This window comes from Genypterus blacodes, unplaced genomic scaffold, assembly GCF_046128005.1.
Source record: "Genypterus blacodes isolate CSIRO-AG114 ecotype Tasmania unplaced genomic scaffold, CSIRO-AGI_Gbla_v1 ptg000003l_1, whole genome shotgun sequence".
In the NCBI taxonomy this organism is placed as follows: domain Eukaryota; kingdom Metazoa; phylum Chordata; class Actinopteri; order Ophidiiformes; family Ophidiidae; genus Genypterus; species Genypterus blacodes.
In genome coordinates, this window is record NW_027466817.1 from 680,437 (window position 1) to 968,794 (window position 288,358).

Consider the following 288,358-nt stretch of genomic DNA (forward strand, 5'->3'; position numbering starts at 1 on the left):
GGGCACGATGATTCATTGGTATGAGTTTAAAGTAAATTTAAATTTTGGTCATTTTTTTCAGAGGAGGTAAGGGGGGGATCCTTATCCACTTTGACTTGTTTTTGGATGGGGCATATCTTGGCCTAGGGAACACACAACAAGCCCCAAATTCATACACAACATCCCCATGGCACCAGGATTCTTTGGTGCAAGTTTGGAGTCATTTTGACAATTTTGACCGAAATCCAATTCCTTTAAAAGCCCATATCTTGGACAAGGAAGAAGCTAAAGAGCTCAAAAAATCCACACACACACTCTGGGGGGCACGATGATTCATTGGTATGAGTTTAAAGAAAATTTAAATTTTGGTAATTTTTTTCAGAGGAGGTAAGGGGGGACCCTTATCCACTTTGACTTTTTTTTGGATGGGCCATATCTTGGCCTAGGGAACACACAAAAAGCCCCAAATTCACACACAAAATCCCCATGGCACCAGGATTCTTTGGTGCAAGTTTGGAGTCATTTTGACAATTTTGACCGAAATCCAATTCCTTTAAAAGCCCATATCTTGGACAAGGAAGAAGCTAAAGAGCTCAAAAAATCCACACACACACTCTGGGGGGCACGATGATTCATTGGTATGAGTCATTTTGGCAATTTTGACTGAAATCCAATTCCTTTAAAAGCCCATATCTTGGACAAGGAAGAAGCTAAAGAGCTCAAAAAATACACAAACACACCTTGGGGGGCACAATGATTCATTGGTATGAGTTTAAAGAAAATTAAAATTTTGGTCATTTTTTTCAGAGGAGGTAAGGGGGGACCCTTATCCACTTTGACTTTTTTTTTGATGGGCCATATCTTGGCCTAGGAAACACACAAAAAGCCCCAAATTCACACACAACATCCCCATGGCACCAGGATTCTTTGGTGCAAGTTTGGAGTCATTTTGACAATTTTGTCCAAATTCCAATTCCTTTAAAAGCCCATATCTTGGACAAGGAAGAAACTAAAGAGCTCAGAAAATCCACACACACTCTGGGGGGGCACGATGATTCATTGGTATGAGTTTAAAGAAAATTGAAATTTTGGTCATTTTTTTCAGAGGAGGTACTTTGACTTTTTTTTGGATGGGCCATATCTTGGCCTAGGGAACACACAAAAAGCCCCAAAGTCACACACAACATCCCCATGGCACCAGGATTCTTTGGTACAAGTTTGGAGTCATTTTGACAATTTTGACCGAAATCCAATTCCTTTAAAAGCCCATATCTTGGACAAGGAAGAAGCTAAAGAGCTCAAAAATCCACACACACACTCTGGGGGGCACGATGATTCATTGGTATGAGTTTAAAGTAAATTTAAATTTTGGTCATTTTTTTCAGAGGAGGTAAGGGGGGGATCCTTATCCACTTTGACTTGTTTTTGGATGGGGCATATCTTGGCCTAGGGAACACACAACAAGCCCCAAATTCATACACAACATCCCCATGGCACCAGGATTCTTTGGTGCAAGTTTGGAGTCATTTTGACAATTTTGACCGAAATCCAATTCCTTTAAAAGCCCATATCTTGGACAAGGAAGAAGCTAAAGAGCTCAAAAAATCCACACACACACTCTGGGGGGCACGATGATTCATTGGTATGAGTTTAAAGAAAATTTAAATTTTGGTAATTTTTTTCAGAGGAGGTAAGGGGGGACCCTTATCCACTTTGACTTTTTTTTGGATGGGCCATATCTTGGCCTAGGGAACACACAAAAAGCCCCAAATTCACACACAAAATCCCCATGGCACCAGGATTCTTTGGTGCAAGTTTGGAGTCATTTTGACAATTTTGACCGAAATCCAATTCCTTTAAAAGCCCATATCTTGGACAAGGAAGAAGCTAAAGAGCTCAAAAAATCCACACACACACTCTGGGGGGCACGATGATTCATTGGTATGAGTCATTTTGGCAATTTTGACTGAAATCCAATTCCTTTAAAAGCCCATATCTTGGACAAGGAAGAAGCTAAAGAGCTCAAAAAATACACAAACACACCTTGGGGGGCACAATGATTCATTGGTATGAGTTTAAAGAAAATTAAAATTTTGGTCATTTTTTTCAGAGGAGGTAAGGGGGGACCCTTATCCACTTTGACTTTTTTTTTGATGGGCCATATCTTGGCCTAGGAAACACACAAAAAGCCCCAAATTCACACACAACATCCCCATGGCACCAGGATTCTTTGGTGCAAGTTTGGAGTCATTTTGACAATTTTGTCCAAATTCCAATTCCTTTAAAAGCCCATATCTTGGACAAGGAAGAAACTAAAGAGCTCAGAAAATCCACACACACTCTGGGGGGGCACGATGATTCATTGGTATGAGTTTAAAGAAAATTGAAATTTTGGTCATTTTTTTCAGAGGAGGTACTTTGACTTTTTTTTGGATGGGCCATATCTTGGCCTAGGGAACACACAAAAAGCCCCAAAGTCACACACAACATCCCCATGGCACCAGGATTCTTTGGTACAAGTTTGGAGTCATTTTGACAATTTTGACCGAAATCCAATTCCTTTAAAAGCCCATATCTTGGACAAGGAAGAAGCTAAAGAGCTCAAAAATCCACACACACACTCTGGGGGGCACGATGATTCATTGGTATGAGTTTAAAGTAAATTTAAATTTTGGTCATTTTTTTCAGAGGAGGTAAGGGGGGGATCCTTATCCACTTTGACTTGTTTTTGGATGGGGCATATCTTGGCCTAGGGAACACACAACAAGCCCCAAATTCATACACAACATCCCCATGGCACCAGGATTCTTTGGTGCAAGTTTGGAGTCATTTTGACAATTTTGACCGAAATCCAATTCCTTTAAAAGCCCATATCTTGGACAAGGAAGAAGCTAAAGAGCTCAAAAAATCCACACACACACTCTGGGGGGCACGATGATTCATTGGTATGAGTTTAAAGAAAATTTAAATTTTGGTAATTTTTTTCAGAGGAGGTAAGGGGGGACCCTTATCCACTTTGACTTTTTTTTGGATGGGCCATATCTTGGCCTAGGGAACACACAAAAAGCCCCAAATTCACACACAAAATCCCCATGGCACCAGGATTCTTTGGTGCAAGTTTGGAGTCATTTTGACAATTTTGACCGAAATCCAATTCCTTTAAAAGCCCATATCTTGGACAAGGAAGAAGCTAAAGAGCTCAAAAAATCCACACACACACTCTGGGGGGCACGATGATTCATTGGTATGAGTCATTTTGGCAATTTTGACTGAAATCCAATTCCTTTAAAAGCCCATATCTTGGACAAGGAAGAAGCTAAAGAGCTCAAAAAATACACAAACACACCTTGGGGGGCACAATGATTCATTGGTATGAGTTTAAAGAAAATTAAAATTTTGGTCATTTTTTTCAGAGGAGGTAAGGGGGGACCCTTATCCACTTTGACTTTTTTTTTGATGGGCCATATCTTGGCCTAGGAAACACACAAAAAGCCCCAAATTCACACACAACATCCCCATGGCACCAGGATTCTTTGGTGCAAGTTTGGAGACATTTTGACAATTTTGGCCCGAAATCCAATTCCTTTAAAAGCCCATATCTTTGACAAGGAGGAAGCTAAAGAGCTCAAAAAATCCACACACACACTCTGGGGGGCACGATTATTCATTAGTATGAGTTTAAAGAAAATTTAAATTTTGGTCATTTTTTTCAGAGGAGGTAAGGGGGGACCCTTATCCACTTTGACTTTTTTTGGATGGGCCATATCTTGGCCTAGGGAACACACAAAAAGCCCCAAATTCACACACAACATCCCCATGGCACCAGGATTCTTTGGTGCAAGTTTGGAGTCATTTTGACAATTTTGACCGAAAATCAATTTCTTTAAAAGCCCAAATCTCGGACAAGGAAGTAACTAAAGAGCTCAAAAAATCCCCACACACACTCTGGGGTGCACGATGATTCATTGGTATGAGTTTAAAGAAAATTAAAATTTTGGTCATTTTTTTCAGAGGAGGTAAGGGGGGACCCTTATCCACTTTGACTTTTTTTTGGATGGGCCATATCTTGGCCTAGGAAACACACAAAAAGCCCCAAATTCACACACAACATCCCCATGGCACCAGGATTCTTTGGTGCAAGTTTGGAGTCATTTTGAAAATTTTGACCGAAATCCAATTCCTTTAAAAGCCCATATCTTGGACAAGGAAGAAGCTAAAGAGCTCAAAAAATCCACACACACACTCTGGGGGGCACGATGATTCATTGGTATGAGTCATTTTGACAATTTTGACCGAAATCCAATTCCTTTAAAAGCCCATATCTTGGACAAGGAAGAAGCTAAAGAGCTCAAAAAATCCACAAACACACCTTGGGGGGCAGGATGATTCATTGGTATGAGTTTAAAGAAAATTTAAATTTTGGTCATTTTTTTCAGAGGAGGTAAGGGGGGGATCCTTATCCACTTTGACTTGTTTTTGGATGTGCCATATCTTGGCCTAGGAAACACACAAAAAGACCCAAATTCGCACACAACATCCCCATGGCACCAGGATTCTTTGGTGCAAGTTTGGAGTCATTTTGACAATTTTGTCCAAATTCCAATTCCTTTAAAAGCCCATATCTTGGACAAGGAAGAAACTAAAGAGCTCAAAAAATCCACACACACTCTGGTGGGCACGATGATTCATTGGTATGAGTTTAAAGAAAATTTAAATTTTGGTCATTTTTTTCAGAGGAGGTAAGGGGGGACCCTTATCCACTTTGACTTTTTTTTGGATTGGCCATATCTTGGCCTAGGGAACACACAAAAAGCCCCAAATTCACACACAACATCCCCATGGCACCAGGATTCTTTGGTACAAGTTTGGAGTCATTTTGGCAATTTTGACTGAAATCCAATTCCTTTAAAAGTCCAAATCTTGGACAAGGAAGAAACTAAAGAGCTCAAAAAATCTCCACACACACCCTGGGGGGCACGATGATTCATTGGTATGAGTTTAAGGATTCTTTGGTGCAAGTTCGGAGTAATTTCAACAATTTTGACCAAATTCCAATCCTTCAAATGCCCATATCTTGTACAAGGAATAAGCTAGAGAGCTTATTTGGTGAAATCTTACGTTGCGATAATGTGAAGATGAAGGAAGGAAGGATCTCCACTGACACTGTCTTTGCTTGTACAATAAGGTTTTATTCAACAAAGTACAGCATCATAACAAGCACCATGGATCGCTTTTGAGAGACTCTGCAGCCGGAATGAGTCGCTCCCGAACTCTGACTTTCTGAAGTATTTATTCTGTTGATTCTCACTCAAGCAAAGGCCTGTTCAGTGGGTATTGACAAAACACCTGGGACCACTGTAAACACTACGTGGCCATCCTGGGTGTAATAGATCACTTTATAATGGCCCATAAACTAGTTATCTGTATACAAGCTGTTAAAGCCCAAGGCTTGAACTGTTAACCTTCTGTGCCATTTACATTCCTTGTCCAGTTTAGACTGGCTTGAGGTCCACTTTTCCTTTGTCCATTGTCAGCTGTAAGGCCTTCCCTAGTAGAATGAATATACGTTCTTATTGAGATGCTAGATCACAGCAAATTATACTACATAGTTCCCCCATTCGGGACTCCTTACAGTCTCAAAAAACAAAAGAGTATAACATACATGCATACAACTATAACAGAGATACCAATTCCTCCTACATGTGTTTCTTGCAGCATAACTTCATCAATTTCATCAATTCTTAATTAATTAATTCTTAATTCTTCTTTATGGAGTGTGAGATTGAAAAACCTGTCAGGCAGCCATCTTTCTTGAAATATCCATCATACAATCTAGACAGGAAAATTCTCTCGCGGCCCCTCTGCCTAGGCGACCACATATAGTACTCCAGACCAATTAAAAGGAAATTTAACAATCTGTGTAAAGTATATCTTGGGCAAATACATATGGAAACCTCAGAAAGTAAAATCAAAACAATGTCCAAATTCAGGCTGGTCGACCCATTGAACCCTCAGATGGACTTTTCCCTGCCTAGTCCCCATTTTCCTAAACATCGAGGAAAAAACAAAAACATCTGAGGTCCCAATATATTAACCCCATAACTGAAAACATCACTCTTCAAACTAGCACCAAGAAAATAATATGCAATTTAAGTATTAATCACGCAATTTCATATAAGACAAAACCTAAAAATATATCACACTGCATTATTTTCAGCATCGTCGACTCTTCAACGTAGTGTTGATGATGTGTTGAATCTGAACATCTGATCATCGTGTCCTTATTCAGAGTCCTAAGGTCCATTCTTATTGTCCTTGTTTGCGTATCTGAATCCCTTCAGCCTATCTTTCCCCCAATGTTCTTCTGGAAGGAAAGAAAGAGACACCAAGTATCTTTTGCAAAAACAACAGATGTAAATCAAAACATCAAATACAAATGAATACATGTAATTATTTCAGATTATTAGAGTCACTTTTTCCATTTCCTCCCTTTGATTACATCACCCTCTCGTAGAACTACTAACACTTAAAACAATAACAGAAGTAAATGTTAAAACTACACTAGGATTTAATATTCAAAAATGGATATTCCTCCACCAGTTCACCCTCTATCACCACTTCTTCTTCAGTTTCTATGTCCGTCATCTGTAATAATGGCATCTGAGAATGATCTCCTGGCATTACAACTCCAACCCATCTCAATATCAAAGCCTTGGCAAAGGTCAATAACAGCGTACAAAAACATCACACACAATGATATCAAAAATGCCACCAAAATTTGAGCCATCACTGCTCCCATCGGTCCTAACTTCTCCTTCAACCAAGAATTTGCTGACCATCCAGCTCCTTCTGATGGTCCAAACGCATCCCTTATATGCATCAATGCTTCTATAACACTAGTCACATTATCCGAGTTGTCAGGAATCAAAGTATAACAGGCATCCCCTGTTAAGTTCAAAGCCACACATAGGCCACCCTGTTTGGCCAAGATATAGTCAAAAGCCATATCATGTTTCAGCAACGTCAATCTGTGACTCTTTTGAGTATTTGACAAATACTTAAACCCTTTTATGGTTTCACCAGCAAACCCCTGTAAAGTGTAAGTCAAATGGGACACATTCATGCCTGGAGTAACCTTTAGCCCTGAGAGGATAGATTTTAGTTCTGTGGGTACAGCTTTTGGCTGTACGGTAATTATATCGTTGTTTTCAATTCTTTCGTTTCTCCAAAAACTTGGAGCTTCCCACTCTCATTTCCATCTGTTATTAATAGAGTCACTATATTAACTCTAAGTTCCAACTCAAACTCTTCACTCCCAAATCTTTGATCATGAAAAGAACATCTATAATCACCTTGATTTTCCCACTGAGGCCTATATATGTAAAGACTACAATCTCCTTCAATCTTCAGTCTTCTCTTGTCATTTAGCAACCCATACTTTCTTAATGGAAATGTCTCCTTCAGATCTAGAACTTTACTATGTTTATCTTCCCACTGGACTCTATGTTTCTCTTCATCACTACCTACTCCTGTACACTGGCATGGAAGGTGAGCTAAATCCCCTAAGGACACTTCAACCCTAGCTCTCGTAACGTTCTGGTCTGACCCTTTTTCCGAACGGAACTTGGACTCCTTTGTCTATCTGAGTCTCTGACTTCTCCTGTAGCGGATTCACAGCCCTTTGTAACCTTTGACGCTTCACACTTCTCTGAAACTGGTTCTGATGTTTCAGGGATATGCTGACAGTCGATGTCAACAAACCTTCTTTCCTGTCCTTTGACTGTATAGTCAGTTCTGGCATCATCAGCAATGTGCCCAGAATCATCAATCTGCGTTCGTTATACCATATCCTTCTAAATACCTTCATGAACACCTTGTCTCCAGTTTGCACTGTGTTTCTTCTTTGCTCATCGAGTTTCTCCTGTAGTTCTTCCTTTCTTCGCCTGTCTGAAACATATGTGGATATTCTTTTATGCAGATTAGCCATATATGTAACATACGCTCGCATCTCATCTTCCAAAAGAGACAAACTTGGACCCTTTCCACTTGTTCGCAAACAAGGTGTTGGCATCCGTCTCCCTGTAAGTAACTCATGAGGTGTCATATGTAAATCACGCAGTTCACTTGAACGACACACCATTAACGCCAATGGAAGTGCCGCTATCCAATTAAGGCCCGTGTGCTGGCAAATTTTCACAATCCGGTTTTTCAGCATTCATTCTTTCACACATCCCTTGGCTTTGCGGATAATAAACTGCACCAAGACGCTGTTTAATTTCTAACTTTTTCAAAATCAATTTTACAGTCTTATCAACAAACTCCTTCCCATTATCTGAGGATATCTGATCTGGAAGTCCCCGCCTGCTTATGACCTCTCTACACAAAAACTTGGCATCTGACTGAGCGTCCTTCCGCTTGGTTGGGCAAGCTTCAGGCCATCGTGAAAATCTGTCCACGACAACTAGCATATATCTCTTTCCTTCAACTGGTTTTATCATGTCATTTTGTCTTCCAAATCCACTTCATGAGTAACCAGAAAAACTTCTACTACAATTTGTCTGCACCCGTGACTACTTTTGCAGCTTCATCAGCTGCTTTATTCCCTTGTGTGATTTTTGACGCATCCGCTTTATGTGCTGCACATTTAGCTATTGCTATTTCTCTAGGCTTCATCATAGCATTCAACAACTTCATTATTTGAGCATGATGCTGTATTGGAGAACCGTCCGTTTTCTTAAACCCTCGGTTCTTCTACATCGCTCCAAACAAACACACATTTATGTGCATATGCAGAGTCGGTGTATATTGTCACTCGCTTTCCTTCTGCTAACAAACACGCTTCAGTTAACCCCACAAGTTCAGCAAGCTGTGCCGATGCCGGCTGTGGTACTATTTCAGCCTTCTCGACCACAAATCCAGTTCCTAGTGCTTTTACTACAGCATAGCCAGCATTCAATTTATCACCCACACGATAACAGGACCCATCAGTCCAATACTCCAGATCTGCTTCACGTAGTGGGAGGGCTTGCAAATCAGATCTAAGCCTCGAGTATTTCTCTGCTTCTTGAACACAATCATGTGGCTCACCATCCTCTGGAGTTGGCAAATTTTCAGCTGGATTTACCGTGACACATCTCGCTAGGGTCACATCTTCCGGCTCTAAAAGCCTATTATAGTCTCTAAGCCTAGGCATGGTCAATGTGCATTTGCCATAGTTCAGGAGATTTCTGAGACTATGGTGGGTAAGAATTGTGACTGGATAACCCATTGTGACTGATGATGCTTTATTATACATTAGAGACACTCCCACCATTGCTCTGTAGCACAGTGGCAGCCCCAACTCTACTTCTGAATAAGCAGTTGAATAATAAGAAATAGGTTGCGGACCTGTTCCCGTACCTGTTGGTTGACAAAGAACTGCACATGCATATGTATAGAAGTAAACACATACAACAAGAAATTTTAATATAATCTGGAAGCGCTAGTGCTGGAGCTTGTGGTAATTTCTGTTTGACCGTCTCAAATGCCATAAGGCCATCCTGTGTCCAGGAAAGATTACAATGTAATTGAGCGTTCCCAGTGTCTTTTATCATAGCTCTCAAAGGCCCTGATAAACTAGCATAGTTCTCCACCCATGCTGAAGAGTAGCCAGCAATACCAAGAAATGTCAGCATCTCTCTAACGGTTCTGGGCTTTGGAGCCTCGCAAATTGCTTTTATCTGACTATCAGAAATGCTTCTGTGTCCGTGCATTATTGACAGACCCAAATAAACTACCTTCTCCTGACAATACTGCAGCTTCTTCTGAGAGGCTTTATGCCCCTTTTCTGCCAGTATCTGTAACAGTTTAATCGAATCCTTGTGACATACTTCTTCACTTGGTGAACAAACGATAATGTCATCCACATATTGTACAACCGTGCTGTTTAGCATCTGATATATCCCTGCCAGATCATCCTTCAATATTTTATTAAAAATGTGAGGACTATGTTTGTACCCTTGTGGCAATCTGTACTCATAGGATTGCCCCTTGTATGTGAACCCAAACAGACCTTGACTTTCAATACTAAGGGGAATACTGAAAAATGCACCACATAAATCTAGCACTGTAAAATGCGTTGCATCTGGAGGAATTTGGGCTAACAAAGTATGTGGATCCGGCACTTCTGCTGGAAAATCAGTCACCACTTCGTTCACCGCTCTCAAATCATGTACCAGGCAATAGGAATTATCTGGCTTCTTCAGAGGTAACAAAGGCGTGTTGCTTTGAGGATTCTGTGTTATCTTCAAAACATCAGCTCTCAACAGTCCTTCAATTTGTGGTTTGAATTTGAATTGCCTCTTCTTTCAATGGATACTGGTTCTTCCAAGGAGGTATGGCTCCTGGTCTGAGTTCAACTTTCACTGGTTGGGCTGACTTCACCAGTCCAATATCAGTACTATGCTGAGCCCACAAGCATTCTGGAACTTGTTGCAGCATCTCCTCTCTCATAGAGTCTGGATCCATTTTAACGCTGCAAATTGACTCATGTGTCATCTGCACAGTTTGTGGCTGTCCCTGTCCTTGAGCAGAGATCATAATTTTAATGAATCGCTGATCTTCACTCCTCCAGATGGCAAGATTCTCTTTTATCGGTATAAAAACAGCTTCTTCTGCTTCTGTCATCATTTCTCCTATGTGATTCTGCTCATATTCCTCTGACACCAACAAAGTCACATGTGGCACATTCTTTTCAATATCAAATTCTCCATTCAAATAATCATCTCTGACCACCTTCATGGCTACTCCTTGTGGTCCCAATATTATGCAACATGAACTGAGTTGAACTTGGTTTGGTTGATGGCTCAACCACTTCTCTGAGTTTGATTGATTGATTTCCTCTGAAGTTTCCTCCTGATTGTTGCACTCATGGGCCAAATGGCCATACTGTCCACAATTATAGCATACTTCTGAAGATTGTTGATCAAATCTTCCTCCTCTTCCTCTTCCAAAATTTCCTCGACCTCTTCCTCTCCAGGTCTGCGCCTGACTAAAAACAGGTTGTGGGTAGGAAACGACTGGAATCACCGATGATGGCTGAGATGATTGAAACTGAACCTGGTTTGGCTGTGTTGTGATAATGGTTGATGCAGTGGAGGCTGATTCTGCATAACTAGAGCCTGCTTCCTCTCCTTCTTGTTATCCACCAGTTGTACTTGATTGAGTTTCCTGAGGGTCTCTTGGTCCTGCTCTTTCTGGTCATGTTATTTTTTCCTATATAGCTCCACTTGATGGGCTATATGGTCCGTATATACACTCTTCGTCATGCTTCCAAGACCAACCACTTCGGCCAGTTTACTCCTCACTGGTAGAGGTAGCCCCTTCTGTATTTTGCCTCGCAAAATTGACTGCTCCATTTGGCTCAAGTCCGGGTCATTTCCTGTGATATTTCTCCACATTTGATGGGCTCTTGACACATAGGCCCTTGGGTTTTCTTCCTGTCCGAGTGGCTCAATAAGAACATTATCAGGATGTACATTTGTTGGAAATGTATCTTTCAATGCTCTCCACACTCGAGCTCTATTTGCAGAAAACAGCTCTGGATCATTCACGGCAGTTCCCACATATCGATTATGTCCGGTTCTCTGTAGAATCTCTTCCATAGCTGGAACACCAAGGAGGTTAGCCAGCAGTCTCTTGATATCTCCCATGGCAAATTGTGTTCCTACCATGATCTCATCCATCTTTGAAGTCCAGGGATGTGCTCCATCTTGAAGAGTAGGTAACTTCTCCATTATGTTTGACATATCTGTACTCTGCCAAGGATTATACTCCAGCTTCCGTCCTCGGATGATCACTGGGCACATCTTCTTGGATGACTCCCCTATTCTTGTGCACAAAACCACGCTTGATTTTAAGGGACTTCTTTCTTTTCATTTTTTCTTTTCTCTATTTGTAGCTCTTCTAAGTGGTCTTCCACCTCTTCTTGGCTCTCTGGTCCAGAAGATGTATCCCTTTGTGATAAGTATCGGTCGGCATTTCTTTTGGCCTCTCTTTGAGCCTCTCTTCGAGCCCTACGTTTTTGCTTTTCTGTTTCTGTATTGGATGCCTCAGGAAGAAATCTTCTGGACGTGCAAGGATCTTCTCTCTCTGGTTCATCATCACTGTCTCCATTCTCACTCTTGCTGGAGCCATCGTCTTCTGAGTCTTCTTTTCTCCGTGTCTTATCTCCTCTCCTTTCTGCTTCAGCCAGGATCCGCCTGACTTCAGAATCATATCCACCCATGGATCCCTCTTGATCACTCTGATCGCTATCATCAGACTCCTTTCTCCTGATCTTCCGTATACCCTTGGTTTGCCGTTGAGTCTTTTTCTTGCTTTTGGTACTTGGATATATCTTTATAGTTGTTTCTGCTATTCCTGTTTCTATTATTTGGTCATCATCATCTTTACATCACTTTAACTACCACAACACCACATCCACATATAATATTGATTAAACACACTAAAAATCCACCAAATTGTAAGTAAATTCCTCAAATATCATACAATAAAAAGTTCAAACCTCTATTAAGCTCAAAAATCACACAAGGAACCAACGATCACCAAAATATATTCCAATTTGCAGATCAAAACAACCCATATACCAACAATAAAACACACATTTGCAACTCTCAACAGAGTTTAACTCAAATAATAACACTCCAATTCATTAAGTGGTCAGTCCGTTGCCAAGCTTTTTCTAAATAATTCAGTAGGTATATGTCATAAATACAATCTTTTCAACCAAAATTGAGAGATTTTCTTATAACATTATATGTGAAAACAAACCAATTATAGTCATAAGTATGTATAAACTATAGAAATATTTTTGGAAAGCAGGTATTTGTTGAAAGAGTTTGTGAATAAAACTATAGACTGGCCTTTATCAGACTGGATTCAGGAGCTGCACACTCTGTCGTCAGCGATCCTCAATCCGTGTGACATGCTGGCCAGCCACCTCCTGGCTATGCTTTCTCCTCCCTTTCTCCCCCTTAGGTCTCACACACCATAGGAGAACAAAGAGAGAAACAGAGTATAATGTTGGTATCCTATACAAGCCTACTAAACATTTTAAATTGCATAATAGTCAATGCAATTTATATTTATTACAAACATCTTTTCTTCTTCTATCAGGAAGGAGGAGGTAAGGAGGGACCCTTATCCAATTTGACTTTAATTTGGATGGGCCATATCTTGGCCTAGGAAACACACAAAAAGCCCCAAAGGATGGGGATTCATTGAAGGAGACCAACAATTTGGTCCATGGTGACACTGCTTTTCTTGGACCAAAAATTTAATTTTCCCCAAACTTACAGAAAATTATCTTCGTGTCCTGCCGCTGCTATTTTTGAAGATTTTAGAGCTCTAGCTCTTAAATTGACTGAGATACGGGCTTTTGAAAAATACCAACAATTTGGTCCATGGTTACACTGTTTTTCTTTGAAAATTGGACCAAAAATTTAATTTTCCCCAAACTTACAGAAAATGATCCTCGCGTCCTGCCGCTGCTGATTTTGAATATTGTAGAGCTCTAGCTCTTAAATTGACTGAGATACTGGCTTTTGAAAGATACCAACAATTTGGTCCATGGTTACACTGTTTTTCTTTGAAAATTGGACCAAAAATAAAATTTTCCCCAAATTTACAGAAAATGATACTCGTGTCCTGCCGCTGCTGATTTTGAAGATTTTAGAGCTCTAGCTCTTAAATTGACCGAGATGCGGGCTTTTGAAAGAGACCAACAATTTGGTCCATGGTTACACTGTCGTTTGTTGAAAATTGGACCAAAAATAAAATTTGCCCCAAACATACAGAAAATGATCCTCATGTCCTGCCGCTGCTGATTTTGAAGATTTTAGAGCTCTAGCTCTTAAATTGACTGAGATACGGGCTTTTGAAAGAGACCAACAATTTGGTCTATGGTTACACTGTTTTTCTTTGAAAATTGGACCAAAAATAAAAATTTTCCCCAAACTTACAGAAAATGATCCTCGTGTCCTGCCGCTGCTGATTTTGAAAATTTTAGAGCTCTAGCTCTTCAATTGACTGAGATACATGCTTTTGAAAAAGACCAACAATTTGGTCCATGGTTACACTGTTTTTCTTTGAAAATTGGACCAAAAATAAAATTTGCCCCAAACTTACAGAAAACGATCCTCGTGTCCTGCCGCTGCTGATTTTGAGAATTTAGAGCTCTAGCTCTTAAATTGACCGAGATATGGGCTTTTGAAAGAGGGAATATTGAGGAAGATTTTCAATATTCCCCAATTTGCCCCAAATTCACACAAATTCATGCCATTGCAGCCTGGATGCTGTATCTGAAATGTGAGCTCTCTCACTCCTTCCTTGTCCAAGATATGGGCTTTTCAAGTTTTCTCCAGTTTAAAAAAACGGTGACCACGGGGTCAACTTTTTAACCAAAATGTCATTATTCCCCAATTTGCCCCAAATTCACTTCAATGGATGCCATTGCAGCCTGGATGCTGATTCTGAAATTTGTACCTCTCTCGCTCCTTCCTTGTCCAAGATATGGGCTGTTCATGTTTGCTCTAGTTTCAAAAAACGATGACCGCGGGGTCAACGTCTTTTGATTTTTTTCAATATTCCCCAATTTGCCCCAAATTCACACCAATTGATGCCATTTCCGCTTGGATGCTGATTCTGAAATTTTAGCTCTCTATGTCCTTCCTTGTCCAATATATGGGCTTTTCAAATTTTCTCTACTTCCAAAAATCGATGACCACGGTCAGCGTTTTACCAATTTTCACAATATTCCCCATTTGCCCCAAATTCACTCAAATTGATGCCATTGCAGCCTGGATGCTGATTCAAAAATCGATGACCGTGGGGTCAACTTCTTTAGATATGGACTTTCTTTTTAGAGTAAAGTTGCTAAAAAGTGTAAAGTTACTTTTTAAAATTGAGCAGTGGTGGACAGTAACGAAGTAAATTTACTTGAGTACTGTACTTACATTACATTACATTACATTACGATCATTTAGCAGACGCTTTTATCCAAAGCGACTTGCAATAAGTGTGTTCAACAAAGGTAGATAAAAGAACTTCAGGTCACAAGAAATCGTAAGCGCATTTCCTTCCTAAACCAACAGCTAAGAGCATAACTAGAGCTAGAGTAGAAGTGCAATAAGTTAGGTACAGTACTTAAGTACAGTTTTTGAGTATCTGTACTTTACTTGAGTATTATTTTTGGGGGATACTTTTACTTTCACTCCACTACATTTGAAGGACAAATATTGCACTTTTTACTCCACTACATTTTTATTGATGCTCTCGTTACTTGCTACTTTTGAGCTTACGTCAGCTGATGATTATTTAAATTTTTTTTTTTTTTTCAAAATTCTGAGAAAAAAAACTGTTTCTGCTGATTCGCTTTTGGTTTGTCTTAGTCGTATTGCCGTACCTCTACTACGTCATGCCAGACAATGGAGGAAGAAGCACATGGAGAGACTCCTGCGGAGCACCCCTGGCCTTATCTGAAACCCATGTTTGAGATTAATGTCACCAAAACTGATTCGTTTCAGTTTAAATGTTTGTTGTGCTTACCGCGAACAAATTACATCAAGGCCTACAAAAACTCTTCTTCAAACCTGAAAAAGCACGTCGCGGTATGTAAAGCAGCTACTGAAGTTAGCTAGCTTAATGTTGGTTAAAATGAACATTTTAAACGTAATTATATATAGAGCTTGTAGTATCACAGTTGCCAATTTTAAACGGTTTAAAATATGGCAACTATTGCAGTGCAGTTGATTAAGTTGACTTTCTGTTCATGTTTTTTATATAATTCATATCAAAGTGACCAAGGTAGTGGTTAGGATTGATAATGCTACAGTAGTGATGAAGAAGCAGGTGAAAGAGGCAATGCAGAATGCTGCATATATAGCTACAACAACTGATTGTGGACTGCGAGGAGGAGAAGCTTTATTGGAGTCACAGCACACTGGCTGGATCCTGTCACTTTTCAGAGGCAGTCTGTTGGTCTTGCATGTAAGCAGTTAAAGGGTGCCCATACATTTGATGTCTTAGCAGGTGCACTGAATGACATACATTCAGAGTATGAAATCCGTGACAACATCGTCCGAACAACAACTGATAACGGTTCGAATTTTGTCAAGGCCTTCCGAGTCTATGGAGAAGATGAAAACAACAATGTTGTACCTGAAGAAGTAACTGAGGAGGAAGCAACTCAAGATGATGGCCCTGATGAAATGGAAGTTGAAGTGGATTTCATCAGTGTTGAAGACATCATGGCAGAAGATGTCAACGATGACCTTCAGTACCAGCTCCCTAAGCAGCTCCCTAAGGCTTCTTGGCTTCTTGCCTTTATTTGTTTGTTTGTTTTGTTCTTGTTTTATTTGTACTTTTTGAGCTATAAACATGTACAATGACAATAAAGCTATCTTCCTTTCCTGCGTTTCCTGAGATACTTTTTAAAATACTTTTACTTAAGTAATTTTTTAAGCAAATACTTTAGTACTTTACTTAAGTAATATTTTGACTAAGCTACTTTTACTTGTATTAGAGTAATATTTGACAAGGAGTATCTGTACTTTTACTCAAGTAGTGAAGTTGTGTACTCTGTCCACCTCTGGAGTTGAGTTACTTTTTAGAGTAAAGTTACTATTAAGAGTAAAGTTACTTTTTAGAGTCAAGTTACTTTTATGCAGCAAGTTACTTTTTAGAGTGAAGTTACTTTTTAGAGTAAAGTTACTTTTTATAGTTAAGTTACTTCAAGAGTCAAGGTAGTATTAAGAGTCAAGTTAGTATTAAGAGTAAAGTTACTTTTTAGAGTAAAGTTACTTTTAAGCGTCAAGTTACTTTTTATACTTTTACTCTTTTTTGTAACTTCACTCTCTTTCGTACTTTTACTATTTAGTTACTTTACTCTTTTCTATACGTTTACTCTTTTTAGTAACTTTACTCTTTTCTGTATGTTTACTCTTTTTAGTAACTTTACTCTTTTCTGTACTTTTAGTTTTTAGAGTAAAGTTACTTTTAAGCTTAAAGTTACCAAAAAGACTAAGGTTACCAAAAAGAGCAAAGTTACCAAAAAGAGTAAAGTTACCAAAAAGAGTAAAGTTACTAAGAAGAGTAAATGTAATTTTTAGAGTAAAGTTACTTAAGAGTAAAAGTACAGAAAAGAGTAAAAGTACAGAGAAGAGTAAAAGTATAGAGAAGAGTAAAGTTACTAAAAAGAGTAAAAGTACAGAAAAGATTTAAACTACAGAAAAGAGTTAAGTTACTAAAAAGAGTAAAACTACAGAAAATAGTCAAGTTACTAAAAAGAGTAAAACTACAGAAAAGAGTCAAGTTACTAAAAAGAGTAAAAGTACAGTGTAGTGGCAAAACCTTGTTGTTTTGCTGTGTCCCATTGACACAACTTTGATAGTTCTAACCACTTCTGGGAGTCCCGGTCTCTTGCGTATCTGACGGTACAGTAAAGCGTATCTGCAGTAAGGTTGACGATATTTATTGTCACAAATGAAAAGGCCCAAATGACATGAAAACGGTTTCTTCTATACAGTTAGCACTGTTCCAGATCCTATTATCACGTTCAGCTTCCCGGCCACGTGCAGATACGGATACGTCAATGATGGTGTGAGCATCTTCGGAACCCCTTCCATCTGGTCCCGGCTTGGCACACCTTTATGCTCATGTTCCCATAACCTATAGAGGGCGTAAACATTCAAAAAAGACATCACAAAGCGTTGTTCTGCAACCTGATAGTTGTTTGGCATGACTGGGCTTTCTCTCCTGAAAGGTAAGTCTATGTTGTAATGTCCATCTTGCAGCTTGATGGACTGCTCAGCGATCTTCTACTGACATTTCTTTATCGTCCGAAATCTCATTAAAGTCATGGTTGTACTGTTGTACAAGCAAATCTTGCAGTTTCACAACTGATATTCTATTAACAGAAACATTACAAAGCCCATTGCTATCTGTAATGACACTGCTTCCCAGAGGACCATTGATAACCCATCCCAATATGGTTTTCACAGCATACGACCCATCTCCATGTGACTGTTTACGATTTTCCATGGTTCTAGGAGCATTGTTTCCAATCAACAACTCCACTTCTGCATTGAGTTTCGGGATCTGGACCTCACTCAGGTGAGGCCACTTCGACAGCTCTGATGTCTTTGGAATGCTGTCAACATCTACAGGCATACTCTTTTGAGTGTACACTTCAGGTAGCGCAATAAAATTGTTCTCATTTAATGCACTAACCTCCAATCCATTCACCATGTAGGCATTCACCGACTTCTCCAGGTTCATAGTCCTCAACAAGATGTTAGTCCTTTTCCCTCTGATGTCCAGTTTGTTCAGGAGATTCTCTGTGCAAAAAGTAGCAGAGCTGCCAGGATCTGAAAAGGCATAGGTTTTAATGCTCTTACTACCCCTTGTGCTTTTCACCTGAACAGGTACAATAGACAGTGTATCCCTAGATCTCTGTGCGTTACCGGCCCCAGTATGCCCATCAGCTTTTACCTGTATGCTACACACTGCTGCCTCTTTTGCTTTGATGTGCAAGGCAGTGGGATGTTGTTTGTTGCATACGGAACACTGGAGACGTTTGGCACAGTCCTTGCTGATGTGTCCAGCCTTTGCCAGGCATCCAAAGCAAACTCCATTCTGCTTGAGGAATGTTATTTTGTCTTTATGTGTCTTTGATTTAAGCTGAGAACACGTCATCAATTCATGCTTACCAGTGCAGAAGAAACATACATAAACTGTTTTAAAAGGAGTTATGGATTGTTCTGTTTGTGGAATCTGCCTCACATCAACACGGGTACTTTGGGTCGGTTTCACATCTACCTGTGTGCTTCATTGGGGCTTTGACTTTGCTTATGCTATTAGGCTCAAGAATGTCACCAAAAACTGGGTCTGAGACAATGGTTGCTTGCCTCTCAATAAAGCTCACCAGTCAGCCATTCTTAACCTGGTGCTTCGTTGTACCAGAATTTCACAGGCCTTTGAGCGCCATCTTTCCCTTAAATTATAAGGAAGTTTGAAGACAATTTTTCTCATGCTACAGATTGTTTCTAATTCGTCCACATATTCAAGCTGTTCCATGGCATTCCAGCAACTTTTTAAATACAATGAAAAGTCTTGCAAAGCTCCGGGTTCCTCAGATTTCATAGCTGGCCATGAGAGAGCCTTTTTCATGTAGGCACATGAGATCTCATGAATTACCAAAATGTTTATCCAACAATTTCCTTGCCTTTTCATACCCTCTATTGGCATCCATGTGTTGGCAGCTCTTGACTAGCTGCTGAGCTTGTCCCTTGGTATATTGGATGAGGAATTGCAATCTATCTTGGTTATTGTCTGTTCTACTTTCAATTAGGTGATCGAATGACTGGATAAAGGACTTGTATTGCAGAATGTTTCCATCGAAAGCGGTTAAATCTACCTTTGGTAATGTATGCAACATCTGCTGCTGAATTAGTAGACTTGTCAAGTGATTTTGTTTTTCAAGAATTTTGGAAAGATTTTCGGATTCTTGTCCTGCTTGTGAACTCTGAGAAGGAGTAGGGGACGTGTGAGTTCTCTGCCCTTGTAATTCTGCCTTTTTGAGATACTCAATTTTGGCTGAAATAGCAGACAATTCACCTTGTAAATCCAAAGTCTCCCTTCTCTTTCCGAGTTGTTCTCTTTGACAATCTAATTGCTCTTGTTGATGCATGCTTTTGAGTTTCAGCCTTAGCAAGTAGCGCTACTCTTTCTGCCTCCGCACGAACGCGTGCAGACTTCGTGGATGTAACTTTTCCTTTATTGACTGTCGACTGTCTTTCATTCTCACTGCGCAGAGCGTCCCTCCATTTTGCCCATGGACCGAGCATATCCGAACAAGACGCTGCACCAGGAACATCCCGTTCAGTGTCAGGATTTTCTCTAGCAGCAATCCAATTTGAGACAATAGACAAAAAAGCCTGTATTTGTTCAAGCTTCGGTATAAACCAAGTCTTTGTACCCTCCTCTCTATCCTCTTCATTTAATGCTTGTTGATACAACTCATGAAAGGATCTAAATTAATCTAATTTAGCATTAAACGTGTCCATATTTCGTTTCATTTCTTCCAAACTTGTCTCATCTTCCATCAAGGTATTCACAATATTCATTCTTCTAGTTAGATGAGTTTACCCGCTCTAGAGGAGCGCATAGCCTCCGAAGTTTCATTGAGTCTGTCCGTAGTTACGTCCTCTTCAAAATCAGCCATCCTATTCCAAACAATTACGCTTTTCGTTTCACAAAAAATAGGCAATCAAAATTCTTAATTTCCAACAAAAATCTTCTTCAATCCAAGTAATCCATACTTCAAATTGCGCAACTTTCGTTACCAAAAACTGGCTTCATTTCACCGGCGTCATCTCAAACAATGAACGTCGGGCTTTAACTCAAATATTCTCTGAATTCCAAGGGTTCAAAAATTCCACAAAAAGGTGTCCAAAAGTACAAATCATCTAATCTTCATTTCATTCAACATAAAGCGCACATACCTCTGATTCAGCTTTGTCTCGTTGTTTCTTTGTTCCTTTGTTTGGTGCGTTTGCGCGCTACCACGACAGGTGTTTCCTCAGCGCAAACTTTTTCCAGCGTCGATCCTTTCCAAGGTTCAATATAGCGGCATCATTGACTAATTGTAGTGGCAAAACCTTGTTTTGCTGTGTCCCATTGACACAGCTTTGATAGTTCTAACCACTTCTGGGAGTCCCGGTCTCTTGCGTATCTGACGGTACAGTAAAGCGTATCTGCAGTAAAGTTGACGATATTGTCACAAATGAAAAGGCCCAAATGACGTGAAAACGGTTTGTTCTATACAGTTAGCACTGTTCCAGATCCTATTGTCTCGTTCAGCTTCCCGGCCACGTACGGAAACGGATACGTCAATGATGGTGTGCGCATCACCGGAACCCCTTCCATCTGGTCTCGGCTTGGCACACCTTTATGCTCTATAGAGGGCGTAAACATTCAAAAAAGACATCAAAATGTTCCACTTCAAATGCCGATCACTACAAAGGAAATATATCATGGCTATACATAAACTCAAACTGAAACATGAACCAAAAGAACCATTCGCCTGCTAATTACAGAAAAGAGTAAAGTTGCTAAAAAGAGTAAAGTCACCAAAAAGCTTGACACACTGAAAATGTATACAGAAAAGAATATGCTCATGTTGCTGAATTGAAGAGATTTTGATACCAAATGTGAGGGTAGGATATCAACATTTTGTAAATGTTCACACAAAAGACACTTATTCAGAGTGTTTGGGTGGAGAATAAGCCATGTGGTTAAATGTCACTAATAATGTTAAACATGAGTAGCTCCTGGACACTTTAATATTTTAAAGTAGCTCTCGGAGGCAAAAAGGTTGGATGGAAGTATTTCTCTTTATATTAATGTACTTTATTTGTGCAGTATACTGAACTGTCCTTTATTTCCTCTATTTTGATTTTTGAAGTCAATGAAGGAACTTGACAATAACACAAATATTCACAGACCAGTGTTGATCAATAGTTGGTGATTTTCAATTTTGTAAATAATTCTCAATATATGAAATATGTAAAAATTGAGATTATTCATGTAAAAATAAATCTAAATCTCATAGTTTAAGACACACACACATGCACTCTCACACAAAGACCAAACCCACAGCTTGATTCTAAAACAAGTTTTTATTGGCCAATTTACAGAAAGTGCTGTAGTGACCATTCCAAAGGAGAACCGACCAAAGAGTCCAGAGAAAGAACTAAAAAAAGTTTTACACATTATACAAGGTTTCCATCTTAATGTCACCATCCTCCCCTTCCAAAACAAACGTCAGGACAACAGTAGGGCTGATGCAAAATCCACCAAAGGTTCCAAGGGTCAAAGGGTGCAAGGAGGGAGGGGAGGTGATGTCACAAGACCAGTTGTCACAGTAGATGAGGAAAACTCTTTAAACAACGTATGAGATCTTTACGTGAACACAGAGCAATACACACACACAGTAGCTTCACCCTGCTACACCCACAGGACCCCCGTCAAAGGTTCACTAAGCTCAGCTCTACAGGGAAACACGATGCTTAATGACTCCAAACCACAGAAACAACATTCCCCTGATTTGCTTTGCATAATATGTTTCCATATTTCAACAGGTGATGTTAAGATAAACAAATGGATTTTTGGAGGTTGGGGGGGGTAAAGGTGTTTACTTTAAAAACTGTATTCTGCTGTGTTGACACCAGCATTAATTTCTGACTTCCTAATTTAGCATTAATGACTGGAGACCGAGATGATGATGATGATGATGATGGTTAGAGCACGCATTTGCTGCTGTGAAGAAGACATTTTGTTATTTGCTCTTATTTGTTACATTGAGACGATTTGCTATCTGCAGTCATACCGAACAACAATATTTATTTTGGACAACAAGGGCCAGTGTGCACGCTGGTGATGCTCTACTGATGTGGCTGCACTGAAGGATGGATTGTTATGATGAAGGTAGACAGTACATTTACATACTCAATACCAGAATTTAGCACTAATATCTATCTAGTACTAGTAGTATTTGTCCTAACCTGTGTACATGCACAGACTCAATAGGAACCTGTGTACATGCACAGACTCAATAGGAGCCCACTGCTCGTGTGTGTCTGAAGCAATTGATTTACAATTGCATAACGGCTGTGTGTTACTTTGGCTTGTGGCAGTCTGAATGACAATAAGATGTAAACATGACTTAATCGCAGTATAACTTTGAAAGTGCATGTAAATGTACTGAGTGTGAATGTTCATTAGCTACACATTGGTCACGACATAGACTGTTGGAGAAAACAAATGATTATGTGTGCGGAGTTAACCTCTGACCTCCATGTGTCTAAATGCAGAATTAGTGAAAGTAGTAACATAACAAGAGAATTACAGTTTTAGACTTAATTTGCTTGTACATGATTATCATTTTATTTATCTCAACATCCAAATGTTGTGCTTTTAACTGTGTAAAGTACAATAACCTGTTTGGTCTCAGCGTTGCTAATGAAGCAGAGGCTTGTGGAAGCCGGTGATTTGATGATGAACAGATAACAGAAAAGATCTCTAAGCATCTATTAAAAGTAGAATCTGCTTTTTGTTGTTGTTTCTCCTCATTTTTACAGTGTTAATATATTAGGGGGCAACTTGTGTAACATGTTGGTTAAACATGCAACGGTCAGTCAGGGGTGGTGGGGTCTTACGGAGACGGTATGTAAAATAGGTTGTTTTCACTCAGTGTGCACAACAGTGCTGATATAAATGTATCAATGTGTTTTTTTTTTTCATATTAAAGCATTGTACATATTTCAGAATGGACTCCTAAATGAAAATGAAAAGAGCTTTAAAATCGTTTTTCTTTACACAGCATTTTTGTAGACTATACTTCAACACACACACACGATCTTGGCTAAAACTCTGGCCTAGTGCAGCTTTAACTGGCCCGTCTCTATGGAGGCAGCGGTGCATCCATCCAAACAAAACCCAAACTGCATTCAGCTGGAATGATATGAACACGGAGCGCTACAAACACACACACACACACACACACACACGCACACACACACACACACACACGCACACACACGCACACACACACAGAGGACTCAGGGTGGAAGTAAGTACAGACTCCTACAGGCTAAGTTGTAAGGGGGCACATACATATGAGAAGGTGCTGAGTATGTTGTGTACAGGTGGAGGGAGTGTTTACATGTATGTGTATGTGTGTGTGTGTGGGGGGGGCACTAACTATACTCAGTATTTACAATAAAGGAGCATATAAAAATGTACAACTTTTTTCTTTTCATAAACCCACAACTCAAACCTCTTTGACTGTTCTGATGTCACATCCACAACAGCGCCCCCAGCTGGACATGACTGTTGTTGTTGTTGAATGGCATTGAAAATAGGCTATTTCTGTAAAATCACCTGGCATTTAGGCTCAAACTAAAGCTGATAAACAACTATAATAATAGTAAGCCATTAAAAAGAACATACGTCACATCTACAAATTCTGTTGTGTATCTGTAATTGTGTTACACTGTAGTGCAACATAGACTGAAATGGGAGGGGCCAACTCAATTTGGCAAACTGTCCCTTTAAGTGTCAAAGTAAGACGGAAATTGTTGGAATATTTCTCAACAGCTTCGTGATTCTATTGTGTTTTATTTCTTTCTTTCTTATTATAGGCTCAGTTGTTGATGATTTCACTGTGTATGTGTGTGTGTGTGTTTAGGTAGTGCATCTCTTCCAATAGGGGGCGATGTTGCCTTACTTTTAGAGCCTCAATGTCACGTTGTCTTGTTTCATCCATCAGATTTGTGGTTTATATATGGACGTGTGTGCTCGCGTGTAGGTGTGTGTATGACGGGGAGAGAGAGAGAGAGTGTGACTGAGTTTCAGTAAGATATCGTTGTTTTGTCCCAATTCTGCTCCTTCTTGCTGGAGTGTTGCATCCTGGGTAGCTGGACGTCAACTTCCTCCTCACTGTCGTCTGACTCAGCACTCGTGATGTCATCCTCGTCCTCGTCCTCGTCCTCGTCCTCATCTTCCTCCTCCTCGCTCACCTCCTCCACTGCCGCCTGGGGCTCCTCAAAGTTCTGTGGTGATGTCAGGACGGAGATGAGGTTTAACACGCAGACAGTGTGTGTGTGTGTGTGTGTGTCTCAGTCCCACTAACACCTTCTTTCCTGTTTATCCCACACTGCCTCCCTCCCCCTCTTCCTTTATGTTATTCCTTCCTTTCCCTTCCCTCTGGTTCTTTGAATCCAGTTTATTCCTCTTGTTTTCTCTCTGCGTGTCTCTATTCTTCACCTCGCCCTCATCATCTTTGCCCTCACTTTATTCTGTCAGGCTCATCCCGCTGTGTTCACTCCATCACACCTTTGACCTCCCCCTATCTGCATAGAGGGGATACCTCCCCCCCCCCCCTTCTCTCACCTCCATGGGGTTGACGGTTATCGTGAGGGCCGAGTCGTCCCAGGTGGCGTCCGCCTCTTTCGCCGTCTCGGACAGTTTGACCTCCTGCTGGTGCGTCAGGTGGATGTGGTAGATGCCGAGCACCACCACCACCACCAGGGCGGCGATACACATCACTATTACGATGGTGGCTGCACTTGGAACAGCTGAGGAGAAGAATCAGCATCAGTATCATGGGAGACAATTTATCTGAGCCATTACAAGAAGCTTTAGGTTTGTCCGTTTGGCTTCTACGCACAAATAAAAGCTGAGGAAGACGGGGAATTCTAGTCTATTTCATTCCAAAGTTGTTTTAGAGGCATTCACAGTCTCTTTTCATGGGTTAACATACATCATAACCTTCATTTAGTGCCGTAAATACAACACACACTCTGAGGGGGTTTCTATAAAATGTTTATTTCTGGTGCTCTGATCTTTTCTACTGAAAGAAACAGCTACTCTGCACCCGCCCTCATTCCTCCAGTGTGTGTTTGTGTGCGTGTGTGTTAAAAAAGTGTGTGTTCACAGAGGACTCCTCAAATGATCATTTGATTCACTCTACTTCCCTAGAATTTCACGCCGTTCGGAGGAGGATGGGTGAGTGTTTGCTTGCACACACACACATTTTCCCTCTGCACTGCAAACACATCTTGGATCTTTCGCCACTACAACCGGATTTTTACTTTCAGAGTTTTTTCCCCCCTCTTTGCAACACTTTGCTCACACACTCGACACCCTCTTCGCTCCTCTTCCCCATTCTCACACACACACACACACACACACACACACACACACGTGCTGTTAACGCCACCGTCCACTGAACCCTCCAGGACTCTAAATAGAATCCATTAGACTCTATTGAATAATTAAACCTGGTGTGCCAAACTAAGAGCAGTGGTCTCAATCACCGCTCTTGAGGCTGCATCATGTGGCTAGTGTGTGTGTGTGTGTGTGTGGCGGCGGCGGCGTTATAATGAGGGTGAACGCAGCATGGAGCTATGTTCACCCGAAAACCAGGTTGTGTTTGAGTGAGGCTTACCTGAGCTGTGACTGGGGTAAAGGTCGTGTATGGTGGCCGGATGGTGGACCACCTGCATGTACTGAGGCGGGGCCACCATGTGATTGACATGTTCTCTGGACTCTGAGGTGGGAAGGACGCTGACCTGGGTGAGGAAGAGACAGAACCAAGCAATCACAGTGATGTCCACAGGTCTTCATTTGCTTCAGTGTCTTTTCAGGCGAGGTCCCATTGATGATTGATCCTTTTAGATTAGAGCTATTGGTGATCAGATGGAACTTCCAGACTTCCTGTGTAAATGATGTTATCGCCCTCAGCAACCTTATACTTCTGGAACTTTCCTTGTCCCCTAAATGTTCAAGCATGTCTGGACTCACAGGAGAGAACACGGTGACAAAGTGAAAGGAGAGCAGAGAGAGAAAATGTATTTGTGAGTCCGAGCCGGCGGCACAGCAGAATGAAATAAAGCGCCGAGTGGTCCAAATCAAACTTAAGCGGTGTTAGTGAATAAGTCTAACGTTGTTCACATCCAGCTCGACCATTTCGGTTGACACACGGAGTCCTGACAGTTTCTCTTTATCGGCACCCACAGAGCAGCTATTACAGGTGGAGGTGAACGCTCTGTACTGTTCAGGGAAACATTAGAGGGAGGCAGAGGTGTGACCGCAGTGTGAAGAGATAAATGTTGCTATGTGCCTTTTGTAGGCTTGGATGTGTGTGAGGTGTGTGTGTGTGTGTGTGTGTACTCGCACAAACTTCCAACAGTTGACAGTGACACATACACAGTGTTGAAGAGGGGGAAGATACGGCAGGATGTTAGTTTGTCTTGTTTTTTGTCTCGGGATGCTATTTCAAACAGGTTTTGCCACTCGGTAAAATTGATTTAAGTTCATATTTAGATTCTGCTATATGTATACATAAGTTTACTATAGGCTTATGCAAAGAGTCTATCACTCAGTGGTTTTGTTGACAACCAGACTTCTTTAAAATGTTGATACTTCTATTAATCGGAACACGTATTACAATTATTTGTGCTGCTACTGAACTGAATCTGCCAACTATCCAGGTGTAAATACAATCTGCACAGCTTGGATACATTTGCGAGATAAGACTCATCTATAGGCTGACACCACCTTAACTTAGAATTATGTCTATATCAATAAAGTTAGTTTGGATGAGGAGCTGTGGCTGAACAAAGATCGTGACAGCAGACATAAAAACAACAACACAAACCGAGACAGAGCATTAAGGAGGGACTGAGCTTTAACAGTGTGATGGCTGAGATCTGATCACAGTGCAGACAGAATCCAGATCATCACTATGTCCCTTTGGGTGTCATTATCCAGATAACCTGACGACATCACCTCTAATTCAAAGAACAAAAGAACCTTCACACCCACAAGTGAAATGATGAGGATGTGTATTTTCTTTAACAAATATTTCCTGACTGTGGATTTCTTACAAAGTCACATGAAAGACCTTTGACAGATGAGTGTGAAAGTTGAATTAGTGGGTGTGTTAACAGAAGTGGATACATGGTTTAAAGATTGTATCTCATTTATTCCATGGAAAGCTGCTCACACAGCACTTATGCCAAAACGTCTTTGTCAGGCGTCCACATTTCTTGCCCACAGAGTTCCTCCTCATTAGAGCTTTTCTCTGAGCCAGCCGCCGGCCCAAACATATCAATTCTACAAAAACACAACATGCTCATAAACGCCTGAGCTTGAAATATATTCTCGACCCCACGGTTCAGAGATTTATTCCAAGAGCGACTTGGCACGAACATCTTACATCTTGTTATTTATAGTGTGTGTGTAAAATGAAAAGTCACGTCTTTGGTAACATGTTTACTTCTTCTTCAGAAGTTGCATCTTCACCTGTGATCGACAGGATCTCAGAAAGAAGCGGACGGTAGCAAATACCATTCATATTTTATTGGAATTTGGGTCAAGGAGAAGTTCCGGAGGGAATTTTTCCAAAAGGAGACATTTGTATCGTATTTGCAGTACATTAATAAATGAAATTTGCAACAACTGTTATCAAAGTGATACCACGGTGACGACCATAACCTGAACTGATGTGAGGCCGGTCTAAGCTCTGGTAGTGGGCTTTTGCTTGGTGTGTGTGTGTGTGTGTGTGTGTGTAGGCAGCAGATGGAGCCGCAGCTGTAAAGTAGTAGTGGAGTAAGCTCAACTCTGTTTATGTCTCTTGGGGTTTCTTCCCCCTGGATGCACTCCAACAGACAAACTCATGAAGGCTGGCCTGAGTTGTGTATGAGGTTTAATTCCTTTCCTAGATCCATTGTGGCTGTGTCTCATTTCAGGAACGCCCTTGGAACGCACATTTCAGCACCGGTGACGTCAAAGAGACGCCCGACCAGAAATTGCAGCCGAGAGGAAATGCACCTTTTTTTGAACGACATGGCACAACCACGCACTCTTCCAACCCTGTATTTCACTAAAACTATTGAGTCCAAAACAAAGCAGTGACCTGTCATCTCTTCTCTACTGATATTTGTATGCATTTATTCATCTATGATACAATTAAGAAGAAAAATAAAGGGTTTTGATGTTACTGTCCGTTGTAAACTCTGTCATTTTAAGACATGTTCAGCTTGGAGGAGGCATAGAGATCCCTGTAACACTGTCCTGCTGTAACGTGATGAGAGGCACAACGATGAGCCTCAGGATCTCATCACAATATCTCTGCGCCCAAATTGCAAAACTAAAAGGGTTTGCGTTTGTTTTTGTGTTCAGTGCAGCTTTGATTTATTGTTTGGTTTCATTTAGATTCGTGTTCGGAGTAATAACAAAACAACAAAAAAAGGTATGATCATTTAATACTGTTTTTCTTTGTTGTGAGTGTAATTTAGCCCAACAATCCATTCTCATAAGAAATCAGACTCTGTATTTCTCTGTAAATGTGATTTCTGCCTCCCAGCTGATCGGTGCAGTGATGGACTGGAGTCCTGCACAACGTGGAACAGAACTCAACTTGTACTGACCTCCAAGTTGAAGTCATTGCTGGTGTAGCGCCCATTGAGCTCGGAGCATGTGAGGCGAAACCGTCTCTCTGTTAGGTGCTGGGGTTGCCAGTTGTAGTAGTGCACCTCTCTCATCACCTGTTCATAGTTGGACATGGAGTCCACACCTGGGGGAGGGAGGGGGGGGTTACTATGTTACTGTGCTTTTTGTAACACATGCCCACACAAAAGGTAGCCCTAGCATTGTCACCATAGTCACCTACCGTATATGGACATGCCAGAGGTGGAGTTGGTGGCGTCGAGGTGTTTTCCCAGCAGGGAGCTGCGGTGCAGCTGGAGAGACTCCTGCTCCGGCCTCAGCTCCTCCCCCAATACCAGGATGTCACAGTAGTCCAAGTTATGGATAATCTCCTCCATCACTCCAGATCGGTGCACTATAAACACACACACACACACACACACACACACACCCCCCTTATTTTAATAAACCAAAATCTATTCCTGTGCATTACCTTATATGTTTGATTTATTTGAGATCTTTGCCGTATGTTTGCTTCTCTGAAATGTATTATGAATCATAATCAGTCTTTTTCTCATTTCAATTAGTTTCAATTAGGCTTTTCACATGAGATCAACTGTTGGCATTAACATCTGTCTCCTCATGCCTTCAGTACTCTGCATTCAATCATTAGTGATGCAGATCACTGCTCTGTGTACTGTAGACTGAGACCCTGCTTGTTAGTTCGTGCTTTGTTCTCACCTGAATGAATGAACAACAGCTAATCAATTCATTACATTAAAAAAAAGGGATGCATTTCTGGGACAAAACGACACTGAGCGCCTTGAAGAACCTCCATTTTGAAGCAGTGCAGTGTGCTCCTGCGTGCTCAACTCTCTTAACACAGATGCTGCTCTGAGCTGCTGTGGTAACAAGTCCCCTCAGACAGCCTCCATCACAGCAGTGCGAGGGGCTGCTGGGGCTGCAGACAGGCTGCTAAGCACTAACCTCTGCTTCCTCCCTGGCTATGAAGCCCTCTGGGAGGGGACCTGATATGCCCATTTAACAGCCTCCCAACAGACAAATAGGGAGAGGTTTGTGTGACTGTGTTGGGTGGGGGTGTGGCCTCTGGAGAGAGAAGGGAGAGATGAAGAGAGAGAGAGCGAAAAAAACAGGCAGAAAGAAAGTTGCAAATTGTTCCCGCGCTCAAAAGAATTCAGTTTAAGTGCTTTTGTCTTCTACTCTTCAAGCAAAACTTCATAATAAAAATTGTGCGCTTTATTCAAAAGAACCCATTAAAGCAATTTGAGCATTGTCAAGCAGACAGAGCTCTTCATTAAGCGCCAGACGAAGGCCACAGCATGACAAAGGGAGTGCGTTTTATTGTGCTGCTTTCAACAAATCATGCAAATATCTGTCTGAGGAGAACTGAGTGAAAACAAAACAGTGTTTTCACAAAAGCAACATTATTTTGCCACTACTGCCAACTGAACCACAACACGCTGTTATTGTGTCATATTCTAATCAAGGACGCGTTTGATAATGGACACAAAGAGAGAGGAAAGAAAGTATTATTCTTGTTCATTGATGTGATGTTGTGGAAATATTTGCGGTTCCATTAGGTTAGGTTTGGCAACAAGGGGCTTATTTTAACATTTCACAGGTCTTATTTTTATTCAGGGGTCTGTTTGAGGCAGACTGTTTGTGCTCATCAAAGTCTGCTCTGCTCAGATTGGTCAGCTGTGTCAGGCCTCAACTAACAACACCGGCAGAAAGTCAAATGTGTCAGCTGAGCAGGTAATTGCTTGCTCGTCTTGTTGGTGCGTCGGTGTGTTTTGACGGGGAAATTCAAACATGTAACATGCTGATGTAAACATGCTGCAGAAGAATTGAAGGCTTTAAGCTTAAGGAGCTGTGAGCTTTGTTGTACTGGAGGCATTTCTATAGGAGTTAAACTCGACTGTTACAACTCTGACAATGTCAAACACAAACTCTATAATATATCAGAAGTCCTTTAATGTTCTTTTACTTTATGAACAGAAATGCTTAATATGTTTAATCCAGAATAAGAATCAGAAATACTGGATATAATATATTATACGACAATATATACAGGAAAGTAGAAAATAACAAAATAAGAAATATAAAAAAGGGAAGAAAGAAATCCTTTTTTAATTCATAATTTCAGTTTTTGATGTAAAATGAGGGAAAATAACGAACTAAGAGACTAAGAGAGGGCAGATTACACAGAGAGACTGCAGGAGTGAGAGAGGGATGAGTCGTGCTGATCAGGCTCTATGAAGAAGACAAATGAACGACAGATACAGAGGAGGCGTAGCAGAGGGCGAGGGGCTGATTAACACAGTCCAGAGTACACTTATTGCACAACCTGCAAAAGAAATATGTAATTCATCTGGAATCCTTTAACCCTCGGGGACCACAAAATCTGCTCATTATGGAACTTCATCGTTCCTCCCTCTCTCTCTCTGACACTCTCTCCCTCCTTCTCTCTCTCATTTCTCAGTCTTTCCCTGGCTTGCAGCTAATCTCTTCACCCCAGCCGCAGTGTCTATTTCACGCTGGAAAAAAAAGAGCCGTTGAGTTCTGAAAGCAACACGCTACTCTGTCTGTTTCTTCCACCGCCGCATTACGTACAATGGAGGGGCTAAAGCCTCTCCTCGCTCTCGGTTATCTGCTCCTAATTGGCTGCGAGCGGGGCCGAGGCGGGAGCCAAGTCGGGCTGTTTTCCCGCGCCGTTCCCCCGCTTTTGGTAGCGCCGATCCTGGGACAACAATCTAAGCCACTGGGATTTAAATGTCAGACTCATTTGCGTCGGTGAAGGCGGGTTACAGGGAGAATCAGGTGTTGCCGTGGCGTTGAGAGAGAGAGAGAGAGAACAGAGGCTTGGCAGCGGTGTAAGAGCTAATACCAGCAGGCCTATACGCAGAGCGATGGGACTGTAAGAATTGACTCAACGTATTGCCAAAGCCAGCTGTTTGCATGGAACAAAAGGTTCAAGCTTACACTGCAGCTTTAGGGCCGCTGCTAACCCGTCCCCGATGGCGAGGGCAGATATAAACTACAGCATCGCCGTTGACCATAGACGAGTGAAAAGACCAAACTAAAAACAAACAACTACAAATGTGACCTGCAGAAGTATTGATTGTTTCTGTTGAGGTGTCAACACGCGAATGGATCCCAAAAAGAAAGTAAGTGCTGTGTGGAAGAGTGCATGCAAGAAAACCAAGAAATATGGACGATGTTCTTTTAAAGGAGGTTGGAACAGATATTAAATATGAGCTCTGACTGTCGACGACAAAAGAATACGTTGAATAAAGACATGAGAAGTATAGGATTATTTTTGCGAGTCCTTATATTCAGGCAGAATTATTGTTGTGACTTGGAAAAATGAAAGAAGAAATGAAAGTAAAGTAATTTTCTGCTATTTATGTTCACTCAGGTTCACAGTGGAACGCGTCGCATGAGCGTGAGTAACACATCCTCAGAGTTTTTGGCTTTCTTAACCGCCCACCAGACGAGTGTGTGTGTGTTTGTGTTTGGAGGAGTTTGACTAAACTGCTCAAAACAAAAGAGCAACAGAATCATGTGGCAGATGAAAGAAACATTCCCTGCTGCTGATTTGCAGCCTCGTGAGGCGCGATGAAATGTTAAACTTCCTCTGAGGGTTTGTTCCGCTAACAGGACAGCTGGTACAGCAAAGGCTACGGGACTGCATGAATGACTGAACACAGTATCAATATGAAAAACACGGCTGAAATATTTAGTGTGGGGGACGGTTTGATAGGTAGAGACGCAGATGGAGCTTAACAGCTTTCATACTGTAGCTAGTGAGTCCCAAACACTCTGGCCTGAGGATATTTAGCTCCAATCACCAGGGTTCTCTTGTTTTCTGTATTTATTCCTTTCTAAATGGAAAGATAAAACATCAAAATGCTGTTGCGGATCTGATTTGATGTACAATAGAGGTTTGTTACCGGTTGAAGTGGCAGATGATGGTTCTTGTTCCCGATAACCTTTTATTCTGCATTTAATTTGAAATTGAAACTTGTTTCTAAAAAGATTATGTGTATGTTCTGATTGTAGATTGTAGATTGTAGAAAGGTCCATTAAACATAAAGATAGAATTCCTGGAAAACTTGCCAAACTATGCCTTTGCATATCAAATTATTGATTAATATTTGATTCTGGAAATTTAAAAAATTAAAATAAAATTTCAATATTTTTAGAAGCGAAAATCAGATTTGTTTTAAGCTCATTAGGTGGCAAATTTAGTGAAACTATATCAAAAGAATCAGTGCCTTAGACAGTCTGGAGGTTTCCATGTTTCCCTGAGCGTACAGGCTGGTGGTACCTGTGTTCTGTGTGGTGGTGTCCACCCGGGTGACGGTGCTGACGATGTGGAGCTCCTGGAACAAAGCGAGGCCATCCGGTGCTCCGAGGTCAAAGGCCGGCTGGGTCAATCTCTCCACTCCGCTGATGGTGATCCTCGGCCCGCTGGGTTGCAGCACCATCACCACCGCATCGATGTCAGGGATGGTGATACAAGTGTCCTCTCCGAAACACCTGGACTCAGAGAGAAGGGTGGATAAAGAACTGATAACTCCATCCAGCAATCCCATTCTTGTAACAGATGTGGATCAATATCTGGATCTGGGCTGAATTACACCTATTGATCATCCATCACAGGATGTGCCATGCTTTCCCTTTCATTTCATTCTGACTGAGAAATCCACAAAAACATGAAAGAAAGTGACATAAAGCCCTGAATGTGGCTCTGCATTCAAGTCTGCACAGCGAATCCTGGCCCAGTTATCACTTCTCTACATAATGTCATCAAAACCCATTTGCTGTTTTTGAGAGACACCTTGCTGACACACAGGCGTGCGCACACACACACACACACACACACACACACACACACACACACACACACACACACACACTACAAGGACACTGATTGGAGTGCTTTCCTCCACTAAAGCCTAAAAAAAGCAACAACTCCAATAATGATCATGACTGTTAGTGTAATTGCTGCGTTTCGGATAACACCATGTTTAAAAATATATCTATTGATAGTCCATGATGGGATGGGACCAGTCCTACGACTCAGTGATGAAATCTAACTTGTTATTGACAAGACAATGATCACCAGGAAACAAGAATTTTGAGACTTATGGTTCAAAAGTGGTCCAGCACCACCATCAGGCCAAGTGGTAGAAAATCTTAATGGGTTCCTCCCCTGGAACATGTCCAACCTACCCCTGAAAATTATTTAAATTTCCTTTTTCACTGATCCTCCTTATTGGAGGTAAAGGAAGTCTGCAATGTCAAAGATCTGGAGATAATAGAGACGACGCTCCATTTCCAGGGTGTAAAACACTCAGAAAGAAACCTGTAACAGTGAGCCTGCTGTGTGTTCATATGTGCACGTCTGTCTCCCTACCTGCATGTCAGCCTGTCAGAATATGTATTCAACTGCACAGCATCTACGGGCAACCTGGGCAACCTTGCATGAACAAACCCATACTGCTATTGGATCTGTGTGAGCTGACCGTGAGGAGACACACACACACACAAACACACACACACACACACACACACACACACACACACACACACACAGATCTGCCGTATCAACAAATTCACACAAATGAATGCAGATATGTGATAATGCAGATTACAGACTTTATCAATCAAATGGAAAGCATGAGGCATTAGAGTGAGAGAGGGAGAGAGGGGTGAAAGCTGAGCAAACAGCCAGATTGGTGCTTTTAACTTTCACCAAAGGTCTTTCAATCCAGGATCATTTGTCAGTGTGAGGGACATAAGTGCTTTCATTCCTTTTCTCTCAGCCTGCAAAGAGTGAAAGGGAAAAAATAATAACAAGCCCATTTCCTGTGCAGAAACCTGGGCTGCCACAGCGGTGAATAAGATTACAGCTGTTCACTCTCAGACATTCTGCTGTGAACTAAGGCACAATGTACACATCCATATGTGTGTCGCTTTCATCCTCACATCGTTTGCCTGTTAGGTCTCACAGTTTTTTGAAAGACAAGAAAAGTCTTCTCTCAAACTTTCAGATTCAGCTTGGTGAAGAAGAAAAGTTTGTCATGGAATTACAACTGAATGAATTTCTTGAATACAACATTGTAACTTTTGCAATGTTACATATTTACTTTTTGAAATCAAATGTTGAAATTTGATCCTTTGAGCCATAAGTTCTTCTGTCATCTCACTATAGATTTAGGACGCCTACTGTTGATTGGCTTTAAAGGGGACATATTGTGTTTATAATAAATCATTTTTGATAATTTTATGTGAAAGGTGAGGTTGATGCCTCCAGTAAGACAAACCCACTGTAGGCCAGTCACATGACAGATGCTGGCCAATGAGAACAGGCTTTTTAGGAAATGGCACCTTAAATTGACAGCATTTAAGATGGGCTGTTTTCACTCAGTGTGCACATCAGCATAGCATCAAGGGTCAGCAGAGGTGGATGAACAGAGATGGAACACTGACAGCAACGATCCGATATCATATCTGTTTAATATCTATGTGTCTAATATCTAATATCTCTTAATGACCTAATGACTTAACTCCTGGACTGAGACATATCAATATTTTGCTGCAAAATATGGATAAACACACAGGATTGTTTTGTAAAGGCAAAGCGGCTGCTGGCGTTTTGGAGAATCTTGCAACAGAGAACGTAACACAGCCGGCAACAGCCTCCTCACACAAGTAGAACCAAGGCTTGAGTCAAACCAAGCTGTGATCAAACAAAGGCAAGCAAAGGTCTTAATCAGGCTCGGCACAGTCTAAGTTTCGGCTTATTTGTAGTTCTATATTTGACGTTTATGTAAAAACACTTAAATGTGCATGTTAGTGAGGAAGACTGCAGTATTTGTGTGCTTTTACTCACTGGCTGGAAAAAAGAAAGAATCGACAGACATTTATTTTCTTTAAAAACGGTAAAAATCCTTCTGAGCATTGGACGAAAACAAACACACACACATACACGGCTATCTCAGTCACTCTCTGCTTGTCTGCCTCTTCCACCTCTTCCTCACACTCGGGAGAATGTGTTTGAGAGGGAATTTCGGACACGGTGTAATCTCTCCTGCTCTCTCCTGCCGCGATGGCCGCTGGTGTGTGTTTGCTCACTGTTTTGGGCACTGAGCCATTGTTGTGAGCAGTGGGAGATACAAACCCACTGATGCAGGGATGCGGCTGCTGCGTGGGCCGCCTGGCTGCAGAAATACAAAAAAAAAAAAAAGAGAGCCTGGATTCGCTCCAACTTAATTATAAAGAAATATGACAAGGGAGCTTAAAAGGGTCATTGCAAAGATTAGTGGTGGTTACTTTTATTTTCCCGACACCCGCAGTAATTGCAGTTATTAGGCGTCAGCACTGAACAAATTTAATTGCATTTCGAGGAATTAATTAACATCTCTCTTTATTTGTAGCGTGAGATATTGACCACAGGAGCGAGGAGTTTTTCTGCTTGCTGACGCGTTATGGCAGGAGGCCATATTTCATTTCCTACTAATTTAGTTGCAGAAGCAGCTTTTTTTGTTGACAGTGACTTCACTGGTTAGAGCCTTAAACCAGCAAATTGGAGGGTGAATCACCCGTGTTATCAACCAGACTCTGAACATGAATTTGCCTCTGTAAACAAAAGCTATGCCGTGGAAACACACACACACACACACAAACACACATACACACACACACACACACACACACGCTATCTCCGTCCCTAAGATCTGTCAGCAGCATGTCAGAAGGAAATTTACACCACATTTAGCAATGACGAAAGTTTAACTGCCATTATCATAATGTATTCCTTGATAATTCGCGTGCCTCTAGCAAAGATGACTGCTTCATCCCCACACACATACTTCTGCTGTGCCAGTTCTCAGGCCCACAGCTGAGCATGGAACCCAACAGGAGGGTGGAGAGTGAACCCCCTGGGCTGTGCTGCAGGGGTCTACATATATTTAAAACAATCATGAATTTTAATGGTAACCCACTGAGGGAGGCTGTTTTAACCAGCCAACCTCCCCCATCACATTCTCTCTCTCTCTCTCTCTCTCTCTCTCTCTCTCTCTCTCTCTCTCTTTCTCTCTCTCACCTTCTGTCTCTCTCACCCTCTCTATTTGTAGCTCTCTTTTCTCTCACTCCTCTGGCAAAAGAATTATTAATACATGACATGAAAATGTAAAAACTGGCACCTGGTGGCGACAGCAAAAATGGTGTATTAAGGGAGGCAAATGGCAGCAGAGGAAGGGAGAGAGAGAGAGAGAGAGAGAGAGAGAGAGAGAGGACAGGGAGGATGGAATTATGCCTCAGCCATCCTGTGATATCTGGTGTGTTTATTTAACACTTGGAGTTAACACTGTGAGTGTTAACACTCTTTAGATCAGAGAGAAAAGGACAGACTGTAAAGAGATGTAATATCATATAGATTTCATACAGTGGGGAAAAACAGATTGTAGAGTGAAAGCATGGAGGTAAAAAGGAGAAAAAAATTGAGAAAGAGGGTAGAAAATGTGGGAGGGCAGAGAAATCGGGTCGTACGTACTGAACAGCTGTGGAGATGTGCAGTCGGCGGATGCCTGGTGTGGGAAACTGACGGGAGTTTATGTAGGAAACCTTCCTCGCAGCGGCATTCATGTTCTCCAGGTCCTCTCCCTCCATCACCAGGATAGATTGGGCTGGGTTAAAGTGGAACTGATGGAGAGAATATGAAAGACATGAAAAGAGGGAGAGGCGGTGGATGAATACACTGACAAATCACGGAAACGAGTGGCGGGTTAAAGCGGCGCCGCAAGATTTGCATGTGTATGAGCTTTGAACAGAAAGAGCAGCACGTCCACTGTAACACAGACGCTGTGGGTCTTCACTTTCATATTGTACAAGAGGAGCGAAACCTTAAAGGTGCTTTCAAAGCTGCAGTCTGCTTGCTCGGGTCTGAGCCAGAGAATTGACTGCTGCTTGCTTTTGGACGGTTTCTTTCACAACAACTGAGCGGGTGTATTTCCTCTCAGTAGTCGTCCCGTGGGCCATGTTCCCGCCAAGACTGACAGCAGGAATCCAAATTTGAATGCACTTTGAGATGGCGTCTCGTCTCCTTACATGATGTGAAGATGACATGCAGCCACATCCTAACCATCAATCTAAGGAGGCTTCTATGAGATACAGGTACAGGTGGATTTGCTTTTAGGTGTAAGTGTATTTCTCATAAGACAAACAAAACAATAGGTTAATTTATTACCAAGTTATTTATTTATGTTTTAATTGCATTTTCATGATTTATTTAATTACCATGTCATCAGGCAGCCAGTGTTTTGTATTTGAAAGGAGTGATTCTGTCAGCGCTGTCTGCAGTGTAACGCATCAAAGAGGCAATTTGGAGAAAAACATAAAAGCATCTTGTGTTCATTATGTCGGTCTGACTTAAGCAAATGTGGAGCGTACCAGACGCTGGACGATCAGAGAGCTTGAACATGAATGTAGATCCTTGGCAGTTTAGAGAAAACTGTTTTTTTCCCCAGCTTGGCTCCGTGGTTCTTTTAGAGAGGGTTTAGTGGTCTACTACCAAAATTGCAGTTGTCTGCAAAGTCCCTCATTTCCTAAAACTCCCTCTCAGCAGCAGGGTGGCACTCGGCGGCGGGTCTATCAATACGCTGCCTCTCTCTGTCATTTTCCCCTTTACCTCCTCTTCTCTTCTCTCCTTTCCTCTCCAGTCACCATCTGTTCTCTCCTGCTGTATTGACTGTTTTTCCACTCCTTCCTCCCTCTTTCTCCTCCTTCTCCTCGCCTACCGCCCCTAATTGTGCAGTGCCAGCCCTCCACCTGCTTGCTTAAATTCTGATCTTAAGCCTGCTGTGGACTTATGGGAGCCAGACAAGCGCACGGCTCAGAGGAAAATGAAACAGCTCTCTAAAGATAAACTTCTCTGGCCCTTGAAAGATTCCCCTCTCCTCTCCTCCCATCACACGCAACTCATGCCACCTTTACTTCTGACACTGGCCGGGATCTTAGCGAGCGAAACGGAAAGAAAGACTAGAGAAAGATAGACTAACAGAAAAGGGCTGAGAGTGGGGGGGGGGGGGGGGGGGGGGGGGTAGAGGGGTGTGTCTTTGGGCCCACACAGCCCCCCCTCCACCCATCTTCTCTGCCCTCTATCTTCCACAGTGCAGGGAGATGGATTAGTCGAGCCACATGAAAAAAAGAGAAGAGGAAGGTGGCTGGAGAGTTTCAAGGAAACCAACTTGTGATTTAGCTTCCATGACTCAACCAAACAGCATCCACTTCTTCCCTGTCAAGATGTGTTTTTCTGTGTGTGTTTCTGTGTATCCAAATGAATAAAATGAGTCAACAATTATATCAACACGTTTATGGATGTTGATTGACCTTTTGAAGTGCTACTAGAATAACATTTAGGGACATTTTAAAAGCAAAACAAAGAGTTCTACTTCTGGTGAACACATCATGTGATTGTCCTGTAACTGTGAAGGAAAGACACAGAAGTCCAACTGCTTAAAGACGCCGTCTCTACACAGATGGACGACCCAGTGCGGAAAGTGTTTTTCATATTGTAGTGCCAACTCTTACTTATCTCACAGAGGACATGTGGCACAAAGAAAAGTGGATTATGAGAAATATTATTAAAACTCAAAACTGAGTTTAAGCTGTTTACAATTTAGGGCTTAAAAAATTTGAACATATTTTGTGCCAGTTCCAAGTAACGAATGAATGAATAATAATCCTTCAAATATGAAATCACCACATGTCTAAAACCTCCACATAAATTAACTAATTAATTGTAATGTGTCCTAATTCATCATTTGCTGTTTTCACTCAATGTGAGGGTTAGCTAACTGCTTGATTGTGTGTCTGACAGGATCGACCTCCTGGAAACTCCTGGAAATTTTAACCAATTCTGGACGCAGATCCCATAGTGTGTGGGTGTCGATAATTTTGTTTAAAATTAACATGTAATAAAAAAAACACATACAATGACATCATTTCAGATGTATTGCTGTTGTTTTGGTATGTGGTTAATTGTGTATCTGCATCTATAAGCTCCTGCATTTGAGTTTAGATCTGCGCCTCTCTCTCTCTCTCTCTCTCTCTCTCTCTCTCTCTCTCTCTCTCTCTCTCTCTCTTTGTGTGTGTGTGTGTGTGTGTTTACCTTGATGCTCTTATCCAGACTCTCGAGGGAGTTGATGTCCAGGCCCTCCTTGCAGGCCTGCAGACAGGAAATGACTTTCTGACTCTCGATCTTCCCCGGTCGAACTGTTAGACCTGACAGGCTGCCTCGAAAGTACTGAGTGAACCGCGGCTTGGTCACCTCACCACCTACACAAACACATGCACACACACATCCAGCAAAATAGGTTTGTAATTGAAAGCTTAAGAGCCTTTGCTTTCCAACATAAGAGTCATTTAACCCTCATTGAATCCATGGCGCTGAAACAGCTAATAATTTAGCAGCAGCAGTCAGTGTTTTTCATCATTAAAAAGAGAACATGGCCCCACTGCATCCAAATGGACAAATGTTAACATTAAACTTTGTCTCAAGTCACTACAATGTGACACTAAAGCTTGACCACATCGATCCTACCAGCTCAGTGCATATTACACTCTGCAGGACACACACACACACACACACACACACACACACACACACACACACACACACACACACACATACACACACACACACACACACACACACACACACACACACACACACATACACACATACACACACAGACGTTTTTCATGCTTCCTTCCACTTCCGTCCACCTCATCTGCTCAGGAAGCCTTTTTGCAAATGTGCCTGTAAATTGCTCTAATAACCTTTCCACTCTCTCTTCAAAAGTAGAATAAACAACAAATGCACACACTGTACAAGACATTTCAAGAACTGCAATCTTTGTCAAGGACATGAACAATTGTGTGCAATCACTGCCAGGAAGCGTAGTGCTCATATTCAGGGGGGGCTTTAAATCTGTGACACATCGTGTTCAAAGCTGCAGGAAGTCGTCTCCGTGCAGCTACCGTATGGGATCTCTGCCATTTAGCTTCACTGCTTGAATGCATGAGGCCATTTGTGCCTCAGTATGCATGTAGCTTTTTTTATTTTCATCGCTTCTTTATCGCACCCATATGAAACAGATTTACTACTGCTACTAAAACAACAAGTTCAGACATCACAACATCTAAAGTGTTTACTGGGAAATATATAAGCACAAGATAAAACCAAAGCACATTTATTACCCCCTAGTATTTCCTTCTATCTTACAATAAGCCTTTATTCAGTTATCGACCAGCTCACATACACAAAATAGTTTGGATTTTGAATACAGAATTTCCGTTTCTTAGAACTGGTTTGAGTTGCACAGCATTAAAGAGCCTTACCACAACAAGATCATTAGTGTTGATTATCTTTGGCCTACGGCTCAATCCAGCACTGACCTCGTCCCGTGTTTAATTATCAGTCCTGATGGTCAAATTATGGCAATAAAATTCAAAATCTGTTTTGTTCTGTGTGATTGCACAGCACGGTGCTGCTGTAAGAGTGCAAGTGTTACTCAGCCGGCACCACTCAGGCTAAATAATGTAAAAAAAATAGTTCAACACATTTGAAATATGTCCTCTGAACTCGGAAAAGGCCAACACCCACAAGGGGAGTCTCAAAACCATTCATTAGCTGAAAGGTTACCAGCTCTGGGTATCAAAACTTCACCTTTCCATTCTTTCTTTCCTTTTATTTATATCCTCATCTATTCCCTCTCTATAGAAACTCTCTGTCCCTGCTCAAAGAATTAGGATAATAATAATAATCATTATTATTGAGGTATTTGGTTGAATAATATGACTGAATATCCTAAAAACTTTCCTGACGTGACAAATGTTTAAAAATGTGACTCGAAGTATACAGTATGGACTCTTTCAGAAGATTCTATTCCTTTTAATTTTAGCCATTTTATTTTGAGTCACCAGGCATGCTTCTGTACCACTTTGTGCCCTCGTGCACCTGCCCTCAAATTACTGAAGAGAGCAACCAGGAGAGTATGTTGGCTTCAAAGACATTTAGACAATCATGAGAGCAAACAACTCTATGCAGGTTTCTCTTTCTTCTTCTGAACCTTTGAAAGAACTCAATGTCTTAGGCCAGTAAATTGATCAGGAGCAATGGCATGAATGGCACCTAACATTCATGTTTCATGTAGATAGACATGGAAGAACATGCAAACACATACACACAGTGGTGGTGGAGTTCAAGCTCAGTCCTGGCTTTGCAGCAATGCTGGCTTTGCTACCCGTGACTCCACCCACTGAGCTCAGATTGCTGGCAGATCATCCACCTTGGCCCTCCATATAACAGTCTTTTACCCATGTAACAATACTGTTGACACCTCTAGATAAACAATGAACTCTCTTGATGGTTTAAGTCTATCTTCATCAACAGACTATTTGTGCAAAGTAAAGAGGCCAAACTTATAGTGAGTTTAGGGAAGGTACATCTTTGTATGATGCAACATTAGCTGGTGAAGAAGAACCTAGGACTGGAATGTGGACCTAATGTTGCTCAGCCACTCACCTAACACATTTACACACTAACACTGTTTCCATCAGCACATAGGCCCTCCTGATGACTCATTCTGAGGCCACACTGTGAGGAACAGATGGATGTATTTGCCATTGCACATCTTGAGGTCACCCTGTGGGTAACTAAAGTGATGGAGGCCAAAACATTGAAAGCGAAAATCATCAGTGGGCAATTGCTTTGATACTACCCCCCGGCGCCATGTCCCCAGCAGACCCCACCTCTGTGGCTCTAATCAGGTAGACCTTCACAGCCCAATAACTCCGTTCATTATTAGGGATGTGAATAAGAATTGGACTACTTTGAGTTAGACGCCTGGCAAAGGTGCTACAAGCTTGCACTGGTAGAGGCCATTACATACGAAATAATGACTGCTGCAAAACTCTCAGATGTCCCCCGGGCCCTGGTCATTCCTGACTAAATTGTGTGCTGATTGCATTGCCTCATTGCTACTGCCCGGAGAAGCATAATGGAGGTAGGAGCAATGTAATGTGTCAATCTTTCTTGATACAGAGCAAAATCAGACTGATTGAGAAAGTCAAAGAGGCAATTGGAAACCACGTGGGCCTTGTGCCTGGACTGGTCAAATGGACTTTCTGTTGTGGTTCTGTCCAGGTTCCAATTAAGTCTTGTAACTCACTGTGTTTGTATGACTGTCCTTGGTGTGGACTTGCGAGCAGGAAACAGTGAAGTTTTCTTGTTCTCTTTCTGTTTGGTTATGTATCTTTCTTAGTGTCTGTGTAGACGCATACAAATTCCTGTAATGCAGGTGCCAGTGCTACAAATTATTTCATGAATTTGCAAAGGTATGGGGGATTACATTGAATGATTCAGTACAGTAACCACGGTTGTTGTGACCCCATCTCTTGTCGGCCACCTGTCAGCCAGCAGACAGCCAATTACAATGAATGGAATGTAGACTCACTTAGACAGGATAAGCAGGTGTGCTTCCTTCCTCACTCTTACTATTTTCTCCACCTTTCTCTGCTCTGTCTTGAGACATCCACCTATCCACTCTGTCCAACCCTGACAGATACTATACATTCAGCCAAAGTCCAAAACAGAGCAGGAAAAGAGAGAAGAAAGTGGATTCATCAGATGCTATGGAGCAGGAATGATGCGAGTGTACCTCTCATCAGTCCACTTTACAGAGGATTTACTTGGCCGGCAGCTTGGTCTGTCCACTCTGTACAGCCGTGTTTGCCTTCCAGACCTTCAATCTACTTATTGCTGCTGTAGCACTATGGTTCTGGCTGCTTTATGCACTTTATATGTGTGCTGCTGTGATGCTAGAGGCCAGGAGAGCAGCAGAGTATGATTGCATGATTGAAAGACAAATGGCACGGTGAGTGTTTGGCTCTTGGCTGACTGACCATTACAGACTCATGAACCGAAATAGGTCAGAGGGTAAATACAGGCTGACTGAGGGGAAAAATCAGCACTTACAGTCAGAGGTGAAAGAACAACAGCTCTACAACAGGTGGGAACTAAGATGTAATATAATAATAATACAGACTTAGACACATTACGAATAATAGGGAACTTGTGTTGTCAACTGCAAAACTATAGAATCCATAGATCCATGAACACTTCAACAGCATCTTTACATCAACATGCAATGCATTTATATTGCCCCTCCTCGTTTACCTTTTGTAGCTCAGGCCCATCCCAACTGGCCAATCAGAACAGAGCAGGCTATTTGGAAGTGGGCCACAAGGAGACAGAAGCTAAAACATCCCATTTTCTTTTCAGTGTGCAGCCTGTTGCAGCAGGAAAGCATAGACGTGGATCTATTGTGTTTGTTTTCTTGGTACAGAAGACGATACATCTTTAACATTAAATCATTGCAGAGGTTTCAAACTAGACAGTAAAATCGGTGAATTTATGAATTTATATGCACTTGCTGTAGTCGGGAAAAAATGTGTTTCCATTAGTCAGAGCTGAATGGCCAGTACAGCGTTATCAACCATGAAATTACATCATAAATTAGGCACTGAGAAATAGCACGGTTCTGTGCAACCTTTTTGTTTACTATGTCATCCATTTCCATTATCTATCATCTTACTCCTGTTGTCCTGTTTGAACTTCTACATTGATTATTTGACATTACCCATCACACCTGTTCATCCCAGGTATGATGTTGGTGATTCATAATGCCATGGATTAATGCAACAGAAAGCCACATTAACTCCACAAAAACAAAACAAGACAAAACAAGACTGTCCAGTAGTTACCTTAAAATGGAAGAAAGGAGCGCTTCTCTGCTACACGCTGCAAAAGCTGGACTCTCAAAGCTCTGTGCTTTGAAATGCAATCTGCTGTGGCTAATGACACGTTAAAAACTCTTTACTCAGGCTAAGCCCCTCGCTAGAAAAGCAGAAATAGTCTCTGAACTCCCTTTGTCTTCTAAAGGCTCAGAGCCTCCGATGAAAGAAACGGGAGGATAGGAGGATAAATGGAGGTCAAGGTAGCAGATGAAAGGGACATGAGATGACCTGCTCCCACTGCGGTTGAAAAAAAAAAGATAGTTTGGCTCTTAATCTCCGGCTAAGCATCAGCCGGCACCCTCAAATCAGCGCAATGCTGAAAGGTGTGAAAGTACCCTTTCTTCTCCTCTCCTGCAATTAGCAACAGCTATCATTTTAGAGGACATTATAATTGTACAGCTTCATTCATGAGGGCTCAATCATTTGTCAAAGGCAAAGTGCTCTTCTTAATCACATTGTTCGTTCAAGGCCAAAGAACACGTTCCACAGTCAATGACTCCCTTAATAATACTTTAGAAAATATTCACATTCTTAGAATTCACCTTTCTTCCATATGGAAGACGGATTTAAGCATCGACACCGACAGCTTTAGGTTTTTGCAGAAGTCGACTGATTTTACTATCCTAAGCTGAAACACTATTTCAACTGTGGGGGTTTCACTGTTTTGCTTTTAATTAATTGTCGCCTAAAGGATGAATGATGAAAGCTGAATTGAATCGACCCAACTCTTTTCAACCGTCTCATTATACGGCAAGATGTAATACTCATTTCTGTTTGGTGAATTGCGACGTTCAGCGTTTGTAAATGTGAAACCAAAGCGTCTGACCTTGCCAGCAGGCACCGACTGTCAGCTGTACATCGATCTGGGAGGGGTGGATGGGCCAGTCATCTGTCACCAGGTAGGGGTCATAGGTAACTCCATCCACATACAACGTCACCAAGGGAAACTCCACATTGATGACGTAATAATGCCACTCCTTGTCACAAATCTGAGAGAGAGAAACAGAAACGGTACAGTTCGTATTCAAGTCACGACAGTCACACACCTTGCATAGTAATTCATTTCCAAATAGAATCTATTTGGGTTTAGAGAGCAAGAGAGAGAAAGATAGAGAGAGGAGAGAGAGACACACACACACACAGGGGTCCAGCAACAACAACAGTAATACAATTGTAAATATGACTAATGATATTAACTAATTAAGTACTTATAGCAGGACAGGGTCTTCATCTCGACACAACAGGCTTCCACGGCAACCAGAGAGCACAGAAAACTCCAGGGAAGAAGTAGAGATAATGAAATGCAGTAATGATGCAATGACATGGATATGCAGATAGAGAGGGGAGAAGGAGAGTAGCTAGGAAAACTTGTGAAACCTTAAGTAGGAGCTACAATCGAAATGCAATACAACCACCCCTGTATAGAGGATCATTGACAGCAAGAGGGTATCTCACTGTGTGTGTGTGTGTGTGTGTGTGTATGTTTCAGATGGTCTATCAGCATTTCTTCTCTGCTTGTCTTCGCCAGGCCGTGAGAAGAAACCACACACACATGCTGGCAGAACTGCATGCACACCAACGGACAAACGGGCAAGGCTGTTGACAGACAGACAGATAGACACACACACTCAAACACACACACACACGTATATAAATAAACATTGACACACAGCGGATTGACAAGAGTACTAAGATGTTTTTTCTTGGCAGTCTCAGAATCCTCTCCCTGCCGTATTCCCTCATTCCCTGCTCTGCTATTCCTGTTTCGCTCCCTCTCACTTTCCTTTATATCATAAATATCTTAAAGCTGCACTTGGAAACTTTTTGGCAGTTTTGTTGAAAGTTTTGTTACCTGGAAAGTGAAATTAATAAATCAAACGTTGTCTCAGACCTCCTTGCCAGTGACCCTAGCTGACCCTAGCTGCAATCTGTGATGATGTTACAAGGATAATGGGACTGGCACTCTTTGTTATATAAAGGTGGCCATGAAACACAGTGAAAATCCAAAGGTCTTCATGCTGACTCAAACACAATGAAACGCTGAACTGAACTGAAATGAGAGAAAAGTGCTGAAAACCTCAAATCTACAATTTTCACACAATGCGTTTTCTCGCTTTCTCCTCTCGTGAATTAGATTTTTAGATATTTAGCAGTTCACCACAATGCTGCCTTATATGGAGGCAGCAGTCATAAATCATTACATATTATTTTATCTGCTCACAGGTCACAATCTGAGTTGAAACATTCTCCAAATGTCTCAGAAAGAGCAAAAAATATCTAATATTTCTTGAATCAAGTGGATAGCTTGTGAAGAGACATCAGCGGGCCCCACTGCCTTACACACAGCGGTTTCTTTAGACCACACAGCAGCTGCCCCTTATTAGCAGGACTGAATTTAAAACACTTGAATGGCAGCTGTGCAATAAAGAAGCAAGCAGAAGGAAAATTCAGGCGATTGCTCTTTCATGGGGTTCGGTTTCATGAAGGTCCCGATTTCAGATAGCACACAAAGAGTCTTAAAGTGGAACATTGCAAAGTGCTAATATCACAAAGAGAGGGCAAAGTGAGCTCTTGTGTCATATAAACTTGCACAGCTAGTACACTTCATCCGAGTGCTGTTTCTCTTTGTTGAAAACATCTGACCAATCAGCAATCTTTGGTCTGGCAAGCTCCACCCAGCAGTTCCTGAACCATGAGACGGTACCTACATTGGAGTGGGAGCTAAAATGGTTCCATGACCCCTCATCCTACCATGCTGTGAATTTTAATTGGTTGCACAAAACCACTCTTGCTTTCCTCTGAGCGGCTGCCTCTCCGCTGGGTATAAGTGTTGTTTCAATTCTTTTTCTCTGCTTTAGGCGATGCCTTGCTGCTTTACACTTATCAGGCTCAACCCCTCCCTCTCCCTTTTCCCCTCTGCCCTCTCCTGATATACCCCAGGACAGCCTTTGAACACTTAGCCCTGGGTAACCTCTCCGTCTCTAATGAAGAGGCTGCTTATTAACACTGTGCTGGCACAGCAGATTGGATTACTAATCAATGTGGTTCATTTTCTCCAGTATTGAGGTATGAGGAACAACATCTGGCCTATTGGTGATCACTGTGTACAGCTGCTGAAGACAAATACAGAACACTAATCTGCTGAGTTGGTACTCTAAATCAATGGGCGATGATCTCATTGCGGTTTTGCTGGTGCGTCTGAAGTGATTGATATTGAGGAGATTGACTTGACACCTGGTTGCCCTTCACAACTGCAATTCTTAAGCTGCTCATTTTCAGATATGAAAGATATGATGTGATATTAATATTGATTTCCAGTGTGCTCATTGAGATGACAATTTTTTATGTTTTGTGTCTATGTTTGGTTTAAGCTGAGATGCTGTCATTGTTGGATCTACATGTAAAAGTGAAGATATCTGTATTTCACATCAATAATCACTTGCTAAGTGTCAGGTCAGTTATACTTATTAAAGTTCAATAAAGCAGACCATCTGACATTTAAAGCTGTTCATCTTCCCTATTTTTTTATCTTCCCTGTACTTTCTGTCTGCTATTGCTGTTTACTATGATCTTGTGCTCATATGGGACCTGAGCTGATCAGAGGGGAGACGGCAGCACTTGTAACCCAGAGGAGGTCGAATTTGTTGGATTGGGACATCAGCTAGACATCTCTCTCAAGGATAAGAGGAGGTTTTGGAGAATAAAAGGGGCGGTTGTGGCTATCTCCTAATTCTGAATTTCACAGAGAGATAAAAGAGAGTGGGTCAGAATAGATCAACTTTGAGTCTCCAGGCAAAGACACTGGTTACCGTACTTTACAAAGAAAATGTTTTCAGCTACAGAAAATGAAAATGAAGAGAAAACATTGATGATTGCACACAGCCTTTTGATTACAAACCTCTGCGCCTGAGAGCTCTTATTGAATGAAGCTGAGAGTGGCTTCTAAAAACTCAGTGGCACTTATGTTTGCTCAATTGCAGGTTTTGCCTTTAGTTGTTAGTATACTTGTGGTACATACTTTTTTTTCTATTGGAGAGAGCAACAAGGGCTGTATAATAATCCCACCCAGTCCAGGAGCTCATGAAAACTGGAGCTCCTGGACGAAAAGGTCATATTTGAATTCTGCACCAGCCTCTCAACAGGGATCCCTGCAGTCTGTTCTACTAGTTGTGTTTGGTCAGCAGGTAAAAAACAGAAAAGTTGAACTTGAAGAAACTGCTCTACTCTGCCAAGAAACAGCCACTTTAGGCAAGGCTCTGTTAATAATTTGAGGAGCAGACATCTCCCTCGGGATAACATGTAAAAAAGACGCACAACTTCTGCTTTTCACAACAACATTAACCTATCTTCAGTATACATATAGATCAAACAAATATATGAGTTTGAGTCCTGCTAATATTTTGAAATATTGTGTTTCTTCTCTTAAAAAACTGCCACTTAACTGCCATGGGTGCCAATGGGCTAACTTGTGACACTGAAAGCCAGACGAATGGAACTGTTATAGGTGTGGTAATGTCTCTTTAAAGTGAAGTGAGGCAGGTCTTACTGCAGCTTATAAAGCCTGACACATAAGCTGTACAGTAAAATAAAAAGAATAGGCTCTCTTGTACCCAACAGGTGCAGGTGTAAAGAAAAGGGGAGTGGGAGAATATAAAACAGCAAGTGATAAAACTCCACAGAGACACTGGATACATTTTTAATCAACAGTCCCACTTTAGCTTTTACTTAAAATTTCAACCCAGCAGCTTTCCACAAATTCGTCACTGCTTTTAAAACTAAATATTAACCAAGATCTTGGACAACGACTGTCAAACTGATGAAGCTGTTAAAATTTTAGGCGATGACAAAAAAGCTTATTAATGGAGTTGAATGCACCAAGGTTCGTCAGAAAAAGGATTACAGCTTGGAAGAACAGGTGCACCGCTGTGCATGGGAAGCCACCAGCTGGACAAAGATCGAGAAACTTTGTTCCGTGTCTGATGTGAGTATGTGTGTGTGTGTGTGTGTGTGTGTGTGTGTGTGTGTGTGTGTGTGTGTATTTGGGGTTGGGGGCGGAGCATTTTAAGAAACTATCCAATATGGTGCAAGCTGAAAGCGATATTGAATGCCACCGCAAGTGTGTCAGCACTTGAAAAATGTGTGTGTGTTTGAGATACAGAGCCAAACAAAGAGACCACTGAGCGCCATCCACATAACTTAATGCTCACTCGTCACTCGCATGAAAGCAGTAAAAAAGTTGAGCATTCCCCAGTCTCGCCTATTCTCGGAAAGAAAGAACTAACGATACAAACAAAGAAGAGGGAAGACATGAAATATCAAGAGGACAAAGAAGGAGAGAGAGTGAGGGAGGTTAAGAAAGGAGACATCACACATCAAAGATTTCTTCATCATCTCTTGGGCCGTCAAAGATGAAAAAGAGGACAACACAACCGAGATCCATCTCGCTCTTTTTTTTCTTGCTGCAGTTTATTTTGTCTCTTTTCCTCCTCATCTCCTCGATTTGAACCCGTGTTATTTAGAGTCGGATGTTTTAATGAGATCTGCCACCCAACCAAACCTTCTTACATCAAACAAGACACGGAGAAATGCGATGTAGGTTATATAGAGTTGAGACTGAAAGGTGGCAGGGCGAGGAGACTACAGGAAGGCAAAGATGGAAGGAACAGAGGAAAGGATAGAGATTATGATGCGGATGGGTAGAGGAGGGGAGAGAGTGCATAAGTGGCAATATCCAACTATAAGATGGAAATAATGATAAATATATGTAATATGTCAGGAACTATTAGTCTGTCTCTAGCCTTTTGTGTTTTTTACATAGAAGTACATACAAATACTACATATCATGGGCTCTGGGTTATTGCGATTGAGTCTTGTACCTCAGAGACAACAACGCAGGAAGGGTGGAGAAAATCATCTAAGTCAAATAAAGCTAAATGTATCAAATAAAAGAGTTTCTGAGCCACACAGAGACACAGCAGCAAAAACAGCAGAAGACAGAGGACGGCTCAGAGCGAGAGCAATACAGCGAGGCATCGTTGAGTAATAAACAGAACTAACCGCAAAACCTGCTGGGTACAAATATTTCATGAGATCATCATCATGACAGAAATATATATTCCACATGGAGTTCAAAAGAACATAAATGTGGTGTCCCTAATTTAAAAGTATAAAGAACTTACATCAAACGTGGTCAGAACTCTATGTTTTTAATAAATTGATGGTTGCTTTGGCCCATGTTTAAAATATGACTACAAGGCTTTAATTTGGTTTCACATCACACATGTAACAATACAAAGACTGGCAATTGAGAGCTTGTTTCTATGCACAGGGACCACTTGCATTTTAAGGCAAAGGCCCAAAAGGCTTGTTTTAATTACATCCTTGTTAACAAGACAGTAATGTTTCTTCTTTTTTCAAATTCCAAGGTGTCATTGAAGTTGTTCCTGATTGATTGAACTGTTGTTTGAGATGAAGTAACTCAGGTTTTATCTGACAAACTTAACAGAGGGCAGGACTACACGTGACTTCTGCACATCAGGCTTAGGACAAGAAACAAGGATAGACAGAGAGAAGACAGAAATACTCAGACATCTGCAGGGATTAATGGAGTTTAGGAGTGTAAGATGGAGGTAAGAGGAGGCAAAAAAGGGGGGATAAAAGAGGGGAGGCGATATATAGGGCCTGCAGGAGAAGGAATCCACAAGAGAGATTGATGAGTATTAGAATGAAGGTGACTCTAAGAAGGGATTGAGAGGAGGAGCCAGGGAGGGGATGAGAAAGTTACTGTGAGGGAGAGACAAAGTGAAACATGAGGTGTAACTTGAAGGGGCTGGATTGGCTGGGTGGGGATTCGATTTTTGGCCGGGTACCAAGCAAATGACATGAGATGTGAACAGATCATGTTGTATTTATAACTACTTAATCAATGCACAAACACAAAATGGAAAATGAAAATATGAAAAAAAAACCTTGTTGCTTGGTGGGTTTATGGTTTATGATCAGTATCCAGTACTGAGTGTATACATTTACATTTAGTCCTTAGAAAGACGCTTTATCCAATGCGACGTACATATGAAATTTGAATAAAAAAGAAGCAAAGATCTAGTCCGGAGGGAACAACAAGAGTAAGTGCCGAGAAGTTAAGTTGTAGTCGAACAACAGAGATAAAGAGAGAAGACTCAGCGGATTCCTTCCAGCACCTCAGGACTACAAAAGTGAAGTCTAGATATTTACGGTCTCGTTGTGGTTGTGGCAGCAGGCATCATTCATTGGCTGAGCGGACAGAAAGAGCATAAACATGAATGAGGGAGTTCAGGTAAGTGGGTGACATGTTGGACACTGCTTTGTAGACAAACACCAAGGGCTTGTACTGTGGAGTGAGCAGTGGAGTGACGTGTGTAGTTTTGGGTTGGTTGAAGGCCAGACGAGCCGCTGCGTTCTGGATCATTTGTAGCTGTGTGAACGCACATGTCGGTAGACCTGCAGGTAAGGTGTGGCAGTACTCAAGGTGTGAGGTGCCAAGAGCCTGAACCAGGAGCTGTGCCGTATACTCAGACAGGTGGGCTCTGATTTTCCTGATGTTGTACGGGCCAAATCTGCATGACCAAGAGACTAAACCAATGTGTCCTTTAATAGGTAAGATGGGAATCAATCGTGACACCCAAGTTCCTGGGACTATGTGAGATCGACTTGAGCGGAGTCAATCTGCACAGTGATTGGTGGTTATACGCAAGCTTTGGAAGGTCAAACTTTGATAGGTTCAGCGGTGGGTGGCGGTCTTTTATCCAGGCTGAAATATTAGTGAAGCATGCTGATAACCATGCCAAAGAGTTGTGTCTCGAGTGACCCTAAGGGGGAGTGCGTATATTAAAAAAAAGAACCTTGAGGTACCCCTGTGGCACTTTACTCCCCCTCCATGAAACCTGAATGATCTACCTGAGAGATAGGAGTCAAACTAGCTGAGAGCAGATCCTGGAACACCAAGCTCAGAGAGTGTGGAGAGGAGGAATTGATGGTTGACTGTGTCAAAAGCAGTCAATAGGTCAAGTAGTATGAGGACTGAGGATTAGCCAGCAGCTTTTGCTGATTGTAAGGTTTCCTCTATGGACAAGAGGGCAGTTTCAGTGAAGTGACCCGACTTACAACCAGAGTGGTTGTATATTGTGTAAAAACGTTGAAGACCCCTGTTCAACATTTTTCAGGCCAAGGACCCCCAAACTGATGGAGAGATGGAGCAAGGACCCCCTACTATATATATTGTATACAATTGTGTTTTATATCAAACTGGGCCTAGTGCCATGTAGAAACATAGCTTATGTTAGTGTGCATTCAATTCGAAGCTATTCAGTGACGTGCGGTGAGGTTCGCAGTGAGGCTCGTGGCTGGGGAGGCACTGACTCTTTCAAAATCAGATTTACAAACATATGAATTCAACAGAGAGAAATGTGCTTTCTCAATGTGCTCTCTCAAATATATATCTCGGCAGCATACAGCTGCTGAGATATATACTTAATACACATACATGTCTATAGGATCATGAATCACTTTCGTCGACCAAAGGAGGAGGAGAGACAAATCAAAATCCTTTAATGGGATATGAGATTAAATATGCAAATGTGCTCACAATCTTGGAAGACGGCGAAAACTACACCTTAGTTCTGTTTGGTGTCATGCAGCAGATTTTCAAGTGAATCTAAAAACATCAAAGCCATGTGAAAAAGCTGTCTGCTCATTGGCCAGAAATGTCTAGGGTGGGATTGTGAAAATCAAAGCAAGAAGGAGCTTAGATGGTAACCTTGTTGGTTCCGACCTTCTCACAAAATCAGTTTGATTTGCTGTGGGTAATCATGGTTTACTCAGTCTTAAGCTACTGTATTTCCCTCCTCTCTCCTCCTTCTGTTTGCTGCTCCTTATTGAATCAACACAGCCCAGACCATGAACAAATTGTAAGCATATGAAACATTAAGACACTCAGTCCACAGCAATTAAGTATGCAGACAAATTCATCCTAGGTATTTCAACATGACTCAACATATTCCTGTAAACATCCACCAAACAGACTGTAGGCTGTGCAGCAGAGGCAAGGCTACATAAGCATTACTGCCCATTTATCCTTAGGCCCATTACTCCAAAACCCCAATAGTTAAAAAAATGTCCCAGTGGACCAAAAGCCCATTTGTCCGAAGGCCCGTTACCCCAAAAACAAAGGCCCATTGAGCCGAAGGCCCATCACTCTGAAAACATCTACTCTGGAGTTGTTGGACTGCTTGTGGGTTTCAGCCTATCACCACAGTGAGTTAAAAGTAGGACATTTTTAACAGTTGTCAGCTTATCAGGATGTGGCAGAGAGATTTAGCTGCTCGGTGAAGATTTGGTGAAAGTTTGCAGAGTTTATTGACATTTTGACCCACTGATATCAAATCGCTTCATTGGATGATGCTAGCTGAGCTAAAACCACAACCTGACAGCGTACAGACTGATCCAGACACCTCCCTTTGACGAAAATGATCTTCATAAACTTCTACAGAAGATTGTGGTGACTGGAAGGTGGCTCGAAATGAATACAGAAGTCAACAGAGCACAAAATGAAACTGTGAAAACACAGAGGAACCACCAAATGAACAACAAAACTAATTTGCAGCCCTCCCTGGATGTTCAGCCTCCGAAAAATAAAGGAAAGAAATGATGAGATCACAGTGTAGCATCTTTAGTTTGTACTGGTGGTATCAATGGCATGGAGACTAAATTGTGCAGATGGAAGCAGGGGTTTGGCACACAGAAAGTCAGCACAGAAGTACAACACAATTCAACAGGGGAATAGCAAAATCTGAAATAATGTCTAAGATACGCTTTGATATTAGGAACAAAGACAAACTGGTACAGAGAGAGGGGAACACACAGACTATAACAGGGAAGGAGGGATGATGAAGTACAGGTATGGCAAATCAGAAACAGGTGAAACAAATCAGGGCAGGGTAGACAATCACACAGCCCAGAAACACACAAGACAGGAAGGGAAGGATCTGGCACAAGAGGAGAGGTGAGTACAAGAAAATAAAACAGGAACAATGACAGAATACCATGATGCAAAACAGAACTGAACCAAGAAGGCAACAAATCACAAACAGAGGCTCAAAGCAGACTGGTAGTGGAGAGAGGCCTAACAATAAGTATTGAGTCTGCTGAGAGAAAGGCCCCACCAGTCACACTGGCTGTGGGGGATTGAATTATCAAGTTTGTTTGAGGCTAAGCAGTAAAGATTTGGGGCCTTCCCACTGCTACAGTCTCTGATATAAATAAAAAGTCGACTTATTGTTCAAACAGACAAAAACGGCATCTACAAAGTATAGCCAGAACTTTTTAATGGATTTTAATGAACTTTACTGAACTACGTTTGCAAAACTGAAAGCCCAAGCTTATATATTTGTCTATGTCTAAATTCATGGCTCTCCAAAGCTTGCCCCTTATAGGGTCACATTTTATTGACAATTTTAACTTGATTTTGGAGGACATGAATTGTGCGATTATGATCGACAGCACCTAAACAAAACTGGATTGAAAATGTTTGCGGACAATCTTTTTTATTGTGTTTACAACTCATCTGTTCCTCATGGGACGGACAGTACTCTTGAGGAACAAACAAATGACCGTCATTGAAACAACCACAAGAACAAATGTCAGCCTACTGTGGACTCATATAGAGAAAGAAATGGATCAGCCTTGGACTGGCCTCTGGGACAACACTTAAATAGGCTGCAGCGCCTTGAGGATACATCTGGGGATGAATCACATCTAGACCCACGCTTCGCTTCCCTCGCTCCTAGTTTTCCTCATCTTGGTTTTCCAAAGGAAGTGGAAGGACTAGTATATGCCGGAACTGAGCTATCTATCTCCTTTTCTGCCAGCCCACAAATCTCACTCATGACACACTGGACCTCTCCACCACCTCCCTCCACATCCCTACCACTCCAGATGGAAAGTGCAACATTAAAGGTGACAGATTAATGACTGATAGCAGTAGCTAATGCTCTGAGGACCCTCACATTGCTAGTAAATATTTTAATGGATATTGCCAAAACACGTTGGGAGCTCTAGTGGCAGAATGGAGTGGGTTTTACCCCATCCCTGCATGCTGAGTGGACGTTTCCCATGCCATGCCCTATGGCTGCAGCCCGATGTCAAACCTCTCTCTCCCTGAATGATAGTCATCCGTCTTGTTGAACACCTATACAGGAAGACAAGGTTACAGTCCCAGAGAGACAGATTTTTTGAATAGGCACTAGTTGAAAATTAGTAGACTTTAGAGTCACAAAGGGGGAATGTAGTGGCAGAAAATCTGTTGCTATATATTACTATTACTATAGTGCTATAGGCTCAGATACTATGTGCCTTTTTGATTCTCACATCACATTAGAGAAGCTCCCATCTGTCCTCTCAGCATGACAGAAATAGTAAATCTTACTATAGATTATTTAATCAAGATTAGACAAGAAGAATTAGAAAAATATGTGAAGATCGATTTTGGGGAGGCGCCACCCCTCCCAGCGTAAAGCTAAGTTCACGAGCAGATGAAGTATTTAAGGCAGACAGCCTACAAGTCGAAGGGAAGAGGCCAATTAGTCTATGCATTTCAGGCAGACAGCCCACCAGCCAGAAAGAGCTTCCCAATTAGTGAGGCACATCGGCGCCGACTGCCAAAAAGCATCAAGAGAAGCAAATGAAACGTGATTAATCACTCCCACCCCAAAAGAGGTTAACTGATGGTGAAAACAGATAGGCAGCCTGATCTAGCACGGGGACGGGACACTTCGGAAAGACCCTGACAGGATAATTATTTGATTTAAGGATGTGTAAGCAGAAATTCTGCTGCGTAAGCACAGATGAAGGCAGAGTGGCTGTGAACATAAAGAAGATATCACTTTTCAGTGCCAGCAGGAGGGCGGAGCTGAAAAATACAAAATACAAATGATTACACCGGAATATCAGTTTTTGTTCCGGGATTCTAACTCATTGTTTGTTCTTGAGACTATGTTGTTTCACAATAAACTCTTACTCTTTGTACTTTATTCACATCGCACTTTAATCAGCCTGATTGAGCATTTTCTTAATTTTGACTGTCAAAAATAGTTCCTGACTTTGTTCTGGCCCAGTTGGCCCTGATTAGTAATAGAATTGAGACATTGTATTTGGCAAATGTCACTAACAAGATATTCCTCTGCAGCCACATCTTTCCCTGAGTTGTAACTACAACATTTTCAAACTTGCTTTGTCCAATGTAAGATCCTTTTCAAACGAGTCATATCTAATCAATGATCTTATTACTGCACACAAGATTTTATATTTTTAAATGAGACACAAGGTTAGGCTACAGTTCAACTGTATTAATTCAGTCCGTCCCCCCAAACTATGCTTATATCAGTGTTCCTCAAGCTGATCCAAAATAAGGAGGAATAGGAGCAATTTTTAAAGATTTATTTCAAAGATGTATTTTACTAAGCAGACATCATTTGGAGGTTTTACATTTACAGCCACTCAGTTTTCACTCTCTATAGGCCAACGAAACATTCTGCTTTTTAAAAGGATTTCGCTGAACTGCTGTCAATTATCTGCATTGAATTTTGAATATCTAATTATCTAATAACTATTCCCAATAATAAGTAATCCAAAGGGCAATAACTTTCACTTTTCACGTGATTGAGTGTTTATTTGATACATCTGGAGTCTCTCAACATGTGGAGGTGCTCACACATTCTAAGGGGCACGTCACTAATTGAAATGTACGACTTAGCTGTGTCTGATCATTTCTGTGTTTTCAGCCTGAGTGCAAAATGTCAGGGGCTTTGTGGTTGCAGAGAATACACTGTTCCAGCCACGACTGTGTTCAGATCTGCCAAAACAAATCACTGAATCATACATTGGGGAAAGAAATGCTTACCTCATCACACACTCTACAGTGTGTGTGACACATGGGGACATTCATCTGTAGTTGGTTGAAGAGCCAACAAAACACATCAGGCAGCATTACAAATTGTTGTTTAACAGCTCAATGATGTTTGGTCTCAATAAATCTTAGTCTCCCATTCACTTCTATTTATCTAGCTTTGAAAACACTCAGCCATAATTGCAATTAATCATCGTCAACACCGTGTCAGCGTGGAAACCATGATGGTGTCACGGTTGTAGACATCCAGAATTGACTGTCTGAGAGCCTATAATTACAAAAATAGAAGAAACAATTAAAAGAGAGTGATAGCTGAGAGTTTCTTCTGGTTAAATGTGTGTGTGTGTGTGTGTGTGTGTGTATTTACAAGATGAACTGTACTTCATGTCTATTTGTGTGTGTGTGTGTGTGCGTGTGTGTTTGTGTGGGAGCTGCCTTTGAAGGTGACTGTGAATTACTGGCCTGCAAAAGTGACTAATAAGAGAAGCATTTATACATCGGCTCCTGGCGGAGACCAGGAGACCACAGCCAAATGACCTCTCTACCTTCTCATAATGGACCACACACACACACTAATCACCCGCATGGCCATTTTGCTGTGACTGATCACATTGACTTGCTCACCTTGTAAGGTTTATATAGAGCAACAGAATAGGTGAGAGCGTAGTACAATATTGACTATTGAGTGTTGCTGATGGTTTTGGTTGTTCAGTGGTTTTAGGTGCACTCCATGTCTATACAATGTCCTAGTCATCTATCTATCATTAACCCGTAGTACTCTTGATTCCCCCAATGCCCTTGACCAAGGCACTAGACTAGGCTGTAGACATGGACTTGGTGAGGGGACCAAACTGTGGCTGCCCACTGCACTGATAGTTAGGATTTACAGTGACAATATGGATTTAACAACCAAACATCACCTGAAATGCTGTGACTTCTCCTACTTTAAGCACTTCATTTGTAGTCAGTAGACAAAGCCGACCAATCCCAGGATAAAAGGATATGGATTTGAGACACTCTAATGAATCCACAGACTAAATGAGATAAATCTACCTTAATTATCTTTATGCAAAAACACACATTTTCAGTCTTTTCTTTTCACTGTTGTTCTATGGTTCTCAATCCCCATCACATGTTCACTATAAGGTTACAATTCCAACTTGTTTCTGTGCTGAAGTTTTTGGGATTTTGGAAGTCAACCGCAGTCTCTGCTACTGCCAGACTAATCATTTCCAACAAGCCTCTTGAGTTAACTCAATTGTTTAGGACACCTGTGATTTTACTGACTTAATATTTATACAGTTGATGGACAAACAGGCACAGTATGCGTGTTCAGTGCTTGAACACACACAATTAACAATCTACAATCTAATTTGGTGCCAGGTGCTGCAATTACGCAGCCCTGGGAAAGGTGTTGATCTGAGGTACTGGAGGAAATTATATGTCAGAAGATCACCGCATTAACTGGTATGCTCCCTTTTTAGAATCTCTATGAATAGATCAAATCATCTAGAAACCATGAAGAAAGAAATCGAAGAAAACATTTGGTTATTTTGTGAAGACAAGCGGATGAACACCAATTTCTCCTGCAACACAGCGTAGGTTTTGCTTTTCTAACGCATGTGCAGGCAGCTTGGAGTTCATGCAGTCACAATCTGGCAGCTGCACTCAATCTGTGAGCAGCAACATTTCTGTGAGCGGTTGACAATATTTACATCACACGGATCCACACAAACCCTATTTGGATGTGGACAGTCTGTGCTAAAGCTACTGCAGGATTCCCAAGGAAACACTTCATGAGTTCGGAGTGAAATCTTTACATTTTTCAAGTAAGAATTTGAACAAAGTTTGATATTTACCAACAAACAACCATAAACAAGGTCAGATTTCCCTGAATCCTTGCATACCTCACTCTATTCTTATCTCCTAACCTGGTCCCCTTCCTCTCTGCTGCTTTTGAATTGGATGTTCCGGTTGCCAGGGGTCACCTTTCACCTGCTGCTGCTGAGTGATGGGTCTGACAAACTGAACTCTGCACCATCAATCTGTCAGCACACATCCAGTCATTTTCCTTACCTCCAAGCTCTCCAAAAGCCCACACATTTGGACCAAAACATTCAGCTTGGGATATCTGACAGAAGCAGATTTAGGGATACATTGGCTATTTCTTGTTGGATCAAAGGGTCCACAAAGCATTTTCGAGCTGCAGTTCTTTTAGAGATAGAGAGAGAGAAATTGGTTTCGCTAATCTCCTGATTGAACACATTTGGATTTTGTGTTCCACATAGATTTGGCTGTGATCTGCTGTTATTTCTATTTGCATCATTGCACAGTGAGCACCAGTATTGATGTTATTGGACTGCCGTTGCCACCATGCAGTCTTTTGACCTGATTATTTAAAGTCAATATAGTTTATCGCCTGTCCTTACAACAATAGCTCCATTGGTCACCAGCTCCTCTTTTGTCTTGTCTGATGAGGTGTAAAAATGCAAGTAGGCTTCAACAAGCTTACCACTACTTTACAAATTTAGCAATTGACTGCAGCAGCTGTGCAGCCGGGGAGACAGAAACTCCCAGCGCTTTGCTAAGTATCACAGCCCATGGTTTGGAGAGGAGCCAGATGGGAGCACAGCAAAGTGCAAAGTGGGTCGCTGCTGACACGAGGGAACGCGAGTCTGTGCGCACATGTGGGTGTGTGTGCTTTTGTATGCTCCACTTGTTTGTGAAAATCTGTGAAGTTTTGTGGTGAACAATGTAGAAAACCATTAAGCCCAGTGACTTCCTAGCATGAGACAGAGTGTAAATGGAAAGATCAATTCACACCGAGGGTTTAGACACAGGCAGTGTAGGTGTAACACTGACATCATGCGCTTCAGATTTCATGCTGGCTTAGAATGCTCAGGGCTAATGTGTTAGACCAACACCACACAGCTTTTCATTGAACATATTCTGTGTTCATGCCCCCTCGACAGCTTCAGGTGCACCCACACTGAAAGGCCTCTCCAGAGGTGAAAATCCATAATTAATTAGAGCAACGTCTGATCCTGTCCTCTAGAGAAAAGCTAAAACAAGTTTGCCAAAAGACAAAGGAATGATATTTGATGTCTGAGGATCAAGGACAGTTTTGGCTGAGTAGTGAAGTTCTTAGTGTGCCATGCCCACTCAGACTTTTTGCTATGTTCATCCAATAAACCTTGGTCATGAACTCTGGGTGATGACTGACTGAAGCGGCTCCAAACACCACCCGGGAGGCAGGGGGAAGCTCCAATTAATAAACTGCACTTCCTGCCTTTGGTGACATGGAGGATTTTCCAATGGAGAATTCTAGTGACGATACACTTTGCTCATCCTTTGACTAGCACCACCACTTAATCAGCAGCATTTCGAGTGAGACCTGACATTCGGACCGGTTAATAGATCACACACTCATCACACACTCATCGCTTGTCACCTGGGATATGAAAAAAAACCCACTACAGCTCGTAATGGCCTGTGTCTGTTGGCCAGCTAGTTAATCTACTGGACAGTCCCAGGACTCCTTTGCGGACCATTACCACTGATAGAGGTCCTGTTGAATAGAACAGGTATGGACCTACAACAACAGTAAAGATGCCTGGGTTTGGGAAGGAAGAAAGGAGGGGAAAGAGAGTAGCAGGGTGCCGTCTCGCCACACTTTATCCATCATAAACCGGTTCTTGATTGCCCAAACTCTTAAAATACTGGCACCCCAATACACCTACACCAAATGTACCATCCCTGCACCAGACTTGCTATCCCCTCCACCTTTCCATCTCTATCTCTTCAACCATTCATCTTTGTTTCTCATCCTGGTCCCTACCAAACTTTAGGTCAGGGTGGAATGTGTGCAATAAATCTTCACAGGGGAATCTGACAGCCGTCTTCAATCCAGGAAGTGTTTTAGCTGATCGCGGGGCGAGACTTTCACACTTTCAAAACTTCCATTTGTTTAGGCCGAAAGTCTGTGAGGAGACTTTTCACACGGGCATACACAAACTTCAACCATCAAACATTACATACATGCACATTTGCAATCACAGAAGCGTAAACATCAAGCTGCAGACACAAACACGTGCATGTAAACGCTACAAGCAACAGCACGGAAATCAAAGCCATTGCTCCGCCGTATGATCGTTTAGTAGCCCCTCCAGCATGATTTCCACATATCTCAGGCCTGCTTGCCGCTCTCATAAAGCGAACGCATTATTATCCCGGGGATGGAGTGATGCGAGAGGAATAAAAGTGATGGAAAACTGCATAAAACAGGGTTTTTGAAAAGTGTGTGTAATAAAGGCTGATTTAATTTGCGAAGCACTTTGCGATACCAGAGGATGAGATGCCCCAGAACAATGTGATAAAGGAAGATAATGTTGCTTGTGATGAGGGAATATGAAGAGAATTGCAATGACAAAGCCTGCCTGCTCCAGTTACGCTTATTTAATTATTCTTTCGCATATTGTATAATCTGCCTATACCCCTGCAAGACCGTATGGATCTCACTCCTGTCTATCAACTCCCGGTTTGCCTCGCTTGCCATATTCAGAGCGATATCAGCAGTAGGAAGAGGAGTCCTGACTGCACTTGTTTTCATTGTGTTGTTTATTGTTTATTTGTATTTCTTCCAGCTCTTTCCCCCATTATATTATACAGTATATTGGCATGTGTCTCTCCCAGCAGGAAGCCATATCTGTCAGCTCTGCCCTTTGTTGCCTCCACTTCTGCCCGGCGCCTCCTTGCCTATTTCTCTTTTTGCGATCTCACTCCCCTGAGGTGTTTTTTCTTCCTCACCTCTCTTTTCTCTCCATTTTTTGTTTCGCCTACTTCCTCTGTCCTCCATGTCAACCCTTTCATCTTTCCATGGTTATTGATTCCTGCTGCCAATAGAAATCTCCACCTGAATACAAACAAGGCCATTTGCATGAGTATCAATCAATATCAAAATCCAACGATGGGCACTTCACTGCTCACAGTTTCACCACGCTGTCAATGTGAATGTGTACTGGAGTGTAATCATGTGTACGTGTACCTGACAGGATACGGCCAAAATGATGATAATCTTATTTCAGAGGGATTTTGACAACCAAGGAAAAGCAGGAACTGTATGAGCTGCATGGTGCAATTTTCCAGAAAGACCAGCACGAACAATCATGTCTACAAAACAATGGTACACTCTGAGTGTGGCTCTGCTGAACATTGAAGGTTATTTACAGCATATCTGAGTGATAGAAAGACTATGGAAAGCCATTTGAGGAGAGCGGAAATTATACCAAAATTGCACTTAGAAACAAAACCAGTCAGGTTTTTTGTGAACAAAGCTTTGTTTCATAGCATAAATGTACAAAATAAAGCCGCACAGTATGAACACTTAACAACATTAACTATACCCTACACATACACCCATTACCCATTATTCTCTCTTCAGTTCAGCGGCATCAGTCCCAGTTTGTTGGTTTCAGAAAGTCCTACGTATGACCAACATCAAATCTTAACACTTTGGGAAATCATTTCAATAATAATCAAGAATTATCATTGATACAAATAATTTTGACAATAAAATCTCTATATATTAATATATTTGTCACTCTGACATAATGACTGAGGTCTGGACCTCTGTGCCTTCAGCTGGCTGCGGCCCTGGTGCTGAAGCAGCTGGGCAGCGGTCAGGGCAGGTGAGGTCTAAATCCACAGCTCCTGTAGATGTTCATTACAAGCCACATGGACACATCTGGAGGAGCTTAGTTTGTCACAAAGGAGGGAGAGGGCAAGAATGCACACGGATATACTATACAGGGCGTTTAGGTCTACAGACAAGAAAGGAGCAGGTGTTGAAACAGGTCTCTGACGTCTGTGTGCATTTCAAAGAGTCCAAAACACAGATCAAATACCTGTATGCGTGTGTGGGTGCATCATGCTCTTTGGAGCCAGTTGCTGCAGTGGAGTTCTAAATTTAGTGGGCTCTTTAGAGAGGAGTCATCTATCATTCAACACAACCCTTCCCAGCAGGTGGAAAATACTGTGTGTGTGTGTGATGGCGTGGCTACGTGTAAAGTAGCACAATATCAGGTAAGACAGACACCTTCTGTCAGTGTATGCACACACGGAAGGTTTCTGCATTTCCTTCTCAAAGCAGTGCCTCCATAAGTCAGTGCCTCTCCTTGTTATTTTCTGATTAGGGTGCTATTGTTGTTGTTGCTTGCTGCATGCAATGCAGTACTGCAGGGGGCATGTGATGCTTGATGATGAAGAGACTGCAGTGCTTGCTGAGTATCTATGGCAATATTTATAATTCAGGTCTTTTTGCCTATACCCAGTTTTAGGTAACCTTTTCTTCTGTTAAGTGTTAACAAAATGTCACAATACATGCAAATGAGACGGAACTAAGTGACCAAAAGAGCGAATAAGAGTGAACAAAACAAGAAAAAACTTAATCACAAACTCACTCTAAGTCCATACAGAATGAAAAATATTGCTGGTGCAATGTTGCCTATCCAAATGTGTCTCCTCTAACTTGATAGCAGATACAGTATTTTGTGAAGTCCCGATAAGCAATTCAGACAATTGTTGCTTCCTCCTGTTCTATTATTTCAACACTCTTTCTCAGATAAGGCCACGAGTCTCTAGTGCCCGACCTCCGTAGACAAAACATGAAAAAAATGGAAACACTTGGAGTCAAGCACAGATACTCGAAAAACGTACTAAATAAACAGGTGATTTCCTTGTTCATCCTGTTATCAATGTCAAGAGCCCTTTGAATTCAATATTCTTTTTTATGATTTTCAATTTTGCAGTGGAGCGACATGAGCAAAGAGTTTGAGACTCAATTAGTCCCAATTTAATGCTTGAGCTACCTTATTATAGCTTGTGCTGTGTCCATGTTGCAGCACACCAAATAGGGTCACACTCTAAAGTGCCATCACCAGGTCAAATGTAAATAAACCTAACAGCAGTTTTTTAAACGTTTTTCAGACAAAGCTACCTCATTTTCAACTCAAATCTGTGTTTATGTAATGGTTTGGAGGGAACTGCAAAGTGTGCCGGACCAGGAAACACACAAAGATTCAGGACAGAAAGAAAAAAAAGAATATAATAATTATATTTAATGAACTGAGTGAACTTTATCATCAAAAAGAAAAATGTAGAGCTGACAAAAACACTTTCAGAGGCAAAAGAAACTGCTCAAAAGTATATAGAAATGAGAAGTCAAGCCGATATTTTTAGGGGGAATCCTGAAATAGCTGTTTCTGCTTGTGCCAGTATTGTGAGTTATTCGGCACCAGAACGCCATATAAACGACTCAAACATAAAACCAAGCCACCATTTAATTTGTCTTTGTTTCAAGAGCTCTTTGTATTCCAGAAAGCCTTCAAAAATGCACAAACCACTTGCATGCCAGGTATTTGGTGTAAAATTAGAGACAGCTGGGTGCTCTTTATTATTTCAGCCTAATGGTTTGTGCCTCTTCATCGCAGGTCTGAGCCAGAGAAAAAGCTGAGAACTCCCCACTCTCCCCCCCACCCCCGCCGCTAAACCAAACAGATGCTTTGTGGACTTCCACCTTTTTGTGCAAACAACCTCAATTTCCCATTTCATAATAAAAACACGTCATTTCATACCCATGCGAGGCAGTGCTGTCCCAAAATGTCCTGCGGTTTACCAACAAGGAGATTCTGATGACAGCAATCAACAGCAGCACGTCAGCAATTTGAAAATGCCAGATGCTCAGCTTTCAAATTATGCTCAGGAGATGTTTGCTTTGACAATAAGCTGAGAACACTTTGGAGGTAACTGTGGGGGAATATTGAGCCGAGTTGCTGGCAAAAAAAAAACTGTTGTTCACCATCTTTCTTGGTTCTAATTGAGAATACATGGAGGCATTGTTGATGAGTCAAACGGTGCAAGTGCTGCACATTGGGGAGCGTTTGTCTTGTGCACACACACATATACAGGATGGAACAGAAGGGGAATGGAGCCGATCACCAGCCTGTCACACAAATGCTTGAATATATAATCAAAAAGTTATTATTTGACTTCCTTGGTGGTTGTGAAATTCATCCCGATCAAAATTATTAAAAATTACCATTCAAATTCATCTCTGAATCTAGGCAATGCTCAGACGCTCATTAGATGGCATAGCTCAGTGGTCCCCAAACTTTTTCTTTCGCGCCCCCCTTTTAGAGATCAGAAGTGTTTCGCGCCCCCCCCCCCCCCCCCCCCCTTTGTTCTATACAGACACAGATAAAACTACTACTTCCTATGTTTACAGAATACATTATGAACCATCACTGATTTAATTTCATACATTCCTTCTCCACCAGTCCCAACTGAGTGTTTGATTGATTTTCCTGGAAACCAACCAAACATGTTTTCTAAGGAGTAGAATAGCCACGGGTAATGATGTCACTTTTAGATTAAATTCAGATTCCTGGTAGTAACATCATTTAGAGCTCAATTATACTCCTCTGTTTTCTCTCCTTCTTGTGCAATCGCAGCGCTCGAGGTGACTTCTCATTGATTTTCTCCTCTTACCAGAAGTCCTTCCGCTCTGTCCGAGAAGGATGCAAACCAGACATAGAGGCAACTGTGCACTGAGAATTTCCATGCATTTCTCCAAGTGGGATAATCTTTGAAAATCTTTGGAATACTGGAACGGCAAACGTAACACTGACAATACTTGCTTTGATATGAGTTTGAGCTGTGCAAAGTATAAAACGTTATGAAGCGCGTAGCATTCAATTAAATATGATGGTACGTTTGTGTGTAATGATTATGAGTGTGCCTGTGAATCATCCTGATAGTCCGCATCTACTTTAAGGACAGAAAGTCTGAGAAAATCTGCATCGAGGGCCCTGCAGCAGAAATAGAGTGGTCAGAGACTTACCAAGCACTAATGCATTACAATTCCCTGTAAAAAAACATTCTGGAACCCAACCACTTCATTCATCGCCTTTTAAAAAGTTTAAGTGCAAATGAGCATGCAGTTATGAAAGATTTCGGTTATAGTAAATAAAAGAGAGAAAAAACATTATAGGAGATCAAGGAAATATACATAACACATGTGAGTTAGGTGGAAAAGGAAATATAGCAACGCTGACATAACACAGGCAGTTACCTGTACAGTTGGGTTGCACAGGTGATGTTTAGCATCGTTAGTAGTGATGAATAGCTGTGTTCTGTACCAAAGGGATGATTGTGTACCCAAAGTGTCACGGTTCTGTCATACAGGTCCATGTAAAAGTAAATTCTATTAGTCGGACTTCATGCAAATGTTGACTTTTATTACTCTTATCAATTAAATTAATATGAAATCTAATTTGCAGTTAGTGTACTGTGGAACTTAAGGTGAGTCTGCAAGTCATTCTGTGTGTATGGATGTATGTACTGTGTAACTGTATGTGCCTCAGGAGACTCGATGGACACTACAGGCTCAGTCCAATTTCCTCTACAGTTATAACACGCGGTGTGGCTCATTCAGCGTTGGCTCAAGCAGAGAAACGTCTGCCAGATTGGCAACTCCCTTTTGAGTAGTAGAATGCAAAGAATGAGGAATGACACACAAAAGATACATTCAATGGAAACATCTTCAAAGGACGTCATGCCGACTCTCTTAACAATGCACAAACCACAGAAAGCCAAACTGAGTACAATAAGCCTGTGCATACATGCTTCTTCACACTCCCCTCTGACTGTTCTTAACGGCAAAGAAAGCATTTTTTTCAGCATGTAAAACTAATATCAAAACCATCTTTCATTATGTAGTAGCTTAAAATTCCTGATTGGATTGTCAAAGGAATTAATTGAACTTCTGTGATAAACCCTTATAGGCAGAGGAGGCGATTCTTCAGTGGGAGGCTTCTCTGGGTTGGCGGTATTCAGAAGTTAATTTTGTTTCAAAGACATTAGCAGATGAGGGGGAAAGTAGCGAGAGGAGACAGCAACTTAATGAAAGTTTCCTTCCCAGCCCCAAGGTCTCAGAGATGACGATTAACAAGAGAGAGGAAGATGAGAGAGAAGGCTACCCGCCATTGTACGGATAATGTGCCGCCTGGTACAAAGATGTATGCGGTCACAGAGCAGTGCATAAAAACTTTTATCACCTTGAGATAATAGCGAAAAATCACTAAGCAGAGATCCATTTAGACCACAGAATTAATTAACCGTCTAAATCACTTTATTAATCACTAAGAGGTGTCACAAATCCATTCTAATGTTCCAGATTAATTTATGTGGAGTTTCACCCAATGTGGCATAGCAGAAACAGATGTAAAGGTGTAATGTGTTGCATTTTCTTTTAAACGATGAAGACACGTTATGATCAAGGTCAAAGAGGAATATGGTAGTAGTAGTGGTAGAGTGAGAAAAGAGAAAAAGCAGAAGAGACTCGGGGAACTCTCTTGAAATTACTGTGGATTCCTGATTCTTCACATACACACACACACACTCCATGACCTACTCCCACACCCCAATCCAGACCAGTGAACTGTCTGATCAAATTAGTCCTGCAGGCTGCATCTGGGTGTCCAGGCTCAGCTGTGTGTCGCTCTCCTGAATCAGATGTCCTGGTTGGGTGAGTGTGGGGTCTACAATTTCAGGTGACCTCTCTGACTTCATCTCTCCTATCGACAGACAGCTGCTGTCTCCAAACACACACATGTCCCTGGAGCAAAAATTAGTTCAGTTTGCTAGTTTGCTACACCTTGTTCAATTCTACTTACACTGATTTTCAGTGGAACACAAATTATTGACTCGGCCAAGATGAGTATCAGTATTTAACTGGAATGAATGTGATCAATAGAGATTTCAATCATACTCTTGTAAGTCAATTGATACATTAGAACCTACGAATGGCTATTTTTGAACCTATGGTCTGTTTGCTCTGGTCCAAATCCATGAAAAGTTGCTAATTTTGTTGCATGTATTGGTTCTGTTGGGTCATGAGGTCGCTTTGCTCAAATGTTCAATAGCTAAAGTGGCACACGTTTCTAGTCACATATACCAAATACTAAGCAAAGCCAGGATGGCAAAATTCTGACAATGTCTGGAAACTAGAGATGTATTACCTTTAGACAGCTGAACAGGAGACTGGACCTCATACTGAGAGCATACAACCACACTAACCTTCAACGTATTCATCTGACGTGTGGAGGTAAGATTGATAGATTGCCACCTTTTAACAGCATCTGTTTGGTTTGATTTTATACATCTACCCTGAAACTCACTTTTTTTGCTAAGTTTTGTTTGGTCCAAATGAACTGCACCAAGAGATCGAATGAACCTCTTGTTTGTCTAAATCCCACAAACCTCATAGGTGTGTGAACATCATTTCAGCCTTGCCTCACTTAGGCAAAACATTTTGCGCAAAAACAAACCTCCCAAATTCATCTAATTTGTCGGTGGTTTCTGATCTGATTCCTTTTAAATTAACAAATAAAGGTTTTCATCTCCAGTCCCATTTGATTTTGTTTTAGAAATATTAATGAGATGCATCATAGTATGGAATAAAAGAGGAGAGATAAAATGTTCAGTTCCAATCTGTGATAAAATACTGAGAGTAATTACTCATTTCCACGGCACATACCACTGTATTTATTGAGGAGTGACTGTATTCATTTAAAAATCTGCAAAATTATTAAGTAGAGTGGTGATGACAAATCAAGTGAGGTTAATTCAAGGTTAAGGGATTTGTTTGTCAATTTCAAAAGATGCTTCCAAGTAATAAATAGAAATGCAGGCATGGTCTTGTACACACACACACACACACACACACACACACACACACACACACAAACACACACACACACTATGCAAAACTGTGGCTAATGGGTGGTGATGTGCAACCAGATTAATAATAATAATAATATATAATTATTTATATAGCACCTCTCTCAAACTGAGAATTACTTTCCAGATGTGCAGCAATAAAACAAGAAACATAGATTGGGGCTAGAGCAGAGAAAAAATGGTGTTCCATTTGCATGACAGTAGAATTGTCATAGAGTTATGGAACCAAGTGCGGGCATGTGAGTAATGAAAAGCAGTAGACCAAGGACAGAACCCTGGGGGACACCTAGGGGGTTGGGAGCAGTGGAAGGTTTGTGTCGTCGAATAGACATCTAGCGTCGGCGGTTGGAGAGGCAGGATATGAACAAAAGAAAGAAGGAAATGAGGATGGATTGAGAAACGGTGTCAAATGCTGAGCAGAGATGGAGCAGAATAATATTGGGGGCACCAAAGTCAGAGACAGCGGCGGCTTTGAGATCAACTAGCACGATACCAAAGGCAAAGAGACGTATTGCTCAGGTGGGAGCGGAAAGAGGAGACAGGCAATGTTTGATCATGAGAGAGGGGGCGGAGTCTTACACGCAAGAAGCTGAGCTAGATTTTTAAATTTACCATCATAAAGACAGAGCTTGGGGCGGTCAGGGAAAAGAGAGACCAAGCTGAACGAAGAGGGGATCATCATTAAAGGGAGCAGGAGGGAAAGCCTTATGAATAGATTCATCTCACACTTAGTCACTTATCTGTCCTCTTTCCACCATGCATTGCAACAAGTGCATCTTACCTGCTCCAGTTTCCAGTGGAACTCTGCCGGTCTGAACGTATCCACCTGGGTGAAGTCTCTCCTCAGCAGAAACACCAGGCGGCAGTTATGGACATACAGCGAATAGTGGTGACGGTTCATTTCTGTGGAGAGGAGACGAGAAGAGGAGTAAACTCCAGTTGCTACACCATGACTGCTTGCTGTCGGGCAAACATGTTCTGATATCTCATTTTATGAAGCCTCATAGTCCTGGATGGAAGGAGGGTTTCAAAAGTGGCAAGATTTCTCAGACAGTTTATCACTTCCTTTATTTCAAACTAAATGTATCCTCAGGGTAAACTGTGCTCTGTTGGCTGCGTCATAGCCCTGACCTGCTTCTGTGAAGTGACCAGTAGTGCCGGACTTAAGATTCACATTTAAATATAAGAGTTAGGATATAAGTTGAACTACTTGGATTTCAGTATAAGTTTGAGATATAAATTAAACGTATAGGATTTAAATAAATGAGGTCCTACAAGGTTCGGTCTTGGGTCCACAGCAGTTTACACTAAAGTAATAGCACTAGAATGAATGATTAACGAGCATCTGTTTTTCTAATTCGAGTTATATCTAAACTAACTCTCATTCACCTTATCAATTGTGATTCCTGTTGTGACTCCTGCTGTTCTAATGTATGTTACTGGCTTAATTAATGAATTCATTATTTGTTGCGTCATGCCTGGTATTTTCCTTTCCATCACATGCTCTCCATGTTGTTCATGTGAGTAATAGAACTTGAGATTCCTTTCAGAACCTAGTAGGACCTGAATGTTCAGGCCGGACTGGATTCATAGTTTTATTGAAGATACATATCAGGCTTGGGCAGGGATCCTGGGGCTGGCCAGATCGCCGCTCTGTGTGTGTTTGTGTATTTTCTTTTCCTTTTATCAGGGTATCGAATAGTTATTCATTCCGCAACACTCAAACAAAAGTGAGTGTTCTTGAAAGACCAATTCAGAGTTTGGTTTTTGTCTTGTCTTCTGTACAGACCTTGATTTATTAAGACATACATCAGTGCTGAGCATCATCCGTGTCTTCATCCTTGAAGTCCGACTTTAAAATAATTTTCAGGCCCAACTTGCTTTAAAAGAACAGTGGAGGACTTCACTGAAGCCTTCACTCCATTCACAGATAGAGAAACATTCATTCATTCACATATCATTACAAGACCAAAAGTTGATGTTCCGGGTACATACTTCAATGAATGAAGTCGCTTTAGTGGAAGTGAAACCCTTTTAGCAACAAGGATACAAGGATTTGTATTGGTTTAAGGTGGACATAGATTTGTTTTTACTGATTACAACAGACAATAACGTAAGAACATCATGTTTTCTCCAGAACAGTTCAGTCAGGTTATTGTCGGTCGGACTTCACTCTTCCTTCACTTTTATGCGAAGAAACAATTCTGATTAAACATCTTGACTATCTGGATGGGTGCTGAAGCGTGAAGCATGAGAAGATTCCCTTCTCTTTCATTTTGGAAGATACCTTACAGCCAATAAGAGGATAACAATTTGTATCATGTGTATCATACACTGAATATGAGACGATACTTTTGCTGACAGGCCTCGTCTGTTCCAGCTCTGCCAATACATGTCAGTTGAGTCTCTGTGTTCTTGGCTTCCTTCAGATTTTCTGTTTGATTTCTCTTTTTTAAAGCACATAAGAGTGTGTGTGTGTTCTTACTGCTTTGTGCAGCCTTAGATAAAAATGTAGTTCCTGACATCAGTGCCAAGAACACTCAGTTAAGCCTTTGGGTGAGATAGTAGATCCTCAAGTACAGAACAAGTGTGAACATAAAATAATAATTAAAGGGGAAAAAAAGGATTCGTCCAATATTCATACTAACCAGTCTTGTCAGAATTACAAAGAAGGGTTTCCTTCTCAGCTCGGAGACCTGGGCTGGGTCCGTGCTTCATCCAGGTTGCTATGGTGAACTGGTCTGTAAGGTTCTGAGGCACCACCCAGTCTGGGATCTTAGCTGCCTGATGACCATCAAAGCGGAAGATCAAGTCGCTGTCCCTGCCGCTGTCTGTCACCAGGGAGGAGGTCCAGTTTGTAGCAGCGCTGGGAGCAGGGAGAAGGTCAGTGCTGCCTGAGGAGGCCCCTGAGGTCATCGTCGTGGGATCAGAGATGTGTGGTACAAAAAAAGATATGTCAATAACAATAAATATGGCTACACCGTGTATATTGGCCTAACCTTGGCTATGATTACTTATGAGTAAGGCAGATGGCAGAGCTTAATATGCAATCAATGGGCCGAGATGGATAGAGGATACAGGTATTGATTCACAGCAAATGAAACTGACTTTCAAAGGAAAGAGACACGAGTCAACATTCACAAATACAGTAGATGGCTCCTCACAAAGACACATTGCTACAGATGAGGAGGGGACGTATTGAATGAGCACTGTGGCTACACAAAGTGAAAACAAAAGGACTGCAAATGTGAATCAGCTAATCACAAGTATCGGTGCAACTGAGCGTTTTGTTATTTGATTCCTGGACAGCCTGACAAAATCAAACTAATTGTTACTCGGCTGCACTGCCATCACACTCGCTTCTGTCTCACTTTCAGAGCCACTCGATCATTCCCCAGACACGGTTACGTCGCCATGTTGGGCCATGAACGATCTTTATTTTAACACTGTCACCTTGACAAACATTATTTTTGCCACATCGCTCACCTTGCTCCTTTGTGTATTTGACATGCCCTTACCAATCTGTCTGTGCCCACTGTGTGACAGTGAAAAATGCATTTCATGGGTCTGAACCGCATTTATAAATCATTTGTTACATCTTATGGACGGTAATAAATCAAAGTGATACATGAAGCATGCTGCTCTGTTAGAAAATGGGCTGTGTCAGAATTCAGCACATCTCCCTTGTTGGGGCAAACAATTAAACTGCATCTGTTAATTTTTGCTAATAACACATTAATTCATGTTTTTCAAGTCAGTAAAGCTCAGATTTCCCCCCCTATTCTAGTATAATTAGGTTTCCTCAATAAGTAAATACTGTACTTACTACTTCACATTACTCCAGCACCCAGCTGCAGCGTTCTCTTTGCCCGATGTCTTTGTGCATTATCCCAAATTGATTCTGCTTTAAAAAAGCAATTACAATTTATTGTATTTGCTATCAGATAACGATTATGAGGTGCCTCAAAAGGACTCTTTAGTGGTAAACCATGCATAGACAGGGAGCCAGGGGAGGCAGGGAGAATAAGAGGGACATTATGCATTCAGATGAGCTGAAATGGGGCTTGCAGAGGCCGTTAGTCAAAGATGATGACTCTAGCCCCCCCGCTGGCTGTGCGGTGTGGGTGGGGGAGGGCGGCTGGGCTCGGACGCTTTGTCGGCGCTCTGGGCACTGACACGGTGGCTCGGCTGCTTATCAGTCACGGAGGAGAATGCGTGGCTGCATCTAGGGTGGCTAATGCCCCCTCTCTGTCACATCATTAGTGACACAGCTTTAAGTTACCATTCTGGCGACTTCATTTAGCGCTGGGTTTACCGGGCACACAAGCGGAGATAAGAGAGCAACAGGGACTTCAAGGTTTGTTTGAAAAAGCGGAGAAAGACACCTCAGGCCCTGTCTGACCATGGCACTCCTGTGGATCTGGCTAATGCTTTTTTAGTCAAAGCTTACTTCTTATTCACTGCACTCGCTGTCACTTTGTCTCTCCAGAAGGTGTCTTTGATCAGATACCTACTGTACGGGCACAGATCTGGCTGTCATTTGATTAACAGCCACTTCCCAGAAACACTCCAAAGTCCAAACTACTTGTCATTCTGGTCACACATGCGCAACATGACAAATCACAGGAGAAATCATTGTCGGATGTCCTTGTTTGCCAAACTAAATCAGCAAGCAGAACCTACCGCAGAGTTTCTGCAGGGATTTTTCAGAGTAGGTCTCTCGGTCACAACCCTTCCCGATGTGGCTCGTCTGCAGCTCCACTGTTGTCCTCACCGAGGACAGCGGCCCACCACATGTCTCCAGGTGCATCTTGGGAAACAGCTGCTTGCTGCCTGTTCCTGGTTCATAATCCACTCGTTTATTCCAACCTGGGAGAGAAGGATGGAGCGACAGAGTAAGATTGAACCGTGGGGGCTGTTTTCAATCAACAGCTACAGAAACTCTAAACAAGCCGATGTTTTGCCCTTCCAATGACGCATTTTTGCTTCATTTTGCCAACTTAAGCCAGCACCAGAACAAGACACCGTCTCCAATTATTCATGGCATCACAACTCGATATCCTCTAGCAGAAAGTGTTTGGCTAATGAAATCACTGCAATGTCTTAGTTTTTCCCTTTATTTTTCAGCGCTTTCATGATAGAAATTTGTGTGAAGGTCCTCCGCATTTACCACAGAGAACAGGAGAAATACCTGTGAAATGATGTTTTGTGGCAAGGTTTTACATGAGCGTAGTTCTGTGCACTGATCTCACTCATTGCCTCAGTTTGAACTGCTGCATATTCATAAATGCTGTTTATCTGTGGCTGTCTATTTATTAACCCCATATATTCTGTGCCTCTTGTTTTTGCAATGGCTGGAGGCTCAAGCATTATGCTGAACTGAAGCGAAAGTGACTGCAGGAGAAGAGAAACTGCTCACCAGCATGTTAAATCTGCCATGTTCACTTCCTCGCACCCACAATTCCTCATGAACAAAATATACAAACTGCATCTGTTACTTACTTGATTTACACCCTTCGGGCTACAAGTGCTGATGCAACAATGTGCCTGTGGGATTGCTGGTGTTATTTGTTGGAATAGGCACAGACAGTGGTGCAATTTAAATACAAACAAACATACGCATGATGATTGCTTCATACACGTGTATTACTGCACATACGCATAATGTTTCATGGCTAGTAAAGTTCTTTGTCAATTTGCCTGACAATAGTTTAGGCAAATTGGTTCAGAACAACTTTGAATCATGTTACCATGAATAAATCCTACAGAATTTCACTGTCAAATAACCTGTGAATACACTTAAGACATCAACCTCAAGACCAACTGGTGACTCCACTATATGTCACATATACAACAACAACAACACCAGACATTTGTCATTTAGCTTTCAGCTGAAGTTGGTGACACAGAGTGCATTTCCACACTGGCTTTTGATTTGTTATTTGTCAGAATATTTCTTAAATAAATGGTTGATTGAAAAAGCTTTGCCACTCCTTTTGCCATTTGCTGAAACTGAGGTGGAAAAATTGCAGTGTTAAGTTTAAAAGAGGCTGTCAAGTGTTGTCACCTTAGAGGCAATTAGTCTAACATATCACAGATAATGCAGTCCATTTCGGTTTTAAATCAATGTTCCACCCTTTTGCTTGCTTGGCCAATGCAGTTTTAACCATGCTGGGTCAAGGAATGACACTGCATCTATGTAGAATGAGGTGGAAGAAGAGGGTGAAGTCGACAATTTGGACCTGTGGAGGACTTGGATCAGAGCACTGCCTACTGCATAGGTGGAGGGGGGGCGCATGGCACAGCGTGGTTAAGGATGCAAGAGCTGTGTATGGATATGGGTGAAAGAGGTTTGATGAGTTCAGGGAGTAGTCACTCATACTTTCATCACCTCTTGAGAATTTTGCTAGCAATCTCGACCATTTCCCTCCTCAGGAACATTTCTATCATTTTATACCATGAAACCTGGGAAATTGCGCGACAGAACATGTGCAGCATCACACATACTGCAGTTCCTTACTCTGGACAGCTCTGGCTAAAGTAGTTTATAATTGAGCTTTAAGAGTGAAAGTGCATCTAATGATGGGTTTGCAACCAAAGTGCACATCAGTGCTGCAGCAAGGAAGAGTAGAGAAGGGTTGGCATGTTTTTTGTACATTACGGCATTGCAAGGGTTTCAAAAGCGGGCTCTAAATGAAAATAAGATCATGGTACTTTATGTATGTCCCCTTCAAAAAAGATCAATATTTAATAGCAGTGATGCCAGCAAAACAAACTCTCATTGATTTTATTTGTGTGAGTGCTTTCAGAGGTTGAAACTTTTTTATTGATATTCATACATTTAAGTCCAATGGCACGAACTTGAAGATCAATATTGTTCAGGTGCAAAGGGTAAGTGAGGATGCTGCACCTCTTCCCCCTTTATAGATACAGTGCAGATTCAAAGGCACTGAGTAGTAAGCACAGATAAACAGTATAGTGGCCCCGTTGGGATGTAAACTGAATGGTCAAGCTGATGATGAACACTTGTGTGTGTGTGTGTTTACTTGCACAGACTCCAAACATAATGAGTAATGGCTTTGCTGAAAAGGAAGATGAATGAGTAACAAAGAGAGCCGGTGCACCACCTCATAAAAATAAATCAAGACCGAGCATAGTAGCAGATGTTCTTTCACACCAAAAGACACATTTCTTGTTGAAGCATAATTCCACTTCATGCTAAGACATGATGTACGGAGGAGCTGAAACAGTGTGGAAGCGATGAAGTAGAAATATGTGTGGAAAGTTTGAAACTAACAGAGGAATAGTCTCACCTTGAGGCAAAAACACATTTAAGAGATTAAGATATTTCAAAGCTTACTGCAAAGATAACGGTGATAAATATTATGCAGTGGTTTTTATCTGTGAAAATGGAGGAACACTGAATAAATAACTTGGAAAAGGTCAATTTCCAAGTAATTCACTGGATTATATGAACGTATGATTATGGGGCCAAAACAAAGACATGCCTAACCAATATCTGTCTTTAAGCAGCAGTCTGTGATATTGTGGAATGGCGGAATTGCTGAGACACTTTCCTTCCCCTTCCTTTCTTCTTCCCTGCTGCGACCCAGTACTACCTGTATGACCTCACTCACCTGAGGAAATGATTGACGATACAGGCAAATCATGTGAATGGGGATATTTTTGGGGATCAAATTTGCTTCTGAATCATAATCGATTAGTTGGAGGCTCTACAGAGACACGAGACACAATTTATGGATTCCTTTGTAGGGATTTTAGCAAATTACCTAAAAATAAAGTTTGGAAAGGTTGAATTGAATGCAATAGATTTACAGCTTTAGAAAACATTTTCACTTTCTCCTAATTTTTATAGTGTAATACAGCAATGCATGTGTGTAAAAACATGGTCAAAGTTGCAAAAATTCAGATTTGTGCCTTTAGAAATGTTATTGATTAATCCTTTACTTCTACACTTTGTGGACGTCAACAGCTGACACGAATGGTTGGACACCTACAAAGTATGAACTAGCGAGTGGTTTTTGGTGAGCATCTTCCATGTTGTGGTCGGCCAATCAGAACAGAATGTGCTCTGTCATGGTGCAAGGGAGAGCAGGGGTGGTTGAATGGGATTTCTGCTCATTAAAGCATTGCAACTGTTTTATAACAGATAGCTAGACCTTTTATTGTCATATATATGTCTAGGGGATCCTTGTGTTAGTTCAACATACATCTCCACAGCTTGCAGTTTTGTATAGTAAATTTAAGCATCAGCAGAGAGCGTCACATAGAGTGTGTATAATCGTTATGGACAACATTCAGTATACATGCTCAGTCCCTTTCTAGGAATATCATGTATGGGGGTTTCTGTAATCTTGCGTATCTGCTTCTGCTACGTTCTCCTGCAAAGTATTTAAGAGGCTCTGTAGGACACTGCTGCTCCAGAGACTGTCACTGCTCAGCTCCCAACTACAATCCAAACTGCAAACCCACCCACACAAGGAAAACAGAACAGATAGTACACAGGACATACAGACTCTCAACGATGAAGAACAAAGATAAACACACACATACTTACACAGGTACACATGTGTAAAACTACGCAGACCCACACTTGCCCCGCTGTCTTAACAGCAGTGTAGGTTGGCAGTAATGGAAGCTATTTGGTCTCTATTGGGTTGTGCGCTTGCCTGCGGTGACAAGTACAACTCACACAGCAGGCCAAGAGCTCCTCTTTTTGTGAATATGAGAGGAAGACAAGAGGGAGAGGAAGCAAAGTTGACTTAAAACAACGAAGTGGTGCTAGCACATCGACACAGCCTGTACTAACTCCTCACCAGGGCTGTGATCACAGGGAAACAGATCCCAGAAGAGAGGGAACGATAAAGTTAACAAATTTCCACATCCATAAGAAGGAGGGGGAGTTTATGGGTTGTTAGTTGTGTCGAAAACTTTCCGTAAAAGCTTCTGCGGCCTTTAGGAACTTTACCTGCATTACAACAATAAACTTGACGACTTCTTCAACCCTAACCCCACAACTACACAAAGCATGATGAACTTTAAGTGCTTAATTGATTTTTTGACCAAAGATGCAAATGGAACCTATATTGATTTGTAGTGGCAGCCTGTTGGTGCAGCTTTCTTAAGTTTTTATTGTTTCTTGCTTTTGTTTGCTCACTTTGCTTATTTTCCATCTCTTCTTTTACTGAAATCAACTGTTCTATAATATAATATATATAATTCGCTATGGCCAGTTGTTTGTGGTTCTTCAGATACTTTCCACACTGCTGATTGTAACAGTGGGGTTGTTTTTGTCTACACGCACAACCAGCTGGTGGCTCGCTACTGGCTGGAGTGAGGCACGTGATCCTGGCAGAGCTCAAGTGGAGACCCTAGAGGTGTAGAGCTGTGGGGAGGCTGGGAGCGAGGAGACAGGAATACAAAAATTCGGTCCCATCGATCATTATGGAGAACGTGAGATCTTTGGGAAATAAGATGGACGAGCTGTGTGTGCTGGTTAGGAGCCAGAGGAGACCTGGGTGCATACCTGGCATACAAGGACGGTAAGCTAAGCGGTAAAGAAGAAAGGGAGAAGGATGCAATTTTTGTGAAAGGAAGGTGGAGCAATGCCATATGACATATTACTGTTGAGGAACGTCTGTGCTGCTCACACCTCAGCATGTTCCGGCAGCCTATCTCCACAAGGACTGTGAGGAGGTGGACTCAGGGGGGTAGTGAGGCACTGCAGCTTTGAGACCACAGACTGGGATGTGGTCCACATGAACCACATGGGGATGACACTTATAAAACAGACTGCATCACTGATTACATCTCTTTCTTTGAGGACGTCACCTGCTGGACAGGACTGTACGCTTCTTCCCCAACAACAAACCACATCACCAGCGACCTGAACGAGATCCTGAATAAGAAGAGAGCTTTCACGTCTGGTGACAAGGAAGAATTAAATCTGGTACAGCAGAAACTGAGGGTGAAGATCAGGGTGCACAAGGACTTATACTGTATAAGAAGAAAGTGGAGAACAAGCTCCAGCACTTTAGGAGGAAGTGTAAGGTGGTTACACCTATTCACATCCTGATTGAAGCGGTGAGGATTGTGAATGATTTTAAGTACTTGGGAGTCCATTTGGACAACAGACTGGACTGGAAGGCTAACAGTGAAGCCGCAAGGCGACAAGCCTCTGAGGAAGCTGAGATCCTAACGCTGAAGCAAGATGCTGGAGATCTGCTCTCAGTCTCTTGTAGTGAGTGCCATTTACTCCTGAGGAGCAGCAGCGCTACTGGAGATGCTAGAAGGATAGATAAAATCCGGAAAGTCGGGTCTGCCAATGGCCACAACCTGGAGCCCTTTGACAAAGTCCATGACACACAGGGGAGTTATGATCCGTCTGTCTGTCTATCGAGTTACGTTTACAGTAAGAACAGGTGTGCATGTACTCACAGATCCACAGCACTAAGGTTCAGATTACAGCATCCTCTTTTGGTTGATGAGATGAGCATAGAGTAAGAGATGGCGAGAGGGGGATGATGGATGGGGGTGCTTAGGAAAATGATGCATCATCACACTTTCATGGTGCTATGTGTCCCTGGAGCGTGCGTGCGCGTGTGTGTGTGTGTGTGTGTACTGATGTGTCTTCAGTAAGTTTGCATGCTTTTTAAATGTGTAAGTAGATGTGTGAAGGTGTGAGACAGTGATTTTGTAAGTGTTGTGTGTGTGGGAGCATGTGTTTATAAATGTGTGCGTGTGCGTGTGCGTGTGCGTGTGTGTGTGTGTGTGTGTGTGTGTGTGTGTGTGTGTGTGTGTGTGTGTGTAAAAATGCTGACACCATGTTGAGGTAGTCTGGGGGGGTCGTCATTACTCGTTCCAGCCATCAGTGGAAAAGCCAATTTCCACTTAAAAGAGCACTCTACTCCTCTCTCTCTCTCTCTCCCCCTTCCTTTCCTTTCCTCTCCACCTCTCCCTCCATCACTCTCTCCACTTTACAGAGCGCCATCTCTCTGATTTCTCCTCTCCTTTCCAGTCCATCCTTTTTGTCTTCTGTCCCCACAATGCCCGAGATTCATTCATTATTTGCACATCATATAAGGGATTTCACTCTTTTTTTCCCCCTCTCTCTCTCTCTTGAGTGCACTAAAGAGCTCTTTGTTGCTGTTAGACAAGGCCAGAAGTGAAAAAAAGAAGATCTTGAACTTTTAAAAAACGGAGACTGGAATAAGGGAAAGTTTAAAGCAAACAGAAGCACGCTGAATTTCCATGCCCTCAAACACACTGTGATGATGATGATGATGATGATGGGAGACATTCAGTGTTTTGAAGAGTGATTCAGTGCAAGGTCATCTGGCTGCAGGGACTATCCTGGGTGAAATGAAAAATGAAATACTTTTTATATTTCTTCTTTTCTGTGCTACTGGACAACTTTTGATTTGTCCCAGAGTTCATCTCCGATCTTTAAAAGTTCTCTCTTTAGCGTGTCTTGGCATTGTAGCTACCCTCACGTCATAGAGCTCTCTCACTCTCTCACTCTAAAGCTGTAATCAGACCTGACTCTTTTAGGGAACTTAATGCGAAACCATCAGCGTTAACCACCACAGATCAGATTCATTTGGGCATCTGTGAACACCCGAATCACACTCACTCAACAATCAAAGGGCATCTCAACTTTTACAACCTATCAATTTCTGTTACCCGTCTGGGTCCTGCTGATGCCAACAATGATGATTCTATCTCTGAATTCCTACACCCTGCAACTTGTCATGGATTATCTTGAGTGGTTCCCAGACTAGTTGTATCGCACCATTATGCTCTGGGTTTGCCAAGGTCTCCTTTCCACAAAGGGAGGAATTTTTATTCCATTTGTTTATAAAAATGTCATGGCATTCTGAACTCAGAGACAGAGCTCTAAACCGAAAAACAAGTCTATATCAATTGCAAAACCACAATTGTCCTACACAATGTCTGCATGATTGCAGCAATTTTCCTTAGTCTGTTTTGATCTTATTCTCTCTCTCTTGCGTTCTCTTTCATTGTTATTTTTCAGGGTCGCCTTGACACTGAAGTGTCTCTAAAGTCAATCTCACCTGGCAGAAATACAGAAGTAGGGGGAAAGTGTCAGTTTGGATCTATGGGAGCAGGGCCGGAGCCAGCTGTGAGGTCAACGAGGTCCGGTAATTATTCAGAGTGAAAAAGTAAAAAATTAGCTTTAACACTTGAAAATGTCTCCTAAGTGTCCTGGCAGCATTGTGTGTGTGTGTGTGTGTGTGTGTGTGTGTGTGTGTGTGTGTGTGTGTGTGTGTGTGTGTGTGTGTGGCCATCGTGCACATATGCGTGGCAACTCTCACAAAGCAAGAAACTTTAGTAGGGACCACAAAAAGTAAAAAAATATATAGAAAAAAGGAAAATTCTCACAGTCCTTCACTGCTACTGCTGCCAATAACTGATGGGGAGAAAGTGAAGGAGTGCATGTATGATAAACCGTTATAGAAATGAAAAAAACTTTTGTTCACAAAAAAAACTAACGGGTTGTGTTTATGGGTGTAAAATAACCTTACATTTTCCTGAATTTGTATTTTCAAAACTCTGGCTACGGCTCTATATGGGAGTGTTCTCACTCGTACAGAAGTGCTTGTGTATATGTGTGTACTCCTATCTGTGTGAGTCTGATAGTGGGAATTATTGCACAGTATATGTGGGTCATTATGTTTTGCGTTACATACCTATATGTATGAGCATATGACTTTGTATGTGTGTTTGGCCTTCCCTATTTGTACAAAATAACAAATTGTTGCTATCTGAGCATGTATGTATACGTGTGTGTGTATGTGGACATATTTGTCATCGGTCTGTCTCCTCTCTCTCTATTCTCACACACTCCTACGTGCACAAACAAACATTTCCTTTTTCTTCTTGTACAATAAGATGAACCCAGGATGTCACCACCCTTTCCATGTTTTGTACCCCTGCACCTTTCATCCATCCCTCCTGGAAGGGGGTTGTGGTGTGTTTGACCCCTATTCCCTTCTCGATTATGGCTGTCTGAGCACTGGAACTTGGAGGACAAAGAGTGACATACAGCGTAAGTGTTTGTTACCTACAGTGTTGTTGCTGAAATACAATGAAGAACAAAGTGCCACAAGAGGAGAGGCTAGTGACTCTGGCTGTAGCCTGCTGGGCTTATTCATCATAACAGTGGATGATGAAGTAAAGGAATTAAGTGTGAAACAGGAAAATAAAGAAGAGTCAGACAGAAAGGAAGCACGAAACAACAAAGCCAAAAGACTGAATCAAACACAGCATGCACAGACACACATAGGCATAGAAAAAAGAAAGGAACAATGGAAGAAATATGGGAAAACAAGCTTGTATCAAAATGAGGATGAAAGGTTACAAAGCATCATCCAAACAGCCTCAGACTGCAATTAAAGAGGGGAGTGAGAAAAGAGGGAAAGGGCAGAGGGAATAGGAAAGTGAGGTGTCAAGCCTTCTATTTTCCTTCCTCCACTTGAAATCATCCTCTTCCCACTCTTATCAGCGATTAGTCCTGTTGGCTGCCAGGCAAACAAACAAAACACCAAGAGTGTTTTACTCAAAGAGAGAAAATGCCTTTGTTTGAACTTTGCCTTGAACTTGCTTGAAACTTTCCACCAACACTGAGTGAACTTTGTGTGAACATAATGTTACAGGTTGAGAGCTTTGGGCAGTGTTTATATTTGAGTGAAGTTAAAATCCATTTCATTTTGTTGCGTCTTTCCTTGTGTTGAAACGCCACGTTTGTTCAGTTTCTCAATGTTTGTGCTTCTTTGTTCCTTTCTGCTAATGCTGCAGAGGATTAACCATTGCAGTAGTAATTAATTTGTTTTCTTCAGTGCTGGATTACTTTAATATTTTCCTGCTAGAAAGACAACATGCATCATCCAGCTGCCTGCTCATTAGTACAGCCTGGTCCTCACACAGATGTTGTATTGGTTGACTAATTTATTCCTTGTACCGCAGTGTTAGACGCTGGAGTTGAGTTTAGGTGAAATCAGAGATGATGCAGTAGTCTTTCACCTATTTGTGACCTAACATGATGGCAGGGAGTGAAAGACTGAGCAAAGCAAAAAACAAATAGAAAACCTCGATTCAAGATGGCGCCGCGAATGGCAGCCTCGGTGTCTCGTTGCGACTTGTTTTTTGTTATTTGTTTGTTTGATTGTTTGTCAAACTCCGCTCTTGGGGCCTCTCTCAGCAGAGAGGAGCTCCTTAACATCAGGGGATCTACTCCAGTGGATCTTCTTCCTACTTTTCTAATTTCATCCGTAGAAATACTGGACATTCTAGTCAAGGGCTCGCTAGCCCTTGTTCACGCAGCGAAACGCCGCAGGAGAGGAAAGCAAGCCGGCGCGCTTGTGCGTCTACACAGGCGTGGATTACAAACTCCACTTCCGGGGATATTTCTCTCCAATGTGCGCTCACTGTGCAATAAACTGGATGAACTCCAGTCACTGGTGGGGAGAAACAGAGACTTCTCTACAGCGTCAGTTCTGTGCTGTAGACCTGGCTCAGCGGTTTAACGCCGCTGCAGCTGACGGGCTTTGAGCTGCTCAGAGCGGACCGTGTAACCGAACTTTCCGGCAAAACGAAAGGTGGAGGTATCTGTTTTTACACCAACAGTGGCTGGTGCAACGATGTGACAGTGATCCTGCAGCACTGCTCTCCTACTCTGGAAATATTTATTATCAATGCAAACCCTTCTATTCCCCCCGTGAGTTCGCTTCATTCATCCTGGTCGGTGTTTACATTCCACTGAGTGCCAATGCGCAAGAGGCTCAACACGCACTTTCCGACCAGATTCTGTGTGTGGAACGAACCAATCCGGACTCCTTAGTAATTGTCCTCGGCGACTTTAACAAAGGAAATCTCACCCATGAACTCCCCAAATACAGACAATCGACCAGAGAGGAGAACACCTTGGATCACTGTTACACCACAGTCAGTGGGGCTTATCACGCCGTCCCCCGTGCACCACTTGGTCACTCGGACCACGCCGTGGTCCATCTGATTTCTGCATACAGGCAGAAACTCAAACTGTGTAAACCTGTTGTGAGGACATCTAAGATGTGGACCAGTGAGGCTCTGGAGAACCTTCAGGCGTGCTTTGACTGTACTGACTGGGACGTTTTCAGGTCTGGCACCGTCAGCCTGGACGAGTACACAGAGGCTGTGACGTCATATATCAGCTTCTGTGAGGACAGCTGTGTACCGACACGCACCAGGGTGAGCTTCAACAACGACAAACCCTGGTTCACAGTTAGACTACCGCGGCTCCGCCGGCAGAAGGAGCAGGCATTTAGGAATGGGTACAGAATCGGGTTTAAAGAGGCTAAGTACAGATTCAGCAAGGCAGTGAGAGATGCTAAAAATCTGTACTCTGAGAAACTGAAGCAGCAGTTTGCAGCAAATGACACTGCATCTGTGTGGAAGGGTCTCATAAAAATCATAAACTACCAGCCTAAACCTGCTCAGTCCCTAAATGATCTGTGCCTTGCCAACAGGCTGAATGAGTTTTACTGTCGCTTTGATGGTCAAGCTGCCAGTTCTGACACCGTCCCCCTCGACACCTACAGCCATCACCAGCCCCCCCCCTCCCACCTCCCCCTCCACCCTCCTCTCATATGGCCCTCACAGTGGCCCCCTCCTCCCCAACCTCATCAACGACCCTCTCACTTCTAGAGAGGGACGTTAACAGGCTATTTAAGAGACAGAACCCCCGCAAAGCTGCCGGTCCGGACTCTGTCTCACCCTCCACGTTGAAGCACTGTGCCGATCAGCTGTCTCCGGTGTTCACCGACATCTTCAACACCTCATTGGAGACATGCCACGTACCAGCCTGCTTCAAAACATCTACCATCATCCCCATCCCCAAGAAGCCAAAGACCACAGGACTTAATGACTACAGACCCGTTGCTCTTACCTCTGTGGTTTTCCCCCATCTGAAATCCCTCACCGACCCCCTCCTGGACCCCTGCAGTTCGCCTACAGAGCCAACAGGTCTGTAGACAACGCTGTCAACATGGCCCTCCACTTCACCCTCCAGCACCTGGACTCCGCAGGATCCTACGCCAGGATCCTGTTTGTTGACTTCAGCTCTGTTTTCAACACCATCACCCCCTCACTGCTGCAGGACAAGCTCTCCCAGCTCCATGTGCCCGACTCCACCTGCAGGTGGATCACAGACTTCCTGACTGACAGGAAGCAGCACGTGAAGCTGGGGAAACACATCTCTGCCTCACGCTCCATCAGCACCGGTTCCCCTCAAGGCTGTGTTCTTTCCCCTCTGCTCTTCTCCTTATACACAAACGACTGCACCTCCAGTCATCAGTCAGCCCAACTCCTGAAGTTTGCGGACGACACCACCCTCATTGGACTCATCTCTGATGGGGACGAGTCTGCCTACAGGCAGGAGACTGACCGTCTGGTGAATCGGTGCAGGCGTAACAATCTGGAGCTTAATGCTCTGAAAACAAAGGAGATGGTCGTGGTTTTCCGACTGAACGCAGCCCCACCTGCCCCCATCACTCTGTGTGACTCCCCAGCTGACACTGTGGAGTCCTTTCGTTTCCTGGGAGCCATCATCTCTCCGGATCTCAAGTGGGAGCTCAACATCAGCTCCCTCACCAAAAAAGCCCAGCAAAGGATGTTCTTCCTGCGGCAGCTGAAGAAGTTCAGCCTGCCAAAGACGTTGATGGTACGCTTCTACTCTGCCATCATTGAGTCCATCCTCACCTTCTCCATCACCGTCTGGTACGCTTATCGTCCGCTGTGCCGTGAAGGTGATCGGCTGCAACGTGCCGTCCCTCCAGGACCTGTACGCCTCCCGGACCCTGAAGCGGCCGACCCCTCCCACCCTGGACACAAACTGTTTTTAACCCTCCCCTCTGGCAGAAGGCTGAGGTCCATCAGGACCAAAACCTCACGCCACAAATCCAGCTTCTTCCCCTCGGCAGTGGGCCTCATCAACAAGGCCCGGGTCCTCCACTGACCTCACAAAAACCCCTGCACATTGAATAAATTAATTTATTCAATAATCCCCTGCTCATTTTTTAACACCTTATTCATCAGCACTCATTTAGTTAACTTATTTTATTTAGTTTAATTTAGTGTGTTTTTAATTTAAGTATTCACCAAGCTGCTGTTTGCACATGTTGTTTTATGTTGTTTTATATGTTGTCTTCTGTTGTCTTTTTCTATATGTTACACGTTGCATCCAGAACCACAGCAAATTCCTCTTAAGTGCAAACTTAATTGGCAAATAAAGTGATTCTGATTCTGATTCTGATTCTTAGTTGCATCATCCTGACTGAATGATATAAAGGATAACATTTTCTGTGAACCATAATGCAATGTAATGGACAAGACCTTGTCACAAGAACCTCCAGCGCTCTCCAAGCTCAATAGCATTCGCATGCAACACATGAATCTTTAATAGCTTGTCAGATCCTTTACACTCCAAGTGCCCAGAGACATTATATTTTCATACAGCTTTACTTGCGCTACAAATGTACCCCTACCAACATTAATGTGCACATCAAATCAAATTTAGCATAATTTTCGGAGTAGGCAAACCCAATATGGTATGGAGTTCTTTATACAACCCCAGAAAAATATTTTTTTATGACGTTACAATCGATGTCATTGTTTTCATTTTTTAATAATAGTTTACTTTAGATGATGTCGTCATTTAGTGTGTGTTGTCCATACTTCACCTCAATTGGTTGCTACTCTTTTAGTTGATGAACGAATAAACATGGAGACTGTCAGTTAAGGCTTATGTGAACAGTGAGTCAGTGGAGTGTATGTGTGTGTGTTTGAAGAATGTCCATGCATGTAACTACATCAACTCCTTGTGCTCGGGGGGGTCATGGGAGTTCGCCCATTCAGTTTACATGTACTTCGCAAGGCTTGAGAGATTGATTATGATTTTGTCACTCGCAGTATAGTGTGTGGGTTGCTGTGGAAACACGGGACTGTTATTACGAGCCAACCGCTCCTTATAGGATGACCTTATATGATGAGCATGTTTCCCTGTGCGCTGCCACTGCGGTCATTGATTCTGTTTGTATCCGAAGGCAGAGTCAAGGATTGAAGAGTGTCAAGTTTAAGATTGAATCTCTGTTTTTTTGTAGCTGTCCTCCAGCATGTACTGGATCGGTTTGCAGCTGAGAGTGAAAGCGTCTGGAATGTGAATCAGCACCTCCAAATCTGAGGTCATGGTTCTCTGCCAGAAACCAGGACTGTCTTCTCCCGGTGGTGATTGAATTGTCTTGAATAAAGCCCCCTTTCACACATAGGACATGGCTTAAAGCTGAGTTAATCTTTCAGGCGCGGCTGGCGATTATCAGTATTCAGACATGCAAAAACGACCTGTGTTGAATCGCAACGTGCGACGGGCGATCTGTGTCAGACAGGACAAGGAACGGTCCAGCAGATGGTGGTAATGCCATGGTGGTATGAATGCCAACCACCGGCAGAGGAGCTGTTTTTTCTCCGGTGCATTAGAAACATAAAAAATGACAAGACAATGACAAAAATTGAAAGAGCGGCTCAGCTGGTGTACAACAATATGTATGCCAATCACCGCAATATTAATAGAAGAAGGAGAACCGCCACGGAATCAAGGCTGTTTCTAGTCCAGTGCCATTGGTTCTGAAAAGTATTTACTCTTCAACATGAGACAAATGTTTTTCGTGATCTAATTGAATCACTAAGACAAACATTAAGGGGCATTAAAAGATACGAGTCGTTCTCTGCTCCGCCGCAGCTTCCAGAGAGCTTAGAGCTTAGATTAGCCTAACCTTAAATTGATAGTTTTTACAAGTGACAAGTGATGTAGTGTCATATTCACCATCAAAACTGCAACTCCATACACGGACATTCAGCGCCACACACGTCTGAAACGCTGATTCTGATTTAACATCTATCAGATCAACCCCACCCAAACTGATGTCGGCTAAAGTGGCGCTGAGACCAGATGGATCTTTTTCCCGCTGCACTTTTTTGGTGTGTTTTGTATTTTACTTTCGTTTTGGTTGAAAAAAAAACGTGCCATCCAGCCATAGATCAACTCAAACACAATGTTCAATATTTTTTACTAGCAGAAAACACATCATTTGTGTATGTTTGCTTATACTGACGCTCTCACATTCCGACAGTAGCTCGTCTTCAATATAACACTGCCAGCCCGAGGCCATGGCATTTATTCCTCTCTCTCCATCCCTTTCATCCCTGCTGCCAAACAAAGCTCATAGGCCCTTTCATCAAGGCAGAGGATATCAGGGTGTGTGTGCGTGAAAGTGTGTGTGGGGGGCCATGTTTTTTTTTGCCATAATCACGTGTTGAAAACCCTAATTTGGAAAATGCAGACACAAAAAACTGCATACAGACTTCAAAGATGGAATTATGTGAGAGCCCGGGGAGAGTCTTAATGTCAGTGTGTACACCCACGACAACCCCGCTGCAGTGTGCGTGTGTGTTCTTGCCAATGTACATGAAACATTGAACTTTTGGATTTGAGATGTCAGATTAAATTCAATATTGCGGTGTGTGTTTATGTGTGTGTATATTACCTGCATGTATTTACATTTTGAAAATAGGAATCAATAAAATAGTATTATTCTCAATATTTCTTTCTTTAGTTGCCATTTTTCTGCCTGGTTACCAGACGTTGCTGTGGTTATATGAAATTCTGACATTTCAAAACATTTGAAACCAAGGGCACATTACATCTCAGATGTTCACAAAATCAAATTTTTTACGAGGTGAACAACAACACTTTCTCGGTGAGGATCCTGCAAGGTTTAGTGGGCTGTCACCTCATTCACTGCTGTTTATCACAGGCCCAATAACATCGCGTCCAACAGGGTAATAAATGGCTGAATGCCAGAGAAATCTAGGACATAAATCACCTCGGTCATGACAAAACAACACCGAGGTCACATGGCTCGCACGTGAAACCAAATGCCGCATGTCTCTTCGACGTGCGCGCCCCCGTCTCATCTGACATGTGTGAATTGCATCTGCGGTTATCTTTAGTGCTGTTGTAGCACTCGCTGCAGACACTTGTTTTTGCATTATTCTGGGGCTTTGGAAAGGCTGCCATGACGGCTCTCTGATGTGCTAAGAGGCGGGCTGGCTATGTCACGACGCTCTTTATAAAGTACTGTTGATCGCACTGGCTCAACCTGACAGGCCAATTCCTCAGGGGGGATAGAGAGGGAGATGGTGAAAGAAAGGGAAGGAATGGAAAGAGAGAGAGAGAGAGAGAGAGAGAGAGAGAGAGAGAGAGAGACCCAGACAGCATGATAAGGACAAATAGAGTAAAATAAGGGATGCTCACCACAGCATTTAGAGGTAAACCACACATTCAGAGGGACAGCACACACTTACAGACCCACACGTAAACACACACGTACACACAGTATTGACCTTCACTCAGTCAAACCTTGCATACTCGACTACTGTGTGTGTGTGTGTGCAGGTAGGGGGTAAAAAATTTAATTAAAACCCATAGGAGCCATTTTTTGAGTGACAAACACAACACATCTATCCTTTAGTCACTGCACACTTGTCACACATATACACGATTACACATACACGTTCCCATTCATTTACACTGACGTGCATACAAACTCTAAATTTTAACACACAAAAAAAAGACATCTGTGTTTCTGGATGGATGAACAATATGCAACATATGCCTTCCTTGGATCTTTACACACACACACACACACACACACACAAACAAAACACACGCTCACACTCACCTTGCCAGCCAGGCTTGCAAACAGGCTTGACATCGATGCTGACACGAACACTGTGTAAGGCTCTCTTCTGGCCGCAGTCCCAGGCTGTCACCTGGATCTCGTACTGCTGCTGTCGGTCGTAAATCAGCTTCTCTGTGTTCCTGATGTTACCTAGTGTGGGGGAAAAAAGAGTTATGCCAAGATCAAAGTGTGTGTGGCTCTTGTACTGCATGGATACTGCATAGGACAATATTGCTCCAAATTACACTGTGAGAGAAAATCAGAAAACTATATTCTGATGTTATGAAGGAACACTTCCTCGTATGCGGTTGCCATGGCACTGATTTAGAGGCCGAGCCGTCGTCAATGAACACGGATGTCACCAGCAGACAGGTCTGTTGCTTTGGAGAGTTTTGTCTGCTGTTTTCCTGTACAAAAAGCCTCACCTACAACTTCTGGAATAGGTTTTATTAAATATGCTGAAGGTCTCTCAGTTAATGAAGAATGGATCCTGTAATCTAATCCTGTGATCTAGAGTATTCAAGGGTTGAACAATGCTTTAATGCTTAATGTTCTGAATTAAATTGGGACCAAAATATGTTCACTAAAGTAAAGACATTGCCCTTGTGAACTGATAATTTGACTTTGAAATAAGAAAGAGTTAAGTGCTTCACTTTGCTGGTAATTCTGCATTTTTATGTGCAATCGAAATAATGCGCGGCTCCACATTATACACTGATGCTATACGTCTGCACAAACAAATGAGCTTTTGTTTAAGAATCTCTACTTGAGTTTGTGCAATGTATGCTAATTCTCTGAAGAGTTCATTAAGTATTAGTGAAACAAGAAGCAAGAATAACAGTCTGCAGCCGTTCATTTGTCACTGATTAGGAGGCAGACTTTATGTAGTCATAAAGAGGCTGTGTTCGCATTTATACCTAAATGAGATTTATTTTATTGTCGTTATAACCAAAGTGCAACAGATATGTTTCCATATTCCTTATTACTCTGGCTCTTACCCTGACAGTTACTTCCAAATTCATTATTAATGGAGCTGTACGTTTGTGATGACAGACTTGGAGGCGTGACAGATTTCCTTTCTCAGCTCTCTCTGATTTATCCTACTATAAAGTATGTAAAACTCCTGGGAAAGTGTCTGTAGTTTTTAATTACATCATTCAAACCACTAGTGCGTTAACTTGGATGCCTTTATTGAACATCAACAGATCGGATTCTGTTTGAAAAGTGAACAACTCTGTCTCGCAAAAGTTGTTGCATCATTACCATTAAAGACCACATTGATTTTAAAAGCCCTGTTATTTCCAGTTCCAAAGGTAATGGTGCCACTGCCTCTTCGCCTGACTGTTGCATTTCAAAAGGTAATAGCTATGTGTTAGAAGTGATTATTATTTTATTTATTTTCTTCCATCAGCCCTTTGATTGTGAAAGTGGACTCTACAATGCCAAATGGTGCCAAGTCATGCTGAACCGATTACCCACTTCCCTCTGAGTTACACTTTACACCGCAACAAGCCAAGGCTGCAGTTTTGCTGTCGAGTGCTACCAGCTGCAGTAATGAACTAACGGCTATTACAAACAAAATCACAGCTTGATGTTCATGTGTTTGGCTCGATGCGATAAGACTTCAGCTTTATGAGCAAGAAATGATTCTTTACAAACTTGGTGCATATATAATAATAGCATGAGCATTCTATCAAAATCATTAAAAAATAGAAATGACCAAAGTATTATTCATTATCTTACTTTATTATACTCTGTTGCCCATTAAGTTGTCAAGTTGTTGATGGACAAATATTTTTTGATTCCAACTTTATGGGCAAGAGTCTGAAAAGCAAAACTCAGCTGTTTAAAACGAAAGAAAAAAAAGTTCCATCGGGAATTCAATAATAGAAACTCAGGTAATAGGAACTCAGGTAATGCAATGTATTATGTCACATAACTGCATGCTCATTGTCCTATAGAAATGGGTGGAATGTGTTGTCACTGCATTGTCTATTGTGAAGGCAGCAGACAGCATAACCAGGGTCTGTCTCCCTGTGTAACAGACTCTTAGCATAAACATTATATACAGAACACCGGCAGCAGTGTAAAGGACCCCTCCTGCTCACCCTCCTGCTGTTTGGCAACAGGAACAGGAGAAGCTGAACCACTACTGCCAGACTTTGCAACAGCTTCTTCCCCGCAGGCAGTTAGACTTCTCAACACTGCTCTCTGCCAGCCACTCCAACACTAGAAGACAGACAAACCTGCACACGTTTCACATTTTACCATAATCTGATCTTCATTCATCCTGTATATTTATTATGTTGAATCCGAGAGATATTTCTGTAATTTCAGTGGATTTATAGTGCTGCACTCTTTTGTCCAGCTAAATCAACAGGGTCATACAGGGCTGAAATAAAATTGAATCTGGACAAGGAACAAAAATATCACCACAACCTGTCCAGACAACTTGAGATTGACAAATGGCTATCACGTCACTTAAGCTGTCACTTGTCATATGATACAAAGTAAAGACAGGTTGACAGTATGTGTTTTTCAGAGCGAGAAATAGTAGGTTAGTATCCCTGTCTGGAGATCAACTATTGTGCCCAAGTTCAAGGCACTGATTCCATAACTTCTATCGTTAATACAGAAATTATTTTTGTCCACAGTCGTTCTGGGGTTCGGGGGACTTAAATATTGCCCAATTAATCCACCTTTCTTGAACGCGTAACACAATTGACATTTGGTATGTAGACCTTGGAGCATGGATGGATTACCTCACAGAACACCCAGACACCAGCCCAGGGGCCCAGGGGGGCGGGGGGGACCTTATTGCAGGGCCTGATGCATGGTGGACAATTAAACGTAACATCTTTTGAAAACATTTGAACAGAAGGGAGAGTGGTAGAAGTGCCTTTGCCCAGGTGCCTATTGTCTCATAATCCACATATTCCTCTAAAGACTACCTATTTCAGTAGACCCTGGCCTGTGTAGTACAGAGCTAGATTATTTTTGTACTTGTTTCACACTGCTGTACTATTTACAGATTATGTAATCCTCTATGCTATATTTCAGTTGTTGGGTTTTCATTGCACTATGCTCCTTCGAAAACAATGTTTCATCTCACGCTCTACGCTTACATGGATGGCTGGACAACAAAAATGTACCTGCCTTGCCTTCATTTGGTTACAGGCCACATTTGCATATGCTCTAATGTCTAGAAACAAATGCAGGAGTGGTTTAATGAAGATAAAAAGGCTGCACCAACAGAAGCACATTACAAGAAACATCTTCACCACATCCAATGGCTCAGATTCTCTCACTCGGTCGCTAACCACAACCCATTTACCAAACTGACGTCTTTCCTCTTGCTGGGCAGATTGCATGAAGGGAGCTTGTGTAGCCCTAATGTGCTGTTAATATTTGATGAGCCTTTGACTACAGACAGATGACAATGCTGCACACGTAGACGCTGCTGTGCACGCCGACTGAAACATTGGGATGTCTAGGGAGCATTCACTCTATTGGCTCTCATTGGCTGAGTCATTGCAGCTTGTCGTACAGATTAGATGCGTCTTGAGGTTGTTGTATTGTGCGGAGGTGCAGAGGGAGCTCAATGTTGATCATGTGGTATATTTGGATAAGAATCTTGCGTGGGAGGATTAAATGTAATTCATGTGAGAGGAACATTGTTAATCTCCCCGTCCTTCTCATCACCTATTCTCTGTCTCCCACTTTGCTTGTTTAAAACTCTTTGCTGTCTCACTCCCCTCATCTCCAAGCTTCCCCCCTTTCTTGCTCAATGCACATCACTGTCTCACTATTTTGCAGCCTCAACCCGTTTCACCGCTTGCTGGCTCATCTGTTTTGGAATTCTCTCTCTCTGCACCCAATACGTGCACACACAAAAACACACACATACACACCTTTCAGCATGACGGAGGCTCCTATTCTCCTTCCTTCAATTACTACACTAACTTATCCACGTCTGCAGCCTGTGCATGCTGTTACTACTGACAGGGGTGTCCAGCTAGTAAACAACTACATTGTCCTCCATCTCTGTCTCTCTTTTTGCCTCTCTGTCTCCCTCTCTCTCTCCGTCTCTCTCTCTCTCTCTCGCATTCCCATTAACTACTACCCTTTATTACCACCACAGCATTTCTCATGTAACACTGCTCTGAAAGTTATCTTCACCACACCTGCTCCCGTCTACTTCTTTTCCTGATCGTCTCCTCTCTACAACTCGTCCTCCTTTCGTTCCTCCCATCCATGGTCTCCATCTCTCACTAAGGTGATCTTGATCTTAAGTGCTCTCCAAGTGCTCTCTCAGGTGTTAATGCTGGGCAAGACCCCTTCAATTGGAAAGAGAGAGAGAGATAGGACCTCTGGCTATGGTGTACCCCCTGTTCACTGCAGTTTGGACCTAACCTCATCCACTCAGCTCTTTTATTGCAATACCACAGCTCAGCAGTCAGCAGCAAGACACTCCTAAACAGTAATGTCCTTGTGTTATGTTTACCAAACAATTCAAATGATTCTACTAAGCAGAACATTCACTCATTAACTAGTTGTGTTGGAGTGGCAGATTCAGCTTATCACATTTTAACAGAGTGCAAGTGTGTGCACAAAATACATTCATTATTTATCCAACTTGACTTTGTATGAGGTACCAATATTTTAAAATTTAAACAAAAGAAAACGTGAAGCCTGGAAATAGTCAGAGTTATGAATGTAGCCAAAAATATACAACCCTTCTGATAAGAAAGCATAGCCCAGTCTGTCTGCTGTGATGGGTCGGACGTGGAAGGACAGAGAGTCAGCAGAGGGTACAGATGTTGAATAAAAAACCTGTCTGAAAAATTCTGATCAGATCTATGGCGTACTGTATACTGAATACTTTTCAGTGAGAGTGTTCAGTTTTGTGCATGTGTGTTCACAGTCATCTGTGATCTGATTTGTGGAGACTGATGGTTCTCTAGGCAAAGCTTGACTCTGACCTTGGATAGCAAAGAAGTCATTTTACCCACTGTTGAATGTGTGTGTGGTGTGTGTACAGTCTCCTGTGGCTGTGAAATGCTTTAGAATGGATAGGTGAAAGCTCTACATCATCAGCATCATTGTTCGGCAGAAGCATCAGCATCATTGCTGTGGCAGAGGCATGGCAATAGCTGTATTTTTATATAGACGGGTGAAATTGTACAAATTCAATGTCTGTCAGAGGGAGCGAATATCAAGGAAAAATGGCCAGAAATGTATTCGGAAAGGCAGTCTGTGACATATGGGAAATCACAAGTAAGTGAATTTGAAGAACTGTTAAAAAAAATAGTTGAGGACCAGAGAGCAAAGCATCTCTTCCAAATGTGTTTGCTTTTAGCCAGTTTTAGCGTAAAAATATTTCATTATAGCACAAGGTTTGAGGGAGAATTTGTAATTCAGTATGAATAATTTATTTTCTAATGGGCAACCCATACTTAGAAAAAAGTCGTTTTTGAATGACATATCTGTACTTTTACTCAAGTATGGCTTTAAGGAATTTGATCTACAACTGTTTTTTTAGCATGCACTAATGTTTGATCTTTGCTACTCACCGTTGCGATCTATGGCGAAAGGAGTGTTGGTGGTGGTGATCTGATAGTTGCAGATCTGGCTGTACTGTGGGGAGCAGTCCTGGTCTGTGGCCTCCACTTGCAGGATGCTGTCATAAATCTTTCCCTCTGTCACTGCAGCATGGTACTGCGGCTCTCGAAACACTGGGGCAAATTCATTGACATCGTTGACCTGGATGTGCACCACTGCCCTATAGACAGCAGGAGGTAAGAGAGAAGGACAGACAGTTTAAAACAGGCCGTCATCTGCATCTGAGTGTGAGATCACCATCAATAGTTTACTCTTTTCATTTCGCGGTCAAAATGAAGGATTGGTTCACATCATTCACAGCAAAAATATGAAAATATGAACACTGAGTGAAAACAGTCCGTTTCGGTCCAGCGGCAACATGGCAGTTGCTCATTTGCTACGCTCGTACTTCAATAGTGTGTGAGCTGGCAGCCAATTCAAATGTGTTCCACGTTGATGTAAACATGAAACACAAGTTAATGACTAATCAAAAACAAAACTTCAGAGACTACAGTAGGTAGACTTTCTCTCAAAAATGAGAGTAAGATGTGAGCACAATTCACTACTAGTGATGAATGAGGTTGTACAGTACTGTGACCATGTGTTGTGCTTTGTGCGATACACTGCCTGACCTGACCCAATGAATTGCCTTATTGTGTAGCTCTAACAATACACTCCCTTAGCTCTATATCATTTTACCATAACAATTCATGTTTTATACAGTTATGCACAACTGGTGAACAGCCCTAATTAATCATCCCAAGCGTGATCAATAAACATTCACACACATTGAAACACACACATATCGAAAAAAAAACCCACCCACCATTCATCACTTTAAAACATCTCCATCAATATTGTCCAGCAACCACTAGGCAACATATTGCATCATCAATCCTTCAATTCATTGACTGGCAGCCAGTGATGGATGAAGGAACCAGAATAATGCATTTTTGAGCTTGAGAATGGCAAATCCTTAATAAACCTTCCTAAAAGAAAAAAAGGGGTGGAGAAATGCATAATTTATAGGATTATATTGTGGGTTTAGCAATTACATAAAATGATCCAATGAAAATCACATGGCGTAATTAATCTAATGTGAACAGCTGGAGATGGACAATAAAGTCACTGATGAGACATAAGTGTAATTCCATTCTGAATAATTTGTGTCAAGTACACAAACATAAGCTTTGGGCTCTGAACTCAAACTCACTGTGTGTACAATAATACATATACATATCCTTTGGCAAGCCCGAGCACAATTTAATTTATTGGAACAGTGCAGACACACAGACAGAGAGAGACAAAGCCACTGACACGTGTACACACAAAGAAAAACACAAGATCATTCAGTTGTTCAGCTGTCTACTAATTATCCCCTGTCTTTTTAGACTGGTAAGGATGTTAGAGATGGTAATGGGAGAAGAGGACAGTGAGGAGAAGCACTGGCAGACGGTGGCAGCAGCAATATGTGCAGTAAATCCCTCAGCCAGTCTTGTTTAGTCTTATTAATGATGCATACTCACTTATAAGCTAACTGACTTTCATAAATAAATGCCTCAATTAAAGAAATCCACACATTGGAGCTGATTTACCATCACCCATTCCACCAAATGCAATTGTTCTCATAGATTGCTGATGTTGCAAAAGTTGGCATGATTTGATTTTTCAAACTAGTGCATGTGTGAATGTTTAGCAATTTGAGATGAGCACAGCCAAAGCTTCCAACAAAGTCAGGAAACATATGGCAGCCATTTTACCTGCATGTAGGCATTATCAGCATTACATACATTATGTATGTAGCCCTATGGGAAATAAGGACATAATTGAAGTTGATGCATTCATGAATAAAGTTCATAAATAGTAAAAATCTAATTACAGGGTTAAACACATTCAGCGTGATGATATCTTTGAGTTTGTGTGTATTGTGTGTTGTGTGTAGAGTGGATGTAATTTCAAGGATACGTTTAAAGACTGAGAACCAAAATATATTTCACCCCATGTAAATAGTACAAATACTAAATTCAAAGTGATTAGTACCCAAAGATAAAGGTTGTTTGCTGACACAGTGAACTCGAAATTGCCAGTGCAACGCGGAGGAGACAGGGTTGAGAGACTTCCCTACAATTCTACAGACTTTCCATCTTTGCTGCAACACAAGGACTCAGGGGAGAGGAACTGCAAGCAATGCTGCATCATGGAAAATGAGTGAGTTGTTTGTTTTCTTCTGCAAGGTAGAGAGCAAGGTAGAGAGCTGCTGTAGTTTGTGTCTACAACGCACACAAGCTACGCACCAGGCCTGAAAACCGAGTGACTGGAGTTGTTATTTTGCTGTATTTTTGATAGAGGGTTTACAGGCCCATTATTCAATTTATTGGTATTTAAATGAGAAAGAACTGGTCAAAGCATATTTGTTTATTTTAAAGTTCTGAGGTAAAACATTGAAATAATGTTTGTATTGTTATATGTGTAAATAATTAAATTGTTCATTAAAACTTTAAAAATCACTAAATTAGATTTGAATGATCATTCACATTTAAGCATTACAATTTTAACCTAGCTATTCACAGGGCGATAAGTGCTTATTTCATTATACGATGAGTTGAATGCATACACATGGGAATTCAAAACATCAATTGTAGTACATTGTTTAAGCAGACGGTAATGAATTGTCTCTCAATTTAATGCCAATACAGCAAGGGGGTGCTACATATACATAATCAAAATGATAAACTGAATATGCACAGTTAACATTTCATACATATTAAAGTTTACTACAATGCTGGCATTGTATCCTCCATCCAATATCAATTTACCAAAATTATTGAACTCGTACGAGCAATTTTGTGGCTGAATACTGCATGCAACATTTCAGCAAAAACTCAATGTCGTGTGTTCAAATGTGTCCAATCCATATATGGCAGAAATGTAATCGATTGAATTTTTCATAACCTGCTGTGATCCTCAACAGCAGCAACAAAATGTTTACTATCAGTTTAAAAAGGTGTAAATATTCCATGAGGGAGTGACGTGCATAGCAACAGAAGTCAATGGTGTGCACTGGGAGAGCTATTTTACTGCCTGATGTGCTTTCAGTTCAGCTACATCATGTGCAACTACAATGCAGATCCAAGATCCATTCTCAGTCAGATGATGCATGTTAATGCCAAGTTAGTATTGTTCCCATCTTATTTCATATTCATCTACACTCATTATTCATCAGCATTACACACACAACTACACACAGCCATTATTAACCTTCCACGCACGCAAACACAAACACAAACCCTCTGCAGCACAAATGCAAAGGACTCAATTAATCTTTGTCAAGAATTAGCCAAGAGGTTGAATCATCAATTTCCTAGTGTAAGACAAGAATGGAAATAAACAGCTCATAACTATACCAATGGGACTGAAAGCACAACACAACACAGGATGGCAGCCTAATCAATATGCAAGGAAATCCCACATTCACACTGACTAACAACCTGAGGCACTACCACACAACTCCACAGGGGCCTGTGTAATCTCAAAAAAACAAGGTGATTATAACGTGTGGTAATCCTGTTCAATATTTAGCTTGATCCGTAGTCCAATAGTACGACCGAGAAAGAGAAAGCAAATTTGAGGTCGCTGGTGCGCATGAGGAAAGGATTTGTTTGTGTGCAAATCGATGATTAAATGTCTATTTATTGGACTTCGTAGAATGTGTCTACAGACTTCACAGAGACACGTGGCAAAGCCTGAATGGGGTTTCAATCTGGAAGGGGAATTGGTGTCACTTTCTTTTGTCTGGTAACCGAAGCAGACAAGCACAGATGGTTTACTTCCCGGCAGTGCATATTCATAATTGACACATGGAGACTATCCTCTACCATTATCTTGTGTTTGCTGAAAATAAACAACATATTGCAGCACTGGAGATATATACAGTATGTATTCATATACACAGTTTATTCATATATTTAAAGGAAAAATACTCAGGTTTTGACAGAATGAGGCTTCATTCATATTAACATCAAGTATGACAACCATGACGTGAAGATTTTTGGTAGAATAAAGCCCAGACACATCGACGAGGCTGCCATATCTGTGGATTTCCCGGGTGTTTCGTACCAAAATGCATCATGACAGCTTATACTAACACATCACAGCGTTTGGCACACTTCTTCCCGCATAAGTGGCTTTTTTTTGCTTACTGATGCGGGGATGTTTGCCTCTGCAGAAGACTGCATTGGATGTGAATGAGAATGTGTTTGTGCACATTTGTGTGTGAGTGGTTATGAGATGCACAAATTGGCCTATGTGTCCCCTGCTACCATATTTGTCTTATTTATATGTAAATGTAGGTACGTCAGGGTGAATTTGACACAATATTTGGGATTTGTGTGTGTGTGTGTATCCTTCAGTTTGGTGTCCCACGAGATAATTAGCTTCTCCAAACTGCAGCGAGGTGAGAACATACAGGCCTATAAGAATCACTAATCATTACTTTAATAACTATAGCACAGTCAAACGCAGGCAGTTTGTGTGTGTGTGTGTGTGTGTGTGTGTGTGTGTGTGTGTGTGTGGATGAGAATACACAATTTGTGTGAGTCTATACTTCATCTGCAGTTATGGCTGAGACATTTTCACACTGATATGCAGGTATTGCACCCTGTCAGCCTCCAGGCACTTAACCGTGAGCCTGTGTTGAATACACATGTGGTGTTTGGGTCAGAGCCCGGGGCACCATTACGTACATGATGTGTTTGTATGAGGAAGTGAGATGTCCCCCTTGCCTAATTACTCCATAGCAACAACGGCGCTTCACTTGGTACAAAAGCATGACACACAAACAGCATTGAGACTTTCCATTCTTCAGATGCTCATTAGTGGAATATTATGGTTGTTTTTCAGGTGTAGCCATCCCAAAGGCTTGTCCCCCTCCCCCCCGTGTCCTTATACACCTGTGACCTAAAAACCTAAAAAGGCACAGCGATGGCACAGATCTCATTTGGCCCAAACAAGCCTCGACAACATTTATCTTGTTATGATGTTTTCTTTTTCTATCGATCCCACACTTGCATGGGGAAATGAAGCCTCTGCATGTGAACCATTCTGACCACCTGGAGCACAGTGTGGTTTCAGGGGATGAGCTGCAGTACCGCAGCCTTGATCAAGGGGCGACGGCAGGGGCATTAAATGAACACACATTTTTAAATGGTGGTGGGAACCTGAACATCGAGGGGAAATACACCACAATGGAAACTCTGCACAGGGAAGGACCAGCGTAACAGTGTGCACAACTACATGTACTTGAAGTACATGCGCTCCCCTGTGCTTCCAATAATCATCCCTCTGGCCTGTGGCTGTTGTCCAGTTCTGCTGTGCTGAAGCCAGAAGGCTCCCCAGCCCAGCAGGTAGCCAAGTTTGTCGACCCGCAGGTCTCCCAGAATCCCATGCACCATCCTGCCACCCTGCCCCCCCACCCCCTTCCCCTACCACCATCATCTCTTATTCATCTCTTGCTGTAATTTTTTGCTGTAGTATTGTATTTTTCCCACCTGCGGTTCCTATTGCACACCTGGCTGTTTGAGGAGAGGGATCCCTCTTTGAGTGGCCTCTTCAATGGTTTCTTATCTTTCCTTTTTTGGGGGTTTTCTGGAGTTTCTCCTTATCTCCTCGAGAGCTCTGGTCTGGGTTGGGAACCGTCTGTTGTTGTGGGCCTATGAAGCTCTTTGAGACTTTGTATGTGACGATACAAATACATATGATTAGATTTGAACAGCTTCGTGACTCAGTACAAGGAAGTGTTGGCACATCCTTCTGTTTCTGTGGTGATCACTTTGACATAGCAACAAACAGCGTGGCACATCAGACACTGATGCGAAGACTGTGTTGAAGGATCGACGTGGCATTTTTAAGAGAATAGCGGAAAGATGCCATTTGTTGAGCAAAAACCTCTATTTGGTCGCATTCAGCAACACTTCTTTACAGCGGAGGCTCTGGGAGCATCCATTTCCCGGTGCACAAGCGGCATGATGAAACATATTCAAATCACTGGAGTGTGTGACAGAGACAAAGAGACTGAAAAAAAAAGAGGGGCAGAGAAGCAGCAAGGCGCTGGCTGAGCTGTAGCCGGCCAAGAAAGAAAAGAAAAAAAGGAATATGTAGGGCAGCAGAGAGGAGTGAGGAGCGCAGGGTGGAGTGGACAGTGGAGAGGATTTAAAGCGTGTCCCCGTGTCACTCTTGATCCTCTCCACCGCTCCAACCCTTTAGCCGCTAATTTACTTGACTGCCATCCTCCTCTGCTGTTGATGCATCACGTGTAGTTTGGGCTCAGCCCTGCGGCAGAGATTCTTCCTCCCTGTTAACTTCTTTCTTAAATTGGAGCAAGCAAGTGAGCAGAGCAGGTGAAGGCCAACCCCTTCTTCTGACAGTTTCCAGCTAAAGGGCAGACCATTTAAAGTGTCCGCAAGCACACTCCTCCTCCTCCTAATCCTCCTCCTACACCTGTCTGATTCAACCACAACGTGTCTCCGTCACTGTGCATTGTGTGATACAGAATCCCTGAAAGTGTAAAAGTGATATAAAACATTGATTGACAGAGCACAAATCCACCACTAACACGTTTTCTCTCACACCAGAAACATCGCAAACAAAATAAAAGCAGGATCTGCACCAATTTGAGGATTTGTTGTGTGTGTTGAGCATCTGGTAGTTGGGTGATAGATTTTCCTGCTTGTGTCCAATGTTAGCTGAGGTGAGGGGTTAAGCATTAAGGCAGCGTGGGGAGATGTGCCATATAGACGCTGAGCAGAACCTGCAAGGTGTTTTGTCTGAAAGGCTGCAGAGAGAGCAATTTAGAGAGTAGCTTCTTTCAAGAGAGCCAACAAGAGTGACAAATTGTTTTTATCAGCCAAGCTCTTCAAAAATGAGCCTATTGCTGTTTGTAGAGGTGGTGAGAGAGTGTGTGTGTGTGTGTGTGTGTGTGTGTGTGTGTGTGTGTGTGTGTGTGTGTGTGTGTGGTGTTTGTGCTGACGCGGATGCTTCTTGCACACAGCAATCTGGGATCATCAGGATGTAACTAGAGTTATTTGACTAAAATGTGGCAGGAAAATCTGCTTATTAAAAGTCTTTGAGTGGGAAGATGAGGGAGGCAGATGATGTGGCTGTGCTATATCTGCCGCCTCCAGTGTGTTAGTCCAAATGAGCTATTTATTTCAAAAACACTTATTTGGGTGCTTTTTCTTTTGCAATTGCTATGTAAAAGCATGGTGAAAGGACTGTTGGGATGCTTTATAAAAGCCCACACTGCCAACCACTTGTGTGTATGAATTCGTATGTCTGCAAAGACGGTTATGATTTCACCCGTGTGTTGTTTTGTTTGTGCGTTTGTTAGCAGCATTAGTGAAACACTTGGTGGCAGCACTAATGAGGGCAGATATAACCAGCAACCACTAATGTGGAACTGAGACAATGCTGAGTCAAAAGCACGCATGCGGTTTTGATCTTTAATAATTTCTCATTTTTTTCTCTTTGGACGAATTTAACATTGGAACATGCTGGACTTGGTGGACGTATGTACTGTATATATTGGTCCAAATTGGCATAAAATGGTTAAAATTAAGACTGTGGTGAATACTGTAGTGTCAAAAAAATGGGTAATCAATCATTTCCATCTAAATATACGTGCACACTGTAATCCTCGGTTGAACCTTGGCTTCCCTCTTACTCACTTGTGGGATTTCTTGCCCTCGGTGCCCCCAGGGCCGGAGCCGCAGTCGTGGGCCTGAATGATGAATGTGTATTCCTTCTGCAGCTCACAGTCCACCAGGCCGCGGGCCCTAAGCTGGCCCTCTCCAGATGTCCCATTCAGGACGACTGCCTGGAACGGGGCCTCCAGTCCGTGGATGTTGAACGCACAGATCTCCCCTGGATGATGAGGACAGAGAGAGAAAGACAGGGAGTGTCAGTGAGGGCGGCGTTAATCACAGTTGGCTGGAGGTTTGATTCGAGTGGAGATTTGATTGCTTTTGTCAGTGTGTGTGTGTGTGTGTGTGTATTAGAAGGATAGGTGTGTATAATAAAGCTGCATTTTAAGATCTTTTTTGGAATGCAAGCTTGATCTTTGATGGACTCCTCTCTCTCACAGTCAGTCTTACCCCACTACACCCTCTGTAGTTGCATTCAACACACTATATTGTGTACTTAACTGCCTTGCTCAAGGATAAATTGTTGAAAAGACCAGTTAGAGCACCCTTCTATTTTATAATATGTGATACTCCCAAGCACAATTATATGACTGACAAGGACTTAATGTCACAAGGGATTTAAATCATTAAGGGATTATATTTCATTATTTGAACTGGGTGTCATTTAGCACGGATGGAGGAGGATGGAGTCTCTGGAGAGTCGCAGTGATTCTCTGTCAGTCAAAGATAGTCTGCGAGCTAACCGTGGCGCTCAGTCTTCTGAGTCTATCTGAGGGTGTCGGGTTCAAGTCCCTGTTCAGGCAGTTCTTAACAACTTATCTTCAACTTAACTTTTAACAACAATAGTAAGCTTTCTTTCAAGAAAATGCAAAGAACATTAGTAGAAGAGGCACAATATTCTGAAATCTTACAGAACAAGAAACATTTTGATTTATGATGAAATTTCTGACATATTTTTCCATATATTAATGCTCCAATAACCACAGGAACTGAGAGATGACACCTAAGAAAAGGTTTTTTAATTTCATTCGGTTTTTTAAGGGAGGAAAATGCAACAAACCAGAAACTTTACTGTATAAGGTTCTCTAACCTAGTTAAACTATTATTATTTTTATCATTGCCAATGTTGTTGCATAAATGGGAAAATCAAATACAATCTAGAATAGAAAAAATCTGATCTCTATATAGACTGGTAAGTGTTTCATGATTGTCCCCTGTTCAGTCACCTTGTGTAATTCTGTCTCCACTTTAGACCAACTGAAGAGGGAACAGAGAAAAGCACCGATGCACTTTGCTGTTTCATAACTACATCAAGCACTAATGCACCCTTGTAATCAAGATTTAATTGCTTTTGCGAGAAAAAAAACAAGGACATTTCCAACATTTTCCACTGTAATTTGTCCCTCAAAGGTCCCCAAACATACATAGGCGGTCACTGTGGCTCAGCAAACTAAGTTACGTGAAGCCCCAAATAAAACTATGACGGGTCAAAGTCACCTTTGTGGAGAGACGTCGAGGAAGAAAATCCATTTAAATCCAAAGTGAGCAGTAGACGGCACCAAAACAAAAATAAAGAGGCGGCGGCTGACTTATTAACAGGCTGCTTGAAGAAGCAGTGGGTTTTATTTTTTTTACCTGTACTAATGTTTCCACTAGCGGGATTTTGGGAAATCACTTCACATGGCAGTCTGACACCTCTGACCCGTGTCAGCTAATTGCGCTGATATCACTTAAACTAACAGGAAAGACTAAATTGGATTTCCAAGGAGCTTTGTGTGTGCGTTGCTCCTGGCGAGTTCTGATAAGAACAACTTTATTTTCTCCTGTTCTCCCCTTTCATCCTTGCTCGTTCATAATCCCCCTCTCCACCTCAGCCTTCTTCCGCTCCCACCAGACCTCCGCCTTGGAAAAGGGACACTGAAATGACAGTTTGCCTATAGAGGAGCTTTAGACAAAATGATAAAAGTAAGAGAAGATGGGGATAGGAGGGAAAACGGCAGAGAAAAGGTTCACTGTCACACTGTCTGCATGCCATTAAGGCTTCCCCCTTTGTATTGCCTCGACAATGATTTACCAGAGTTAAATGAGCCACCCGCAATATGGAGAAGCATGGCAAGCCTGGCACAGCGTGGAGAGCAAAATCATAAAATGGCATTGAGCAAACGGTGTGCACACAATTTGACACTCTCAATAGTGCAGTGCCGCACAAAACAGGCAAAGGGAAAATCCATCAATGTTGGAGCGAGAAATAAATCTAATATGGAAAGTGCTTCCAAACATGGTGATCGGCTATGGATATGCTGATGGCACGCACCGGTCGGCTTGGCTGGGCGGCCGACACGCTCCCGGTGATTTAATTGTAGCTGGGGGGGAGAATAGGGGGGGAGGGGATCAAGGTGAGCCGCGCTGACCTCCTTCCTTTAACAACCACATAAACACTCAGACAGCTCTCGCCTTTTTGCTTTAACGCTACTATCACTTCACTGCAGCCCCGATCCGTGTTCCGCCACCTGTGCAGCTCATGGGGGTGGGGGTGGGGCGGAGGGATGGGGAGTACGGATCGAAGTGCTGGCCCCCCGGCAGCAGCAGAGGAACAGATGTTGGCCGGCTGGCACTTGGCAGAGGCCTGGAGCTTGCAATCGCTAATTACTGCGCTAAACTGTTAGCTAAATACGTGTCTCTGTGTCACGTCAGGCTTTTTAGAGATGGATTTATGATCGCTTCTTAAAGGGGGTGTCTGGCATTCAAAACAAATTGATGTGAGCTGATGGGTCGCGATGCTGCGTTGTACTGCAAGTCCAGACACTCGCTGTTTCTTCTGGTAGATTGTATTTGCTGTATTATCATCACTTATTTCTGGCGTAATGACTCATTTTTACAATCATCAACGTTTGATATGAGATGTCTGAAATGTTTTGAATCACTTTGTTTTTATTCTTTTTTACACACACACACACACACACACACACAGACACAGACAAACAGACAGACAGACAGACAGACAGACAGACAGACAGACAGACAGACAGACAGACAGACAGACACACACACACACACACACACACCATGGTCAAGCTGTTCAAGGCCAATGTGATTTGTGAGGTGGATTTAAAACTCAGTTTTGCCACAAAAACAAAACAAAACACTTTGCTACCAATAATTTCCTCCACTCTCCCTGGCGATGTGATGACTAACGCTACGCTTGGGTGTCATCAGAGTTCCATTTAATATTAATATAACTGGCTATTAGTCAATGAAAATGTGTGCTCAGGGCCTGCGCTCCTGCCCTGTCTGTGTGAAAAGTTGTGCCGTTCCTGAAGCCTCAAGGGAATCTGACACCCGTTCACGTTTAACTATATTTTGGAGGACTTGGCGCCTGTTATCAGCAGAGGTAGAACTGCTTTACTGGCAGTGGTGTGTTTGTAAAGCTGAAAGTGTGTGACAAAATATCTGCGGCCACACTGCCGCAGGGTCCAAAGTCATTATCAAAGCTGACAGAGCATTGCTGATGAGCTGCCTGCTTTAGAACATAGACACAAGCTGCATTTCCAGAAAAGCACTTTCACACATAAGCGCATAGATACGCAGAAGGCAGCCACAGGAGTGAGCGGTAAACGTGTAGATATCAGTGAGGAAACAGTCCTGCTGCTGAGAGCGTTGAGGAGAGGCAGAGACAGATAGTGAAAGGAGATGAAAGGAGGGGTTGTGAAGGATGGATACATGGCTCTGCCTTAGGACAGCTCTGATCTTTCTACTGGAAACTGACCAAAGCAAGGCATTGCCCCCCCAGTTGTATGATGTCAGTTCGACAACTGTAATTGGAACTGACATGGCTTTTATGCTCCTACTGCTGGAACGCAACCCGGCAATGAATGAGATTACAGATATCACACTGCTATTAAAGTGACTTTGGTTCAGAAAACAGTTGTCTTGGAGTGATGGAAAATCAAAAAATGCACTTGTGTTATTTTAATGTTGAAAAAATTAAAACAATACGAAGAAAAATGGATGAAACCACACACACACACACACATACACACACACGCACACACACACACACTCCCAGGCCTGTCAGCTGCAGCACAGAGATAGAACGGTCGCCTCATAACTCTGCAGTGGGTTGAAATTGAAAATGTTGTAATTATGCACTTCATGAAATTAGCCAGCTGAGAAAAAAAGAACAAATGAGAAGCTGTCCATTCTGAAGATAAGGATTAATGCTTATCAAGCCTGTGTGTTCCGTTCGTATTCCAACAGCAATGTGTGTGTCTGTGTGTGTGTGTAGTGTTGAAATGGGGACTTTTTAATTAAAGGCACACTCTCAACAGGGGCTTGTGGGGAGGGTGTGCATGTTTGGATGTCTGTCTGTTGTTTTGAAGGGATGTGAGGGTGGGGTGAGATGATTTACTCGACCTCGTGCTTACACCCCCCTGCTCCACCCCCTTCTTCTTTCGTCTCCTCGCATTTAATTACATTAAAGGCTCCTCTTGCTGCGTTAATGACATCCCGCTATCTTTCTGGCAGACTGAACACACTCCTTCTGCGTGCAACAGTGTATGATTGGTGTCAATGTGACGAGTCGAAGAACGTCAGTCTGTCAGTCTGTCAGTCTCTCAGTCAAACCATGTTACGGTATGATGAGGTGGGCTGTGCGTTGAGCTTACAGCACAAGCTCATTTCCATTCAAGGACCCTCAATAGGCATTTCAAAGAAGCAGAGCAAAAGAAATGATCTATTGGTATTATTAGAAGTTATAGTAGTAGAGAAAAGTAAAACGACAAAGAATACAGCAGAATTCATTAATAGTATGTACATATAAAACTTAAAGCTTATCAAAATGCAAAAGTTGATCAAAACTGAGAAAGCTCTCCACCCCATGCCCATACACAAGATAATAGAATGGTATTAGTATTGTTGTTGTTACTATCTCTCTTTCGCTTTCTCTCTAAACCCAACCACTCAAGGCAGATGGCCGCCCACCTAGTGCCTGGTTCTGCCTGAGGTTTCTGTCCGTGAAAGGGGAGATTTTTTCTTGCCGCTGTTGCAACTGCTTGCTCATGGGGGAATGTTTGGTTTCTTCAAATGCTCTGTATATTTAGCACCTCGAGATAACGTTTGTTGTGATTTGGCGCTATGTAAATAAAGTTCAATTGACAAAATTAAATAATTGTGATATGTATTGGTTGGCTCGGCTGTGTTCAGGCGTTAAATTAAATTCAGTATAAAAGAGTGTGTACCGAAAATACTATATCTTTCTTTCCAGTCTTAATATTTCCTTCTCTCTTTAAACCAAATGAAGGAAGAACTCCTCCATGTGGAGCCAGATTATTGCCGTGGCTTTGGCACTGGTCTCCTAAAGAGAAACCATTTCATTGAAGTGAGGAGCAACATCATGCACTGAGGTGAATAAGAGGAAGTTGGATGTGCAGTAGTAGCAGTAGATTACAGGGTGTGGAACCATGCCCGTGCTGCCTAATCTCCTCCCTCCAGGCATTTCACTGGACAGCAATGTTCCAGGTCCTGAACACATCAATGCTATTTCATCTCAGCAGCTTGCAAGCTCTGCCAACTGTGCACGATGCCATACACCCACTACTTGTATATGTCAATAAATTGAATCACAAACCCCAGCGGGCAATGTGTCAATTACTCCAGTCTAGACTAGGATAAGAGCCAAAACAGTGCTTTGCAAGTGTCAAACTATCAACAACAGACATGCAGTGCAGAACAAGGCAAAATGTTACAGTGAACACCACCACCTCACTTTAATCACTTGGTTGGATGACGGTTAAATGTAGTCACTCAATGAGGCGAGGGCCAATAATCACATTTCAGAGCAGTTACACAAAGCACACTGCACTTTTCACGCCACACAACAACACTCGGGCGTACAGCTGCAGTATTCCTGATCATTTGTTTGTTGTGAAACGCAATGCACGTAAAACAGTGCTTATATTATTATACTGACAACATATATGATACATGTGAACATAATATAAATTCACTGTTGCGTAGCTACAGCGGAAATTATGTGGCTTTGATCTGAAAAGACAAAGCTGAATAAGTTACTGCAGACATATATGATTTACTATGAGAATATTTGCAGAATTGCGGCAGTAGATGTACTGTATGCTCAAATAATGCAATTTAATCGCACAGGCAAAGCTAAACAACAAGCTGACGCCTCACACATTCTAGCAGTCTATATGATATAAACCCTCTAATATTACAGGCTTATACCTCTGGAGATGGGGCAGGTGGTGGGGGCTTGATCCAGGAAAATAATTAAAAAAAAGGATGGAAAATAATACTGGGTGAAATACATAGATGGAAAGATAACAGATGGGTAGATATACAAAAAGAAATAAATTAATTTAAACCCTTGAGTTGGGATGAATAGATAATTGATAATATGGAATACAATGAGGAAGCAGACACGTTATTTACTTCTCCTTTCCTTCCATTTACACCTATTTACTTCACCTGACCCCTTTTCTTTTCTTTGTACTGTACCTCCAGGACTGTCTGTTTCACTGCTATTATATCTGAATCTCTACTCAGGGGATCAATGAAGTTTTATCCTCCTCTTATCTCACATTTCACATTTTATATTGTTTTTACTAAGTGGTGAGAGGAAATACAATATACAGGTCTTGGTTGCCATGTTTCAGTCAATCCATGGAGGATCTGGATACATAAACTCGCAAACTACCTTTGACAAAACAGACACTGTTCAACAAAAGAAATGGCAGTGAGTAAAAGTACAGTTTACTTGTACTGTATGGTATTTACAAAATGTTCAACTTCTAAACTGTGCATTCTTGGACACAGTAGTCCCTTTGTCTGCACCTCCAGCCGATGATTCAAAAGAACAACAAGGCACTGTGTAACACCGACACGGCATGTAATAGGTTCAGGGTTTTCCCTACCATTATGCCCCTAAGTGTTTTTATGCACTGTCCAAGGCAAAATGAAATGAAAATATAACAAAACAACAATGGGCCCCATTCGTTGTCAGATAGCTCTCTTAAATACGAGAGCACAGTTATGGGTGCCCATCTAGTTTTACACCCACAATTATTTTCTGGGCACTTGGTTTCTTTTGGAACTGTCATATTAAAGATATCTGATGCCATGGAAGTCTCTGTAAGAATATTTAGATGCGAAGGACCCTTTAAGCAGGTTATCAACCAGTTTCTATGGGATATGCTGAGGCGCACAGGCAGGATCTGGTCATCTCACGTGTGACCGCCCCCCTCAAGACTAAGACAGTGGATCTTATTCCTGTTCCCATTGTGGCAGCATACACAACCAGTTCCCCTCTCCAAACTGAAACAGTAAATGGAGCTTCCCTGTACATCCGAAGGAAAAACTACAGACTGCAGCATCATTCCATACTTACAGTTTGTAAGATGTTAGACATAAGTATGGAATGTAATTTGTTATTCTGCACAGCCAGAGTGATGTTTATCTGTGGCAGTGTTGAATTCATTCAGACTGTAAAGGTGTAAGTGCCACTCTGACAGGGATAACTTGCTTCATCACCTTCTCCAAAAAACAAGTTTTTTTCTGTTTCAACTTGTTCCTTAATTTATCTAATATTCAATGAATCATACCGTCTTATTACTAGTGGTGAGATACCATTAATAACACAGAGTCACTGCCACAGCCACACTTGACAATGACAAGACTAAAAGGATGACTTCTATACAATAAACAGAATAGGCACAAACCAGGGGGAAAAACTGCTAAACATTAACAAAACCCAGCCGAGACAATCACATTAAACACACAGGGAAATCGATAGTTTCTATTTTCCTTTTCTGTTCATGGAAATAGCCTCCGGGGGAAAGCATGTGTCCTTGTCTGAGCAAGGCCAGTTAGAGTTCAATGTGTTCAAATATCCGTATCAAGAGTTTATGACCCCTGTTAATGGCCCTGAGGACAATCTCTGTCTATCTGAAACAAAAACCATCACCCCACTGACACCACCTTTGACCATGAATCCGGTTTATTAGATCTAAGGTCAACAAAGCAGAACAATCTAACACCAAGCACCCAATACAATATACAGAGTAAGTGTGATTTCAATGAAGAGCCACGCTATGTTGTGTCTCATTGGCCACTTGCATGGAGAAGCTGTGGTCTTCTTCAAATAAAAAGGGAGATTGCAGGGCTGAATATTAACATCACAATACCTAGATAAAACCTTAATCTGAGGATGACTGATATCAACTTTTACCGCAAGACAATACCTTGGCCTATCAACCTGGAAGGACTATGAAAACATCCAAGTTCCAGATCTCTATGATGAAATAATTATTCCCTCTCCACGTTACACGGCGCCACACTGCCCACATACAGACTGAAATCCTGCCACAAAGCTATCGATCATCTCATTGCACACCGGTGGCTCCGGCAGCCAGGCCCAGCTGTTCACCATCACCACTGAGTGTTACAGGCTTGGCTCCAGCCACACAATGGGTATGGCTCCATTCGGCTTGATTTAGTCTGCTCGTGATTGAACAAACCCTGGGCATGGGCCAGAATCCAGATAAAAGCTTTCTCCTGTATGTTCAAGTCCAAAATGTAAACACAAATAGAGTAAGTGGGTCAGAGATGGACGGTAAGCTGTTGTACTTGTGTCAGTTGTGGTGACAGGAAGGACCATTATGTCCCAGCTGACCAACAAAATGTTATTCAAATGTTTTGTAGTTGGGATTTCGGAGTTAAACAATGGAAATGCTGATGCTACTACGAGACAGGACCTAATAAGTCTCATGTATTTATATGCAAATTGCTACCAGTTACATCAGCCTATATAAAAAGCTAATGGAGCCACAGTGACTGTTAGGCAGGAACCTTTCTGTATAGTGGAGCGGTGGTAATGAGTGCATTAGGATGATAGCTCAGCAAGAGGGCGGGATGGATGAGCTTCCAGCATGAGCCCAGGCTCCCGCACGCTGAAGACGAAGGCCCCAGGTGATATGTCTACTGCTGCTCCTCGTTGCATTTATGTCCAAGGCGAAGACAGCGGAGGAGGAGGAAGAGGAGGAGGAGGAAACTGGCAACAGAGAGAAAACTGGGGAGAGCGGGAGGAGTACAGGGGCGTCTACCGTATGTATGAGAACAGCTGCAGAGAATGTCTTTTTTTCCTCATGTCTGTACGTTGTCCCTGGAGAAGACTCCTGAGAGATTATTACTTGATCCTTATTCCCAGGAGAGTTACCGGAGAAGACATTGAAATCGTGGCAGTCTGATGAAGTTGTAAGACCAGGGGATGTTGTCAGTATGCAGACTGAAGCTGCTTTCAGACTAGACGGCAAGAACATGTCCACTATTGCTTACAATGAAAAAAAGAAGAAAGAGTCATAAAATCTATCCCTTGACAATGAAAAACATGTCAGTTTCAAAGCTATGATACGGAAAAGGAGCTCCTAAAAATAACACGTGGCATGGAGTAATTGATGCGCAGCAGTGAGATAATTCTTGCGACATTGTCCTATAATGCAAAGGAATGGGATCTGTTTCGATATATTTTAAAGTAATACAGAGCAAAAGTCAATGTTGTCAACACATAAACTACCGCAAGAACCCGCTAATGGAATTGATGATATAGGAAAAGTGAAATGTAATTAACTGGGATTGTAATGTCAAGATTGCCTCATGTAGTTTTGAGTTATCTTCCTTTTTAGCTTAACAAAGCAGATACACAAATTCATATTATAAACACTTATGCCCCACGATAAGCACTGAGACCATATCAGCATCATTGCCTTTCATAACACTTTTAAACAACTAAAACTAAACTAATAGTGCTATTATGTCATGGAATATCAGTGGAGTCGTGCCCAGTTTCCAAAATGAAACTCCACCACGCTTTAGAGAGCAGCAGGGCTCTTATGTAATTACTCCTGTGCCTTCAACACTCTGCAGTGCACTGGTGCCTATTTAAGACTTCATTCTGTAGCAGGTAATGAAGCTGCGTTTGAGTGTGAGAGCCGCTGAGCCAAACCAACTCGCAATACTTAGTGAATTAAGTTGTAATGTTTTGAGAGGAAAACAGAAATGTTGATGCTAATATTTCACAAGAGACAAAGTTGAAAGTCTAAGAGAATAAAGTCCATTGCTAAAAAAAATCAGCTGAGCAACAGCACAATCTCATCTTGTTACTTTACATCACTGCTTTCACCTTCCTAAAATGTCAAATTGTCATCATCTTTGACATTTTACAACACATCTGATCAACTACAAGAAGTGATCACACAGGGTGAGATGGACAGAGGGAACCACTGCACTTGACCTAATCTGGAAGTTGGTGTTTCAGGGATGATGATGAGGGTATCCGCTTCATATTCGCCCTTAAGTTGAATGGTCTAAATTAACATAAAGCACACAAGTGAATATGTGAGCAAGACAACTAAAACGGGTATAGTATAATATAATTCTGGCCTTAAATAGAGGAGGTTACAAAACCAGAGAGATCTTTCATGTGAATGATTTCCCTGTTTCTCCATAGAAACAAAGAAAACTAAAATGCTTGGAGCAAATTGTCTTCCTGAGTATAGTTTGGGGTGCACAGGGCCAAGACGTGGACAATTATTTGACTTTTTCCACCCGTGTCTTTTGGCAACAGCGGCCCACCATCGCTCATGGATACTGTTCAAACTGGGCCAGGGGCCGAGGAGAATGAAGGTAAGGCAGTCTGTGCCAAATGTGCATTTGTGTGTGTGTGTGTAATGGAGCAAGTGAGAATGGAAGGCAAGTGGTTATGGAAGCAACAATACACATTAGAAACAAACGACCTATAGAGTTTTCATGCTGTCACATTTCACGCTGTCTACACCTGTTCTCCCGCTTGTGTCTGCATGCGTTTACCTGCTATGGAGGGCAAAGCGGGGTGGGCGTGTGTGCGCCAAGGTGGGAATTCTGATAACGGCAGACATCTCCCCTGAGCAGGTATACTGTATAGGTGTGTACATGTAGGTGTGTACACCCGCTGGGCTCTGGCGTAGTCGCCGTTGCTACCCGACAACCTGAAAAGGCTGAAAACACTCGCTGATTGGCTGGCAGAGCAGGAAAAAAACTCTAACCCTCCTATCATTTATTCCTCTCCTTCTCTGGTCTCATTTATTCCTGTCATTTAGCCGCCACCATTTCTCAAATACCACCTCTTATTAAGTGTCTGTCATCTATGCCCATTTGTCCACCGCACTGCACTTTTCCATCCCTTCATTCGCCCTTCATACCATCCCTCGCTCCATGCTTTTGCTTCACCTTGCCGACGGCCCACTCTCCTGTATTTATCTTCTGATGTTGCATTTCTGCCTATGCAACCAAGCAAGTTAACAAAACCTTGGCGGTGAAACTGTGTATGGCTCGACTTAAACATCCACTTTACGTTTTCACAAAATGTGTCAAGTGTTCGTGCCCTTCTAATCAGAGGGCTGCTTCCTGTCCATATTACCGCTCTATCCGCTCACTTCTCTCTCCATACGACCAAACTGAAGCTGTGTGTCATGGCCTGAATTAACACATGAAAAGCTGCGTGAATGAAGCACCTGCATGAAGGATGAGACGACATCTGTGGTCATCCATCACTGCTAACCGCTTGTATAATCGGGGTTACAATCCGTCTCTAACCAGAGTTATCCTCTGCTTGTTAGAAATGACGAAGTTTTCCGTCTCTCTGTCTTCACCCCCAAATTAGTCATCTATCCCTCTTGATCGCACTTTTCAAATATAGCACAGAACAGCTAAGAGATTGTTGAACTGTTGCCCATGGGACGTCAGCTCTCTCTTCCCCAAATTATAATCTCCGGTTATTCAATGCGCAGCCCTTGTGGGAGGGGGCACAGTGCTGACTAAAGGATGATTAAACTTGGCAACATCAGAAGGGCCTTTTCTTTTACAGCGCTGCAGTGATTTGTGATTAAAAAAGCCCTTGTGATAGGTTGGAGGTTACATTTTCCACTGTGTCACTTCTCATGGTGGTGTTCCACTTTACAAGAAGCCCGATTGCTGTTGTAGACCAAAACACGAAAACAAGAAAAGTGCTAAGCAGTTATGCAAAATTCTGTTCCTACATCGACACGCAATTTATCTAAATGAATAATTTAAATACTGAGTTTTGTCCCTACACACCATAATGCTGACTAATGTGTTGCACTGATAGAGTCACTGGAACGAGCCTATTAAACATAATGGCCCTAGGCTTTGAAATTGGATCGGAAAAGTATTTTTGTTTCTCACAAGAACCCAGTAAAGCCACATGGAATCAATTTAATTCATATAATGATCTCAAATCAACTGCAGAAGACTGATTGGCCAAATTATAGGTTCTCGTACCTACCCAATACTGTAGCTGTAACTTATCACTGCTACCTGGTTTCAACAAACTTCTGTGAGGTTGGCAAACACAAGAAAGTCACCAAAGAAAAGAAAGAAAGAAAAATGCACAGATGTATTGTACCTTCTAAAAACGTGATGAGAAAATGAATATTAGTAAGTGTTAGTAAAGAATTCATTATTTTATACATACAGAAGGGGATATTAAGGATGTGATTCAAGTAAAGTATAGGGTCCATCTGCATTGCATGGTACATAAACAGCATTATTGGGAATTTTGAAAATGGAAAAATATCACAATTTGTATCCTACTGACAATTTCGCATTTATTTGCTACTATTTGTTGTTTTCTGGGCGTGTCAGTCAACCATAGATGAACTTGTCTATTCAAATCGTTAACTAACCATCATTATTCTTCCGCAGATAAGCCTTCACCTAGCACTGCGGAACCCAGCTCCTTAATCTGGACCGACATAAGTATACAGACTTTGTCCCTAAATTAGCTTGCATTGATGTTGTTTTGCAGCAGCACTTCTTTACTTCTTTTCTTGTCTTGACAGTGTGTATTTTGTTACAGCAGCAAAATGACATTGCAGCAGAAATGTATGTAAATGCCACATAAACGTACATTCTAATCATTTCATAACCATCAGTAAAATATTCTTATACCCTCTGTGACTGTGAGTAGTAACTGAATGATAGTCAGGGCTGGAACTCGGAATAAAATCAAATCTTTTTTGAGGTTGCATTATAACCCTGTTTTCAGGATGTTATCTTCTAAACAGAAGTGAGAAATGGAGGGAATTTACAGTTGAAAAACACTGAATTCCATTTTAAATTTGCAAGAACTATGGGTCAAGTTGCATTAATTATTTTTCATTTCTAAGAAAAACAGCCACACAGTTTCAAGTGTACTTCAAAACAGCATGATGGTGTGCAAATACAAATAATTTCTTTTCTTTTTTTAGTCAGAGGTGAAAACAACAATTTTGGAAAAAAGCAAATAATAAAATGAAGCTTTGTGACTGGTAAATGCAGGCTAATTGGGAGCAAGTGCATGTGCTGAATGAGGAAAGCTGCTCAGGCAACACCAGAGAGACAAGACTGTCGGGTCTGTTCGACTGTCACACTTTATCAAAGCCTAATCAATACTTGTGAACGGGGAAAAAAACAAACCTGCTCATATAATTAATTCTCCACTCTTCTGATACTTCGGAAAAGCTTTCATTACACTTTAACCTTTCATTTCTGTTCCTTCTGGCTACAGCTTGTTGCACTCTGCTCTCTATGAAAATCCCCTCCATCATTCCGCCTGTCGCTCAATCCGAGCGGGCTCGTTCACCTGCTGCAGTTCTAATTAGCTCCAGCACTTTTACAACCCTTACATTATCTTTACGACGGCTTCTCAGTACGCCGCATTAACCGCAGAATAGATGCTGTCAGCTCTTCCAAGAAACAGCCACAGCCAAAACAGAGCCACGGGGTGTGTGCCTGTGAATCCAGCCAGCTACAGATGGAGATAACGGCAAATAAAGCATTATCTAAGCCTAAGGTCATAAAGTCAAGTGCTAATTGCCCATTTAAGGCAATAATCATCACAGTCCAACATAAATTTCAAACTGTAAATACGATGGATAAAATGTCGGCAGCCTATTTCAAATTGGACAGAACACGTCTGTACATGTAATTTCCTTAAGTATAACTATGACAATTTAATATATACAGTTTATGCAAATGCTAAATCTACACTACACTAAAATACTTTCCAGTTCAAAAAACATAAAGACAAATTACAAAACACTTAAACTATATTTTATAGCTCAAGACTCCTGTGACAATATAATATTGCAAATGTTATATTACACATCTTTCTGTGTATTGAAAATGAGGCTATGATTAATTATATGACGAAAGAATAGGTGCTGAAAGATGCAAAACACCTTTGTTAAAGCTGAGAAGGCGTTGATCTCTGCTATTTTTGCACCACAGTGCACGTATACAGTAGTAATTCAATTAATATTAATACCTTACATTGATTCATTAGAGTCAGTCACGAGATCTATACACTATTTATGATAACAACAGCCAAAGTGTCGAGGGGGAATGAATAATGCATCCTTCCCTGCCTGCAGCGTGTGAAAAACTCTTGGCTGCATGCTGGTTGGATGTTCTTTTGATGCCTGTTCAATATTAAAAAAAATAATGAAAAAAGCTCCATGCATGTCAATTTGTGTGTGGTACCATATTTACAGGCTGTAAAAATCCATATTTCAGGATCATTTTTGAGATCTCATAATAATAGTGATGTGTGTTTGGACGCTTGCCTTGAACCTTTCCAAGACAGCCCTCAAAGTCTGTGCGTGCGTTTGTGCGCGCATGTGTTTGTGTATCCACATCCTCTGCGAGCTGCCTGCCCTGATTTTTTGGCAATCTCTAAGTCCACTGTCATGGTGATGAGAGCAGCACAATGACGGTGGCAGCACGGTAAATGTCAGCATGACAGCGAGGAGTGACACAGAATATATGAGCTTGGCACACAGGGGCTGTCCGCCTCGACCCAGCACACACACGACAAGGCCAAGCTCGTCGAAACAAGAAGAATCTCTGATCATATGCATACTACACAATCACACATCCGCCACACACACACACACACACACACACTGCATGGAAAAGCAGATATACAGAAAAGGAAGACAAAGAGATGTATAAACATGAGGTTGCTGGTAAAACATGATGTCTCTATAGTAAATCAGTGACATATCTGCTGTACCCGTCAGCTGCATTTCAGTTTCAAAAGTGAAACATTTTCGCTGTGAGTGTGACACCTCTGTGTGTGTGTGTGTGTGTGTGTGTGTGTGTGTGTGTGTGTGTGAATACCAGAATAAAGAAAGTTTGAATATGAGTTTTAACATTCTCACATAGAGGCTTAATTTCCTTTACTCTGTCCTTCATGCATACAATCATGGGAAAGTGCCTGTCAGTAAAGCTTGAAGGAATAATATTGGTGTCCTTGCAGTTTTGCACAGATGAAGCAAGGATTTGCGCTTTATATAACTTAGTGAACATAGACGATATATCTCTCAGCAAACTGCACAAGTTTGCACTCAATGCATCGATCTTTCAAAACAGAATGTATGGACGGTGCTGAACCTTTATCTCAAGGATCAACTCATCAGCATTTGATTAGTAAACTAAGACATAATCGGTGAATCAACTTAAAAACAAATGTAGTTAACACTTTGCATGGATCTCTTGAAGTTATTCCAACCTGGGTATTATTTCAGTAAATCTCATAAGTCTTTTTTGTGAGACTAATACAATTACATTTAGTTGGATGAACATTATTTATTCAGAAGTATTTTTTTGTATTAGTAACACTATTTAATTAAGTCAGCAACACAGACCTTTTGGTTACTTTTATTATCAAAGCATTATTAAACAAACTCAATGATATCAATTTACACAAAGAACAGTACAAAAAAACCCTGCATTTTTCAGAGCCTTTGACGTGGCTTACATGTTGATTTCAATTCAATGCATTTTGTTAAAGACAAAATGTACGACTGAAGCGGAAACAAGTACAGTAGAAAAATAGTATGACTTCTGTTAAACTTGAATGTAATGAAGAACGTATTGTTACCGACCAAGAACCGTGAAATCAGTGTTAATCTTGGCAGCAAATTTTGTTTGGTTTGGTTTTAGTCTGGTTTTAGTGAACTAATTTAGCTAAATGGACTGTACTTATATTATACTTTGTACATACATTATATCTCAAATTCATACATATAATAATAATACACTGATGCAGGTTCATACCATGCCAGGTGTCAACCTGGACATCAGGAGCAGTGGGTATCTTCTCCAACAAATGCCACCAGGAATCGCTGTCATCTTCCAGTTGAGCTTAACCTTCTTCACATGAATGTGGGGGTGGCTTGTCTGCAAATGTGGCTTCCGTTTTTTTTCCCTCCATATGGTTGGTCTTTTTTTTCTCTTCCATATCAAATGTGAAATGTATGCACTGACAATTTAGTAGTGTTATGGCAGCACATTGCCGTCGCAGTGCCATACAGGTCGACTTCCCAGGTTGATGTGAGGTCAGAATCACAAACTGATTGACTACAAACAGACTTCTTCTTCCTCTTCAGTGGTGTTTAAGGGCAGTCGGCTTTCTTCCCAATTCATCCCTCTAAACATTTTCATCTCGTTGAATGTTGACGAAAAGATACATTTATTTCGTCATAGTTTGTAATCAAAAATTTGTTGTTTTTTAGTTAGTGTCTCGTCTTCGACAGTGAAACACGGTTGTTGACAAAAACTATGATTTAAACTATTTACGATCAACACAGCATGAAATAAAGCTACTGTACGTTGCAGTAACACTCTTAAGTGCTGAATGTTTCAGGACAGAAGCTTACTTTTGAGAAATATGACCTTTGGGCTGGCTTTCAAACTATTTAGTTCAAGGAATAACTTAATATACCTCAAAGGTGTGTTTCAGTTCCTTTGGGTAGCTGAGATTGAGAGCATAGATCACAGCCTCTAGCAAGGCACAGGCTCTTGGTACATCCACACCCACCAGAATCTGTGTTCCCTCGATCACAATAGTTGCACAGGCTGGATCAGACATCGTGGCACCTCTGCTGACTATGATCTTCATCACTTCGCTGTTAACATCATCAGTGTGACTTTCGCCATGCTGGAACAATTACATTACATCAGAATTGAGATTTCAGCAATCAGTCAGTCAATGTACACAGCAACAAAACTACAATCTATGAGAAAAAAAGTGTCAGTTTTAGATTTACTTACCAGGTATTTCCTTCAAATATAAATAATCAAGCAGGCCATTTCTCTCTGCTTTTCAAGTATATAACCCTGAAAAATCAGATTTTAAATCTGTTTCAAATCCTTCCATTAATTTTGGTCTAAACCCTATGGAAATAGTGAAATCACTTTGGACTATGACAGATGAGCTGCTGGCAGGTTGGGGAGGTATGTATGCTGGTCTTGGATACACTCTCAAAAGAGCAAGGTCTGGTAAAGGTCAGATTCACTGTGGTTACATTCAACAATGTGAACTACCTTCAAAATGTGTCCTTGTCTATGATGTTATTCATTGAGGGGAGAAAAAAAATGTCCTCTCCAAAATGTATGTCTTTATGATAAAAAACAAAGTTACCATCCAGGCTGAATGCCTCTCTCACAATGGATTCAAGTTCATCTACTGTGTCAGTGATTTGGAATCCAGTTTATGAATGTCACGGTCCCTAGTATGATGCAAGCTTTGGGTGGATGAGACATTGCAGTGACTGTACGAGAATAGACAGAATTGCAGTCTTTTCATTTTAGCAAGGAAAAGTCTTCCAGTAACATCCAGAAATTTAACTGAGGACAACTCACATGGCTCAAAGTTTCTAAAGTGTTCACTACTACCTACTATGCCATGGGCCAAGATCATTTCGATCATTGATTCAATTTCAGTATGAGGTGGCCTACACTTTTTTCGATTCAGTTCGGCAGTTATCTTATTTCGTTATCCTCAGACTCTTCATTCACTGCCCTCTCCTTATATTCTTCAACAGCAAGCTCATGTCCTGTATTTGAAGGATTCACAAACCTCTGTTAAAGCTCAGCCTTGAAGTCATCCATTGAGTGAGGAGTGTGTTTCCGGCTTCTATGAGGCAAAGGTTCCATTAATGTTTGTTTTAAAATGACAGTTTCCTGCCTTCCTAAATGTTGGCCAATGTGCTAAAAGTAGTCTACTTTCTTTAGACAGGAGGTTTTAAGAACAACATGGGCATATAAAAGACAAGACTTCTTTTTGTGTCACTGCCCCGCAAGACGTTTGCAGGCTGCCCCATGTTTTCAATGAGCAATAACATTTCCATTTAAGAAAAGGCATTCCTTCTCCACATGACCACGTCCAAGTCTATAATGCTTTGCAACATCTGTGTAAGCATGCAGTATATATTATTATCTTACTTATTACTTTCTTACAGTCCATACTGAACCAGTGTCACTACTTTTTTTCTATATTATTGTGTAAATTACAAAAAGATGTGAACCAGAGAATGCTGTTGTGAAATGTGATGCGTTTCTCTTACTTTGACCTTTTTAATTTGTAATTGCAAATATTCCAGGCAAACTACAGCCAAAAGATAATTCAAGCATGAACAAAAAGCAGCAATTAATATAGGTTCATCATAATATTTAACCCTGAGTGATGAAATATTAAGAGTTAAGGTTATAAAGTTGAACTTTTAACCTGTTACTGGCTACTTAACGTGGCTCACATTTGAGATCACAACATCTCAAACTGAAAAAGCCTCATGCAGAAATAATAATAATAAAAAAAGAAGTAGAGATACAGTGTGAAACAACTAAATTAACCTCACACTTAAAGACATCACCTGAGTGATCACCAACGTCCTTAATTTCTAGTATTAGAGAGTCAAAAGTAACTTTGGGCCACAAAGACTGTAAAGATACCTGACTCACATTGAAAAGCATGACAGAATCCAGTAAATGTGGTCAGAAGTGTGGGTTAGTGAAGCAGTTAGCTAGCTACTATTACAAAAAGTACAATTTAATTCGGCGTTAAAACATAGCAAAGTGTGAAAACATCCATTTGGGCTGTCAGGCAGCACAGTTATGACCGAAAAAAGAGGAAAAGGTATTACTTACCACATTATTGTGCGTAACACTTGAAAAAATCTGCTCCTGAATTAGAACCTGTGCTCCTCAAACACAGGAAAGGTCCGTCTCTCTCCGTGGTTTGTGCTCAGTTAACACGCAATTGATACAAGCTTCACTAACAATATTAATGTTATATTAAATTCAGATTATTTTCTTTATTTCAATCTTGGTCAATTTATTAAAATTAGTCAAGTCGCAACCATAAGTGAACCTTGCAAATATATTGCTTTATACGTAAAAAAAAAACCTAAAAAAACAAAGACTCCTTGAATCATTTATTAACCCGTTTACATTTAGAAGTAAAGTATGGTGAACTTTATCACCTTTTTAAAATTGATTCAGCTCTAACAAGAGTTAAGACATTAAACCCCATCACACCTAACTACCTTGAAACCAGCCTAATTACAAAATATCAAGAAATAATAAATCATCGGCTTAGATAATTATTACTTATAAATGGATCTGTAATATTTTTAAGTAAACGGATCTGTTTGACTGTTTTATTTGAGGAAAATCCCCGACCTTTCCCAGATGGTATTATGGCATTAAATCCCAGCCAGACAGTGATTTCCCAACTGTATACTTGAGTGACGTCTTGGGGTCAGGTTAATCCAGGATCAGGATCACATCTCGTCACATTGGCCTATTTCATCACTTTCAATTGGAATAGATGATAGCTGTTGTAACAGTTAGTAAGTAATTTGACTGCTGTGAAAGAGAAAACAAATTCAATTGACTGCATACATGCAAAAAGTGTGTGTGTGTGTGTAGGGGGGAGGGAATCATACACCTGATGGGAACCTGCCATCACTACCAAACTGATAAGAGTATTAGTACTAAGAAGGATAAAAACTACACAACCAATCAATATTATTGTTTTCAGGTTTGTTGGAATCGTGTAACCTACAACTCAACTATGTGTGTAAATTCTTACATTCAAAATATTCACTTATAATATTCAAAATATTCACTCCATAATACTAATATATTCAATATATTCAATGTATATCATACAGAGTTCCATTCCATTGCAGATTCAATTTACAACTTCCAACAATCCAACGTGCAACTCTTAAATTTGCAAAAAAACACTTCCACCCTCACTTGCTTCAACACCGCTAGGCACACTAAAGAAAAACAGGCAATTCCAAGTAGTTTGAAGTCCATTGGTCAGCTGCATAAGGACGGCCAAGACAGCAACACTAAACAATAATTAACATGGAGGCTGGCCAAGCGCTCTCTTACCAGCTTCATACTTAGTGGGTGTGTCTAAATTTAAATGTGCAACATGTTGACGGCCACATGTTATTAAACTTGCACTTTAGGGCCTATGGGGTCTGACATTTACCCCACCGATGAGTTATGTAAATTTGTTGATTCGATCAAGATTGTTTTCCGTACCGCTGCATAACTTCATTAAACTCTCATCATGATTCTGCTGAATTGTGTGTCTACATGTCGGCTCCCCCGTCCCTTATCCCATCACGCTGAGAAGGGGCTCTGTAGTGGAATTCTTTCAGCTGTGTTTGCATCTTTTAAAGGCATCTCTGTTTATGCCAGCACACACGTGGACACACACATAAACAAACACACACTTGTCAAGGTTGCCAAAGCAAGAAACCGGATTCAGTGTAGGAAAGTTAAGACTGGGATGCCTCCAGTCTCTCTCTCATGGGGGCTGAATGACACAGAGAAAAGATTGTTTTTAGGTGTTTTGGTCATGGTGGATGGTTTTTGAGGATTTTTCCTCAGCTTTTCATAATATACTACCAGTTACAGTGAGTGGTGAGCTAAAATATAAGACTGGCAATGATCATGATGACACTATCAATCAACCCTTTCTTAATATAACAGCTTGTTAGTGTCATTAAGAAATATATGAGGCTTGATACTTGAAGTCATGCTGTATGTAGACATTGAATAATTAATTTGTGAATTCCTGAGCCAATATTAAATATGAGATCATATATTGGCTGGCTGCTATCTGCGAAGTGTCACCCTGTAATCTCAGATCATTTATTAATCTATGTTCCCCTTTAATGCAACTACATACCGCATACGGTAGTGAAGCAGATGGCATGGAAATATGCCATGTCATCAGGTCTCAAGTGTAGAATTGCTTAAACTGAGAGACTGCTCAAATAAAATATATACAAAGCTTATCTTAAACTGTGTTTTGACTGATTGAAAATTTCGATCAATGGCAGACTGGCGTTAGATTGGAGATGTGCAATTTTGATGGAGCGAAGATAGGGAAACAGGTTTCTGGCGGCCTCCCTAGTATTGATCAATGGTACTCTATTGAATCAGAACCTCCATGGAAAATAACAATGACATTACTGGTGTGTGTGTGTTTAAAAAGCAGGACCTTTTTTGACAGGCAAATATTTTGTGGCTTTGTTTCAACAGGGCCGTGTGCTGGCTTTGCTCTGATAAGCACAGCACATTGGACAACAGGAGGAATGAGCTTGTCAAAAGCAGTCAGATGGAATAAAGGAATTTTAAGCACTGACACGTAAAGTAACTGTTTTGTTCCAAACATCCTATTCAAGGCTAACGATGTGCACCTTGTATACGATCGAAAAAATTTAATATTGACGACAAGTAAACAAAGAAAGTGGAAACTAAGACAGCCTAAGACAGCTTGTCCTGGTTGCGTGTTTTTTTTTGGGGGGGGCATTTAAGGTGTCATATAGGCAAAAAGTGTATGAAGTGACTCCTAAAGTGGTGTTGGTACCTCGACTCCCCACCCCGTCAAGGGTCAGGCGGGGGCCAACAGGGATACCATCAATGTGGCATATAGTAACAAACAGATGGTGGACCAATGTCTGGAACTGAGCTAAACTGCACGTATTGAACTGAGTTTAGTTTGAATTATTCTTTGAGAAATGGCAAAAATGTAAACAAACACCCCCCTCTTACAATATTAAAGCTTCAGTTTAAGTTTCAACTCTTCCCACTAAAATGCATCTATTTTGAGATTTCTTGCTGATACACAGACAAACAAGGAGTCAAACAAACTCAAGTGAAAGCAAGCTCCTTTTCACATCCCTGACTAACAGTCTAAATAATTCAGGCTGAATTCTGGGAGGATTTGGAGGTGAAAGTGATCATCTGCCCAACACTTTCACTAAAACCATCGTTCAGCTGGTTTTTAGTAAGAGTGGTGGGCAGATGAGTCAAAAAGAGTGGAAAGGAGTCAATGATCCTGAGTTAGTTGGACAGCCTGGGGTTGGAAGGAAGACACAGAGGTTGGAATAAGTTTGAGACGAAGAATTGACCAGACAAGTCAGAGACAGAGGGACGGTGCTCGCAGATCAGTGAGAGGAATCGAGAGAGAAATGCAGATGGATTGCAGTCTAATCCATGCCTGTCTGTGTGCTCTTATTACATTAGAGCAGAGTGAGAAACGAAACAACACAGGCTGACCTTCTTTAACTCCATTTCATCCCTCTGGATCAGAGCAGCTGATTTGATCTGTGCGGTGCTGCCATGAGAGAGGAAATGCACAGAATACTGTACAAACACAGACAACACTGCCGCTCCAACATTGGGGCGGCAGTGGCTCAGTGGGTAGTGCTTTCGCTTGGGAACCGGAGGGTCGTCGGTTCGAGCCCCTGCCGAGGTGCCCCTGAGCAAGGCACCGAACCCTCAATTGCTTCCCTCTCTGCGAAGGGTGGTAATGTAATGTAAGTCGCTTTGGATAAAAGCGTCTGCCAAATGATCGTAATGTTATATAATGTAATGTAACATTCAGGACAGGGGAAAGGGGATATCCAAATATGAGCCAAGCAGGAAGGAAAGGAAAGCTCAAAGTAAATAAATAAAAGCAAATCAAGTGACAAGAAGCAGAACAAACACAAAAAAGATCTGGGGGAGGGGAGACTGCTGTGCTCAGCCCTGCCCAAAGGGTGTCTCTGGAATAATTACAGAAGTCACTGGTGCATTCAAAAATACAGTAATGTGTATAAGAGATTCATTTTAATCAATACATTTAATCAATACTGGGGGTAATAAATGAGAAAATAAAAATAAATAATGAAATACAACTGATCATCGTAATGTGCATTTAATAACTACTTAAATATTATATCACTTAAAATCTACATTCTTCATTTAGCTGTCACATAAATTAAAGCTGATTTGATATTTGTAATTGAGTTTGACTTGAGTTTGTCGTTCTGATGAAAATCTGCATTTTGTACATTTGTCAACGGGTTGTAATTGCAAATATAGATTTTCATTTTCTGAAATATTACAAACAAACATTTTTACAGTAATGCTGTGGATGCACTGTTTGCCTCACAATTCCAAAACCTCCTATTGTTGACTTATGATGAATAAAATCTTGATATACTGGATGCTTTTTACTAACTGGTGTGATGTTTCCTCTTGCTTCCTCTTGGAACAGCTCTGATCCAACAGGATTTTCACAAAATCGCTTTACGAGCCAATCAATGTGTCAGCAATTAGTGTCTTTCTAATTGGAAACCATTGTTCTGAGCACCGGCTGTGGCAGTTCATTAACAATATGAAATTAAGCACCAGCCACTTAGCATGGGATTGCTATCATGAGTTCATCTGTATTGGAATCAATTCATTTGCGTCATTCACTGCAATCCTGCCTTGAGGGTGCACATGGGTCTTTGAATGTGTGAGATAGTAGTCCATGAGGCAAGTCATATTTCAGTATTTCAGATATCAAGTGAGTGGGTGGACAGAGAGACAGATGCTAGCAGGCAGAGAGTGAGAGTGAGAGGGGGAGAGAGAGAGAGAGAGAGAGAGAGAGAGAGAGAGAGAGAGAGAGAGAGAGAGAGAGAGAGAGAGAAAGAGAGAGAGAGCGAGAGAGGGAGCGAGAGAGAGAGAGAGAGAGAGAGAGAGAGAGAGAGAGGAAGACAGATAGATGGCCAGACACATTGACAGTGACAAGAGAGAAAGAGGGAAGGACAGAAAGAAAGAAAGCACAAACTGTGAAATTACTTTGATTTCTAGGCGAGGAAAAGTCACTTATCACAAATCAGAGTAAATAAGAGGGGCAAAGGAAATCTAATAGCCTCTCTCAAACACATTGGCAACATCCAACAGCTATCAAAACAATCTGATCTGAGACCCCGATTTCACATCCTCTCTTGTGCAGCTCTGACACAAGCAGAGACACTTTGAATTATTATGAAAGACATCATAATCAAAAATGTGTCATTATGAGAGACAAGAGAGCTGATAGGTTTCAATTTAGTGAGAGCGAGAGCAAGAGAGAGAGAGAGAGAGAGAGAGAGAGAGAGAGAGAGAGAGAGGGAGAGAGTGCATATACAACCATCTGCAGCTTCAGACTATGTGCTTCCAATGTTTTGTAAAGCAAAAACAACCAGTTCCGAGTGCATGCAATACACAATTAGTACACTTGATATGAATCATCAAAATTCACACACAAGGATGTAATTCCCAAAACACAACACGTAAACTTCATACACTTACATGACCTTGACTTAGTTTTATAACTGAGCTTCACATTAAAGGTTATCAGACTGTGGTTTTGTGTAATGCAACACTCATTACTCAGTTCAGGCATTTCATTTGTGCTTGTATTGTTTCGGCAGTCAGTGGTAAATGAAAGGCGGTGAGGAGGAAGTGAAAGAAAGGACCTTGAGGGGAAATGGTGTTCTCTCATTTGAGACTTCAGCAGACTAATGTGTACTTGCTATATACAACAATCATATTTGCTGATGAGTAATGAGCCATAGTCTGCTTGTACACACAGGAGTAGAGATGAATTGCACACGGTTGGTGCTCATATGCAAATAAGCCTGGCCTTCTCAAACTTTGATGGGGACATATGATACATTTTGTTATTTTCCCCCATTTTAATGATGTAACACGGAGGGGAGTATGGGCTGAACATTGCCAAAGTGTCAAATTTGAGCTCCACACATGTGAATAAGCCAAACTCAGAGGTCCTGATTCTGTTCTTCAACAAGAAATATTCAGACTTTTCAGTTGACTTTCAGAAGAGACGTTACTTACAAGGGCCTGTTTGTGCAATATGAGGTCTCTCTCTCTCTCTCTCTCTCTCTCTCTCTCTCTCTCTCTCTCTCTCTCTCTCTCTCTCTCTCTCTCTCTCTCTCTCTCTCTCTCTCTCTCTCTCTCTCTCTCTCTCTCTCTCTCTCTCTTGTGCCTTGGTCAGAATCACCTGTCTATGGCAGCAAATTGCCCTTTGTGAGAAAACATGCCAAGATCCTACTGTTTGCAAAAGAAGCACGTCCCCTTGCCCCATTATAGATAATTTTGGAGAAAGTAGTTTGTAAATGAGGACACTATGTCAACAAATGCTGGCAAATGTCTTGCTACACCATCTAGTTCATTACCCAAAACACATTTAGGACGAGTCAAACCCTTAGAAAGTAATGTGAAAGTAATCCGGTAAGGTGTTTTCTCTCCCTACCTTGACTGATGGGGGCAATTTTAGGAGTAATGAGTGCCTATTTAATTATTAAAGTGTTTTTCCTGTCCCGCCACAAAGACAACGCATATAGTGCCTGGCTAGACACAGACATCATTTTTTAGAATCAAGTATGGCTCAACAAAAGCTTTTACAAAATCCTTAGAAATATGTTCTTTTACATGCCTAAACCCAACACTTCGCACACAATGAAGGCAAATGTGTTTGGCCAATTCCTGTTATTATGGATTCTTCTGTTGTCACACAATGTTAATTTTTCCTATTCAGGTTCAGGCTCTCAACAAAATATTGGCTGTTGCTGACACAAAATGGATAGATATGGGTGGGGGAGGGGCATACCTCTGTGTGGGCATTCAGTGGGCTGTAGAGCTGTAGATCTATCAAACTAAATTTGATTTCTATTACAAGGGGCAGAGAGATCTAGATAGCCCTTGGACACGAGGCTTAGGGGGCTGACAAATTGACTCACTAAATGCCTGCTTTGAGTGATAGCACAATTTGGTGATCGACAGTCCACTATGGCCTGAGTCACCCTGTGAACAGTAGCTTTAGTTCCACGTTGACAGGCTCCTGTTGAAGGACGTGGGTAAAATGCCAAAGGGAACAATGGGACTTTTAGCACCTAAAAGCCGTTCACACTGGGTTTTACACTGAACACAACAGAAAGCTGCATGGTGGACTGACACACACGGTGCAATATAAACGCACCCACACCTGTACATACCCTCAAGTGCAAAAAACAACTAAAAATGTCATGGAATAACACATTCTTTGCGTTCTCAGTTGGTTTCAAAGTCTCGGAATGCATTAAAGACACTTAGCGAAGGCCTTGGCCATTAGAAGCTTCTCTTTACTCCCCTGTAAAAACTCTTAACAAACTTTTTAAAACTCCAAGCATTCGCCCATCTAACTGCTTTCTTGTGACTCAATAAATAACGGAAATGTAAATAAAATAAACACAAAGCAGCAAGTGATCATCAGAATCTGCATCAAGCATAGACTCCAATGACAATATACTGTTAATGTGTTTACATAAATGTCCTTTTTGTTGTTATTATTGCAGTTCTTGTCCTTGGTACGTCTGATTTGCAGCATTCAAAGCCTGTCACTGCTCACTCTCAAGCCTCCTCATAATCATAGCCACAGATTGTAATTATTGTGGAGTCTTACACAAATTTGTTTGCAGCTAAATGATACTTTTCATCCGTAAAATTACCAAAACTACTCACAGCATTATTAGTGATTTAAAAATACTCCCCAGACACCCCCTCCTCCCCTGCGGTTCTTTCTTGCTTTTTGTTTTAATCCTCTCCCCTGGCACATACACATGCTTCTCCATCCATATCAGCTATGGTGCACAGTTGGTGGTTTTCCTAATCTTCATCACAGGCAGTGTCTCTAAGCATTTTTATTTCAATCATCCCAAATAAGACAGAAACTCAAACTCATATCCCAGTATGTCCCAGTAGGGCTGTAGAAGAAAGTCACCCTGGTCCTATGAGGACAACACAGAAGGGTATATTTCTAATGTGTGAGTTAGACTGGCAACAAAGATGACGCAGGTTGAGCTCTGATACGTATCAGATTTATTCCCACATGTGAATGTGGCCCGAAAGAGATCTGAGCAAATCCAATTCCACGTATCCAATTCCACACTGTTCACACAATCCAGTATACGACAAATAGGAGCAAACCCTCAGCATAGGGAATTGTTAGCTTCTCCAAATCTTTGCACATTGGAATTGGTTGTAGCAAGCCAGTCAACTTTACAAGCATGGTTATCAGTGTGTCCAGTTAGAAATGCCAGCCCTCAGCTGCGCGGTCGAATCCTGCTGGATCACATTCAGAATCAGTCCCAGTTTCCTACTTTCGCCCTCAGTCTGACTGACTTCCAAATTCTAAAATCGATTTTAGTGTTTCATCTCACTGGCACCCATGTGTGGTCCAAAAAAGGTACTTTGGTACGTTGTTAGAACTGCAAGCACTCCACTAACGGCTCTCCCAGTCTTTATTCCAGCTGTGTCGAGGCCTGCCAGCTGCTGGCTCAGCTCCAGGCTGACTGTCACAGGGTCAGCTCAGAGAGACGAGGACTCATAGCTTGTAAAACACTGTTGATGGCTGAAACGCTCACACCATCCATCATGCAGGTGAAAAGACTTACTTATCCCCAAGGGACTTCACACACACACACACACACACACACACACACACACACACACACACACACACACACACACACACACACACACACAGGTAAGGTATGTGCAAGGTATGTGCAACACACATACGCAATCTTGCCTCTAAGCCATCGTTAAGTGGAAATTATTGATTAGCCCACTGTAATTAACACACACTCCCACAGGGAATAAATCAGTGATAATGAATCACTTATAGCGGTGGTGGTTTTAAGGTATGCGTGTGCGCGTTTGTGTGTGTGTGTGTATGTATGTGTGTGTGAGAGTCTGTGGTTATTGGATCATTATGGTTGAAGGAGTGATCCTCAGGCCCTGAGGTCAGTTGGGCTAAAAGTGCCCTGGTTGACAATATCAAAGTGCTGCACTCAGATATTCCATCCTGAGGCACCACTGTGTCAGGTAAAGAGCAGGAACCACAGAGACCCACGTTTCCCCAGGACATGAACATAATAACGCAGGGAAAATATAATCAAAGGAACACACCTGAGAAGCACCCACTCCTACAGTGAACCAGGACTCAGTAGAAATGTTTTTGCATCAACAAATCACCCTTTAAGCATATTTGTGGTAAACAGATCCACAAGCCAATATTGATTCTATGATATAACAATGGAACTACTTTTTTGCCTCATAAAACCAAAAGGCAGAGAAGGCAAGAGTAGCTCTTTGTATCTCATTGCAATCCTGAATTTACATGTAATTGGCCAGTATGATTCTATATGATCCATAATTATATAAAATCCACCCTGTAACAACATGCTATTTGGGTGCCACTTAAGACCAAACTGTACCTTTCTCTGTGTCACTTTCTTTATTGTGTTGTTCCAAATGACTACTGCTGCCTGTCACTGCTGCCCTCCCCTGGCTTTCAAGCTTGAAAGGGAACAAAAAGAGCAGCGGAGAAACTAAATCTTGAGTGGACGTTTTCATTATACAGTATATAATTAACTTTTATTTTACTGCTAATGTAGGAATCCACTTACCTTCTCTATCGGCCAAGCTTTCATTGGCAAAATCATGTTTTGGTCATTTTTGTCAAAGGAGAAAAACAGTTTTGTCTCTCTGCTTGGCTCTGATGGACTGGGATGTGAATTAAGAGAAAGCATGGAGCTGATAATGTATTAAGGTCAAGTTGAAAACACGGGTTGGGATAATAGACAGCATGCCATCAATTTGTATTTAAATTCCACAAAACCTGGCCATTGTGCTTCTTCCTGGACAGTTTTAGGCACCATTGTATTGATGGAGTATATTTTTGACAGACAGCACAATCGTGGATGTAGCTATGAGGTCACCGCAGCCCGTAACTCAGTAATTATGTCATGGTGAAAAAAAATAGCTAAATAACTGTATAGTCAGGGGTTGAAAACATCCCCTTTGCGTCTGGCAGCTGTGTGTGTAATATGGGAATAGGTTAGTGAGTTAGGTGTTTGGGTGGTACACATACCTTGGTCTCCCCAAAACCAGTAAACCGGGACTGATCCTGCTGACCTGTCGAGTTGCGTTCAAAAGCAAACCTAAACTTGGTGCTAAACCTGGTTCACTGGAAAATCAAATTCAATCGATTGTTGAAAGCTAAAATGCCTTTCACACCACCACCAAGAACCTTTAAGCGCATATTCCAGGGTGGCACTCACAAAACCTAATATTACTGATTGACCAGAGACGAGACTCCTCCAGACCAACCACCATGTTAAAAACGTATGTTCAGCCTGGATTTATACACAGCAAAACAGCAACAAGCAGTAGGAAGTCGCTGAGGGAACCATCTAGTCTCTGGGTGAAGTACTGATGAACACAGTGCATCCGTATACAGTAGGTAGAGGTGAAGAAGAGTAGTGATAAACTCTGAAGGCAGACTCCATATGAAAACATAGACATAGACAATCTCAACAAATTCCTATCCAGATAGTTCAATACAAATATGATGCTGCACTCATGCCTGACTGAACAGTCCAACACGTGAGATTAACTGGGACAAAGTTGTTGTCAGCGCTGTGACAATAGGATCCTCTATAGAACTATCAACAAAATCCGATCAGGCAAGGAAAAGCGGCAATCAACAAAAGTGACGCGAATAACTTCCCTTTTGTTGATTGCCGCTGTTCCTTCGAGCTTCCTCAAGGCTAAATGAGCTATAGGACGAGTGTAGGCTGACAGTCTGCCCCACCGGAACAGCTCCATCCTTTAACACTCTGATTGATCACATTACAGTTAATTAAATATCGGCAAATTGCTCCCATCCAAGGTTGGGCCATTAAAGTTTACACTCCAGCCACATTTATCACTCGCCGTGTCTCTTTTATCACCACTGCTTGTCGCCTCTCCTGTGTGTCAAGTGGATGATGATAAACGCCCGAACCCTTCTTCTTGCTCTCGCTCGTGCAGTTTTACCCTCTGATTTCTTTTGGTGCAGCTTCGTATGCTTCCCACTGGCTTTTCATTTCAATGAAGTATGACAGCTCCAATGAAGGAGTGCGCCATGGAGAGTCTTTTCCATATTCCTCAGTCTGCATGTAAACGTCAGTATCTCAAAAGGGATCAGGCAGGGAGAAAATGACGAGGAAGAGCTGGCAGAATGAAAAAGACACTATCAGGAAACAGGATAAGTAAAACAATTGTTCAGCTGTCAGATAAGGTGGAACCCTAATAAACTGCGATAATGTTGATGGGCAGGGTAACGTTGCATGTCTTACCAACATATGGTATTAAAATGGCTGCCAACTCTCATCTGCACTGACAAAACTCCCCCCACCCCCTGGTTGGTGTGGTGTATTCCAGAGATCCCTTAGGTCTTGCATAGGAGTGGCGGAAGAGACCGAGTTAGCAGATAGGGATGGACACAAATTGTTGTCCACTAGGGTACGGTTGCGGGGTGATTCATTACTAATGCATTCAGTTTTTAGCCCTGGGGGGAGTGAAGACAGCATATCACCTCTGATAAGCCACAAGGCACCCCTCGAAAATGAGCAGTCCTTTTTATTTTTGGAGCACGGCAGAGGTGGTGTAGGGAACTAGGCTGTAAAGTCCAAGACTGTGATTAAATGCACAAGATAAAATCCTTGACAATTGCTCATCAACAGTTGGCTACCCTATAAATGTGTCCATTTGAGGCTGCAGCATGTAATTATGTGGGGAGCCAGAGAGGGGGTTTCTGGGTAACCACAATTTGCAGAGGAGGCTAATGTGTCCGGCTCCACTATCCCACTGCACCTTGTGTGTATCTGCAGTCTTCAAATAAGGTCTCGCTGGTTGAACGGGTAATTGTGTGTATTAGTGCAAATGACAACTCCACGAGGAACTACTAAAAAAGGGAAAGCAAATTCTATGGAGTCTTGTATAGTTTTTAGCTGCACAGACCACCACATACTGTATATATTAGGCGTTTAGGTGTTTGTGTGTGTTGCATAGCCTGGTCCACTCAGCCAGTAGAGCATCCAAGATTCACAACTCTGTTCTGGTAATTGTGTTTTTAATAAACTTAATTATTAATCCTGGTCCTTGGGACAAATTGAACCACATATTTCTCAACTCCACCTGCAAGACTCATAGGAGCTACGTCTCCATTCAACTATTTAATGTGAATTTTAAAGAGCAATGCCTGATAGATTGTTTAATATGTGTAAATACATTTGTACCTTGCTTGAAGCGGATAAGCTTTTGTTCGTTAAGATAACTAACTCCCACAGAAACACACATTTGCCGGTTTAAAGATACAACGGGGCTATAGCGATTTAATTTAATGTGAGGTCATCCCTGCTATATGAAAACATAGGAAGTAACCATCAGTGCAGAGGACAAAAGCAAATCTTTTCTAAATCTGAGAAACAAGTAAGCACATTTCACATTATGCCACATTTCAATTTAGCTGTGCTGTTTACTTATTGGAAAACAAATTACTCCTTGCCTCTTAGAGAGGATAATAGAAGTTTCCAGATGCATATAGATATACAGAATGAGAAGGTGTTCGATTCTAATCCTTTGTTATATTTGCCTTTTCCCTCAGTGTCTGCATGAGTTTCCTCATAATCCAAAAGCAAGCAGGTTGGGATGCTACATGCCTCATGTAAATGTCACTTTGGATAAACGCATCTGGCATGAATTTTGAAAAGACAATACCGTTAGTGTTCCTCTTTCATATATTAATGCATACAAGTGGTTCTGGCACACGGTTCTACAGGCTTTTATAAGAGTGAAAAAGTTCTACATTATTCCTGGGCCAGGTTGTGTTCTTACATTTTTTAACTTGAGTGCTTTAGGTCAAAGTGTGCAAGCATATCACTGAGTGTCATCATCAAGGAGCTGACCTGGCTGTGATAACACTGATGGAAGGTGTAGATTTACCGTGACAGCAGCTTGCCTATATAAAAGGGTCAGAATGGCTGTTGGGTTAATATTGTCTGTGTCTATACTGGGCACCTCGCAGGCCCCTTGTCAAATAAATATGCTGCTGTATAAGACTAATGTACTTTTCTCAGAGTGGTTTCTAAGGCCAGACTGAAAAGGCTCTCTGTTCTGGATTACAGTGGAAAGAATGACACAGGACCAAATGAGACCATTACCACCGTTTGACAAACTGTAATAATAGAGACAGGTGTTACATTCTATCATATTCAAGGGGGCATTGTATTTCGTTTGCTTCTGACACTAGATTCTGCAAAAATGTGAGCTGTAATAGGATAAATGAAGATCTCTGCTATTCTTTGGTAGAAATTGTCACGATTGTTGCTGCAAGATTAATGCTGATTGAAAAATGATGAAGGTCATCAGTGATAGACTGAAATGCAGCGACGCTTGTTCAGGTTGTATCATCACCTCCACGTAAACGTGTACAAAAATGTAACCTCCTCTGCTATGAGAACAGATAATCACCTGAAGATGTGTTTCTCAATTGTGGTCTGCATATTTCCCATATCTCCTTGCTCTATCCACAACTGATGAGCTAAATCAGTTGTGTTCACTTGATTGAGAGCAAGAGTTGGTGTCTCCTCTGTTTTGATTGAATAAACATACCTCATTTAGCTAATCATACATAAATTGTGACAGATGATCAACCATAGACTCGTCGTTCTAGAACACTACACATGATATGATCCTTAAGATATTGAGGTGTTATCATGCCACTTCATGCCGGTAAGTAGTGCAGATCGGTCACAATTTATGGGTTACCAAAGGTGCTGGAATAAGAGTCCACGGAGAGAGGAAATGGCAATTTACCGGTAATAAAATCAAAGGATGGAGAAAGAGATGATTCACCTATCCCCCTGAATAATCACAGTGATAAAGAAGACTGAAATCTTCCTGTTTATTCAACAAATGGCAAATAAACATGTTACTCTCATAGCAGAGGAAGAATTGAATGAACTTGAGATTTGCCCACCTGCCCCTCAAGAGAGACTCAATCAGTCATCTAATATTTGAAACTACTGCGGCCAGGGGGAGGTATCACGATCAGTGTTTCTCAATCTCCATAGCTCTGTGCTTGGCCCTAAACTGATTAGCCAGCAGGTGTGTTCACACGATCAAGAGTTGGTGCCTCTCTGATCTTGATAATCGAATATGGATAGAGCAGAGAGAGAGATGGGAAAATGTTGTGTGCTGTGGACCAGGTTGGGGAACCGCAGAGTTCAAACACTGCAACCACAATCACAAGGATGAGAGAGCCTTTTTACCAGACTTGTCACTGAATGGCTAGAAGTATTCCTCCTGACTTTAACCAATAACACGCTTCTTCATGCTGTTCTGACACAAAGCTGAGAGTGAAAACCTATAAAAATGAGAGCTGAATGTAATTCAAATGTGACTGTGTGGAAAAGCAGAATATCTACCACAGTGGTAGTCTAGGGCGGGTACATTTGGAGATAGTTCTGGAAAGTATTTGTGCTAATTTGGTACAGCTTTCCAGACAGGAAATCTAATAAAAATATGGATGAAAAAATACGGACAATAAAATATGGACCCTGTTACATCAACCGAACCAAACAGCACCTGATGCTGCTATATTGCTGAAGGCAGCAGCAGAAAATTGTTCTTCAACCAGGTTCATTTGCAGTTGTGTAGAAAATACTGAATGTCAATGAGATCCAGTACATGGAGTAAGAAAATGTATTAGAAAAACAATTTACCGATCTAAAAAAAAAGCAGAAATTGTAATTACTAGTTTTTAAAGGCCAAACATGAGTGAGTGCTCTGCAGATCTTGAAAGATTAATTGCTACTTTATTAATTGGTATTTCAAATATAATTACATGCTATTTACCTGTGAGTCAAACATGTCCGAGAAATAAAGGCAAAATAGTAGATTAAACTAGGCAATTTGGCAGATGAAGTAGAAGAATTGTGTCATTTTAAACATATGTTATGGTAACAGAACTGCACTGAAGGATCTGAGCCATCATGAAAGCACTTAATATATGAGAGCTTCTTTAATGTCGGTGGGACCATTTAAAAACTTGTATACCAATGAAAACATTTTAAACCTTTTTGAATATACACACTTGGGCTCAGATCACTGACAATTTTCACCAGAGGACTTTCTGTGCCGTGGTTCTTGACCTGCAATTTCTCCAAAAACTAAATAGCATGATCATGAGTATTTAATATTCTCTAACTAGTATCAGCCTTCCTCTCCCACAAGGAATCCCCATCCAATAAGCAGCGGGATATTTGTAATGTGCAAGACGTAATTGCCCTATAATGATCATAAACTATCACAATTACACAGAGTTGCATTCACTGAATCAGGAGTCCATTACATATCCCATTCACATAAGGATGTATAGGAGGCTGACGGGTTTGATGCAAAGAAACCTCAACCTTTCACCTGAATGTTAAATGTTTATTCTTGTACTTGTGTCCCCGTCAGATAAGGCTGAACTGTACTCAGGCCTCAGGCAAATATAGTAAGAGAGTAAGAGGTTATAAAGGGTTTCATATGGCTTCATAGATGTATTTTACTGTCTGTTACTGGAAAAAAAACAATTGTTTGTGGTAATGGAGCATTTTACAACTACGGTTCACACCAATATAGTCTGTCAATTAATCTTGGAGATAAAATTTTAAAATGCCTTTAATGGTGAGCTGCGTTGCTTCTATTAAAAGCACAAATAGAGCAGAGAGCATGAGATAAAGTTGATGGCAAAGGTGGTAAGAAAGGAAGCAGTTACAGAGACAGAGGAGTAAAAGGGAACAGTAAAAAATGCCTGGGAGAGAAAGATAGTGAAGGAGGAATGAAGAGCCACAGAACGAGCACAGGGAATATCTACAATTATATGCAGATATGGATATGGATGTCAGCTCATTTTACTCACCATACACAGACACACACACACACACACACACACACACACACACAACCACCTCACACACACACACAGACACACTCAGCACTACTGCTCAATGGTACACGAGTACAGATCATGACTATCTCCTCCAGAGTTGCACCTCCATTTTATGCTCCAGTGGATGACAATAATTTAAGACACCAGATATGCAAATGTCCTTAATTGGACTGTCACAAGTTCCCAGGCATTGTCAACTTTACAAAATGAGGAGGCTGGGAGCAGATTGGATTCCGGTGGCCAATCTTGTACACTTAATTCTCAGTCATTTCGTAAGCGGCTCACTGCAGGGACCTGCAACATGCCATTTACAAGAAGACCTATACCAGGTTTACAAGGTAAAAAAGATTAATCTGAATTTCTGTCATGTCATTCTAATTCTTTCTCCCTCCCTTGCTTCTCTCCACCCAATTACTCCCATCTCAACCAGGTGCTTCAGTTTTGTTCGTTCCTCTGGAAACCACTATGACGATGCACAGGAGGCAGACAAGCCCTCCCGCCCCCGCATCCCCTTGTTCCTTTACTCTCTGTATACATCATTTACTTCCACTCTGAAACTTCAACATTGTTCAGAAATACATTTTCCACCCAAAGTGCTCAATTAGAATGGTCTTGTGAAAAGCAAAAATGTCTGAGTGTGTCCGTGTATGAGTGTAGTTAAGGCACTAGAACTGAGGTCAGGAACTATACAGACAAAAATAATAATCCATTAAGAGTGTATCATCACTCATTCAATGACATCACGTCATTCAATGACATTGTAGTTGTTTGGCTTTCTCTTGCTTCTAAGGTAAAATCATAACTCCAGTGTGTACTTTCTCCTCTAAGACAAAAAGCCTTGATGCACAGTCTGCTCGAGATTATCCATCACCTAAAGATATTAATGATTACTAATATCTCCCTGTTGTGTTTCTAATCAGTTACTATAAAATATCGTAGAACTGCCACCACCTTTAATCCACAAGCATATTTCATCATCTTTTGCTGCAAAAACACTTTCTTTGCACGTCTTCTACCAATTATGATGAGGGATTGTTACATCACTTCCCATGTCCTGGCAAATGAAGTTTCTCAATGTTTAGCCCATTCATCATCATTTCCTGAGTGTTTTCTATCCTCTTCAGCAATCATCCTCTTCCCTGTGCACCCAGCCCCACCTCCTTCCATCGTGTCTTCCTTTAGTTAATTGAGTCTTTGATTCATTTGAGAGCAAACACGGGGAAATTATACTTACTATGATGACATGTAAAGAAAAGATGATAAAGGACCATGCAGGGGATACGTAGAGGAACCTGATGAGGCTGTAGTGGGGTTCTGATTGTGAGTGTCGCTGTAATTCCCCTGTAGACAGGAATACGCAAAGCCTCAAATTCTCCTCATCTCCCTTTGGCAAATAAGTGTTAGCCAGTAAATGTGGAGAAGCAAAGAATGCAAATGAGATCTGTAGTGATCAAGATGTAAGGCTACGTGAGCGAGAGGTTTTGCGGACTGATGTTGCAATGACCTCTGTGCTCTCATATGGAGCCATTCAGGAATTAACTGTGTGGATGTGTGTGTGTGAGGGATTAGTATTACATTCACTGTAATCTGTCTGTTATATTTCTATCAAAAGGAGATTTTCCTTTGAGTCACATGGTCCGCGCTCTCTCCTGGGTGATATTTAATAACTGCAGTGTGTTGCAGTGGGAGGCAGTGGCTCAGTGGGTAGTGCTTCCGCTTGGGAACAGGAGAGTCGCTGGTTCGAGCCCCTGCCGAGGTGCCCCTGAGCAAGGCACCGAACCCTCAATTGCTCCCCCCTCTGCGAAGGGTGGTAATGTAATGTAAGTCGCTTTGGATAAAAGCGTCTGCCAAATGATAGTAATGTAATGTTGCCTTTTCATTCAGCGTGACAAACGATTTCTTGCCCTTGTTCGAGGACTTTGCACATTCAGTGAAAACTCTACAGACGTCATTGTGAGTGTGTGAGTGTGAAATAGTGAGTGATTACAAGAGGGGGATTGAGTGAATGAATGAGAAACGAAGCGCCAAGGCCAGTGCCAATGTTAGTCAAGGACTTGGTTGGAAAGTAACTGTTTAGTGATGTGTGTAATGAAGTGTGGTGTAACAGAAGTCCACTTGCCTGTGTGTATGACGTTTATCAGTCTGACCAATCTGCTATTTGAGAAAACATGAACTTGAATAATTAGAAGCTTTTGCAAAATAGAAAAAACTTCAGTACATTTTTCAGGGACTGAAGAACATTCCTTCAAAACTAAAACCCATTATTCGAGCATTCTAAAGAAGTGTTTTTTGTCATTTGTAAGCAGTGTGCTGGAACTTGAAGCACAGTTCAAAGGAACTTTCTGTAGGAACCAGACTGTCTGAACGTTTTGTGCAAAAGTTCATGCTTAATTGCTCTCACCATTCTGTCTCACTATTCCAATATCAAAAATCTCGCCTGATTCACACATATATGAACACAAAATGAGAGCTTTCAGGAGTGTGTGTCCTGTGGTTTTCACTTCAGCTCCAAAGAGAAAGAGCAGAAAAAGAAGGCGACCGCATGACGATACGAGCGAAGGTGGGATTAAAGCCAAGAGCAAGCTGTCAGGTTTCAAAGGAAGTCCTTTTCAGAACGCAGGACAGAAAGTCATAAGGGATGGTTTGATGACAGGACAGGCAGCTGTATCAGAGATTGCGGTGCTATGAAAGGGAGTACTCAGGGATAGACAGAGTGGACCTCTACGTTTAGGTTGCATATCAAACGAACCTGCTAAGTCTTTGAAGCACAGCAGTGATGTACTGGCAAGTGATGAATGTGATATTGACAAACTGCTAAAACAAAATTTGTCTACTACAGAGGGTTACTTCAAGTGCTGTGAGATTCAATAGGAAGTTTTTCAAACAGCAACATCTTCTGTGTCTCATATGCTGAAGACTCAGAACTCTGTTTCAGTGTTCTTGGGTAAATTTCCTGTCAATGTATGCGTAAATCCCAAGAGAAGCTCCCCCGACAGTTTGCTGACACTATAATTGGAAGCCTTTAGGCATGAATAATAATCATCAACAAATAAACTGACAGCGAATATATGTGCCTGTAAACAAAGATAAACACACAGGTACGCACCAGCAAATGTGGCATCAATCTAATCAAAGGGAATTGCAACTGATAACACATTCATGACTCTTATGGATTGTTCATAGAAATGCAGCACCGGTTGTAATTACAAACACATCTTGACCCACAGTTTATGTTGCTGTGCCTGTATGTTGCCCGTTGCCATAAAGTAGTGTTAGCGGTCTCACTTGGATGGATATGACATTTTCTGCAAACACAAAACTGTATCTGCTTCAACTGTCTGAAACTATTTTAGATTTATTGAACAAAATTACTGTTTTGGATTACAGAGTGGTGGAAGAGGTAAAGAACAGGACAGTGGAACATTTTGACCCGCTCTGCCTCTTTCTCTTTCTCTCTCCCTCTCTCTGTCTCTCTCTCTATGTGTGTGTATGTGCGTCAAAGATGATCGATCATGTCGATTCAGCAATATCATGGCTCCCGTGAGAGTTCCTGGCAGAGGTGCGTGACATTTAAGCCACTAACTCATGCACCTCTACCCAAAATTGAATCTATAATAACACGTTGGAGTCGCATCAGTAGGACTGTATATACACTGTAGGTACTGAACTGCTCTAAGGCTTCCAGTGAGATGACTTCACCTGAACATATGCAGGAAGAACGCGTACATCTGTTGTTTTCAGAAGTTTTTGGAATGCCAATACAGTCATTTAACAGAAGAAATTCGTTGACACAGTCAACGGAAGCAAACACACCCACTAGACAGATGGAGCATACTGTGCAGATGGGCAAAAGCCTCACAAATGACTTTCTGATGTTGAGAATTGAACGCTCCGCCATACAAGCAAATGTGCTATTATTCTATGACAGCAGGGTGTAGTTGACTGGAAATGTTTTCATTCCAATCTTTTTTTCCCTGTAACCTTCTTTAAAAAGGACACAGGGGAAGGTGGTGACACTCCAAAGCTGGCCCTGCTTACCCTTATGGCCACCGCCGCCCCTCATCAGCTCTGTGACTTGTCAAGAGACAAAACGCTAAAAGCCTGGGAAAAGAAATCTCATTACAAAGACTATTTCCCTCATCTGTGTGGTTCAGTGAAGAAGCAGATTGCATTTCAGTACTTCATTAATAAATGAGTATGTGAACAATGGCAGAGTGATGGCTCTATTGTCTTGAAGCCAAAGTCTAAGGCTTCCTGAATGCCAAGAGCCAGATAGTTATTATGCTGCCTTTGCTTTCCTGCTTAAATCTTCTTGAAATACATTTGCATGAATAACAAGTATCGCTGAGTAACCTCATACCTGAGTTTAACTTAACAGGTTTGCTGTGTAGGCAGTTGGGTTCTTAACTGGAACAAAACTTCTACTGTCATACAATTCTGTCCATTTATCTCCTATTGGCCAATCACGCTTTATATCCAAAATAGATTTTATTACATTGGAAGCTTGATATGATGGACCTGCTGTGGACAATGTTGTGTCAGTAGAAGGTAAAAGCAGGGCTGCTGCATCCCCAGAATGCACTGGGAACAGACGACATTTGACGAGTGGGACATGATTTGATCAAAAAAGGACACAAATGCGAATAGGGAGTGGGAGGAAAGAAGTAGAAGAGCTGTAAGGAGGAGGAATCCATGATCAAAAAGTGCTGATGGATTAAAAGCGTCTCACAGCACGAAACGAAAAGGTCTCTCTCGATAAAAATATAAAAATATCTCCTCCCTCATTAGCAGTCGTCCTTTGGCCTCTCTAATTTCTTTCATTCAGTCGGTGCGATTAGCTTTAAAATGCACAAAGCTCCTTCCTTTAACATCATAACTATAATTGTCATAATAAGCTCGGATAAAACTCAGTTGCAGTTGCCCTTTTCCCTTTTTATACCATTTTATAGATGATAAGTTCATTTTACACCCTGAATAATGAGCTTTTGGCAGTATTAATGCAGTGTATTATGACATCTCACGAACCCTATTGACTGGATTCACTATTTAATATCAGTTACATTAGGGTTTGATTTGATGAATTGCACTAGAACTGTGAAAAGTATAAAAACAAACGCTACTCCTTCTCCTTCATCCTTCTGTACTTCCTTCCTCGTTAATGAACGCGACACCTTGTTCATGCTTATCTGCCCACATGCCTCACCTTGCTAACTGCTATCTTGTTTATGAAATACTTTGAGTAATTAGCCGGAGATCTGTTTCCCAATCAGACGGACAGTGAGAGGCTAATTAATCACAGCACATTAACCAGGCTGTATGTTTACTCTTATTTATTTACTGTGTTTTACAGCAGTAATTGTCAGAGAATTACGGGTGCGATATAACCTGCTGTTTTCAAAAGTGCTGTTAAGCTGGAGGACCCTCTGAAGGAAGCCAAGGCCAAAGATAATTGAATTTTATTAATATCTAGAGAGGTACAGTTGCTTATGCAGTAAATAATTAGCATTCTGTTTGCTCAGACATCAGAGACATCATAAAACAGCAGGAATAAGCTGATTACTGCTGACTTCTCATTTGATATGAATGATTGCGAAACAAAGCTGGATAACAAATCTCCAGCTCTGTCAAAAAGCACAAACTGCACGACGGCACATCACCATGAGCAAACATGGCGCGTGCAGTTGCTCGTATTGTGAAGCTCATTTGCACCTGGTTTGTGTTTTACTGAATCACTTCCACCGTCCATTGGAATATTGGTGTCAAGATATACTTTGTTTCACACCACTTGCACATAGGTCAATTGCACAAAATGGGCCTTTGTCTGTGCTGTTGCATCTGTGTTGTAATGGAGGCGCACTCACAACTGAAGAATATCAGACACATCACTGAGTACAGTGTAGTCTTATATCATGGTAGCAATAACTATAAACATTTACCTTTGAGTCGAATTGATTTATAGCAAGGGATTTATATTGGATTGTATCAGTGTATCTAATAACGACCCGGCCTCTGACCGAGTGTATCCTGCATGTCTGTTTCATAACATTAACCAGTCCTTCAACCAGCAACAACAACTCATTGCACAGCATGATTACGGTTTTATTCCGAATACTAACATGCAACGACAGGTAGGCAGCGAACAGATACATTTCTGATAGTCTTGTATGACAATCAATACCTCCACCCTGTTTCTTTGGCCGCCCGGTGGCAATCAACGAAAATCGGTGCAGCAGATCATTTTTTATGAGCGAGGATCTGTGTGTAGGCGTGTGTGGTGACGCAAGGTGTCCTTGTGAACCTGTCCAAATTGCCATTTGGTTGATTGAGTGGCATGTAACGTATGGAGGGCAGTGATGAGGCATTAGTGTTGCAGGCATGCAAACGCCACAGGTCCCCGGGGAGCAGTGAAAGTGGAAAAGATTGACATATGAATACGATGTTATGCTACAGGACAATGTGTGGGCGTCTGCGTCTGTGTATGGTCGCGATGTAAAACAATCACTGACTGACAAGTGGCCAACCTGTGTCAAATAACACCACTCAGCACAGTTTTTGCCCATTAACCTTTCTAACCCAGCACTTAATAAAGCCTATTCAATTCAGAGTAGCGGCCTCTTAAAACAGCCACTTCAACTTCATAACCTAATGGACAACCAACTTAGCCTGATTTATTATCCACCACTACAAAAATCATAGATGGCCACTTGAAAAGAGTTGTTACCAAGCTGGGTTTGCACAGTGGAAAGCAAAGTGAATAGTTTAATGTGGTTTGCCTTTTTTTTTTTATATCTCAGATGTGTAGACCACAGTGGGTGTCTGTACACCGAAGCAGAGCTGTGGCCAACAATAATTCACCCTATCAATAATTAATTAACGCATATTAAACTGGAAAAAAAAGGAGAAAAAATATAAGAGAAAAGATAAAATCACTTAGAGGTTCATGTATTTTGTTGCACAGTTTAAGCCCTAAATTCTACACTGAATCACTTCATGTTTCACTGAAGAACGTCACTGTATCAATGCTTTTAGTTGCAAATGGAAAGGCCTGAATGAATTTGTGTATCTGCACTCGTGACCTAATACGATGGACTTATTCCATAGACACACACAATGCGGTTAGTTTTGGTCTGTTGAGAGTGTATTGTACTTCCTCTGACCTGCTTGGAGGCCTGTCATGCCCACAACAATAGCAAATTGCACACATGTTCGACATGTTTAATATTTCCTCCCAACCTGACATTGTTGGGAAAACCCTGGGGACCAGCGAGGACAGTGAGAAACAGATGTTATAAACCTTTTGTATTGGTTTGGGCTGCAGGTTTGGCTCATTCTACTCTCAAAAACATGCATGTTATGTATCATAACGGGGGGGAGTATTATAAGTGCAGTTAATTACATCTTTCATTGAATTTAGTAAAGTGTCCCACAAACAGCAGGGGGGTAAATTCGGGATTAAATTTCTCTGTCTCTGGACAGTAGGCGCAAATTAGCAAAGGTGTATTAATGTTCGCATTTTGTGGCACTGTCCCTGGTGCTGAAAACACAGTTCAATCACTAAAAACAGATAAATCATTTTCTCCACATCCAAAGAAAATATTCAGCACACTAAAGAGGAGTTGCAGTGGTTTGGGATTTATTATATGACACCTTCTCTTGTGTTTTGTGTCACACCATCTTTTCTTTTTGGCACCTGAAGTTGAATTGCTTCCCTGTAAAATGTTGAAATATTTTAATTACTTTATTTATACTGATTAGTATTTCTATTTCAATATCACCAAATTAATATTTGCATTTATTTTCCGAGCTTCTTGTGGGCGTTCAGCTGCACCTCTCATTCAAGGCACCAAGCTGACTGAAACAGAAGGAATCAATGTAACAATATCAGCTATGGTGGCACATTGGCACTGTAAACCTGATGGATGAACTTGTTGATCTGTGGCACCTCCAGTGCTTGTACAGTGTTTCTGCAAAAGAAATGCCCAGGCTGTTTCCATAATTTCTTCCATTTTTCTTTTTTTGTTTCAGGTACTTATGTTTCTGTCATTCTTTTTATTTGCTTGCTCTAAATGGAATTTGTTTTTGTGCTGTTTTAGTGCTTTTGGGACCAAACTGTGTGTGCTTCTCCACACACCACAGGGCCAACATGTGTGGTTGTGGTGGGAATTCATTTTGATCCCATAAGATTCCTATAATTCAGGCATTAGGCATTCCTGAAAAAAAGATCACTGTCTGCAGTCTGTGGGGGCGTAATATTTACTTCAATCTCACCACTCTGTCATTTCTCCATGGACCTGATTACTTCAGCAGGTGTGGATGCTGCTTTTTCTGCTGCCAATGTAATAACCAGAAATGGAAAGTGACAGTGACAAATGATAGCTTGTCAAACATTCACTTTTGCTTCAACATGTAAACACATTGTTTGTGATCATATTTTCTAACTTCTATCTGAAGACAAACCAGCATAGAGCAATCAGAAGGCTGGATTGTTGTTGTTTGTTTCAGAATAGAATCAAATTCATGTCTTATTCTACTAAATGAGACCAGGTTGTGAATACATGATCAAACCTAACATGCACAGAATGAGCCTAGGCATACTGACATGTCACTCTTTCTGTCTGTGTGTCTGTGACGCCTGTGGAGCTGCACTGATGGCTGATGTCAGTGTTTGAGCTCAGGTGCTCAGGCAGAACAGTGGCAAATTTCCCCGTTGTTCCAGACCAGTGGATTTTGATGAGTGGTTCGACGCAGCAAACTGACTGAATTAGTGGACAGGTTTGCTGTGATGTAACGAAAAATAAAAATGGACAAGTGACATGTTTCTGTCTGGAAGCAAAGAATGAAAGCTGTTGATCTTTTCTAGTTCATTTTCAATTTCACCCTCAATGCTCTAATTCTACTTGTGTGTCTCTGCATGTGTGAGTTTTGTGTGAGATAACTTTCTAGGCTCATAAAATCGGCCATTTTGGTTCTTTGCTGCCATCACTTGGACAGTGTGACCGTTGTCAGTCAGCCATTACATGTCTGTGTCCTGGATGTAATTAAAACCTACCTGCCCCTAATTAATGAGATTACCTCTGTATTGCCCTGCCACTCAACCCAGGCAATTTAGTGAAGGAAGGCAGAGTTTGCTGCAGTTAATTACTGACTAACTGTCTCTGCCCTGAATGGTGTATGCCTGGTTGGACGGCTGCGGAAAAAGAGGTGCCAGTGCAGATTGTGTGTGTGTGTATGTGTGTGTGTGTGTCTTGTTTATTTGTATGTGATGTGTGGGTGTGTTGTTATAGCTCAAAGAGAAATAGGCATGGTGAGATGAGAAAAAAACACCAAATGAAAATAATCCTGATAGGATTGGGTGATGAGAGGACACAAGGGAGTGGCAGAGGAGAAATGAAGTGATGATGCAGAACAGAAAAGGGCTGGAGAGAGAGAGAGAGAGAGAGAGAGAGAGAGAGACAGATAGAGAGAGGAAAGCGAGAGCAGTGTGACAGAATGTTGATGTTTGTTCTTGTTTATTAATTTATTGAGAAATCTCTCCATCTCGCTGCACCGTCAAATCCGGTGATACCTGTGTTCTCTACCTGCTATGCGTGTAGGTGTGAGTGTGTTTGTGTGTGAGCATGACGACGTAAGCTTGTCAGTGTGAATGTGCGTGTGTGTCTGTTTGTTGTGTCACTGTCAGTCTCCAATGAGGACTTACACTGGTCAGCCAGCTACCCTCCCTATTGTCTCATCATTCTCTCTCTCTCTCTCTCTCTCTCTCTCTCTCTCTCTCTCTCTCTCTCCCCCCCTCTCTCTCTCTCTCTCTCTCTCTCTCTCTCTCTCTCTCTCTCTCTCTCTCTCTCTCTCTCTCTCTCTCTCTCTCTCTCTCTCTCTCTCTCTCTCTCTCTCTCTCTCTCTCTCTCTCTCTCTCTCTCTCTCTCTCTCTCTCTCTCTCTCTCTCTCTCTCCCTGTAGGGTGGCCATTACAGTGAGGCCCCTCAGGCCATGCCACATCACAAACACACATACAGCACAGACACACATACAGCACAGACACACATACAGCACAGACACAGACACAGACACACACACACACACACACACACACACACACACACACACACACACACACACACACACACACACACACACACACACACACAAATTGCATAAAATATGTTTTGATAAGCATACATACATGCGCACACACACACACACACACACACACACACACACACACACACACTCATTATCCATCTATCTATCCGGTCCTGCTGGAGGGCCTCGGTGAGTGGGCCTGAGCCCCCCTCTGCAGGCCCATGCTGGGGCCTTGGCCACATTAGCAGCCTGGCTGGGGACGGACTGCCCGGCTTGCCAAAAAGCCTCCGGCTAACGTCACTCCACAAGAACTGGCATCCTCTCTAGAAGCTGGAATGGCCACAAAGTGTGAAGGATCTAATCCGATTTCACGCAGGGTTTTTTTGTGATGTCCTCAATCACTTTGGGGGTACATTTGGGACGCATTCCACTCAAAATAAATGTGTCATATGAGTGGTGAATATGATCTACACTCACAGGGAATTATTGGATTAAACGGGTTGAGAGCAGGACAACACTTAAATAGTGTGAAAAAAAAGCAATGCAGCAGTTAGAGCACATGGAGCCAGAGTGAGCTCCTCCACAGTCATATCATAGAACAGGAAGGTTCATATCCTTAGTGAAATTATATCCTGCAGCTATACTTTCCTTCCATCAACATGGAAATCATCATACCTGCATAGGGGATCGGGGCATCTTTGTCCAGAGCCACCAGAGGGGGGTCCAGCAGAACCACATCAGTGTTTTCAGTGATGACCCCGTGATACGACGTCTCAATCCACGGCTTGTGTTTATTCACTGAAGAGACAGAAAGGAGAAACTTGGTTAAATTCAGTTTTTACATCGAACGTTGCCCTCGATTTGAGAGATTTAGCTTTGACACGACAGATACACGCACAAGCCCAGCATCCTCACATATTTCATTTTGCTCTTGGCAAGGGCCACCAATTTCCTTTTCCTGAAACATACTCTTCTCGCTAAACTCAGATGTTCCCCGCAGGTTTCACAACACTGCGCCAAGGCTTGATCAATGGCCACCACTGAGCTGCCAGATGAGAACGGAATCTTCGACCAAGCCAAAGTGCACAAGCTGAGGGTCTGATTAAGGGACATCATTGAGTAAACATCCCCCTGGGTCATGTGTGGCACTTTGCTGATCCACCCGTGTGATACTGTCCTCTGGGTAAAACTTAAGTAATACTCCCAAACATCTAAACAGCTCTTTAGTGCTTTTAATGGAGCGGCAAGAAACATTCAAAAGCTTAAATTAGATTTTGTCCTCTTTCTATAGCAGTGGGTGCAGAATGACAATGTGAGGTGAACTGAGAGGAGATGCTTTTTACAGGATATGATATAAGTTTTAATAGGGAATATGCATAAGCAATCATTCCTCTCTATTCACGGAGGCAAACCAGACGCAGAGAGTTCTAATCAAGCAATCATTGTCACAGACCACTTTAATTACTCACCCAATATCAGTAAAAGCCGCTTCACAATGCGAATATCCTACGCCTATACAAAGAATGTTTTACTACGGTTGTGAACAAAATGAATGGCATATTTATGAGATTAGGTGTTTTCAGCGACCATCACAACTCCACCAATATGATGAAACATCACTAAAATACAAAATCTCTAAAATATGTCCTTGCAATCTCCAACAACTCTCCGACAACGACAACAACTTTTTTACTGTTTCTTTGACAACAGCACTATTCTATAAATAGATTAATCATGGCAACGATTCTGTAAGTGCCTAGTGAGTACAATAATGGGCTTAGCAACGGCTAGTAATTATATTTTAGAATAGAAGCAGAAGCAAGGGAACCTGGGAAAACATGCTTGATGGATGCATATGCATGAGTGTCGTTTAACGGCCGCGATACATTCAGATGAGATCATTTGCGGAGGCCAGAGAGATGTGAACACATTAGTCTATTAGGTTGTGATAAATATGCATGAGTTTGATATTGCTGCAAACCGTAAGGGGTACAGTGGCGCCGGAGCTCAAACTTTAAATGCCAAACCGTGTCATTTTGGGAATGAATATCCTGCTGACATCGCTGTGCAGGAATTTAAAGGGGAACATGATTTGTATACGTCATCACTGCCAAAGTTACAACCAAACCTGTGGTGTGTACTGTTACTGAGCTTTGAGTTTGAGTTTACTTTAGTTTGTGTTTTCTAGAATATTCTGTATAACTTAATATGCATATTGTGTATACCAATACACATTTCAAAAGGTCATCCACCCGAGTTTTGTCAAAAATGCATAACAGCTTTTTGATCCTACTCATAATCAAACAAAAAGATGCAGTGGAAAAGAGAGAAAAACAGATTCATACATTCAAAGTCTCACAGTGGTTGAAAAGAGTCATTCCCCTGCTATAACTTTAACAAAGGTCATGACCTCCATAAATGTGTAATACAGGGGATAACACTTTTTGAGCACAAAAACATGACAGCTAATGAGGAGTCTGGAGAACGGAAGGGTCTGGCCGTCACCTGCTTATTCAGTCTTCCAACGGCTCCCAAGCCCTATTGACCTTTAAATCCTTGAAGCTCCAGTTGGTGCTGTTCACCACGACTGCTTAGCCGTGCCACGCTGACTTCAATATTCTGTTAACAGCATTACCATCATTTTGTAACAAGTCAAACACTGAGCCCAGCTGTGACACTTTGCTACAGCATGCAACACACACGCCTGTACGTGGGGTTAATGGTGTCTCCAACCTTCATCATGCTGTGTTTATATATAATATATGAAAAAGCACATCCTGTCCATTGGGGTTCCACCTACGTCAGTGTAAGAAACACACTGGGCCCTTCTTAATAGAACGGGGGTTCATGCGGTGACAGTTTGAGACAAGGCCGCGAGGTGGTGTCCTCACAAGTCCAGAGAACAGACAGACGTGTTCATTTCTTCTTTCAAATAAAATGGCTAACAGGGGTTGGGTCATGTGGGAGAGGCAGAGCGATGTCTGAGTGAGGCCATCAGCCCCAGAGGATTCCCGGGGGAAACGTTGCGGCTGCATACAACGATAGGACTCTTGGCTGCAGGTGCTAATGCCTTTGACACTAATGATTAGCTACATACTCCTCCATGGTGACTTAAATCAAAACTAAACACGGTTAATCCACCAATCGATGCCGAGGAAGCATGACACCCGCACAGTCCTGTCTACGGTGTTTCACTCTGCAGTTAGTGCGCACACACGCACACGCAAACACACACGCGCACACGCACACACACGCACACACAAACACACACAAACTATTTGTTGCTATCTTAGCTTCTGATTGTTCAGGTTGTGTATCTCACACACACAAATATTGTCCGTTCAACATTTTGTTTGAACTCTTGCCTACTGCCTTCAAGCTTGAGACATCTTCTAATAGGATGTGTGCTTAAAACACACACACATACACACACAACAGACCTGAGACAAAACACCACCGCTGCACTCCGTGTGACCCCCATTTTTAAAAGAAAACACTTTCATTGGCTCCTAAAGCACCCGCTAAATGGCATGGGATGCGATAACCTCTGTTTGTGGCTGGAGGAGGGGTCAGGGCCGCAGCATGAAAACCTGGTGGTTGTTTGGCAGGGACTTAACTGCCAGACCTGAGATCCATCAGCCCTGTTGCATCTGGAGGATGTGATGGAATCAATCACATGATCTGCTTGTTTGATACCTACTTGTTATGTTTGCAGCAGATAGGAATCAAAATGACAAAAACACTGTCTGAAAACAGAAAAAGAAAGCTGAACCTGCAGGGTGAATTCTGTAACGGCTGCTTTAAGGTGGAGCAGGGAACAAACCTCCTCTTCTTCATTCAAAATCCCTCAGAAAACCACTGAGAAGAATTTAGAAACTCCTGAATTTATTTCACACATTAGAGGCAGCTATCCACTCTTTCTCTAAATAAAAGTGACCCATGACTGCCTTCAGGTGTTCCCTGCTCTCCGCTCTTAGGTGCACTGACTGGGCAGCAATTAAATGAATGCATGTATAACTAATACAGTTCCTTTTGTAATTTTGGCTCCCCCCAAATGTGGGATGTTAAAGGCCACTGAATCATTTTTGTTCTTCGAATCAATTTAATTACGGAGAGACGAGGGATACAGTTATCATACCACTACAGGATAATACAATCATCCAGTGACAGCTGAAAGGTGAATGTCGGCCCTTTAGATGCCCTTTACCGCAGGCCGTTGGTCACTGTGGCTATCTCCCGTCGCCATTTCACTACCAATTAAGCTGAGAGACATGGATTTGACTTGAGGCTCCGAGCATGGCCGAGACACTATGACGGCTGATTAATCTCTGACCGGGCGACGGTGTGCGACAGCGTCTGCGGTGGGTGCGTGTCACTGCTTAACTGCGATCCGAACAGGCCCAGAGGGAGAGCGGAGGAAGAGAAACAGTTGTAATTAAAAATAAATCTGTAGGAAATTAAACTCTGATAGATAAGGTCAACAAAAGGGGCCGTGATGAATACATCAGCATAATGAAAAGTAAATGCAGCGGACAGAGCACATTACTGCGACCAACAGGCAATTACAGCTACATGGCAAGTAGGAAACCCAAGCTCTGGACTCTTGGATGTCCATCAATGGTGCCGCTGAGAACTATTGAGATACAGCCTGGCTCTCTCTTTTCTTTTCTTCCTTCCTTCTGTCACTATAATGTCACACTGGTCACTGCCTCCTTTGAACCTTGAAGATCTCTGCAAACTTTAATCTTCCTCTCACTCTGCAGACTTTGTGCTTCACAGAAATAGCTGACAGGCGCTATGTGCCCGAAGAGCTGGGAGAGGGCTTTATTAAATATAAATGCTTCCTAGATTCCTCTAACAGAAACACTCAAGTTGCATTTATTTCCAAAGGGTAAGTATGTCGCCTGAAAGGTAATAAAAGAAGTGTACTTACTGATCTTGCAAGAGATACAAGATAATGTATAAGGTTCACAAGATTACATTGTAACAGCCAATGGCCCATGCTATTGCTGCTGTAACTTATTATGGCTGTTGTAATGTGCTTTGTTCCTGCATTTAATATGGCATAGTAATGTTGTTACTCTCTGCTTTAAGGGCTGAAGTATTGTTTGAGTAATCTTCATGTGACTGGCAGCTGATGGTTTTACTAGAACCTCTGTTACTCTGCTAGGATCTGGGAGTGCAGGTTAGTACACTCATATTATTGGGAGACTGAAATAGAGAGATAAATGTCATACAATGTCACATTTGTTGTCTTTCAATCAGTGTTATCATCTTGCCCTTCTCTGTCTCTGCTCCATAGACAGTTTCTTCAAATCATCCAAACATCCAAGTTCCATCTCACCAACATCAGGAGATGGATTTCATCATATACAAAACATCTGTGCCAGCTGCTGAAATAACAGATTGAGAAACATCGGACACGTTCATCGATAAACAAGAAATCTTTAATTATCCCAGCACAAGGAACTGTGACACCATTATAGTTAATTATACTTGGCCAATGCGGCTGTCAGACTGTGACAACCTGACCTCTGGTGTCACAGCACAGAGCACAAACCCTGCTGTACTCACACGGCACACTGGGAGGACACACTTGGTATGCACACACTTGTAGACCGTCTGAGAAATAACTCATGTCCACTGGGACCACTGGAAATCATAACATGCCCTAAAAAAAATGATCTGACCTGTTGCACCTTGCCGCGTGTGTGACCTCTTTGTGGACGTTATGTTTAGATTGAATATTCATGAGCTCATAGGTTGTTTGTAGCCCAGGGTAGGGTGAGATGAAGAGGGATGGTTTGGGTTGATGCTTACTGAGGGAATCTAACAACTTCGAGACTGCATTGCCCAAGGTAAGCATATTTCAGAAATGTACAATATGCATATGTATATCTGTGCGTGTGCATGGCTGCTGGCCCGAGGCGGATTATCCATTCTGGCCGTTACCCCAGCAACTGGTGTCTGTGTGTGTCTACGGCCCGGGTTGCTTGGGACAGAGCACTGTGAGGGAGGCTCAGCTGATCTGCTGGATAGAAGATTTGTGTTTGCGGCAGGACCTCTGAGTCTAAGGTGACAAATCCAAGCAGTGTGAACAGACAACACCACCCTATAAAACACCACAGCAGCAAGAGCTCTGGTTGTGGATAAACAAAACACATACACACACACACACACACACACACACGCAGGAGCACATGCAAGCTCAAAGGGTCAACACACACTCCAGCACCCCTGCACAAACACAGAGAGGTCTGCCGCCGTAGGTTTCTTTAGCATCTCAATGAACAATGGTGTTGTTGTTGACATTTGTCTTTTCATTGCTTCTCACACTGTCCCTGTAGCAAAATGATGGAATCCAGTCAAAGGTCAGACTTCCATCAAGTGTTTTTCATCCAACTAGGCTTGAGAGGAAATGAACCCTGTGGTGTCTCAATACAAGCCCAAAGGGAGATGGGAAATAGAGAGCAGAACAGAAGAGCAAAGCACAAATAGTCTGATTGGGCCTCTGTGCCCTAAGTGGCTGCGTGGCAGCTTTATGTTGTGCCTGTGAATCCTTTCTGATGGCGAGTTATTAACCTGAGGAGACAGGGGGAAAAAAGCTGACTCCAAACCTGAAGCCAGCAGGGGGAAAGGAGACAGGGAAATAAATGTAGGCGAGATATGCATTATGCCACACAGCAGAAAAAAAATGAAAGCATCCATCCAAATGACCGAGAGTGGAGGTACAGGAGCTGAAAATGCACTTTTGCTGCCATTACCCCGGCTATCATGACCTCTCCTTATCAAATATCACACATATCCCTAGCAAATATTACCCCTGTGGATCATTGGGGAGCCATTATCTTGGTCCATTATAGCGTGTGAAATTTGAGAGGCGGCATTTACAGCTTCCTGCAATCCTCACCCGCGGTGGCCGCACGTTGAGAGATGTGCCTACACAGCAAACTATTGATAGTCTGTCACACACTGTCAGTCACAGAGGCACAAAATGGTTGCTAAGTTATCATAGTGTTAACATGTATTTGTGACTGCAATGCAAAATGGTAGTGGTAGGGGAAAAAGAGCGTAGAGGTTGTGTGTGTGTGTGTGTGTGTGTGTGTGTGTGTGTCTCTCTCTCTGTTTTGGTAATCTCAATGTGATTTATTATACACATGGAGAAACGGCACAAACTTTCTGTTTAGGAGAGGGGAAAGGTTGCTAAAAGGAATTCTGTGTCCTCTGTGTGTTTTTGCTCTCTCTACACGGTCATGAACAGGTCTAACATTTACACTTTCAGTCCAGTTCTCTCTTCGCATTGGCAAGAAAACATCCGTCCACCTCCTGGGCCAAACCGCGGCCCCCTCCATTCTCACCCTTAAATGACTGCTGCCTCCAGTCCATTGGCTCCAGTGACCCTAACCAGCTCTGATGCGAATGCAAGAAGTGAAAGAGAAAATGTGCTGTTATATTTAATCATGAGGAGATGTGTGTGTGCTATTATCTCCATTTGTATGATTCTTTGCATGGAGATTACTCTCACACACACACAACCCCGCCTCTCCTCTCTACAATGGCAGGGTGTCTGTCTACATGGTGAGAATACTGAGACCTTAAGAGCTGAAGAAGGCGGTGTGAGCGTCGACACATCTTTGGGTTTAAACAGCACGTTTAGTTGGCTTGAAGATCTACGCCGAGACAGTTTTGTACATCCGCTCATGGCAAGGTGACCTTTTGACCTTGACCATACACCAAGGAACAGTGGAGAAAATATGGAAAAAAGAGACGGAAAGAAACCTGAAGTGCAGTCGCTATGGTTTAACTCTCATTCCCACACAAAGCACTCCTAATTTCTTTTGACGCACCTTAAAAGCTTGTTTTTACTGAAGATGCCATCGTGTGTGTGTGTGTGTGTATGTGAAAATTGCGGGAGCAGAGACACCTTCTCCGATTTCTTTTTGATCCCCTTAGAATTTTGTTCTCGCCAGTTTAAGCGGCGCCTCTAGCATCTGGCGAGCTGTCAAGCTGTGGTTGAAACACTTTTAGTAAATACAAGTATCCGTGGCATAATCCTTTTAGAATGGCAGGGCTTTTGAAGTGAAGGCCACCTCATGGAACATGAGATGCACAGTGTAATCTGGTTGAGGGAATGTGTGTGTGTGTCTGCGTGACGCCATTCAGCGTTGCACTGCACATCTCATCTACAGCAGCATGCGGATCGACTTTCTTTCGTCCGCTATCATCCCTCAAATACTTTGAATCAAAAATTGACTTTAATCTGGTCAGAGGTAGACTTCTTTTCACCTCAGTTGTTGAATAAAAAGAAGGGAGAAACATACAGAAACAAGCCACCACACACACACACACACGATCAAACACAAATCTTTTTAGGTGAATGTGTGCGATTCCTCCAGGCAGTCAATTCCTTTTTGCCTGTCTGTATTTCTCATATCGTTCTAAAAATCCAAGGCAAGAGGGGGAGAAGATGTGATGAGATGAAAAGGCTTTGAGTATCCCTAGGGGGGCTCACTTTGGACCCTAACTAAACAAACATACACATACACATACACACACACAGTCACGGACACACACACACAAACTAGTTTATCTGACCTCACCCTGGAGGGATTGGTTATTAACTTGACTATTCCCTCTTTACGATTACCACACAGAATTGAAAATGCCAGGGAGGGATGAAGACAGAATAGAATAAAGGAGGAAATAAGCTTTGATGCAATGATGTTGAGGTTTGTGTGACACACCGAATCACACACAATGAGTCACTTTGTGCTGCTAAATGCGTCACCGTGTCAACACTGGAGTTTTGTGGGACATTTTGGGGGAGAATTGATCAACTTACTCTTCAGAGACGCTGAGATCATTCATGTTTTCCTGTGTAGATAATGAGCGCTGGTGCTTCAAGCTAATACATTATCACTATTTTATATCAAACATTAAGTAGCTTGGTTTCATACGACAGAACACAAAGCAGCTCTGTAAATATAACCAATTTGAATCATACTTTAATACGTCTGACTGCTTTTTTGAGTGCAATTAGTAAAAGTTGTGTTTAATAGGAATTCCTTTCAGTCACTTTGATTTGTTTTGATTTGATTGCATAATTTGCATAATAATGGCAGGCTGCTGTAAGTCAGCATTACATTAACTAAGGTGCAATTAATCGTAGTGGCAATGATAAATTACGGATATAGAAAGCCATGCGCGTTCCTGTTTTTGGTGGAAAACGTTTACTGCCACGAATCCTGCTGCAGTGAAACATGTTGACTGTCTCTCAAATGTTACAACAACTTTTGTAGCAATTTACATACATTTTAATATTCCCTTAATTAGATGGGTTAATTTGATTTGACAGTAACTTCCCAATTCCAATTCCTCAGTGAGTTTCTGTGCCAAACTTGACATTAATAAGCCACCCAGGTGAGGACAGGAGAGGCCTTGACCCCCCTGACCACAGCTAAACACATTCATTAGCATGTTCACACCATGTTGGTCTTGCCAATTATATTCTGCATGCAAATTCTGTAATTTAAACGTTGCCTTTTTACAAATTCAGCTTGGAATCCATGATGTAGGCCTTGAAGCCTTGTCAATCTAAAGTTGCTTTTTATGCAATTGCATACTTTTAGGTTAATGAGGAAAGATCATCGCCATGGAGAACAGTGATTAACATGTTTCCAGTCAAGAAAATGTGTTTTGAAAGCTTACTGCTGTCAGAAAAGAAAACCTTGGCAGTTATTTGTGTAGGCGCAGGTAGCTGCTATGTCTTAAAGCAAACTACACTTAATCTTTAACCCAAACTTTGTTGTTGTTGATCATGACAGTCTTACGATGCACTGTGAGAACACTTCTCACACTCCGCCATTACTCTGCGCACACACAATGTGCTGTCCATCTGTCTCTCTTACACACACACACACACAAACATTCACAAGCACACAACTGTACACACAGTTCAGATTCTGAAATGATCTGGCACAGGGATTGAAAAACACAGCATATGCCGCAACATTCAACGCACACCTACCGCCTGCAGCTGCACACTGAACCCTACACTTATGGCCACGGTAATCGATGAAAAGTAATTGTTGTGCCAACCCTCTCACTGACCTGCACGCTTCGTTTTGTGGTTCATTTGTGCATTCTGTCCGTGATGGTGCGGCGGAGAAACCTGTGATTTAGAAATTATGTGTTTGTGCATCGCAAAGGTCCATATAAAGCATAATTTTTAGAAGCATCCAACTGAATAAATGGGAATTACAGGGAAAATATTATTATTATTGAGGTGGAGAACAGATGGGGGGTTTACAGGATTAAGCCTGTGCATCTGTTAACAGGGAATTTTACTGTGGGCATAGGAAAAACACTGCCTTGTAAAATAATGTAAAACAACCCCATTTCTTTCGCAGCAATGACTCAAAAGCATGTTAGATGGGAGTAGACCGACTATTCTCCCAATCCTGCATTCCTGTGTTGTTTAGCCTTGAGACTTCAGGTTTTATTGATAGAGCTGGTGAATAAAAAAAAAAACTGCCAGTAAGCCAAAAACACAACCAACAGGCCTGAGGATAATTGGAGAGTCGGCTGAATGTATGCGTAAAGTGATTTAGGCTGTTATTATGTTCTATCTTATTATACCATAGCATGTCACGCTGGTATGAAACACACACACACACACATTCACACTATCACATAAACCTCAAGCAGCACATAGACACAAACACAGGATGTGCACAGACACACGTGGATGACGAAACGAGTAAACACTATGTAAATGTGCTAGCAAGTGTCGACACCCTCAGCCATAAAGATGAAAGAGGTGATGTTTCAAAAGGAGAAGGCAGCAGTGAACTGAAGACAACCCTGGCGTGTTCGCTCAGTGGCTGTCTGATGCCGTCTCTCTGGGGGATAGTGATTCACCAGGCAGTATGAGGCCAGACACACACACTTAACATGCACACACATACACAGACACACACGTGTAGATTCATCCAAATGCACAAGCACATTCTTTTTCAATAACGCACACACACAGAGACACACAAGAACGTTGGATCTTGGATTTTTGTAAAAAGTGACAAATAAGAATACATTTTGATACTGCTACTACTACTACTACTACTCCGAACTAATACTCCTGAGGTTGGAATATTTGTTGTAATATAATGAATCTCTGCTTATTCGTGTGTTATGTTAGATCGTGCTGTCCCAAAGGTGCCTTTATAAAAATGCAATCTGCACACACACAAACATCATCTAGATAACTCAAGGTCAGGAACTGCATAAAAAGCGTTGGCCTAATTTGGATCCTGCCTGCATTGTGATCAATTCTCAAGCGGTGGTTCGGAACAACATTTTTACTCGACTATGTTTCCCTCTGGTGAGTTTCATCCATATGTAAAATAAATTTACGACTTTTTTGGCATGGGGCTGTCATGGGGGCGGCACCCGTTTACATCCTGGCCCTATGTCCTGATTCAAAATGACTTTATAAACGAAAGCCAAGAAGATGAGGCAGGGTGATGTTTGCAACTCGTGGGCAAATCTTCCCTCACGGACATGTCCTGTTTGTACAAACGGCAGGTGAGATTGCATTACTATCACAATGTGTTCTGCGCTCCATTTCCCCTGAGGTGGAAAATAGATGCTTAGAGAAGACGACGCAAACATATATCTACCAGGGGTGAGCGTCGAAAGTTTGCGGTCAGAATGAGGGTAAAGCTTAGTCAGTGAGAGACCAGAAGCTTAAATGCTCTTTAAGCTGCACTCACAAGTATAATGTCCACATATGAGGACACTGGGTCTCAGGAGGTGAAACAGTACAATACAATACAATACACCAACACTTGGCATGTATATCTTCATCTTGCGCGCCCAGTTGGTCACACACACACACACACACGCGCGCGCTCACACACACACACACACACACACACACACACACACACAAACAAACTCATAGTGTATGTGTGAGTCCGTCTATAAAAAAAAAAGAACAAATCAACCGCAGCCTCACTGTTATTACTTCTTTCAACTTTTTCTTTGACATCTCTCAGATTATACTCTTATGTATGAACTACTACTCCATTATAGCGGCGCCAATTCTGATCCAAATGGCAGTCGACTGAATGGCCTTCCTTTGGATTACACCCGCATCAACCTGGCTGCAATTATTTTGCTGAGGCGATGACAGGTCAACAAAGGCAATTACCTCCCTCTGGATTCAGAGAGCTATTTCCAACATAAAAAACATTAAATAGCTGTGATTATTGAAATGTTCATTGCTCTCGACTTGGAACCTTGAATGTTTTATAATTTGACAAGTTCTATTCATTGGATTACAATAAAACTCGATCTACGCAATGCCACACAAGAGGTGAAAACAGAGGAAAAGTGTGAAGAAGTTTCTACACAAAAGGGAAAACACTCAAAAACCTGTGTTTTTCATAGTTTCATGTACGTACAAATACACAATGAGAAGAAGAAAAGGAAGAAAAGCTCACAGTTCAATTGAAAGATGAAGATTGATCCTATCAATGCGTCTCAGCTGGCAGCTCAACATGTCCTCTATCCTTCACAATCAATGGAAAAGGTTATGGTTGTGTATCTGCACATGGAGTTTAGCACATGTAGTTTAGCATTGCGCTGGTTTGACTTGGCTGACAGAATGCTGAGAACACATCTATTACTTACAACAGCTACTGTCTTGTAATGGCCTGAGCAATGGCCGCGTTGTCAAGTGTGTGATAAATGTAACTCAATGCCACGAGGGGAAAGGAGCCTATTGTGCTATAATCAACCCCAATGTCATTTGGTTGTGAAAAATTACTTTCATCTGGAGCGTGGAGCCTTCATAATGGAGCACAGCCATGCATTGTGAGAGGCGTTGGTTAGGTTGGGCTACTGTGTGACAGTGGCCATTTGCATGGATTGCATCGTTAAGCAAGATGAACGTTTTACAGATCGGGCCAGATTCTGAAGCAAAACAGGCTCCAGCACCAGCATCATAATCATCATCTGGAGGAAATCACATCTGTTGGCCACCAGATGCATCACTGGTCGGCCCCAATGTGTTGACCTAACCGTGAACTACAATACAAACCTCCGAGTGACCCCATAACCGTGTTTACAGTCACCTCTATAACTAAAGTGTGCCAGATAAACAACAGTGATGACCTTCATAGAAATGAAAGAAAGTCCTTGCTGCTAAGAACACACACACACACACACACACACACACACACACACACACACACACACACACACACACACACACACACACACACACTAATAAAATGACATACGCTATTCTGCTGTCAGCTATGTAACCACTTTTACAGTCAGTGCCATAACACAGTTCACTAAGCACAACTCTGGCCGTCTCCTGGCCGGGGCCGTGCCCTGGCTTGACTCTGATCTGATCCTCTTCACAGAGCCACGTCCATCAGTATGCCAGGTAGGATCTGATCCCTTCTGAATAGTTAAGTTGCTCTCAGACTCGCTGCCAAGATCAGCGTGAAGATACTGGGCGAACCTCATGGCCTCTTAGCATCAAAAGCAGTACAGAGCTGAGGCCATTTTTTGGAGCAATGGGCTCAAAAGCAGGTTGTAAAACAGCGCAAGGTGCAATCGTGGGTACAGACATGCCCCCCAGCCCCTCTCCCCCTCCCCCAGCTGCCATTCATGCAGTCAACTGGGAGGGACACGATTTTTAAATGACACACAGGTCATTAGGCTGTGGTCATGATTCAAAGGAGCACCATTTATTTCAGATTCAACCAGGAGAATACAGGTTTTTGCGACTGCTTTGGACACAATACTGCTCTGATTACACCAAGCAGGAGATAAAAAATGGGAATGTTTTATATTTTCACTATTCAATAGAATAATGTGGTCTGTGGTGCATCATGGGAGTGAGGGTGGGAGGGATTACTCTCCATTAAATGCTTTTCATTCATTTTAAATAGGAAATACACATGGATTACAGAAATACTAATGGATTTGTAAATTGGAATGTTTTCAGTAATGCAATATGTTTTGTATTTCTAAGACCAAAAACATACATTACAAATTTAATGTGTAGCTCTTCCAGTATAAGCAATAAAGGGGGAGGAGGGGTCTCGTTGGAGGCTGCACACTCATTTCTGAGCTTGCAGTCGATTGTTGGTGTTCATCAATCATCTTTAAGCTACAACACTGATCTGTAGTCAGCTCAGGTCATTCAGGTTAATGTGAATAAGATGATGAAAGTCACCACCTCAGCACGCCTTATCTGCAAGGCTGGATAAATATACGATAATGTGCTCGTGGTTAGAGGGGAGCCACATTGCTCCATCTGAATAGTGTAGCGGCGTATCTCCTGCGTTGATCAAATGCACACACACACACACACAGAGCGAGAGAGAGAGAGAGAGAGAGGGAGTTGATTAGGAGTGAGAAAGGTCAATCTTCCTTCTGTTTCCTTCTCTGTTCATACTGCCACATTCAGAATACATATTAGCTGCCTATTTCCTTCTTGTGCTTTCTTGTTTTACTCACTCTCTCTCTCTCTCACACACACACACACACGCTCACGCACTGGCTTACAGAGACGTATGAGCTTTGAGAGGAATAAATTTACCCATAAACCAAAATACTAAATACTACGATTTACAAGTGCTGAAGTTGTGTTTGTGAGATTGTGTGGAGGAACCAGCAGCTGATGGATCTACTATAGAAAGAGGCATTATCTTTCTATTGCGGCTGTGTATTTATGTGTGTGTTTGTGCATGTGTGTGCTCGTGCAGGCTCCAGGGGTGATAAAGATAAAGCCTAAACCATATTGGACCCAGCATTGTCTTCTGGTGGGTTTGCAGTCGTCCACCATGGCTTTGCTTGATTTCTCGTTATTCTATCCATCTACTCCCTGTGAAACGCAGCCCTTCACTCTCGTTACGGGCTAGATAAATATATTACAGCCACGCATGATCGGACTGCAGAGGGGGTGAAAGGAGGGATGAGCGAGGTGAAAAAATAAAGGAGAGATAGAGAAACGCACTCATTCATTTTTCATTGCTACTCTTTTGCAGCTGAACCTGCTGGACCAGAGAGACAGAGAGAGAGAGAGAGAGAGAGAGAGAGAGAGAGAGAGAGAGAGAGAGAGACTAACACCAGAATTTCTTCACTATATAAGCTAATCTTGTCTTTTGAGGTGAGCTGGTATGTTTATTAAACTTCACTCAGAGGGCCAGACCAAGGTTTTTCATCTGAGACCTTCTCCGACTCATTTCTCAGCTTGCTCTGCTCGCTGTATATTGATCAAGACAGATGTCCCTCCCAAAAGAGATGTAAAAAAAACAGCGATTGATTCATTGATACGGAGCGTCACAAACATAAATAAATGTGTGTATATAGCACAGTACGTATCCGTAGTGTCAGCAAATATGCGTTACAAATATGCATTACACATGTTTCAGCTTAATTGCGTTGCCATACTGCTGTCTGTCATGTTCTGACAACAAGCCTGAGGGCGGGTTTTAGAGGTCACGGTAAGCAGGAAACAAGTAACCGTGATAGATTGCAAGACCAGCAACCCCATTGAAAAACAGGGGGTGATGCAAAATCGAACCGATTCCTCAAATCTGTTGATCATTGCAAACTGAGGAGATTACAACTGAATACTAGAGGCTGCAAGTCCACCAATATGAAATCGTTAGATAGAAATCATATGCATTACCTGTACCTGTATCATTTACCGTATCCTGCTATCAATGTGTGTGTGTGCACTTGCATGTACGTGTGTATAACTGGAATTCCAGACAACCTTGCTGATGATAATCTTCTCCCCTATGACTCATACATTTCCCGTATGAGATTATGCTAATGCAACATTTGGGCCACTTGCAGTCGGTGAGAAACAGACAGAGGGCCTATTTTTTCACATCAGCAGTGCATGAAGGAAAGCATGGCACAGTGAGTCAATGTGCAAAGTGAACAGGCCATAGGATGAGGGTTGAGTACTTTCTGGTTAACTAAGATGCAAAGATAGGAAGACCATGAGGAGGAGTGACATCACTGACAGCAGATCCAGACGCACTGCTCACTAACCTTAAACAATGGCAGTTATGAAGAAATGCATTATGAGGTGTATTTAGCCAATGGAGACCTGGGAGGGAACAGGCTTCTAACCACTCCACCCACCTGATTGACCTAATCAGGTGCCCAGGTACTTGACTACCAATTGGAGAGATGGAATGTTTTTTCTCCATAATCTGTTTTCAATATGTTGTTGTGGGATTTTTTAAAATGTGCACATAAACACATTGATGCATTTCTACTCTCCCTTACTGCACTTCTGCTGGGCTGAATGAGTGAAAAAAACAACTTAAATGCCCCCTTGTGAAAAGCCTTTTCAGAAGTTGTTTCTTAGCTCCAATGTAACAGAGTCTCCATAAGAAAACAAACAAACAAAGGAAAAAGGAATAACAAATGGCATCCAATGTGTGTGTGCAGGACCAAAAACATTTTTAAATTTTAACTATGTTGCAGCATGTCTTTACAAGCAGACGATTCACTCCAGAGCAGCAGAGCAGAGAACCAATACGTCTTCATGTTAAAAAAAAACAAAGTCTGACGATTAAGAACAAGTTTCCACACTCGAGAGATTAAAGAAGGAAAGTACACACAGCCTGCTGTTGTGACTGTTTGGATGAAACCCAAACATGCAGGATGTCATCAAGTAGAAGATCACCTAGTGTCTGGTCATATGGCGTCGCTGAGTTCACAATCAATATCAAATCTTTTGTTTAATGGAATAAAAAACCCCACCAACACCTCGCCTGTGCCTCTTTCACATGCAGCTCCCTCTCCATTGTTACACCCCGCCGCACTGTGCCAGGTGTGCAGGACACGGAAATACCAAATGAACACGCCGTGCGTTTCAAGGTCACTAAATGTCACCGCGTTGTAGAGGAAGTCTCAGTATTTGTTCCCCCACACGTACACACCCGTGTGATGCACGTATACACATGTAGATTTATCTGCTCTATGTCATGTTTGACATAGGAGCACTATTTGTCTGTGCATTGTGCCCATGCATAACCATGTAAGCCATCATATCTGTGTGCATATGCACACCCCTCAGAGTGGATGAGAGTAGTTTAATTATAGTCTGATTACGCCTCAACATCTTCGCCTCGTCCCTCTCCTCTTCCTCCCCCTCTCCATTCTTCTTCCCCTCTTCCCTCAACTTCCACGTTACAAGGCTTCTTGTTCCTTATTAATGAGATGCATTAAAATGGATAGACCTGCCCTCCCCTCTTCATCTCTCTTCCTCTGCATTTACAGGCGTTACACTTCATATTCTGCAGCAATCACCCTCACATTATCCTCTGGAGGCTACATAGGCCCTTAAACAGCAGTGAGCTAAGGAAAACAGTTTGGTGTGGAGGCTGTGTGATGCTTTTGAAGGATGAATGCTAAGACCATTTCACCTTTTTGACCGAAAGATTCCAGAAAATTAAAGACATTAAATATGAATGTGAATATAACTCGGTCACATTCAAGACATTCACATTTTTCGGATTATCTCGTTCTTTAGCTTTTCTAATCTACACCACATCTGTTTTGATTAAGCTTACTTTTACACATTTATTTCATCTTGTGAGTGTGTAAAAACAGGACAAAGGCACCATTTAACATTTAACCTGTGCGTTTATCCTTTAATGTTCCTTCAAAAATACATATATTCTGTCTGTGTCTACCTGTGAGTTTAGTTTAGTGAAGGTAGACACATGATTACAATTTGGAGGGGCCCCTAAAGCAAAAGCTTACCTAAGGGGCCGGCTCTGCGTGAGTCACCCTTTAATCTCTAATTGAACCTTTTAAATCATAAATCACACTTTATATGATGCTTTAATCTACATAATACCCATAACATGCAAATGAGCTCCAATAAAATGAAGGAACTTCCCATCTACCTTTTTTTGTGTTACGGGCTCCCACAGGGCTCACTGTGATGTACATTAGTAAAACCCAGTGTCTTTAAGTGCAACTCTGGTTTCACTGCGACACTGCACTGTTGTGTAAGCAGTTTGAATATTTCATATCCTTTATTTGCTGTAGGTTCAGCTGCTAACACCAAGCTATACGTCTCAGCATGACCACCACAGCACAGCACGTAGCTTCACACAGCGTAGGTTATAGTGAGGGGACATACTGTAGTAACGCATGTGTCAATCCATTCCCACTCCTCTCTCTTATTCTCTCTCACAGTCTCAACAGCTATAACATTGGAGGTGATCAGCTTGTCGGATACCACAACAAAATAAATAACTAAGTCGGATCACATAAAAATGGAATAACCACTTAAAACACAGCAAAACAAAAGAGCAAGCCGATAAAAACAGCTACTAACAGTGGCCTTAAGCTGCCATCAAATAGTCTCTGCAGAAAAGATGAAAGTATGGATGAGTGGCTCTGTCTTATCAGCTCATTTTCATGTGAATCCCAGGCTTCTCAGAGGACAGATGATAATTAATTAGGTCTCCATGACTTCATAGCAAAAATCGGTACTGCTTTGATTTGATGGGAGCTGTAAAACCTTTGTTAGAGAGAAAAGTTAGTCAGGCTCCGTGGGCGTCAAGGATTTTTGAAAGTCAAACACACATACACCGGCTGCCGCTTTCTGGAGATTATATGCATGATAAGGCGCCGCACAAAAGACAGAATGTGGACGATTTTGCGGTGTTAAGAAAAACTTATCTTATCTCCAGGTATTTCTCAATGAAGAAAACAAACACCTCATGTTTTTGCGATTAATCACTTGTCTCTCTCTCTCTCTCTCTCTCTCTCTCTCTCCCCATCGTGCCCCTCCTCATCTTCTCATAATTTCTCTCTCTCAGTGCCTGTTCCATGCCGTCAGCCAATTCCCGCCTGTCCACAGGCGCGAAAGCGGCTGTGCTTGGCTGATTCCACTGATAGAGCTTGAATGCTGGCTGTCCACAAAAGAGGAGAAGGACAGGGGATGGAAATCAGACAGCGATGAGAATGAAATTGACAGTGTGTGTGTGTGTGTGTGTGTGTGTGTGTGTGAGCTGGGGGGCGGGGGGTAAGGGGGATCATTACTGGGCTCCTTTACAGTTTGAATAAAGGGGAAATACTTTTGAATTGAGGCAAAAGCTGTGCAGAATGTGGAAAGGTGTTGCTAAGTTTAGTATCTTTAGAATTCATTACTAATATTTTAACATTTCTGCTGGCTTTTACAATAAATATTACATTTGGGTTTCCAATCCACTTCACAAAATCTCTAGGTTCGCAGAAATTAAATTATACTCTCGTACACACATTCTGCCAAAGCCATAATTCAATGCAGAGACCAACATTACCCATTACCAGTGAACACACACTTGCAGAACAATGTGTTTTAGAACACGTTTCCATGACGTTGAGAGCCAGGTGTGACACACATGGCATATGAGAGAAAATGGTCTTTTTTTCCCATTCTTTTTCATTCTCTGCTGATGCAGTATCACGAGAGGAATAATGAATAATTTGCATTTACATCAACCTGGGAGTGACACGTACAGTGTGGGAGAGAATGAGGGAAGGTTGAGGTCAAGTTGTACTTCATAGAGGAGACTCTAATCTCCTATGGGGGAAAGAAAAGGCGGCCGCCCGGGAATAAAGAGAGGTGGAGGAGGGGTGAGGATGAAAGCAGATGAACACGGCAAAACCATATTTAACTGTGCAGTCGCTAAACTGAAGCAGGTGTAGAGACGGAGAGGACGACAGCACACATGCAGCTTCAAGTCTCTCTGTCACATTTCTACTGCAAACACTAGCAGTGTGCATGCGGTGGCTGGTACAAGTTGATGATTTGCTGTATTTTCAGAGAGCAGAAGTGAGGCCAGGTGATTCATGACTCATACATACAACATACACACACACTGTATGTGAAGCATTTTCTCTGTTTCAGTATTTGTCCAAATAGTTTTAACGGAAAAGTTTGACTTCCAAGATTTGAACTCCTCTTCTCGTAGCTTAAAGGCAGTTGATACACGAGCAAATGTAAAGGTATTGCCACAATCTGCTCAGGGCTGTGGCTGAACGGACACACTTACTGCACCCAAGCTGCTTCAGTCACTCACCATAGCTTTGTGCTAGTATAGCCCAGCCAGCAACAGAAGTGTGTTTACCATTAGCAAATTGTGTTTCTCCTTATTGAAAGAGTACAAAATTTGAATGAGAGTCACAAATGCCACAGTATCTAGTTATTATTGGGAACAATGATGCTTGGACTGCTTGATCAGGACTCACGTTGATCCTTCGGCTGGGTTCTAACTTTCACCCTGAACCGTGTTCCCTTGGAATCTGAACAACAAAAGCCCAGATGATTACAATGAATGTTTTAGGGCCAAAGACCGTGTGAGATATTTTGGATAATCTGTTCTTAACTGTGATTTTGTGATGAATTTGGTGGTTAAGTTTTGGAAATACACACATTTTTGCCTTTCCAGTTGAATAAGAATATAAATGACACTGTATTTACACCACGGCACTGTGGTAGTGAGAAAGTTGGCAACCCTACTTGTATGTAACCACTGGTAGAGCCAAGATGACACACCAACGCATAGATCCACTTCCTCAACAAAGATCACACACACAAACGCACACATCCACTTCCTCATGAAAGCAGACTAGCATGTTGAGCACTGTCTGGCCCTTGACTGAAGGTTTCCCGCTGTGCTACATCAAAACCACAGCTCCTTCCCCTTCCCTTGACTGATCGCACACACTGATCTCTAATGACTGCGAATGGATCTGATCGAATCACCATCACATTGACAAGACTCACTGCCTATATCTGTCTTTACTACCAGTTCGAGGATGAGATACTCATCGCACAATCAGATTCAGACATCAGACATCACAGATCTCTCAAAATCACAGTTTCAGACGTTGACCGTGCTGCAGTATGGGCTGCACATAAGTGCTATGCAGGTATGCATGCATGGCCTAAGATGGAAAATATACGTGTCAGCTTTCCATAAACATGCTGAGCAGCAAGGAGTGGCAACAGAGAGGGGGGGAGCAAACAGAGAGAGAGAAAGAGAGAGAGGGAAAGAAAGGTCTCTCCATCTGTCTCTGTCTGTGTCTCTCCATATTATTTTGAGGGAGCTGAGAGTCCTGTGCAGAGTGAAGAGACACTGTTTATCCTGTATATCCCTCACTCACACACAAGCACCTGTGTATGTGTGTGTGATGTTTGTGTGTGTGTGTGTATTCTCTCCCTCTCTCAGGTGTGATAATAATAAAATGAATTTAAATCACAGTGAAATGTGGTTGGACATGTGCACTTACACCCAGCGTGTGCCTATTAGCCAGAGTTGACAGGAGCCAACAACAACAAAAAGCAATAACCGTGTGTGTGTGTGTGTGTGTGTGTGTGTGTGTGTGTGTGTGTGTGTGTGTGTGTGTGTGTGAGTACAAGCATGCACACTCACTCACTTGCACTCTCAGCATAAAAAAATCACAGTGCACCACAGAATTCACCACAGAATGAAACAGAGCAAAATGCAGTGAGGAGGAAACTCCTTGGTGATGTTGTTGTAGTTCTCCTCCCTCTATAACAGCAGGATGCAACCACACTGGCCAGAGTCAAAAGATGAGGGTGGAGACTTACAATCTTTCTCTAAAAGGTGCAATTATTTCAAATGGATGCGTTTAAAAAGGAGGAATGTTTGTGAGAGTAAATGATGGGTCACTGTGGCGTTAGTAGCACAGCAGCTGTTCTCATCCTTATGGAAACATCACATGCCGACCGCTGTGCACAGGCTCACTCTAATCACCATGGAAACACTAAAATACAGAGAGGAATTCTGATTAATAACATCATAATGTGCAATGCATTAGTTCAAGCTGTGCAAGAAATGATTTGGTTTCAATAATGTGTTGCAGAGGAAAACACGCTTACTGCACTCAAACACCGCCATTTCATATCAATATCACTCTGACTCAGTCATTCAGTCACACATGGAGACTAAATGCACCTTTACATGTACACATTTATCGGCCCATGACTCCGGCCTGTGCAGCGTGAGTGGAGCCACACAAATCAAGGCTGACTCACAAAGCTGCCTTCAAGTCCCACTGCTTCTCATTTCCATTAAGCTGGCGCCTATCAGCCAATTAAATTGTAACTAATCAATTAATATCCAATCATTGTCAAGCACCATAACTAATTAGCTTTATAATGGCGGTTCTATACACGAGCGCAGTGACTGTCTGTCTCTATAGCGATAAAGGTAATAAGAGAGGAGGGAAGCAAAGGAAGGACTGCACCCAAGGACTGCTAAATCACAACCAGCCTGATGAAAAGAGATAAGAATCAAGGTAAAAAGTAACCTTGATGAATATGGAAATGAGTAAAGCAAGCACACACACACACACACACATAAATGAAGAATACAGTCCTCTCTAGATTACAGGCTGGCTTCATTTCCATCTAAGCTTTAATACGGTGAAAATCAATCGGCAAAGTATTCGTTCAAGGTAACTGAACTAGACTGTAGTGAATTCAGTTCCGAGTCAATGGGCAGTAAGTTTCATTAACCCCGTTCACACGTGCAGAATAAGCTGGGTCAGTTTAAACATGGGTTGAGTGTAAATTGGTGCCCCACAGATCACATCTGGCTCATTCTGATACAGCTCTCCGCCAGCTGAAGACCAAGAGACACAGCCGTGTTTCCTCTGGCTTGTGTCTGTTGTGAATGAAGGAAGGAAGGAAGAAAATGTTCTAGCCTGGTAACGCCCCTCTGACGTAAGACGCTGTATTGTAATGACAGGTCACCTTGCTTTGGTGGAAAATAAGCATTGTTGTTTTTGGTTTTCATTTCAAGACTGGCTGCAAATTCTGCAAATTGCAGAAATAAGAGAGCTCCTCTCCGTCCGTGTTGAAGACGCCAGCTGTCAGGAAGCTGCAGCGGAGCGAAGCTCGTATAACACAGTATATGGGCTGAGCTCCACTCTGCTGCTCTTTTAATGTCACTTTTAATGTTTGTTTTAATGATTCAATTAGATCACAAAAAACAATTGTCTCATGTTGAAGATTTAATACTTTTTAACAACATCGGCAACGGACTAATACAGCCCTGCTCCCAAAACAGTTCTTATTCGTGTATTGATTCTGTGGCGATTGGCATCTCATATCAAATGTGTGGTAAATGACGAAAAGAAAAGAGAGTGCACGCAAAGATGAAAGGATTGGTTAAAGGAACACAAAAAGAAACAATTTTCCAATTCCCGTTGCCGAGGCCGGTACGGAGGCGTGCTGTTGTGATTGTTCTTGACGAGATTAACATTTGAGGAACACTAATGTGGCGTGCTGTTAATGAAGGCTGATCAGATAAGAGGGTGCTGCACAGCAAAGTGCGTTGGCACACACAGTCTGAGACATGAGCGCATGTGTGTATTTGTCCACCATTACTTGGCGGGAGTCTATTAGGCAGGGTGAGGCCGATTGTGGAGGTAATCCCCCTGATACCTCCATTGCAGAACCCCATCTTTCTCGCCCTCTTGCATGCTGTCTCTCTCCTCATTCCTCTATCACTTTGTCTTATCCCTGCAGCAGCCTAATGATGATGAAGCTGTGGACTCAGCACACGAGTCAGAAGAGCATTACCTATGTTGTAGACAGACACACACACACACACACGTACGCACATGCACCTCTTCTGTAATTGGTTTGGGGTGGGAAGGGGGTTGTGCTTTCTGTATCTGTGCAGCCTGTTAGCACGGTTAGAGAAACAGTCATTGGTACGCTTTTTTGGTACGGATTTTGTCAAGAAAAATTATATTAATTATACTTTTCTAGAAATGTACCCCATGGATAAAGCAAAGGTGAGTTATATAAGTGTACAGCGTAACTTTGTTCATTCAAACAATCGCCAATCATTCAACTTTTGAAAAGGAATGTTTGCTTACATTTCCATTTTGACATTTCTTAATTGCAAACAATTGTTAAATAAATATATTCCTTCCTGTCTCTCCACTCTGGCTGATAGAAGTGCGTGTTCCTTTCTGCTCTGCAGGGAACAACTGTCTGAATTAATATTAATTAACTGCTGCCTGTAACCTAAACTGCTTCTGCTTCTTTGTTTCCAAGCCCAGCTGTTCCTCGAGGTAGACGTGGGGAGACTGCAGGGCCTTCTTGAGCCAATTGAAAGAGTTTCTGGTGTTGTCAGGGAGCAGAACCCCGACTCCCTAACAAGGTCTGGCACACCTATTCTTACGTTACGATTGGCTGCTTCCAGCTCTTGGTAAGTGGTATTGTGAGTCAACCACAATTATTTGATCACTACATAACACATTATTCCCTTCATATACTGTAATTGCTGAAACGTATAGATGGATGGATGGATGCATGGGCTTGATTAATGATAACCTGACATTTCTTATTCTTATTCTTGCAGTATCAGATCTCTCCAAGCATGTATGAGCATCTGCACACCCGCCACCATTTGGACACAACAATGGACTTTTTACCTGGTTGGAGTCAAACGATGATATAGTGTTTTGTTGTATTTGTCCATCATGGTTACGTGGCAGGCAGGGCTGTTAGGATACATCCGTCATTTAAGCGCTCTTATAGCCTAATTTATGCAAAGACTTTCCTTAATCGCTTTACAAATTTAAACAGATTAACCAATAGGGTGTTGTTTGTGTTTCTTCCACCCTGTCTCTCTCTCTCTCTCTCTCTCTTGCCCTGTTTGTCTCTCAGGTGTTAAAGGAATTGGTTCCACCTGGGCTGCTCTGCGTCGCTGCTCATTGGCTCACGAGGGCCAATCGGCGCGCGGTGCCAGCTACACAGGAGCAAACCTGAGGAGTCCTCGCTCTCTTGCGTTTGTCTCTATGACGACCTGGTCTGTCAATCAGTGAATTTCAGTTATTTGTGGAATTAAGTGGTATTGTGGTTGGAGGTTATTGTGGACAGGTGGGGTACCTTTGTTTACAATCACTAGATTTGTTGGTTTGTGGGACCCTTGTGTTTTTTCAAGTGTACTTCATAGAGAGGCCAGTTAGTTCTTTGTATCCCCCACATTTTATCTGCATCTCTTCACTTGTTTGGTAAGGAATCACTCTCACTTTTACTTAGACTTTTTCCATTATTGGCTGTCATGCCTGTTACCATCCTGCTTTCCTCCTTGACCAAAACAGGGATGTAACAATCATTGTACCAATTCACAAAAGGGCAGGTGGGAGAGAAAGAGAGGGAGGAGATCTGGAGGGGGAGCTGCAAAACTGAACAGGCAGTGGAGTTGAGGGGCAAGGATACTGCGCAAAGCTCATAGGGGAGCGAGAGAGAGAGAGAGCGAGAGTAAGGCTGGTCTAGATTAATGAGGATGGAAAAGAAAGGAGTGTATGTGGTCACATGAATAATTCTCTGTCTTTCACAAACCGTCCACTTTTTCAGTTTTTCACAGAACAATTAAGTGACAGCAACATGTCTGAAGGATGTAAGCTTTCAAGCACAACTACAGCTGCAAGAATCTCAGAAGAGAGGAAGGCCCATACCTAATACCTTTAGGGAACGCCAAAGAGAAGAGGGCAAGTCCAGTGTGATGCCTGCCCGCCAACCAAACTCCTCCCACCTCACAATGTTTACTGGATTTGATTTCCAACTGCGTGCAATTAGCAATGCCTATTCATATCCCTGTAACTGTAAAGAGGACTTGACAACACTTCCCATAGAGAGCTTCTTATGCTGGTTTACTCAACTAATCAATTATTTAGCCTTATTGTCGTCCAACGCCAAAGCGCACATCTCTGGAAGAATCACGTCCGTAACAATTAGGAGATAGAAAGGGGGGTCTCAGGAGGGAGGGGAAAAGGAACAAAGGAGAGGTAGATAGTCCCTCCTTAAGGCATTGTCATGTTTTAGTCCTTCCTCTCTTGATCAGTCAGCGTGCACGTGCTGTGTGTGCTCCTGGTGTTTTATGTGCATGTATCCCCCTCAGCAGATGGATAAGTACGCCTGGGTTCATGCAACAGCTAATGAAAGCGGATTTAAACCAGACACCCCCCACACACACACGCACGCACATATACGCGTACACGCCTCACGTACACATTATTTACCCCAGCGCATAAGCGAGCAGAAACAATAAAACCTGCACAGATACAACCATTGTCTCCCATTAAGACCTATGAAATCTCATTAATGTGCATTACTGCCTTCTAGTGGGGATTTAGGTTGCCAGAAGATTGAATTAGGAACTGAGCTCTGCTTCCCTCAAAACAATTATTTGTCTACCATCAACCCATTAAAAGGTAGCATCCAGTGAATACGGCCGTGCGAAAGAAAACACTGACGACAGCTTGTCACATCATGTTTGCAGCGGCTGGCTACAGTAGCTGTTATTCTATAGGCCATTTTGTCTGTAGCACAGTGGACGTTTGATCATGTTTGGGGAATTAATGTGCATCTCTACCTGTCTGTTTCCTTTCCTTCATCTATTGGTGTGTGTGTGTGAGAGAGAGAGAGAGAGAGAGAGAGAGCGAGAGCGAGAGAGAGGTCTTCAGTTCTTTCAGTTAATTCAACTGTGCCGTTCAGGGACCTTCAGGGAGTCTTTGCCTGGTCAACCGGAATACTCTGTGTTTACTTACGACCTAAGTATACGGTCATGACAGAGGTGAAGCAGAGATAAAATACTCACAAAAGTCAGTCTGTGTGTCTACAAATATAGAAACATTTACATATGTATGTACCCAGATGTCTGACGGCAGCTGGATGAGCATTGCATAATGTGTGTGTGTGTGTGAGAGAGAGAGGGGGTTTTTAAGGTTATGCGCTGTAATGATTTCCTGTATGACTGGATCTATCTAATCCTCCAAATTGACATAAACTACATAAACATGCAAGTATTAGAGTAACACTGCTCACACAGCAACTGCGTGCACAAGCATATTGTGTAGTTAAACACTAAGTACAACCCTGGCCTAAGGAGGTCACAGCCGTAAAGCAAGAGAGACAAAGACAGAATGGGGCTAGAAGGAAATAAACTTTGTTGGGTAAAAATATCTTGTGAGGGATGAAAAAGTTTGGAGAAAAAGACAACAAAGAGGAGCGCAGGAGTGTAAACAGATTGTGACGACTTGTCACCAGAGTCACAGCAGGGGTGAAGAGAGTGGAGGGAAGTGAGTGCCCAGTGAAAAGAAACACGATCAAACTTCATTCAACCTGGGAACAAATGTCTAAATGTGAGCCTACAGGACAGCTGCTTTTATTGCCACTTGGCTTTTGATATGTGAAAGCCATGACAGACAGAGGGTGGAGGCTGTGACCCCTGTGACCTTCCTCTCAATGCTCCACTGCTGTTCAGGTATGAGCCAGAGAAAATATCCAAGAAAACATTTCAGCAATGATTCGCGTGGCAATGGATTGCTCTCTAGTAAGCCCCTAAATTGAGCTGACACGCTTGTGTGAAAGCAGATGTGTATTAGTGTGTGTGTGTACAAAACTAGTCTCTAAATATTCTCATTTCTTCGCTCTGTCATACACTGACATTACTCCCACTTCAATTACGCAGCCAAATATTGATTCAGGCGCCACAAATGAGCAAAATGAATCCATTCGGATATTATGAAGAAGATGCTCTGATCTGATCAGCGCCGATGAATGAGCGGCATAAATAATGAGGATTTGCTCTTTCCTATACATATCTGGTGATGGCACTGCTGTTTGCACACACAAGAAAACACACTCTTTGCACTAATGCACAGAAGCATTTCTTAATATTGTTCAGATTCTGTAACTTATTGTGCATAAATTCATTATTGCTCCGCTTGGACAAAAATATTCAATGACACCTTTGCTTCCAGATGTAAGAGAGTTACTTTTCATGACCATTTGTGTTTTTATGAGGCATGGAATATTGGTGGCAGTGCATGTAATTATTGTTTTTCTTATGCGGCATAGACAGCGATTGTTATTCAGACTCACACAAAGCATATTCTACTGTAACCTCTCTGCACCACTGGCTCGTGAAATCGACTCATCAGTACCAGGTAGGTACAGAGAAAGTGAGAGAGTGTGGAAAGGAGGGAAAATAATTTATGGAATGATAGAAAAAAACAAGAGCGAGCAAATGAAAGAAATAAAGGACAGAGGGCCCCCATTGAATTCCCAGTGTGTGAGCTGATAACACAGCTTATTCCTCCGTCAACCCAGGCTGTGTCTCAGACCTTAGAATAAAAGGCAGAAAGATGAGGTGAAAGCAATGGCCTTGTCTCAGACACCGCTGAGTATATGAAAGGCGGTATTGGAGGCCATGTATTGATTGTGGTATACATCAGCTCGGCTCCGGGGAGCAGATCAGATGCCTTGGAAGAGGCTCGACACACACTCCAAGCCAATAAGAGTCAACAGCGAGCGATCAGTCAGTGTGCTAATGCACTGTGGTCCTGGTGTTGATTTGGATTGGGAGTAAACCAACACACTGACAGGAAATGTTGTGAAAGAAGTGGAACATCACTGTGCTTAAATCATTCATCCTTTTACAGAAACTGAAAGAATAAAATACGTGTTTGGCACAACATTTCAGCAATTTCATAATCTATGATGTTATGTTGTGTTTATATATCATGAAGTAATTTGTTTTGGGTGCACATCAATTCCAAAAGAATGAACTTGCAGACACAAAGGATGCACGGTGTAAAATCAGATTTAAGATCAAAACAAGTCAGACACAGAGCATAAAAACATTCATCAAATCAATACAATATGAAATAGATACTAGATAGAACTCATAATCCATACATCCATGTCCAACTCCACATTTAATTTGGAATTAAAGATCCTGACTGCTTTAGTCTGCATCCAGGACTAATCTGGCAGAAGAAGCTGGAATTGTGTTGAGTTGCAACCCTGCCAATCTCATGCACACGAGTATCTCACACTTAGAGTCTCCACAGTTCAGACATTATGGAACTGAACCAGATCAAGACCCAGATGGAACATCGAATCCAAACCTACATGCACAAATTGATTGTTCTACCCAACTACAGGCTTTCACAGGTTCTCTCTGTTCCTCTGTATGAAAAAAAATGGAGCGTTTATTACCAAGACGAGGAACAAGTTAAAGAAAGAAGAAAAGCAGCTCATCTTGGTGTTCTCTCCCCATCTGGTCTGTTCAGGTTGACCACATGGTTCTGACTGTCCATGTGTCTCTTTGTCTAAAACAATAATCTATGCACAATGTGTTCAGGACGTTCTTCACAAGTCTGTTTCATATTGGGTCCAAAAGACCTGTAGCACGCACACGCGCACACACACACACACACACACACACACACACACACACACACACACACACACACACACACTTAGCTCTTTTCACCTTCCCAGCCTGATATTCTTGATAAGAAGTCTCAATCGCTTTTTCATTTTACAGCCATGAAAGTGATTGGGGGTGATTTCTGTAAATACCATTTGATTGAAGGGATTTAATCAGCAAAGAAATCCTGATTGCTCTCTGTCTCTGCCTTTGGCATCACTAATGCAACTACATTAATTGAAGATGATTGAGACTCCATAAGAAACAATTCCTTGCCTGGTGAAAGCTGATATTGCTTAGCTCGCTGCTTTGTTAGGAACATTTGATTATAGCCCGTTTTTGCAGCTTGCCAGGGGCTGAAAAAGCAATTTGCTTTTTACACTCAGTATAGCTAAATGTCACCAAAAAAAACATACAGCTTTCACGACAGCCCTCTCCTTATTATATCTTGCTGCAGTAGCATTTCTCCTTCCTATTTCATCACTTTCTATCATCTTCTTCACAACCCCTGTTTTCATGTTTGCCCTTCTGCTTCCCTTTATTTGTCTGTCTATTTTCACAACCTACACACCTTTCACCTTTTCCCCTTTCTATTCCCTTTCCCCTTGTTCTGTTCCTGTACTCACTCCCCCAGCAATCTCCCTTTGAAATATACTGTTTCCGGCAATAAATTTCCCCTTCTTTGGAGATAATGGATGGAAGAACGGCTACTGGTAGAGTCTGGACATTGGTGACACGTCCATATTTCTCTCCCTCACATCTGCCGTGGTCACGCTCAGAACTGAGATGAAGGCCGTATACAAGGCAAGAGATGATCCATACAAATTTGCAAAGGGGCCAAAGCCAGCGCCCAAGTAGATGCACAAATGCATGCGCGCTAGCGAACATTCACACTGCATACATACAAAGATACTGCAAATGAATCCCCTCTAGGTTTCCACCAGTTACAAACAGAAAATTACATCTATCTGTGACAATGCAATCTATAGAGGCACCCTCTGTCTGTGTCCTGATTCATATTACGCTAGGTAACTGTGTGTGTGTGTGTGTGTGTGTGTGTGTGTGTGTGTGTGTGGTGTGTGTGTACAGTATGCATGTGTGCAAGTATCCATGGATGAGACACAAGAAGAGCAAGGGACTGTGGGTTAGAGAGTGGTCATCCATCAGCCCCAGGACAGGGCCATGGATGGTGATTATAGCAGGGGGGATCAGTTCGTCTGATTGATCTACCGCTCTCCTTCCTGGGTCACAGTTCAAGAATGAGCATTTTACAAAAATCCACACACGGACCATAAATCTACAGTTCACTGTATACAGTATATCTGTGTTTATTACTCTGTGTGTGTGTGTGTGTGTGTGTGTGTGTGTGTGTGTGTGTGTGTGTGTGTGTGTGTGTGTGTGTGTGTGTGTGTGTGTGTGTGTGCGCATGTGTGTGTGTGTGTGTGTGTGTGTGTGTGTGTGTGTGTGTGGTGTGTAGTAGTGTGTGAGAATTCCCTCACCCAGATTTCTGGAGCTGCTAAATAATTCACTGACGTGGCTCTGCTGTGGAAATATTAGATGAAATATTGAAATGTAGAGATTGCAACATGGAAATGAAGAGAAGAGGAGAGGAGAGAAGAGGAGAGGAGAGGAGAGAAGAGGAGAGGAGAGGAGAGGAGAGGAGAGGAGATATTACTTCTTTGTATACATACGTAGAATATTACATCTCTAGCACGTAAACCTGTGGATGGTCACACACATGATAATCACATACATAGCAATAAACTGCATGGACATAAATGAGGACATTGTGTTCTTCTAACCCAGGTGTTGCTGATAGAGCCGGTGGTTATTGTGTTGCATATTGCTGCCCTTTGTGTGCATTCACACTTTGTGCTGGCCTAGTGACTATAATTTTCCTCAGAATAATGAGAGATATCACATATTGTGGGTTATTGTATTATTACACCTTCCAAGGTTGTTGCCAAAAGCGACATGACGTATTATAAAAAATACCATTTTGCTGTTACAGTGGAACCTTCTTTGGGATATAACACGTCTAAAGTATTTCTCAGCTTCGCAATTCCGGCAACGAGACCCCGCACAGCGTCATGTGGAATGTTAAGGGTGATTTGAGCGACTGCGTGTTCACCCCGCGTCCTCTCCTCATCACTCGCTTTGTTTAACCTCCTCAAATCAATCTCTGCTCTCTCAGCTTGCCTCTTTGTCTTCCTCACTCCATCTATCTCATTCGCGGCTTTTTCGCTTTGGCACCTCGCAGTGCGCACCGCTGGCTGCGGGGGAACTGTCGCACGTTGCCAGCGTCCCCATGCCCCCACGCCCCACAATTGCCTGGCATCATCATTTTGGGTTTTTTGACACATTCAACCTCAGGCAATAACACTCAGTCGATGCCACTCTCACTCTTCCCCTAATCTCGCTCTGTCTGCAAGCCTTCTTCATCTCTGTCTCTCAGCCTCGGCCCCATCTTTATCTCGATTTCCCACCTGCTTATTTCGCTCGCTGCTACCAGATGTTGGCCTCCTCTGCACTTTTGTCTGATCCTAACCCTCTTACCCCCCGCAGAACTTTCTGCCTTTCCTATCAATCCCTCTATCACCTTTCTCTCCTCCTTGAAATAGACAAGTACTCAACAATAACACTTATCTCCACCCACCGCCCCCCCCCCCCGTCCCTCTGTCTCCCTCATACACTCTGATCAATAGCTCTCACATGGCAAATAAACAACGGCGGCAGCCAAACATTTGTCAGGCTACAGTGCACACTGCTGTTTTATCCCACACACTAATGCAATGACTAATTGGATTTAGAAATTGATTTGGGTGGGGAGGAGGGTTGTCAAGTAATTTGGAGACAAGGAGGGGGAAACAGAGGGTGAGAGGTGGGTGATCGGCACGGAAGAATAAAGTATTATGATTGCAGAAACAGGAGAAAATCAAGGCAATCACTTAGAACCTCTTACATCCTAAATATCCGAGTGTGTGTGATGTTTGTGTTTGTGGGTCGATGTGGAAATGTGTAAGAGAGGAAGGAGCCAAAGGGGCAGTTAGCGTGAAATGTGATTACACTGATGGATCCAATGTGTGGATTATAGTTATTGTGGAGGAGAACGATCAGCTCTTGGATATAATTATATATATATATATATATATATATATATATATATATATATATACACAATGTAATTCTTCTGACAATGTGAACTGATTGTACCCAACACTTGTCTCTGTCTGGGCCAGAGCCCTGTCTTTAAGATGTGAGGGTGTGTGCTCAGAGCCAGAGAAGAAAAGTAGACGTGTCTGCGTTAAAAAGGTGTTAAAAAAAAATGAACGGCAACATCAACAACAGAGAGAGCAGGGACATGACACACAACCTTTCACAACTGGTGACATGTCAAGACAGGGACTGGCAGGGATGTTATTTGTCGGTTACCATGGTGACGGTGTGGCTGTCACAGCTATATCTGGATGCCCAGATCCATACCACCCACTGAGGGGCAAGCTGCTCTGCAAGGCTTGGCCTCGTGTCAGACCTGGAACCAAAGCACTCAAGTAGACATGTCACGCTGGATGCTGCCAAAGATGCTTAAGCTGTGTGTGTTCGTGTGTGTGTGTGTGTGTTGTGATCGCAAGCACAGCACACTTTGTAGAGATCAAGATAAACACATCTTGTGTGTGTGTGTGTGTATACGGATGATAAATTATACAGAATGAAAGTATTAAATGAATGGCTGACTGATTCAAAATAACTTTTCTCAACGATCCCTGTTTTCCTTTTTTTCAACAGTTCACAATCACTTTTGTAACTGGGCCCCTCTGACTGACAGCCTTGGTGTAAGTGTGTGAATATATATGTGTGTGTGTGTGTGTGTGTGTGTGTGTGTGTGTGTGTGTGCTTGTACATCTTATCTTGTTTTTCCTCTATCCTGGTGCTCAGCGACCAAGGCGCTGTCACTGTGTCTATCTGTGTGGGGTGAATGACTCAGTGATCTCCTGGAGTCCATCTTCAAGCCGACACTCTGAGCTCATCTATCACCGCCTGCTGACTCAAGCCAAAGCCAAACACTGTCTCCTTCTCTCTTTTTTTAACAAGTTTCATCTACTTGTCTCAACCTTGTGCTTCCCCAATCTTGTGCCATGTAACCATATTGAATTCACAGTCACGCAACAGCAAACAGGAAAACATTATCCTCTCAGAAACTCATACACACCAGGCATCCTGGAAAATCTTCTTTGTCCCCTTCCCATGCACGCTTGAATACAACATAATGTAATCCAGATGCGATCGTGAAAACAAGCTATTCATCTTCATCGCTTTTTACCAGCAAAAAAACTCCTCTCACATTCCCGGCGCAAACCAACGAGGAAACACCCAATCATTCGGTGACAGAGAGATAAATAAATGCCAAAAATAAAATAAATAAATGGAATCGAAACAACATGCTCCAAGATGCTGATACGTCCAACAGCTTGCTCGCTTATCTTCCCGCTCGCTCCAAAACACATTGGACGATTTGCAATTCTAAATGCTGGGGAGGGCCGATAGGAGGAAAACAAGAAAGGGGGGGAAAAAAAGGCGATAGTAAGATAGAGGTTGAGGGGTTCACATAGGTTGTTCTCGCTGACGTTCCTTATCGAGTTGCCGTATTAAAGCCGCCGCCCCCCTTCCTTCCCTTGAGCTCAAGCAGCCGCGGTCTTCTTTTGTCGGTGCAAAAATTGCAACTAGGAGATGAGATTTGGGATAAACGGGTGCGTTAGGAGTGTATTGCCATGTATACCCTTCGCTTTGTGTCCTACGCCCCATGCCTTTGTGTGGTAGATTTGTTGGGTGGGTGGGAGCTGTGGAGGTAATTGTGAATTTGTTTGGATAAGGAATAACAATTTCCTGCAGACGCTCACCAAAGTAAAGTAATGATAGGTGATGCTGGTGCGTCTTGTGGGGGCGTAGAACAAACAGGTCTCAGCTGTTCAACGTCTGGGACATCAAACGTCAAGACGCTGTACTGTCAGTGAACCTCAGCCGATACATAAGAGCACAAGATAAAGGCATGTTGAATAATGTAAATCATAAAGTGATTTAAGGTTCAATTAGCAGGCAAAGTCTTTTCAATTCACAGCCTCACCTCCCTGCTTTGATTTCCATCAGGCCGCTGGGGCCGCCTATCACTGTCATTTTCCTTATGAAGGGTAATGGGATCAACCAATTGACCTTTTTTCAAACGTCGGAACTTTATTAGCATCTATGGCATCCAGCCAGATCCTCATACTAAGAAAAGACTCATCCATGAGATGAAGGTCAGATGTAACTGAAGTAACTCTACACTGTAAGCAGCCTGGATACAAACAACATGGGCACAACATATTGAGATTGTGATTTTAACTGTGCTTATTCTAAAGATCCAAGCAGCCGGTGCAGCTAAATAACTACAGGAACAACAGCAGCTTAAGGAGTTGAACATAAGCTTTAGTTGAGCACACTGAGGGAAAACAGGATGTTTTAGGTACTGTCTCTTTCAGCCTCCATATCTGAAAAGCCTGTGATGTTCACATTGGCCTAAGTGAGGCGAATCAAGGCGTGTAAATTGTGTGTTTGAAGTAAACATATGGAAATATAAACTATAAATATATAGAAACATATGGAAGTAGCAAAAACTGATTTATTTTTTGAACTGAATGTATTTCCATAAATGCAGCAAATCTCAGGTTCTGAAGCTTTAATGTTCAACACATCTAGTATATTACACTATAACAAATTAAGGAAAAGAGTGATACGGTCACTTTAAACCAGATTACTACCACATGTGGCATACTGGCTGTATACATTGAGCAGTATGTTTGCACTGGAAAGCTTTCTGTTGTTGCTTAGATGCTTCTAAATCTCATCCGAAAATGATTCTAAACTCTGCTGCACTTTTAACCTCTCAGAACCTTGACAGAGAGCAGCGTGTGAACGTGCCGACACTGCAGCCACCGTGGAAACATCCAAATCACACAGAATATCAACACAGAAACGCAGCGTGAGGACATGAAGACATGCAGACTCCATGATGACAGCGCTTGATGTCGCACAACAGACAACGCTACACCGCTGTCCTGGCCCGAGGAGACACACAATGACACGGATTTTAAACCACACAAGTGTCTGAGCGCTGACAGCTACAGACAAAATACACACACAGACACACACACACACACACACACACACACACACACACACACACAAAGAGCAAGCCACGCACCAGAAAATGGAAATCTGCAGATCAACAAGCTTGGCTGAATTCAACCAAATTCGAATTAAAATTGCTCCCTTTGTTACATCCTCATTAGGACCTTCAAAAGAAATTACGAGTTTAAAATAACAGCGTTTGTACAAAACCAACATTTGCACAAAACTAAGCTTTTAAATGCTCTATCAGCTAAAACTACAAATTCAGCAAATGCATCCATCCTTAAGTGACCCTCCAAAACATCAACTCCATTGTAAAAGCAACTTAATAGTACTTCCTGAATAAGATGAGTCTAAAGACACACACGCCTCACATTGTTTCTGTCGCCACAGAGAGAAGGTCCTGGGTTTGAATCTGGCTGAGGAGTTTGAGTGTTCGCCAAGTTTCCTCTCAGAGTAACAATGCACACAAAGGCACACACACACACACACACAAACACACAGCGCCTATGATCTGTTGACTGCTCACAGTTGTCATTTGGATCATGGCTGCCCTCCACGGGCCCCATGATGCATTATGCTGAATCCCATCAAACCTCTTGGCAGGATGAGCCAGTTGCTGATGCTCACGTGATGCAATGCAAGAGTGTTGATTTTGACAAATGCAAAGCTTTTTCTGCCACCGTCCCACCATCTCAGCAACATGCGTCCTAATGTAAAGTTATTGAGGTTAGGGTTTAAAACAATGTTCACTTATTCCCTCACACGGGCACCTGGCCAATCTTAGCGCTTGAATGCCAAGAAGTATGGTGGGATTCCGAATCACGCCCCCCTGATCCATGTAACACAGCACACACACACACACACACACACACACACACACACACACACGCACGCACGCACGCACGCACGCACGCACACACACACACACACACCTAATAAAATCCTAATCGTTGTTCACCAGTGCCAGACAGTTGAGGGTAAAGGCACCGGCGACCTCACAGCCCGGATCATGCAATGATGTGATTATTTTAATTAAAATTCACATCACATTGGGTTTTGTAACCTTCTGGCTCGAGGACAGAGAGACAGACGAGGTCAGGCTACGACAAGAACCTTGTATCATATTGGATAAACAATCTCATTCAAAATAAAAGTCAAGCATTTATACCAGCAGTTTTTTTGACTGTAGAATAATTTAGTATTGGAGTGTTGTGCATGATATCTTTCCTTTCTGTAGCTGACATCAGACTCACAATGATGAGTATGTATTTAAAAAAATGTGAGGTTTCTTAAATACAGTCTAAAACACTTCAGTTCAAACACTTCTGTTTTCAAATGGACAAGACCAAGGAAATTTTCACCTTCTCTTTTTCATTCTCACAACTGCAGGGAACCCGATGTTACATCTTAGTGGAATACTAAATGCAAGAATTAAGGTTTCATTTTCCACACCAAAGCTGACTATAAAACAGAGTAGAAACCTCGCCTCACAGGAAAGTGATAATGGACCGTTATCTCCTTGCCATAATAAAAAACGTCAATTCATCTGTGGACAGGATCTATCTGAACTTTATTCACCTCCATCGTGCCAAGACTTGGATTTACGACACCTCTGCAGACATTTTCCCAGTCGAGAATAATCAGGATTGCAAATATCTTGCGTTTCCTTAAATAAATGTCATCCAAACATGTGCAACGTTTCCTTCTTTAAAGTGTCTTTCATGAACTTGACATTAAAGATTGAGTCTGAGAATCTTAATTGAATAGAATTGGGTTTGATTCATTTCCTCCCAGATTAATCAATTCATTCACCCATCGGGAGGCGGTGCCCTAACAACAAGTGCGACTACAGAAGTATAGCTTTATTTTCCTACACAACACACACACACACACACACACACACAATACACAGCAAAGCCAATGGGGAGGCAATTCTAATTAGTGTTTAGATTGATGACCCGACTAAATAATAAACTTTGGCTTTGCTGTTGGCCACAAACAGACGTGCTGGCTGGGGGTTAAAAACAAATCGACTGTCTATTATTTCCTAACTGGGTGCAATTGGCAGAGAATTCTGAAGCCAGTCATCCTAGTGTGTGTTAATGTGTAAATTAGTCCTATTGACACTGTGTTTACCTTCCTCAATCCAGTCACTTCAGGCACTCTGGTCTGATTGTCTCGCTCGATCAGGCCTGTGCGGCTGTAACCCAGTCATCTATTACACTTAACAAGTCTGTATATTTACAAAATCACCCCATTTTTATGTTGTTATATTGCTATAACCTGACTGGGAGCCTCAGCAGTTAATCTGAATGATCTGTAAACAGTGCTGTGCTTGAGCTTCAACCTTTTTTTTGGTCGGCAGGTCTCATTAAATTCTCAGTTTCACCCGACCTCTCCCCTTTTCCCCAGGTCCTCTGTGGAAGAGGTTCAATGAATTTTTCCCTGCAAAAGGTTGTAATCCTCATTAATTTTGCATTTCTAATCAGCTAAGGTGAACCGTTATGAGCACATTTTAATATAATAACCTTATAAATTGTGTTTTTTGCCAGACTAAAGTTGGTAGTTTGGCAGTGTGTTGATTTTTTCTCTGCTCTCTTTCTCAGCAAACTAAAAATCTACTGGTTGCACTGGAGAAACCTATAGAACTCAAAACATGGGTGCTGTTCCATAGATAAAGCACTCACACTTTACAAATATGTTTAATTAGTAAATTATAAAGCTTTCAGGACAGCTCAGGACCAATATGTTTGTCCTATTAGGTGCACTGAACACACACCACCTAGTTTACTACACTAAACAAATGATGGGGTATTTTCCAACCCAATCCTTGCCTTCCTAATAAGAACTGGCAGAAAATTCACATTACAGATGAACTGGTGGAAATGTGTTGTTTCAGTAACAGAGAGATAGCATCCACAAAGATAAGCTAATGGACTGTAATTAAACTAGATCACAGCGTTGTCGTCCTCTGAGACGTGAAAATACCTGCAATAGTCAAAATGGCGGACGGAAACCGAAAAGCCTGTAGCAATGACCACACCACTTTGCCAAGTGTGAACAGTCCATTTCACACCTACATTGGCCTGATTAACAAACGGCGGGTGGTCGACTTTGATAACACTGCCACGCAAGATGGGAGAGCCAGGCCCTCTAACGTGGTTAAAAGGCGGAGAGAGTGGGGTGGAAATAGAGACTAAAGTGGGCCGGGAAGAGGAGAGAGAGAGAGAGAGAGAGAGAGAGAGAGAGAGAGAGAGAGAGAGAGGTAAAAGGCAAGCTGTAAAAAGCTCTTCTCAAGGCTTTCAGAGCAATGTTATCTGGAATACTTAGCTCAAAATGCTCCACATGGAAGAGTGTGTGGCTGATAGAAATCCCATCCACCACAGGCAAGTGAAGGTAATGGGCAGTATTAACAAGGAAGGCCCTCAAGGTTTGCTGGATGGTTAAAAAAGGAAGGAGAGACCCAAATATGCACTGCTGCCAATTTCTGTTAATATGTGTGTGTGTGTGTGTGTGTGTATACCATATGTGTAGGTGTAGATATTGAACACACACACTGGCCCCTGATTGACCTTGAAGACGTATGTATATGTACACACCATGAGCCCTGTGGATCTTATTCATATATTCACACACACACACACACACACACACACACACACACACACACACACACACACACACACACACACACACACACTTACATATACATACATCAAATCAGCAGCTTAGACTCTCATGGCTTTGCTGCCGTTCCCTTAGAAGATTCTCATATTTTGAAGCAATCTTTTGAAGATATCTCCTTGAACGAGTACATAAAGTTAAGAGATACAGAACATGACAGAAGCAAACGTTAAAACACTAGTGTCCTTTGCTTTCTGCTCTCCTCTGCTTCTAGATTAAGGCTGCTGGTATTTTCAGCTTGTTTGTTTACAGACATGGAGGTGCATTCACTCCCTGACACAGCTCATACTCAACCGGGCCCTAGAGCCTCACACACGTGCGCACATGTGTGTGTTTCTTTCAGCTTGTCGATGCCATTCCTAATATAAGCTGAATGACAGGGAAGGCTAAATTCTTTGATTTCAAACTATGCTTTAAATCACACAAACACTTGAACATAATAGAACATAATAACGTTATGATAATAGTGATCCATGGGGTCTCCGTCTTGTTAAATTTTTAATTTTCCTTTTTTTTTTTAAGTATCACTCATTAAACATTTACTGTAGAGCCAAGATGTAAATCAAGGTTAGGTCAAAAATCCCTTGCTATATATGTAATACTTATTCTAATTGAAATGTAATATTCATTTGCCTGCATGTCTTTTTGGAGTTGGGTCATTCCTTGTGTGTATTCAGCCAAGTTATCCATCATTAACAGTGTTGATCCTATCCAATGTATTGCCGATAGCAATACAGCGCAGATCCAAGGTTTGTTGCCTGTAATCACCTACATCGACAAAGTAAATGACCTTGTATTCGGTGTGAGTGCATAAGACTGCTCATCAGTTCAAATGCTACAAATCTCTAAAGGCTCACAGACATTTAACCAATGGCTGAGTGAAGGAACTGTACAGCTTTATACAGACAGACTGTGACCACACTGTTTATACAGCAGAGGTAAAACTCTCTCTACTGTATTTACCTATCGATGTAGTTCAGCCCCAAACTCACGGCTTTGTTGCTTAAGCCTGTTTTTCAATCAAAGGAGACGGCTATGACAGGCAGATGGCAGATTTCACAAAATGCTGTGTGCGTATTATGTGACGTCGGAGAGAGAGAGACAACGACTGCATCAGAAAAACTGCAAGATACAAAAGTTAAGATTCGTCTCCCATTTATTTTCTTCTGCGCTGTGTCTTCCATTGTGTGCTCTACATACAATCTGGCCATAGTAAAGCAAAGCAGGCTGAAATTAGAGAGGATTCCTCAGATCTTGTAGCATTTTTATGTGGATCTAGATTTAGATGATAGGCTTGGCTGTGCTGTTTCTGTTCATCGGATAGCAATTTGAACTTTTGAATATAACAAGGACACGTAAAATACTAGACTGACTAGATTTGGTGAAACTGCTACATAGACGTGAGGAGAGTGTTTGCTCAAACAGTGTTGGGGCACTTTGCAAACACCTGAAGCAGCATTATAAATGCAAAAAAAAGTAGGCAAACTGCTGTGTTATGATTTGGCTTATTTGAAGTGCATAGATAATTGTGTGCAGTGATGTGCGGACAACTGCTGAAAACACACACACACACACAGAGAGAGAGAGAGAGAGAGAGAGATGAACAGAAAAGCTACTGCCTCATGTTTTGAATCATGAAATGTATATAAATGATCAAACTTCTCTTTTCAAACCCTGAGTTAGATTGATTGCTGGTTAAATACAAGAAACTAGATGAGAGCTCATTTTCCAGACTGTCGGGGGTCTCTCCATTCCTCACAATTACAGCCCTGCTTTCATTAGGTTTTTATGAAATCCTATAAACAATATGAGCGATTCACACAATAAAATGTCACAGATGCTTAGTTTGGACATTGGTTCTTTTGGGCTGCAACTCTTCACGTTCTTTTTTTCCCCCTCACTTATTGCTATTGTGTTTCCAGCGGTTCATCTGTCTGCCCTCTCTGGACGACCCCTCCCGTCTCTCAGTCCAACTGGCTCCTGTCCTTGAGGCAGGAAGTTCAGCTCAGTTTATTGAGCCTTTCTCCAATATGAAACCTGATACTGCTGAATGGGCTCCTGAATAAATGAGGAGTTTAATGCAGAGGGAAAATATTGTCATTGTGAATGAGCGTGAGACGGAGCCTTATCACAACTTGCAATGATGTCACTGCTCTGGTTATGGGGCCATATTGACTCTGTTCACACTTAGCGGCACACAGCTACAATTAATACTTGATTAAATAACAGGCTATGCTTACAGATTGCCTATTACATTTTGAGAGATTGATCTAACTGTGAAGGGATGGAGGCTTTATTAGACCACTGCTTTAGAAACATGTGATTTTCTGATATTAATAAATAAAGTATTTAATAAATGTGCATACATGATAGATGTCAGGGCTGCCTGTCAGAACAGCATGGGAGAGAAGTGTTGGATCCATGTTTTTGCATATTAAAGCATTGCAATGGTTTCAGAATAGACACCTGAAGGAAAATAAGGACACAGACTCATAAGTGTTTAAAGGAGTGAGTCTCCTTTAAACGCTCCTCTTGAGGACGGACAGGTTGTAAATATGATACACGTTACAGTTTATATCAGGAAATGACAGATTGGGGAGTTTATCGGCAGACTTTAGTGGAGTCAGCAGTGTTTTTGGCAGAGAGTAAGGGTCACGTTCTCCAAGGACTTCAGCAAAATGATGTTGCGTGCAGGGTTCACAAAACACTGATGACACGACAAGTCATCTTTACCTTCTGACTCAGACACAGGCCAGTGATCCTCCTTACCGGCTATAACTATGATGTTAGGCCCTTTGTGTTGGCCCGTGAATACAGCTTTCACCATCGCCTCTATATCCTCCACTCAACATTACAGACTTATCACTGAAATGGCAAAGAGCACATCACATTTCTGCACACAATGCCTCTATCTGCCACCCGTAGACTGGCAATCCGTCGGCAAGGTCACATTCCCCTTTGCTGCTCTCTCCTGAGAGATAAGGTGTCAAAACAAAACAGACTACACTATAAGAAATACACAAAGTTCAAAGAGGAGAGAGAGAAGTGAAAAAGTGAACCATTCTCTCCTACATTTGTTTTGTATCGCTGGCCTCTCTGCAATCGTCTCATTAATACATGACAGAAGAAGTAAGAAGATTAGCTTGTCCAGCCATCAGAGACAAGATTATGTTCACACACGCTCCCTCCATTGAGAGAGGCTGAAGCTAGAGGAAAATGTGTCTTTTTGAAGAATTTATGTGTGATTGTGGCCCTGTAAAAAAAGACACTTTCCTTTGTCCCTATCAGAATTACTTTGCAAAGTCAGATTTGTTCAAGGGTAACATCAAAACAATTGTAAAGATGATAAAAGAGAAAGCTACAAAGTGTGTCGGTTTATATTGAATGCAGTGACCTCAGAGCATTGTAAACCTCACAGCATATCCTCTGCTTTTTATGACATAATCAACACATTTTAATCTTATTTCCAGAAGCAGTGTTAGAAATAAGTGACTAAAATAAATGAAAAGATAAACCGGCATCTATTCTCTCATTTAAGTAATATTGTCTACTGTTTATTCAATAGACTGTAGAGGACTGTGATGACGATTGACATTTTTCTTCATTTCCTTAATTGTGTGTGCATGGTTACGGCATTCATATGTTTAAATTCATACTTCCGTGGCTCTGTTTATTGTCTGTTTTGTTGTGTCATTGTGCCACATGGACGCACAAAGACAAACGTCTGCGTTGCTGCATGTTTCTAGGTGAGCTTGGTGTTTACTAAGAATGACTTTGTAAACGTGCACAGCTTTAAAAAGTTCATTTGAATACACTGCTGCTTTTTAACATGCCTTATCCTGGTGTCTCTTCTCTTCATGAACATGTTTAAACATGAATTTCAAGTCCTTATTTCATGTTTTAGTTGATTCCACAGGTGCTGCCATGGTGACAGATGCCAGAGAAACTTAGACTCTTGGACTAAGACAGTTCAAAAGACTGTAAATATTAAATTGAAAAAAGAGAAGCAAAAGGCAGGCAAAGATGTGCAAAAGATAAAAAATAAGAAGCAGCAGCAGGTTGATCAATATTCTATTCAGAAACACTCTCTCCTCCTCAGAATGACAGCAGCTGCCTTGCTAACAATCCAGGGCTGCAAAGTTAACACCGGCTTTTCAAAGACATTAAATCATGGACACAATTACATTTGGTGCAACAGTGACCAGCCATGATAAACCAGCCGTAGTGAGCCAGATGCATACATTTCCATTACCGCTTTTGCAGCTTAACATCAGAACGCCCCTAAAATGCATATGTATAAACCCAAACGCATTAACCCCCCGTGAGCCACGTAAGTAAATATGGACAAATGGTGTTTGTCTAGCTGTAAAAAGTCCCGCAAATCCCTTAATAAATCTGGCACAAAGTATACATTGTAGTGGTTACACAAAATATGTCACAAAAGAACAAACTACAGAAAAACAATCTGCACCAATCAACAATCTAAGGTCCACAACGTGAACAATGCACTTTGCCTCGTCTCCCAGGCAGGAGTGGGTACACACTCTGCAATAGCAAAGTGCCCTTACTAAAACATTCATTAGGTGTCTTGTAACCATGCAGCTAAAAGAAATCTAGAGGGACTGAGGGAATTTTACTTTTCAAAAAAGTAATAATCATATAAGGGACAAATAAACATAAAGTGCACTTCCTTTTCAGTGTTGCCAAGGTTGAGATGCAATGAAAACCTTTCTTCCTCAGGAGAAGCATAAAAGCCACCGGGCTACAGCTAAAGGTGACACACATAACCGGGGTCTTTGATTGGATATATATTGCCTGCAAATAACAAAATTGCTGTTATTTGTAGGCAATATATTACAGGAAATAGCAAAGAGAGAGGAAAACTCATGAACTCCACCAGGTGATGAAACACACACGTACAAAATGCTTGGTCCAATAAGCAATAAGGAGTTAAGAAGTTTGTCTGACATTATCAAAAACTGATTTATTGCCTTGGATTGGATTTAAGATTTAAATTAACTGTGCATATCAATAAGAACTTTCATCACCAGTTTAAGTAAAGGCACCAACTTTCGATGTAAAGCTCATCCAACTGTAAATTTTGAGTATTTTCTGCTTGCGAGTCAGCCTGTGGCCTCTTTCCTTCTTTGATGTTAGCAAGCCCTGTTAATTGCTATGGTAAGGTGAAGTTGGCTGCTACAGTAATTATCCAGCCTTTCCAGGAGTGATGCCTGAAAAGAAGGGGAAAAAAGGCTATAATTGTGGGGAGGCTTTGATGTATCAGCAAACAGAGGGAGTCCGTGAGCAATAACAAGGTTCATTGATGTTGTTTGGGTTTTTGTTTCTGATTGGAGCAAAACCCTTCATTGAATAAAACCAATGTGTTGTAGTTTTGTTGATACTGCTTGGCTGGAGTAGATTGTAGTCCTGCTGCTTAGATTTACATGAATTGAGGACCAGCTGGCCACAACTCGCTGTGTGTGATGGAATATGATCCGTGAAAAATTATATCGATTTTGCAAACCCGACCTGTTGTTTGTAAGGTGGGTACCAAATCAGACGGAATGATTACCTGGAATCGCAATGGATCCCCTGTGAAGTATGTGTTGCTGCAGCAGCACATACTGTACGAATAAGACCAATCATCTACAAAACAATGAGTGAGCGTGATGGAAAATAAGCATGCTGCGTCATTGGTGACAGACTCATCAGGTTGAAGTGGATGTGCAGTCATTCATGTCATCCAATCCAAAAAACTAATATTCTGCAGTGTGTCCACTATGAAGACACATCTGAAGCTATTTTATAAAGGTAATATGACACTTTGTTAGTCAGTTCCTGAAGGCTCCTGAGGTAGAAGGCCCCATATACGTAGTACCATGTGTGTGAATGGGTAAATTGAAATTCATTTCATTTGCAGTGAATCTAAGGTTACGCAACTCTGACAGAGTTTAACAAATAAAATTATGAAAAAGCAAATGACCCAGTTGGAGATATAGGCTGTTAATAACTGCAATAGGAATAAAAATGGCATAATAATGTAAAAAATGGAGCATATCAACCTTCAAGTCAGCAACATTGTCATATTGTAACAAAGCCAGTCAAACTAATTTACAGAAATCCATCTCTTGAAACATTTTAAATGAGATATTTGCTGGTGGAAGACACTGAAGATAAACTTGCCCCTGGTGTTTGGGCCATCTGCTTAAAACTAACTCTTTCTGGACTATTTACTTTTTTATTATTTACTTTTATGTGTTTGTTTAGTGTTACCACTTTTCCTTCTTGGACGATTGGCTTTATTAAAGGACAATTCCCCTTAGTTCATTCCTGTTTGGCCTGTGTTTGACTCCTCCCCCTTGCTCCCCTAGTGATCACTGACAGCATGAAAGGCCAACCTGACAAAGGTTGAAACAAATGGATAGTTAAAATAAAACACGAGCACGGTAACAACCCTTTAACGAGAGTAAGGAAAGTTTTATTTTGTGTTTCATATTGAACTTTTCCTTCGGTAGAACCTCACAGAACATTACTTGTTTGCCGAGTGTAGTTGCATGAGCTGACATCAAAGCATAATGCCTCCAAACAGCTAGAACAAAGGCTTGTCATCCACAGATCTCTAAGAGCAAAGGAATCAGGCATACAGGGAGATAAAGTGGAACAATGGGCCACAACAGTAATAACGCTAGGAATAAGGTAACAAGAACAAATGGAGACAGATGAAAGAAAGCTTCATCATTGCACCGGCAGACACTATCGCCGCCCGAGAGACAAAACGCACTTAGGTGAATCCAAATGCCATGCTTTCCTTTGAAACATGACCCTCTGTAGACAGCAAGAAGCCAATTTTACACTATTTTATTCTCCCAACTTAATGTGTCCTTAGTAGTGAACTATAGGCCCGTCTCTCAACATCAACACCTACCTGGATAAAAGTCATGACACAGCACCAACATTCAGACTTAGAGGATTCCAAAGCTTTCATTCACCAGGATGGAAACTGTTAGTCAGACAGAAACACACATTTTCAAAATCCCTGATCAGAGCATACAATATTAAAATCAACCAACGTCCCCCAGAGAGATCAAGCCTGTCTGAAGAGAATTAAAGAAGACCTAGACACACTTAGTCCAAGATTTACAGGCAGGCCCCTCAAAGCCACGCTGCTCTTTACGGCCATGCAGACTAAAATGGTTGGAAAGGGATTGTCCAACAAATCAGTCACACCCACACTTTCTCGAAATAATGAATAAAAACTGCAGCTACCTGGCTCTCGCTTTAAAGACACATGTTCTTGAAACATCTCCAGGTTGAAGTTTTTAAGCAGAACATTTGTAGCAAACACAAATGAGCACATTCAGACCTACAGATGTATTATCGGGATAATTTGAAGATTCAGAATTTAGCTGAGTTACTCATCAAATGTCTAACGCAACTGTGTCAGCAATAATATGTGATGGTGATATGTTCATATGGTGCTACCCTCTAATGAAACACAATTGCAATTCTAGTTGTTGGTTTCTTGGTTTGTCAGCACTTAATAGCAGAGTTTGTGTCACTGGTAATGAGCTCCACAATGAAAAAAAAGCTGTCCATTAGCTTTGCCGTCACTTAACAGGCATTAGTCATCAAAACGAACGTTAGAATTTGCGTGCTTTCTCACCTAGATTGCGCCAACTCAGGATCACACTTGTCATCTCTTAGAAGTGGCTGCAGATTGCAATCTTAATTAAAAAGCCCTCCCGTCTCGTTCCCCGTCTAAACCGTGCGGAAATGAAGTGCTCATAAAAAGCTTTGGGCAAGAGAGGTTGGAGAGAGGAAGTGAGGTGTGTGTGGGTGTGTGTGTGCGCGCGCCACAGGAGGTAATGACACGACGACACAAGCTTGGTATTATCTAGGACAGAGTCGCGCAATGAAGCACACCACATGTACCTGCACCAATCCAACTCATGCTGATGTCTGTGTCGCAAAGGCCGACAGGGGTATAAGACGATAGATCACAGTGAGAGTAAAATGTCAGAAACGCGCGCACACACACACACACAAACACACACAAACAGTGAAAAAATTATCTTGTCCATTAAAATGTCTTCAAACTCAACTGCCAAACTCAACTGCCAACGATTCAAAGATGGAGCAAGCAGACTGGATGTGATCACCACTGGCCACAGGACGCGTGATCTGATTTTCCTCTCATCTGTCTGTCAGCATCACTCAGGATATCCGGGATTTGATTCTCATAAAGTCCCAGCATGCTATAACAGTAGGACTTAGAAAAGTCGAGCTTACGTTTGATCCGGGCCACAGTTGCTTGTGTTTAACCAGCAATAGAGCAGCGAGAAGGTTATTGGCTCTTTTCTCACCGACCAGCTGGAGGTTCTACTTCAGGGGGAAGACGACGGAGAATGGAGTTTTAATATGTCTTGGAATCTCTGTTGTCTGTGTTTGAGAACGCATTAACGGGGTGACTCATTTAACACCCTTCAAATACATGCCTCCGTATTTCAATCTTCTCTGTTTGGACTGTAAGAATCCCATTTGTGCAGAATTGACTGAGTGCTTTGGATCAGGCTGCTTCACACAGAGGAGACAGAGAGTACAGAGAAACAGTGAGACAGAAACTCAAAGAGCACACTGTGGGCATCATAAGGAGAAATGACTTGCATCTCACTTTTTGACATTCATATTTGTGTGTGTGTGTAAATAGGCAGCAGCCATCTTTAATTCTTCGGCATGGCTTTACATGAATGAGGTGGAGGGAATAAAAGAAAGCAAAAACAAAGCGTTGAACAACTCCTGCAAAAGCGTTGGCACAACACTTGCAAACAGCCGGTACAGAACAGCACAGCGCTTTTCTCCTCTTTCAGTCGGAAGCCGCGGTTTTCCCGGCTTCCCGGATGGCCGTGGCCGAACATCCCCCGGTGAAAAGACAGGAAAATGAGCAAGAGTGATAGAATGGAGAGAAAATTAGAGAAGAAGTGCTGGATAACAAGGTGTTTATGGAAGATGGCTCTCTGCGATGTTCCCCCCAGCTCACATTAGGGTAAACAGAGCACTGAGCTGAAAGGAGCACACTGGGAAATGCTCTGCTGATAATGGCTGTGATGGGGGAGCGGGGGAGGGGGGGGGGGGGCTGCATGATGGCAATCACAGTAACTACAATGATCACAGCCATTCCACAAGGGACTTTTTTAAAGCATCTCAGTGGTGCGCGCGTGTGTGTGTGTGTGTGTGTGTGTGTGTGTGTGTGTTATGGATGCGTGGGTCCGCAGACCGGTGAGCATAATGGACGAAAGGGAAGCGCGGTGGAACATTACTGTGCGATGATGCCCTCCCAGGTGGAACAGTAGATACGCTACAGTACCTGACACAGGAGTAGATCATTACTGATGTAGGCAGGAGAGGATGCTGACAAACAAACCAACGGCCGCCTGTTTCACTCAATTCCTTCTACTTACCGCTAAGCAGAGAAAATATAGTTTCTATAAGCAGTGTTGAAATAATAGGTCAATGGAAAAAAACAGTGGTGATCTCCTAATGGTGCTAGAGGAATCAGGCTAACATGCATCACAGCGAGTTCGTAGACATAACGCTCGCTAAATTGTCACGTGTGGGCTTTATACACATACTTAAAGATAGATAAGTTTGCCTCCAGCGTTTGCATTAAACAGCTTGAAGTCGCTCCTGTGGGAACCATATGCATCAGAAGGCTGAAGCAATATGTAGGAGTGAAATATGTTAGAGGCCATGTCATTCGCTCTTTGTGGATGTTTGTTAGCTGTCACGCAAAGCCAAATGGCCATAAAATAATAATAAAAGTATTTCTTCTCCTCCAATGAAGCTAATGGCGTAGCTTGAAGTGCTTTTACTGCATTACATCCACCAGAGCCACATTCACAACACCCTTCGCTGTTTTGTGGCAGTCTGTAGAGAAGGCTACATAAAAGAGCAACCAGGCACATTTCTCTACTTTCCCTTGCTTAACAGCCTCGTCCATCTTCTCCTCTTTTCTAACGGCCAACCAGCCATCAGTAATCAAACAATTAGCGGTCAGGCAGGGGAGTATTAAATCGATGTGCTGCCGTTCCCAGAGAGGTAATGTGGAGGACGTGTTTGATCTGATAAGGCATCAGGCGGGCGTGTCTCTTGGTCTTGCTGAGTGTCACCAACCCCTGCACAAAAGCCCAGATCTGTCCCCCAATGAGATAAATAGCATCCCATCATCCTCGCTGTTCAGTCATGATGAAAAGACAAGAGGCCAAACAGAACCTTCAACGAGACACTCGACAACCAGGAGGGTCAAAGCCGTAGCTCTGACGCCAAGTAGGTTTTTTATCACAGCAGTCAGAGCTCAGATCCTGAAGAAGATTGATTCAGGTGGCCACAGGTAATGGGTGGTGGAAGGTAAAAGGAAATTAAGTAGATGTAAAGGATTGTATGGACGGTGTTCTGATACACAAACAACAATTTAAAGGTGTAATTTGTAACAATTTGTAAGGTATAACAGGGCTGCCATAGATGAAACTTCAATCAAATCAAACAAGAATCAAATAAGAATTGTGGTGAAATCTCTTGGCCAACAATCCAATAAAATGTTCCCACACCCCAATGAAGCTTGTGAGCAATGAAACCTTGCAACAGAAACTCTTTCCAAACAAACCTCTAAATGAAAATAAGAACAGGAAAATCCACAACATCGCCACTATAAAGGTTAAAGAGGTTTTAAAGAACAATCACCATGGCCCATTATTCATTGTTTACTTCATTAAAATATCCATTCATTCACATTCATTCAGATTACAGAACCATCACTGTCTTCAGAGAGTGTGAAAGGTTTGCTCGTGTGGCAGAGTAACACATTTCATTCTGTATTTATTCTTTTTCATTAATCAACCTAGCCTTTCACACCTGCAAACCTTTTGGAGAGGCTGCATCTGGGTAATTGACAGATGAAGTGTAAACATGTCAAGCGTTGTTGAGTGTATTGGTGTGTGTGTGTAGTAATTATAAGGACACACACTTCAATTCAATTCAACTTTAAATAGCGCCAAATCACAACAGACATTATCGCAGGGCACTTTACTGTAAATACAAAGACTTCCACAAGATACAGCTACCTTGATACATCTACCTATTTAAAATGTAACCCCTTTATGTGAAAGTGCACAGACTGAGAGCAAAGAGTGCCATTGTGTTTGCGCATGCAGCCACAAATCCTCACAGGGGTGCAATAAGCTTTGCAGTGTTAGTGGGAATAAGGATTCTTGTGTTCTCGTGTATCTGAGAAGATAGAAAAAGCAAGAAACGCTCTGTTCTCAAACAATAAACCGATGCAGACTGCTTAATAAACCAGATTATGAGGGTGCAGGCTGGTAAATAGAACAACAACACATGTATACACAGTGAATCTTGCTGTGAATCTGTCCTCTCATGAGTGTAACGACAGAATAACTGGATCCATGAAGCAATGTTCTATCTTAAAATTAAGGTTAGGGACAATTAAGTTAAGGTAAATACTGTAGTTCTGATGGTTAAGGTTATGTTTGTGTCAGTAAGAGCCCACATACACATTATGTATATAGGAGCACGTGCCCTTATGTGTATTTATCATTCTCCCTATAATATTTCCAGGGTCTTGCTGCTCGCTGCTGTAATAAGGATCTGGTTGGAGTAAAGGTTGGGGTGAGGCTCCAGGGAATGAATGTAATTCATCATGTCCCCACAAGTCATGTTTTACAAGCTCTATGTGTGTGTGTGTGTGTGTGTGTGTGTGTGTGTGTGTGTGTGTGTGTGTGTGTGTGTATGTGTGCCGCCATGTCCACATGTGCGTTTGTGTGTCTAAGCCACACTCCCTTGTTCTTTGTTTGAAATGCAAACCAATCTGCTGCAAGCGTGTGCTCTCACAGGCAGCCTATCTGGAAAGCCTTTCATGAGCGCTTTGCTGCCGCCACATCTAACAAAGTAACTTTCTTTCTGACGTTACATCCGGTCACCAGCATGCTCCGCTGCGGTAAGCCAAAGAAAATGTCATTATATGAATATGTTTGAAATGCATGGAGGGAGCAGAGGACGGTGGAACCACAAACAGTAAAGGAGAGAGCTGGCTTATTCCTGTGTAATGATGCTTGTCCCAGTAATGTAACTGCTCACAAAAACACTGCTCGGGTTCCAGACGCTAATGGTGCAGCGTGGTTGAGAGCTGCCCAGTATAGAATCTTCTCTTCTCTGTATGCATGATGTTTACAGCAGCACTTTGACAGAAGATGGGATTGTCTGGATTATGAGAAGTTAAGTTCTTTGTGAAGGCGTTTTTATGCAGCGACACAACAAACACACAAGGCCGGATTACAGATGCTCTTTCCGAAATAGACACTGGTAGGAAATGCCATATTCCATGACAACACCAGGCTGCTGGCCAAAGCAGCTCAGACACAAACACACACACAGTCTTTATTTTTTAAGCTCAGCAAGACGCTCCACTGCCTCATTCTGAGGACGACTGACATCCATTGTGGAGAACATCCCAGGAGATCACAACGCACTGACGACAAATCTTTACAGACCTTCCTGTGAATTATCTTTATAGTGTGCGATGTGGCTTCACTGTGTGTCCCTGAGTTAAAGGGAGAAAGGGAAACAAGAAGAGGAAGGACAATAAGGGGGAGAGTGATCGAACTCCATTGAGATGAAATGAAGCACTTTTTGCCATGGCGGCACTTTTCAGAGAGCTTCCTTTCATCAACCAGTGCTGATCCTTCCTTTCCCTCGCTCCTTTTTTTAAGGCAGCGTAACAATAAAACCTTTTCATCATCCGGAGGAAGAAGAGACAGAAATCCCATCATAATTATAGCCGGCCCACATGGGAATAGTCTCGCACTAAGCACTCATAGTCGTCACAGTGTAGCGCCTAATTACTGTAGACCACATATCACATTTGCTTAATTCTCAAACCAGGCTGTTTTCTATTTTTCCATTAATTCCTACTACAAAAGGCGGCCGTGTCTGCCGGTTGAAATGAGGGAAAGGAGGGGAAGCGTGTTGGATTCGGCCATTTCACATTAAAATTCACAGCTGACCAATTAGTCCCAACAGTCGTTTTGCTCATCCTTTTTGTTTCAACACTTTTCTGCTACAGCCTTCCTCCCACGAGATGACAGAGAACAAGGACACGGCCCTGGTTGGAGCGTATTTGATGAGTCGACTGCCTCAGCACAAAAACAGCTATAGTTCACAAATAGTCTGTGAAATAGTTCCACATACCTCAAAAAGCACAACAGCGGGTCGAAATGGACTTTGATGAAGACAACACGAGGGAACTATTTCAGGTTTTCTTATTACAATCATTGTGGAAAACTGTGTCCATCAATTTCCCATTAAAGACTGCGCATTAACACCTCAGGGTGTCCAGAGAGAGATATTGAATCCTCAAGTTTCCCATCAGGTTTGTATTAACATGTGATCAGTGTGCAGGGTTCATAATCCATATAAAGATGAATCTATGCAAATGCGTGGTGGAAATTGAACGCAAAAAGCATTGCGATCGCAATCCAGTTCATGGGTACGTGCTCTGGCCCGGATTGTGATTGGATCTCAGTCACAGTCAGCCAGGTGTGAACGCGACGTGCCCAGTTGGGACACACTTGTGAGAAATAATCACTGCGACCGCATTGAAACGTTACTATAGCTCTCGTCTTCCTGACTTCTGCCCGCTACTTCCAGTGGGAGTTTACAGTAAGTGAGTAGCAATGATGGCCCGTGGAAAAAAACATTTGTGGTGATTTCTTAAAAATAGATGAAGATCAAGAAGGACAGATGGAATTTAATAGCCCACCGACCTGCCTTTACTGCGATTCCATCACGATGCAGGCAGAATCCGGATCTTTTTAATGCCAGGTGCAATTACCAGCAGCAAGGTCAGATGTCATTACCAAGCTTTACTTGTCTGGATACGGAGAAATAAGCTGTAAAAAGGCCCTAAACGTGTTCTCGCTTCTCCATTAAATTCCCATTTGAGTCAGACTAATGTAGCCGTTTCCTTGTTCTGGCAGGCGTTCATCTTTCCTGAGAGGTAGTTTTTTTCAAACTGTATAAGATATGTCACAAACTAAGCCCCTGACAGCGCGCTGCAAATAATGTTTGACTGGACTTGGAATGATTAGACTGGCTGTGTACACTGAGGGACAGGCAGAGCGATAATGGCACAATCTCTGTCGGGGGTGTTACCAATCCCCAAACGCGTTTCTCTCTCTGTTCCCAAAGAGTCGATACGGCACGAACACCACAAAGTCCTTTATCACCAATGACAACAACCTTGTTAGTTTAATACACAACACACTAATGTGAAGGCACTCATGACTACCAGGCACACAAACTCCCAACACCCCAGGAGGAAACATGCAATTAATCTTTTTCCATGTTAATCACCAAGCATAAAACTTTAACCGACATACGCACAGCGTTCACAAAAAGCACCGTGGCACAATTCTTGTTCTGACGGCGGGAGACAGATGACATTCTCACACAGCCAGTGCCAAGAATTCCGCTCCGTTATAAGGGGCTACAGTATTTACTTCATGTCTGCAATATGTAGTAAAAAGGGCACATTCACTCTTTGTGTGGTGCACTACGTATTTTATGTTCGATACCATTTTCCCTTTCTGCCACAGCTACACTCCTTTTACATTTACTTCATATTTCACTTTTATTACATTGCTGTCTCTCCCGTATTCCTTTGGCTCTGTCAGTCAGGTTCTAAACAGCTTACTGCTTTCTCTTTTATCCTCTCTGTCCGGCCCAGAGCTTTTAAGACGAGCGGGGGAAGAAAAAAAAACACAAGACTAAATTCATTACCATTTTATTTGAATGGTGTCCGAGTTGTCAGGCTCCGCGGTTGAACAGCTGCCATCATCCACTCCTCCTGCTTAAGACCAGCGCCTCTCAAGCTCAAAACAAAAATACTGCGGTGTGTGTGTGTGTGTGTGTGTGTGTGTGTGTTTGTGCCACCCTGAGGTACCCCCTTGTGGGGTGCCAGATGAGACCAATCTAAAAAATAAAAAAGTATAAAAAAACTATGAAAGTGCTGCTGTGGCAAATCATTCACAAATAACTTTGCTTTAATAGCTTTAATAGTTTATTCTCTCTAATTCGATAATTTAATTAATTAAGAATTGAATTTTGTTGTTGTTGTTGTTTGTGCCAGTAACTCATATTGCAGCATAAACACACACACACACACACACACACATATACACACACACACGCGCATGCGCACACACACACACACACTTCGCTTTTAAAAAGTTTCGGAAGCACAGGCTGGACTTGCTCACTGGGACACTGTGGGCTTTTTCCTATCAGAAATACAATACAACACATCTATTCACACACTCCTATTTGAACTCATCAGCATACAAAAACATGGCAAAATACTAATATTCACATGTTTACAAATTCATTTGTTGTAATCACACAAGCATTATCTCCATTTAATTCATTCAATTGAGCTCAATTAACAACAGATCTGAAGTGTAAAAACAATCACTTATAAAAGGTTAAACGGCTTAATTTAGAAGCCAATTCTGTATAATAATCTAATCGGTAGTAGCTGTTCCTTCTTTTTCTTCCCTCTGTATTTCTGCATCTCCTTTCAAGAATTATCCATCAGCTGCCACATGTTGTGTTTAATGCTAGTCATTTCTTGACCCTCGCTCTCTCCTTCTCTCTCTCTTACACACACACAGCATCTCTCTAATCACTTCTACCCTTCACTCTGTCATCGGCAGCCAGTCAAGGTCAGAATTTTTATTTTTAGCCGCCCAATAACAAAACAGGTTGTCCCCGGTCGACATGGAAAGACACTACGGCCCTGAGTGTCTCCATCCATGGGGCCCTGCTGCATTTAAACTAAGAGCATGGCCGCTGGTCCCCGGATACCCTCATCATGTCACTCATGCCACTGTGTAAACAGTGCTGCAGTGAACTAGTGGGGTTGGGTATTTAAAAGAACAAGAAGCATTTACTTCGCAGAGGCAAGTCAAAAAGTAACATCTACTGACTTCCAGTGTTCCTTCGGCTTAGAGCCTCTAAGTCTTTGACAGATGCCAACGTGCAGATGGTGATTAGCCAAACGAAACCCACATCTTCACAATACGAGATGAGAATGGTGAGGCTCCAAATGGCTGTTTCCTTCTGTTTTTAGCCTCACTTTTGCTTACATACTGACATAGATTTTAAGTTCTGCAGTGTCATTAAAAGGTTTGTTATATATTTATATTTAACTTTGAAATCCAGCACCACTCGGCACTCAGAGAAGTCCGCAAATGAGTCTTGATTTTGTATTGAATGAAAATCTCACTGTGTGTTTTGAACAAGCCACTAAACCCCATACTGGGTACTGTTCATCTCTTAGAATCAGTTTCACAGTTATTCATTATAGCTGATAGGAGAGTTGGAAATCAGGAACACTGCTCCTTCGTAGGTGGGTTCGGTGTGGAATTAATATCTTTATAACTCAGCTTGTTTGCCTTGTGAGAATGGCAAATTGCCAACCTGGAGTATTAAAAGAGCTGTTGCTGTATTAATTACCATAATTATCCAAAACCTTCCAACTAACAACCAAAGAGGACATTTGATTGGATCATTGAACATTTCAGCCAGTGAAACAATTAGTGCCAGGTGCTACAGTTCCACTATTGGCACTTCTCAAATGACCAGTGCATTGGAAGTGATATATCCGCACAGTGTGTGCAGGTCTAATTTTGTGTAGCTGTTACCACAAAACCATTCATCTTACTGTTACAGCTGTAAAATCTGAGCCAATTTCTAGAGTGGTGTAAAGCAGTTTAATTGGCATCACTAAGCTTGCTGTCCATCTCTCTCTACCACACGCATACACAAACTCACTGGCTCACACACACACACACACACACACACACACACACACACACACACACACACACAGACACACACACACACACACACACACACACACACACACACACACACACACACACAGACATTGTTTTTATTGGGTTGTTGTGTTGAATCGATTGGATGTCTGTGAGGTAAAGCTGATGTCACGGCTCAAAGATGGTTCCATTTCTCTTCCTCTTATTCCGTGTGTGAATTCCATGCTGCTTAAGCATTCAGCACAAAATAAACAGACTCAGGTGCAGTTTGTTAGAGCACATCTGGCTCAATCACACACTGTTGAATTCCTTTACCTTTACTGCTGTATGATATATTAAGTGTGACACCATAACAACTCACACTTGCCTTCACTGTTGCGTTTGTATTTTCGTTATTATTACATCTTGACATTTGGAGTCCTAATGAAAAAGTCAGACTGTAGTCGTGATTTTTAATAGCCGTGTCATGTTACGCACAACGCATAAAATCTAAATAGAATAGAATAGTGTTGCTTTGTGTTGATAGGATGAGTGGGTCCACAGAAGGAAAGCAGTATAGGTTAGTGTGTTTTCCTCACCACCAAGTGCAAATGGAGCCACAGTCTCAGCTTTATTGATTTCCACAGTACTTCACAGGCTGATATACATACCTGGTCAGAGGGACGGATCAAATTGAAAAAAATTCCACTCCCTAAAGCTTTGGCAGTAATGGAGGTGGTGGAATTGTTTGCCCGGGTAAACAGAATCTTTGCTATGGAGGATTTCGTTCTTATTGCACTTGTTGGGGATTATTACATCTCTGTGCCCAATCAACAATCCAGGAGCTGGGAAAATCCCTCATATTCCACACAGCCTGCCAGAACTCATACTTCAACAGCAAATAATACCTCCATCAACGGCGAATCAGACAAGTTAGACAAACTGCCCACAGCCAAACGCTGGGCCAAGAGCAAGACCCTTCATCTCTCCTTCACAACTGCAAAGACAAATTGTACACAATATTTCCTGAACCAATCCAATTGAGATTGTCAAGAGGAGCAGATGGGGGAGTGGAAAAACAACCCATTTTCTGAATCTTCAAGGTTCTTTGAATGATCCAACAGACAGCGGAACATTTGCGCATCAATTAGACCCTAACATTTATTCTTGGTGGCATCCTTGTCAAAACAGCAGCTACATTGGTTTGCATCACACACACACAGAAGTGGCACTTTCTCCACCCTCTCTCCTTTACAAAGTGTTTAAATTAGAATCCATTTGCAATCTGCGACCAAGCTACACTATACACCCCTATCCACAAGAACAGCTAAACTCTCCCTTCCTGCAAAGTGATACATCCTGTCTCAGCGAGCTCGGCACTTATTCTGGTCGGTGCTCGAGTGAAGCTGGCGGGCACTTAAGCCTCATCCCAGATGTTACGATAGAGGGGGGAGGAGGAAGACAGAGACGAGAGTCAGCTGCTGAAAGATTAATAAATGCGACTCTAAAGCAGTATGGAGAACACTTTCAGGAATACTCGCCATGGAAAAGCATAGATTTTTTTGTTCCGTCGATGCCACCGGTCGTTGGTGCAAGAAGAATGGTGATGCAAGCTCCTCTCCGCCTTCATTTCAGGTCATTTTCTGGTCATTGGCCGGATTTCAGATTGGACAGATCGATGGCGGAGAAAAAGTGACACCTAAGTGATAAATCGATAATATGGACGGCGTCTCCGGGCAGCCAGCAGGAAGAATTGCACATCAGCCCTGTCTCCGTCTCTTCCTGTGACATCACCGCACAGATTGGAGCATTTTGCCTTCCATTACGCAGATCAATAGCAATCTAACTGTTGCTGGCTCTCAAAGTTTAACGGATGTCAGTAAGTCCGAGTGATCTGGTGCTAACACTACATAAAGGAAGCTATTGTATATGGCACATGGTGATTTAAAGCGCGATGCGGAAAGGGCCAATGTGACACAGGGAAGAAAAAAAAGCAGATGAAATCCTACCAGGAGGGAGACGGTCATAGACACCAATAGAGATTTACAGCACACAGAGAGTGATATATAAAGTGTAAACAAGCGACAGATTGCCTGCCATCCACCCCCACACACACACACGCAGTTGCACTCCAATTCCGTAGAGTCGACCCGTTGCCCCTGGCAGCCGATGGTGGTAATGGCACAGCACAGGCTCAAGAGTAGTGAAACATGGTTGCCAAGCAGTACGCCACGCATGCAGTCGCATTAGATGTAACTGAGCTGGACTGTATGGATGACAAAGCCCGTTGTTATCTTGTGGTTTCACTGCTGCTTCAGACACTGCTGGGCTCAGTAAAACACTGCCTTCGCCTGCATGTCTTAGTGTAATTTTTAAAGCTCTTGAATATTGGCGTGATAAATCAGCTATCAACAACTTCAAGGGTTTCCATCAGCCTTGAAAATACTGCATCTGTCGAGAAGCAGCACGAGGAAATACACATATCACACCATGTCACACACACCCATCCTGTAGCCGTTCACCCATGTAACTTTATGGACACCTTCCTGTCTATAAACCCAAGAGATGTAATGGAGAGGACAGAGAATGACTCGGGGAGAATTGGACCAGTAAAACACTGAAACCTAATCTCTAGCTACCAGCCCAAATACTCTCTACTATTAAATGCCCCTTTCCCTTCCTGATGATATTTTATGAACTGCATTTTCTGGAACCAGACCTTTAATTCTCTGCAACTTTGGCTAGGACATTGGCAAAAGAGAATATGATGACCTGTGTTGTGGAAGCACGGATCATAAGAAAGCTTTAACATGTTAAACTCTGCATGTAAGGTGTTACAATTACACATTCCTTTTTGGTGCACAGCAAGTATTTCAGTCAACTCCTTTCACTACAAAAGGCAAAGGCTTTAATCCCTTTCCCATTGCCTCTGTGTCTCAACGCTGCTAAATGTAACTCTGTATTTCATCATGTAGCTACAGGCAAAAACAAGTTGAACATAACCTAGTTTGTTATTGAAGTCTTGACTGCAGCGGATAAAATTCATCTGGCACTTTTGAGAAAAAGCAGAGTAATCCAAGTATCCTGCTGTTGCAAAAGGAAAAACAAAAACAGTAGTGTTTCAAATCCTCAATCTATATTGGCATTACATGTCCTTTTGGGAGTCCTGCAACTCCCAAAGGCGGGAAATGTAGGGTTAGAAATAAAGCATTAACCTTCGGAAATTGCGGAAATTCAGAGTGTTGCACCTGTCGTTATGCACGTAGGGTGCCTGTCACCTAGCTCAGAATGCTAGAGGTCAATATCAAAAGGTTAATTCCACTCAATAACAAGAAAGGGTCATTATTAGACGTCGTTCTTTTGCTCTTCCGAGTAGGACATTTCTGCCTGACTTGATGAACCTAGATGGTTGGATCAAATCCACACGCCCACTGACATCTATTGCAAGATACACACATCACTACACACACTCACACAGGTGTATCAGACTGGAATTGTGTTCAGTGTGTTATTTCTCTGCAGGCAAAATAATCACTCACTCATTACTCATCACTTGTATGCTTTGAAATAAAGACTTAAAATCCTCTCTGCATATATGACTGTATCATTTATCGGGAATACTTTGGCAAGCCATGATATAAGTAAAAGAATGTATAATTTATCTGCTGCGTTAAATGATACAAATACACTGTACTTATCAGTGTTTTCATGTGGAAGAACATATTATTCTAGCTGTCGATGGTAAATGCAAACACAAGATGACACAAAAGAAGAGCGAGGCTTGAATTAAGGGTCAAGGAACACAGCGGTGCTTCCTTGTTTCCAGCGAGGCGGTTATGTTTTCATCAGCATTTATTTGTGGGTCGATCTGTTTGTCAGCTGGATATCTGGATATCTCAGAAAGCAAACCAGTGTATTTCTGTTAAATATTGAAGAAAGGCGGCAGATCCACATTGGGATGCGAAGGCAGACTCCTATCCTGGTAAATGTATACATGTAAGATAGGGATAACATTTATGGCTGTACATTTAAATATACGGCAAGAAAAACATATTCTATGACTTTTTTTTATTATGGATATAGATCAAGCTATCAACAAATATGCAAGATACAGGTCTGATTTCAGTCGAGTTGGCGAGTTGAGTTTCCTCACATCACGATACCGATCGATCTTTGCTGTGCATTGGATCACTTGAAGGTTAATGAGTTTGGGCTGTGCTTTGTTTTCCCTTTCCATTCTTTATAGGTCTCAGTTGGTGGCTCAGCTATATAGCGGGTGCCGCTTGCTTTGTAGACGAACCAGAACTATAAATAAAACATCACTCACTGTGTATAACATATTCATGTCCGTGAAAATGAAACAGATTTTTCAATATGATGCAACGAAATCTCCATTTTGCATGGCTGGACACCAAGCTGAGCTTTCTGTTGCTCTTTTGTTGTGTTGTTTAGTTTTCCATTGCATTTTGTCAGTCAGTCGCTCACCTATCCTCCACTGTCGGCACCCCTCTGCCCTCGTGAGATTGTCTTACAGATTTCCATCCCACCCTTTCAACATCTGCGTAAAAACCCCAGCACCACCCACACAACGGCAAAGGAACGGTTCTACGACATCAGTTTATGAACGTTGCACCATGAGAGACTGCATGGATGAAAGCATTAATGCCACTGGAAAACTACCCACCCAGCAGGGGAGAAGTCATTACCTCTGCAACAGACCACCACAAACATATACACACAAACTGAAATGTAAAGGAAGGGTGGATCATAGTGTGCGTGTGTTTGTGTATGCTGTGTGTCTGTGTATGCACCGCTCTGCTCTACAGGTGTTCGACCCTCAGCAGGCAGCAGGGGAGAAACATTACTACACCAACAGATGGAGAGAGACTCAACAGAGCTGAGAGGGCAGGGAATAACAGCACACAGACACAGTCTCACACAAGAACATCAAATTCACCCACACACACACACACACACACACACACACACACACACACACACAGCCATTTCGTATGTTCTTGGGCATCAGGTGGTCCGCAGAAGAGCGCTAGAAAATAGCACCTGGATAATGCCACACTGCGAGAAATAATATATTTGTTTGGGGGCCCTTGGTACAACATAAAAGCTGAGCGCTCATTGATATTAAATTTTATGGTGCGTGTGTTTGTGTGTGTCAGAGAGAAAGAGAGAGCAAAAGAAAGAGCTACAGGGAGATGGTGCGGTGGCAGCTGTGTGTGTTCTAGCCACATGAAAGTGTGATTTTTAAGCTGCATTGAAGAATCACCTGGCTGATATTCTCCTGCATTAATGCGGCACAGATGCATTGTCTCATATTGTCTGGTACTATTCTATCATGCATCTAATTAGAAACACAGAAACAGGATGGATGGCTGAAGTATTGCAGATTATTTGAGGTTTGAAGGGCAAGGTTGTGGGTTAATAAGATTGTGGTTATCAGCTGCATTGGCTCTGATTTCTGGCACATAAAGCTTAAAGGGAAATATCTGCCGCTGAGTGATGAAGCAAAGGGCCATTTTCAAATCTGCGGTGGGAAAAGTAAAAGGAAAGCATTCTGCCTCGTCTCAACCGCAATCAACAAGGTATTTGTGAACAAGGCAGCAAACTCCAGCAGTCTAGTCTATTCATGTGTAACGCATTTATAAAAGCACATATTCGTCTTTGCATATCAACAGAAAAACAAAAGCAAATCAAGTTTAAAATTCACACCATGCTGAAGTGTTTTCCACGTATCATTCCGTCCATCCATGCATACATACACGTACATAGATACATTCATCTGTCCATCCACTGCTTCTCCTGATCATTAAGAGTTGATTTTGAAGTCAACTCGTATCGTCTTGTGTTAGAGCAAGCGTCCACTGGCGAGGAGCTCGGTGTGGGGCCCCTCCACTCTCAGAGACAGATGTTGGGGCTGGACTCGGCCATCCACTCAAACCATAATGAGAACTCAAGGGGGCCCGGGCCCAGGCCCAGGCCCACACAAACACACACACACACACACACACACCGACACACACACACACACACACACTCATGCACATGTATGAACACACACATAAAAAATGGTACCTTTCCTTGCAGACAGTGCAGACATGAGCATACAACACACACACATACTGCAGTTACCCAGCAAGAGTGATGTGTGTGTGTGTGTGTGTGTGTGTGTGTGTGTGCGTGTGTGTGTGTGTGTGTGTGTGTGTGTGAGTGTAGAGCACTGTGGGTAGAGTCATGCTTTAATAACAGGATGCTGGTAAGAAAAATTGAGTGACCTTCACTCTCCCTCTCTCACACACACACACACACACAAACAAGCGCACACGTGCACACACACAAGCGCCGATGTTCACACACAGTATCCCACTGACATGATATTCAAATAGAGGGCAAGAGGAGCGAAGGAGAGGTGGAGGGCAGAGAGGAAGGGGTTGAGAGTGTGTGTGTGTTTTTGTCCTCTGCCAACCATTTTGTTGAGTGTTGAGTGTTTAATGAATGAATATAGCACATTAATGATTCAGCTCCCTATTACCAGCTCCTAGCCAACCATGTCTAAACATGCGTGTGTGTACAAAAGAAGGCTTGTGCGGGGGAGGGAGAATAAATCACCATGAAACTCCAAATAGCTAGTGAGCCGTTTACATAGTCAGCATTTTTAAGTCATCATGTCATCATGAAGGCTGTCCAAACACCAGTGAGCCGTCTACTAAGATGCCTTGTTTTGATTAAAGTCATCATGCCATGGTGACCTCATTAATTTGGTGACTGAGATATCGGGAATGTCACGTTATGCTATTAAAATCCTCCTTCCTGTTAGGAAGTTTTTGAATTTAGTTTCATTACTATTTATGGAGTAAAACTTCATACTTAAACTGAGGATCAATGGTTTCTTCTTTATAAAGTTTTATTTTAGATTATAGTGAAATGCCCAGTGTTATCAAATATAGGAGGAAATCTGTATAACATATCTTGAATAAACCGACTTGTAAGGGAAATTAAAAAATGGGTTATCTTAAAAAAGTAACCGATTTGGGGATTTAAAAAAAATACTTCAAGACTTACACTATTATAAGCGTATTCTATGTTGTATTCTCTATTATTAATTGGTTAGTTATGCGAAAAGATCCATGTAATTACATTTCTAAGTCTTTCAAATTAGCCAAAACGGTTTTATTCAAAGCATATTTACCAATGAAGAGGTTAAGATGTTAAATATAACAAGAAGAAACATCCATTAAATAAAATCTCAGCCATAAATCTCTGACTATGTCGGCGGCTCACTAGGTATTGGAACAGACCCAATAGCTAGTGTGTGTGTTTAATTGAAAGCCTGTATGCTTGCACTGTGAGTGTGTGGGTGTGTGTCTGTGTGTGCTGGATGTTATTCTTTGACTTGGGCTCAAATATGCTGACACAAACTGCTACCCTCTCATGTTTTCTAGTTTGAAAATGTGCTTAAATGCAGCGCAGTCATCCTGTTCACGTTACCCAACGCTGAAATAACAGAAGTCAAATTCAACTTTTAGTGTTCAAAAGCCTTTAAACCGGTGTACAGTTTTCTAAAAGAAGGCTTTCTATTGGTTGCCAGTGAGAGAGCCAGAAGCAGTTAGGAAGAAAAGGAGAGACAGATCCTGAGGGAAGAGGAAAACAGTGAGCTAAGACCTGGTTAAGCCTCTCTGTTGGTAATTACGCCCCACCATGAAAACCATTAGGGAAAAGGAAAGATGGCGATGGAAGATTGAAAAACACAAAGAGATTGAATTTGCGACAAGAGTGGCCTATAATTAGACAAGACAGATAAGGGAGGAACGTGGATAACAGTGCGATTTGGCGCGAGATACAAAGACGGATGGAAAGTGATGGGAGGAGCAGAAACACAATGACCCACATCCTCCGGGCAAACACACGGGACTGCAGCAGCCACGCTCCTGTCTGCCAAAGGACCAGAGCGCAGGATGAAGAGATACAGGAGGAGAGTGGGAGCTATTATCTGCTATTCTTGTCAGGGTCTGTCTCTGTCGTTGCTCTCTCTCTCTCTCTCTCCATCTTGTGTATTTGTATGTTTCTTCTGCCCCTTGGTTTCCTGTCTGTGTCTTTATCCCTTTGTTTGCTGTTCCCGGCTGGGCGTGGTTCCCTGGTTCCTGTTCCCCGCCATCTCATCCACACATCTGTTGTCCATCAGCCATCCAGCGGTCATCATCTGCTGCATTTAAGCATAAGTCATCTAGGCATTCATCACCAGATTGTGTTAGGTTCTCTTGCAGTACACGTTCATTCTTTGTGAACAGATCTCGTGTTTCCTGTTGTCCTGGATTTCCAGATCCACACTCTCTCGTCCACGTCCAGCCTCTGTTTCCACAGCCGCATCTCTAGCTTCCGTGTGTCCACAGCTGCAGCTCCTGTTTCTCCTCGGGCGCTGCTCTTTTCTCCTGCATTCATGCCCCGGTGAACTGAGTGTCTGTTTTCGAGTGCTTATTAAACCTCTGGATACTACTTCCCTCAAATTGTCCTGGTGTTCTGCGTCCGCATCTTTGGGTCTGCTGATAAAGACTTCTACTAACTCCTGCCGCACTATCTTCCTCTGTCTCTCTCTCTCTCTGCTTCCTCAAACAAGGCCCTTAGCAACGCTGTTAAAAAAAGGAAACAATCCAGCAGAGGGTCAGCATCCTGTGGGATTTGAATGAGATGTGCAAACAAACACATACACAAACACACATTTGGCTGTGAAATCACTGTGCCTGTGCAGCAATCATAGGGAAACTGGGGTGCACGTTCAAAAAGGGGGGAGGAGGAGCAAACAGTGTGCCAGTGGTTAATGCATGTGTGTGTGTGTGTGTGTGTGTGTGTGTGTGTGTGTGTGTGTGTGTGTGTGTGTGTGTGTGTCAGTGGCCCAGTTACAGTGGAAGGGTAGAATTGCTGTGTCCATGACAGGCTTCCACACAAGGCTGGCCCCACCTGTTCAAATCGGTTCAAATGCTCCACCTGTGTGTGTGTGTATGTGTGTGTGTGTGTGTGTGTGTGTGTGTGTGTGTGTGTGTGTGTCGCGTGCAAGTATTCATGTGTATGTGTGAGCAAACAATTGCTACAGATGTCTTGGAATGAAGGGCACCAGATTGCATATTTGGTGTGCCTTTCAGAATCACACCCCCCCAAACCCGCACACCTACACACACACCTACACACACACACACACACACACACACACACACACACACACACACACACACACACACACACACACACACACACACACACACACACAATAGCATTCTAGGAGCCGATGACAAAGCCGCTGGCTTCATAGATCATTGTGCCTCGAATTCCATAGCAGCTTGAAGCTAAGGCAGAGCAGCCAGTGTGTTGGAATGGCTAGACACTGCTCAGTGCACTTCAGACTCTTCCTCTCAGGCCTTGATGGTAGACAGAGTCTCAAGCAAACTTGGATGCAGGCAAACACACACACACACACACACACACCATCATTTGCATATTCACTTTCCCAAATTCAGTACATTTAATCCCTAAGTAGCCATCAGCATACATCAGAATAAATACACCTTTAACGCCCATTCCCCCCCGCCCCCCCACCCTTCCCCCCGCCTCATCTGCCGCTTATCAATCATCGCTCAGCCCCATCATGGTTGTGACAGAATGCCAGATCCCCGGCGTGTCCTCGCATCCCCGCCCAAACAATGTTCCTGCACATCAGGGATAAACCCTTTTACACACACATGAAATCTCTATCACCGCTCGGCACCACGGACAGCTCCATACGTAAAGCTCTGCCTCTGTGGCTTTGGCTGGTTTCAGCACCAAGGACAGCGCCGTGCATTTACATACTATACCTCCACCAGACCGGAGACATGCTCGTTTCAAAGTCATTATGCTTACATTAAACATAAATACCCATTACATATTTTTATTACATTTACATTTACATATTCATGACACTTTATTAAACAGGCCTAGTTAGACACCCTGATCCTTTCCCTTCACAAACATTATGAATTTATGATGGCTCATTTCAGAGAGCTTCAAAAGGACAGAGATGTGACTTTATAATGGAACCACAGGGGGGCTGCAGGTAGGCGAGCGACGAGCGAGCGAGGGCGAATACCTCATCTCCAATCAGAACTCAGGCAGGAGGGGAGGGTGACGTGAATAACACTGCTCTTTATCAGGAACAATGTATCTATCTGCATGTACCAATCTGCCTGAGTGTGTGCGTGTGTATCTGCTAAGTGGTTGATGCTGTGGCGTTTTAGATAAAGTGGCCACGAGGAAGCGACAGCATGTATTTGTTGACTTGTTTGTGTGTTTGGGTTGTATACTGTAGGTGAGAGCTCTGCCAGCTGTAAGGGGAGAGCATATGTGCTGACAACTGGTGCCTTCATGGGGAAATGGATGGATTAATTGAAATTGAGCACAGATACAAAAACAGACACGTAAGTGATGAGCACTTAACAAGATCATCCAGGCAAAATAATGTGAGCGCTGGGTGTGCCGCATTAGGCTTTGTAAGAATGTAGACTAATGAAGGAAGTAACAATTACGGATTGATTAATACGTGTGTACCTGCTGCCCAAATACCTGCAGATAATGATCAACCTGGCAAAACCATTAGCAAAGACTAATTCAATAGCGCTGTGTGTGTGTGCGTGTGTGTGTGTGTGTGTGTGTGTGCGCGGCCTAACCATGAAGAGCATATCTGTTGTTGCCTGCGGTGCTGCAATAGGCTGCTTCAACTCTAAGCTGATGTGACCTGGATGTGGTTGCGAGAGAGCACGAGTCACATCAATTCCTAACACGGATCATCGCAAAGCAAGGAGGCAGCGAGCGACTGAAACAGGAGACAAGCAGCCAACACGGACGGCCAACACGGCTTCTAAAACGAGTCGCTTTGCCTTTATTTTTGTGGCATTTTACGAGTTTAACCAGCATTTGCTCTCTTCTCGCTCTGTCCTTGTCTTCTCTCTGTGTGTGTGTGTGTGTGTGTGTGTGTGTGTGTGTGATATGCCTGCAGGTTATCCACTGTTTGCTGATAGATATTTGATGAATAATTCAAAATCTGAGTTGAGTTGAGTTTCCAAAGCGGATTGAATGACAATTTCAGGGCATTATGATGAGAACACAATGGCACTTTATAAGCTGTGTGCCGTCCTCAGTATATGAGCCATATACAAGATAAATGCTTCACACACATCGAGACGCTGATACAATACACACACACTGCTCTCAGAGTGGCATGCTTCCTTACTTCCTGGTTTCTGTCACATGACACAACTCCCTGCTTTTGCTTTTCATAATGAAATATTCCAAATACCAAAAAGCACAGTAAAACTTCATTGTTGAGAGCGGTGAGGTTTGATGCTCAGTTTGGCGACACACACACAGAGACAAAGATCTTCAACTTCTTCACTGACCCACTCTCCTCTCACTCTTCCTTTAATCCTCTCTATCTCTTCTCTGAACATTTCCTCTGAGGTCAGTGAGACCCAGCTGGTGGAGAGGGACAGGTCAGGCACTATCTATCCTGCATTACCCTCCCCTGCTCATCAGTGTGTGTTTGTGTGTGTGTGTGGTGAATGTGTCATCTCCTGGCACTGAAAGTGGAAGAGAGCCCCACTAGTCAGATTGGACCACGGGCAAGTGATTGGAGAAAAGAGGAGAGAAAGGAGGAGAAGTAGACTGAAGTGGTGGCAGATCGAGTCCTTTGAGCATTCTGGAGAGCACTTGTGTGTGTGTGTGTGTGAATAAGTGGTGTGTATTCCACGCAGGCCGCGAGAGCAAATCAGCAAGGGGAGCGTGCGAAGAGTGTAAGAGCAAGTCTGACGAAGTCTGAAGTGTTTAACAAACTTGATTATCCTGAAGACGCTAACTAAGTATGGCAAGCCAGTCGTACACACACACACACACACACACACACAATCACCCACAAACTTGTCGACCAGCTTTCAAAATTCTGTCTTTAAGTCAGACTAGAGCAGCTCTTCTCCAAGCACACTGGAGAATATAACTTAAAAAGCTACTCCATCTTACATCTGATCATCTCTCTCTCTCTCTCTCTCTCTCTCTCTCTCTCTCTCTCTCACACACACACATACACACACACAAATAAAAGAAGTCGAACAAAAGAAGGCAGAAATAAAGAGTGAACGGAAAACAGAGGGAGATGTAGGTCTATAAATCACGGAATAAACGGAATACAAAGATTAGATAAGTGCTCTACACTTACATCAGATAAGAGCTTTCAGGGAGAGAAAGAGCTTTTCAAACGCTGAGAGAAGACAAAACACACACACACCCACGGCTGCCGTATGCGTGATTCCAATGCATTACATTAAAATGAAAGAGTCAGGGGAGAAAAGGATTGATTTCTCACAGGCTGCAAAAACCCTTTGGTGTGCTGTAAAGAGCGGCATGATACCTGTGATACGTACACACACAAACACACAAAAGGCAGCAGAGCTCAGTTTGGATGGCAGCTTGAAGAGCTGAAACTTATCCACCCCGACTCGTTGTGCCCTTGTACGCGTCTTTGGTGTTGCGATCGGCCGTCCGGAACTAAGCCCTCCTTCTTCTCCCGTTGGGGCGGAAAGCGGAGAACAAAGGCGACGTTTGTACAAAAATAAATCTGCGATGTTCCTCTGTGTCACCGGGCCCCCCCCCCCCGGCCCGTAGCGAGGCCACGGATGGATCTGTATGATATCCAGCGTCGGCGCCCCGGTTGGAGGATTTATAGAGCGCTTCCTTAATGCACTTCCTCTCTCCAAAGAGAGGATATAAATCTGCCTCTTTTTTTGTCACCCCCTTTTTTATTTGCTAATGGGATCCTCAAATGACGATCCTGTTGGCTTTCCCTCTCCCTCCACTCCTCACAGTGCGGTACAAATTCACACACACACACACAGCGGCAGAGAGAGAGGGCGAATATTCTCTCCAATAAATGATTGGGGGGTCTGTGTCAATTAATTCCAGAACTACGTATCAGTAGCAGCTTTTAAGTGCGGCACCATAACAGCCCAGCTTCCTCCCCAGACTGAATGCCTGAACGTTACACTCTTAACCACTGCGTGTTTACTGACAGTGTGTTTATCTTGGAATAATAAAGCGGCGAAAAGGCTCCACCGACAAAGAATCTCACAGTGGGAAGGCTGAATCACAATACACTGTCCTGGTAATGAGCTATCTAAATTCAGAGCTCAAATTGCCTGAGAATTACACAAAAGCGGGGTCCTCAGAACGCAGGTCTGGTATAACTCGAAAGATCTTTCTGCTTCGCTGCGAGAAGATTCTGCCCCGACGAGCGGCGAGGCGAGCCGGTGGCGGGGAAAACATTTGAGCCACAGCGTGAATCTAAGAATGCGGTAATTCTTTTGTAAACCGCATCACCTCGCCGCCTGTTCTCGCGTGCTTGCCGGCTGTCGACACGCTGGCTGCGCTCTGTCACTCACTTGTGCACGTGCACGGGGAAAAAAGAACACACACGCACACACACCGACAGATGTAAGCACTTCAAACTGATTACTGACAACTATGGAAAGTACTTTAAGAGACGACACACAGAGAGAGGGGGGGGGGGAGAGAGACAGAAAGAGAGAAGAAGAGGGAGAGAGAGAGAGGTAGAAGGAGAGAGAGAGGGGGGAGCGGGAGAGGGAGAGGGAGAGAGAGAGAGAGGTAGAAGGAGAAAGAGAGGGGGGGAGAGGGAGAGGGGGGAGAGAGACAGAAAGAGAGAATAAGAGGGAGAGAGAGAGAGAGGTAGAAGGAGAGAGAGAGACAGAGAGAGAGAAGGAGAGGTAGAGAGAGAGAGGTAGAAGGAGAGAGAGAGAGGGGGGGAGAGGGAGAGGGAGAGACAGAGAGAGAGAAGGAGTGGGAGAGAGAGAGAGAGAAAAATAGAAGGAGAGAGAGAGAGAGAGAGAGAGAGAGAGAGAGAGAGAGAGAGAGAGTTGCAGCGCTTCCAAAGTTATCTGGACGACAGCTTTGCATATTGCCAGAACCTTCAAAGACGACACAGATGTAAGAGATTTCCGATTGTCTATTACAGGTTCGGGAAAAGAAATGGGAAAACGAATCACATCGGTTGTTCGGTTTCGGGGCTCAACTCTGTGCGACACCATTTGAAAAACAAACTGAAGTGACGGTCAGTGTGTAGCAACACACACACAGGAGATATACTGTGGATAAAAAACAACCTCTCCCAGACTGTAGATGCTTGTTTGCTCAGGAGTTTATCTGTGCCTTACGCTTTACAGTGTCTCAGGGGAATCAATTAGAGCTCTGGTGCCTTTGTGTGTGTGTGTGTGTGTGTGTTTTTCCACCCCCACTGACTTGGCAGAAATGTGTTTACTTCACAGCCAAGGCAGCGACACGTCTGGACAGCACGGCCATGTTACATACGTGTGTAAGCTACAGTGAATGAACCCATCAGGACGAGACGTAAATACCACCTGCAGCAAACACAACCTCTGTGCACCCGTCTTCAAAACACACACACACACTGAAAGCTCGTCCTCATCATCACATTGTCACCGGCATGTGAATTCTATTCGAAATAAAAGCGCATCTTAAGCTCAAACGTCTCATTGAGGGGAAAGCGGGCGAGAGGACAAGCAGCTTATCGTGCTTTTTTGTGCCGGCCCCTCTGCTGCCAGACCAGATTGACAGGTGTCACCTTGTTATTCCGCCATGTAAACGTCAGCCCCCGGGTCTGCTGGGAGTTGATTAGTCCGAACCTGTTGCCACGTTTGTCCGCTTTTTACCCACAGAACCGTGCCAGACTATAGACACTCTATAATACAATAGAGACCAACCTCAAAATGAGCTCACAGGGGGAGAAACTGACATCAATGTTGCAAACATCTATGACATCTGGATATCCTTATTATCCTATATACAGTAAATGCATCTTTGGGGCACTAAATGTTGGGGGAAGTAGGAACAAGCTGACCTGCAAGATATATATAACCTGTTATAGAATCTCTCTGACGCTGCAATGTCAAGCAGCTTGATGGAAAATGTGGGGAAAGTTGATTCCATTGTGGGAAAAAAAAGAGGACCCGGGCGTCTGTCACTCTGCCTGTAGAGAAAGTCCTCATTCATTCATTCATTCACTGGCAACTGGCAACTGCAGCAGCTTTTGATCCTCAGGCTTTGTCTTTGTCTCTGGCTTTATTTCAATTGATAAACTCACATTTCCCAAGGTGACAGAGGTGGATGAAAGTAATCATTTCCAAAGACTCTCCCTTTTATACTCATAATAGACAGAGAATTAGCACAGCTGTCATATTCCGCTCGTTTGCAATTCAAAACGTTCAGCCACTCAACTTTAACTTTGTGTGATAGGTTTGAAGCAAAGGTTTGACTGCTCTATTTTCTGCCTCCTACCTCGTTCAACCGCCGATTCTATCAGAAAGGGGCAGTTTGAGGATAAGTAGAAGAATATATGAAAATAAATATGACAATGTTGGAATATAAGCGATGCCACAGGACATTAACCCAGGGAATAGAGAGTATAACAAGGTCATAACGAGCTCAGTCTATTCAAGCACGGTAGTGATGCCACAGCAGCACAAACTCACATACTGAAGTACATATAACCGCCTCCAAATGAAGCAAACACACACTCCACACAAGCATATAGGAGACAGGTGAATAGTGATAAGACAGTCAGCAGCGTCTGTACACACTCGGGTTTCAGCTGGACGTCTCCCAGCATCCTCACACACACACACACACGCACACACCCGCGCTCACACACAACCAGAGCGGCCGTAGCGCGCGCTGCCCTTCACCCACCGTACCTTTAGTGTGAGCGGCGCTCAGCCCCAGAGCCACAACAGCCAGCACGCCGGCTAGGCTCAGCATCTTGTCAGCCCGGGGAAGGAGAGGGACAGGGACGAGCTCTTTCCTCCTCTTCTGCCCTCTTTCTTTCTTTCCTCTTTCTTTCTGTCTTGCTCTGTCTCTCTTTCTCTCCGTCTCCTTTCCGCCCGCTTTCTCTTCTTCGGCGCCTCCCGCTTTCTCCTTATATCTCCTCTCTGTATCTCTCTCTGCGAGTATAGGTGTGTGTGTGTGTGTGTGAGAGAGAGAGAGAGAGAGAGAGCGAGAGAGAGAGAGAAAGTGTTCGCCGTGCTATGTGGGACAAGGCAAAAGGAGCCTGGAGTAGTAGAAGGAGGAGGAGGAGGAGGAGGAGGAGGAGGATACCGGGAACCACCAACGCGCCGCGTCGCACCGCCGGAGTAGAAGTGCGGATGTTCGACGAGCCAACTAAAAGTGGTTTGTGCTGAACCCGGACCGGAGAGCGGCACACCCCGGGACCAGAGCTACTGACGTCACAGGGAGGAGAGAGGGAGGGGGGTGGAGAGAGAGAGAGAGAGAGAGAGAGAGAGAGAGAGAGAGAGAGAGAGAGAGAGGGGCTCCTGAATCCTCTCTCCCCCCCCCCCTCTCTCTCTCTCCACTCAGCCCACTCAAACTCATCGTGATTCTGTTACGCTGTGGATCAGCACAGGCGCGCGCGCTTTGGGCAAACTGAAAGCATGACGCGCACACGCACGCACGCGCGCACGCACGCGCACGCACGCACACACACACGCACTAACTATCCAGATCCTTGGGCAGTATCAAGACTTAGTGATGCAATAACAATTATTATTATTATTATTATTATTATTATTATTATTATTATTATTATTACTATAAACTGATTTGCATATACTATAATCCTATATAAATACATCAAGTTCATTAAGAAACACAAGTAATTTCTAATCCATATAGGAGTCCTATAATGACATTGCTGTTTAGAATGTCATAGAATGTCAATACAGCCCTGTGATTGTGGAAAAATAAATATGTAAATATTATTTTCCCTCAAGAAATGCCAGAGGATGCAATTATAATGTCTCACAAAAATAACATTATTATGTATTATGTATCTGTTATAATTAGTCACGATGACTAAGAGAAATAGATTAGGATCAGCCAAATGCAGGGTGCGCCACACAAGCCTGCACCTCCTAATGTTGCAGTTCTCCTTTCACATTTCCCCAACACAAGAATTCTGTGTGTCATTGTAGTTGCTGTGATATGAACAAAGTAACTCGTTGTTTTCCTTTAAAGGAGGCAAAGTTATAGATAATATAACCAGGTTACTTTAATATTCTATAAGACTTTACAACTCTAATTCAATCTTCAAACTCTTCCATTGCTCTATGTAAGGGGAAATATAATCTCAGTTTTCTGATCTTCAAGGCTCATTTGATGTTAGATAACTTTACCATACACTTGCAGACAGAGCCTTATTTAAAATCCCCACTTTGTAATGTGTGTGTTTATGCGCATGTTAGTGTGTGTGAGCCAGACAGTAGGATTAATAACTTTCTTTCCTTCATTTTTCCTGAGAAGACTAACTCAAAGGAACTTTTTCTCAGGGACTATGCTGCATCTGTGCTGGTAAAGGATTATTGTGGGAGACAGAGGAAAATATCGCCGGTTTTATCTGCAGTCAAAATAACTCAAACTGATGACAACGCCGAGATTTGAACACATGAATTTCCTCTCACTGTGAAATCATAAGTGGTGATGCTTACCCGACAAAAAGGGTTCAACGTGACCTGCATAGGTGGTTCTCAAAATGTGGTCAGGGGACTGCTTAGTGGGCTTGACAAGGTTAAAAAAAAGTGTTCAAATTCAGTATCGCTTCTATCACTGTTACCACCTGTTCTAGATATTTATGCAATTCAAGACTTCAGCAAAAGCAATTGATGTTGCAGATAGAGAATTTGACTCCTATAGTATCAAATGTGGGCTCTTAAAGTGTAGTTATGTGGATATCTATGGCTTTAAATCATTACGAACCTATAGATAAATATATATTAAAAGCCAAAGTTGAGGTTTAAATCACACAAAACAAAAACAACAACATAGATATACTGATAACTAATCTTAACCCAGCAGTAGAAGCCACCTGGGGATTATTTTTTGACTTTATTTTACATTTGTATATCAGAGACTCGGCTGCATAAGACACAAGTACTTTCATTTTCGTCATCAGGACCATTCCCAGCTAAATAACAACCTGCTGCAAATGGACAATTTTGTTTGGATTCAGTTGCTGGTCTCAAGGTTATGATGCTTTTTCATTATTGGTACATATTATACCCACAAGGCCACCATATCCAGCAGCCTTGGAATTCTCAATTGCGAGCTATAATACTAATGTGATATCACATTGTGTCCGTCTGTCTGCTCAGAGTTCAGAGGGGAAAAAAAGTACATCTCTCTCTGGTGTGTGTGTGTGTGTGTGTGTGTGTGTGTGTGTGTGTGTGTGTGTGTGTGTGTGTATTCTGACTTCGGCTGAGTAGTTTAATGTGCAATTGTATTTGTCTGCCGTAAGAATTTCACTTTTGGGAGATATCAGTGACATTCATTATTGCTGGCCATTATCAGTGTGGGCAGTATTGAAAAAAGGACCTTTCTGGTGGTCTTTCTTCGTGTTCGTTGTTTTGGTGGTGAATGATGAGGCAAAGATGAACTGAAATTCTCAGATGGGTTTTTACTGGAATAAGACATTGAAGAGCGCTCGTCCTGCCCCCGTCCTTGTGTACAATTGCATTTATGCCACAAACACAAGGCGTCATCAATTCACTGATGACACTGTAGTTTAACTGTTATCTATTGGTCAGCCAGCTTCAAGAGGGGCAGCGCTAAGATTCAAATCTGAGGGATGAACAGCTGTCTGTGGGGGAAAGTAGAATACTCTTTGTGTAAATTAAAGAACAACAGTATAGTGTAATTAGCCCTTTGATCTGAAGAAGCTCCCCCTGACTGCCCGTCCATGCAAACCCCCTCTCTTCCTTCTTCCTGACCACAGATGCTTGAAGCTTTGATAAAGCGATACAGTGACCTCCTCACCTATTGGCAAATATGTGTTATCCAGTCCTCCTGGAGAGAGAAGCTTGTATGTATTACTCCATCTCCAGACTTTCCCGGAGCCAGCCATTTGGTTAAATTAAATTAATCTTAGTTACTGCATTTACCTATATATGTTTGACATTATTTGTTATATTCCAACAGCAGCCAAATGATGATGGAAAGAATAATATTAGTGTTGAAAAGGAGGATGAAGATACTGGTTTAAAAAACGATGATTACAAATGTAATGAAGTGCGAATTTATTGTTTTGTGAAAGATGTCCTAGTTTGACCCTCAGAAAAAGTGATATCTCAACAGGATCTTAAATAGGATTACCTAAAGCTCCACTGTCAGCCAATAGAGGCATAAATAAAATGTGCTATTGCTCCACTAAAACCATTCAGGGAATGATTAAAGAGCACTCTTACAACGCAAATGGGGGTCTGTAGCTCAAATACAAAACCAGTTACTACACACATTGCACATCTGCATATTCACTTCAAATTACTAATATGGGATTCTACAGATCAGATGACCAAAGAAGAGGAGTGAGAGAAGGAAATGAGATGACATCATGGCAAATATGGCAAAAAGACAATGGAAATGGCTCGGGTATGTGCTAATCTATAATGTGGAATGTCGAAAAGAGGAAAGATGAAGACCTAAGACGACGTGGAGATGAACAGAAGAGGAAGAACAAACTGGTTTTGAAGGAGCAGACTGGCAGCTGCCTGCTCGTATCAGAGAATGAGCGATGGTGTGAAAATGTCACATGTGCTCCTGGAACAACACCAACAACCACAATGACCTGCAGCAACCAAATCAGTTTAACTTAGAGAAGACAGTTTGATTATAAAGGTCAAGGCACCATAATGAAATAGATGTAATCGTTTTGTTTCATATTGATTTTCATTCTTTGAGCAAAACCTCAGGGCTGCCCTGGCCTCGTTCCACATCCATTGGTGACACAGTGCTGCAGAGAGCCGCTGTGCTAATGACTCACCCTCAGTGTACCTGTGTGACATCGCTGACATGATAAACACTGAGGCTTTTGTCATTAAGCAAGCACACATAAGTCAGCAGCTACTTCATTTAAGTCACATTACAGAGATTTATGAGTAAGTAATTCAAAAGGATCAGAAACACTGACAAACCCAGACAATCCATTCAGAATGATGTATTGATTTGTAAACTGCATATTTAGACTAAACTCAAACAATCCCACACAGTCTCACAGTGTGTTTACAGTCCTCGATGCAACATTTATCTTTACAGTAAAGTGCAACATACTGCACCTAATTCATAATGCATACTTGTCTACAGGCCTACGGAATACATTTAAACTTGAGATTGCTGGGCGGGTTAAAGCCAGATGGCCTCCTGCCTTTGTTCCTGTCATTCCCCTCGCTGTCTGATGGTTTCTGATGCTGTCCAAGATGGATTCAGCTCCTGGATATGAGACAGCTCCAAACCCTCATCTCCCATCTTGTGCCTCTGGGCAATCTCCCAGCGCCCTCTGCGCCTCTCTCCCCGATCTGTCGCTCAACCACGAGGTCACTTTGTCTGAAGCGATCACCCTTCCATTTTACCTACTTGTCCTGTCTTTCATCCCGTATCCCTGCTCTTACCCTCCGTTTGTTTCTCCCGACGCCTCCGTCTCCTCCTCAGCTATATACATCGCCTAATCACTCTACTGTCAGAGCATTCAGATCTCTCTATCCAGCCCTCTCCACCTTTCGCTCCCCAGTTAGTGCGTGTGACAGAGTGCAGTGCCTCTGCATACTCCCTCTGACAGCTGGCTTGGGCTGGAGGACGCGAGGACAGTGAGGCTAAGAGGGGAGGGATGAGAGAGGAAGCGGAAAACAAACCGTCATGCCCCTGCTTTCTTTCTGGGAGGATTGTCGGTGTCACTGCCTTTATGCTGCCCACATCAATGCAGAGGTCTGCGGCTGTGCGAATGCCTCCTAGCTCCCGTTGGACTTTTCACTTTATGAGTTGGAAATGGGCCATGTACTTACTGTATATTCAAACCTCAACACATTTCTCATTCTTAGTACACTAAACTCTAAGAGTGGCTATCATTTCCTCTCCAGGTAGACAATGACAGTTTTAGATGCTGTGTGAGCTTCATGTTGGCTTACGTACTCTCATGCTTTGCCTCTTTCCTAAAGCTGTGGATCAGTCAGTCGTCCTTTCTACATTGTTTTGGATCAAAGTAAATCTGAAACAGATTTCTCAGCTGTTTGCCTGCATCTTTCTGTCCGTTAGTTAGTTAGTTTGCACAATTACTTAAAAATAATGGACAGATTTTGTTTGATGTGGTGGAAGAGAGGGGTTATGCAGCGAAAGCCCCATTTTGGTACTGACTTGACTGACAGAGAGCAGTGAAGAAGTTTGCGAAGAGGATACTTGGTCCAGGTAAGGGGGTCACTTCCTGCTCAAATCTGACTAATCACAAAACAGTTTGCAAGCACGCAGTGTTTCTTTACAAATTTGGACGGCTGGTAAAAGTGTGTGAACACAAATCCAATAAAGGACTGTTTGTACATATTGTATTATTCATTGAAAATTGGAAGAAAGCAAACGAACCACAGCGCTGAATACAGCCTGAATACATCCTAGCATTCAGACATTCAAATACAACATCACTAAGGTCCATCTTTGCAAAAACATGTCCATCTTCATTTGCAAGTATTGCTGTCATATATTCCCCTGTGGATGTTTCAATTGAGTTCTTGTCGTCTTCATCCAGTTAAGACTAATCATTATCCTCACAATCAGTAACAATATGCGTACTATATATCTCTGGTCTTTGCCTGTCATATCTTTAGGTGGTTCGCCAAGTAAAAAGAACATAAGGTCTATTGGAATAGCAATTTACATTACATTTCATTACAGTTGATGTTAAAAACTATCAAACACTGGAAGTATCAATGGGGTCCTATAAAATCTTGTTTTTATCTTCTGATCACTCTCTTCCCATAGATAGCTGATGATACCTTTGAGTCCTGTCCTGAATAATCATACTTTATACCATTTCTCCTTCTCGTGGAAGGTGTTAACAACCATGTCACCTGTTAAGGGTTTGTAGATGTGGGACGTTGGGTTTTTATTTGGCAGTGAATAATTTCTACACATTGCAGGCTATTGATCAATGTGTTTAGTAACACGTTAATCTCAATGAAAAAATATCTGGAATATTTTTCTGGCTATCAAAAAGTGCACATTGGAATGGATCCAGCACGGTGGAGTTGTAGTTTTTTTGTTCTCATTTCCCTGCAGCGTTTAGCACCATAAGCCCAGAGCTACAAGGTCCTTCTACTGTGGCAGCTGGGATCGGCCCAATACAGAGGATCATTTGGGACTATCAAAGTAAACACACAGCGATGTTTTAGATCGATTTTAACTGAACCCTTGCGTCACACTGCAACAACTTTTCTGAATTGATATTGAAGCTGGCCATCTCCCGAACATTGGCTCCTGTTCAAAGGCACTCTTGAAGCTTGGGATGCTTTTTCATCATCCCCTCTTTGGTGTTTCCTCCATCTTCTGTCCGTTCAATAGCCCTACATTTGTCTTTTCTTTTTCTCTCTGTTTTGGCTCTTTGCGCAGCCTGACTTTCTACAGTCACTAAAGCTGCTGCTGTCTTTGAATAGCAGGCCTCCTCTGGTCCAACGCACACTTGGCTGCAGTACAACACGCTTGCTTGTGTGCGTTTTGGCAGGGATGCCTGCAAACCTGCTCATACGTACCTGTTTCGTTGTTTTTTTCCTCTCTACACTACGTGGACGCTAATCTGTGTGTGTGTGTTAGTGTGTGTGAGACAAAGAGGAATAATATGTTTGTGTATCTGTTTTTATCACCCTAGGGCGTAGAGGTCCAGCTGACCGTGACAAACCACATTCAGGCCACACTTCCCATCCCTCTAGATCTGGGGTATCAGTCACTTACAGATGCAGAGCCCTGAATAAACATGGGCTTGACCTTGACTTACACTCAGACACATTATACACACACACACACACACACACACACACACACACACACACACACACACACACACACACACACACATAACATTTAAAAATGCAAAGTCGCTGGCATATACAAATCAAATCTGAACATAAACACACTTGTACGGAAGCCTGCACACAGTGATGAATGCCAGCACAGAATGTTTTGTTCTAAAAGCTCAAACATTTGGAAACATTATAAAATCTATGTATCATGGATCAGGGAGGACGTAACTGCAGAATTATTGCACAGAGGCAAGATTAAGGAAATATAGCAATATTTACTGGGATGAGTAGGCAGAGCAAAATACAGTCTGTTCCAAATGTCAAAACAAAAGAGCGAATAGATCGGGCAAAGGTACAGAGTCATAAGGCAGAGGTCCAAAAACAGGGAACAAGCACAGGTCAAAGTCCAGAGGAAGCAATATAACAACAGGCGGGAAACCAGCAGACAAAGGCAACAAGGTAACGAGCAAACCAGAGTCAGGTGAGAGCAGAGTGAGCAGGCTGGCCACTGATTGGCTGACAGGTGATGCAGAGGGAGTGGCAGTGGGTGTGACTCCAGTGTGACTCCAGTGTGACTGGGGTGAGAGGAGGGGCAGGAGGGCGGGGCTTAAGGTGAGCAGGGAGCTCCAGCAGAGTCCACAACACCATGCCAATCAAATAACCTCTTCCTCTTCTCTATTATGCATATGCTCTGTTTGGTGCGACTGCCATACTGCAGTGTCACAATATAAACATACACAAACATATTGTGAAATTATATTGTGAAGAAGCAAACTCTGGACAGGAAATCGCCAAATGAATAAGCCTGACCTCTTTTAACAAATATATTTAATTATACTTCACACCAAAGTCAGCTCTTATGTGTGAGAGGGAAAGTTCAGATCATAATAAGGGCGTTCCTACCAGCTGTGGTTTTCCGTTTCAGCATGTATTAAGAGGCGGTTACATCAATAACACTGTGTTTGTGTGGTTATGTTGTGTTGCAGCGAAGGGAAAGGACTTCATATGGTTCGTCAAAGGAAAGAAGAGAATAGTTAATAGTACTGACCCACCCAAGGAAGCTTGAGACAGAACACTCACAGACAGTCATCATGTACTGTGAGTGGTTATGAAAAGTCTCAGTTATGTCTGGTTGAGACATTATGTTTAGATTCCAAATCTGGATCATTCTTAAATCACTCATATTCAGAGGATCCTCTATCAGGCAAAGATGATTAAAGATGATACTGCTTCAGTTGTAGCCTGCGGATTTAAAGCTAGAAACACACACAAGTGACAAAAGACATTTAAACCATTCCAAGAAGAGCTATGAAGGATAAATGGTTCGGTCTAATTGAAACTGAAACTTCATAATAAGGTATTTTTGATGGAACTTTGTTTTTTTACTTCCAGTCAGTCTAGTATAAAAGACCATGATCGTCCTGTAGATAATACTGCTTGATTAATATTCACAGCACATGCTCACATCCAAACTGCTGGAATCTCTCTCAATCCTGGAGCCAAGCAATTAGTGGCAGAGAGCTAAAAGTTACCTCTAAGAAGACGGAGAGGCGAAACAACAGGGAAAAGTAAAACTGTGGCTCTCACCAACTTTGGTTGCTCACAACCAATGTTCCCTCTAAGCTGCGAGCGTGCGCAATTGCGCACTACTCGCACATTGTCAGCGCACAAGAAAATCTATGCTGCGCATAAAATAAAATTCAACATAAACTGTAAATGAATTAGACCAATAGCCTATTTTTCTGTACCATTTTGCAATGTCACTCAGTGAGTGACAGTGACGATCGCGGACAGCAACCCCCCCTCAGATGTTGCTCACAGTGGTCCTCAGTGTGCTCAAGGAGCTTGTGTGTATGCCCAGACACATGAAAAATTAGAGGGAACATTGCTCACAACAATAAATAAACTGCAACACTTTCAGGATTTCCCCTATCATCTGCCTAAGCACTTGCTATTTATTTATTTTTGCTTAGCGCCTAAGCCAAATGAATGAGATTTTTTTTTTTAATCTTTAAAAAAAATGCATCAGCAACTAATACTTAAAATAAGCTCAGGAAAACACTGATTTTCAGTTGCACTATGAGGGTCGTCTTACCCAGTTCTCAGACTTCTATGAACCTAATGTGGGGGAAGAACAGTAAGAGATGGTAATGAGTCAGACAATGTTGTGTTCAAATGATAAAAGTGTTCTCATTTCTCATTGTTTTCCATTGCCGTGTAAACAACATGCATCTAGTAATTGATTACAATGCTTCCATCTGTGGGCTGTGATTCTATTTTCTGTAGGGGCAAGTTTAATGGTGTCATGCTCCATTCATTCCTTTCTCTCTAAACTATTCCACCTTGGTCGGCTGACTGCAACTTCTGCATTCAGTAACTGCCTCTTGCCAAAGTGTAAAATAGGCTGCATTCTTATCTGCGTCTGCTTTTATCATATGTTGTCCTTTTTAAAGCATTATTAGCTTTTTTATTTCAACATTATAATAATCTTACTTGAATTTCACCATTGAAATGAATCATGGAGTGAATTTTAAGTCAACATCAAGTTCAGATACATTTACTCAGGTGCATACAAATGGACATTTCCTTCATATGTACAGTTGATCTTAATGCAAGTGTACTTTGCCATATCGGTCATACTGATGAGTCTGAATCTAATTCACTGTCAGTGCCTAGAATAATAAAAATACACCAGGAATAATCTGCATTGAGCAGATAAAATAATGGACACTGTTCATTTAGTGCAGCAATGCACAAACATATCAAGTAAACCTTCTTTTAATGTTTTAATGTCCTTATAAAAATCATACAACTACTTTTTTTCATTCTGGGTTATTTCTGTATGCAAGTGTCCAATGGATTTGTCAGAATCGGCTAACCTTGGAAAAAAAAATGAATTAATGAATGCGAAATAATTATATACTCAAATACAAATGTTTATTTTATGCAACATAGTTTTACAAAGCTGTATTATATCCACCGATAACATAAAAAAAATATAGTATTTTACTCATTAATATTGGCCATTATATATATATATACTATATACTGTATATATTTACTATTGCAGAAGAGTCTAAGAGTCTGAATCCTCCTTCTTCTTCTTCCAGAAGGCATCCAAAGAGAAGTAATACAACAGTGGATCCAGACAGCAGTTCATACTGGCAAGACACAATGTTGGCTTGAGTGCAGGTTTCACATTGTTAAGTAAACCAACCACTGACAAAGGCAAGAAAAATATGATAAACATGATCAAGTTCATGGCAAAGATCAGCATGACATTCACCTTGTTGTTGAGCCTTACAGAGTCATTGAGGTGTCTGTGTAGAGTCCAGGTCACCATCGCAGTGGACACTACATTAACAGCCAGCAGTGTGACCACTAAAGCACACTGAAAGTAAAGCGCTGCCGTGCTATCGACTGTGCAATTGGGAAAGGAGAAGCAGGTAGATGCATTGCAGCGGTATAAGTCTTTGTAGAAGTTCTTGCCCTCTGGGATGTTCACCAACACCACAAAAAGCCAACCGAGGGCAGTGGCTTTCCAGGCGTTTGAGGGTGTTCTCAGAAGCTTTGACCTCAGAGGATAAACCACCGCCAGCAGCCGGTCAACACTGATGAAGGTGATAAAGATAGTGCTGGAGCGGACATTGTTGAAAAACAACATTGTGATGAAGGTACATGCATAAATGCCGAGGGGCCAGTTTCCTGTGGCGAAGAAGTAGACTCTCATAGGCAGGGAGATGACCAGCAGCAGGTCCGACAGCGCCAGGTTGACCATGAAGACAGCATTGGAGGAGCTGAGGCTGTGGCGCTGAAGCAAAATCCACAGTGACATAGCATTCAGAGGCAGGCCAAAAACCATAACACTGCCGTAGACTGCAGCGTAAGCCATATTTTCTTCCGAGGTAACGTTGGCCATCTATTGCTGCAAACAAGAAAAGTGGCAGTGTCTGTGCGAGCACTTGTGTGCGTTTACCGTGTCAGACACCAAAATAACCTAAGCCAGTTCCTTTGAACGCCAGACATGTGTAGATGAAAGAACAAATGAGGTTTTGAAACAGGAAACTCGATTCAGGAAGTGTTTGCTGATGCTCTGGGTATGATAAACACAGGAGGAAGTGTTGTGAGTCTTTTGAGTTTGCAGTAAAGATGTTTCTGATATTTAATCCATTTAATTTATTATCAATCATCATAGTTTCACGTAGCTATGGATACATAGTTTCATGCCCTCACTCAACTGGTCTGAAATCTGACCGTAACATCAGATGAATAAAAAATTAAAAATACTGAATACGTACACAAATTGCATTATTTTGTCATTGCCATGTATCTCCATGTTTTGATCTTTATGGTCTTTATGTACTTAACAACATTGTCATTATGTATATATTTGTTGTACTTGAATTCAATGATTCAGATAGATGATAGAATAATTGAACACTAAACAAGCATGTGAGCATTTACATACCAAAATCTGAGTGTTCCATATAAACTCATAAAATAACAGATGTATTCTGATGCAAGTTAGTGGAATCTGGTCAAAGGGAGACATATTTGTGTACAACTTTGGTTTTAATTATTTTTTTCCTTTTTTTATAAGGCATTTCTTGAACTTTTGCCAATTTACCCAGCAGCATTTTTAATGAAAAAACCTGGCCTGTGAGGGACCATGAACAGGTGCGACTACAGCTATTAATCCAGATCTGGTGGATTAAAATGCAAAATATGTTGTATATGGTGTCAAATAAAATGGGATTATGTATAATTAAGATCAAATAAAGTGAATGAAATGAATAAGATTATAAGAAAGATCACCTAAAGCCACCTGTGGCTAAATGACAGAAAGATGGCACAGAAACTCAAACTGTTAAATCACAGATAGAATCTGTAAAAGGCACAGATCTGGAAGGAACGCAAATTATTCTCTGAAGTAGTTATCAAGTGCACTGAATTATTCACATGTGCAACACATTACATTGTGACATTGTTCAATATGTCCTCATTTTGTCATTGTATGATCATTTTTGTAGAGAAGAAGAAAAAAATTCAGTTTAATCCATTTGCAATTCAGGCAGAAAAGTCAAGGACGTTAAATACAGTGTCTGCTTGCTTTACGCTGCAAAAAAAGATAATCAACAAGAAGTGAATCTGCCTCTTTTCACGGAGGCTCTATATATTCCTGGGTATATTAAAGGTATGTTTGTGTCAAGCAGAGGTGCAGCAGGATGCACTCGGGTGGATTAGCATTTGTGATATCGCTCCACAGCACTTACAAACATCATCAGACGCCTCTCGCGGTATCAGCCAATCTTCAATTCACCACTTATGCTCTTTCCCCCTTCAGTCTCTCTTATTCAGAACATTTTTTGAAAGACTGAAATTAAAATGGCTGCAGTAATGACAGCAATTTGTGATTTTGCCCACTTTGAACATTTGAATAAAAGGTGTGGATCCTCTTATCAGCATTAGCCGGGCTCATCAGTGAATGCAGGGCACAGCGGAGCGCCGGATACCATTTTCTCTAGGTCCTAATATTTAAGAAACTGGAGTGCTTCTTGACAGATAATCTCTGTTATTAGTGCTGCGGGTAAAAAACACTGCTTTAGAATGCTGGGCCTGCTGCTCGCCCAGACAGCTACATATGCAGGGAGAGTTACGAGAACAAATGGAGAAGAGAAGCAGGTGTGTGTGTGTGTGTCTGACTCTGTATATGTGTGTGTTTGCATTAAGGAGCCAACATTCTACTCTTTCATTCATTACCAGATCTTTTCTTCTTTTCATTTCCACTGACTATGGGTCTTTGACTGATGCTGTATAATTTCCATTTTCTGAAAAAGTAATAGAAACAACGCTGGGAAAGAGAGAACAGTAATAGCATCACATAAAACATCTCATCAAAAGAACATCCACACAGTTTATGTTCTCGGTGTTTGCATTCTAAAGCTTCCCTGGCAAGAGTTTTACAGAAGGCAATAGAGGCGTTGTGTAATACTGCTGATGGGCCGCTGCACTCCACGCTACCTGCTCAGCACAAAATGGGGGAGAAATGGAGTAAACGGCTGACTGGCGCAGAAAGTCACAAATTATACAAGTTGTGAAACAAAGTCGCAAGTGCTTTATTGGCTATAAACTGAATATAGTAAATAACCTCTGCAGTGATTCATCAATAATACCAAGCAATCAAATATCATTTAATAAATCTATAGCAATATTCTAAAAGGGTGATGGACTGCTTGTATCTATGTCAAACAAGCAAACGCAAATATTGACTGATTATCTTGATGGTCTACCTCTGTTTTAGGTGTTTTCCTGCCTGTTCATTTAGTGGCCTTATCTTGGAAATGTAAGTTCTCATCGTTGCACTTCAGGTTGTGTGATAGATGCAGGCTTATGATGATTTTATCAACACTGACATTTCTTTTATCCCACGACAACAGCGCCCTGAAACTGAGACATGGTTTCTCCCCCACCATGGCAACATGTTTGCATGCGGTTGAACTGAAACTGACACACACACATACTCGCAGTTGCTGACATTAATTTAAAAACTTCTTTTGCGTGAGATGTTGCTCACTGCCTTCCAGGTGTGGGTTCCTATTTAGTCGCAAGTCACAGCCAAATTGTGTGTTGATTTGACATTAAAAGTATTCACAGTGAATTCTGCTCATCTGAACACAGATCATGTTATAGTAGAGGCTGTCAATAAGGCCTGTGAGTGATGTCATAGCTCTGCGTGTGGTTGCAGTGTAAAAGTTCTTACCTTATGATGATTGTATGGCACTAGAACTTTCTCTCAGCAGCAGATGGCTTGGTCCGCTACATTTCTCTTTTTTGTATCTGTGTAAAGTTAGAGCATCACCTCTGTGACTGAGCAGTTAAGAGAAAGCTGTATTTATTTAATTATATTTTCAGAGCTGGTTCTTGCTTATGCGGAGTTGGGGTTGCGGTGGCGGCAGACTAAGCAGGGTATTCCAGACATCACTCTCCCCAGCAAAGCTTTCTAGCCCCGCCTGGGGGATCCCACGCCGTTCCCAGGCTAGACGAGATAAATAATCTCCCTGCCATTTGGACGTGCCTGGAAAAGCTCCAAAGGGAGGCACCCAGGAAGCATCCCAATCAGATGTTCCAACCACCTCAACTGGCTCCAAAGGAACAGCAGCTCTGTTCCAAGCTCCCTCCGGATATCTGAGCTCCTCACCGCGATATCATTCTTTCGGTCACTACCCAAATCGAGAGCTTTGCCGTCTGGCTCAGCTTAGAATAGGAATGTATACGTTTCAATTTTCTGTTTAGGTGCTGGGATCACCGGTTTCATTTATCTGGATTTGGCATTGAAGACACACCTTTATTTTAAACTAAGGCTAGATTGCTTGTTCAGACAGGGCTTACCTGAGGTCGCACAGGAAATGAATGGAATCGGAATGAATCGGCTGGTGTAGTGATCGTGGAAACAGGAAGTGCCTAAGAGCTACTAAAATAATTGCACAAAGAATAATCAGATTATTCATGAATAATTGCCAATATATCTACTAGGTAACTTTAGTAGCCAATTACAATAAAATCACTTAAAAAATAACAAACCTTGTTATATAATTACACACCAATAAAGTTTCCATCCTTTCCTGAATAATAGCAGGATCAGAACATTCCTGAAAAGTTAACACGCAGCAATGTGTAGATGATGTCACACTACTAGAACTCTTTGCTGCTCCGCCTGAAATACCCCAACCAAACAAAGGAGCATAAAAATACTGAACATCTGTGAAGTGATTGATTAAATCTGCTCTGAAGAACCCGGTCTGATGAAGCCAAAAGCACAGAATCCGTCTACTTTCCACTAACATAGCTGCTGGTTTGTATCGCACCATTTTTGGCACGACATCATCGGCTCCTTATTCACCTTGCATTGAGTGACATTTACGCCCCCCGGGCAAATTTTATCACATGAATGCGTCCCTGTTGCACGCACTACACTAACACATTGACACTTGTGACAAAGATCCAATCACAATGTGAGCCAGAGCAGATAGAATTAACATGTGATCTCATTATCTGGATAAAGTACGAGGACAAGGAGAGCACATGTTAATGCCGGGATGTGATAGGAGCCTTAATGAAAGGGGAATGTAGAGAAGGAAATTAAGGAGGTAGAGTTCAAAGGCGTGGAGCTGCCGCGATGGAGGCGAGGCAATAATACTGTAGGAAGCCAATTGGTGTGTTTTTCAATATTCGCTTCTCCCTCGGTGTGTTAGGTGTGAGCTCAGGGTGTGCTGGAGTTAACAGCAGAGGGCTTTAGTGGAGTATTTGCGTCTATCTCTAATGAAATCGCAGGCCAGTGTTTGGGCAGAGTGGGGGGAAAGTGCTATCCTCCCACCACAGGAGGGGCGACAAGACAACCTCTGCTGCACTCGTTTCATTAAAATTTCCATTCCCACAATGGCAGGAGTCACAATGAGCCGTGCTCCTATGGCCCACAGAGCAAATGTGAGTGTGTGTGCGTGTGTGTGTATCTGTGTGTCGCAATTGCATCAGTATGCAATTGGTAGCTTGAAAATGACTGAACAGTGACCCAAAGGGCTGCGCGTGTGTGTGTGTGTGTGTGTGTATCTATGTGTGTGTGTGTGTATCTGTGTGTATCTGTGTGTGTGTGTGTGTGTGTGTGTGTGTGTGTGTGTGTGTGTGTGTGTGTGTGTGTGTGTGTGTGTGTCTGTGCCCCCAATGGGATGCCAAGTGTTTGACAAGCACAGATCGTTATAAATACACACAAATTAAATTTTTTTCCACTTCCTCTGCCTATTCTGTCAGGTAAACAAGCACTGTAAACACACTGTAAAGCCGATACAGCTGCCCCAGTGCCATCTATCTCTCTGCTCTCTCCCTCTTTTTTTTACTAGCTTTAGCTTTGTTTTAGTTTACTTTACCCAGAGATTATCACCTGAGTAAGGTAGTTAACCTGCTGCATATGTTTCAACTAGAGCTAAAAACAGATGGAATTAACACGTCACAGCAGGCTGTGTGTGGAGCGCATTCTAGTCGTCACGTGCAGAAAAGGAGTTGAGAGAAACCTTTATCGTCTCCTCTTTTCCAATTAGCGGCTGCCATCTTAAATCTTAACCGGTTCTGAATATGCAAACGAGTGGAAAGCTGTAATAAAGCTGTCGACGGAAATAAAAGCCTTTAGGGGGGGAGAGGGGTGCGAAAATGAGCGTTGGCTGCGAGACTAGAACAATAAAGCGACAACGTTCTCAAGATGTACGACAAAGGCGGGAATGTGGCGAAGCTGCCCGCACGCACAGGGCGGGCGAGGGGACGCGTAAAGGTCGGGCGTTTGGCTGAGATTGAGCGCGCTGAGCTTGATACTGATTTGTAGCTGCGGGTGTGTGCAAACGTGGAGATCTGCGAAGGTTTTGGAAAGGGAATAAAAGAAAAAGCAGTTTTGCATCATAATCAAGCCTCACTTGGGTGGCACATGGACCATAACTCATAACTGATTATGATCAGCATCTTTTCTATTTAATCATTATGCGATTCTGATTGTGTTATTGTGATTGAAATGACTGAGATCAAAACACTCATTTTAATAATTATGAAATTGGTCGAGTGTTAAGCGGGTATTCAAATATTGCAGTGGCTGTGTGTGCGTTTGTGTGTGTGTGTGGGTGTGTGCTACTGTTACACAGGTATGAGTACTTATTTGCTTTCTTTCCTTTAGTTTCACTTCATTTCTTTCACAATAAAAGCCTGGAGAAGGTGTGTTGCCCACTCACCACACATGAAACAAAGCAATTTACTTGTCCGAGCCAAAAAAGGAGCCAATCACAGCCACTCAGAGAAAAGTCATTTCATATTCAGAAACCTAATAACTTCCTGCATTCTGCCAGTAGGCAAATCCGTCTACTTTGGTCTGTAAATTGAATTTATTGGATTAACACCTTTTTGGTTTTGTCAAGTAGTTTAATTTCCTTCATGTTTGTCCGCATGTGTGTGTTTGTGCTGTCAGTGGGTGGCTGGTATTGCTTTGAGTATATATTAGTGTATTTGCTCAGCACAAACTCTCCCCTGGGGGAATAAGTGTTATGTTACAAATCATATAGCTCATATTTATGCCTGCAAGACCTTTATAAATATGCATTCATGCAGACGGTAACAAGCAGAGGAGAAACTAGAAAGAGAAAAGACATAACAAGCAGGAGGGAGGAACTCATCACTCACACAAAATTGTAATTATCTTTCCCATAGGTTGTGCTTCTCTATAGGGAGGCCTTAATTGCATACTATACCTCTTATGCTAATGAGGTGCAGAGCATAACTTAATTGTTAACCTGGAATATATTTAAATGCCTGAATTTAAATAGGACTAAGCAATAGCAAGCACCCACCTATCTCCGATTGCTCAATTTGCTTCATCCAATTCCCAGAGACCGAAGATAAGCGCTGCGTGGGGAGATAAAACATCCGAGAGAGGCGGCGGGGAGTTAAACATGCTTTGTACGCCATGGTGTGGAACAGTGTGGCGCAATGAACAATGCATCATGGTTAGAAGTGTGGGGAGTTAGACCTGAAGAGAGGACCGGGGGGGAGAGAATGCAGGGAGATAGGGGGGCGGGGGGACTGGGACCTGAGGCAGTGGTGGTGTGAAACCAGGCACAGGTGAACGAGAGGGAGAGAACGAAGCAGAGCTGCTAAAGATATGGCAGAGAATAACAATAAGAGGTGAGAGATTGTGATGCATAAAAAGAAGCAGCAAACAAGGTGAGAGAAAACCAATTGGGGCGTGGGGAAGGAGGCAATTGAGAATCGAAAGGGGAGAGAGAAAGTGAGAGCGCAAGACAGAGAGAGTGAGAGAGAGAGAGAGAGAGAGAGAGAGAGAGAGAGAGAGAGAGAGAGAGAGAGAGAGAGAGAGAGAGAGAGAGAGAGAGCGAGAGTGAGAGCCAGATGCTGCGACATGCTAAGTGCTCTCCCTCTTTCTTCACCTCTATCTTGAGGTGTCCTGTTAAACTGTTATTCTTTATTTCTGTAGCGCACAGGAGAATAAATATAGTTCTGACTGGATTGGTGAGGATGTTCCTGTTTGCAGGTGTGTGTGTGTTTGCTTGTGTGTGCCACTGTATCCTCGCCCGCTCTGTTCAGATACTATGAGCTGATTTAACTTGATGGCAGATTGCAAACTGTGATTGTTCGTCACATTAAAAACAGCATAAGGAAAGGTGACTGTGACCTACACCACACCTTATCTCTGCTGAGCAACACAACGCAGAGGGCAAAGTGAAAACACACACACACACACACACACACACACACACACACACACCTCTAGGACTTAATCTCACACTACAGGAACCAGTCACACCAAAACCTTTGCGGGTTACGTCATCCTTCCAATCCTTCCCGTCAGCTCCCCGTCAGCTCGGGCCAAAGCGGCGCCACACTCTGACGCTTCCCACCCCCACTATTTAACCAGTGACAGTTTTGCTTCTGGGTAAAAGTGCAGCTCTGAATAAAACAATGTCAGGGCTGCCTCGGCATTTTCTCCTCTTCACATTCTCATCGCCAGGCTCATGTTCTGCTCTGCCATTTCCGTCGGAGCTTGCTGACTTACAGCCCGGCCCACTGCTATCTTCCACACGGGCCGGGGAAAGTAGATTACACAGAGAGAATGTCATAAACTCTGTGGAGAGAAAGCACAGGTTGTCAATTATACATGTGCCACTCTATGCCTCGCTCTGCCTGCACCCACTCCAAGCGACTTGGCCTTCTCTCTCTCTGATTAACCCTGTCCATCTCTCTCTCTCTCTCTCTCTCTCCCCCACTTTCTATCGCTGACATCTGTCTTTTTTTTTTTGCCCTAGCCCCTCTTCCCATCCCACATGGATGGGAAGAGGGGCTGTCACAACTGAACCCAAAATAATCCGATAAATTACAATCTAGCATGGCAACAGGGAAAAGGAAGAGTCGTGTTGAGAGTTGAAAGATGGGAGCATGTGGGCCTCCATGCAGATGGCTCTATAAATAAACCACTTTAGAGAGACGCAGAGTGATGGATGAAACCGCTGCAAAGAGACGGCTTTGCTTCGAATGAAAGGGTTTTGCTTCTGTAAGACTTCTCTCACTGCCAAGCATGTTGCGAGTGTTTGCTGCTTTAACTTTTATCTGTCCAGCTCATGACAGCATATTCAAACTCAAGTGGAAACAAACAGCCAGCTGCTAAAAGATGCTGCCGCTTAAATCAAATGGAGAAAAGGACTTGGCGCAACAGACAAAAACCTCTATGTTTGCAAAAAGACCCGGTCGAACCAAAGCCAGACAACGGAGCGTCTCAATAGGGAGTGGGAGCAGAGAGGAAATGCTTTGGACACCTTTTCCTAGCATTTGAGTCTGTGGTGGCAATCTGTAAGACTCGGGGTCTTGCAATTTTGTAAGATTTAATTCACTTAATTGGTTAGAGCGGATTCAAATAGAGCAAATGTCTGAGCTTAATGTTACGAGGCAAATGTCTGAGTGAGCCTGGAGCAAGAAGCTGGTTAGTATTTTATCCATTGAATTGATGCAAACGGGGTCACATCTGACAGACTGACAAATTAAATAATGCTCAGACTAAACTTAATAGTTACTTGGTGGGAAACAATGAATATCCAGACAAGTTACCATGGCAAAAATGCTTATGCTGACATACAGAGATTGCATAAGAACCTTGTGTCCAATCGTTAATACATATTGTACAAACATACAGACATCCGAGGTCACAACATAGTCACAGCAATGCCAGATGCAGAGAGAATAGAGAAATCTCACTCCCATCAACCTGTGGAAAGGCTGCTACTGTTTAATGGCTAACCTGAGCGACTCGGTTGCTTGTATATTATCATTGTTTGGTACAGGACTCATTTATATTGAACATTAAGATGTGTTGGGCCATGTTATAAGGATAATGGAATTTGCTGTCACATTTTAATGCAAGGTGCAAACGGGACCTAAATGTCACAAAATTCAAGTTATATTGGTTAAGTCAGTGCAACTATAAAGGTGATTTTATAAGAAGCCATTTGTGCTTTAGTGTTTTCTTTGAAAACACTTGAGTGGTTTAATGAGAAGACTGGGCTGTAAGGCTCCATCAGGGTGTTAATAACGCTCCGATTATCCAATAAGAGACAAATAGCATCCATTGAAAACATAATCATTCTCAGCACAAAATACTTAATTACACAAATAACCCCCTGCAAGAGCTCGCACCTATGGAGTCCCAGAAAGCATGGATGCCCTTTATTAACCCTTCTTGCCCACACTCTTTGTAAGTGTGTCACACAGTGCATCTCCACTCCCCCTGATGCTCTTTCCATGCACCCTGCCCCACGGCCAGGTTTCCAGCCACAAGGAATTTTCAAAAACAAAGAAACTATTTTAGAACACAGGTAGATGAAGCAACAGGAGGAGACAGGTACAATCAGTCACTTATGGGTGAGCAACATGTGTAATATAAAATTTATTTACATAATTAGTAACACATACTGTACAATACATACAGTATGACAACAGTCAAGGGCATTTCTATTCATGTAGCTTTGTCAAGTGCTGATTTGGTTGTGTCTAAAAAAAGCACAAATACATAAATGTAAATGCAGATTTGATGTATTCTTGTTGAAACCAAAGGATCAGAGCTGTAGGTGTGATCACAGGAGGATTGTGCTTTTTAAAAATAAACCACTAACTATGCAAATGAAGCAACTTCACGACACAATACTGTAGCTCTTTGTCTCTCAGAGGAGTTATCTGACAGGTCTGGTGATTAGTTTAAGACTGAAGATACTTTATTAATCGTCATTGTGCATGCAATTCACAGCACATGCAATTGAAATTTATCTTGCACACACACACACACAAACACAAACACATGCATCACAGAGGGGGTGCAGGGCAGCCATTATAAGGCGCCCGTGGAGCAGTGTTAGGGGTTCAGTGCCTTGCTCAAGGGCACCTCGGCAGTGCCCTGGAGGCAAACTGGCAACTCTCCAGCTGTCAGTCCACTTTCTTGGTCCATACGGGACTCGAACCGGCGACCCTCCGGTTCCCAAGCTGAATCCCCTATGGACTGAGCCACTGCCGCCCCTGTTAGTACAGAGCACAGAGGAGTCATTTCAACATGTTGTGACATACTGAATGCAATAATGGCTCTGACACAAGTGTGTGCAGATATACAGTGGGGTAGTGACACAGAATATAAATGTGTGCATACCGTCTGTGAGTGATGGAATGAGAAAGCGGCATGTGATCAATGAAAGTGAACACAAGTGTTTCTTCCAGAGTTAGACTGAAATATGCCTTTGAAACCTGTGTGTTCTGCATTGTGTGGTGGAGAAGCTTGTGGTTAACTGTGTGATTAAACATTTCATTGTGAAATCTATAGACATAAAATACTTATAGATCCATTATGTGGCTGTTCTTCAGTTTTTATGATTTATTTATTGGATTTTTGTAAGTTGAATGGAAGGATAGAATACAGACTCGACCCAATTACTTACTCTACATTTGATGCTCGTATCAAAATTACAAGGAAATAGGAGAGAAAGGGGGAGTTAAGAAGAGAAATCTACTATTTCTTATTCATTATGCAGTCCATAAAGGGCTGTAGCTTTGCACTTTGGCTTTAAATAGCAGCGTGAGAATTTTGCTGCTGAGAGATTCCAGTCAGAAATATAATACATTTTTCTGAAAATGTTTCCTCAAAGGACGACTTGCCTCCTTGTTTGGAAAACCAAAAACCCTATTCTGATGTACGTGAAATATACAGTGTTATTTCTGAAAGCAGTGTAGTACCCCTTCCCCTGCTGAACGTCAATGTAAGGCTCAGTGGCAGAGAGCGGAGCAGAGGCTTAAATAGAACTCCATTCATAATACGAATCAATCTTTAGGAACAGCCCAGCCTTTCTTCATTTCTTTGGCCTTTCATCTTTCTGTCTGCCCACTTAAACCTACTTTTATTGACCCCACATTTTACATCTTGGTAGAGACATCTTTGATCGAGGGAGTTATTACTATGCGAGCGCCAGAGTGGGTGTGCAAATTAATAAAAGAGAGTCGATGGGGCCTTGGGATGGCAGCGAGAGAGGGAAAAGGGTAGAGAGATAAGAGGACTGCAAGAATCGTGTGTATGTAGCTCATCACTGTGAGACATCTCTCTTTTTAGCAGCGTAGTGCGAGTGCGGGATTCTAGACGTCAGTAAGTGATATTGGGCACGTTTGCTTGAGAACAACCCTGAGCTGTGTCAGTATGCTTTGTCCTTTTCACAATGCTCTCACATGTCGCTGCTGTGCAAATGTCACTGCTGGCAGAGTTGTGCCGTACCACCTCAGTGTGTGTACAGAAATACTGTTTACAGGGGTTAGTGGCATGGTTAAGACGCGCACTGTGCTCGGGTGGTTGCAATGACCCGTGCTTGATGCCGGGTGAATTCTTTTTTTTACCGCATTCCTGTTTCTCCAACATCCTACACAAAGGGAAATAATAATACACAGACTTCTATGTTGTTGTTTTCAATTAGGGGTGTTTTTTTTCACTCTTTTGCAATGTTTTAATGAGCAGAAAAAAATATGGATCCACCAGCCTCTTTAACGCTGGCTGAAGAGCCGGCCCTGTTCTGGCTGGCTAGTTGCAAACTCGAACTGGCAAAATCCACGGAACAGTTGCTTACTAGCCTCACACTTCATAGATGTGGGGAACAAGTTGTGTATACTGTTATGTATTAAACTGTATGTGAGCGGAAATATGTAACAGAAGTGACGGGTGAATCGAAACAAAGCGTTTGACTGACTGAACTGTTTTCACAATGTTCAACAGATACTCCCTAATACTGTATCATACATTATAACACAAGGGGTGAATAACAAAAACACAGTATGTCTTCTTTAAACAAGAACTAGAGATAGTGTTCTGCTCAGTAGCGAGTAACTTCCTCCATTGTTTTACTCTCACTGAACTCAAACAGTGATTTCACAGCAGAGGGAGCAGGAAAAATGCTACAACATGGGGTGATTCCTCATTACGGTGTTGGAGACTACCACATGCCTATCTGTGTGTATGTGTGTGTGTGTGAGTGTGGGTCCAGAGCACTGCATCCATATCCTGTGTCTTCCTTGCAGGATGTACACAGTCTAATGATCTGCCATCACTTCTGAAGCTGGATCCAGTCCATTCTCTGGACGGAGTGCTGTGACACATTCATATTGTACAACGATCCATTCCCTCCAGTCCATAATCCACACACATGTACACACACACACACTTAATAAATTGCACTACCGCCACAGACACAAAGGCTCAATGTGATAAGCATTGATTGTGGTTTTCGCCTCATATCACTAATAGATGTACTACAGTCCCATGCTGTTGTTTCCAAATGATCTCGGCGGTTATGACACTAAAGGGCCAGTCTGCCGCAAAAACCAGAGAGCTCTGCCCTTACCCCGCTCTGCTATTGTCTGAGGCTCACATCATCCGTCATGCATTGCACCGACGCCTCTATAATACCCTTCGTACTGTCTGGAATTATTCCAGTTCTTAAAATAGCATCAGGGAGTTGGAAAGAAGGTGCAGCATACTATGAGAAAGGAAAACGAAGGGGAAGACAGGAGTGAGGGAGGAAAAATGACTGCGGTAGTGTGGGTAAAGAGGGCTCCTATTAGGGCAGTGGAGGGAGAAATATTGGCCAGTGCAGCCCTGTGCCATTTGTCCTCGTCAGGATCTTAAATAGAATCTGGATCAATTATTCATAAGGTCCATAACTGGCAGTAAATGTTAGCTGAGACACTGCAGCCTTGCTGAGAGAGAAAGACAGAGAGGTGAGGTTAGACGCAGATACAGAAGGCCAAGTTTTAAAGTCTGGACAAAACAGCCAAACAACTTTTATATTTCAGATCAGAGCTAAAGCGGCTTTTAAAAGTCCTTTTGCTAGTTTGATGTGGCACACTAATTACGTTATAATCTGTGAAAATACAATGCAGCCATGGACCTGACTGGTCCTGAGCAATAGGAAATCAGTCTGGCATGTAATAATATTGCTTGAAGCCCACACGGTCACACTGACCAGAAAATGCGCCATTTGGCTTATTGCATCATTAAAGGAAAGCACCATTCTAATGTGTTGTCAGGTTTTGGGTCACCATGAATGAACACACACCAAAACACATCATCAGACGGGTCATAACATAAGCAAGGGCTAATGGCACAAGTTGCAATGGATGCTGTTCAATACTATTATGAATAAATATTTATTACCTCATTTCTGCCCCGGCTTATTTCTCCACGGTGGCAATACTGCAGACTTACATTTGTGTATTTATTGTTAAAGCAATACTCCCAGTTGGGTGCACTTGCTCAAGCAAGGATGAACTATATAGTGGAAATGTAATTGAATGAAGCTATTTCATATAGGAGCAATAAAGGTAAACATAATGTGGAATTCTTGGTTTTTGTATGAATAAAATAATGTTTTTGTTGTTGGCCCATCTTGTGACTACATTCCCTAATATCAATGGTTGAAAGACTATCCATCCATCCATTTTCCAAGTTAGGGTTATGAAGGCAGTATGCTAAGCAAAGCAGTCCAGATGTTTCTCTCCCCATGTTCTCCAGCTGTTCCTGGGGCTCCAAAAGACCTTCCCTGTGAGTTTCTTACCCTGTCCTTAAGAGCATCTCTTCACACTGACAGTTCCATACAGCACATAACTGCAGAAGTCTCACCTATCGATCTCTCTCCCCATCCTACCCTCAGACCCTGGGATACTTGACCTCCTTCACTTGGGGCAGTACCTCAAGCACCACCTTGAGAGGACTGTCCACCATTTTTCTCATCCTACCTGCGTCACACTCTGCTGCAAACCGATCCAGTGCAGGCTGGAGGTTAAAGCTTGGTGAAGCAAACAGAACTACACTGTCTGCAATAAGCAGAGAGGCAATAGTAAACACTTTTTATTTTATTTTTCAAAATCAGTTTCCGGAATTATGCATAAACTTCTGTTAATATTTTCTCTGTTAATCACAACTTTCTAATTGTTACGGGTCCCAGAGATTTTATTAGACAACTCAAATCACGTTAACATCAAATATCAGCTACATTCATTTCAGTTCAGTGTTTTCTATAGAGTGCATCACTTAACTCAGTACTTACACTATCTCAATACAACACACACATTTGCTGTAGTCGGATATTAATTCTTATGTTAAACACATTTCCATTGACTTAATCTTCAATAAAAATCTTTAGTAATTTAAGTGCAAATTTCCACATTATTCCACTGGTTGAAACACCCTATAATCTCTGGTTGAATTTAGAGTAATAAATGACATCACTCTCTCTATATACTGTACCAGATCTCATATTAACCCTCTGCAAATGTTTTGCGTGCATGAGTGACATTAGTTTAACCAGGTCACGCAGAATTGGCCTAAAATGTGAACCGATAACTATTATTGCTGTTACTTTCATTAGTCATTACTTTACAAAACACATTCTAATTATCCACTCCTCACAATAACAACTTTCTTGTGACACAAAATGGACGCCACCCCGCGAAAATCTGAACCCAGTAGACCCACTTTACTTCGGGGACAATCAGGATGCAGTCCGTCTTCCGAAGAACCAGGGGACCTGAGCGCTGCTCTATTGATTCCCCAACGCAACCGGAACAAACTCTAGGGTTCCGCCCCCACTCACTGACTGAAAATATACACATTCCACTCCAATAATACCTTGATAATTAACATGGACATCACTACTGTCATGAGATGAATGGGTTATGTTTCTTTCTTGAATAAACACATTTATACAGTAATCCAAAATTATCATAATAAATATTATATTCAAGTTGTATACCCAAATGTGGTCAAACAATGTCGGATGTGCCACATAATCATCATCTAATGTTAACGTTTAGTTTAGATGAACAATTAAACAAGATCTATCGGTAAGGCAATGTTTACAAAAGCCAGACGGATTTAAACACCCGCACATAATAATAATAATCTTAACCAACAGGGAGGAAAACCCCAGAATCTGTGTGCGCCCCTGTTGCTTCACCATACTTTAAAGCCAGCTGCTCTCAACTTCACTCTCCCAGTATGTAGAAAGACAAACACAATGTTAACATCTGTTACTTCCCACTCCTTTGCCTTTAACATGCTTCATATTCATTGTTTGTTGAAATATTTATGTTACCAACTTTTTAATTAGTTGAAATGAAACTACACATCACAATTCCTTCACCTCTGTTTTGTGTTGCAATCAGCTTTTGATACACATCACCACTTTCACGTTACTTAATGTTACTTAGTGTTTGTGTAGGTGACTCGGGGTGATGTGATGAGCTGAATGTTCTTCAAGACGCACCAGTCTGCTCTGTGAGAAATGAGTTTTCTTCCTCGCATACAAATTTCATAATCATAATCTTAAAATGCAGGCTTTTGTTGAATTTGCATTTAATTTGCTTTGAATTCGGCGATCACAGAACCGTGACAAGCTTGAGGGACAGCTTAAGGTCACCAAACTGAACACTCTTCAAACCTCTGCCTTACAATGGAAGACAGCAGTTAAAAATGATTTATAGATGAAAATGTTCAGATGAAACCTAAATAGTAGTTACATCAACTGCATTGAGTTAAGATTTTGCAAATTTGCATTCTTTACAGTCAAGACATGAATATAATCACAGCAGTGTTTGAATGATGTCAGTTGTGTAATATCACTCAGCATTATGCAAGCTTAAGGGTTGGTATAGAGCAGAAATGACTGCATATTGATTAGTTTGATGTTGAAATCTACCCACATCCTCCATCAAAATGTCCCTGGTACATCCATCCTGGCAGGGAGACACAAGCCTGAGGCGTGAATTATCACACAGAGACAGTTCTGGTTATAATTGACTGAGGGAATGCCAGGCTCTTACTGATGAACATGGAAACACTCCACTGTGCATCTCCAAATGGCTTTAGCAAACTAATGGTGGTGTGGGAGAAATGAGCTCACACAAGGCAGGGGAGGTAATGTAGGGTTCCAGCTCAGCTCATTTTCTCCAAACGAAAGAGATAATCTGGACCCCCTAAAGGCCTCAGAGAGTGAAAGCTGAGCAGAAAGGCCAAATAACTAAGAGAAATTAGATGTGAACCAGGGCCGGCGTTTTCTCATTCTATTCCCACGCTTCACATCTGAGATGAAAATGTTCACATGGTTAACATTGAGGGATCAACTTGACAGGCAAAATCATCCTCATCCTCATCCCCTCTCGCACTTCCATTTCCTTTATATGTTGCTTCGCTCCTTTCCTTCATTCCTCTCCTTGTCGTTCCTTCCTTCCTTTACTCCCTCAGTCTCTCTTTCTGTAATTTGTAGTAATAAATTCTGGATATTGATGATGACTAGATGAGCTTTTCCAGACTGGCTACCATCTGTCTGGACAGAACAGACTTTCTCCCCACCAACAGCTCTCCTCTCCCTCTCCCTCTCCTCTCCTCTCCTCTCCTCTCCTCTCCTCTCCTCTCAGCATGCTGTAACTCTCCTGCAGCATCCAAGTGTCGTTTTCCTGGAATACACAGTGACACATGCCTTAAGATTTAGAGGCAGGAGCAATAGCAGCAATGATAGTGGTGTTAGATAAGTTTAGATTACATTACATTACATTACATTACATTCATATTTTAGAGGCGGCTTGTTTGTGATGGCAGCGTTATGGCAGAGTGATACCATAGACACATTTTGATTTAACTTCAAAGTGAGAAAACCAGCGATGGATTCCATTACAGAGCCAAATGTGACACGGCAGAGAACAAGTGATTAGTGTAACTGGGGTTTTTTTTTTTTACTCTGGTGATCCAGTATGGTGCATGTGACGCAAAAGAAAATGTGTCTTTCCAGCCGAAAAAGACTTAAATCAATTATTTTATGTGATTTACTCTTAGTGTTCCACATAACAAAGACAAAATCATGTTGAATCACTACTCAATCCCAGCAGTCATGTTTGAAACAAAGCTCAAAAGATCAGAAACGATCCAAGTCATTTGAAACAAAAATGAGAACAGTGATGTGTGTGTTTTGCTAATTACTGGTTTGCTCATTTGAGTGTGATAAAAAATATTTCTGAGGATTTGTAGCTGGCACAGTACCTACCCTCTATTTGTCTTTGCCAGTACTGCGTTTGAAAGAGCAGTTACAGTATACGATTAACTTTAATTGTTCAGTATAATATTGCATTGAATATTTTATTTTGCACCAATATTGTTCGGAGCATGAAATGATTCAGCTCTCCAGATTATTAATTGAGAAGACGGTCTCCCTCAGCCTGTTAGTCTGTGTGTCAGTCTGTGGGCCAGAGGTGTGTGAGCTTCTCTCCAAACTGTTTGTTTACGACCCTGCATACCAGTGTGCAGTGATGGAGGAGGTGCAGCTGATCACAAATGAAACATTATTACCATAATCAAGTTGTTATCAAAGATGATTTGCGGGCTTTGTTGTGCCCTAAAACAATCGCAAATCACATAATCTAATTGATCTTTTAAGCATTTGTACAGAAGCCCAGAACCGCATGGTGGAAGAGCAGCAAACATCTGCCAGTCAGGAGAATCTCCGAGGAGAGTGTTGAAACATGTCCTGGTGGTGAAAATATGAATAAGAATTAAGCAAAAATATTAACTTGTAATTTTAAAACAAACAGAATATCCATCTATCCAAACAACCTGACGGAATAATCGCTGGAGACTGGAGCGTAAGGGACAAAACATGATGTTGCAAAGAAATTGAATTACAATCCGAGGATATGTATTATTTTTACCTGCAACAATGAATCACATTATCCAGTGTAATGTCAAAGAGCAGCAAACTCACAAATCCTAACTCTGCAGCTCTGTGCCACTTTACGTATACTTAGCTCATTATTTCCATTTACCAGCCACAGATACACATTGTTACTTCTCAGTGGTTCCCATGAACTTAACATCGACCCACGAGCAACCATTGTTAGGAAACACTCTGTGATAAGCCCACTATAGCCTGCATGGCCACAACCAAACTTTAAACTTTTAAAGTCAGAGCTGGGAGCAGAATGAGTGTTGGACCCGTTTTCCTCAGGTCGACAAGAACTCAACTCCAGTAGAATGCTAATGTTGGATTCAGTTTGCAGGATGTGTGTGTGTGTGTGTAGACACAACGTGCACCATAACAAATAGAACAGCTTTTTTTTTTTACAACGTCCTGATACAAATAAACAGAAGTGGATGGCTGCCTTGTGCCTCCTCTATAATGGACATGTGACTACACAGAGGTCAGAGGTCAGAACAAGAGGGGCTATAACACACTATGGGAATCTACAATAGTGATACTGTTCTCGGGAAATGTCTCTATCAAAACGCACAGTGATAGTCAATGTGAAAATGATGATCTTGCATCATGTTTATTGATCTATCTCCTTAACTATGAAATACTTTATGTTAGAACTGTTTGCTGAATCAGCATTGTATCAGTTTTAAGCATTATCTGGATCCTGACCACACTGCACCAATCTCTCATGGGATAAATATGCCTTTCTCCATTGAGACATTACACTTAAAGAAACTTAGATGGATGAAAATCTGGATTAAGGCTCTTTTCCGTGTGCCAAATCTCACCTAAGCTTTCATAGGAATACGTCCAACTGACAAACACAGAAACCAAGAAACCAACCAACTTACAACTTCCAAACACCACCACAAACAGGAAAACACTGTATTGTGTGTACCCTCAATTTCCCTTCCTTGGTGTGCTGCGCCCTAGCCTGCAGAGTGTGAATCCGGACACCCTTTCTCCCACTGATCCCCCAGGACCTGCAGCCCTTTCCAGCTCCATGTAGGAAGCCCCATGCATTATGCATCAAAACCCAAGCCTATTTCGGAGCACGGAAGCAAAAAAATAAAAAGGTGAGGAACACAGAGCTTTCCAGGCTCTGCAATCAGTCCCAGAGTTGCTTGTGTTTCTGGGGGAAGCGAGGTCTCGATCTGACTGTACGGAATTACCATGAGGAAAACATGAAATATTTAACATTGTCATACCCTTTCTCTCTCTCTCTCTGTCTCCCTCCCTCTCCTCTCTCTCTCTCTCTCTCTCTCTCTCTCTCTCTCTCTCTCTCTCTCTCTCTCTCTCTCTCTCTCTCTCTCTCCCTCTCTCCCTCTCCCTCTCTCTCTCTCTCTCTCTCTCTCGACTTCCTGGCAGAAATTTCCTGAGGGGGAAAAAAAGTCAAAAAGAAAAAACAGTGAAAGATACAGCGAGCTCGTGTTTTACCCCTTCGGTTATCTGGATGGGTTTTTTTGTAAGGTATGTGGAGTGATGGTTGAAGCACCACCAGCAGGATTGGAGGAGGCCAGCATCACAAGATTCCTCCTCAGGGGACGTGATGACACGCACAGAGGTGGAACATGGGATTTGATTTATGTTCCCTGGGAATAGTGGGAAGAATGAGCTCAGTTGGATCAGAGCAGGCACAGAGGAGAATGATGAGGGTCAGGCAAGGCAAGGCTTTTAGCATGCATAAATGGACAAACAACCACAGGCAGCCACATACATACATGCATGCTTTCATGACAGGATACAAATGCACAGAACATGGAGCTTTTTCAGAGCCTGGATTCTAGCATTTGTGTCAGTAAGCATACACACTGACAAAACAGGGTGACCTTGGCACAGAATGTCTCCACAGGTATTGTACAGTGAGAATGGGTCTGTGGCTTTGAATAGGCCTCCTCTATTGACATCAGGGCTGTCAAGCCGACAAATCTATTATTTTCTTCTCTCCGAAGGACTGCATGTCGTATGAGATTGTATAGAAGCACTGAGCATTTGTCACTGTAAAGGCTACAGAAGAAAAACAATGTCATTCTCTGTGGTAGTGTATCCATGTATAAATGTATTCTTTACATGGTGGGGACTAAAACCTTTTCACACGGACTCACTGAGAGGACTTAACTCCCGGTTACAGCGGCCAGCAACTGATCCAAACAATGCAACTATTTATTGATTATCTCTGAAATTCTGATGTACCAACCTGATTGGGTACATATGCAAATTGCTCATTTTGTGCATTCAAGCCAGAAAATGCAATTTGAAATGCTTGTGAAAATTCCAATATTGCCAAAGATATTAAATGTAGCAATTTTTGGTAAATGTATAAAAAAGTGTTGTAATGTTGAAACAGGATATAAAAGATATACTGTTATATATCTGTTATATAAGTCGTCTTTTTTTCATTGACAGAAACTTAAAGGGAGACTTAAGAGGAAATCATGAGGATGAGACCCAACACAATCAGAACAGAGCAGACCTTTTAAGAGGCGGCCTTAAAAGAGACCAAATGCGTTTTCAATCAGTGTAGAGAAATTGGAACATGGACATCTGAATAAAAAGTCAATTTTGAGACATTGTTTTGATGGCTACAGTCAGAATTAGGTTAGACTTAGTAATGGTTAAGTTAAGCCAAATGTAATTCAATACATTGCCTCCCCAAGTAAATGGCTTTTCAGAGCAGAAAATGTGTCCCCTACAGAACCTGCATGGGTCTTTCCAGAATTACATGGCGACGAGCAGAGTGGTTGAATCTGTCTTATAGCAAGCAGCGAGGAAAACGTTGACATATTGACAGCCACCAGGAGAAAATGGGAAAACCTGTGCTCATTCAGCTGAGCGGCAAACCACATTTCCTGTGCTGTGCTGCTGCCACCGCTCGCTGAAATGAACGCAGTCAGAAACTCACTGTGGCGGTCTCGATGTTGTACCAATGTGTTTATGCATGTATGTGTGTGTATTTACTGTATGGACAAACTGCGGTAACATAGCTGGGGTTCATCTGACAGACAAAATAAAACACCACCCCTGTCGAGTTTTTCCAGCAAAGGCTTCCACAGGTCGTGAGGATAAGAGCAACAAAAAAAACATTCAATTGTACAGGAACACCGGGGCTCTTTCAATACTCACTGGGACATCAAAGAACTCAGCAAGACACTGTGCTATTAGTGTCTGTGGGTGGGATAAAAATATATTACAAATATATTCTCTCTCTGTTGAAATCTATGACTAGGCTTTCATAACAAAGAGAAGACTTTCCACAGTCACTTGTCTCCTGTGTGGTTTGTGATTAGTCTAACCTTTGATGTTTTGGAAACAACGGGGCGGAGGACGGAAAGAGGGAGCGATGAGTAGACCACTGGGAGAGCGGGGAGAGCTCGGGGGTGCGAAGACTTGGCGATGCATAGCTTTGTACGCTGCACTAATTAAGCAAATTGAATGAATCACACAGGATATTGAAATGTATGAAAGTGCACTGCAGGGAGTGACACAGCACACAAGCACAATAACAACATGCAGCAGTTAAAAGATGAGGCGGCGATATTGTGATGAAAAACAGCTCTCAGGCGGGACAGATGAAATGAAGAATGATAAGAAATGAGACCAGAGAAATATTTCATAGTCTGGGGATGTGATGTGTGTTTTGGTGTGATTTGTGGGTCCGAGCATATTCATCATGCGACCGCACACAGAAGTCATCAGCTGGAGGGAGACATTATCAGTGCACATTTGTTCACTCAGAAAGGAGCAGACAAAGTGTAAAAGGATGAAGGATTGGTGTGTGTGTGTGTGTGTGTGTGTGTGTGTGTGTGTGTGTGTGTGTGTGTGTGAGTACCCTCAAGGTTACTGGGTGCAGGGAGATCCATTAGGGGGGAATTAGGTAGAATTCAAAATGAACCCACTATCATGCATTATTAAAATTAACCCAATTGCATTTGCATGTGTTTATAAAATGCTGTGTGTGTGTGTAAATGCATGTGTATGTAAATATGCATGCATGAGTGTGTATGTGGGTGCAGCATCTCTCACTTGAAGGCATACTACTGTAAAAACATAAAAAACATAAAGCAGACTGTATGATACCCTGAATTTCTTTGTCCTGCAGCTGTGATATGACTTTCAAAGCAGATTTTGCTTCTATTGAACTTGCTCCTACATAGTAAAATTACAAATCCCTTACAATTCAACGGACAGAGCAACAAACCAGTCTAATGTGGGTCACTGGCGAAACACAAATTATTGCTGACTTTTTGCCATCAGGGAAATTTGACACATATGTAGCAACACTGCCCCTATGTGGTAAAATGGAAAACTACACGCAAATGAATCTCAACAGTGTATGTTAATGCATCATCAGCATCCCTCAGAGAAGCACATGCACACAAACAGCAACACAAAAACATGGGTAGTTAATCTTAAGTAATATAAATTTCCAAATGTCTGTGTTTATTGTATTTTATTTTGGTTCATAATTTATAATGGGGATATTTTTTCCATTTATGTCAGGCAGGCTTTAGCTTTAGTTTGCAGTGCTGTTACAGTTTCATTTTATGTACTGTTTTTATTTTTCAGTTTAAGCTCTGCATGTATTTACCTCCACGTCCCCCTGTGGGAGCGAAGCTGGTGGTTTATTTATTTCGATTTCTTCTTTTGTTCAACTCCGAAGAGACTCTCTCCGTTTGCACTCAAACACAATGTACTGTAGCTGCAGAAAATGAATTTTGTGGTATACTGACATTTATAGATAACTAACTAACTATCACCTCCATGTTTATTCATTTATTATGTGGTGTCATTTATTTAATATTCATCATAATTGTGCAGTATTAAACAAAGTGCATTTTCATTTTTACTTTTTAACCAGTTATTTCTCTGGGGACATTCATTGTGTTATGAGTTAATCTCTGTGTTATTCAATAGTTATTTCTGATTATGGGAATGAGGGAGACATGTGCTAATCAATGTCATTTAAGCAGATTAAGCAAGTCACTTTGACGGTCAAAGTTAAGTAGACGCGTCAAATCAATGCATCTTATCAGCTTTGATAAAGCACACAAGCACACAAGCCTCATCTTTGACCCTCCACATGAAGCATACTGCACCGCCAATATGACTGAAAAATATTAAGGTATATCTATCTATCTATTGTATCGGATCAGTGTGTGAATTTGTTAAGCAACGTCATGAATGAACCTTTCAGTGTAAAAAAGAAAAAAAAGAACCCAATCTCCTCTGACAAACAGATAAGTGGATCCTATCTGGATCTGAGAGACAGTCTGAGATAAAGAACAGAGAGATACCAAACAGCAAATTCACATTTCCTAGAGATAAATAATGGACTGTGATCAGTGAGGCATTAACCCAGACTGAACCTTCACATTTCAATTCATGGCCAGACAGTTTGCATATATGAACATTTTACCAACCAGTGAATATTGCTTACTATTAATGATCAAGCACAGATGATGAAAACAGTTTTATCTTGAACTGATTCTTAAAAAGGGGCTTTAAGTTAACATACTCCAAAATAAGGGTTCATTACTGCATAAGGTCAGTAAGTGCAAAGGGAGGATGTTAATCTGTAACTGCATTATGTAACAACAGGGGATGAATGCTGATAGAAAGTTAATCAATCAAGTCAATCAACAGGGTGATATAAGCCATTACATACAAATATCTGCTCATTTATAGCACTAAGCAACAGTGACGGCATCAGGTGAAACGTTGGGACAGTGAATACTATTGTGCATTTGCATTTAGTGCACAGAATTTCTCTTGACTATATCATCAAAACAGAGAGGAATCATCATCCTCCCATCATCCAACATCAGTCAACACTGCTCCACGGGCGCCGTATAATGGCTGGCCTGCATCCCCTCTGTGATGCATGTGTTTGTGTGTGTGTGATATGAGGGGGTGCAAGATAAATTTCAATTGCATGCGATTTGCTGTGAATTGCATGCAAAATGACGATTAATAAAGTATCTTAAATCTTAAAATCTTAAATCCAAAAAGTGCATCCCTGTCCAAACACACACATTTATCCATGCACATATGGTGGAAGAAAATTAACTATATTCATGACAATATTATAGTATTGGCATGTAAGTGAACCTTGTGTTCTTGGCAATCATTTAATATTATGTAACGGTTCACAATCAGAAAGGAAGTTCACAGTTTGTTCTTAACCTTGAGTGTTTTACCAGAATCGTTCCTCCACCATCAGCGAGGAAGCAACATTATGTCTTGCTAGCTCACCGTGACATGGTCACTAAGGTAGCCAGGGCCAACAATAGAACAATAGCAAGGCCCCCCCCCTTAAACTCTTTGATATAAAATGATCTTGGCTCTAGGAAGAGCCCAGTACTTGTACTTACCATGACATGTGAATGAATAAAGATACGCAGCCTCAACCGCATAAGCATGGATGTATGGAACAATACACACATGAACTAAGCATCATGCACAGACTTTACATGGCAGATACACACATAAATACATGCCCATACAAAGAGACACACACACACACACACACACACACACACACACACACACACACACACACACACACACACTCACAGTTGTGAGAGAATTATCAGACGGACCCTGTCCTTTTGACCCACACACAGATACAGTGTATTTAAAGGGCCCGCCTCTTGAACCGTCTCTCCCACTGTGTCGGAAAAAAACACACTGAAGACAAAATTGCCATCCAGCAACCACCTTCATCTTAACACACCAGTCAGAATGCCTGCAGACTACAATGGACGATGGGAGTTAGTGACCAATGACAACTTTGAAGAGCTCATGAAGGCTATTGGTAAGTTCTCCTAATGATGCTTCCTTCAGTTTTCATTGTCAAGTTCAGCAAGCGAGAGAGAGAGAGAGAGAGAGAGAGAGAGAGAGAGAGAGAGAGGGAGAGAGAGAGAGAGAGAGAGGACAGGTCATGTAAGCCCTAATTGAAAGGATTGATCAATTAGAAGATTTAAGCAAGACAAAGAAGACAAAGAGGGATATGCCACTGCTTCATTTCCTCATTGAGCCTCTGTCAGGCCAAGTTAACCTCCACTCAGTGAGCAGCTGCTGCCTGTTACCACACCAGATAAAAAATATCGATTCGCTCCTTTTTGTATTTTTATCCTCTCGATTCCCAAAAAAGGAAGATAGATTACGACCCAGGATCAGACAACAGGCCAGCTCGTCATTTCTTTGCCGTGTTTCCCCTTTTAGTGTGTCATTGATCAGGCTCGGGGACAATTTCATTATTCACAGCTTTATCTGCAATTCATAAAACAACCCCCGATACTCTCGGCCACACAAATCGGGAATAATTCCTCATTCCTCTGCAGCGCCTCATTTACATAGAATGGATGGCGAAATGACATCCATATGGAAATGGGTCAAAAATATCATTTGGATGGGTAAATAAAGGGGCCTCATCTGTAAGAGTGATGGCCAGAAATTGAATTTTCACTTTAGGGCAAATAGGAGTTATATAAATATGAATATGAAAATGACTGGGGTGGGTGGTTCTCTTTGGCAGGACTTAAAGCTGAGCGGGCAGAGAAACTCATTTAGGCCTATTCTGAATGAGCAGAGGTAATTTTTAAAGGTTAAATGAGACTGTCAAAGATCAGTATGAGGGGAATCATAATAAGTGTCCCGGGTTGTCATGTGTGTGTGTCTGTGTGTGATTTATCAGTCCATGCACACGGGAACTGAAACTCTGTGTGGAATTTTATGCAGCTCCTCCAGACTCACAGACACATTGATCACATTGATTGACTGTTCCAAATGACTGCCATCCATCTTGCACATTAACATTTATTCCAAACTGATGTGATCTGTGCATGCCAATGTGTTTGCAGACATTGACTTTGCCACCAGGAAGATCGCCGCCCACCTCCATCAGACCAAAGTGATCGTCCAGAACGGAGATAAGTTTGAAACAAAAACGCTGAGCACGTTCAGAAACTACGAGGTCAACTTCACAGTGGGAGAGGAGTTTGAGGAGCAAACCAAGGGCCTGGACAACCGAAAAGTCATGGTAGGATAGGTTTTGATCGTAATCTCGGGACAGACTAACTGTGATTTGTGGTAATAAAACATGTCCATATGTGTGGCAATTCAACAGACAACAGTCACCTGGGATGGAGACAAGCTGGTGTGCATCCAGAAGGGAGAGAAGGAAAACCGTGGTTGGAAGCACTGGATCGAAGGAGACTTGCTACATTTGGTGAGAGAGAGGGGGAGAAAATTAGAGAGTGCAATAAAGATAAAGTATTCATTTGTTCATCATCTAATCTATTGATAAATGATGGAACTGTGAATTATACAGATCAATCGCAGCACTGACAGTTGCTATCTTCATGATTATGTAACTGAGCTCGCTGTATGTTACAAAGTCTAAAGGTTTGTGTGTCTCTCTTTTCAGGAAATCACCGCTGTAGACAAAGTCTGCCATCAAGTGTTCAAGAAAAAGGAATAAGCGGGAACAAACTTTTATCTACTCTGTCATGTCTGTCATGTCATGTTGTCTTTTTATAAATTGTGAAGTTCTGGAATAATAAACTTATTTCACACCAGTGGTTTTATACTTTTTATTATTTGAAACACAGTGATCTCTGATCATCCTGAAACATGTCCTCCAACCAAACCTGACAAAATCACGCTTTATTCTCATTGGATAAGCAGTAACAAAATGATATTGTTTCAAAATCTACTGTATATCTATATCCATATCTACAGTATATCTACATATGCATATAAAACCCTCATTAAGGCCTATTCTGACTCTGGGCAGGGTCATTTTAAAGGTTAAATGCGACGGTCAAAGATCAGAATGAGGGGAATCATAATAACTGTACATATTCGTATTAAAAAGACCCATCTCTGCAAAATTCTGTAGGTTTTAAAATGAGGCTTGACATTCAAAGCAACTTTTTATTTCATTATGAAGTCTATTTGTCAGTAGCAAATTGATTGTGACATGATTCCTCAAGTTTGTGTCAAAGTGCTTGTTTACAGTCCTGAACATTAACAGCTGATGTACGGATGAGTTGATAATGTAACCTTAGTCAGCAACAGCTTCGATTTTATGATCAACTGATTATCTTAGTCAATAGAATTGCCAAACACTTCCTGGTTACAATCGCTGATCATGCTGGATGTTAATCAATAACGACAGTAGTCCGTGTTGCAGCCTCACCCATCTTTAACACGTTACCAGGAGAGGGATTTGGCATTACACTGCAAAAAAAGCTCTAAATTTATTTCATATTAAATATGAATTTCAAACTGGAACTGTTTACGTGTCAGTTTCGTGAAACAAACCAAAAGTACACTGACTGTTACGTCATAATAGAGGATACGATTATATTAACCACATAATCGTATTTTGCGTTTGGGTGAGTAAATCGGAGATGTGTAAATCTAGTTTAGTTATTTGACAGCCTGAACAATGTTTTACAGTGTAGTAAGAAGCTACAGGTACAACATGTTCTGCCGCTCTACCGGATCTACAGCTATTTTCACAGGAAGCTCCGCACAATCCACGTCGCCAAAAGAAGCTGCGCCAAGTTCCACATAAACAGATAAAACGGAGCAGGAAATATCCCGGTTTGCCTTCAAAATAAAAGCGCTGACTAGGAACCAACTTAAAAAACTGGTTTGACTAGCCTCGGACTTGCGCTGTCTTGTCTTGTGCTTGTCTGCCAGGCTTACCTTAAAGAAGTGACACGTTTATGCCGAAGACGAAGCAAGCCCTGCCACAACAATAACAGCAAATGTTCGTTCTTTTGCATTAATCAGAAGTATTTGTCAAAAGTTGAATATTGTGGAAAAGCCACACCGGAAGTCATTCTGATAATTATTCCACTACCTTTATTTTACTTGAAAGTTTCTCCGCCGTGCTCCACACAGTGAATCCCGGTACGCTTTACTGTACTGCACATACTGACGTGGAAAAATGGTAAGCGAAACCAACAGCTATACTTCATTCTAGATTGTTATATTGTTAACCTCTTGTGGTGCTTTGTTGTGAGTCGTGACTTTACGTGCGCTCAGTAAACTAATTCAACTCTGTTTGACCCCAGAAACGTTAATCTGCACGCTACAACAACCATATGCAACAGTCAATGAAACTGCTGCATTCAGACCTTAAATTACTACAATGTCAACATCAATCAAGTGAAATCTGCAACAAATTGCAACCTTCAGTATTATTTCGAAAGTTCTACGATTCCATAAAACACGTATTTAAATAACAAATTACAATTTTAGTTTATATTCGAGTATTTATCGACATCAAAGACAGAGAAGCTCCATACATTCATCGCGAGGGGGGGTCAGTCATGCATATAAAATGTGGAATATGAAGTATAAACAGACACGCCCCCCATCTTCCTAATAAAACAATGCAATGGAACACAAACTAATCTTTCTCTTCAATAAGTAGTTAATATTGTCTTGATTTGAGTGGCTGAGAGGCTCTGTAACTAAAACTGCCTGTAGTGTGAATTCACATCATAACAGATCGGAAAGAGAATACAATAAGGAAAGTACTGTTAATTTTAATTGATACCATACATTTCTGTCTTTATTTTAGCCTCTCCGGTTGGACATAAAGCGGAAGCTGACAGCTCGGTCAGACCGAGTGAAGAGCATGGATCTCCATCCCACTGAGCCGTGGATGGTGGCCAGCCTCTACAGCGGCAGTGTGGTGGTCTGGAACTACGAGACACAGGTCGCTATCAGTCAGCCAGACATTCAGTTAACTACACACTCACTGTCAGTCAGCCATGCTTGTAAATATCTGATGTCATATATATATATAATGATAGTCTTGTTTCAATCCCTTATCTGCAGACCTTAGTGAAAACCTTTGAGCTGTGTGATCTGCCTGTCAGAGTGGCCAAGTTTGTATCCAGGAAACACTGGGTCATTGCTGGAGCAGTAAGTATCATAAAATGCATGGATGCTTTAAAAAAATAGCTTTTAATGTGTATTGCCTGTTTGGTTGCCTTTAGTTTGTTAGTAGACAAGAATATAATTAAGTATAAATGAGCTGCGAGGCATGTGAGAGAGTGACAATAAGAACAAATGGATATGTATATTATGTCATACTAATCAGTTAGGAAATCACTCATCAAGTATATCCCATTAAATGTGCATTTGTTTTCCATGGTTAACGTCCCACCTGTTTGAGCTGTTCATAATGAATTCATTCTGTTTTCCCCTCCTACAATAATCCATAAACGTGCATTAGTCCTGACAAATTCACTCACTGTGACGTGTCAAAGGAGTCCCTAATGTTTAGTCGGTCATCAGGTGATCTGTCTGTATCTTCTGTCCATTCAGGGACTAATCTATCCGTCCATGTTTGTGTCCCTCCACAGGATGACATGCAGATCCGCGTGTTCAACTACAACACTCTTGAGAGAACACATATGTTTGAAGCCCACTCAGACTACATCCGCTGTATCGCAGTGCACCCGACACAGCCCTACATCCTCACCAGCAGCGGTAGGAATGAATCACACACACACACACACACACACACGAAAGCATGCGAACATTCACTTTTAAACCAGCTCTCCAAATGGATGCTGAGTACATGAATGATTAGCATCATATGTAGAGTTTTTGTTCATCACTATTTTTGTGTCTGTGTATAGATGACATGTTGATCAAGCTGTGGGACTGGGACAGGAAATGGGCCTGCTCTCAGGTGTTCGAGGGACACACTCACTATGTCATGCAGGTTGTCTTCAACCCCAAAGACAACAACCAATTTGCCAGTGCCTCCCTGGACAGGACGATTAAGGTACAATACACACACAAACACATACATGATCTTCACAATAAGAAGTCGAAACTGCTCTCCAGTCACCATCGCTCACCTCTCAGAGATCATGTTGACCCTTGTGATGCTGTCTCGGTCTCACTGTCAGATACACTCTTACACACACTATTGACATGTTCTTTATTCCTCTTTCTAGGTTTGGCAGCTGGGCTCTAACACTCCTAACTTCACTCTGGAGGGTCACGACAAAGGAGTCAACTGCATCGATTACTACAGTGGAGGAGACAAGCCTTACCTCATATCAGGGGCCGACGATCGCCTGGTCAAGATCTGGGATTATCAGGTATCCACACAGAAGAAGAATATCCCTGCAAAATGTGACACCATAAACTATATTTGATAAATCACAATAATGCAAATCATTTCATAGGCAGCAGTGATGATGCAGACATTATTTTTGTGGATATAAACAATAGAGTCATTAGTAGCTTTTATGAGCCATGAAGGTAAACAGTGCACACACAACTAATCTCAGTGTGTGTGCGTGCGTACTGTAAGTAGGTACGTCATTATAATGAGCACTGTTCCTCCAATGGCCTCCAAACTTGCCAGGAACATTGTTCAAGGCTTTTGGCATTTACATAGGGTGCGTTTCATTTCATTTTCATTCATATTTTATGTTGTATTTGCATTACCGAATTGCAGAGGGAGACATTGGAACATTAAGAATGATGTCGCAATTATAGCAGAGGGACTCTGACATTGTGAATGATATTGGCGGCCCTGAGGCGAGACTGTATCTGTACATTAAGATTCCAGAGCACTACACCTGGAATGAGCAGAAGCGGGAAGAAAGGACAGATTCCCAGAGATGATAGGAAGGATGTGCAACGTGTCAGATGTCCAGGGAGAGAGATTTTATTTGAAGTTTGTTCCGGCTCATATCAGAGGCCCTCAGAGCTGTGAGGACCTGGAGATGTACGCGGGCAATAAGACTTTCAAAGAGACGGCTCAGGCCATGAGCGCGCTGAAGGTTAACATGAGGACCGACGAGCTGAAAGGGAATTCTCCAGCTATGTCCTTCCTTTCACCTTCCCCTCCATTTGGGGGAAGGTGAAATTAAAAGCAGGGAGAGTGAAGTTCAGGTCCAGATCCCTCCAAATGACGTGGTGAAGAATGAAGACTCTAATTGCTGAGACCTTCCCTGACCTCCAGAATGGAGGCAGCGACAAAGAGAACCTTCACAAAGGCTCTGGATACACTCCTCTGAACAGGGATATGAAAGAGACCAACACCATGTGCTCTGGATGCACTGCCTGTTGAGTTCCTTAACTCCTCGACTCTCCCTGGACTACCTGACTATAAAATGTAAATGAAAGTAGGAGCTCCACTTACACTGCTTAGGAACCAGCACGTAGGTCCTGATCCAACTCTCAAGAAAGGCACCAGGATGCTGGTGGTGCGGATGATGGACAGGGAGTGTGTGTGTCAGATCGCTGTGGGGCCAATGATCCCTCACCATGACAGAAATGATAAGCTGTCAGGCTCTAATTACAGTTATCCAGCGATGTGATATTATGGGGTGAGTGATAAGTGTGTGCGTGTGTGTGCTGTCTAACTGCTCCATTTTCTACCCACCAGAACAAAACCTGTGTTCAGACCCTGGAGGGTCACGCCCAGAATGTGACCTGTGTGAGCTTCCACCCAGAGCTGCCAATCATCCTCACAGGCTCAGAGGATGGTGGGTTGTATATTTTCATGAAACACCTTTAAACGACGACACACACACACACACACACACACACACACACAAAGTCATTATCGCATTAACGCCTCTCTCTGAAATGCCACCTTGTGATTTGCTCAGGCACGGTGCGAGTTTGGCACTGCAACACCTACAGACTAGAAAACACACTCAACTACGGCATGGAGCGAGTGTGGTGTGTGTGTGGGCAGCGCGGCTCTAACAGTGTGGCTTTGGGCTATGACGAAGGCAGCATCATCATCAAGGTATGCTTTTTTTGTTGCTGTTTGTTGACAGTAATTGAGGAGATTTAACTCTGTGGGAAGACGTCAATACAATCCTCAATCCTCAAATCCTCAGACTAATCCTCAAATGCACTAAATCTCCATCTTACTTGAAGTGTGTTCAAATCTAGACTGCAGTGTGAAAGCCTGTATTCCCATCCTCTGTATCCCAGCTGGGCCGGGAGGAGCCCGCTATGTCCATGGACTCCAACGGGAAGGTCATGTGGGCTCGCCACTCCGAGGTGCAGCAGGCCAACCTGAAGGCCATGGGAGACGCTGAAGTCAAAGACGGAGAGCGTTTGGCGGTGGGCGTCAAAGACATGGGAAGCTGTGAGATTTACCCACAGACCATCCAGCACAGTCCCAACGGGAGGTGAGAGACCCTGGTAGAGAACACGCTTTAACTCCAGATGTTCTGTTACACCAGGACATGCAGGTTGATCACTTTTGGGGCTGCACACCTTTATTGAGACTCCAAAATATTATTTAATATTGACATATGGACATTACAGGTGTGTTCTGTGTCCTTTTGTGTTGCCAGGTTTGTCGTGGTGTGTGGAGACGGAGAATACATCATCTACACCGCCATGGCACTGAGGAACAAGAGCTTTGGCTCAGCACAGGAGTTCATCTGGTCCCATGACTCCTCAGAGTAGGTCCCTTAACGTCTCAGTCACTCATAACTGCACTGTATCCTGTTTATACCGAGGTTCTGGTCAGCTATGCTTATTTGTCTTCATCATCTGTAGATATGCTATAAGAGAAAGTAGCAGTATGGTGAAAATCTTCAAAAACTTTAAAGAGAAGAAGGCTTTCAAACCCGACTTTGGCGCTGAAGGTGAGATTAATTCAGCCATGAGTACTTTATGGACCTCTGTGTGTTCATTTGGGTGGATATGTGTGTGTGTAATGATTACTATGCTGTCTCACAGGTATCCATGGTGGTTTCTTGCTGGGAGTGAAGTCAGTCCATGGGCTGGCCTTCTACAGCTGGGACACTGCTGAACTGATCCGCCGCATTGAGATTCAACCTAAACACGTGAGCTTTGAGGCCATTACTACACACTGGTGTCGGTTCGTTCGTACGTTGTTTTGGTCTTAAAATTCTTTTGTCTCTCTCTCTCTCTGTCTTCAGATCTTCTGGTCCGACTCTGGGGAGCTGGTGTGTATCGCCACAGACGAGTCCTTCTTTGTGCTGCGCTACTCGGCCGAGACGGTGGCAGCGGCACAGGAATCTAAAGAGCAGATCACTGAAGATGGGATAGAAGACGCCTTTGAGGTCAGAAACGTGTAAAAGTGCATTAACGGTGTAAACATGCAGTCAGTGATTGAACTCTTTGGGAGTTTCTGGAAGGTGCAAGTATTGAATTACGATTTGAACCTGAAACTTCCAGGCTTCTTGTTTCTTTAACTTCTTTTCTATTTGTCATTGTCAGGTGCTGGGGGAAGTCCAAGAGGTGGTAAAGACCGGACTTTGGGTGGGAGACTGCTTCATTTACACCAACTCTGTCAACAGACTCAACTACTACGTTGGAGGAGAGATAGTCACCATTGCTCACTTGGACAGGTGCGTTGCGTATAGATTTATACTCAGCAGTGAAGTTGCATGAACAAAGCTGTCTTGATATATTTACATTTCCATTAATCCGGGTGTTTAGGACCATGTACCTGCTGGGCTACATGCCGAAGGAAGACCGCCTCTATCTCGGAGACAAGGAACTAAACATCATCAGCTACGCTCTGCTCCTCTCTGTGCTGGAGTACCAGACGGCCGTCATGAGGAGGGACTTCAACATAGCCGACAAGGTTCTACCCACAATCCCCAAGGAGCAGAGGACCAGGGTCGCCGTCTTCTTGGAGAAGCAGGTACGGTTGTCCTTGGAGGCTGTCATTAGGGTCGTAAGCTGTAATATGTTTCTCATACAGCGTTTCCAGACCCCCTGCATGTACGCCCATTAACTGTGTCCCGTCTTTCCACGGTGTAGGGCTTCAGACAGCAGGCCCTGGCCGTGTCCACAGACCCGGAGCACAGGTTTGAACTGGCTCTGCAGCTGGGAGAGCTAAAGGTTGCTCATCAGCTGGCCGTGGAGGCAGAGGTAAGAGTTTGCATATACACACAAATATGCACACACACATTAGATTTAAACAGGTGAAAGTACCAGAATACCTTGTGAGAATAACACTGCTTGATCAATGCAAACTAAACTCAGTTTCTCAAGATATTTGTAGCTTTTTTTAAACTTGTGTCGCAGAATTGCCTTAGCTGTGTAAAAAGGAGTTTAATGTAAAAATCAATCAAGTCACTTCCCTTAATAAGCCTGACAGGGTGAGTCAAATCCCTGACATGAACATTAATCTGCACCTGCAAGCTTTTCTCGCCGTGATAATCCTCCTGTGTCCCTTTGGCACTTTGGTTTGCAGTCTGAGCAGAAATGGAAGCAGTTGGCCGAGCTGGCCACCACAAAGTGCCAGTTTGGCTTGGCACAGGAGTGTCTGCACCAAGCACAGGATTACGGAGGATTACTGCTGCTGGCCACAGCCTCTGGCAACGTGGGCATGGTGGGAAAACTGGCCGAGGGGGCAGAGAAGGAGGGCAAGACAAACGTGGCCTTTCTCACCTATTTCCTTCAGGGGCAGTAAGTGTCTGACAGCAGAGAGGGTGGAGAAAAGACGGAGAAAGAATTTAATTTCAATCAAAACTTCCTAATGTCCCTACAGTGTGGTTTATCTGCATATTTTTTTCTTCTGTCACCATCAGACTGGACAAATGTCTTGACCTCCTCGTCAAAACAAATCGATTGCCAGAGGCTGCATTCCTCGCCAGAACATATCTGCCCAGCCAGGTGTCAAGGTAATGAGATATACAGTGTGTGTGCTGCGTAGAGACCATCTCTGCCCCCGTGTCCAGCTGCATCATTTTGACCGCAACAGGGAAGAGATGCACCTCTGTGTCTTTGTCTCCCACTGAATGAAAACGGTCACTATGAATGCTCTGCTGGGACATTTCCGCACATAGTAGACACACATCTCAATTTACATTCACTTCGCTGTTGCGTTCCCTCCTGGCACAGGGTGGTGAAGCTGTGGAAGGAGAGCCTGTCCAAGGTCAACCAGAAGGCGGCAGACGCTCTGGCCGACCCCACCCAGTACAGCAACCTGTTCCCAGGCCTCCAGCAAGCGGAGCTAGCTGAGCATTACCTGAAGGAGACACACGTAGGAGTCAGACCTGCTGCAGAGTACACACTCATCATGGTGAGAGAGGGAGTCAGAGAGAATCAAGTTCAAATAGGAGCACATAGGATCTAGATGATTATATTTATTTTATTATTTATGTCATTGAAAATTGATTATTGAGGCAGATGAGCTGGTGATGAAGATGAAAGTGTCTTGTTGTGTAGCTATGGCTGTGTTGATTTGTTAGAAAACACCACTTAAAACTGTCAAACTGTGAAATAAAAAGGTGTATTTGATGAATATTAATAACATAAACAGTGTTGATGAGCGGGTGTTTGAACGCTTCTCTATTTCTCAGCCGAACGAAGACCGGAATATTCTGGAGGAATCTGCAAGTTATGTGGCGAAGGAAGACTCCACCGAGCCAGAGGTAAGGACACAGCTTTGTTGGATTTAGAATTCCAAACATACAAGTAAACAATTGAACATAAGCAGATTCTATTTAAATCCAATGTCAAACTGTCTTTCATCTTTTTCTTTACACAGGAAGCAGTAGAAAGTATGAGTGAAACCCTCATGGTAGCATCAGTTGCACAGGCTGCACCTACAGAGGACATGGAAGAGCCCATTCCAGCAGACCAAGAGCCTGTCGACACCCTTACAGAGACAGAGGAACTACCTAACGCATCAGTAGAATCTCTTACGCCTGTAACAGTATCAGAACAGTCCATTGAGCCAGAACCATCACCTTCAGCTCCTTTAGAGGTGCCCACAATTGAGCCAGAAGCTGCAGCAGTAGAGGAGGACGCCAGCACAGTAGAAGAAGACATTTTGGTGGCGCCTAACACAGAAATTGCCACAGAAGAGCCAGAGATTGAACAAACCAGCCTCGTGAAAGAAGTTAGCTCTTCACTTAAGATGATGAGCGTTGAGGAAAAGGCTCCGGCAACTGCATTACCTGTCGCTGAAGTAGAGACATCAGAAATTATAGCGACAGAAGAAGCAACAACCGTGTCACTTGTCGCTGATGTAGAGACGCCAGAAACCATAGCGACAGAAGAAGCGACAACTGAGGCGGGAGAAAGGGGAGCTATAGCGGCAGAGGATGTCCAAGTTGCGACTATACCGCTTGCAACAGATGATACTTCAGAGGCCGTAGTAACAGAAATGCCCGTTGCTAAAGAAGAAGAACCGGATCTCTTTGCTTCAGAGCCAGCAGCAGACGAGACCCCTCTAATTAACGGACTTGTTTCAGAATCTGCCCCGCCGCTCGTAGCAGTGGAGGAGCTCATCACTTTTGGAAGCCCAGCCGGTACAGCAGTGGAGGCGTCGCCCCTAGACCCTTTCCAAGCTTTCTCGGAGCTGTCCTTAAATCCAGTGATGGGCTCTATCCCAGATACAATGCCACTGCTGGAACCGGTGCTGGAGCCAGTCCCAGCCCAACATCTAGCAGGAGAAGAGATCATAGCACAGCCAGAGCCCACCACTGTGCCTCCTGTGCCAGCACCCCAAGAGGCCGAGGCAGGGGTGGTATCTCAAGTAGCAGCTTCTCCATCTGAGGTGAAGGAGGAGGCAGACCCAGTGGGCAAAGCAGAAGCAGAGGACCTCGAGGCAGACGTGAATGATGAGGTAAGGACAGTACTACTGAAACCATGTGTGAATTATAAGCATATGTGTCTACTATGTTACGCCTACTAACATATTTTCCTCTCGCAGGACCTGGATGATCTGGATTTGGACAATTTTGACCTGGAAGACATCGACACTTCAGATGTTAACCTGGATGAAGATTTCTTGAACGAATAGGAAGAGACGTTGCCTTTTTTTTCGCAAAGTGACCAAAGAAAACAAACGGGGGATCTCCCAGAGTAGGTTCACCTGTAATCCCCTTTTGTACTTCATTAACAATCATGTGCTTTCAGGAACTTTATAGGTTGAAGATAACGTAAGTGATGTAAAGATTAGCACGACTGCAGGACTGTTGAACTTATACCTCTAAGAACACACACAGCCGTGATGACATTCTCTGTATTAAATCCAGGCTTTCTAGGCAACTAGACTCTTATAGCCATGATGATTGGGAGACTTTGAACATATTTGATGTATCAGTTACTCGTGTGCCGTCAGATTTAGCAGCTCAGATTGCCGCCTGGGATCTAACACTAGTCTACTGTTTTCAAACATCATCCAAGTTTTTATGTCAACAGAAATAAAGATTTAAACTTGTTTAGTTGACACTTAATGTGTAGATAGAGTATTTGTGTACAATACGTATACCATGATGGGAAGTCGTTGACACCTTCTCCTATTCATACCTCTTCTTCTTCCTCATACCTCACCACTGTTGATCACAGTGTTGCCACAACCTGAAAATGAAATGGAAAATGTGGTTTTTCAGTCTTAAGACACTCACTAAATCAGAGGAAACAGGTTTTTTTCTTCTCTGTAAATTGTTGGCTTAGTAATGGCAGTATTTGGATTTTATATATTGACAGGGCTATATTTCCAAAATGCCACGTGTCCTACATTGTATTAAAATGTTGGGACGAGCTCTGGACAAAAACCCTTCTACGCTCCATTGTAAGCCTTTATTACCTCTTGTTGAGGTCTTACGGTATTCCACGAATGAAACATCTCCTCAAACGAGCTGCAATCACACTGCTGCCTTAACTGCATCAAACTGTTTGCGTTGAAGTCCATACTGTTACAGGTACTTTACTGGTGTTCAGATGTTTCACTCTTTTTTTGGTTTTTAAACTTGAATGTTATATCTGTATTTGACAAAACAATGGAGCAGTCTAATCTCAATAAAGTTTATCATTAATCACATCTACAGTTATTTCACGTGGACGCTGAGGTGCTCATATAAAAAGGCTATTTTTTATTTACATAAATTAACTTCACAGGTTAGGTTGGACACAGCTCCAATTGTATTACATTTCTAGACAGATGCATGTTCAAGCCCACATGTTGACTTGACAGATAAATGACAAATATCAGTTTTAAAACTTCATCTTCGATCTGTGACCTGTATGGATTTCTTTGCGACGTGAAGAACCGTTTACAACCGCAGTAAGGAAACGACACCACATGTCAAATTATGGCCGGAATTTCAGTTCGTCTCTCTGGTCGTGGTTGCTTTCCTCCCATGTGGAAACATTAAGCGTGGCTCGTGTAATGAATTAGCTATTCAGGCAGCGGAGCTCTCTGTAGCCGTCTGTTCGTACGCCTGTAGAGCCAAGTCGATGTAGCCCGATCGCTGCGACTCCTTTTGGGCGTAGACCTGCAGGGACAAGACAGCAAAATGGCTAATGAGAAATCTTCATTCCCCATGTCCTAATTATCTGGAAACCTGACTCACTATCGCTGTAAGCATATTGGTATTCATATAAAGGAACCCACCAGGACATATCAGGCTTATCGCACACACACACACACAAGGAACGTGTGTAAGCAACTTTAGTACTGACTGTGACTAAATAAGAGGCCCTGTGTGACAGTGACTCAGATATCAGACAGACACACACACACACACACACACTCTACCGTGTATACTGCTGCTAACCTTTCACATTAAATGGCTGTCATTCCCAATGTCCCTCCCCATTGCTTCAAGGTGAAAGGCTGGTGAGGTCTAATAGGATCTGATGTGTCCTGGGCCCGGCCTCCTGGTTCCCATAACCCAAACCTCTCATACAGGAAACCTTAGATGAGATGGGCTCCACGCTACCTCTCAAGAGCCACACTGTGCTCCAAATGTACCCTAATACATATGGGATGCTATTCGGACCACTTCGACAAGTCCTGGATCAAATAGTTAAGATCTGATGGGCAGGGAGAGACAGAGGGACATTTTGGTCAACGGTTGACCTGTCTCACCTTCAGCAGGTCGGTGCCAGTGGCCTGTTGGCTGGCAGCTTCCTGGGCCGACTCACTGTGGGGGTGGAGCAGGTGGAACAGAGACACTAGACTCACTGCGTCCTGAAGCCTGGGAAGAATAGGGCGATGAAAACTTAGAGGTCCTGGTCTGGACAACAGATACAGTGCAGTCAAAACATTCTCTTCACACACGCACACACACTCACAGCTCTCTCTTCAGCATGTCTGCTAAGAGGCCGTCGACTCTACGCAGGTTGAGCAGGTACCAGGCCATGCCTCCAAAGTGTCTGGTGGAACGCAGCAGATGGTATTTGTTGTGCTTATCCAAGTCCTCGTAAGTGGCTGCATGCACCTGGACACAAGGCGGGACGGACACGACGTAATGAGCTACGATGTGGAGAGTTTTGAAAGGGTTAAACATTCTCACGGACTGTTTTCTTTCTGTTGGACGGAGAAAATAAACTCCACTCTTATGGTTGTTGTCCATGCAGCAAACTCAAGTGTTCTCCAATTACCCTGCAAATCAAATTGGTACATTTCCACTTTGTCCACTCAATCAAGTGACCCAACCATAATATGGAGGCGGAATGTGAAATTACACACTCTTACACACAGTTAGTATCTGGGTCAAAGCGGCTGGGATCCTGGTCTTACCTTGATATATTCTGGAGAGTCAGGCTCAAATTGGACCAGACACAACTCCAACACATCACTGTGACGATCCTCAGAAAACACCCTCTGATGGGGCAGACACAAAATGGAATTTAAAAAAGAGAGATGTGAAAGGATGCAATTGAAATGGGAGGAGTAAAAGTATACAGAAAGGATACAGAAAAACATAATTGTAAAGTCTCTACAGCAGCAACTTAGAAGAATAGCATATTACAGCTGAGGCACGAGTCTATAAGTAATAGTTTAGAGATACAATGTGTGCATTTAAGATGTATATCAGTGAGTATTTCATTCAAAGTATCTGTATCTTCATTGGCAAGGACATAAGGAGGACTGGTGATGCCTCTGATAACGCAGAGAACTCCTCCTGTCGCACTTTATACCTTGAGGTTCTCCTCCTTGAAGATTAGAGGTGGTCGGATTTTGCGTCCCTCCTTGGGGAAGTAGACCTGAATGAGTCGGTCCCTCTCCTCCCAGCTGGCCTTCCTCAGCGTCCCACTGGGCTCCCGTACCACTATGAACCTCTCCTGAGGGGAGAAACAGAAGGCACAAGTCCAGAATTAGTATAATTAATATTAGGTATAATACAGCAAAGCCTATAAAAGGTAGAAACTACAGAATACAAGAAGTACAAATAACAACAACAGTCAAATAAAGGATATAACAAAGCCATAGGCAGCCAGATGATTTGGAGATATGGAATAAACAATGAGACTATAATGCACAAACTTCAGAAGCTTATGTAGACATTTATCCAAGGATGTAGAAACAACAGTGGTGCAAGTTGGATGAACTGTCAACTTTTGAATGACACCCAAAATGATTTATCAAGCAATACAAATAGTCTTTCAGTCTGAGGTGCTCCCACAGAATATAAACCCATAAATATAAATCTCATGCTTCAGTTCCCAGTTAACCACAAGCAAACATGAATGAACAAAGGCTCCGTACTCTGTGTGGAATGCTGTAGGTGATGTCTGTGAAAACGTATTTGACCGAGTCAGCGCCTTCCAGGATCTTGTCCTCAGACAGCACATCGCTGATGGGCTTCCTCTCCTGCAGAACTGGAGGCATCCGCAGCAGCTTTTTGGCCTGCTCCCTGGCTTCCTCTACTGCCTGGAAACACACACAAACACACACTGCTTAGACACACACACACAGAATGAAATGCCATGTCTGTAAATGTATTATTGTATTTCTGTGGGCACCTGCTCTAGTTGTTCATCAGTCATGAGCTTGTATGTGGGAGGCTTGAGCTCTTGTTGAACGGGCCGGAACACTTTCTGCAGGTCCAGGCCCGTTATACTGCTCAGGATGTCCTGCACGGCTGGATCTGTGAACTGGGGCTTTGCATTGTCTGAGGAGGCAGAGAACCAATCAAATATCACGCAACAAACTTTTTAACAATCTATCAAAGATGATAGATTTGATATTGTATACTGCTTCAGGTACGAGGTGGAAATTATTATCAAGTCATAGAAATACATTTTATACACTGATTTGATCCTGTAAAACCACATTGCCAAATAAGAGGATATGGCAAATCTTTGAAACTATTCTTTAACTGAAACAAACCCCATGAACACCACAGGCTCATTATGTATTCATGCACAAAGCTAAACACAAATCGTACAGCTGCACTGCTACACAATGACGTATTCATGTGAACATTCCACCTTAAACACTAAATATTACCATGACACCAACCATCAAACCAACGCCACAGTTAGCTTGAACACTACAGTGGTTACAGATTTAAGGCAGAGTAGCTAAGAACTGCAACATTGGCTTGACGAAAAACGCACGGAATGGTTGTAAATTGCTCCAAAATGACGTCTGAAATCAATGTGTTTGACAGAGAGCTTGACTCATACTGACTGAACCAACCACACGCTGCAAGGTCAGAGTTACAGCTCGAGAAACATTCACAAGTAACACACTTCATGACAGTAATACGTACCGCTGTCCGGTGTTCCGCTACAAAGCGTCCTCACATTACTGCGGCTAAATAACTGTTTGCTCCGCTGCACAGTTTTCACTCGAGAGTAGCTTCGAAATAAGCACCGTGCTGTGCCGAGAGCCGCCATGTTTGTTATGACCCCACAAGGCTGACCTCACATTTGATTCCTTACACGACCGCAGGGAATCATGGGAAATGTATTCATATAAGAAATATGTCATTGTATACTTATTGTCTCTATTGTTAGTAAATTGTATATTAATATCGTGATTGTTATTGCGATTATTAATGCGATTAGGGGTGTTGTTGGTACTGTTTTTTTGTTATGTGATTGTAATTAGTATTATATGACAATATATATGTATGACGACAGTAAGAAGAACATTAATATTACTAACACTGTTGGTAATACCTTTTCAAATACATTGAAAAGCAATTTTACAAAGAAACAACAATTTGACGAAAGACGATGACAAATAAAATATTTACCCTGTAAAATTTCAAAATAAATATATAAATACACAGAAATAGTGCATTGTAAGTAGTTTTGACCGCCAGGTGGCAGTATAGCACCAAATGATTGAGCGACCATACTTGCATCTGAAGACCAATAAACTGTATGTAAAGTATGTTACCTTTGTTTTCAGTGAAGACGCGTGTTTCTTGTTTGTTTTTAAAATGTTCCCCTCTCACCCCCCCCCCCCCCCCCCCCTCCACACACACACACACACAGACACAGACACAGACACAGACACATTCCTAACTTGTCATTACAATGTGTTCTTGAATTGTCTGATAAGTGTGAAATCTGAATTGCCCTTTAAAGTTACACAGTCCACTAGTAAACACACGCTCACAATCTGTCTCATTGGCCTGCCTGCACACTCTCCATATAAACCAAAGGTCAAAACATTCCCACCTACTTAAAGATCCACTATATGTATGAGGTGGCAAAATTATTTATTATTTATATATTGTTATCAATTATTTGTATTTGTTGTATAATACAGGACAAACAATTTTTTACAAAAATGTTTGAACGTTGCTGAAAGAATTGAGAGCTGCTTTTAACAGGTAAGCCAATTATAAATAATGCATTCAAACAATTCAAATAAAAACATTTATTAATTTGATTTATTTACGTTTCAAGTTTTGGACAGCTCTGGAGAGGTTTTCATAACCTGCACTTAAGCAGCACTTGTCTTAAATGTTTAAATTCAGGCTGTATGCCTTGGGATTTCTTCTTGTCTTAGTCACAGAGAACTGAAAATACATCACACCCAATCCCAGCACTTTTTAAATCCAACCTCAAACCAAATGATTTCCATCAGCAAAAATGCAACCGCAAGGAATTAAGCTGAAGCAGGGAATGGCTAACCCTGACAGGAAATGTTCACCTTAGATGTTGCTTGCTGTAACAGATTTGACTGATTAATTACAAAAGGTTCACTTACTTTCAACAAAGGGTTCTAAATGTTTTTACAGGATTGTGCCACAGTGCATTAGTCATAATTTATCATTAGGAAAACTAAAAGAAAGAAACATGTGGGTTGGTTGATAAATTCTAAGCCCAGTACACAGAGAAAGTTGTTTTAGTTTGTTTTGAATGTTTTGTAGAATCATGATCCAAGTTTGCCTCTTTTCTGTTAATGATGCTGAAGGGATTGTAACCCAATTTCACAGAAGTCTTGGAAGTCTAAAACAAGGTCCTCTACTTGTTGATATGACTTCATCTGTTCCTGTTACCTTTTTCATATTTATATGTTTGGGAAATCTGCGGTGGTTGGGTGACGAACCTCAAACGAACAATAGACAATAATGACAATAATGACAATGATTGTCTGTAAAACTTGCATACCACCGGATACCTCTCCTACAAATTAAAAAATACAGCCAAAGTGAGTTGTCCTGTACATAAACATTTTTTGGGACTCTAAAGCTTTTACGGTTGCAGATTAAAGCCAAATTGAAGGACATACAGTGGAAAAAGCGTCTTATAAAGAGTTAACTTAGCTTCTTTTCTTTACTTAAAATCTGCAGAATAACTGATATTTATATGTAAAAGGTCCCAGCACATACAAACAGTATCAAGAGAACTTTTAACTAGATACCTTTTCATCATTAAAATATGTATTGTGTCATAGTCTATGGGCGTACTTTAGCTTTTTTGCTCTAAAGTCCCTTTTAGAGTCCCCATATGACCTTTATCAACTTTGTGAAAACTTTAGAATAAAGCTTTGGTTTCTTTTTAACATTTTAGTGGATGAGGGATTATGAGATCACATGATTCTCCCCCTCTGTCTCTCTCTCACCACACACACATGCACACACAAAACCCCAGAGATCATTAATAAAACCTCCTGTGCCTTGCTTAAACCCTTCCTCCAGGATCTCCTTTCCCCTGAGATGGTTCCCTTCACCTCCCTCTCCAGGCCCTGACTCCCCATCTAATCTGCAGTCGGATTTAGATATTAGGTGGACAGATGGAGGTGTGGCTCGGTCGGTAATGAGGTGAGCGGTGGCAGTGAGACCGGAGGCCCAGACACCAGTGAAACGATGTGTGGATTGAGCTGTAAGAGGCCCCTACGCAACCAGATGTACACAGCTGTCACGCTGCTGACAGAAAGTAATCCAGTGTGTGTGTGTGTGTGTGTGTGTGTGTGAGAGAGAGAGAGAGAGAGGGAGAGACAGGGAGACAAACAGAAAGACCTATCTATCTATCTATCACAAAACTGGAACATAAATAAAAGTATAGTCGTCAGGATTAAATTTCACAAACAATCACTCTTATCTATCTATCTATCTATCTATCTATCTATCTATCTATCTATCTATCTATCTATCTACCCATCCGTCCGTCCGTCCGTCCGTCCGTCCGTCCGTCCGTCTGTCTGTCTGTCTGTCTGTCTGTCTGTCTGCCTGTCTGTCTGTCTGTCTGTCCATCAGTCTGTCTCCTAAAGTGCCACTTAGTTTCAGCCCCCAAGTATGAAATTGGAATTTCCGTTCACCTCCTGAGCTACGACTGAATTGACCCTGAGCACATGCAGTGGATTCACATGGATGTGACACACACATTTTACTCATTTATTTACTTAGACACACACACACACACATACACACACACACACACACACACACACACACACACACAGAAAGAAGTCAGGTTTGTGTCTTATCCAGAAAGTAAAATCATTGATCTAAACATTCTGCTAGTGAGGATGCAAAATTATTTTCCATGCAACGACATGAATTTTGCTACAAATTTAAAAAACAAATCTTTGAGGAAAGACTGAAAGGGGAGGATCAATACCAGAACCAAGAATTTTGCTGAAATATTCCTACTTTTATTAATTAAATGAGCTTTTAGTGTAAGATTGGTTTGAATCCTAATTGAAAGTAATCATATTATTGTAATATATTTTACAGTGCACACACACACACACACACACACACACACACACACACACACGTCTATGTGTACAGCCAAACATCTCCAAACCCACATGCACACCCCACACATGCACTTTCCAATAGATTGAGTGTAAGAGTGTGTGTCAGCGTGACTGGGAGCAGCAGGAAGCTGAGAGGTGAAATCCGAGTGCAGCAGAGGGGCTGGTGGGTGGCGGGACGGGGAGAGGGGGACACAGGGGGGTACGAGGCACGAGGGGGGCCGCGGGCCGCTAGGTGGGCGAGTGGGTGAGCGGCGGGGCACGCTGGAAATGACTCGCTGCATATGTTTATTTAGCTTTCTGCACGGTGGATGGAGAACGGGTTCAGACATGGGTGAAACGGAAAGGTGTGTTTGCATGCGAGTGTGTGTGGGTGTGTGTGGATGAGGGTGTGTCTGACAGGGAGAATGAACCAGGGAGAGAGAAACTCAGAGAAAGAGGGAATGTGCAGAGGATGATTCTCAACAACGGGTGGAAACAGGATTGAACAAATAACTTTTACGGCATATGTTGGTAGATCAACAGCTGATATATGTGTTTTTAAAAATATCCCAATTTTTAAACAAAAGAAGAAATGTATCGATCCTGCAGGGGTGACTTAAAGTATCACAGAATTAGGAAAGCGTGGAGCAGAAATGAGACTATGATCCACTTGCCATTAAAGTGATAAATACATGGAAATAGTCTCTTATTAGAACACAAAGGCAGCAGCCAAGGCCACTTTAATAAAAGGCCTAAGGAGAGAGAAAGAACAAAACTGTATGAGTGAAATAATACTAATATGATGTAATAGCTCATTTGTCACATGAAAAGGCCCAAATTTCACTTATCAAGAGTTTATTAAGGGATACATACAATGTGCCGAACGACAAAAATCTTGTAATATTGAGATCTATATGAATTCCGGGATCAGCTCCTGGATCCGGACTAACATAGGAATTTTGCGTTCTACCTTTGTTCCGGCCCAGGAAGTTTCTCTGCTGCTGTAGCAAACCAAAGTGAACCGTGTGTGTGTGTGTGTGTGTGTGTGTGTGTGTGTGTGTGTGTGTGTGTGTGTGTGTGTGTGTGTGTGTGTGTGTGTGCGTGCGTGTGTGTGTGTGTGTGTGTGTAAGCACCTGTGTACAAGATGTTGTGGCTTGGGATTTGACAGTCAAGGCCAGTTTCTTTCCTCCCCGACTCCCCCTCGCCCCGAGCTTTGAACAAAGCGGAGAGAGAGGGTGGGAGCGGGAGGAGAGGAGAGGAGAGCAGAGGAAAGGAGGGAGGAGGGAGGCAGAGGGCACAGTGACATTACCTCCAAGACTTTCTCTGTGCGAAAGAGGTGAAGATTTCTGCTACAAAGTTACATTTTATCTCATATTGACCTTTTTGGATTGTTTTTCACTCACAGAAACACATCTAATCACACACACACACACACATACACACACCTCAAAATCTCAGAAAGTTCATTTAATTTTTATAAAATTCAACCGCTTGGCAACGTCCTCTTGTTTTTCTTAGCGAAAAATGCTTTTGTTCACCAAAGTCAGTAAATGCAGAGAGGGGAGAAGAGAGGAAGAGGAGGAGAAGAGAGAGGGAAGAGGAGAAGGGGATCAGTAACGAAGGAATGCAATTTCTGATAAAACCTGGTGTGATTCAGACCAGTCCTGTTCTGGGTTGAGGTCCACTTAGCATCATTTAATCTCAGACAAATTAAAATGAATATCCATATAGATCCCATCTAATCTGTAAATATTATAAAATGATGACTATCAAAATAAAATGATGACGCGATGGTGAAAAGCTTTAGTAGTATGAGTCTTGGCCTTTGATATTCATTCCTGTGTGATGAAGAGTATGCAGTGTGTGTGCGTGCGTGCGTGGGCGCGTGTGTGTGTGTGTGTGCGTGTGTGTGTGCATGTGTGTGTGCGTGTGTGTGTGTGTAAAAGCGGCAGAGTTCACTCAGACCAATTGAACTTTACTGAGGCAATGCGGCATGAGGCAATGTAAAGAGATAAACAGAAAGACCAAATCCGGGAGAATTGGTTGAAAATAAAATCCACGGCCTGAGTTGCTGTCAATCGATGCTTTGTGATTTTTGGGAATACAATTAGTAAAAGAAGACGAACAGTTATAAAGACTGTGAATATTGAAATGTGCCTGGATTCACATACACATTGACTTTTGGCCCCTTCATCCCTGCTGACCCCTCCACACACCTCCATCACACAGACCTCCGCTCTGCCATTTGTTTCCAACTAAAGCCCCGGCTGGCAGCATTTACGGGTTTACTTGCAATGCGAGAAGCCGCACACACACACTCCCTCCCTCCCTCCCTCACACTTTGTTATTTTTATAATTTAAGATTGGAGAAGGTAAGAGGGGTTTGAGGTGAGGTGACAGGGGGAGCGTGGCACTGATAAGGTAGCTAATACCCAGCTTTTCAAAAGGTCAAAGGTCACCTCTGCCTGACTGGGTGGTGGCTGGCGTGAGCGGGTCCGTATGTGTGTGTGTGTGTGTACTGTATGTGTGTGCGTTGTAGCTTTGACTGGGCGAGTGGATGTGCGTTTGTGGAAGAAGGGAAGTTGCGTTTAAAAATTCACTGTTTTCCTCCAGTGGCTCAGTGACAGTGAGCAAAATCAGAAACAGGAAATTCAGTGGGATCAGTGCTCTGATCTGCCCCAGCACTCAGACAACACACACACACACACACACACACACACACTCGCTACCACTAAATCAGGCTGTTGATTGAGAGGACCTCTAATTTTAGCCGCAGTCTCCCGGCTACCAACCAGCGGCCCTTTGCATCCCGGGCCCGTTTGGGAATATGAGGAAGAAAAGGTGATTAATAACTGTCATGTCTGTCACGACAGAGCGTACAGAGGAGGGAGGGGCTGGGGGGGTGGAACTACACGCAACACACTAACAGCTGTTGTGGTTGTTGTTGTTCAGGGTGGGAAAGATGGTATGTGTGTGTGTGTGTGTTGCTGCCCTACAACTAGCAAGCATGCCACCCCTGACACAAATAGTTATGTATTATTTATTAAACAAATTATGATTGATCAGTTGAAACTTTTACAGGAGAAAAGAGATGCTTAAACTAGGTAAAGATCACATTTTATTTTATTTTTGTAATAGAAGGTCATATAAAAGGTCAAACCCATCTTTATAAATAAAGATAAATGTCGTTTTATCTCTTAAAAACCCAATTCCATGTCACTTACTCTGTTCAAATCCTTAGTCAGCCCCAAAAGGATTTAGGGGTTTTCTGATGAAAATTACAACCACAAGTGACTTGGAAGGATTTTTATTAAAAATTGCAACAGGAATTAATGGTTTAAAAGTTTCAAGACCACACAACCAGTAAGTGCTTGGTTATTAACTTGTTTGCCTCAGTCTGTGGGAAATAATGCATAATAATTTCTAAGAAAGCTGGATTGTTGAAGTCTGGGATTGATTTGATTCCCTTTGGTTCTCGATGACATTATTTCATGCTGGAAACAACCACAATTGCGGAGATTTGCAACTTTATTAAATCAGTTATTGTGGCAATATTCTAAAAAGTGTAAAAGTGGGTGATGGATGAATAAATTGCAAGATTGCAACAGAGAGAATGTTTGATCTCCAAGTTTGGGTATGAAAACACTTGGATTTAAATGGATGATTGAAGATATAATGATCTTTTTTGGCAGATTTATTGATTAGATATTATTCATATTTGATGCTACATTAGAGGGAAAAATACCTCATCTGAGTTTGTTTCATTAAATTACAGACTTTGACTTTGATCGCACTCATCAATCAAATGAAAAATAGGAAGGTGAGGAAAGTGATATTTCTCTAATGATGAGGGTTTGTGCTCCTTTTTATTTAATATCAATTTGAAATGAAGATAAAAGAGATTGTGTAGAGAGAAAAAAACAGAAGAAGGAGGGAGGTGGACAGAGAGTTCTGACTCCCTGATGGCTAAGCTGCAGCTCTAAGCGCACGCACACACACACACACACACACACACACACACACACACACACACACACACACACACACACAAGCAAACACACACACGCAAACAAGCACAAATACACATTCCCGGCAGCCGTCACAGCTGGTCCACATCAGGTCAAACACTCTGCCATGCTGCTCTCTTCTCCTTTATACCTACACACACTCACACTACACTACACACACTTCTCCCTCCGCTGTCATTGTCACACACATATTACATAATCCATCAAATACACATCCGAGCTGATCTCATCTTTGTGTGTGTGTGTGTGTGTGTGTGTGTGTGTGTGTGTGTGTGTGTGTGTGTGTGTGTGTTTTGTTCCTTCTTACAACAACCCTTCCTCAAGAACCCTTCTGAGCTGGATTTACACTCCACTAGAGGGCGTTATTCTACTTCAGGCTCAGCATCAGGCATCATCACCACCCTCACCTGAGCCTTACAAATGCACCACAGCTTTCCAATATTGGGTTTTCAAGACAATTGTAGCTTTCGTGTTAAAATATTTTTATTTAAATGCACCTTGTTAATGATATTTCATTCTTAAGAGCTTCCTCAGACATTCAGTGTATTGTCACTTTACATGCTGTTACCTCTCTGCATAATTTGTCAGTGCTAATGTTGTGATTTAGAGTTAGGGTCTTGTAGAGGAACTATTCTATGTGCATAATAGTTTCCCTTTTGGCTTTTCAGATCATTAGATTAGATTAGATTAGATTAGATGCACCTTTATTAGTCCCATACAGTGAAGTTTCCAGTGTTACAGCAGCAAACAAATAGAGGCATCAGTAGAAACTAATTAATACCATTAGAAACAAATATGACAGTTGGAATAATCATCAATGAGCTTTTAATTTTGGTTTCTGCACCAAACATCAGGAGTGTGGTCGTAGGTTCCCAACATGTAGATATGAAACGTGTCATAAGATATTTCACACTCACACACTTTCTGTACATCACGCTCTTAATATGCCGATTCCCTTTTTCTCACACACACATGCAAGTACACACCCAGACATAGCAGACCCATATATTATATTGCTTGTCAGTGCTCTGTAGAGAGGTTTAATCTTAATTAGCAGCCAACTTTAGAGATGTTTAGATGTGTCTGTCAGCACTAATCACTTAGAGCCGAGCAGGGTTCCAATAAATCAGCTGCAGTTGACCTTGTTGCTTTGATGATTGCCCAGTTAGCACCTGTTCAGACGTCAGGTACACTCCTGTTATGACTGCCTCTGACAGTCAAGCACAGAAAGCTCCACCATGAAGAAAATGCTGCAATGACAGAGAATAAGAGTGGAGTTTAAAGACGCATAGAGGAAATAAACTCCTCTTTTAATATTCGCACACAAATTGTGAAACTTCAGTGCACATGATTTTGTTTTAATTGAATGTTTAAGTCATGAACATGTGCAAAATCTAAGACCAAATCAATTATTTGGATGGATTATTTTTTGATGCAAAAAGGCAAAGAGGCAGACTGAGAGCTCAGCGTCTGGTCAGACAGACCATGGTACTTATGTGTGTGTCCATCTATGTCCTCAGTCCTGCATCATCCTGTATCTCTGGTCTCCCTGACCGTGTCTCCCCAGCGAGCGGGAGGCTCTGGGCTTTGATGTGGCTGACGGTCGCCTCCCCATCTTCCTTTGGCCTCAGATCAATGGCCTGGGCCCGCGTGGGCCGGCCCGGTTGAGATGACCGCAGCAACTGCGGTCAGCTGCCAAGCCCACCGGTCAGGTTCTCCTCGGTCACATGACCCAGGTCACATGACCCAGTGGGGGCAGCCAATAGTGTTGCTGCCCTTGTCTGTTCATGTGGTGGGAAAACATTCCAACAGCTGGCCTGAGACAGTTCCAGAAACATCTGCAACGTCCGCCACTGGTGAGAATCTGCCCCCCTGCTGCTGCAGAACATAACCTTTTGATAATAGAGTTGGTGTATTAGGGATGATATTAACAGAGTGTTTTATTTGGTACCCCTGCTCTCGTGTCCCATAGTGCATTTCAAAAGGTTGTGGGCGAGCACTATATCATATCAGCCTGACACACAGAGTGGAACTAACTGCAGAGGTGGTGGCGTTACTCCTTATCATAAGGAGATCTGAGTGCATGTGTGAGTGTGTGTGTGTGTGTGTATGTGTGTGTCAGAGAGCACTCCATAGCCTTTGACATATTGTTAATTTGAAGAATGTTTGAAGTATGATGCAACATCAGCTGCTCTCACTTAGCTTTGAGCTGCTTTCCTCTGAAAAGTCCCCTCTGGTCTCAAATTACCATCAATACAGCACGAGTACTACACTCATTGTGTGTGTGTGTGTGTGTGTGTGTGTGTGTGTGTGTGTGTGTGTGTGTGTATGTGTGTGTTGTTAATCTCCATAAATACTGTAATGTGCAAGAGATTCATTTGAAATTTTCAGATGTTTATTTATAAAACTGACAACAATTATCGTATAAATGTCCAAATTCCAAAATGTGGAATCTATAAAATCCATATCTGTTTTGGAAACTTCCAAGTGCACAGTTGAAGCATGGACTCCATTTAGGGACTGTTTGGAATCATTTTACAGCTGAGTGATGTCCGTAGCTGTTTGTTGTGATGTGAGCATTAGCATAAATGCTTTAAGTTTTTCCAAAATTCCAAAATTTGCTGGTGGAAGTGTGATCATTTTCTTACCATTGCATTTCAGCGCCCTAGTTCTGACAAAGCCACACTTTCATTGTTGGGCGGTGGACTTTCTCTCAGTGAAAGGCATTATTGCTCGACCCTTCCCATCACCCCTGAGACTGGACTAGGCTGCTTCCTCATTCACTCTGTCTTCCTTCCATATAGTGCCTCTTTCATTCATATCATTTCCTTGCTACATGTGCTAAACGTGTTCATTTATCACTTAGTTTGGCTGCTTTCCATCCTCATCTTCCTAACTGTGCCGAAGTTCCTCTTGGTGCTCTGCTCTCTTCAGTGGAAATCCCAGCGTTACAGTAGAATGAGTAAACAGGGCCTCGTCTGATGCTACACCATGATAAAGAAGAGAAGACAGGACTCATGGCGCCTCACTAACCGCACCGAGTATTTCAGGTACAATGGGAAGAACCCTGTTATAAACAACAGGACAACTTTATTTTAAATATATTCAAATGGTTGTTATCTTTTTTCTGTTATTTACATATGCAACACACTCTAGCTGCTGAGCCTTTTACTTCAACGGTAGCATATTACTTTAGTTTTTAATGGTGGCTTGTTTCATTTCATAAGTAACAGGACATTTTCAACAAAACAAGTTTTTAAATGGATGAAAACATTACAAAACATTCTTATCACCTTTTATTTCATGAGCATGAAGTTGTAACAATACTGTGACCCATATGACGTATAAAGAACAAGTATAATTTTCCATCTATATACATTGTTAATGAGCTTAAATGTAACTTGTGTGTGTTAAATGACTGCACATGTAAATTTCCCTCAGGATGAATTAAACCGCTATATAAGCTCATTTAAAACCATTTTGCAAGAAGTTTACTGCCAAATATGCTTAAGTCAACTGACAGTATGATGACTTATGATTAAAAAAGATGCAGGTGAGATATAAAACTGAACTGCTACCACACTGTTATTACTGTAATTTAAATATTAATTTATCACAAACCATTGTCATCCATCTGCTACAGTATGTCAGCCAAGGCAAAGGGAAACTTATAATTGGCATTGGCATCATCTTTGACCTCTCACCTACATGAGGTGACCTCAGGGTCTGCACTTGTCTTTCAAATCTGAGCGCAGGCTTGGGCCGTGGAGCTGCTCGCCTTTAGGTCAGTAAGGATAAAAGCTCTCCGTTATAGGAAAAGGAAGCGGCACATGTTGAGTTTGTTTAACATGGGGCTTAATGGATTCCCGCTTATGCATGCATGTGTGAACGTCCGCTTCCCTTCGCTGCCGGCCTGGCGGCACACACACGTGTGACGACGCGCACGCATCACGCCTGGGACAGGATGGCACCCACACACATGCCCAGATCAGCGGGCTCAGAAGGCGCAAAGCAAGGGCAGACGGCTGCAGAGGCGGGCAGGGTGGGCACAATGGAAGGATGTGGAGTGTTGTTTTAGCCCATGGGGCATAGGAGTGAGGGCTGCCAGGGCCCAGTGTTACGCTCTGACACATGTGACGCCGCCGATGACTGATGGTAGCGAGAGCCGGCCGGGCGCACGTGGAAATAGACATGAACCGTGAACTTGAACTTTACACAATGTAATGGGACGTTATCAGTGACATGATAAGGTCACCAGGGGAAAGGCGCAATGTCAATAATCAAAGCACTCATTGCCACAGCTTTACAATGAAATATATTTGGGTCCTCCTGATGTTGGCATGCCGACAAATTTTCCTGCAGATAGAAACAACATCTAAAATGTGATATGGGGGACATCAATGGGAATGTAAGTTAGAGCGGCTTAGAATGTGGAATGTGCCAGAGCCAATCAGGCGCCTCAAACTCAGGCTGACAGCCAATCAGGTCATGGCACTGTGAGTTCCCGAGAGACCACTACTGAACTCTGCACGGACATTTCTGAAGAAATCATGAACTTTTCACTCCAGGAGATCTCTGCTTCATTTTCTCCGTCCATAAATTGCCTTTTTTTCAGCTGTAGAGAACTACACCATGTCTCTGTGGTAATTACATTTCGCCTCATGCCAAAGAAATGTTTCCTCTCTCACCACCACGATCTCTTTCACTCTGTCTCTCCTCCCCCGACATCCCTCTCCCCCCTGTCTCACTCCGGTGATGGGAAAAGAGCCCGAGCAGGAATTTTTGTGTCTGTGAGTGCTGTTTGGTTAGACAGAATCATATAACACGTCTATGGTGCGTTCACATGTGCCTGAGCGTTGGGGCAGCGACGGCTATTTACATTAAAGAGCCCAGAGCGAGCCCCCAGTCTTCCATGGTTACATTAAGTGAAACAGAATCGGCTTTACCCTCACCACTCAACACTCTCTTTCTGTCTCCCACCTATCCTCATCCATCCCTCTTTCATTCTATCCCAACACTTGGTCTCTCATACTCTTTTCATTATTAAATCTCATCATGCGCCATTTCCATTTCCTCTCTCTTGTACATAAATCTGCCTCTCTCTCTCTGCGGCCAATGCACGTAATGTTATCACCCTCAGCACCAAGGCACAGCCGCTACACAAACTCACGGGCCCATGTGGAGCGAGCTTTCAAAACAAAGGAAGTGTATCTACAGCGGTGTAGGTACTGTAACATCTGTCATTGGTAAATCAGCGCTCGGCCACCCACCCCTGGATTTTACACCCAGTACTGCAACATCTGGTAGGTGTGGAGCGGTGCCTCACCTCCACCTTTACCTCTTCACCCCTCTCCAGCTGTTTTGGTGGAAAACAAATCAGGTATAGGTATGTAACGCCTATGTGCAGGGAATGTGTGGGGTTTCATTCTCTGACTAACATAGAGCACACACACACACACACAGCACACACACACACACACCCACACACATACACACACACACACACACACCATCTTCATGTAACGTGTCTCTCAGGGTTTTAATTTGCTCTTAAAAATGTTGCTCTGTTTGTTTACACCTCCACTGATTCCTATGAACTGCTGAATGAGAGGCAAGGACTGTGGCTGGTGGTGCAGGAGGCTCAGCTCCAGCCAGATATCACACACACACACACACACACACACACACACACACACACACACACACACACGCGCGCACACACTTGCACACATGCACACAATCCTACATTCACAGGAATACGCACGCTGAGTTACCATGACTAATATCGGCAAGCACAGGCTGAGTTCAAAGGTCAGCTCTGTGTAAATAAACTAGAGACCCTGTGATTGGCTCCACAGCGGCTCTATGCATTACTGTAGTCTTCTTTGATTGGTTTAACTCTCACCTACCTCCTCTGCATATTTCCTAAAGGTGAGAAGTTATATGTGATGATACTGGAATGTGCATTTTGAGTGATACCACATAAGTTCTTTGGGTTCGTTGTAACTATTAACTACCTTTGAGTTGATGTATTATACAACAAAGGGAATTCTCTACCTTTTCCTAACCTGAATTAATGGTGAAATCCGATTAAGCTGGATCCAAAGTGGACAGTGTTGAATAAAAGCCTTCTAAGATTTCAGAAACTTCCAGATTGATAGAAGTCTTAATATTTTCCAGTGTTATTTGGATTTCCCCCTTGATGTTGGTTGTAACAGGGTTGAGTCCTGACTTTGGCCCTTGTGAGTTCAATTCCTTTCCTTTTTTTTAAGCAGGTGGTGTCTCTACCTCCAGCTTGCTCCAAAAGACAGGTATAGTGTTTCTCTCTGGGCTTTACACTGTGCCTGACCCCACCACATAGAAAACATGTTAGATAATGGGCCCGGACCGCCAATGGGGCCAAGTCGCAGTCGTTTGATCAGGAAATCCTGCACGAGGCTGCACTGGATGGAAATCTGATTAGTAACCTTGGTGACGAAGAGACAAAATCCACACGGCTTTGCTTCAATCAGATGTGACAGACCGTGTTTTGGTCCGTATCTCCGCCGCCGCTGGACGCTCAGGCCTATAGGACAAAGTTGGGGCATTAGATAACATGCAGTATGGACTAATTGAATGCATCAGCGGAGGGTGGATGATGTACTCCTGATTGTGCGCCGATAACCTGCAGCATTTACTTGATTTAAGTGCTTTATATGTCATCTAAATGCCTCACATTTGTAAAAAAAAAAAAAAAAAGAAAAAGCAGACAAGGTGAATGCCTGGATGACTCTAGCTCCAAATATCAAACAATTAACATGAATTCTCTGGGTGTTTATGTGCCTTTTAAGAGTGTACGGGGAGTTGGGCCAGTGCGATGCAGTGGCCAGGAAAATCAGCAACCTGAAGGGTGAAAGTAGATTCCAGTAGTCAGGAATTTCTAAGCATAACAAACATGTCAGACCTATTTAGCAGCCAACGGCAGGTCGCTAGCCGGAGCTGTGAGGTGTATATTGTTTCTGATTAAGTTTTTCTCTGCTCAGGTTGCTGCACTTTGTAACAATTTACTTTAAATTCATTAGAGCTTCAAACATTTTGCTTTGCCATCTGCATAAAAAATAAATCACCAAGAGGGAAGATTTGTTCATGTCATTATAGCCGAGCCAAGCACTGTGCTGATTTGTATTATTCTCTGATCTCTGATGATTTCTGCTCCAGAGTTTTGAAAGCATGCAGATAAAATGAATTTGCCAAATTTCTGTTCTTTTTGTAAAGCGTCCCACTGACTTTTGCTTTTTTTTTTTATCTTTAGACCGTTCAAGCATTGATTCTTATCACTGTGACTTGACACTCAGCCACATTAAGTGAATCATCTTCCAGTCTTCTAAATCAATCATTCTTCTACGGTCATGGATATTAATAATAAAGGAGAACATTGCACGCCCAAACCCTTGTCCTTTCTCCCTTTTTCCGCTGGGTATTTTAGAACTAAAGGGATGAATCAAGTGACCGTAAAAAGCCACCACGTCGATAATTTCCCACACATCTGCGAAAAATGTAACCTTTCCGTCTCTCTCATGATGTCAGCGGGCTGTTGTGTTCAGAGGGGGATTAGGCTATAACGCTTAGAGATGGAGCCAAGGTAAACCGTTCCAAATGGAATGCGGCGCGGGAAAAGGGACACCATCGCAA

General features: G+C 42.2%; 5 protein-coding genes across 5 annotated transcripts; 2 read left to right on the top strand and 3 right to left on the bottom strand.

The window, feature by feature from the left end:
* Positions 1–23,656: 23,656 nt before the first annotated feature.
* LOC142992657 (calsyntenin-2-like) lies at positions 23,657–149,712 on the bottom strand. Its single transcript, XM_076143163.1, is given in 16 exon segments — positions 23,657–24,629; positions 24,970–25,154; positions 26,027–26,150; positions 29,013–29,158; positions 29,255–29,425; positions 33,362–33,573; positions 37,595–37,743; positions 40,211–40,377; positions 45,728–45,890; positions 70,419–70,540; positions 72,286–72,543; positions 74,321–74,506; positions 90,454–90,603; positions 96,027–96,235; positions 103,776–103,971; positions 149,544–149,712. Coding segments are annotated over 16 exon segments (2,808 nt in total). The 3' UTR covers positions 23,657–24,428.
* Positions 149,713–230,789: 81,077 nt separating this feature from the next.
* LOC142992827 (lysophosphatidic acid receptor 6-like) lies at positions 230,790–231,922 on the bottom strand. Its single transcript, XM_076143346.1, has one exon. It carries the CDS (start codon positions 231,778–231,780, stop codon positions 230,938–230,940), a length of 843 nt encoding a protein of 280 aa, XP_075999461.1. The 5' UTR covers positions 231,781–231,922; the 3' UTR covers positions 230,790–230,937.
* A 24,437-nt stretch (positions 231,923–256,359) lies between these two features.
* LOC142992811 (retinol-binding protein 2-like) lies at positions 256,360–258,297 on the top strand. Its single transcript, XM_076143319.1, has 4 exons — positions 256,360–256,532; positions 257,581–257,759; positions 257,847–257,948; positions 258,147–258,297. Exons 1-4 carry the CDS (start codon positions 256,460–256,462, stop codon positions 258,198–258,200), a joined length of 408 nt encoding a protein of 135 aa, XP_075999434.1. The 5' UTR covers positions 256,360–256,459; the 3' UTR covers positions 258,201–258,297.
* A 1,305-nt stretch (positions 258,298–259,602) lies between these two features.
* Positions 259,603–269,266, top strand: LOC142993017 (coatomer subunit beta'-like). The gene is made up of 22 exons (XM_076143615.1): positions 259,603–259,682; positions 260,319–260,456; positions 260,579–260,665; positions 261,109–261,235; positions 261,388–261,536; positions 261,712–261,858; positions 263,157–263,256; positions 263,383–263,525; positions 263,717–263,916; positions 264,085–264,195; positions 264,293–264,381; positions 264,476–264,582; positions 264,679–264,822; positions 264,980–265,110; positions 265,202–265,409; positions 265,529–265,639; positions 265,965–266,179; positions 266,302–266,394; positions 266,615–266,795; positions 267,076–267,147; positions 267,264–268,346; positions 268,434–269,266. The coding sequence occupies exons 1-22, from the start codon at positions 259,680–259,682 to the stop codon at positions 268,521–268,523; spliced, it is 3,729 nt and encodes a 1,242-aa protein (XP_075999730.1). The 5' UTR covers positions 259,603–259,679; the 3' UTR covers positions 268,524–269,266.
* Positions 269,267–269,585: 319 nt separating this feature from the next.
* Positions 269,586–273,366, bottom strand: mrps22 (mitochondrial ribosomal protein S22). The gene is made up of 8 exons (XM_076143627.1): positions 273,229–273,366; positions 272,477–272,625; positions 272,220–272,384; positions 271,652–271,795; positions 271,251–271,334; positions 270,803–270,948; positions 270,597–270,705; positions 269,586–270,000 (listed from the first exon to the last, which is right to left on the bottom strand). Exons 1-8 carry the CDS (start codon positions 273,353–273,355, stop codon positions 269,908–269,910), a joined length of 1,017 nt encoding a protein of 338 aa, XP_075999742.1. The 5' UTR covers positions 273,356–273,366; the 3' UTR covers positions 269,586–269,907.
* Between the last annotated feature and the right edge of the window lie 14,992 nt (positions 273,367–288,358).

What these genes read in the sequence shown, in the direction of transcription:
- mrps22 (XM_076143627.1), bottom strand. Translation starts at nt 273,355, where the DNA reads ATGGCGGCTCTCGGCACAGCACGGTGCTTATTTCGAAGCTACTCTCGA. An exon ending in ACTCTCCAGAATATATCAAG is followed by an intron (nt 270,949 to 271,250) that starts GTAAGACCAGGA and finishes CCTTGTGTCCAG; the next exon opens with GTGCATGCAGCCACTTACGA. An exon ending in GACATGCTGAAGAGAGAGCT is followed by an intron (nt 270,706 to 270,802) that starts GTGAGTGTGTGT and finishes TATTCTTCCCAG; the next exon opens with GCTTCAGGACGCAGTGAGTC.
- LOC142992827 (XM_076143346.1), bottom strand. Translation starts at nt 231,780, where the DNA reads ATGGCCAACGTTACCTCGGAAGAAAATATGGCTTACGCTGCAGTCTAC.
- LOC142993017 (XM_076143615.1), top strand. An exon ending in TCTGGAACTACGAGACACAG is followed by an intron (nt 260,457 to 260,578) that starts GTCGCTATCAGT and finishes CCTTATCTGCAG; the next exon opens with ACCTTAGTGAAAACCTTTGA. An exon ending in CCCTGGACAGGACGATTAAG is followed by an intron (nt 261,537 to 261,711) that starts GTACAATACACA and finishes TCCTCTTTCTAG; the next exon opens with GTTTGGCAGCTGGGCTCTAA.
- LOC142992811 (XM_076143319.1), top strand. Translation starts at nt 256,460, where the DNA reads ATGCCTGCAGACTACAATGGACGATGGGAGTTAGTGACCAATGACAAC. An exon ending in TGGACAACCGAAAAGTCATG is followed by an intron (nt 257,760 to 257,846) that starts GTAGGATAGGTT and finishes GCAATTCAACAG; the next exon opens with ACAACAGTCACCTGGGATGG. An exon ending in AAGGAGACTTGCTACATTTG is followed by an intron (nt 257,949 to 258,146) that starts GTGAGAGAGAGG and finishes CTCTCTTTTCAG; the next exon opens with GAAATCACCGCTGTAGACAA.